General features: G+C 43.6%; 3 protein-coding genes and 1 long non-coding RNA gene across 8 annotated transcripts; 2 read left to right on the forward strand and 2 right to left on the reverse strand.

Annotated features, from left to right (window-relative positions):
• Positions 1–11764: 11764 nt before the first annotated feature.
• On the forward strand, positions 11765–21283 carry LOC142015138 (spexin prohormone 1-like). The gene is made up of 5 exons (XM_074998557.1): positions 11765–11840; positions 11952–12029; positions 12118–12175; positions 18728–18805; positions 21198–21283. Exons 1-5 carry the CDS (start codon positions 11805–11807, stop codon positions 21281–21283), a joined length of 336 nt encoding a protein of 111 aa, XP_074854658.1. The 5' UTR covers positions 11765–11804.
• A 16356-nt stretch (positions 21284–37639) lies between these two features.
• Positions 37640–101244, reverse strand: TESMIN (testis expressed metallothionein like protein). The gene is made up of 12 exons (XM_074997935.1): positions 100965–101244; positions 98972–99558; positions 88503–88620; positions 86937–86995; positions 83986–84144; positions 83333–83453; positions 66348–66424; positions 60041–60132; positions 42969–43071; positions 41183–41320; positions 39536–39711; positions 37640–39090 (listed from the first exon to the last, which is right to left on the reverse strand). The coding sequence occupies exons 1-12, from the start codon at positions 101110–101112 to the stop codon at positions 38898–38900; spliced, it is 1971 nt and encodes a 656-aa protein (XP_074854036.1). The 5' UTR covers positions 101113–101244; the 3' UTR covers positions 37640–38897.
• On the forward strand, positions 101129–129482 carry LOC142014794 (uncharacterized). Of its 2 annotated transcripts, none has more exons than XR_012646043.1 (3): positions 101129–101250; positions 126955–127144; positions 129094–129482. It is a non-coding gene; the product is annotated as an uncharacterized LOC142014794 (long non-coding RNA). The 2 variants fall into 2 exon arrangements; XR_012646042.1 differs by lacking the exon at positions 101129–101250 and adding an exon at positions 115803–115872.
• On the reverse strand, positions 101823–192692 carry CPT1A (carnitine palmitoyltransferase 1A). 4 transcript variants are annotated; one of them, XM_074997931.1, is made up of 20 exons: positions 192659–192692; positions 188411–188475; positions 180617–180771; positions 171319–171458; positions 166392–166563; positions 163740–163841; positions 162153–162290; positions 160564–160641; positions 158113–158220; positions 153413–153497; positions 149609–149804; positions 148044–148232; positions 147125–147230; positions 133995–134111; positions 130842–131006; positions 129504–129638; positions 115678–115830; positions 110523–110627; positions 106616–106708; positions 101823–105089 (listed from the first exon to the last, which is right to left on the reverse strand). In XM_074997931.1, exons 3-20 carry the CDS (start codon positions 180755–180757, stop codon positions 105003–105005), a joined length of 2310 nt encoding a protein of 769 aa, XP_074854032.1. In that variant the 5' UTR covers positions 180758–180771; positions 188411–188475; positions 192659–192692; the 3' UTR covers positions 101823–105002. The 4 variants fall into 4 exon arrangements, with proteins under 4 accessions (XP_074854032.1, XP_074854031.1, XP_074854033.1 ...); XM_074997930.1 differs by lacking the exon at positions 153413–153497 and adding an exon at positions 153976–154063; XM_074997932.1 differs by lacking the exons at positions 106616–106708; positions 153413–153497 and adding an exon at positions 153976–154063.
• Between the last annotated feature and the right edge of the window lie 45588 nt (positions 192693–238280).

A 238280-nucleotide genomic window follows, 5' to 3' on the forward strand; every position in this document is an offset into this window, starting at 1 on the left:
CACAGAAACAGACCCGGGACTTCAGCAAACTGGCCTTTGACTCCTTAGGGGAATGATGGGCAAGGGCCCCTTGGACGCTAATGTGAGCAGGGAAAGAGTCCTGGACAGCAGGATGTATTTAAAAAAAAAACTATTAAAAGCATAGGAATGCTCCACCCCCATGTACAGTTTTTAAAAAAAAAGCAAACGTGGCAGGCAATCAGCCTGATTTAACAGAGAAACCTTTGATGAGCTTAAATGCAAAAATGGATGCTTACAAGCAGTGGCCATTTGGACCGATGACTAAGGAAGAGTATAAATATACTGCTCAAGCATGCAGGCTGTAATCAGAACGTGCAGCTGGAGTTGCAGCTAACAAGGTATGTGAAAGGGAATAAGAACGGTTTCTACAAGTATATTAATAATAAATCTCATCAGGGAAGATGTGGGACCCTTACAGAATGATGTGGAAAAAGGTGGTGTGCTCTAATCTTTTTTCTGCCTCTGTTTCACAGATAAGGTCAGCTTCCAGAGTGCTGCACTAGGCAGCACAGTATGGGAAGGAGGTGGGCAGCCCTCAGTGGAAAAACAACAGATTAAGATCTATTTAGAAAAGCTGGACATACACAGATCTATGGGGCTTGATCAAAAGTATCCAAGGGTCCTGAGGGAACTGGGTGATGTGATTGCAGCGCCATTATTTTTGAAAACTCATGGCAATCAAGAGAGGTCCCAGACGATTGGATAAAGGCAAATGTAGTGCCCATCTTTTAAAAAGGGAAGAAGTAAGCAAGTAAAAGAAGTATGGCTTGGATAAATGGACTGTAAAGTGGATAGAAAGCCGTCTAGATCCTCAGGTTCTACTGGGTGTAATCAATGGCTCTGCCTCTGTTTGGCTGCCAGTATCAAGCAGGGTATCCCAAAGGTAGGTTATGGGATGGCTTTGTTCATCTTTATTGGTGACCTGGATGAGGGAATGGATTGCACCCTCAGCAAATTTGCGGATGGCTCTAAACTAGACGGAGAGGTTGATACACTACAGGAGAGTGATAGGGTCCAGAGAAACCTAGATAAATTGGAGGCTTGGGACAAAAGAAATCTGATGAGGTTCAACAAGGACGAGTGCAGAGTCCTGCATTTAGGAGGGAGGAATCCCAAGCCCTGGGAACTGATTGTCTAAGCAGCAGTTCTACAGAAAAGGACCTAGGGATTACAGTGGATGAGAAGCTGTATATGAGCCCACAGTGTGCCTCGTAGCAAAGAAAGGTAACCACATACTGGGGTGCATTAGTAGGAGCATTGCCAGCCAATCTAGGGAAGTGCTTATTTCCCTTTATTTGGCACTGGTGAGGCTGCATCTGGGGTGTTGTGTCCAATTCTGCCCTGGCCCCAGCCAACCTCCCATTACAAAAAGATGTGGAAGCATTGGAAAAAGTCCAGTGGACAGCAACAAAAATGATAAAGGCGCTGGAGCACATGACGTGAAGAGTGGCTGAGAGGTGTGTGCTTATTTAGTCTACAGAAGAGAAGACTGAGCAGGGATTTGATAGCAGCCTTCAACTAACTACCTGAAGGGAGGTGCCAAAGAGGATGGAGAGAGGCTGTTCTGAGTGGTGACAGATGAAAGAATGAGGAACAAAGGTCTCAAGTTGCAATGCAGGAGGCCTAGGTTGGCTGTTCGGGAAAAAGCTATTTTACTAGGAGAGTGGTGAAGCTCTTCAATGGGCTACCTAAAGAGGTGGTAGAATCGCCTTCCCTAGAGGTCTTTAAATCCTGGCTCACAAAGCCCTAACTGGGATGATTTAGTTGGGATTGGTCCTGCTTTCAGCAGAGTGTTAGATTCAGTGACCTCCTGAGGTCTCTTCCAACTCTATGATTCTATAATTTTGCTTCTGTGAATTATGTTCATGATATGAGACAGAGATCAGCATTCAACTACTGAGAACCCTGGAGCTAATCTTATTTTTTAAATCTAAAAATATACTCTAAGTAGCAATGTAATGTCTAGGAAAAATAACTTATAGACATCAGACCTGGTTACCCTCTGCCAGAATCACTCAAGTGCATAAGCATTTAGTGAATCAGTGTCTTAAAACTCATTTTTAAAGCAAGGGGTTTAGTTTAAAAAAATTGTATTTTATAACAGGGCTTTATATTTGTAGCATTTTTCATCTTATCACATTTGTACTGTTTCAAATGAAAGAAAGGCCGGGGGTGACAATTTAGGTTGGGTGTCCTTTGTGACATAACTATTCTTTTGCAACAGCAACGAAGGGTCCTGTGGCACCTTATAGACTAACAGAAAAGTTTTGAGCATGAGCTTTCGTGAGCACAGACTCTCTTCATCAGATCTGATGAAGAGAGTCTGTGCTCACGAAAGCTCATGCTCAAAACTTTTCTGTTAGTCTATAAGGTGCCACAGGACCCTTCGTTGCTGTTACAGATCCAGACTAATGCGGCTACCCCTCCGATATTCTTTTGCAAGAATCTACTAATGAGCAGCCCAATTGTCCACTAGGTGGTGATGGTACACTAAAACTAAAATATTAAAAGCAGTAAGTTCTCACTTAAAATCCTCTGGTTGACACTGCTTCATAATTATGTCACAGATCTATTAGAGAACATGCTCATTTTAAGTTGTGTAATGGCCAGAGAATGTCCTCCTACAAAGGGTTAATCTAGTCCTGGCCACAGCCAAGAGATGTGCTGCTAGCTGTGCTGGGAGTTGTAATTCATTCGCACACCGCTTTTCACTGGGCCGCTTAGGCTTGAGCTGCCAGCTACACTACTGAATTCAAGATGCCCTGCACCACACTGTGAGCTGCCTCCGTGAAAGTGAACAGCAGCACACACACACGTGCATCCCCCTGACACCTCCAAAAGGAAATGCTGTAGGTATCAGGTACAGGATTCCTGGTGCTGTGGCACAGACTCCATTGTCACTCTGCTCCATGGGGCACAGGGTAAGGACTCTTTGCTTGGCCCTGTTACCCCAAAGTCTCCCCTGCTCTCCTGGGGCATCAGCAGTGCTCTGACTCCTGGTGTGCACTTTCCCCAGCGACCCTGATGCCTGGCCATGGGCTCTTAGTAACCTCTCAACCCTGCAGCTGCTTGCTGGCTGTGCTTGCGAGGGTCCTTCTCAGCCATCTTTGCGTTTGGTGCAGGGGAGGCTGCTTGTCTCTGGCCTTCAGAACTGGGGACGTCAGGGGGACTGGCTATTGCCACCTCCCTGCCAGTGGAAATGTTCAGAAACTCCTACCCCCCCCCGGCCCCCCGCCACACCCACACTATGGGAAGGTGTAGAAAGTAGTTTGGGAACAAGAAGCAGTTGTAGGGCAAGTCTGGGTGTGATGTGGAGCTGGAGGTGACTTTGGGAGATGGGGAAAGCAGGATGTGAAGATGGTGGGCAGGTGCGGAGGGCAAAAGGAGGAAGAGGGCTGTAGGAAAGAGGTTAAGAGAGCCCAGGTATCAAGATTGGAGTAGGGGCTTAAGGCTGGATTGTGGTGATAAATGAGCATGTTTCTCGGTGCAAGAGATGGGCTCCAGCACTTTTCCTCCCCACACTCCAACCCAATAACTTTACTCTTTCATCTGAAGTCACAAGGGGTTGAGATGCAAAGGAAGAAATAGGTGAAAGAAACTAAGTTTTAAAAATGTTTGTAAACAGGGTTGTACCAAAGTGGACAATCCAGCTTTCAAAAACCGTATTTATGAACCATAACTTTGGGTGGTGAGGTTGGTAGCGGAGCAGTGCAGGTGCAACTTCACTGACTGCTACAGCTGAGCACACATATGTTCTATGACATGTAAGTGTGCTAATTAAGCACCTGTATTCAGGCCCCCAAGCAGGTCCTATGTGTTCAAACAAAAAGGGACAAACTAACAACCAACCCCCTCCCCTACAAACCAAATTTAAGACTATTTCTGATATATAGATCCAAGTCACAGAAGCACAGACCTCCCCCGACTTTTCCATGCCCTCAGCCCTGCGCTCCACAAGCCACAGCCGCTTACCCTGCATCTCATAGCCTGCTTCCTTGTCCCTGGAAAGCGGCTGCTCACACTGGGTATGTCCCTCAGCAGTGGAGAACAGCTCCTGTCTGCCACACACAATTGGCAATTCCGGAAGGAACCTCTGGTTGTCATCTACCTCAACTTTATCTACGATTGCATCCTCCAGGGTAGGTCCTCTACATACTGCCTCTGTGCCCTCTGAAGTCTCTCTGGGGCTCTTGGCAGTGATGGGTGGGGAGGTGAGCTCACCATTGAGGATAGTGTCCATCAGGTCTTTGGTAAAGCACCAGAGCATTGGTTCACTTCACAGGCTTGTCTCAGTTCTTTAATCCTTGCTCTGCACTGCAGCATGTCCTGCTCAGACCCCTTGTCACATAAGGATAGAGAAATGTGCCTCCATGTGTCCCAGTTCCTATGGGTCACTTGCACCTGGGGCTGAATGGACTTTTCTCTCCATACACTGACCAGATGCATTTGGTGTGATGGCCAGGCCTGAGTACCTGGGAAGATGCCATGAGACCACTGCACACTGAGCTAGCCTGCAGGGACCGGGGGGGAGGAGGGAGGGAGGGGGAGGAGTTGTTGTCTAGGTGCTCAGACTGTGCAGGGCACCACAATTTGTAAGGTTTTCTCTATGTGGTGTACTTTATGCATTGCATCAAATGCTTCGACAAGCACATGGATGAAGCCAGACAGTCACTATCCTCTCCAATCACCTTGCACAGAAAGACGTTATCTAACAAGTAATGGGATTAAATTTTGCAGGGCTTGCAAGGGGTTAGAAGAGTAGCTGGTCAATGGGGTGACCACAGCAACCGATTGGGAATTGTGGACCACTTCCTGGGACCAGAATCAATGACAAAAATGCCTTGTGGTGTCTACAATGCATGTTTGTTGACAACACAGGGAGGGGAAAAGCAAAAAGTCCCTTGTAGAGCTAGAAGATTTTTGTAGACAAAAAATGGCCATTTTCCCCAGCAAAAATCATGTTGCAGTGTGGAACACTCACACAGTTTTGTGAACAAATGCACTTTTCCTCAACAAAACTTGCCAGTGTAGACAAAGCTCTTCACTTCATATGCCCTTGCTTTCAGTGCATGTCACATTAGTAATACTAGTTTAAAAAAAATGACACAGACAGAAACCTGCAGAATCTGGCAATTCTGAGCCCAGGCAATGGTAAAGAAAACATGTTGCCAGGCACACACAGAAGTCTGATGGGCTGCATGCAGCCCACTGGCCACAGGTTGTCCACCATTGCTGTAGTTGGTTACTTTCCAGTCTGTGGTTGTGCATTTGGTTTTTCCTTCCTGAGTGCAATACATTGTCCTCAACTTATCGAATTTCATCTTGTTAATTTCAGACCACTTTTCCAATTCATCAGCATAATTTTGAATTCTAATCCTGTCGTACAATGTGCTTGTAACTCCTCTCAGCTTGGTGTCATCTGCAGATTTTATGAGCATACTCTCCACTAATGAAAATATTGAATGATACTGTTAACCTAGCACTGTCTACACAAGGATTAGGTCAGTTTAACTACATCATTCACCAATGTGGAAATTTCAAAGCCCTGAGCAACATAGCTAGTTTGAGCTGACATTTTAGTCTAGACCAGGCCTTACTTACCAAAATTTGTCACCTGCTGCCATGAAGCCTCTGCAATGTGGACATAGGCTATGTTCACTCATCTAACAACACCTTTTTTTTTTCCCTTGCATGCCCACAATGGAAGATAACTCCTATATAATTAACTGGGAACAAACTCACAGATGATATCATTTTACTGTTGTACTGTGATCCAAGGGATGAGCCCTCCCACAGGTCTTTGTGCCATGTATGAATAAAATGCCATTTGAGTGCACCCAGAAGCTCTTGTTATTGGCAGCGTAGCTTCTCTCACTAAATCTATGCTAATATGTGAAGAGTTAATTATGTTAGCTATAGTGAAGATATATACTGAGACAAGCAGCAAGTAATCAATTTCTGACAAAAAATAGGAAGATACAAGTGTTTTCACTACTCCCCCAGGACTGCACATTTTGCACGAGCCTAATAGCTGCTACTCTTTATTTATTTTTTTGTGTGCCAAACATTGCTTGCTTTTGTGTGGTAAACAACCTTCATATCATGAAACATTGTTAGCACCATTACTCTGTTGTCCCCTGTGGTAGTCATCGTACTAGTCTGCATCTTTGCAAAACAAAGCAAGAAGTCCTGTTGCACCTTAAAGACTAACAATATAATTTGCAAGAGATAATGCTCCCTGCTTCTTGTTTACAATGTTACCTGGAAAGAAGAATAGTCACATGGCACCGTTGTAGCTGGCTTAGCAACAGTGCCAACTTGTAAGGGGACCTCTGGGGAATCACCAGCCATGTGCCTCCCCCTGCAGCTCCCTTCTGCCCCAAGCCCTCCCCACTTTCCCTTATAAATTATACATTTATATAAATAAATTATATTGTTAGTCTTTAAGGTGCTACAGGACAGCTTGCTGTATTTCACTGGAGAAGGTTACACAATTCATCAGGCTTTACTGCTGTATTCATAACAAACAATCAAAATCCCTTCAATTCAGCATCAGTAGCATTGAAAGAGAACACAAATTAATAAAGCAGAAAGTGGCTTGTGAGTGGATGACATTTGCAGGGCTTGGGTATGAGGGAAGGCCTCATAGATTAGATTAGAACTAGGGTAGTAGTGGGGTTGTTAAATATTACACATAAGCCAGGCACACTAGCAGGTATTCCTCTGGGTGCAAAAACATGGGCTAGTAAGACATTAGTGACTAGTTGTGAGAATGAGCAGTGGTGGTGACCCTGAGAAGGAGTAGAAGGCCAGAGCTTTTTGAGAACTGAAACAGCTGGAGGAGCACCTTTGGGGATTTTTGAGCAAGGAAACTTCAGGCTACATCTACACTAACTCCAGAAGATCAACTACTTAGGTTCAATCTTCCGGGATGCCATTTTGTGCGTGTGCGGAACAGCACATTCCAGGATCTACATTGACCCTGGAACTTCTAACAAACCATAAGGATTAAGGAAGGTCGATAGGAGGAGCACTCCAGTCGACCTTCTGCCATGAAGACAACTGAGGAAATTGACTTCTTCAAAGTCAGTTTTTGGTACACAACTGGCATACCAAAAATTCATAGCATCTGTTGACCTTCCAGGTAAGTTGAGATGTAGCCAAATTTGTTGTTTGTGCTACTATATTCAGGAAGTCAGGACTTTTTATACACCACTCATCAATAAACAAGATTATACCAATAACAGATCTGACCCATGCAATCTATTTTTCAGCTTAATGGAAACAATCCTTCAAGGCCCTGTATACTGTATAAATGTTTGAGCCACAAAGGCAACAGTTTTATGTGACTAGTGTGGAACCATTTCACAAGTTTCAGAGATCATCTTGAGCTAAGAAAGAGTTAAGCAGCTTACCAGCCGTAAACCTACAATAACTTTTAATCACCTAATTTACAGTAAATTTATGCAAGAGATTTCCCAGAGTTTCTAGCTCTAGCACGATTGATAGATCACTTGACATGTAACAGCTGCTTCCCAGACTACCTCTATTACATTTCTCTTTAAGAAACAGCTGAATGCCTGAGCAGCTATCTGTAAATCTTCCTTTTATTATCTGTAGTATAGGAGACTTGTCAGAGGCCAGATTTTAATCTTGTCAATTTAGTTTCAGAAATATCAGCCAGGCTGTGGAAGAGCTTATTCAGGAAAGAAAGGAGATGATCTGAGAGGTAGCAATAGGGCACTCCTTCATGCTATTGTATTGTCTATATTCCATTAGCTTAAATTCTGTAAATCATTAGAGCTGAGTGAAAAGACTAAAATTTTTCCTTTGTGATACAGTCAGTCCTCGATAAAAGTCACTCCGATATAAGTTGTTTTGCACTTACACCATTAAATCTTTGAGGAACACGATGTAACAATTCCGCTCACTTAAGTTGTTTCATCTTTTAGGAAATGGAAAATTAGCATGCCCTCTCAGCATCTCCTGCAACTCTTCTCTGTCTCGTACTGAACATAGGATAAAAATGGTTTAAAAGTATACTTTGTGTTCGGATAATTTCTTTATATGTTGCTTAAAATGCTTTAAATGTCTGGTATGGTAGGAGAGTGGTACATTGAGGTTTAAATGGTCACAAGGATAAAATTTACTCTTTTACAGTTCCTATCCCTCTCTAGTTACCTTACTTCTTATGGGTGAAAATTCCTCACTATACATCGATTCACTTTAAGTTGCAGCTTTATGGTCCCTATCCCCAACATATATCAAGGATCCCCTCTCTTATTTTTATTTATTTAAATTTGCTCAATTTATATCTTGAGCAGTGATGGACAAACTGGCTTGGAAAAACTCAGAACCTTACCTATCCCTAGACCTGGGGTCACTGCATGGCTATCATCTTCCTAGCACCTTCTCTGATCCACTTTTTCATTTTTAGTGGGCCTCTGGAAGTTAGTTGCATCTGGAACCAGTCTTTTCTTCAAGGGATAAGCACCTCAATCAGAGATTGACAATCCAGCCTCTCCAAAAAGTTAAATGGATACCTCTCCACATTTAGCAGCACCTGAAAATATAAAAGAAAACACGTTAAATACGCATAAGCTTTTTAATAATGAGCAAAGAGGTAAAGCCATTAAGCCAATCTTTTCAAAGGTAAACTCTGTGTTGGAGAGGGAAATTGCTGTAAAATCCCCCCTATTTCTCCTGAACAGCTTGAATAAGCTGCTTCAGCTTATGCAGCGATTAGCCTTTCAGTTATCATGGACTGGATAATAATTATCTGAAGCTGTAATTGAATACAGAATAAAGCAAGTAATTTGGTTAAAACAAAACGAAAAAAGCAAGGAGTAAATTACATAAAATCAGTGCTAGAGAAAAATACTATGTAAACAGCATCAATGGCAACCTATCATAATATTAGCAATACATTAGAACTGAAGGACATGTATTCACATTTCAAAGTCTTGAATTGGATATAACTTTAATATAAGATAATTAGGGAACATAAAAAAAGGTTATTCAAAACATGTTTGACGATGGCTTAGATGAAGATTTATAAAAAAAAACAAAAACAAAAGAAAACTTTGGAAGGTTACATTTTAAGGAGCAAACCTATGTCCTAGCTTCACAGAAAGGTGTACTTAGCTGAACAGAGTTGGACTAAAGTGTATGCCTATATTAAAACATGTACTTATGTGCTTTGCCCAATTGGAGATCTTGATGAGGAAGGTCCAAAAGGCAGAGGAACTGGTGAAGTTGCCTTCCAAAGGGTGAAAGGGCAGGATCTGGAAAGCCCATTCCAGGGAATCAAATCTGCTTTGCCAAGAACAGATGTAGATGAGCTCCTAGGCCTCAGCCCACAGGTTACTTTTTGAAGGCAGGGGAGGGGAAGGTTGGGTATGAGTGGAGCTTAGTGGTTCTGAGACTATGGAGATCCACTGATTATTGCTCCAGCTACAGATCTGGGGCACAGAAGTTGCATGGGCTACCACACAGTGTCTCACTCCCAAACTGTGGTGGAACTCATTGGTATAGATTCTCAAGCCCCTGCTGCTGTCAAAAATTTGTTCCTAAATGCAAAACTGTTAGATCGTTGCAGAGAAAAGATGCCGCCATTAAGTCAGGTCAGGCCCTATGTACTGTTAAAAGCCATACAAGTTTTCCTCACTAAATTTTCTTGCTTATAATTTAATGTGCCTGATTAATCTGTCAATTTGCTGGTTGGTATTCCATTTGTCAGTATTGCAGCTTCTGAACAAGCTCAGCTAAATTCAGCGCTGATTTCCAACTAGCGCAATGCAGGTGACTTCAGCATTACACAGGGTGTTAACCAGTACAAAATTTCGCCAGGGATGACTGGGGAGAGGGTGACTCTGGCCACCTGACCTTCCCCAACAGTCCAGGAAAGGGCTGGAACAACTCCTGTCCACCCCAGTTCCCACTCCTCCCTGCACCTGCTCTGCCGTCACCCTGCCTCTTTCCCAAGTGATGTGGCCTGGGGAACTAGCACGGTAGGGGTCTGGCTCCTCATACTTACCAGCATTGGTGGGGGAGGCAGAGCAACATGGCCCCAGCTCATTCAGCTGGCTACTTTGCTCTGCTTCCCACTAGTGAGCATGGGGCAGTCCCACTCCTCTCCAGCCCGACACAACTGGAGGAGCAGAGCAAGCTGGGACTGCATTGCTTCACTTACTCCACCACTGCCAGTGAATGCAGTGGGGGAGGGGCAGACCTCTGCTGTGGGCACCACCCCCGCCAACCCCCCATTAGTCCTCCAGGCTGCCCAGAGGCTCTGGCCCTGCCTGCTGAGGGCCAGCTCCTGGCCTCTCCCACCTATGTGTTTGGGGAGCATGTGCCCCTCATGTTGCCCCTGATATGGCCCACCACTCCTTTTCTTATTCTCTCAGGATCCTTCTGAATCCAAAATACCAGTTCACTGGAATGGGAGTTTTGAGAGAGCTACTAAATTTTTATCTGATCACATACACATGAGCCTGAATGTCATTTTCATTGAGACAACTCTACACCTTACTGGCAGCATTAAAAGACTTGAACATAGCAGCAGATAGATACACCTACTTTATGGCCCCGTTACATTGCTAGAGCTGTAGGAAGTAGCCTTTTTGTCAATGAGAATTGGACCATATGTTATGCATTATTCTTAAAGATTTGTAGAGTTCAGACACAGCCCAAAGCTAGGACTTCTACCTATAGTGGAGGAAATAAAGTGCTGCAGATTTTGCAACTTGAATTTCAGTCCCCTCATTTTCTTTTACTCTGGCCAGCGTATTTTACTATAATACTTGCCATTGTTTTCATTTACGAGTTTATAAGAATTCAATTTTCTTTCCTTTTGCGGTAGAAACACATTTATAATTCTGGAAAGTCTTGTAAATATAGGAGATTAATTCACATGTTGCTGTGTTTCATCTTACCATTAATAAGCTTAAAATCATAAAAGGACCAGTGGCACGTCCATCTCAGTGTAATTATGGGAACAGATATACCTGGAACTAGCTTGTTTCCTAATGAACCTGAACACCTGAAATGATCGTGTAACTGTCTCAAGTCATTGAATGTATAACATGATCTAAAGGACTGAAACAAACACACCAAAGAGGTGAAATAAAATACTCCAAATGAATATTGTATATGCCATACAGCATTAACGTCATAGAGCATAAAAAACGAATAATGACTCCCATGAAGGGTTCGAGCAACAAACTAGTAAAACAAAATTTGCAGAGCTACGTAGGAGCTGTGGTAATGAGCACAGTACAATCAAAGAGAACAGAAGAGGCTGATGGAAAAATGAATGTATAAAACAATGAATGAACAGGAAACTTTCTTTCTCAACATAAGCCCCCCCACGCCCTTCCTCCCCACACCTCCCCCATCAGATGTTAACTATGGTAGAAAACAGGGCGTAAGATGCAAATTAAACATTTGCAGCACCTACTGACAATGCTTGACATTTAGGCAACTTTTGTCTTGCATTTTTTTCGTTTGGGTACAGGTTATTTCCAGATCTCACGGGAACAAACTGTCATTAACTACCCTGGCATAAAAGAGCCCGATACCATAATTTTGTTGTTTTGATCACAAAGGAAAGTAGACACTGTATACCTAATTTTCGCATACTAAACTGCATGTATACATTGTTGCCTTTAAAGCTGACTGCAGATGTGCCCAACTGAACTGAGGTTTTCCTGTTTTATGATCATCAGCCGCTCAAGCTCTTTTCCACAGAGAGAGAACCAAACCAAATCTTTGACAACATTTGGATGATAGAAGAGAGTGACAGCAGACTTGCTGAAATGGTAAGGAGAATGCAGAGTGTGCATGAAATCTGATTTATAATATTTATTGCTCTGTTTTGCTAAATATATTATGCAAGACAAAGATATAATTTTTAAATTATTTTCTTACAGAGAACTAAAACTGCAGTGGTTTGCGCCTGTGCCATCTTCATGGTTTTTCTGATAGTTGAATCTTGGTGTGCTCCAAAGGTAAAATTTGGGTAAAAATACCTCTGCAAGACTTTGATAGGATTCATTTTTAGCTGAATAATTTCTACTTTGTTTTTACAATTTGCAGAACAAATTAATAACAAGAAATTGGGGCCCACAATCAATACTATACCTCAAAGGACGATGTAAGTTAGAATCAACAGCCTATCATTTTCACCAGGAGATTAAATGCTTAATTGGACTAAAAATTAGTTATGAAACTGAATTGATGTGTCTTTTTAAAAATACCACATTAAATAAAAACACTGATAAATTAACATAGCTCTTATCATATGAAGTTGTATCACCCAGAAGCATACAGATAAATCTACTCTGTAAAAATATTGTAATACCAAAGTACTGGTAATTTTTTATGTAACACACAAATTATGTTAAAAATTAATTTTCCACTAATTCTATAGTCATTTCATGCTTGGTTATATATTTCTTTTACATGACATATTATTTACAATTACAAACACTAGTGAATTGGAAAATTGTACAATAGTTATTGGCAGAAAAATAGTGTTTTAATTTTGTGATAGTTGAACCTTTCCATGTACTTGTCGTAAAGTCCAACCAAAAAGAGTTTGATGAAAAGTGTAAAAGCACATTGTACTGGATAGGTTTAACCAATTTTATTGAGAGAGTCCAGTCTGGAGAACAAATTATTCTATCCTCATGCAAATGTCTGTATGTGTAGAATGACCACACACACGCCAATGTGGGATTTTAAATTCACTTTCAATTCAGATTTTTTTATAATTATAGTCAGTAAACAAATATTTTGTTTTGTTGATTCTGAGAGTCAAAATAAGCAATCACCTACTTTAACTAACTAGAAAAAGACAAGGTATAGCAAGTGGGGGGCAACTGGATAAGGAAATTTGCCATTGTTTCAGAGCAGAATATCACAGAGTAGGCAGCATGATTTATTTAAGTCTTTGAAAACAGGCCATCTGAATTGATGACTAATAAAAGGTCCTGAAATACGGAGACTTAGCTTTACACCTACCCAATGTCTGCCTATACTATTCAGATGGTATTTGGAGATAACCATGCCAAGGTCTGAAATGCTCTTTCAGGCTTGGAAAAATTTTATAAATGGTACCACGGGAACAATATGCTTCTTGAGAGTGATGAACAAAGGATTCACTCATAATTATTGTGAGCTCTCAGAGTAAGTAAATCAGGTTTCAGAGATTTAAGAAGTTTTATTTTCTGTGAGTACTGGTTGAGACATTAATCTAGGTAAATAACAATCTTGGATTGAATAAATAAAAAAATCAAAATGTTTCAGAGGTGAAGCATAGCTATAGGCTTAGATCCTTCCATTACTATGACACTTTGGACCTACTTTAATTGGCAGTGGCATTGAGAGGTGCTGCAGACCTTGGGGGCAAGGTGGGAGGAAGGCCCAGCTCTTTGCTCCCAGGAGGAGTGGGGCCAAAGTTGGAAGGGGCAAGGCTTACGGCAGTCAGCCCTGGGTCTCCCCCTCTCCCCTTTCCCTCTGAACCACCCCCAGAGCAGCATTTCAAAGGAGCCTGGAGTTTTGGCCTCTAGGGCAAACAGAGCTCTGGGCCCCTTTGAAATGCTGGGCCTGGGGGCAATTGCCCCCTTTACCCCCTCCATCTCCATCAGTGGGCCTGGCAATTGGTAAGGCTGGTTTACCCAGCCACAGTATTCCTCAGTGTGTGTTGGGGGGAGTCATGGATGTCATAAAGCCAATAAGGCCACTATAATAGCTTTTAAAATTCCAACCCAGCCTCCTCCTGGTGGCCAGTGCAGGAGACATAGCTGGAGGAAAGAGGAGATTAGCACAGTTTCCATGTTCCCTGAGATTTCTTGTTATCAGAATGACCCATTGATGCTGCTGGCAATGGGTACAAGTTAGAGAAATCTTTGAACTATCATACTCTGTGCCAGAGATGCAGTCCAATATTCAAATGGTGCAGAATCAAGAAAACTCAGAGGCTGTGGCCACACTAGCAGCTCATTTCGAAATGAGGGGCAATTTCGAAATGAGCAGGAGAGCGACTACACAGCAATTGCTCATTTCAAAATTAATTTTGAAATTAAAAGGCGTTCATTTCGAAATGGTTATTCCACTCCCGTGTTGGGAACACGCCTCCTTTTGATTTTAATTTAGAAATTAAATGTGTGTAGCCGCTCCCTGGCTTCCATTTCGAAATCAAAAGTCCTCCACAGAGCCAGCCCCTCCCACCGGCAGCCAGAGCCCTGTGGCTGTCAGCTGCGGGTGCCTTAAAGCTGCAGGGACACACAAACCCCATGCAGGAAGCTGAGTGTGCTGGCAGCCATAGGAGCACGAGGTGGCCAGATGACACTCCCTAGCACCCCCAAGAAAGCGACACCCCACTGTGGCTGGTCAGATGGCCAGCAGCCCAAGATCCCCAGGATCCCCGTGGAGCCAAGGGGTCCGGGAGGCAGGGCTCCCAGGGCTCTTGACAGCCTCCAAAGGGGGCGGGGGGGGGCTCTGTCTGGAAGTGAAGTCTGGGACCTTCTGGCTGTCTGGGTGGGGGGAGGAGGACATCCTGCTCAGGACAGAGGGGTGGAAGAGGAATGTGGACGCCTTCGCCCACCTCGCCAGCAACCTCGCTGCAAGGGGCCACCCCCTCCAGATCCCCAACCAGGTCTGCTCCAAAGTGAAGGAGCTGCAGCAGGGCTATGCCCGAGCAAGAGACTCAGCCAGGCAGTCAGGGGCAGCACCGGACACCTGCCCCTACTTCAGGGAGCTCCACCAGCTGCTGGGACCCAGGGAGGCTGCACCACCCGAGGAGACCCTGGACACGGTGGAGCCAGAGGGACAGGGCGAGGAGCCCCAGCCAGGACCCTCAATGCCCCTGCCCCCCAACAGCAGGCTCCGAAGTACCTGCTGGCACCAGGGACAGCAACAGCGGGAGTGAGGGAGCACTGTGCATGGCCAAGCCCTCTGAGGGCCCTAGCCAGGCTACCTCCATGCAGGCCTCCCCTGAACCAGCCAAGGAACCCTCAGGTAAGACCGGGCGTGGGGTGCCCTGGTCGTGCGGGGGAGGGGGCAGTCCCTGATGCAGCCAGTACAGGCCTGTGCAAATGGCCACAGGCCAGGGACCCGGGGATGGCCGCCATTGCGGCTGGGTGGGGCCTGCATGGGGCCATGGGCTGCCATGAGGGTCAGAAGCCTGGGAGGGCTGGGGCAACCACTCTAATGGCCCCACGTTGACGGACCCCACAGAAGACCGGCCACCCCAGAGCCCCTCACCACAAGCAGGGTGGGATGGTGGTGGGGACAAGGCCACTGGCCCACGGTACCCAGGTTCATGAATGACGGGGCACCACCCTTTTGCCTTATGTCTTCACAGCCTCGGCATCTGCCAGCCACCCCAGACCCCTGGATGTGCTGGGAGCCCTGCAGCAGCAGAGGAGGGTGAAGGGGTGACACCGCCCCAGACTGGGCACTGTGGTGGGAGGAGCCGCTGCCACAGCTGGGCAAATGATCTGGCAGCAGCCCACACGACTGCATGGTGGGAGCAGAAACACTTGCTGCAGGCATGGCTCTCCATGGAGTGGGAGGCCTGGGATCGGGTGGCCGGGTATCTCAACACCCTAATCCAGGCTGTTGCCAACCGCCTGGACCAGCTGCCCGCCCCATGGATGGCCTTTCCCACAGCACTCCCCTCTGCCCCAGCCCCGACTTCCTTCCCACCACCCCGCTCTGCCCCAGCCTCCCCCTCTTCCCTGTCCCCCTCTTCCCCAGCTCCTCCCTGTTCCCCAGCCCCCCCGCGCCCCTTCCACCCCCCCGCCCTTGCAGCTCTGCTCCCAGCCAACATGACCCCTGCCAAGCGGCAGGATCTGGCACACTGGCTGTGGCCAGGTGAGCTCTGCCCATCCATGGCTCCCCTCCCTCCTCCCCGCTAGTCCGAGCCCCTAGATACTCCAGGGAGCCCTACCACCCTGTTCCATCTGCCCCATCCTGGCCCGGCCATAGTCCCTGGACCCAGGGCAGTCGTGGCTCCAGGGGCCGTCGCGGCTCCCAACCAGCCACTCTGACAGAGGCTTGAGGCCCCCCCGCCTTCCAATGTATATAGTTCACCCCCGCCCCCCATGTAAATAGTTCACCCTTCCCCCCCAGTAAATAGTCACATGTTCTTTATGTTCCAAACATAGCAGTTGAATTTATTTAACAGTGTACTTGTCCTGCCTCGGGTGGGGATGGCAAGGGTGGTACTGGTGGGGCAGGGGTGAGGCCCAGGGGTTGGGGGGGAGTTGCATGGAGTGAGCTGGGCCAGGTCGTGGGAATCCTGGGGCAAAGGTCTCCCGGAGGGCCTCCTGCACATGCACCCTGTCCCAGTGCACCTGGCGACACAGGACTGCACCTGGCTGCTCATAGCCAGGCACGGCCTCAGCTGCCCAGTGTGCCACAGAGAGCTCCTGCTTGCTCTCCACGAGGTTGTGCAGTGCACAGCAGGCACCCATGACCGCGGGCACGCTGGGCAGGCCTACCTCCAGGCACATCAGGAGGCACCTTAAACGCACCTTCAGATGGCTGAATGCCCATTCCACGGTGTTCCTGGCATGGTTGAGGTGAGCACTGAAGAGGTCCTGGTTCTCATTGGTGTGTCCCCTGTAGGGGCGCATTAGCCAGACCTGGAGTGGGTAGGTGGCATCGGTGACGATGCACAGGGGCATGGTCATGTCTCCCACCGGAAGCTCCCATGGGGGGGAGGTAGATGACCTCTACCATCCTGCGGCCGAGCCACAAGTTCTGTAGGACCTTCACAGATGTCCATGAAATGTCCTCGGGCATCCACGAGGGCCTGGAGGACGACGGAGTGGTAGCCCTTTCGGTTGATGTACCATCCCTGGCTGTGTGGTGGGGCCTGGATGGCGATGTGGGTGCTGTCCAATGCACCGATGCAGTTGTGCATCCCAGCTGTTGGAAGCCGGCCATGGCAGCGTCCACATCCCCAGGGCGGATCAGGCGGCCCAGGAGGATCCTGTTGATGGTGGTGACAACCTGTAGGGTAGAGAGCACAGGCACCCATGAATGTGTGGTAGCATATGGGGGGGCCCCGCTCCCTGGGACCCCCCCTCCACAGGGCCCCGGGTGCCTTACCTCAAGGATGACAACCCCAACGGTGGCCTTCCCCACCCCAAATTGGTGGCCGACCGAGCCGTTGCTGTCCAGGGTAGCCAGCTTCCACAGAGTGATGGCCACTTGTTTCTCCAGAGCGAGCATGGGTCGCATGGGGTGTCCTGGTGACGAAGTGCTGGTGCCAGACAATGGCATAGCTCCATGAAGGTGGCCAGGGTCATCCGGAAGTTGTGGATCCACTGGTCATTGTCCCACTCTCCTAGGACAATGTCATCCCACCATTCCCCTCTGGTGGAGTACTGCCAGAGGCGACGGTGGGGCTGGAACAGGGGGTGCTCTGGATGCACGGTGGGGGGAACCTGCAGGAAGTTGGCCACGTGTCAGGCAGCACATAGCCTCATATGGCATGCTGTCAAGGTGGCCATCAGGCTGGCCACAATGTCCAAGGTTTCCCCGTCAGTGAAGTGCTGCAGTTCCATGGCAGGCAGTGTTGTGGTGGCTAACCAAGGCTCTGCCAAGTGCTGTGCTGGAGGTCGCGTGCTGCAAGCGGCCAGGGTCCTCATCATGTGCACGGGCGATGTGTTTGGGAGGAGCCCTTTCAGGGGTTGGCTCACCCATGCTCCAGGAAGGGCTTGTCAGCCATTCAACCTCGCCCTTGCCATCTTCTGCGCTGTTATTTCGAAATGAAGCTGTGACTGTGTAGCCGCTTCATTTCGAAATGACTCGGAGTCTTTTCAATGTTGCAGCTCACAGCGTCAGTCCACATTTCATGTGTAGTCGCTTCCATACCACTTATTTCAAAATAGCTTATTTTGAAATAATGGATAGGGATAAACCATTTTGATGTCACTCCCTAGTGTGGCCACAGCCAGAGATATTTACAATGACTTTTGCACTCCAGCTTCTCCTGACCAATTCTAAGAGATCTTCAGCTAGACTCCAGATTTTGTTCCAGTGGCGATATATTTATATGAAACAATGAAATTATGCAGCGATATGATACCACAAAATGGTTCATTTTCTTGTGTAGCCTTGCAACAGTCTGATATTTCCACACATGAATATTTTTGGCCTAAACTGTTTCACTGTGTCCATATACAATATTGTTTAAAGCCCTGGCTGTACTGTACCTAATGCATTTGGGGAAGGGGCGGCGGGGCGGGCATAGCAGCTTCTTTCCCATAGCACTGAGCAGCTTTGCTGGGAGCAGAGATGCCTGGGTAATTTCCATGTACAAAGTACTGCATTGTAGAATGCACTTTGTCCCAGCACCAAAAACAGCCAAGATTTGTCTGTGTGGACACAAGGCATTGTACAGGCATCATAAGCTCAATTTTTTTGGTGAAGTGCTTTTTGACTAGTGGAGACCAAGTCAGAGAAGACAAGTGACCTGTCCAATTCCAAAAGGGAATCAGTATCACGATACAGGAGTTCTTTGCTTTCTCCCTTAGCTCATCAAATCATAGCTTTGTCTGGATTCAGTTTGGCTTTCTCACATGCACACTGGATATTTATGATAAACTATCCATACCTGTGAATTGTTTTGAATGATGTACTGAAAAAACATCTTCTCTGATGACTTCTCTCTTTTTTCCATTTTTAACAGATGGTAGAAGGTATGCTTCTGATAATGAAGAGCACTATTACAAGTTTGACCTGGAAGACTTGAATGCAGTATTAAAAAGTAATTCTAAAAATATAATGCAATTAAATTTGCCGTAAGCATTTATATATCAGTTTTAAAATGTTTCCCAGTCAGACAAATTTCTTGTTCCAGGATGCAGTTCTGGGATGCCTGGGGACAGATCCTCAGCTGCTGTAAATTGCCATAGAGCCGTCGGACAATTTATATTACCTGAGGATCTGTCTCTTTCTTTGCAAACTCATTCAAATCTGGGGGCTAGAACAAAGCACAGGCAGGATTCTCCCCAGTGTTCAATGTTTGTCTGAACCTGCTGCCAGGGAACTATTGACTTTGATGGGAGTTGAGTTAGCCCAGCATAGCGTGCCATGGAAAATCCCATGCACATAGAGGACGTTCAACCAATTCTTAGCAAAAAGTAAAAATTTAAATAGAAGTATTTATTTTGGACTTGGAAAAAGGCAGGAAGCAATCCTCTGTACATCTGGGAAGCTGCAGAAGTGGGACTGGGGCAAGGCAGAGGGAAGGGAGTTGCAGGAGTCAAGACAAGAGGAGATGAAGGAACTGACAAGGATTTCAGCTGATGTGGAGTGGCGGCAGTGTTGTACACACAAAAGTAACGAGGGAGGTGGTAACGGGCAGGGTCGTACATGTAGCTATGCAGGTAGAATTCTCGGACCCAGGATGATGCCAAATTGACACACTGTGAAGGCTATTGTGGAAATGATCTGCTCAGTTTGTGACATTACAATCATCCCCATCAAGCAGCTGTAGGATTACAGGAAATGGCACTGCAATGCTGCATCACAGCAGAGAGACAGAGCACAGTGCACTAATGCAACATCATATCCCATTTTTGTTGTGGCAACACAATAGTGAAATCTGGCCCCTTTGAAGTCAGTGGCAGTTTTCCCACTGATTTCAATAGGGCCAAGATTTCACCCAGGATTTTCATTCACAGGCAAAAATTAAAAAGTGGCAGCCCGAACAGGGAGATTTCAGACCCATAACCTCAGTTCTCTGATTGCTGCCAGGAAGCCACATTCACACTACCATCTTCTCTCACTAGTATGATATTTACAATTGCTATTACACTGTTACAATACCAGCTTCTCTCGTTATTACGATATTTACAGTTACTATTACACTGTTAGAATACTAGCTTCTCTCACTATTATGCAGCAGCAGACACCCCGCTTTTCCCTATCTCCCAGCAGAAGTGCTACCACAAGCCTGTCTCCAGTTAGGGGTCCATGGACATTATCATCAGAACATGTGCCCAGAAGCACAACAGCCCACACTTACTTGCTGTCCTGATTAGGGATGGATTAAAATATGTGCTTCAATGCTTTCCTGGATTGAGGATTGGATGAGGAAATCAGCAGCGAATTACAATGGGTCAGGAATGAGTGAATGCAAGGAGGATATGGCCTTTTAATGGCAGCACCAAGAATGGTGTTTGTGACAGACCTTACCATAGGAAAATAAGTGTGAGTCCAAGCTGAGGTCACCTAGCAACTCACTGTTGTCTAGAAAAGAATGACTGGGTTTATTTTTCTCTCTGTTTTTGTTACCTTTGCTCAGTGTATTTTGGGGGGGGGATGTTGATAAAAAAGTAAAGCAAACCAAATCTCCTGGAAGAGCAACTTGTCTCCCATCAGCCTCCCACCAACTATGGCTGCTGTAGACAGAATAGGCTAGAGCAGCTGGGGCAAGGGGCGAGATCATGAATACACCTATAATCTTCAGGAAAAGATCAATGACACACTTTCTAGCTTATAAAATTGGTTTAGATTCATATAAGTTTTCAAGACCAGATTGACACGGATGAAATAGTAGCCCAGATTTGGTGGGATGGAGCTTTATATCTAAAGTAGGTGGGTTTATATTATTGATTTAGGGGCCAGTCAAACTCCTAGGCTATGTCTACACTTGCATTCCTCTTTTGAAAGAGGAATGCAAATGAGGGAAATCAAAAATGCAAAGGAGGCACAGATTTACATATCTCATGCTTCATTTGCATAATCTCTTTACAGAAGAGATTCTTTCAAAAGAAAAGAAGCAGTGTAGACTCGGTTCTTTTGAAAATAAACCCCATCAAGAAGGGTTCTTGTGAAGATGGGGGTTATTTTCGAAATAACCCAGTCTACACTGCTTCTTTTCTTTCAAAAGAATCTTTTCTGGAAAGAGATTATGAGATGAATCATGAGATATATAAACAATTGTCCATTGGCATTTTTGATTTCCCTTATTTGCATTTCTCTTTTGAAAGAGGAATGCAAGTGTAGATGTAGCCCTAGTGAAATCAATGGAAAAACTTTGACTTCAATGGGAGTTTGAACAGGCCATAACACCTAATCATAGACGTTAAACATTGTATATGTTTTCATACTAGGAACATGCATAGTGAATATATATATATATTTTAATTTAGGTTATAAAAATTCAAGTCCAGTGAAATTGATGAACACCAGAAGAAGACCAGCTGCTCAAAATTTGGACATTAACTCCCTGGGCTAGTACAAATAGATTCGCTTCATCTGCTGCAACTTTCTCATCATGCTGTAAAAGTAAACAAACCAAATATGTTACCTTCAAAATTTATTGTAAATATCACAGTGAAAAGTCCCATTAAATTCTGGTAAAATTTAAACCAGTTTGTTTTAGTAATTATTTCATTTTATATTAATACATTTAAATTTGGAAGTCATGGACGCTGAAGTGTTAACAACATATTACACGCCTTATATTCTTCGGAGTGGTATTAGGATTGCCAACCCACAAAAATTTCATTTGCAGACAAAATGGGAAAAACTTGACAGACAATTTTTTTTACTGATATAATTTTTATAGTATATTAAGACGACATAAATGGCCCAAAGTGAAAAGTAATCGTTGTCAAGCATACATCACAAGAACAATATGTTATTTAACTCATTTTAATTTAGTTAGTCATGGTCCTGTAAGTTTAATCATCATGGATACTTTAGTTCTACAGCAAGTAAAATCTTCTGCAATTTTGGAATCAGGAAACCAATCGGCAACATTGTTCAAGATTTTGTCCATCAAACTCAGTGGTAGGTTTTTGTCTGGCTAAGAAGGTTGCTACTTTTAGTTCACATTCGGTGACCATTTTCTGGTGATTAGCCACTGTTGTACTTACTTTAGCAGCAAAACTCAGTTCCAGGGCTAGATCTCCTTGCAGACATTATGCTTTGGTGCTTACCACTTGCAGCACAGCTACGAGCTTCTCGCACTCCACCAGGAGCTATACTGAACACCTGTTTACACCAAATGCATTTGGTGCTGTGCTTGCTTTCCATGTCTATGCAAATTCAGTCTTTGAACTCACTGTCTACTAGCCATTTGGATGAAAACACATATGCTCTACCTTTTGATTTCTTAGTAACTGGCTCTGTATCAGACAAAACTCATTGGAGTCACTGGACTCATTATTCTCCTTGGCACAATCCATTATTTTCATAGATTTTGACATTGTAAACTTTAACAGTAAACAATATTAAATACATAAATAGACAATGCGCTGACACTGACTTGGTGGGATAATGTACATGATAACATCACATGATTCACGTTACATCACCTCAACCTATACTATGCTACTATGACTCCTTTTCACCTGGAGAGATGGTGGTTAGCAGAGGTAAAGTGAGGATCTATGGGGACTGTTTGAGTGTGCAGCTTTTCTCGTGGCATATCTGTCCAATATTGGATTTGCACAGTCGATTACAATAACCGTATGTCAGTTGATTTACAAATTCTTGAGTCGGAGAATTTTTCCATCTAAGATGAAGTTCTTTTGTGTGGCTTGTACATACACTATCAAAGGATGGTGTGCCCTGCTGTAGCAGTTGTTCCCAAGTATTTTGATCTGATTATGAAGCTTCTCAGGATTTTGGATCGCTGTCGAATTTTTTCATGGCATTTTTGCATGTGTCCTTAAATCTTAGCTTTGGTCATTCTCTTGTTCTCAACCCACATGACAGTTCACTGAAGAGGATTTATTTGGGAAGACATTTGTTACCCATTCTTTGCACATGGTCAAGCCATACTTCTGCTGTTGAGGATTCCTATGAGGCTTGGTATGCCAGACCTTGACAGGATATCTGCATTTGCAACTTTATCTTGCCAGTTGATATTCATAACTGCATAGTATAGGTTGCGGTGACATAACATGAATCATGTGATCTGTGTGATGTTATCATCTACCGTATCCCACCAACTCAGCGTCAACACATTGGCAATTTATGTAATTTAATATTGCCTACCGTTAAAGTTTACAATGTCAAAATCTATGAGACAAATGAATTATGCTGAGGAGAATAATGAGTCCAACGACTCCAATGAGTTATGGCTTGATAACGAGCCAGTTACTCTTCAGTTACATTGCATGGATCCCATGATTCACATTGTCACCGCAACTATTGAGCTAAATAAAAAAACAAAACCATCCAATTTCCATTGCTATGCAGTAAAATGGCTGAAGCAGCACAGCAGAAATTTAATTGCTATAGAACAGTAGTTCCCAAACTTTTCAGCATCATGCTCCCCTTTTGATTTTTAAGACACCCTCACACCCCTCCACCTCTTCTTTTACCATCATCCAACCACCCTTTTAATAAAATCTTCAATTTGTAATTTAAAATAAACACAAAAACTTGACATAAAAATGTTATTTAAAATTAAAAATAAACACAAATAGTTTTTCTTGGCCCAAAAATTTAATAAAAATGTAATTTAACACCAGAAACAGCAGAAACAAAATGAATTTAATATGAAGGATGAGACGGCATTTTCTTCACAAGTTGAGAAATCCTAGGTTTGAAAGATGAAAGTGCACAACGCAAATCGTTTTTGACATCCAGTCAATTTCTCTGTGATGTTTTTAATGTGACTAAAACTTGAAAAGCTTTTTTCACAGAAGTACATTGACAAAAATGGAAGAATAATACGTAGCGCTGCACACTGGGAAATATTTTATTCAAAATTCCTCCTAGCTTGAGTTTTCAAAATTATCTTTTGCACTTGAATCATATTTTATTTCAAGTGCTTGTTCTTGCAATACTTCTGGCAATGTATTGACTTCAATATTGAATGGGCTGCATACTAATTTATGAATGGGGTTGCCAGAAAAGTTGGCTGGAAGATGGCGGCTAGCAACCTCAGTGGAGCCATGCCGCCTCACCCTGAGCCACACGCCAACCGCAGGAGCCTTAGTGCCTCCCCACCCTGGGGTCCCCTTATGTCCTGATGGAACTTGACCCCTGCTGGGCTGACACCAGCCCAGCCACAGGCTGTGAAGGCCTGTTTCAGCCCCATGCTGGACATGGCCCTGACCCTATGGGCACCAGCTCCATCCCAAATTGGCTGCTGGCATGGCCCCAGAGCTGCAAATGTGACCTGGGCCCTTGAGAAACCAGCTGTGGTCCTTGCTGGGGTGTTGGACACAGTGCAGGCCCAGTCCCAGCCCAGAGGCCAACTATGGACCCCCCAGCCTAATGGCAACAGCCCCCACCTTGTGAGTGCCTGGTGCAGCCCCAGACAGCCAGCTGCCTGAGCCTCATGCCAGCTGCCAGAGCTGCCTGCAACAGCTGCCAACCCATCCAAGCCCTGCTCTGCCAGAGCTGCCTGCCCTCCCACCAGCTGCCAGGGCCAGCTGCCCATCCAAGCTGCTGGGGCCAGCCACCTGAGCCCCGTGAGCTGCCTGCCTGAGCTCTGCCGCTCCCCCAAACCCAGGCACCACCAGCCCCCCGCTCTTACCCCATCCCCCACCCCTCCCTTTGCCCCGTGCCAGGCCCCCCTTTCCCCATCTAACCCCATCCTCCTCTCTTCCCCGCAAACCTCCCTTCCCCCAAACCATTGCAGGAGGCAGCTAGCTCCATGTGGGTCTTCGCCAGCTGCCTGTTTTTTATAACGGCTGTGCCAGGCTGCTCACCTAAAATGGCAGGGGCTGAGAGCCGGAAGCAAAGGTTGATTCTTTCTTGGAATGAGGGTGATGACAGCGGGGATGGGACACCTCATGCCCCCTCCTGGAATTTCTTCATGCCCCCAAGTTTGGAAAACCACCTTATAGAATAACTGCTATTTTTTAAAGTTTTATTGCACTTTTTTTAACTGACTTTACAGGCACGTCCAATTTTGGCTAATTTTTTTTTGAACTGTCCATAAATTTACTGATGGCTGGCAACCCTGAGTGGTATTTAATGTAAAAAGCAACAGTAATATTTACAATTTCCAGATATCTGCACGGTAGCCATATTCAAAACACAAGACAGGTGTCTCTGCTTTCACAAAAGACATGAATACTGCTACCTGACTAATGTTCCAATTTCTCCTGCAGTCACATTAAGCTTTCTCCTGTGTTTGACCCGTTCATCAAAGTCATCCCACACGCCAGCTGTTTAAAGAGAATGAAATATTCAGATGGAGCTTCCTCCTTTGAAAGTCTCTGGCCCAACAGAGACAACATCTGCTGGCTCTTATCAGACATGTCAAAGACAATGCTTTCGTTAATACATGGATTAAAAAGATAGCAATGCATTTGTACTGCTTCAATGCTTCTTTTTTGGTTGTGGGTAGTTGGCTTTTCTGATTTTATTTCAATAAAGTTCTTAGCTTTCCTCCTTTATCAGCTTTCACACATCACTGGCTTCTGAAAGTTTGTTCAGAAATCTGAACATGATGGAAGTGGGGTTTTGTATATCAATCTTTCACAAATATTGTGCTAGGATATGTTTGGTACTCATGGAAGATCTATGGAACAACGGCATCTTACGAGTGAGATGCTTTTGACATTCTGGAACAAATGCCATGTTTGCTAATTACTGAAATTTTACATCAGAGGCTCACTCACCACATTGGAGCAGGATATCTGTTCTTGAAAATGGTATTGTATCCTTTGTATGTGAACAACTAAGTCATGTATAATACTTCCTGTATGCTCAGTGACATTGTACACTGACAGAAGAGTTATCCGGTGGCTTCAGCTTCTTTAAATTGGTTCCAGAAGAATTTGTCACTCATGTGAGATCAGATAACTCACATGCTTTACAAGAAAGAACAACATGACCTAGCAGACGATGACAGCATAATCTCGGGTCTGTGGGCAGTTTATGCAATGTAGGTTTTTATACTCGTCTAAAACTTCTGGGTGCTTACCTGCACTCTGAATGGTTTGCTGTTCCCTGTCTTTCGTGTCACTGTCCTGATGTTAGACTATAGCACATATTTACATGTTGTTTGGCTGAGATAATGGGTCTGCATGTTTTTAATTGTATTCCTACTAGAAGAAGAACAAGAATTGTTTAAAAGCAGAGAAGGAAAAATATTTCATTTTGGGAAGAGGACTGCGGACAGCCATTGAACCAAACTGTAAACTCTAAACCACTTCAAACCCAGATGTTCTGCAGTACCCTCTCCTCCACCCATCAACTTCCCATGCTCCTCTACTTTTAGCACCTGTGAGGCACAGTTGATCTGGGAAAGACTACGGCCAGAACTAACACAAGTTCTTTTTTGCCTGGCCTCCTTTTTGTCACACGCACAAAAAGCACGTGCACTGCTGAGTACGATCACCCATGAGAGTGATAGCTCCAGCAATACTTTGGTTTCATGTAGGCCTTGCATGTCCTTGTAGCCAAATATAGAATATACATAGCTACATGGCACGGTGAAAAGCTGTTTCTATGCTGCACTGTGTTGTTACTTTTATCAGTGAAAGGCTTGGGTGGGGGAGGCAGCAGGGAAAGGTTATGATTGCTGGAGGATTTCGCCACTGCCTATGATAGCCTGCTCTTTTTGTCCATTCTCCAACTTATCCAAATTTTTGATTATCCAGTGTGGCTCCCATCCCCTTGGATTGGATAAATGGGGTTCCACTTGATTTATACACAATGCAGAGAGGCATGTAGTATCTGTTCTCTGTGTGCTGCCATGAGGATAAACATACATGTATACATTTAAAACAGAGTGGGGTCATAGTTGAAGACCAAGATGAAAGGTCTATTATTGTTACTATTATTTGTTTCATGTTAATGACTAAGAGTCCTAGATTAGGACCAGGACTTTACTGTGTGAATTCTAGGGTGGGGATTGGCAAAATCCGGCCCACGGGCCATATATGGCCTGCCCGGTGTTGCTATCTCACTCACCAAGTTGATAAATGGATCATGCATATTTACATCTGGCAGCAGGGCTGTCCTAAGGCAGGGGAAGGGGCAGAGCTGTCCTAAAGGGCAGAGCAGGGCCATCCTAAGTGGGGGGGGGGCAAGGCCTGGCGAAACATCACCCCCACAGTTCCCCAGGTGCAGGGCCCTGGGTAGCCCCCCCACCCTGAGCCTCACCCCTTCCTCAGCAAGCCTGGCCAGCTATTACCAAGGACAGGGCATGGGCAGCAACAGCAGTGACAGGGCATCACTCCTTGCCACTCCCACCTCCCTGCACTCACCACGCAGCACTCCGCTGTGCCCTTCTGGCCCACTGAATCCAACTCTCTGCAGGAGGCTGGAGGCCTCCCAGCACCCTGCTGAGAAGCAGAGCTCAGCAGGCCAGGAGGCAGCGGCAGAGTGCTACGTGGTGAGTGCGCGGTGGGATATGGGGACATGATTGCCTGTGGCTGCTGCTGCCACCACTATTCATACCCTGCCCCTGGAAATCCTCCCACTTCTGTCCATAGGACAAGTGGGATGGCTGTTGAGGGACCCCCAAAAGTGTGGGGCCTGGGGGTGGCAGCCTCAACTCATCCTATGGATGAGATTGCTGTTTGGCAGCATGTGTTCAGCTGCTCCTCTCCCCATCTTACTCCTTCCTGCAGTAGAGCTGCTTCCATGACCCTCCTGCTAGCTGTTCAGAGCAGGGGATGGGGAAGAGGGTTATGCACAGCAGCCGTGAGACCAGGGTGTTCCCCTGCCGCTGTACGCCATTTCTGCAGAGCAAGGGTCATGGAGAGTGTCAAACACGGCAGGGCCACTCCACTTTGAGGTATGATTGATGTCTGAGATGAGTACCCCCTGCCCCATATATCCCATCTCTGCATAGCAGGGGAAAGGGACAACAGAGCAGGAGAGATTTCCCTGTCTTAGGCCTGGTCAATCCTAGGGATCACAGTCGATCCCAGGTACGCAGTTCTAGCCTTGCCATTATTGTACCTAGAATTAGCATATCAGGATCAACTGTGTACTCTGGTATAGATCAGGGCTTTTCAGGCTTGTGCCTCTGTCCCGTACTTCACATGGCAGCATGGAGTACTAGGGTCAACAGCCGAGCCCAGAGAGATCAGTTTTGCCATGCCTTCACTGACACGGCAAAATCAAACTCCAGTGGATTGATCGCAGTGCATCGAACCCACAGTAAGCGTAGACTTACCCTTATAGACAGCACTTACCAAGCAGCAGCCAGCATGTACACTGTCTTTGTCAAATACTCACGCAGCATTTTCTCCAGGAACTGAAATTAAGAAGGGGGTTTGAGTTTACAGAGGGATGAAGGTGGGCTGTATGTTTTCCTGTATGCATTACTCTGCATTTATCAATCTCAACTATACATATAAAATGATGAGGTCTAAATAGCTGTTACCACTCACGAAAGAGATCTTGGAGTCATCGTGAAGAGTTCTCTGAAAATATCCACTAATTGTGCAGTGGCAGTCAAAAAAGCAAAAAAGCAAATGAGATCTTAAAAACTATTAGAAAAGTAATATATAAGACAGAAAATATCATAAAGTGGTTACATGAATCCATGGTACGCTCACATCTTGAATACTATGTGCAGTCTGGTAACTGCATTTCATATATACACACACACACACACACACACACGTGTGTGAATTGCAAAAGGTATAGAGGAGAAGGGCTACTAAAATGGTTAGAGACATGAAACTGTAGGAGAGATTAAAATAATGGTGGCTTTTCAGCTTCGAAAAGAGGTAACTAAGGGGGGATATGAGAGAGGTCTATGAAATCTTGATTCATGTGAAGGACGTGCATAGGGAAGTGTTATTTAATCCTTCAATTAACACAGGAAATGGGGTCACCCAATGAAAACTATGTAAGCAGGGGAATGGTCCCACTATTGAGGGGAACTCTTCTGGCTTCTACACTGCCCTGGTGAAATGGGCCAGCAAAAAGATCCATGTCCCCACTGCCACTTCCTTTACCCAAAGGCCTCTCTGACCTCAAGAGCTCCCCTTCCACTCTCCTATGTGGCAGAGTCCATGTAACCCCAACAAGGCTGGGCCTAGGATTCCTGGGGGCTCCAACCTAGGACCCCGTTGTGGTTACCTGGAGCAGAGGCTTGGGTGTTCTGACTCCACGGCCCTCTCTTTACATGAACACTTCCATGACCCATTGATGATTGCAAAGTAATTTAAAGTAAATACAATTTATTAAACAAAATTAATCTTAGAAATAGGGAAAAAAATGGAAAAGTTAAAGGGAAAACACATTGCTCTGCTCTATGGCCCTGAGACCTCAGAAACAGCATCTCTGGAATATCAGGGCAAGTCACAGTCTGATCTTTGCTGGTCCCAGGCCTCCTTCTCAGGACCTGGCTGTGCTGCAGGTCAGACACTTGCTCTGGGTGGCAGGACCCTTCTCCTCAGCATCAGACCCTCTCCAGTCTGGCCTGCAGGGCCTCTGGACTTGTGGAGGCCCCCTGCACTGGGCCTCTACCTAGGCGCCATGCTGCTCACCACATCCAGCTCCAGCATGCTTCAGCTCTACTTTCAGCCACATTGCCTCCACTTCCTGGGCTGCTTCTCTGACCCCTCTGGCTCTGTGGATGGATGCAGCCCCACTCCCAGCATGGGTCTGCCTGCTATGCTAAGTCTCAGGATCTCTGGCTGCAGCGCTCCCTGTGGCATGGCTCTACTGCTGGGTTGCATCTCAGGATCTCCCTGGCTGGCATGGCTCTGCTCCCAGTGCAGCTTAGACACATTTTGTCTCCTTAGCTCAGGCCCCCTAAATCTCACTCAGGTAGATCCAGCTCACACAGAGGACAGGACTCCTGACTCCCTCATTGGCTTGCCTGCCCTGTCAACCAGGCTGACCTGGGGCATTGGCCTCTTCCCATTGCTCCCGGGCATTGTCAGTCTCAGGGTCCTGATTTTTCATGGACCCTTCCCTTTCTTTTGGTACTGGGGCTAGCCAGCCCAAAACCCCACTGAGTTTTAGTATGGGGCTAACAGTCTCCTTACATTAATAAGCAGCAAGTTTAAACAACAACAACAAAAATAACTTATTTCTTCAAACAGCGCACAGTCAACTTGTGGATCCCTTTGCTGGGGATGCTGTGAAGTCCACGTTTAATAGTGTTAAAGAAGAACTAGATCAGTTCCTGGAGCACAGGTCCATAAGTTGCTATTACCCAGGATGGGCAGGGATGCCATCCCATGCCCTTAGACTCTGTTTGTCAAAAGCCGAGACTGGATGACAGGGATTGGATCACTTAGTGATTACCTGTTCTGTTCATTCCTTCTGAGGCACCTGGCATTGGCCGCTGTTAGATGGACCTTTGGTCTGACCCAGTATGTCTGTTGTTATGTAAAAAAAGGAGAGAGACACTTACTTGTCTGGGTTGCTGCACAATAGCATAGTGAGATGTAAAGGTATATACAAAGGACCACGCATCAGCATGACAGATTTTCTAGAGAGGCACAAGCACCAGGAAGGTTGTTAAAGAGGCCTGAGCTTGCATAGAATGTGCCATGACAGGTAGTGGGGAAACTTAATATTGAGCTCATAGCACACCCATACACAGCACATGATCAAGGAGGAGCTGCACTGCAACAAAACCAGGAGTTCATTCATGTGCTCAGCGATGGCCACATAGAGCTGCGAGGTCTTACAGGAAGGCTTGCTCTGGACAATATGGAAGGCAAGCAGCTATCTTATGTTGAGGGAGTGCTGCTGTTGCTCCTGCTGGGAGCAATGAGGTTTAGGATAGAAAACAGGCAGGAACATGTCCGGGCTAGTATGGAACCCAGAAACTACTTTCCTCAGGAAAGCTGGGTGAGGGCGGAGTTGGACCTTGTCCTTATGGAAAACTGTGTACAGGGGCTCCGACATGAGGCCCTGGACCTCAGACCCCTTTCTGTTAAAGGTGATAGCCACCAGGAAAGCCAGTTACCAGGGGAGAACAAGTGGCCAGAGGTTTGAAGTGGGGACCCATAAGGTGTCACTGAAGGACCAACTGGCACTGGATCACCTCTGGGTGAGTCCAGAAGGATAGGGATCAGTGCACATGATTCAGGGGCATCAGGAACTTGGGTCCTAGCAGCATCTGGTACCTTTTGCGCCAACAATGCTGCTGTCAATGGTGTTGATGCCGACAACTTGAGCATTTTGGAGGTGTGCACCAGAAAGTGGAAGCAGTGCCAAGCTGAAGGTTTCAGACGAGTCAAGCTCCTTTTTGGCACCAAGCCTAGAGCCAACGACTATGTGCTAGGCACCAGGATGGGGGTGTGCTGACTCCACGAGGAGCTGCCAGAGCTGAAAGCCATGCTCCTTACAGGTCTGGAGCTTGAATTCCCTGCAGACATGGCACTTACCTGTTTGATGAGCTTCATCCAAACAATGAAAGCAGGAGTCATGAGGGTCACTCGCTAGCACTTCAAGCAGTCACAGCATTGCTTAATGCCATGAGACTTTTTCATTCCCTTAGCCCAGACAGGGGAAAATGGCATGAGGAGAAAAAAATACTTCCCTACCGGACAACTATACCTAACACTACCTGAACTAAAATAATGGAAATGCTACATACAACTGTTTACAACTTATTTACACAAGCGAGCTAGGGGAAAGTGGCATACTAACAGGCACTTCAGCCGCAATAGGAAAAGCCTCACTGGCAGTAAAAAATGAACTGAAGGGATGCTGTGTTGTATATAGGTTTCACATAGGCAACACTCTAGGGGGCTCCCCAGCTGACCTGACTAGCAGTTGCTTAAGAAAAAATTTCTGATAGCCATACATGCACACACACACATCTAACTCAAGTAGATATGAGCAAACACTTGAAGAGTAATGATAATAAAAATGTTTAGCACAGAAACTCCCCAAGATGGCAACTATAAGTGAAAATGACCTTTGCAAATGATACATTTTAAAACACTTAGCCTACTAGGAGACATAGGTTTCACAGACTGAGCATTCTGGAGCAAAGTTACTAAACCATAGACAAACATACGCTGCCCATAGTTTCTAAAATGTCAGTCTCTTTTGCTTCCAGCACACCTCATTTACTGTTGTCCTTGGTTAGTGGAGACTCAAAACTTAACAGGGTCTTTCACATGCGTTCATCTCCCAGACGTGGGGGGAAGAAAGTGGGGAAGAAGGTGCTTTGATTGGAGGAAACAATCACTCCCTCTGGCCAAAGTTGTTTCTTGTACCATTGTTCACTCCACCACTTTGTTATCAATGGCCCTGCACCAACATCTTCTGCTGTCACCTCTCTGACCTCTGCAAGTTGGCCTCTTGAGGTTCCAGCTCACAATGAGGTAACCTCATTGCTAGTGCACTGTGCCAGAGCAGGTGTAAGCATTTCAGCTCTAAAGTGATGATCACTTAAAAATAAAAAAGGACTGTCTATGGAGCCTAATCAGTGCTGTCTGCAGAACACTACAGAAGGGCATGTGAAATAGTATTTGTGGTTCTTATGCAGGCCATCAAGCAAAACAACTGTCCTGCTCCTTGCTCTCCACTGGGATCTGGGACTTCAGTGGCGGAAGGCACTCACAGTCAGGACAGGTTAAATACAATTCTGCTGCCCTTTACTCATACAATAAGGATAACATTTTGTTGCTTTGGCATTCAAGTGACTTGTAACGCAACACCAGTCATCACTTGGGCAACACAACGATGTAACTAGCTGACAACTGGGAGGGAGGTGGTTTTGGGGAAATTTGGCAGATGGGGTCTTAAGTTGGTTTTCTGGATGCTGCACACTTACAGATGAGCCTCCAGGAGCTGAACTTGTTCAGCATCTGTATTGCTTTGCAAAGGGGCAGTAATCCCAAGTCTGCGCATGAGCTCTAGTAGACAAGAGTTTCTGGCCCAGAAGGACAGGGTGGTGGGAAGCTGCAAGGGAAAATAAGCCAGGCTCAGTGGCTAGATCAGAATATTGGTGGACAAGCCCAAGTGGATTTCTGTGACCCAACCCATTAGAGATGCTGCCACTGACAATGCTGTTTTGTGTATGAAAGTATGCATTGATGCAAGAAGGGATGGCTGATTTCTCTTTCCTGCTTCTCTCTGAGCCTGCTCACTTAGGATGTTTGGCTAACATGGCGCCTATGGTATTAGACAGCCCTGTCATCTCAGATGTAATCTACCACTGTGTAGTTGGTACTGATAGTGTCAGATAGGTGGGGATCATACCCTTTTAGCTTATTTCTGGTGAGTAGAGGTTGTACAAGTTTTTGTCGTTATTTTGGAGGAGTACTGTTTCCTCAGAGAGCATGGTGGGGAATGTTGCTCAGGTGATGCTGAAGACTGGTGCCCAAGTGGTGTCCATGATCCTGGATTGGATATTGGGTGCAGACACTTCTCCATCAGTGAAATTTTAGTTTGAGGTCCCTCGCTTTTCTGGTGTGAATCTTAAGTTCATGGCAATAGAAGAACTTTTGTAGGACATGTGTCTTGCCAAAACATATTGCAAATGTCTGTCAAAGTTCAGGATTGAATCTAGGCATATAAGGTATGATTAAAAACCTGGAGATCCACACATGCCTATTGGAATAAAAGGTATAATAAGCATTGATACTTAAACTACTAAGAATTTTTTCTACAGAAGAAAAATATAAATGGGGAAGAGATGGGTAGCTAAACTACTAATTAACTGGATTCTAAAACTAAATCTAATCCTTAAGGTAAAGGCAAATTCAGATGAACTGTCTTAAACGCAGTGTAGTACAGAAGGAACTGGGAGGTTTGGTTACACAGTGCCATTGTAACTGCCAGAAGTGGCGTGAAACAAGGATAGTGCACATGCAACCCAATGAGCCACTGACACTGAAAATCTCCAATCACAGATGCAGTGATGCAGATTCACCTAAAGAGAAGTACCCACAGGAACACTCTTTGAAGAAGAAACACTTTTTCTGAAGCAGGCTGACTATCGTCACACATTTGTAAAAGTGTGAGATGCCAAAGAAAGGCAAAGGGCAGTTTACTATTAAGTGTTGCTTTATTTCATTAATGAAACTGCAATTTTAATTACTGTCAAGGTGTCTAGAATACAGGGCACATGCATGTATTATTTGCTACCTTTTAGAAATTGAAATATGCAAAAGCTTGCTTGTAACTTTAGGCTTGATGCATAGCCGTGAATGAGAAGTGCTATGTAAACTGTATAAATCTAGCCGGAGTCTCAGAAGGCAGTGTGACAAGTTCTTTATGAATGACCCTACAGAATTCACTGCCCCTTTTGTCTGACAGGGCCTGGATTTGTTCATCTAACTGACATGCAGGAACATTCGTATCTCCTCACTGGTATTTCACTGGAGAGTTGAAAGTCAGTTTAGGTGTGTCTTACAATCCAGGAGTATCGTTAAGACACGTCTGTTAATACAGAACTTGGAAAAAATTATGAACTGACGTTTTGCATGGTTAATTTTAAAATATTTAACCTTATCTTTAAAATTCTGAGAGGGGCCCAAGGCTTTGTACAGGTATAAGAAAAACTAAAGAAAAATAAATTTTAAAATTCATTACATTCTATAACATTAATACAGACTAATTATGAGCTGAATGTAGCACTATGTATGTTTGCTCAAAGTAAATGCTCAGACACATTTTCTAATGCATAAAATAAGTGACCCCAAGATTCTGCAGACTCTGGGTAATTCTTTTCAGAGAAGAATGTATGTTTATACAAAACACAATGTCTATTTCAAACACATATATCTACCTCTGTCAAAACTCAGAACTACATTCACATGTTCCCAGTATATTTTCTCTATATTACTGGAGAAAGACACCTAAATAGAAATGCTTTTTCTTCATGTATTCAGAAGAACAGACATTTGTATCTTTAACTGCTATTTTGTCTCTATGCTCTTCCCAAACGTAAAGACTTTCACCCTTCCCACTTCCAATAACATAATTATACCTTAGTGAATTTCTTTTATAAATACTAAAACATTGCATTGCCTGTAACCAGTTTCCTTGTTAGTATGGAATACAGGGGGATGTGTTTCCAGCTACAGTAATTACCTTAATTTTGTAGGAACATAAGATTACTGCGTAATAGTCTATTACTAATGCAATTACTTTAAAAAAAGGGCTCTCAAAGAGATAGTGTCAGGGTTACTCCTACATCAGTGCATCAGATTATAGTAATTTAATACTGAGTCATATTTGTCTCTGAAGTGGATAATACTGAATGGCAAATATCCACATTATAATTATGATCCATGAAAGCATTATTTTGTGGTACGCTCAAAGGACTGCAGTTTGGTTTTGCAAGTTCCCTACACATCTCTTCCTGGCCCGAACATCCTAACGGTATTATTATTATTTGTATTACAATAGTAAATGTTGGGGCCCTGTTGTGCTCGGTGCCTACATATATATGGCTTGATCTGCACTACAGGCTTATGTCAGTATAGCTATGTTGCTTTATGGATGTGTAAAATTGACTTCCTTGAGCAATGCAATTATACTGACTTCACTCCCAATACAGACATCAATATGTGGATGGAAATGCTTTTGTCTCTCAGGCCAGGCCTACACTACAGATATATGTAAGTATAAATATATCACTCGGGGGTGTGAAAAATCCACATCCTGAGCAACATAATTATACCAACCTAACAGTCATGTACACAATGTATGTCAATGGGGAAGCTTCTCCCATTGACAGGCTGCAATTTCTTGGAAAGGTCAATTCACTATGCTCATAGGAAAAGCTCTGCTGCTAGCATAGGTAGCATCTTTATTATGCAGCTGTGCTGCTGGTGAGCTGTAAGTGTAGACAAGACCTAAGAGATGGTCTCAGTCCCAAAGAGTTTACAATTTAAGAGCCTGATCCAAAGCCTACTGAAGTGAATTAAGAGATTACCTTAACTTAATGGCCATTGGGACAGGGCCTAAATAACTACTCCAAACAATGGAAGAAAGAAAGTGCTTTTAGACCCATTGTATAGTTGGGAAGACAGAGGCAGACTATGAAAAACTCTCAAACACGTGTTTATCTTCATGACTTAATCATTCACAAAGTCAAGCACCTGCTTAAATGGCTTCCTGAATCAGGGCCAGAAAGATTAGTAAGATTGCATAAGAATGGGATGATTCAGTTCCAGTACTCTTAGTCATAAGACCGCCCTTCTGTAATGCAGAACTATTCTGTAGTGCAGATATAGCCTGCATTCTACTTAGTACCATTCTTAATACCTCAAGTTATTTGGAAGAACATAATTTATCTTTCTGAAAAATGACAGCAAATAGACTTGCTGTGTATTAAGGAAATGAAACTGAAACTCCTTCAGGGCATTGCACTCTATGAGGGAGACAGAGAGAAGAAATTAAATAAATACAATCCAAATTTTAGAAATAAATTATGGAGTAGGATCATCAATAAATTAAATATAGTGAAATTATTATGCCATTAACATTTAAACAGTAAATTATAGTGCCCTTTTAATATGTGATTTAAAGTTCAAAGCAGAGGGAGGGAAAGGCATGTCACCTATGCTATTTTTGTGAGAAGTTGAGTCAACACAATGTCATTAGAATGCATTGTGTTTGGATATTTATGTGTTTTTTGTGAAAAATGAGGTTTCGGCATTCATTTGAAACACGATATTCAACATCGAATACCAAAATGAATTGAAAAGTATGCTTAACTTTCCGAATACGAAAAGTTTGCAGACAGGAAGACAGCCATTATAGTAACAGCAATTACCAGACCAGACCAAAGGTTCAACTAGTCTGACACCTTTTTTCTGGAAGCTGCCAAAACCAAGTTTCAGAAGAAAGTGTAAAATCCCCATCTTGTCAGAACTTAATAATAAATTACCAACAGTGGTGCAATACTATACAATGGAGGGAATGCCTTCATGTCCTCAGCTGATGGTCAGCTTAGGGATTTTAACTACTGGAGTTTTCATTTTACTAATATAAAACCTGAATATATTTTAAATATTTGCATGATTTGATAACACTAGTTTTTCTTCTGATTAGCTAATTAAAATGGTTTATGTCTAAATAAAACAGGTGAAACTCTATTCGCAGATTCACCAGTGCAAAGTTGTTGGAGTTAGAGGAGTTACATTGTTATATGTGACAGGGGAATTAGTGCTCAGATAGTATCTGTATAAGGATTGATAAAGGATCAATTGAACTCTGCTGTACAATACTGAACTGAAATACCCTATTAAATGCCGTGTAAATCTATAGGCTGCAAAAAAAAGTCATCACGAGAAAGGCTTATTGAAGTATTTTTGCTTGAGGATTTGTCTACATGGCATAGCAAGGCCCTCTAGAGGGGTGTGAATTTTAAGAGCACCAACATGTACTAACCGGCCTCTGTAGAACCTTGTAGCTCACACTAAATATTCCCTTTTGCGGGTAACTGTAGTGCTGTTGAAACAATAACTATGTTAACATACATTAGAGAACATTTTGTGTACATCAGCACTAGTTAGTGTGAAGCGTGTGGTGAGCTTCAGAATTCACAACCCTGTAGCATTCATTACAAAGCTGTATAGGAAAATCCTGCAATAAATTAAGCTATCAAGACCTTCTTTTCAATCACTGATTCTAGAAATTGCTCACAATACAGAATGCTGCAGCATGTAAACTACTTCTAAGCAGTATTAGCTTTCAATTGCCATAAATAAGTTCAGAAGCATACATTGCATTTATTTGCTTTTTTATACAAACAGTTCACAACAAAGTTATATTAAATAAAATTACATTTGAAATACCTGGAAAGAAAATTTAGGCTTACATCCAGCAAAGCACTTAACTTGCTTAATTTTATTCACATGAATAATCCTTGTTGAATGTGATGCTTTTATCCAGGTGCTTAAACTGAAGCACATATTTAAAAGATTTCCTGGACCAGGGATACAGTGGAAGAATACAGTGAAAAATAAAAACAAATGAAATAAAAACACCGGTCTGATGTATCAAACTCCTGTATGGAGCACTGAAGGAGTGTTTTTAGAACATTAGTATTTGTGATAATATATACAACTTGGAAATCAATTGATTAAATATTTATTGTGTGAATAAGGGTAGACCTAAGTGAGGATGCAAAAATGTGAACACTTTCAAAATATAGAGATCAGTTATCAGCCAGTAAACTGAATATTGGCAGGTAAAATATATATAGACCAAACCCAAAAATTCACAAAATTGCCACCAAAAATGGGTAGTGAATTTTTAACCATTTATTTATTGTAACTGAAAGAGCAGGTGTGGAGACAAGGGCTAGCGAAAACTTTGGGGCCCTGATTCTCAGCTGTGCCTCCATCCAATTTCTATTTCTGCAGGTGTTCTGGGGCACCAGTAGTGAACTGTACATATTAGTAGCAATCATTCACATCTAACTTTGTGGGAGCAAAACTGCAACTGCAAAAATGAAGGCCACATCTAAAAATTTGGGGTTGAAAATTTTATTTTCTCTCAGACCAGAAAAATGGAGAAAATGCTAAAAGATGTATATTGCAAGTTATACTATTATTACAAGTTCTAAGGTAGCTCTCTGCTTTTCTGATTTTACTTATAGTACTAAAAGTCTGAACTCTTTTAGGACTTAATCCAAAAAGTACTGACTTCAATATCTTCTTTAGGTAAACTTCTCTCAGAGGCACATAAATTACTGCATTTCAGTGGCACCTCTCTTTGGGTAAAGACTTTGGAATTTGGTTCAGTGTAACAATGTCATTTTATGGAAAACCATTTAAGACAAGTAACATATTCTAGGTGACTGAAACATTTTGGTTCTGATTCTGATCTTACTTAAACCACTGTCTTGCACAATCAGCTGAGTTTAAGTAAATGAAATTAAGCCAATGTGAAATCAAAATCAGACCACTGAGTAAAATATTACTCAGAATACAGTGATGAACAATAAAGTTAACACTCTACTATTAGAATGCATTCATTTTACATTACTCAACTTTCAGGCCTTTGGATTTAAATTCTGAATGTAGAATCTGGGATAAACATCTCCCAAACTCTTCCAAGATCATTTGTTCTGCGAGACAAACAGAGTAAGCTTCTTTTTCTGCTTCTTCAGCTTGTGCCAGGAGACAAGCACATGCTGCTTCAACCACTTCCCAGGATATACATGAAGTGGGCTGCCTGCCAGAGGGGGAAAAGCACATAAAATAGTTGAATAGTAAGTAATACTCAATATGGCTGTGTCTACACTTGCATTCCTCCTTTGAAAGAGGCATGCAAATGAGGGAAATAAAAATTCAAATGAGGTGCAGATTTACATATCTGGTGCCTCGTCTGCATATTCTCCTTTCAAAAGAGCTTATTTCAAAAACAAAAACAATATAAATGTGGCTCTTTCTATAGAAATTCTACTTCCTAAGGTATCCCTAGTGTATTTCTAAAGGGTTTGTCTTAAATTATCTTTTTAATCTTATACATCCAAAATTAAGTGTGAACCCACACATAGCTATTACAAAAACCATTAGTCACTATTTTTAGATAACTCAGTGATGAACACTTCAGAAAGATCTGAAATGCAGTGGCTGGAAGGATAGATGGGCTTGACTTTTTAATTCCAAATATTCACCTCTCTCTCTTAGATTTTGATAACATTTCAAATGTAGATGTTGAATTAGGGTCGTTTTCTTCATTATTTCTAATCTCTGTGTAGTTTGGCATGTTCATTAGTGTTTTTCGATCTGGGCTTTCTTCATAATTTTTGCAACCAATGCATTTGCAAATAGAGGAACACATAATTTTAGCCTGGCAAAAACAAAACACTTTAATTTACACAAACACCAAAATGATAAATTACTAATCATAAATAAGAATTAGGAATGTAAACTCCCATTTAATAAGTTAACTGGTTAAATACTAGGTCTAATCAATCATTAAATGGGTATGTGGACAGGCTGGGGACAGGGGCTGCTAGGGATGGGCTCAAGTGCCTCTGCCATGGTGTGCAGGGGACTGGAGCTGCTTCAGCCTGGCTGGCGTGTCCCTGCCCATTGTACCACTGTGGGTGAGGGTTACTTCAGCACAGCCAGAGCAGTGCCTGTCTGCAGTGGCCTGGCCTGGGAGCACTGTAGGTAGGGGTGCTCTAACCTGGCCAGAGCAGCACCCATCTGCAGTGGCTCTAGATGTGCTGTGGGCAGGGGTGCTCCAGCCAGGCTGCACCTTCGGCTCCCAGTGCTCCATGGGCAGGATCTCTCCAGCCCGGTCAGAGCAGACCCTGTCTGCGGCAGGAGGGTAACTCCAGCCTGGCTGGGCTGAAGTGGCCTAACCAGCAGATCCCCTCTACTCCCTGGTTGGGCCACCGCAGACAGGGGCTGCCCTGGCCATGCTGGAGCTTCCCCCACATGCGGCAGCCTCACGGGGCAGGGGGCTGCTCCAGCCTCTACTAGTTTATTGTAACAGGTGAGCCTCATACATTTAGAATGAGGCTTACTGGTAAACTGGTTAACCATTAACATCGCTAATAAGAGTATTCAGTAGAGCTATGCTACCAGATACTCACCCTGGTTGTATCTATCCTGGAGACTCTCAGAGGGAGACTAAAGAAAAGTCAATATAGCAAGGGGCTATTATCAGCATTTCCAAGTATTCTCTATGGGGCCACAGAAAGAAATGATGTTTATGCTTTTGACCCTACACATGGCCCACCCACTCCTTTCCTCCAGTCAGCCATTTCCTTCAGCTCCCCAAGCATGGACTCCAGACGTATGGAGGACTTGATGGATTGGAGCAATGGCACAGAAGCAACTGAGCCATCTTTCCACATGAAAAGGAAAAATCTGCATGTTAGTCTTGATCCAAAGTTCACTGAAGACTCTGGGAAACCTTCCACTGACTTCAAATTCTTTTTGATTATGTGTGGGCTGGGGGCCCTTAAGGTGCCACACAATAACAGAACTGGTAGAGCATAGTTATGCTTTTCCCATCCCAACACAGCCTCTTCCCATTCTCTACACTGGAGCAAGGAGCACAGTTTGTATAGGGGCTGGATGAGAGTTCTGCCCCCATGGGGAAATTCTTAGCTGGTGAACATCAGACAGATCAGGAAAAAGAATCTGTCCCCCTAACTTCATTGAGATTTAAAATGAACAATATGAGGGGAAAAAAGAAAAACATTTATTTTTAGTGTTTAACATTATTTATGCTGAAACAGCTGGGTCAGAACATATCAAATTCCATTAAGAACATGACTAATTCCAAGAAATTTCACTTGACTAACCTCAAAGCACTCACAATAATTCTTAAGACACCCTGAGCGCTTGCAATTACATCCTTTGTTGTGGCGAGGTTTAATATCTCCCAGTTTCCCTTTCCCAATCTTTGGTAGGAAAGCTTCTGGGTTTCTATCAAGACAAGCCTAAAGAATAAAAAGCCTTAGCATGTGACAGTCACAGAAATTTTCTTTATGTAAAATACAAAATCAACTGTGTTTATAAAAGAAGTACTTACTTGTATTTCTCAGAGGTATGTCAATAGATTTATACATATCAGTCCGATATCTCTGTCATAAGGTAAGTGGGAATTCCTGTTGTATAACTCAAAATTCCAAGCTGACAGGGCTCTGCCAGGAGTCCTACACACTCTCTCTCTTATGGAAAACTCTAATGACATCTAATCTCTCCAGCTCACCTAGGATTAGTCTGATACACATCACTTTATTCTTAAAACGAACTTTAACTCAACTACTAAACCCTAACACTCACTCACTGTGCAAACTAAAGCCACTGTCTCCAGAAATATAATATCCACATAAGAAACTTGCAGTCCACTGATATTTGTCTGAGAAGGTTTCATAGGATTTATGTATATTCCAGTAATAGCCTGAATCAAGTCCTTTTGTTGAAGAAAATGGGAGTCTTTCACTTGACTTCAATGGGTTTTTCAATCAGGCTTTAAGATTTTATGACAACAAAGACTTTAAATGTAACAAGTCCCTCACAAATCTGAGTAAAAGGAACAGGCAAGACAACTGGTCTGCCTTCAGCACAGTGATACAGAAAATGGAAAGAGCAACCAAATATACTCTCCCAAATATCCTCTTTGGGATGAAATTTGGAGTAGCAAAGAGGATTTCAGGCACCTACTTGGAGAGACCAAGTCTCTCCAGCTTTCCCTCTGAAGAACCATGCTGACACAGAAAGAAGTCCAAGGACTATAATGTAATGAAGTGCCATGGCTTTGTGTGATCAGATGTGACAAAACTCTCTGTCTGATGAGATCAGCTTCAGCTACTACCAACAGTATTCACAGTGCTTAGAACTATACTGGGGATTTCCAGATTACTACACATTAGGAGCACAAGCCAAATAATACAGTTATTGCAAAGCATGTACCATGGGAGAAGAGATTTCTTTTGTTACAAATTTTACAAAACTAGCTAGATAATATAATTGCCTAGTAATGGCTGAGACAGATAAACTTTATTGTGTCTTGCATAGCACTTAACTCTCTTGTTTTTTGCTCCTGTATTCCACTCAAAGGAAAATCAAAATCTACGTATATGGAGGTAAACTTCCTTCCAAGAAAGCAGCATTCAACACGCCTGCCATTAAAGAACCCTACATTACTACAAGAGTCATACAGAAAAGGTAACAAAAAGGCCCTGTGAGGTGTTCATTCCTCTCAGCTGCTTACAACTATCAGGCTGGGTAGCAACTTGAATATCAGTTTCTTCTGTTGTATTTTGAGACGTAACATGTTTTTTCTTAACAAGCAAAAACCTTTTCTTAAATTCTGATATGCTTCACTTCTCTACAATTTTTGGAGCACATACATCCCAGTTTAGCTGACATAGTACAGTTATGGTTCAAAAGGATGAAAAGTCCTACCAAGTTAATGAAAAGTCTTAACTTTTTTATTTAAAAACAACATATAGACTTTCCTCCATTTTATCAAGGTTTTAAATCTTATTATTTTAAACTACAGAGTTTTCTGCCATAACAAAATCAAACAAAACATTTGTGTATTTTTTCCTGTCTAAACTAGATCCATATTGTATTTGTTACCTTAATAGCTTTAAACCGCTCAGTTTCATGAAGTGGATTGTTGTAACAATTATTACAGTTGCAGTTGTTGCAAAAATCACCATTTGCAAAGCAATCGCAATATCTGTGATTAACAAAGCAAAATATAAAATAGAATAATAAAAAATATTCATTTTTACATTTCAAGAAAGAGAATTTCTGGTAATTAAACAAGAAACATATCTCACACAGACACTATATCTGATGCTTGTTCAATACATTTTTTAATTTACACCAAAAAATTGTTACTAACCTCCTTGTAACTGTTGTTCAAAATGTGAAGGTCATTCCGTTTGGGGCATCTGGCATTGACTGTTGTCATAAAACAGGATGCTGGGCTAGATTGTCCTTTGGTCTGACCCAGTATAATCATTCTTATATGTTGGGCATGTCCATTCTAATTTGTTGTGTGCATGCAGTATGCATGTATTCCACAGGTCAGCAGTATGCAGTATTCCACAGGTCAGCCTGAGTACCCCATAGAGTCATGTCTTTACGGCACTTGATATAGGGCCCTGCCATTCCCTCAGTTCCTTCTTGCTGTCCATTCCATCAGGATAGGCATTGAATGGACATGAGCAACATCTCTCAAACAGGAGGTCACTCACCTGTGCAGTAACTGATATTCTTTGAGAGGTGTCCCCCTGTGGGTGCTCCACTGTAGCTGTTGGTATGTCTTTTTATGATCACATGGAAATTTTTAGAGCAGTGTCCTCAAGGGTCGCATATGCACGGTGTCTGATTCACGCACTGCTGGTGCCTAAACATAGGTTGCATATGCAACCTATCTCCTCAGTTCCTTCTCTAAAATGAAAAAAAAAAAAAAAAAAAAAAGAAGAGAAGTCCTGGGGTACCTTATGGACTAACAGATTTTTGGAGCATAAACTTTTGTGGGCAAAGACCCACTTTGTCAGACATTCATCTGACGAAGTGGGTATTTGTCCTCAAAAGCTTATGTGCCAAAAGATCTGTTAATCTATAAATTGCTACAGAATTTCTCATTGTTTTTGAGGATACAGACTAACACAGCTACCCCTCTGATACTTCTCTACAATGGAGATCACATGAAAATCTCTGAAGTAGAGAGAAGAATGGTGAGTAGTGGAGTATCCACAGGGACAATCATCTCAAACATCAGTTACTGCACAGGTGAGTAATCTCCTTTTCAAGAGAGAGATATCTCTGTGGTGCTCCAGTGTAGGTGACTCAAAAGCAGTATGCATTGGAGAGGTAGGGACTTCATATCTCGTACGAAGGCTGTGGAAAGTACTGCTCTGGCCATTCTAACTTCCCCAAGTAAGAGTGCAATGTTCCATAGAGATTCTATCGATACTAATTCCATGGATTTCACTGGAACCAGCTTGGTTTAACAGGGAAATCCTTAGTCAGCTTAAACTCAAAAAGGATACATACAAGAAATGGAAACGTGGACAGTTGACTAAGGAGGAATATAAACATATGGTTGGAGAAGGCTGAGGAGCAATCAGGAAAGAGAAAGCACAATTGGAACTGCAGCTGGCAAGGGATGTGAAGGGTAACAAGAAGGGTTTCTCCAGGCATGTTAACAATAAGCAGGTTATCAGAGAAGGTGTGGGGCCGTTACTGGATGAGAGAGATAAACTAGTGACAGATACGGCAAGAAAAGCTGAAGTACTCAATGATTTTTTTGCCGCAGTCTTCATGGATAAATAGCGCTCCCATGCTGTGGTGCTAGACAATGCAGTATGGGAAGGTGGAGGGCAGCCATCTGTGGGGAAGGAATGAGTTATGAGCTATCTAGAAAAACTAGATGTACACAAATCCTTGGGTCTGGATTTAATGCACCCAAGGGTATTGAGGAAATTGGCAGATGTCATTGCCGAACCTTTGGACATTATCTTTTAAGACTTTTGGAGACTGGGAAAGATCCCGGATGACTGGAAAAAGGCAAACGTAGTGCCCATCTTTAAAAAAAGTAAAGAAGAACAATCCAGGGAACAAAAGACCAGTTAGCCTTACCTCAATCCCTGGGAAAATAATGGAGGGGATCCTCAAGGAATCCATTTTGGAGCACTTGGAAGAGGGGAAAGTGATCAAAAGTAGACAACATGGATTCACCAAGGGCAAGTCCTGCCTGACCAATCTGATTAGCTTCTATGATGAGGTAACAGGCTCCGTGGACATGGGAAAGTCAATGGATGTGATATACCTTGACTTCAGCAAAGCTTTTGATACAGTCTCTCACAACATTCTTGCCCATAAGTTAAACAAATATGGATTGGATCCTTGTATTATAAGATGGATAGACAGCTGGCTTGAAGGTCGGGCCCAGCAGGTAGTGGTCAATGGCTCAATATCTGGATGGCGGTCAGTTTCAAGCAAAGTGCCACAAGGCTCAATTCTGGGGCCAGTGTTGTTCAATATCTTTATTAATGACCTGGATGAGGGACTGGATTGCACCCTCAGCAAGTGTGTGGGTGACATAAAGCTAGAGGGAGAGGTAGATATGTTGGAGGGTAGAGATAAAATCTAGAGTGACCTGGATAAATTGGAGGATTGGGCCAAAAGAAATCTGATGTGGTTCAACAAGGAGAAGTGTAGAGTTCTGCACTTGGGGAGGAAGAATCCCAAGCATTGTTATAGGCTGGGGATGGACTGGCTAAGCAGTACAGCGGAAAGGGAAGTAGGGGTTATAGTGGATGAAAGGCTGGATATGAGTAAACAGTGTGCCCTTGTAGCCAAGAAGGCTAAAGGCATATTAGGGTGCATTAGGAGGAGCATTTCGAGCCGATCTAGTGAAGTGATTGTTACCCTCTATTCGGCACTGGTGAGGCCACATCTGGAATATTGTGTCCAGTTTTGGGCCCCCTAGTATAAAAAGGATGTGGATGTGCTGGAGCAGGTTCAGCAGAGGGCAACAAAAATGATTAGGGGGCTGGAGCACATGACCTATGAAGAGAGGTTGAGGGATTTGGGGTTGTTTAGTTTATAGAAGAGAATACTGAGGGCTGATTTAATAGCAGCCTTCAACTTCCTGAAGGGGAGCTCTAAAGAGGATGGTGAGAAACTGTTCCCAGTGATGTCAGATAGCAGAACAAGGAGCAATGGTCTGAAGCTAAAGAGGGAGAGGTGTAGGTTGGATATTAGGAAAAATTACTTCAACAGGAGGGTGGTGAAGCCCTGGAATGAGTTATCTAGACAGGTGGTGGATTCTCCATCCCTAGAGGTTTTTAAGTCCCGGCTTGACAAGAGATGGCTGGGATGACTTAGTTGGGGTTGATCCTGCTTGAAGAAGGAGGCTGGACTAGATGACCTCCTGAGGTCCCTTGGGGACAAGATGACACGGTCCAGTTCATGTTTCCCTTTTGCAGACTCCCTAGGCTTTATTGAGGGAAAATTCCCTCAATCAGTTCCCTCTCTGGTCTCTTCTTCTGGGGAACCAAGGACTGAGACCAATGCCTCATAGAAGACTGTGTGTGGGCTGAGTTGTGGCTGTGCTGAATCTCTTCAGAGCCCTTCCTTGGTGTCAGCTCTCACACTTACAGTGTCTGCACACTCTGCACACAAGGAGGTACTGGATGTGGGCTCTGCCAAGGTGAAGTCTGATTGAGACCAGAGTATAGCCTTCAGTAGGAGGATCTTGAGACTTTGCTCCTGGTCTTTTAAGGTCTGGGTTGAAACTCCTTACAGATCTTGCACCTCTCTGAGACATTTCAAGCAGGAAGTGTCCAGGTCTCTCCTGTGAATAAATTTGCCACAGTCCAGACAGAGTTTAAACCCTCAGGACCGAGACATGCCCAGATACTGGGGAGACATTGGGAAGAGAACAACCCCACCACAAAGGGAAACTTATGAACTATAACTAACTCACCCTGTAGCACCTTAAAGACTAACAATTTTATTATTAGGTAATGAGCTTTGAAGTGGGCCTTACCCTCAAAAGCTTCAAAGCTCATTATCTAATAAAATTGTTAGTATTTAATGTGTTACAGGATTTGTGAAACTGCAGACTACCATGGCTACCCCTCTGAGACTGCGACTACCTACTAAAACTACCACTAAGTACAACTATATACACCAAAGAGTGAACACTGCCAAAAATGTTTTCTGAGCCAAGAGCAACAGGGTGTTCCAGCTAGCCATCATTGGTGGCAGGAAGGAATTGAGGGGGTGGCAAGTAGGTTGGGCCCTATAGCGAGCACTGTGAAGGTGTGACTAAGAGGTTGTCCGGGCTGACCCAATGGATACTGCTAGTGGGAATATCTTCCAGCTACTGTGCACATGGCATGTGCACTCCAAATTGAAATCCACATGAGCAATCACCCAAAGAACATAATGGCATAATGAAATTATATCAGCATCTCTATCTCTCTCTAAATATATACATACATACATATACACACACACACACACAAAGACATGGAGGAGTGATCTTCAGGTACAGAGAAACTGATACAATTTCATAATTATTTTTAATTTAATTTTTAATTTTATAATATTTGGCCAAATACTATAAGCAATATTGTTCAGTTTCAAAATTTATTCTTCAAAACTTTGGACCATAAGTAGTCATGTACATCTCTGGACTGGAGCCACAAGTAGTATAAACAGGCATAGTTACAGTGACCAAACTGATTTTCATTAATTTACACCCATTAATGATCTGACCTTCTCTGATTTGGGACATGCAAGTATTCTGTTTTGTGACTTCTAACCTTTGCCTTTTACAAAATAAATTAACTTAGCTCAGATTTCATAATAAACGTTGGTTGGTTAGTTACTTACAATTTCAAGCACTGAGATTTGGTACAGTTACATGGTTTTTTAGATTTTGTATCCCATGAACTAAGAGGCAATCTATACAAATTAAAAAAGAAAAAAGCTTTTAAATTATATTTGAGTGCAAAAATTTATGAAAATTAATTATGCCTAGAGGCCCTGTTGCAGCTGTGGAAGTTGGGCTGGAACAAAGTTCTAGACAGAAACTTTTTGTAATACACATCCAAAGTGCATGAGATGGGCCTTGCACTAGCCAGGAGAGGAGCTCCATTGGGGGCTGGGCCGGGCCCTGCACTGGCTGGGGAAGGGGCTGGCACGGGCTGAGGGAGGTCTGGGCTGGGCCCCATGCTGGCCAGGTGAGGTGCTCTGTTGGGGACTGGCTGGCACAGTGTGGGGGTGGGAGGGGCCCTCTGTTGGGGGTGCTAGGCTGGGCCCTGTGCTGGCCGGGGAAGGGGTTGGGGCTAGCACGGTGTGGGGAGGAGGCGCTCCATTGTGGGCTGCACTGGGTCACATGCTGGCCAAGGGAGGGGCTGGCACAGTGAGGGAAGGGGAACATGGTAGAACCTTGCCTGGACAGACAGATGGACGGACACAGCAAAAATAATATATATGAGTATTGTTTCCCCAAAACACAAATATTGATATTTTTAGCATCAATACAATTTAAATATGATTTGCAAATACAGTATGATTACGAAAGATTCATTAGCTGCAAAATTATATGAATTCTCCATATTTAGATTTAGAGGAATCATCATACAAATTTATTTTTAATTTAAAATGTACATATTTTTATTTTTTCAGGTCCCTGAAGTCCAAATCACTGATTGCCAGTGATCCCAAGCATGCACTATGCTTTGAAAATCATATCAGGTATGCAGTCTAACGAAACATAAAGCAAGGCTATGGGATAGATAAGGAAACATATGATAAAGACAAATTTTTAAAAAGATATTATGTAGATTTTTCTCAATTTTTATAGAGCACGAAATGAATGAATACCAAACTCTTGAAATATTTCAGAACTGAAAGAAAGGAAAGGATCGCAAATGTGACTGGGCCTATGGAAAGGTGATGGAGAGAGAGGAGAATCTGGTTTTTACCAAATCTTCTGCTGGAGTTTTATTGAAGAGTTAGATCAGTGTTTCCAAATGTGTGGTTCGCAGCCCCAGTACCAGTCCATGGGAAAAAATACTGGTCTATGCCCCAACTGGCTCTACCAATCTGTTTCCTCACTTCCTTAGGTGGAAGGCAGACCTTTACCAAGCTTTCCTCAAACTACAATACCCACCTAAGGAAGTGAGGAAACAGATTGATAGAGCCAGATGGGTACCCAGAAGCCACCTGCTACAAGACAGGCCTCGCAAGGAAAACAAGAGAACACCACTGACCATCACATACAGCCCCCACCTAAGGCCTCTCCAGCGCATCATCAGTGATCTGCAACCCATCCTGAACAATGATCTTTTACTCTCACAGACCTTAGGAGGCAGGCCTGTCCTCGCCTATAGACAGCCTGCCAACCTTAAACAAATCCTCACCAGCTACTACAAATCACAAACCAGTGACTCTAGGCCTGGAACCAGCCCCTGCAACAGTCCTTGCTGCCAACTCTGCTCACATATCTACACCAGTGACATCATCACAGGACCTAACACCAACTATGCCATCAGGGGCTCCTTTACCTGCACATCTACTAATATAATATATGGCATCATGTGCCAGCAATGCCCACTGCAATTTACATTGGCCAAACTGGACAGTCTCTCCGTAAAAGAAAAAATGGACATAAATCAGACATCAGGAACGGTAATGTATAGAAGCCTGTGGGAGAACACTTCAATCTCCCTGGACACTCAGTGGCAGATTTAAGGGTGACAGTTGTGAAACAAAAAAATTTCAAAAATCAAATGGAGAGAGAAATCTCTGACCTGCAATTTATTTGCAAATTTGACTCCATTAACCATGGATTAAACACAGACTGGGAGTGGCTCGCAGCTTACAAAGGCAGTTTCTCTGCTCTGGGTGCTAATAGCTCCCCATTAGACTCTGACAAAGGCTCACATCTCCCTGTCTGATCTGACTTGTTTTTTCCTCTTTTGATAAATGCTGTTGATACTGGGCCATTTCCACCTTGCTGAATAGACCTTGTCAGCTCTGGCCCTCCCTCTTACTGGGACCCCATTCTTTAAATACCCCTCTGAAACCACACCCCCACTCATGCAGCTGATGAAGCAGGTCTTTGCCCATGAAAGCTTATGCTCCAAAATATCTGTTAGTCTATAAGGTGCCACAAGACTTCTTATTGTTCTCGAAGCTACAGACTAACACGGCTACCGCTCTGATACTTTCTGCATTGCATATTAGTACATCCCATATTTATGGATGAAAAAAAAAAATCAGTTAGGTTCACTGCCTTTATCTAACAATAGAGTGAAAAGTAGAATTGAAGATATGGTGAAAAATATTGAGGAAACTCATACGCCGAATATAGAATAGTCAGTTTTTGGTATTACAAGTGGATGAAAGTATTGATATAGCAGACACTGCCAATTTGATGTGTTTTGTTAGATATGATTACGAAATCTCCATTCAAGAAGATCTCTTATTTTGTAAACCACTTCCAATAAGAACTGCTGACAAAATTGTTAATCTAATCAATGATTTTATTATTCAAAGCGATATTGACTGGAAAAAATGTGTTGGACTAAGCAGTGATGAGGCTCAAGCAATGGCAGGGTCTCACACTGGGCTTGTCCTGCGGATTTGAGCTGTAGCACCAGACTGTGCATGGGTGCATTGTAATATTCACAGAGAGGCAGTAACTGTGAAAATTGTGCCATCACTTACGAGTTTCAATCTTCAAGAATGTGTGAAGTTTATAAATTGTATAAAATCTCGTCCTTTGAATTCCAGAATCTTTACTGCTTTGTGCAAAGAATTAGGAAGTGAAAATGAGCATCTCATATCATACTGTGAGGTTCGATGGCTATCAAAAGGAAACATTTTGAAACGACTCTTTGAAATGAAGGATGAAGTTTTATTGTTCTTGGAGGGGCACCCTTCATCAGCAAAAGATGTTATGTTTAAATTTAAAGACAGGTTTCATGGATTTGATTGGTTAAGAACGGTGGCTTACTTATGTGACATATTTTGTCTTTTAAATTAGTTAAGTCTGAACTTACAACGCACTAAAATTAATATTGTCAAAGTTCATGAAATAGTTGAAGCAACAGTTAAAAAACTTCATTTATGGGCACAACAAGTTAGCAAGAGAAACTTTAAATCTTTTTGTACTTTAAATAAAAAAAACATGGAAACTAATATCTCAGATGTGATTTCTGTAGCAATCAAAGAACATTTCTTGGGGCTAACATCAAGCTTTAATGAATATTTTCTTCCAGTTAATGCCAGTAAAATGTGGATTAAGAACCCATTTACTGTTGACATCGAAAATGAAGAAATATTACAACTGACTGCATCAGAAGTGGATTCATTAATTGAACTTTTTTGTGACTCTGCCTTAAAAGAGAACTTTGATAAACTCTCCTTGAATGATTTTTGGTTGAGTTGTAGAAATGAATATTCACATTTACCTGAGAAAGCAGTCAAATTCTTAATGCCTTTGGTCACAACATATAAGTGTGAAACTAGTTTCTCATCTTTGGATTTCTTCAAAAATAAATATAGAAATAGATTGAATGTTGAACCAGATTTGAGGATAAAACTTTCTTCTTTTGTTCCTGACATAAAATTGCTATGTGATGCAAAACAACATCACCTTTCCCTTTAGTCCTCTTTTTAGTTATTTAAAAGTTATAAAGTGCACACTTAATAAATTACTTATAATCCACTCATTAAATTATAAATAAACTTTACAACTGTTAAAATTCTACTGGTTAAATTCTAATTAAGGTAATAACAATAACTTAGGCACTCAAGTATTTTATATCAAGATTTATATTATGTATAATTATTATTGTGAATAAATAATAAACAGTGAAAATTTATTCATTTTTCATGTGTCTTTATATTTTTGGGCTGCAAAAAAAGGTACTGAAAAAAATGGGTCCCAACTATACAAAGTTTGGGAAACCTCTGAGTTAGAGTATAGGATAAATCTACAGTGTTACAGAGAATTTTTCAAAGTCTGGAGTGGAGAAAGGAGAAGATATATGTACTTATCCAGAAGATCAGAAAGTAAAACGATGTTTGGTTCATGGCTTTTGTACAGGGAAATGATGCCCCACCAATCAAATAGAATCCCTTAAAGGGGTTAACAAATATATCAACAAAGTTGTCATAGTGAGATATCATGTTTTTGGGTTTTCAGAAAGCCTTTGACAAAGTTCCTCAGTAAGCAGTTATGGGATAACAGGGAAGGTCCTCTCATGGATCAGTAACTGGTTAAAAGATAGGAACCAATTGTCAGGTTTCAGAACGGAAGAGGAAAATAGTGGTCACCAAGGGATCTGTTCAACACTTTCATACATGACCCAGAGAAAGTGGTAAATAAATAGCAAAATTTGCAGATAATGCAAAATTACTCGAGATGGTTAACTCCAAGCACACAATGAAGAATAACAAAGGGATCTCCACACTGGATGGTTGGGCATCAAGATGGCAGATGAAATTTAACATTGATAAATGGAAAGTATTCCACTTCAGGAAACATAAGCCCAACTACACATGCAAAATGAAAGATCTATATTAGCTAGGACTACTCAAGAAAGAAAATCTCACAATGTCATGTGATGCACAGTCTGCACTGGGCTGAAAAGGGTTAACCCCACACTGTCTGTGTAAAGGAAGTCCTGCCCTTCTAGCTGTATTGAGCATGTGCTATGGCAAAGTCTGTTCCACTCCTGGAACCCAGATCTCTGTTCAATCCACAGTCCCATAGAAGATTTGGGTTCTGTTTGCCCATAGCATTGTTCAGGCTTCTGTCCCTCAGCTAAAAGGGCTTTGGGTAGGCCCACTTGGTCTGCCTGGGCTGAGTCCTTCCCAGCCACCAGCTGACCTCTGAGGTTACATGTGGAAGGGAGTCCAAACACTCCTTGTAGGAGCTCCTCACCTCCCCTGCCATCTCTGACAATGCTGGTGTTCTCCTTATGCACTCTCTACTCTCTCCTTATCTGTTACAATCTCTTCAGCTCTCTCCAACCTCCTATTCCACTCTCCTCTCTCTCCGCCAGCAGGAAGAGCTTTTAAAAGGTCCTGTGGAAGCCTGAAGTGAGATCAGCTGGGCCTAACTGATTTAGCAGCCAGTTCTCTGATGTTTCCATAGGTCAGCTGCTCCCTGTTGCCCTGAAGTAAGAATCTCCCAATTATTAAGGCCATTTCTGCTTTGTTTAAAGCACCCTCTCTCCCCTTCTAATCCAGCCCTCAGGCCTGACCCTGCTACAGCTCAAAGTATTCAATATAAAGGGAAGCAGCTCAACTAGTCTTGGTGGGATGCCAGAGAGGGAGCATCTGAGGTAGTAGGTCCAAAGGTGGACCAGCCCCAAATCCTAACAGCAGGAGATCCAGGAGACTGGAATAAGCTTCCAGAGCTGTTGGAACCACAAGAGGTGACTGGCATGGTTGAGCCTGAGGACACCAAAGCTTTCTGGGTTGTTCCACCACCCTGGTAGAGTTGAGTGGGCCTAGGCCACCCTACAGGGCTGCTGTCCCATCCTTTCTTCATACCTGACCAATCTGATAGCTTTTTTTGACAGGATAACTAGTCTTGTGGATAAGGGAGAAGTGGTGAATGTGGTAAACCTAGACTTTAGTAAGGCATTTGATATGGTCTCGCATGATCTTCTTATGAATAAACTAAGCAAATAGAACTAAGATGGGGCCACTATAAAGTGGGTGCATAACTGGCTGGATAACCATTCTCAAGGCATAGTTATTAATGGTTCGCAGTCATGCTGGAAGGGCATAACAAGTGGGATTCGGCAGGGATCCATTTTGGGATCGGTTCTATCCAATATCTTTATCTACAATTTAGATACTGGCCATGAGAGTATGCTTATTAAGTTTGCAGATGATACCAAACTGAGAGGGGTTACCAATGCTTTGGAAGGTAGGGTCAGAATTCAAAAATGATCTGGACAAACTGGAGAAATGGTCTGAGGTAAACAGGATGAAGTTTAACAAGGACAAATGCAAAGTATTCCACTTAGTAAGGAACAATCAGCTTCATATATATAGAATGGAAAAGGAATGTTTAGGAAGGAGTACTGCGGAGAGAAATTTAGGAGTCATAGTGGACCACAAGCTAAATGTGAGACAACAGTGTGATGCTGTTGCAAAAAAAGAAAACGAGATTCTGGGATGGATTAACAGCAGTGTTGAGAGTAAGACATGAGAGGTCATTCTTCCACTCTACTCTGCACTGATTAGGCCTCAATTGGAGTATTGTGTCCAGTTCTGGGCACCCCATTTCAAGAAAGATGTGGAGAAATTGAAGAAGGTCCAGAAAAGAGCAGCAAGAATGATTAAAGATCTAAAGAACATGAGCTATGAGAGAAGACTGAAAGAACTGGGCTTGTTTAGTTTAGAAAAGAAAAGACTTAGAAGGGACATGACAGCAGTTTTCAAGTACCTTAAAGAGGGTCACAAGGAAGAGGGAGAAAAATTGGTTCTCCTTGGCCTCTGAGGATAAGGACAAGGAACAATGGGCTCAAAATGAAGCAAGAGAAGTTTAGGTTGGACATAAGGAAAAACTTCCTAACTGTTAGGGTGGTTAAACACTGAAATAAATTACCTACGGAGTTTGTGGATTCTCCATCACTGGAGACTTTTAAGAGCAGGTTAGATAGATACCTATCACGGATGGTCTAGATGGTGCTTGGTCCTGCCGAGAGGGCAGAGAACTGGACTCAATGAGCTCTTGAGGTTCCTTCCAGTTCTAGTGTTCTATGATTCTAAGAAATGACAGTCCCCTTTACTCTGGCTACTAGGCTATGTTGCCCTGTAAGGAAAGGCCAATGTACTGACTCTAGCTACTAGGTTACTCCACCCCTAGAATATTGGGACCAGCATCCCTGTCCTGCCCTGCCCTGGATCTTAGTCTGTGGAAGCTATGATGCCTGGAAACCCCGTGTAGAGGTATCACGGTGTCTACAAAACCCCTAGCCATACCTGAAAGTGACAAGGGCATATGTACATCACAACAGTCACTATATAAATCCATTGTATATCCATGCTTTGAATAATACATGTACTATTCTGGTCATTCCTTGTCAAAAATAGGATGACAATATTTCCCAACGCTGAATGTGGAACACTGGTAAAACTAATGATAGTCAAACATGTTCAATGGCAATCAATCAGAACTATGCAGTACCAATGTTCAATTAATATCAAGTTGACTGAGCCCCTGTTAATTAGAAATACTACAGAGTTGGATTCTTTTTATCTACCTTTAAGGCTCACATGGAAAAAGGTTACACATGTATTCCCACACCCATCTCTCACAAGGGAGGTGACTGACTGACCCAACCCTCTCTGACAGTGCTTGGGCACCCCCTTAAGCTAGAGAGTTTTAGGCTTCCCAGAGAGCTGACTCAGCCAGTGGCTGTGGGAGAAGGAAGGAGCCTACTGGCCAGGATGTTGATGAGCTCAGCATTCCAGTCAGAAGCTGGTTCTCTACACAACACTGGGAGCAGGACATGACAGGGGGGAAATACAGAGGTGCAGTGGGGCTGTGGGAAGGGACAAGTCAGGGAGGGGACAGCAAGATGGGTAGCTTGTGAAGGGATGATGGGTGAGCAACAGAGGTGACACATAACCAGTCACTGCCTGGTGTCTGCCTGCACTCACCAGCCACAACAGCTTGCAACTGGGTGTGGAGGCCCTGCTGGCTAAGAGCCAGAATGCAATGGTGGCAGGGCTAGTGGATGAGTACAGGGAACGTACAGTCCTGTATGTTGCAGCTTTGTCCCATCACCAGCCTTGCACATCTGCTCTCCAATGCTGGCCATTGAAACTTTCCCGCAACTCGTTGGTAGGTGGGAAACTGACAATAGGAAACCAGCCAGCAGCAGGACCTACCAGTGTTAATGGGGGACAGAACATATTTAAGCAAGGACTGACATGGGCAAGTTTAAATATAGGACTGTCCCTTTTAAAATGAGACATCAAATAGGTATCAAAAAGAAATATTGGAATTGAAAAGGTAAAGAAAAGGGCAACAAAAATGATTAAAGCTATGGAACAGCTTGCATATGAGAAAAAATTAAAATGACTAAGGCTTGCCAGCTTGGAAAAGAGATGACTAAAGAGGGATAATGATAAAGGTCAATCAGATCATGAATGGTATGGAGGAAGTGAGTAAGTGTTATTTACTCCTTTTCATATCACAAGAACCAGGAATCACCGAATGAAATTAATCATTGGCATGTTTAAAAGAAACGAAATGAAGTACTTCTGCAAACACTGCACAGTCAACTTGTGGATCTTGTTGTCCAGGGATGTTGCAAATGCTAGGAATCACAACCCCAATCCAAGTGGAAACATACTTTAAGGGCATTCACACATGGGTTTGCACTGGTTTAACTAAATCAGTTTAATATTCGTGCTTTAGGTAAAATGGTGAAATATTCTCCTGTAGATAAGACCACAGTAGATGCCCAGTGATTTATAAGTAACAATTGAGTCTGAAGTCATATCCTATAAATGCCCACTATTTCTGTTCCCTGTATTTGTTTTCCGTATTATTTTAGAGACATCTCTCAAAGCTGCTCTCCTGACCTTCTCTTCTCTCCTAAACTGAATAGAAATTGTGATTTAAAGTACTGATTGTCAGTGTTACAGACACAGCATAACAGCAGCAAAACTAGGCCCATATTTATATTAATGATTATTTATTTTTTGATTATATTCCTCTACAGAAAGGCACTGCATCTTGGGATCACATACTGAAAATGACTCTTTTAGAGTGCACAGTACCACTTCTTAATAGAACAAAATTGTCACTAGAGAATAATATGAAATGACCTTTCCCTTTTGGCCAGTGTCCTAATTGTCCTGTGTTCTCACATTCCTACTAATATGACTGAAGAGGACCAACACTGGATTACAAAGTTGGGTTCTTCATATGGCAACAATTCTTACTTCTATGTCATATTGAACCAGCTCAATTCATATGCCATTATTTCCCAGACGTACTCATTTCGTTCAAGAGGAATCATTATGTAACTTGCTAATGTCCTCGGCATAAGTTTCACCTTGGGAAGGTAACTGGAAAAAATGTCCCTGAGATGAGCAAGAGGATTGCACAATACAGATTGAATCTCTCTTGTCCAGCATCCTCAGGAAGTCAATATTTTCTAGCACATTACCAACACTTCCAATGCTTACTGCTTAGAAGACATTTAGGAGCAAATTACAGCTAAATAACAGCACAGAACACTGAGAGCCAGGACTGGTATCTGTAAACAAACTTTATGGGACATAGGAAACTTAGCTACACCCATAAAAAGTGGTAATCCAGCTAACTGAAATCATGCTGGATCACGGAGTTTGCCAGAGAGAGTGCTGGATTAGAGAGGTTCAACCTGTACTGAATTTGTTTCACTTTAAGTATCTCAGACTGCAGCTTTCTTTTATTACGGAGAAATCTTAGACACATATTGATGGAAACAATACAGCATTAGAAAGTAAAACAAAGGGTGGTTGAAATAAAGTGCTCAATGAAGAGCTGCATAATGCAAACCACAATTTTCAGGGTGCAACTATGATGTCCTGTCCCTTTAAATGTGTGAATACTTCTCCTCCCCTCAGTGCAAAGCCTCGCTTTTACGTTTGTTTCAGTTTTCCTGCTAAACAACAAAGCTATCACCACAGCAGTTATCTGTGCTCTTATCAGCTTCTTCTATGTCTATTACTGTCTTCAGATTGAACATATTAGTGATGAAAGACTTTTATCTCATGAGTGTCCAGTGCTCCCTTTGTCTGAAGACAACAATCATCATCATCATAAAAATGAAAAAAGTTTCTTGTAGGCACAAGTTGACAAACTGCTGCAGCTGGGACTGTGAGAGCCCGCTAGCTAGAGAGAGAGACATAGGCAAATAAAGTTAAACAATTTGTTACCATGCTAAGGATGTTGTCAGAACAGGGATACTTCTGACAAACATTAATTGATGCCCTACATGACAAATTTATCTACGGATTATAAAATGAGCAGATTTTGAAAAAATTACTTTGTCAGCTCTTATATTCAAGAAGGTTGGTGAGATAGCAAATGTAATGGAGACTGCAGAAGAGGATTTGGTGAAATTTAATGTGAATCAAGAAGTTCAACTCCAGCACTGACAAAAGAGAGGGTCATAGGAACTTAGGGAACACCTATGTGCCTGTTTTGCACAAACTAATATGCAGAGAAGGAATGCTGGCCATGCCAGCTTATCTTCAGGAAGTGCAAAAAGGAAGGACATATCACAGTAACTTGTCATTCAGTTCAGTGATCAGCAATACAGAATAACAATACACTTATGAATACTGAACCTTAGAAAGGATGAAAGTCAGGTACTCATGATGTGGAAACAGACAAGAGTTCTAGTGACTCTGATTAAGACATCTGTTATCAGAAGTTGCTGAACAAGATGGTCACACTCTTGAATGAGAGTTCCTACAAGCATGCAGCTTGATACTGGAACTGCCATTTCACTGATTTCTGCATCTACCTATCACAAGACATTGTCACAAGTTCGTCAAGTTCTGATCAGCCTCTGGAGTGATCGCAAGTAGGTTTCAGGAGGTCTGATGAAATAAGCCAGAAGACAGGGCTGGTATTAGACTCATTGAGGCCTAGGGCTAAAGTTGAAGCCTGAGCCCCTTAGCCTAGACTGAAGCCAAAGCCCAAGCAATTTAGCTTCAGAGGGCCTCTTGTGGTTTGAAATTCAGGCAATTACCTACCCCAATGCTAGCCTAGCTTTTAATTTATTGCAGTTATTGTGGCACAGGTGGGCTGTACAGTTTTTAATAGCACGTTAGAGTAGTCTCAGAAAGTTTGAGAACACCTTTTCTGGAAGACTTCTCCATGATTCTGAAGACTTGCAATGGAAACAGAAGTTAGTTCACAAAGGGGTACTCCAGGTTAAAGTTTATCTTCATGAACTATCAGTTTTTTTACCTTTGTATGCAACTGAAGGAAATTATACACCATTATCTATTAGGTCTTCAGTTGAGAAGCTCAGGATGAATTAGACAAGATCAAGTTGATAACAAAAGCACCCTGAAATTTCAAAAAACACTAGGCACACACTGCAACATTTTGTAAAAAGAAGTTGGACAGATGAACAACGTCAGTGAAACTCACTGTAAAATCTTTATATTGTTTTATGTTGATCATATGGACAATCATGTACATACATTAGGGAAGTTTTATAAAGTAGGGTGGAAAAATATGATGTTCTGGACCTTTAAAAATTCGACCACACTCCATCCCCTATGCAAAGCCATGCTTTCCTCTTAGTTTTAGTTTTGCTGAAGAAAAATAAAGCTACCATTACAGCAATCTGCTGTAGATCTATTAATGTCTTTTGTGTCTATCTCCTTTTCTGCTGTGTTCAACTGTAACTGCAAAATTTATTGATCCTACTGAACTCAGGAACTATGTTACACAAATTTTGAACGCCATCTTGACAGCTTACCTATTAACAATTTACACACAAATTCAAACAGCATGGAGAGCAACGAGAATGATCAAAGGTCTAGTGAACATGACCTATGAAGAAAGGCTGAAAGAATTGGGCTTGTTTAGTTTGGAAAAGAGAAGATTGAGGGGGGACATGATAGCAGTTTTCAGGTATCTAAAAGGGTGTCATAAGGCAGAGGGAGGGAACTTGTTCTTCCTTGCCTCTGAGGATAGAACAAGAGGCAATGGACTTAAATTGCAGCAGGGGAGGTTCAGGCTGGACATTAGGAAAAAGTTCCTAACTGTCAGGGTGATCAAACACTGGAATGAATTGCCAAGGGAGGTGGTAGAATCTCCATCACTGGAGATATTTAAGAAGAGGTTAGATAGATGGCTTTCAGGGATGGTCTAGAAAGTGCTTGGTCCTGCCATGAGGGCAGGGGGCTGGACTTGATGGCCTCTTGAGGTCCCTTCCAGTCCTACTCTTCTTCTATGATTCTATACTGTGACAGAAATGCTTTCTTTATTGACGGGGGGGAAGATATATTAATAACAATGGAACCAGTACTTGAAATAAATTCTCCATAACAAGAAGAAATATTATAACTGTACAAAAATAACTTGACACTGAAATTAGTAACAAAATAAAAGTATAATTTCTTACCCAACTAAAGTCATTTTTGCTGGCCCTTGAAGATTTACTTCTGATTGGAATATAGCACTACTAGCTACTGGTTGTAAGGATCCATTATCAAGCTGTTCAAAATAATAAGTAAAAGTTTTGTTTGTGCTAGGTTTCAATAAAGACAAATCATTTCTGTGACTATAAGAATGAAACACAGACCACTGGACTGGCATAAATAGGCAAAAGTTACTAATGGAGGAACAGATCCATTGTAACTCACCATTGTAACTTGTTTTTTAGGAGGTTGCTTGTATCTATTCAAGTTAGGCGTGTGCATACTGCATGCATGACTGTTGGAAAGGTTTTGCCCTAGCTGCTACCCATCAGCTATGGGCTGATGGAGCCCCATATATGACCCTGCCAGCATAACCACCCCTCAATTCCTTCTTGCCAGCTACTCCAACAGTATGGAAGGAGAGTGGGTATCAAATAGATATGAGAAATACTTTTCGAAGAACAGTTACAAAGGTAACTTTTTTTTTCCTTCAAGTGCTTTTTCATATCTATTTAAGCTAGGCGATTCACATGCCAAACCCAGGAGGAGAGGTCACAGTCAACATATGGCTGACTCAAGGACAGCAGCCCTGAAGGCTGCATCCCATCTGGACTGTTGTGCAATATCACAGTGTGTTGTAAAAGTGTGTACAGAGAAACGTGACAGCTTGACTGGTTTCCTGGAGAGGAACATGAGCCAGGAAGGCAGTGGAAGAGGCCTGAGCTCACACAGAATGTGCAGTAATGGGCAACAGGGCAACCTTAGCGAGGTTGTAGCATGTTTGACTACAGGATGGCTGTGTCTACATAGGCCCCTTCTTCAAAGGAGGCATGGTAATCAGCCAGAGTGGAGAATACTAATGAAGTGCTGTGATGAATATGCAGCACCTCATGAGGCTAATTTTCCTTGTGGCAACTTCGAAGTTGCAAACTTTGAAGAGTTGGCATGTTGTGTAGCCACAGGCACTTCGTACCCGCACAACTTCAAAGTGCCCTTACTCCCATTTGGGATACTTACAACAATTTATTCCCATTTAGAAGTAAGGGCACTTCGAAGGTGCGTGTGTACTTCTAAGTGCCTGTGGCTACACAGCATGCCAGCAACTTCGAAGTTGCCATGGGGAAAATTAGCCTAAAAAGGTGCTGCATATTCATTGCTAGTGTAGACACAGCTGATGTAATCCAGGAAGCTCCTTCATATGATCAGCAACTGCCACAAAGAGCTGTGAAGTCTTGCAGAAGGGCTTGGTCCTTTTGATGTAGAAGGCAAGTGCCCACCTCATATCAAGAATGGGACTGGCATAGTCTAACACTAACTAGAGAACAATGGCTATGCTAATGAACAATTTACACAATAAAGAGTTAGGGAGATGTGGCATAGCAACAGGTACTCAGACACAGTTCCAACAATCCAGACAAGCAGTAAGAAGGAACTGAGGAGTGGTCAGGTCAGCAGGGACATATATGGCTCCACACTGGTGAAACTCTCAGGGGCTCCATGGCAGACCCGAAGGGTAAGAACTAAGGCAAAACTATCTGACAGTTGTGCATGCAGCAAGTGGCATGCCTAACTTGAATAGATATGAGCAAGCTCTCAAAGAACAACATGTGGTAAAATTCTTCACCAAAGGTTCCATATGCCAAGACCCTTATCTCCTTAAAAAAAAAAGGCAGCAGAAATGTAGCATGACAGACTGGGCAAAACCTTCTTCAAAGAATAAATGGATGCAGAGCAGACATCAAGAAACTCAATACACATAAGCCGGTCAGTGAACACTTCAATGGAGTGGGCCATTCTGTTAAAGACCTGAGAATTTGTGTCCTGGGACAAAAAGAATTTAACAACAGATTAGAGTGAGAGATTTGTGAGTTAGAGTTCATACTCAAATTTAACACATTAACACGTGGTATGAACAAAGACATCAGTTACCTCACACATTACAAGGACTGCTTCCCTTCCTTTGATGCTCGTAATTGTCTTAGGGCAATGAAACCCTGACCCCCTTCCTTCAATCCTACTTGATTTGTCAGTTTTTATTGCATTGTTTTTTTTTTATTTTGGTCCTCAGTACTTATAAATATCACTCTGTATTGGAAATGAAATTGATGTGATGAAGTGGGTCCGTCCCACAAAAGCTCATCACTGAAAAAATCATTCTGTTAATCTTTAAAGTGCTACATTTCTGCTGCTTTGTTTTGTTGGAGTACAGACTAACACAGCTACCTCTCTGTTCCTTGCCTTCTTTGTTACAGAGAGCTAGCAGTAAATTTCATTTATGTTGTTCAGCATTAGCAAAATATTTTCATGCTGCTGCCTAGTCTGGGTCCAATCTCTTTTTATTCCTGCAAGCAGAAGTTGCTTGTCATTGTCACTGATATTTTCATTAAGTTTAAATGTAATAACATGTACCTATCCACTTTACTGCCTCTGACTCTATATAGTTCATGAGTAGTGTAACTGAGAACACTTAGTCTCTGCCACTTAAAAACTCAAACACCACCATCTGGGACAATGCTGGTTATATACCTGATATATCTCAATTTTTCATAACCTAGCCTTGACTCCAGATGTACAGTGCCTTCCCTTTAAAACCAATGCAACATGAACTTGGTTTTAAACATCAGCTTTAACACCATTTTAAAATTCTTTGACTGGCCCCAAAGCATGAGAAATTTAAAAAGAAGAAATACGAATCTTGTTTTGGAGAGGGTCAGGGTAAGAAAGGCCAGAGGAGTGCTGGGAAATTATATCAATGGAAGGAGAAAACTGGAAAGAGGAATCTAGAAATAGAGAATACAGAAAGACAGGGAAAACAATACAGTAGTCCCTTAAGTTACATGAGGGTTGCATTCCCACGCACCCTCGTATAACTCGAATTTCATCAGGGCGGCTTTTTCCCTAGTGGAATGCAAATTCTACAGCTGGGAAAGCAGCAGAAGCACCTGGAGCTCTTTTTGAAAGCTAAGTACTGGGGTTGCAGGGGCACTTGGAGAGGGTTAAGTCTGGCGGTGGGTTCGGGCGGTAAGCAGGAGTGGTTAAGCCTGAGATGGGTTAGGGCTGCAGGGGGGGTGGGGGCAGTGGTGTTGAGCTGAAGCTATGTGCAGGGGGTGCTTGAACCAGGGAGGGGGTTCTTGAACCAGGTAGGGGGTTGAACTGGAATGCAGGGGTGGTGAGCTGGCGCCGTGCTTGGGTGGTGAGCTGCAGGTTTGAATTGGGACCTGGGGAAGGGGTTAAACCAGGGAAGGGGGTGGTGAGCTGGAGCCACGCACAGGGGTGGTGGGCCAGAGCTGTCCGCGGGTGGTGAGCCAGGCTGCAGGGGATTTGAACTGGGGTCAGGATTTGGGGGGGGTTGAACCAGGGCTGCACGGGAGGGGGGTGTTGAACGGGGCCACTTGGGAGGGTGGTTTGGAACTGGGGCTGTGCAGAGCTGTGGGGGGCGGGGCGTGATGTTTCAGCCAGGACCGGGTAAGTGGGATTTTGAGATATGCTTAACTCGCTTTAATATGAGTTAAGTGCAACTTGAAATCATGCATTTTGAGGGTTTACTGTACTGCAAATTTTTTTATACCACATTTTTAGTGTCTCAACCCTAACCCACAGATATCGCCTTTAGGGAGCGGATAACATTTCAGGCTTCTTACTCCAGTATTTGAAGTTTCTCTTTTTTTTTTTTTTTTGATAGGGATCATTAACCTTTAAGAATTTTGTCTGAGCTACAGATTCATTTGACATATTTCAATCAAATTAATATACCATATATACTTGTTCATAAGCCAAATGTTTTTGGTTAAAGTAAGTGAATCAAGGAGTGAGGGCTGGCTTATGAATCGGTCAGTAATCTGTGGCACCCAGCCAATCAGGGTAGCCACTGGCACGAGGGATGGTTTATTTACCTGGAATGTCAGCTGGTACAGATTCCCTTAACTCCCTGTTGCTGTGCCCAGCCAATGGGAGCAGCAGAAAGCAGCAAAGGCTGAGGGACATAAATAAAATGTCCCAGTCTGCCAGTGGCTTACCCCGATGGACTGGGAAATGAAGTTTCCCAAGCCCTGAAATATAGGGTTGATTTATGAATGAGTCAGAGAAATTTTCCATTTTTGACTATTCATTTTGGGGGATCAGCTTATAGACAGGCTAATGGTCAAACATATATGGTAATTCAAATCACACATCACCATATAATAACACTGAGTCACTATCAATTTAAATTCTATTTGTACTGAGAGATTAGGATTCCAAAGCTTTCTCTCTTATGAGTCTTCTGTCTCATTGCTTTATTTAAACTAACACACTATTCTAACAACCACCCCCGTACGAAATAAACAACAAGCATAACAAGCTGAATACTTATAAAAATGATTAATCAACATTTCGTGTTCTAAGCCACAGTAGGTGGCAAGAGAGGGAACTCCTACTGAAGCACAATGGAGGATGATTGCTAGGCTGCTTACGGTGGTAGAAAAAAAAATGTCAAGAATGTGTAATATGCTTTGGGTGGTGATTGCTCCACTTCAAAATTTGACATTTTAAACAACACACAGAGGGCAGGCCAAAGTGAATTTTTATTCCAAAACCATTTTGTATTTTACATATTGTAGGAATTTCTTCCAATTATGGCTCAATCCTGCAAGGTGTTGCTCACCTTCACCTCTCACACATTTGAATGGGAGCAGAAGGGTAACTGTCACCTCCAAGTGTAAATTTCCAAACTGCTATGCTTAGCTCATGTTCCCTCTTCAAAGCTTTCAGATGAAGAGTTTCCTTTTTTGAGGCAAAAATCAGGAAACTGTGATTTCACTTACAAATATAAATAAGTCTCTAATGTCTTGTCTGTAAGGTGCTACAGTCTGAATTACAGGTGTGTGATTTATAGAGCACTCTAAACTGTTGGTCTTTGAATGCCCAGCTCTGCTAGCATGAGCCAAAAGATACCTAGCTTGAATGATGTAGTCCTGTTTCAGACATGACTATGTTAACACAAAGTAGTTACCTTTTAGATTTTGGGTTTAACATGCAAGGCAGCAGGTTCTTCACAGGGCATTTAGAAGGGAACACTTCAGAAGGAACAACTTGAGGTTTGCAAATAATATAGTTATCATTGAAGAAAATGAGGAGAAGCTAGTGAGAACGGTGTGTATAGGTGCTAAACGAGAAAGGGAAGCGACATGGACTGATTATGAACATCAGTAAAACAAAAACAGTGGTATTTGGAGGTAAGAAATAGGAAGGAAGATCAGAGAAGACAGGCTTGAACTAGCAAACATAGAAAAGTTCACATATCTGGGGAATAACATGATGTATAATCTAGACCATAAGAAAGATATAGCGACTAGAATAGCAAAAACAAGAGTGAGTTTGAAGGCAATGGATAAGATCTGGAAAAGCAAAGCGATTAGCTTAGTAAAAAAGCTGAGCATCTTGAAAATACGTGTATTCAGCAGCATGTTGTACGGATGTGAGATATGGATGGTAACGAAAGATTTGAAGAGAAGGCTATCGGTGTTCAAGAGTTGTTATAGAAAGATCCTGAGAATTGGATGGATGGAGGTGGTCACCAATGAGGAATTATATAAGAAGATACAGCTGAAAGAGAACCTCCTGCAGAAGGTTATACAACGGAAGTTACAGCTATTTGGACATATCTGCAGAACAAATGATGAACAAAAAGTCAAAACCCTGGTATTTGGCATTATGGACAGTTTGAACAGGAGAGAAAGACCTCACAGTGAATGGGTAGATTATAGAGTAGATAGTTTCTGTAGACTACCTCAGCACCAAAGCCACTGCATAGGGAAAGATGGAAGGAAATAGTGAGGGTGGCATAAGACACTGAGCCCGTGGTTGTTGTTGATGATGATGACTTCAGAAGGCTCTACAAATCACAAACCTGTAGCCCAGATTGTGGCACTGCCTAGACAAACCTTGAAACAATCTCCAATTATAACAGTGACTATATCAACAATAAATTCAAGATCCTGATACTGTAATAGCTACATTCACCCTAAAAAGTAGGAAGAATACTGGGTTCACCTTTACTCTTTCAAAAATGATATTGAAATCACAAGTCTTTATATCACTAAGATTATTGTACTTGGAGGCAAATATAGCCAAGCCTTATATAATAACATGAATAGCATACCAGAAATTCTGATTTAAAGATTCTGCACAGAACTTACGATCTGTCATTTACTCCCTCGAGTCCAATAAATATCTTATTTTACGAATAAATGTGAAGCATTAAGAGAAGGCATGACAGTATATTTACTTTTTTCTTTTCAGAGGGCTCCTCACCTGTTGTTCATTGAGATCCACTTTATCTGGAATTAGCAAATGTTGTCCCAGCAGAGTTGGCATAGGGTTAGTCACATCTGAAGAGAAAAAGTTTATTTGAAATTAACTGCATTGCTCATAGGTCATAAAGTTAAGATCAAAGCCTAACTTTGCAGGAACAGGTGTGCCATTTAGCATCTTTTTACCTATCATCTATTAAGCTCAGGAAATTTCTCTCTTTTATTTTTCATAGAATCACAGAATAGGAAGGAACCTTGACAGGTCATTGAGTCTGGTCCCTTGCACTCATGGCAGGACCAAACATCATCTAGACTATCCCTGAAAGGTGTTTGTCTATCTGAGGCTGCATCTACACTTCGAGATAAATTCAATGTTTAATAAATTTGAATATTTAACCTTGATATTATGAATTTGAATACAGTGTCCACAAAGCTTCTTGAAATTAGATTCACCTTTTTTCCATGTTGAATCTCTGCATCCCCATTGCCCTGTGCAAGTTTGACAGTGTGAGCTCTGCATTGTGGGTACCTATTCCACAGTGCCTTAGCCCCGGTTGCTTGTAGGTGCTTCATGTTGGAATACCAGAATTCCAAGCACTGTCCCAGAATTCACTAGATCACTAACCGTGTGAAAAAACGAACTGGAGATTGTGCCATATCCTGCTGCAGAATTCCAGCACAAGTATGGATCCATGAATGCGCCAACTCAGAGAACAGATCACTTCGGCAACCACGCAATTTGTCCTTCAATACCAAAGCTCACTGACGCTACTGTTGCTGTTACTGCTGCTGAGGATAGTTTGGAAGAGCAAATCTCCCAACTGCAGTCCAAGAATTCAGTGATGATGGCTGCCATGAATGCTTTGCTGAGTGGAGCGGTGGTTTTGGACTCATGAGACCAGCACACACTGGTGCAATTACATCATTTTGGAATCCTGGGACCACCAGCAGTGGGTGCAGAACTTTTGCATGTGCAAGTCCACCCTTATGGAACTTTGTGATGTGCTGGCACCCGCTCTGAAGCGCAGCAACACAAAAAGGAAGTAGACTTTAACGGTTCAGAAGTGAGTGGCAATTGCACTGTGGACATTTGCAACCCCTGACAGTTACCGGGCAGTGGCAAATCAGTTCAGGATGGGCAGATCTACAGTGGGGTCCGTGGTGATGGAGGTGGCCCATGCAATCTGTCGGCATCTGCTTCTGAAGACTGTGACCCTGGGAGACATTCAGGCCATAGTGGATGGCTTTCCTGCCCAGGGCTTTCCTAACTGTGGTCAGGCAATAGACGGCATGCACACCCCACCATGGCCTGGCCCACCTGGCCTCAGAATATATAAATCAAAGGGGGTACTTCTTCATGGTGATGCAGCGGTTGGTAGATCACAAAGGTCATTTTACCGACATCAGTGTTGGCTGATCAGGGAGGGTTCACAATGCACACATATTTTGAAATTTGGGGCTGTACCAAAAACTCCTGGATCGGATTTTTTTCCCTGATCAGAAAATCAAGACTGGAGACATGGAGATGCTCATTGTCATATTGAGTGACCCTGCTTACCCTCTGCTTCCCTGCCTGATGAAACCCTATACAGAAGCCCTGGATCCCAGCAAGGAAAACTTTCATACAGACTGAGCAGGTGCAGAATGGTGGTGGAATGGCCTTTGGATGTTTAAAAGCAAGGTTCAGATGTTTACTGACATGTTTGGACATTTCTGAAGCTGACGTCCCCACCACTATTACAGCATGCACTATTTTGCACAACATATGTGAAGCCAGGTGGGAGACTTTCCCATCTATCTGGAATTCTGAACTGGAGACCCATAGGCAGGGCTTACTTGCAGCCTCCTACACTACCATCCACCAGTGGCCACGCTCAGGCTGCAGCAATAAGGCATGCTTTAAAAAACAGCTTTATGACTGATATTTAATGTATATGCTACCTATGTATTTCTCTGCCATAACGCCAATAAAGCATACCACGCCGTAATGAATGAATGCTTTAACTCAGTGGGAGAAGAGTAAATTGCAATAAATAGAATGCATGTACCATCAGCAATAACCCCTGTCCCTCCACCCACCCGGTTCCCTCAGCAATGTATCTGCTGCTGACTAGGGGGTATCACTAGGTAGCTGTGCCTTCAGCGGCACCCCCTCCCCCAAACCACCAGTTTGATTTGTGTTGCCCCCACCCCACTCCTGCAGGACAAGAAATCACACTGAGCTCAAAGGAATGATTTTATTTTGTGGGGAGGAGAGGATTAAGTGGCTGCGAAAAGAAGCCTTCTCAAGGGTGCTTGAATAGCCTTTGGCAGTGGCCCTTGGGGCTGGAGTTGCAACCTAGCCTTGCCCTCCCTCTGCACATGCGGGGACTGCAATGACAGGGGGTGGGCGACCTCTCATCAGGGCACTCAACGTGGGGACCGTGATGACAGGGGGTGGGCAATGTCTCCTCAAGGGACTCTGGCCAGTGGGTATCAGCTGCTGCCCTGCTGGGTTGGAAGTCCTTCTGCAGCTGAAGAAGGGAGCACGGGATCGCTGTCTGCTCAGTAACAGCCATTACAAGCTTTGCCGTGACCTCAGTCTGCTTTGCTGAAACCTCAATCTGCTTTGCCATAGCTTTAGTCATCTTTGACAATTGCTGCTGCTAAAGGTCAAGCATTCTCTCATGAAACTGTACTTGACTCCGATGCCACTCAGCTGTACTGTGATGCCACTGAGCAATGTTCTTTGTAAAGTTCTTGTGCTCCGCCTCAGTCTTTTCCATATGCTGCAGCATCAGATCTTGTTTGAATTTCTTGCATCTTCTGATTATCTCTGGAACGCTGGGCACTGGGTCTGGAAAAGGAAAGTCAAAATTAAGACACAACTCACATAATGTGCTTTGAGGTGCAGTGAATGGGTCTTTCTGTGTACTATCACTGAAAGTACACTTTTGAAGGACACATGGGTTATTAAGGATTGGACTGTAAGCATGCATTTCACAATACCTCACTTGCCATCACTTATCCAGCACATTGCTTTGTGGATATGGTAAGCTATAAGCAATTGTCCTCTTTTGGGGGGAATGAGAAGTTCTGCAAAGCAGAGGAAACTGCCAGGTGTCCTGGCTGGGTGTCCTGTGGCAGTGAAAAATGAACGGCTGTGTGTGGGGGTTCGATGTACAATAAAAATAATGTAAAGAAAAAAAAATAATCCGAAGAAAGGGTGGATTTAAAGGGTCATGAGAGGGGAAAAGCACAGCAGAGGAATCCCGCACAGGGAGCAGGAGATTCCTGAAAGCTGAAAACAAACGGTGCTTGGAAATGCCTAGCAGCCACCTGGTGCCTGGAAGTCCTGGAAAATCAAAAGAAATGCGGGGAAAAGTGAGCGTTGGAGAGTAAATGTCTAGCAGAACCCAGCAGCTGCAGGGTGCCTTGTGGGCCCAGGATAATGCAAAGAAATGGTGGAAAAGAAATTCTGGGAGAAAGGGACATGGGATGGGGAAAGCACAGCAGAGCCAAGCAGCAGAGGAGTCCTGAAAAAGGAAAAGAAATGCTGTGGGGGGTGAACCCCCACAGAGCCTGCAAACCGTGTTGTGGGTGGGGAATGGAGCACCCACCGGCTGCTGCAGGCAAACATAAAGGGGCAGGAAACGTGAAAAAAGCAAACAAACAGATGCTAATTCCCATGCTTCTGCAGGTTGCCAAAGAAGACATCACCCTCCTAAAACTAACAGATATGTAGAAAGAATAGCTACTTCTGCTGTCCGACCAAAAGCCTGGACAATTTACTAAAATGCTGTGTGGTGCATGACACCAGATCACTCTCTAGTTGCCTGGTGTGGCAAGCTGCGCTACAATGGAAGCTGCAACAACTCAGGCCTGCCGAAGAATCTTGTGGAAAAAAATACAAGACTGCCTGGATGAGGCCTTTGTGGAGAGCTCTAGAAAGGAGAAGTGCTCCATCCCAAGAAACATTACACTGTTCTGAGGGGCACAGAACCACAGGTAGCAAACCTGTACCTGTACACAACCCTATAGCTATACCCACCCCCAACCTGCTTTTAGCATGCAGAATAAATACTCACACAAACCGCTTGCTGCAGGGGTTCAGGGACTGACATGGAGGGGACTGGTGTGGAGGGTCCCGGCATGAAGAGGAATGCTGTGGAGGGGACCAGTTCTAGGTCTAGGGTGAAGGGCTCCAGGCTCTCTGAAACAAATTCCTCTGTCCCTTGCTCGTTGCACCTTTCCTTCTCTCCATTGACCTCTTCCTCCAGGCCACATTGCTCCTCTGGGCTCTCCCCAGACTCCATACCAGAGCTTCCACAAGTGTCATAATTCAGTCTGGGTTCCACAGTGGGGTCACTCCCCATAAGCATGTGCAGCTGTCAATAATGGTGGCAGCTCCGTGGACCTGCCCCTGACAGCTGCTTGGCTTCCTGGACTTTTTGATAAGCCTGATGAAGTTCTTTAACCTTCAGCCAGCACTGCAAAGAATACTGGGAGTAACCTCAGGTGACCATCTTGCATGCCACCTGATCATAGATTGCCATGTTTTTCTTGGCCACCCAGTCTCTTCACCACCAGTTGTTCTCCTCAAATGGCAATGAGATCAAGAATCTCCTGGTGGATCCAAGTTGGGGCTCTCTTGCAAGCCTGAGAAGTGCTAATCAGATCACAATCCTGAGTGCTCATGATTGCCGTACAGGGCTACAGAAAATTGCTACCTGTATGGTGTGATGGCTACTGATGTGATGCAACGCAATGGGCAAAGGGATTTTTTCGTAATGGATGAGCTTTATATTTGCAGGGCTGGGCTGCTAAATTCCAATTCAAATTCCATCAAAACTTTGTGGACTTACTTTGACCTTCTTGCAGACCTGACAGCGGTGCAAAACGAAGCAGCCATACTTGGAGGGTCACAGCATAGCTTTGTGGGATACATATGGGACACTTCTTGAGGCTAATAAATTTGAATTAAGGACATAGCACTTCCACACTAGCCTTGATTTACGATTTTAAATTCCAATTTGATGCTATCTCTGTCCTGTAATATCAATATTTTGTAATCAGTATTACAGCTCAATAAATCAAGTTAACAATATTAAGTGTGAAGACAGTCACATTTTAATATGGAGCTACTGCCTTGAAATTCAAATTTATGTCATAGTGTAGATGCAGACTGACTCTTAAAAGATCTCCAGTGATGGAGATTCCACAACCACCCTAGGTAGCTTATTCCAGTTGTTAACTACCTTGACAATTGGGAAGTTTTTACTAATGTCCAACCTGAATCTGCTGCAATTTAACCCCATTGGTTCTCACCCTATCAGAGGTTAAGGAAAATAATTTTTCTCCCTCCTCCTTTTAACATCTTTTAGTACTTGAAAGCTGTTAATCACATGCCCTCTCCATCTTTCTTTACCAGTTCCAATTTTTTCCTTCTCCAATTTGCTCACATATTTTCTGAAATGTGGTGCCCAGAATTGTAGACACTACTCCAGCTGAAGCCTAAACAGCACAGAGTGAAGCAGAAGAAATGCTTATTGTGTCCTGCTATTAAATCCCACAATGATGTTTGCTTTATCTGCAATGGTGTTACACTTTTGACTCATATTTAGCTTATGGTCCACTATGATCCCCTAGGTCCCTTTCCATAGTACTTCCTAGGCATTCATTCCCACTTTACATGTGTCAACTGACTGTTCCTTCCTAAATGGAGTAGTTTCTATTCAGGAAGACACTGAACAGAACCAGTCCCAGAACTGATCTCTGCAGAACCCCATTTGTTATGCCATTCCAGCATGACTGTGAACCATTGATAACTATTCCTAACCAGGTATGCGCCCACCTTATAACAGCTCCATCTAGGTTGTATTTCTCTAGTTTACTAATAAGGTCGTATGAAATCGTATCAAATGTCCTACTAAAATCTAGATATACCAAATCTACCACTTCTCTCATATTCACAAGACTTATTAGTCTATCAAAGAAAGCTATCAGGTTGGCTTGAAACAATTTGTTCTTAATAAATCCATGATGTTACTTATCACCTTATTATCTTCTAGATATTTGCAAATGGATTCCTTAATTATTTGTTCTCTTATCTTTCCTGGAACAGAACCTAAGCTGACTGGCCAGCAATTCCTTGATCTGACCTTATTTCTTTTTATAGATGGAACCTATATTTGCTTTTGCCAGTCTTCTGGAATCTCGTCTTTCATGACTTATCAAATATAATACCTACTGGCTCACATATCTCCTCGATCACTTCCTTAAGTATTCTAGGATGTATTTAATCAGACACAGATGATTTGAAGGCATCTAATTTGTAACTTGTCCTTTCCCTATTACAGCTTCTGAACCTACCTCATTTTCACTGACACTCACTATGTTAGGTGTCCAATTGCCACCAACCTTCTTGGTGAAAATCAAAACAAAGAAGTAATTAAAGACCTCTGCCATTTCCACATTTTTTTATTTTTCCCCCTTTTCATTGAGTAATGTGCCTGCTCTATCTTTGGTCTTCCTCTTGCATCTAATGCATTTGTAGAATATTTTCTTGTTACCCTTTATGCAGTTAGCTAATTTGATTGCGTTTTGTGCTTTGGCTTTTTAAATTTGCTCCATGCCTGTGTTGTTTCTGTTCATCCTTTGTAATTCATCTCCACCTCTTTGCCATAGATTGGAATGAAGTACCTAAGGCCCACAGAGGCCAGATCTGACCCCTGGCTTACCTTGATCTGGCCCACAACAAGGTTTGGGGCTTAACCCATAGAAGGGTGAGTCAGCATTTGTGGTTCAGCCCCCCAGCAAGTCTCCAAGTATCAGCAGTCCCTCTCTCCTCATTCCTGTAGATCTGGAGCACAAGTGCCAACTTGCTGCACTGCAGGAAAAACCCCTAGCCCTTGGCAAATCCTGCCACCGCTCCCACACCAGGGCTGGAGGAAGACCAGAGCCTCAGCACTGCCCTCTGGGACTGGAGCATGAGAGGAGCTCCAGCACCGACTTGGGAGAGTGTGGGCCAGATCAGTGAGGTTTAGTTTTTTTGTTTTGTTTGTTCTGTTTTTTTCCCCCGCTTATCACTCAGGGGCCAGGTCAGTGACGGTTGGGTTGGCTTCTCACTTATGCATGACACTTGACTGATTTTTTCTGTGGGTCAGAAGCGGCAGATTATTTTGGAATCAAACACGGTCTTCCCATACAATACAGTAAAAGGAAGGCTCAGAAGATTTCTCTTCAGAAGCATTTCTATTAATACTGCAGTAAGCTTCCACTTGGGAATTAAATGCTAAGCAGGTGCACACAGCCACCAAAGGCCATCACAAGTTGGTAAACAACTAAGCTGAGTATAGGAGCTTTGCTTTTTGATGTTAAATGGCTTAGAGTATGTTCAAAAATACTCTAAATGCAAACTGTATAGCCTAAAAATCCCTTTATAAATTGTGGGAGCATGAGCACCTGGTTGCCAGGCCTCACTCGCAAGGCAGAATGACCATACACTCCATCTTGGAACGCTATCATACAATGGCGGGAAGGCCTGAAGCCAGGCCAGGAGAAAGAAATCAGAAAGTTGACAAGTAGTGGGAGAGTCCCCAAAGAGAACATCCTGACAAGCAGCTAGTAAGTCCCCAAAGAGAACAGCTGGGGCAAGTAGCTGGAAGCCCCCCAAAGAGAACATCTTGGTTGTAAACATCAGAGGGTCTTAGCGGGAGGTTCGGAAAATGACCAAGGACAGAGGAAATCTTGTAACATGTTCTGACAGGCCGGGACGCTAGAAAGCCCAAATTAGGTAACAAAAGCTTTAATTGACCAGGTATTGAACCCCCAAGTAAGAAACAGTGTAAAAGGTGATTTAGCAGGAATAAGGGTGTGGGCTCCTGGACATGAGGCGGAGGCTAGCAACTTCCAGTCCAGACAGCAGACCCCGGCCTGATCACCCGGATGTCACCACCACGAAAGGTCCCAACCAAGCCATATCTCTGACTTGAAGGGCCGCTGTAACGTAGTTGTTGGTAAGATATGGGAGGATTAGATGTTATTGGTAAGTCACATGTAATTATATACAGCTATATGTAACCCAGTGTTTAGCCTATGCCAAATAATATATATATATATATATATATATATATATATATATAAATAAAAGACAAGTGTTAAGTAATTGTAGTTACGAATAAATGAATCAATCACTATTGGTAAATACCACTAGCTGGACTAGCTGGGGCTGTACAGAGAATTATTGGGACTTAGAACAGCCGCAGGGCATTGTGGTGTTCACAATCGGAGTGTTATTGTTCCTGGTACTCATAATACTGTGGAAACCTAGGTTTTAAAGTAGATACACTGAATCACATATTGCTGCTACACTATATAAGGCTGCCGTAAAGGTGGGGTGGTCAGTCCTGGGCCACCCGACTCCCCCCACTGTATCAAACCCCACGCGCACCCATGGGACCCGGAGTAGGTCGGCACATCGTCATAAATAAGAGCAAACTTTCATTGTATTTATTTTCAGGTTATTATTTTACCATGTTCAAAGTCAGAAAAATGCACTTGGAGCAGAAGTATTTGCCTATGAACAAAAAATTAATACTATAAAAATAAGCAGGAAACCATAATTCCTGAGGGTATAAGGCTGGGGGTTCTTTACACAGGTCCTGATTCAACAAGTGTAAGTGAAGTAATTTTGGAAAATGGAGGCAAACAGAAGTTTGTATAAATAAAAGTCTGAGAGTGTTTACATAGAACATGTTGGTAGACAACATTTGCTGTCTGTCTTTTGCTAGAATAAACAGATGTTTTTGCACTTTTTTCTCTTGTAGCAACATATACTTGCCCATGTGCAAAGCAATCCATTCTCAAATCAACTTCAGCAACTGTAAAAGACAGACCCTGTGCTTTGTTGATTGTTATTGCAAAAGCAGTTACACTGGGAGAGACATTTAAAATTAAATGGAATGTATGGTATAAAGACAACTTCCCCTGTTGCAAATCCTCTCAAAAGGGTAGCTGTGATGGTGTGCGGTTTCAAATATGTTATGCAAAGTCTTGTGCTATTGTTATAAAGTCTTGGAACATTAAGTTTCTTAAAAGCATGACTGGACATCCAACTTTCAACACGAAGTTATGTTGTGGCATACCACAGGGTCTAAGTGAATTCAGAAATTATGTGGGCTACTGAACAGTTTCATAGACATCTACAATAGTGTCAATTGATTTAGAGTACAAAATGTGTGCAGGGAGTTCTCTTTGAATTTAAAAATTTATAGTAACAATGGTTTCATTTTTCACAGCTAAAATAGTACATTCACGCAACTACTGCAATATTGTGTACAGTAAGGTCTCAGAGTATGCAAAGTTTTCATTATGCACACTATTGAGTAACCCGGATTTTGCATAAGTGAGGGGTCCAGCTTTTTCCCTGGTGGAACACACGTTCTGCAGCTGCAAAAGCAGCAGAAAGGTAAGTCTTGGGGTGGGGGGACAGTTGGGGAGGGTTAAGCCTGGTGGGGGGTTGGGGCCACAGGAGGCAGGCAGTGGGGGCTAAGCGTGCAGTGGGTTAGGGCTGCAGAGGGGCAAGGGATGGAGTTAAGCTGAAGCTGTGCATGGGGGTGGTGAGCCAGAGCCCTGCTCGGGTGGTGAGAACCGGGGCTGCACGCAGAGGGTTTGAACCGCAGCCACGTGTGAGGGGTGGTGGGCTGGAGCCAGAGCTGGATGCAGGGGTAGGAGGTGATCCGGAGCCGAACATAGGTGGTGAGTGGGCAGGGGGGTTGAACTGAGACCAGGGAGGTTGAGCCAGAGTTGCGCCTGATGGGTGGTGAGCTAGAGTCAGAGGTAGGGGTGAGGAGGCGCTATGTGCAGGTGGTGAGTGGAGATGGGGGGGCGGGGGGGGCTGAGCCAAGGCTATGCGGAGCCAAGGGGGAGCAAGTTAAGTGCAACTGGAAATCACGGATTTCCAGGGTTTCCTGTAGGAACTGGGGTCAGCTGCATAACAGCAGGGTCACATACTTTGGGTTCACGTACTCTGAGACCTTACTGTATTGCAATAGTTGTGTATAGTATGTGGAAAGATTTTGGTTTTGAGCATTTCTGTTGTATTGACAACAGTGCAGAAATCTTCAGGAAGTGTGATAATATTGGCATTGGGTTAAGTTCGTATTTTTGCACTTCCCAAACTCATTAACTAAGCAGCAAAATTGCCAGCACCCAGATCTTGTTGCAAATGAACTCCCATGTTGATAGTAAAATTCAATGCATGAACTTCACTCCAAAATGAAGATTTCAAACATGCTTTCAGTTCATCAGCTACTGTGCCTCTAGAATAACTGGTAATGTTTGAATAGTGACAGAGAGATAACTGTGTTAGTCTGTATTCTATCAAACAAAAAAGCAGTCATGGAGCACTTTGAAGATTAACAAATAATTTATTAGGTGATGACCTTTCGTGAGACAGACCCACTTCTTCAGATCTACAGCCTTACCAGAACAGACTCTGTGATTTATATATTGAGTCTGCTCTGACAAGACTCTAGATCTGAAGAAGTGTGTCTGTCTCAACAAAGCTCATCACCTACTAAATTATTTTGTTAACCTTTAAAGTGCTACATGATTGCTTTCTTGTTTTGGCAATGTTTGGTGTAAGTCACCAGCTAAAACTGCTGTTATTCCACACATAATGTGCTGATTTCCTTTTATGTCCAGTAGAGTTCTGTGTAATGTATCCAATCCATTCTTGTAGATCATTGTGCACTCATCCCAAACAACTAGTTACGTTCTTCTAGTAACTTAGCAGTAGAAGTTCCTTTGCTTATGTTGCAAAGTGTTTTCTCAGCTTGGTGTAAGCTTAAAGGTAATATTAAGGCAGAATGAGCAGTTCCATCTGCTCAGCAATGTTACAGGCTGGGGACCAGCTGGCTAAGTAGCAGTGCAGCAGAAAAGGACCTGGCAATTACAGTGGGTAAGAGACTGGATATGAGTTGACAGTGTGGCCTTGTAGCCAAGAAGGCTAACGGCATATTGTGGTGTACTGGGAGATTTCCAGTAGGTCTAGAGAATTTATTATTCCTCTCAATTCAGTTCTGGTGAGGCCACATCTGGAGTGCTGTGTCCAGTTCTGGGCCCCCAAGCATAGAAAGGATGTGGATGCATTGGAGAGGGTTCAGTGGAGGACAGCAAAAATTTACAGGGGGCAGGAGCACATGACCTGTAAGGAGAGGCTGAGGGATTTGGGCTTATTTAATTTGCATTACAGAAGAGTGATGAGTGATTTGATAGCAGCCTTAAACTTCCTGAAGGGGGGCTCTCATGAGGATGGAGAGAGACTGTTCTCAGTAGTGACAGATGGCAGAACAAGGAGCAGTGGTCTCAAGTTACAGAGGAAGAGGAGTAGGCTGGACTTTAGGAAAAGCTATTTCACCAGGAGAGTGGTGAAGCATTGGAATGCTTTACCTAGAGAGGTGGTGGAATCTCTACCCCTAGAAGTTGTTTGGTCCTGGCTGGACAAAGTCCTGGCTGAAATGGTTTAGTTAGGGTTGACCCTGCTTTAGACAGGGGGCTGGACTAGATGACCTCCTAAGGTCCCTTCCAGCCCTAGGATTCTATAATTCTACGTTGATGCTATTCCAGATGATGCTATATCAGGTGCAATTTGGGATCGCTGATGTATTTTGGCTAATAGTGAATTAAGGAGAAATGTTTTCCTGTTTTCAACTGGAGCACTGATGCAAAAAAAACTGGCAGATTTATTTTCAATTGAGTTCCAAATACTCTGTAAAACACAGAGTTGATCAGGAACCAAAAGAGCTTTCATTTACTGACAGATGCTCAAGCAATCTTCTCGGTTGAGGTTTGGACTATGAAGACCTAATTTTGGCAAATATTTTCCAATCATTCCCAACACTTAGCCTTCTATGTAAGGCTCACTAAGTCTCAATTAAACATAGGCTGTGTCTACACGTGCCCCAAACTTCGAAATGGCCATGCAAATGGCCATTTCGAAGTTTACTAATGAAGCGCTGAAATGCATATTCAGCGCTTCATTAGCATGCGGGCGGCAGCGGCGCTTCGAAATTGACGAGCCTTGCCGCCGTGCGGCGCGTCCAGACGGGGCTCCTTTTCGAAAGGGCCCCGCCTACTTCGAAGTCCCCTTATTCCCATGAGCTCATGGGAATAAGGGGACTTCGAAGAAGGTGGCGTCCTTTCGAAAAGGAGCCCCGTCTGGACGCGCCGCACGGCGGCAAGGCTCGTCAATTTCGAAGCGCCGCTGCCGCCCGCATGCTAATGAAGCGCTGAATATGCATTTCAGCGCTTCATTAGTAAACTTCGAAATGGCCATTTGCATGGCCATTTCAAAGTTTGGGGCACGTGTAGACACAGGCATATTGTCATTGTAATCAATTTCTAATCCTGGATTGTCTCATCTTATTTGAAGAATTACTTTTGTCAAAAATTTATTATACTTCTGTTATAGGATTTTAAGCTTGGAAGGATTGCACATGGGAATCAAGATTAAGAAAAGAAATCTTATTTTTGCTGGTGATTCTGAAAGAGAAGCTTCATCCAAAGTGTGGTCCCAATGGTTATCATCTTCAAGGAACTGTCTTCTTTGACAAGGAGTTGTCTCACAGGAGACCATTAACAATTTTGCGGTCATTAAAGGAAGTAGATCCTTTGACTATGTGTAGTAAGAGTCTGAGGTTTTCCCCTTCTCCTCTCAGGGACTGCAGCCTGACTTGAGGCTGCTGCCCCTGAGAAGAGCGGCTGTCGCCCCTCACAGGAGCAGGAAACTGCTGCTGTCAGGGGCAGCAAGAGTCAGGCTGCTGTCCCTTCCAAGAGCTATTGCCCACTCCTGTCAGGGGTAGCAGATGCGTTAACCAGAGACAGAAGCAACTTCATTGCCCTTATCTCGAGGGTTTACTGTGTATTCATGCATGTGTCTTGGACTGCCTGTGAATGTTGATGGCAAAATAATTGTCTGAGGTTGTTTTGATATGTACATCATTAGAAACAGCATCTTGCAAATGAATGTACTCTGCAGCTCTCAACAATGCTTGATTTTAATTTAATGTGAAGCAAACATTCACTTTCCATTTTGAACATATCTACTACAAATTGATGTATCAGCTAACACTACTTTTAGATGTAGCTTCTTTGCATACTACGCATAATTAATCTATAAACGTAAAAGTTTTTTGTGGAAACTTTGGGGTTTATCAGCTATTGTGTTGCTGGATGAACTTGGGTTACGGAAAGGAAGTAGCTATCTTCTCCTCAAGGAAACATGATCAGATATTGTAAAGCATCACACGATCTGTCTCTCAGCTATTTCACTGCAGATTGTTGTCTCTCTTGTGGAGTACAATATCTCTATTTCCAAACTCATTTCCTTCAAAAAATACTGCTTCTTCATTGACTAACGGAGCATTGAATGATCTGTGATGTTTCCAGGAGGAGTTTTATCACCCACATGGCTATTTTCATGTCATCTTGAGGCATTTGATCAAGAACTGTTTTAAAACTTCTCACAGTGTTACATTCGTGAAACATTTGCTGAAGTGATAACAGAATATGTGTTTTAGTTCCTGTATTATTTGTTCTTCTTTGATGTTCTTCTATGTATCACTGCCCAGGAAATAAATTTGTTGAAATTTATACTTCTGGTGTGGTGGTAGTAAAAGGGACACAGCATGATGGAAGGGTGTAACAACCACGATCTGTTCTCGGACCTGTTCTATTCCATATCTTCATCAATGATTTAGATACTGGCACAGAGTGTACACTTATTAAATTTGCAGATGATACCAAGCTGGGAGGGGTTGCAACTGCTTTGAAGGATAGGGTCAGAATTCAAAATGATCTGCGCACACTGGAGAAATGGTCTGAGGTAAACAGGATAAAGCGTAATGAGGATAAATACAAAATACTCCACTTAGGAAGGAAAAATCAGCTTCACACATACAAAATGGGAAGTGACTATCTAGGAAGGAGCACTGAGGAAAGAGATTTAGGGGTCATAGTGGACCACAAGGTAAATATGAGTCAACAGTGTGATACTGTTGCTAAATAAAAAAGCAAATGTGATTCTGGGATGCATTAACAGGAATGTTGAGAGCAAGACACGGGAAGTCATTCTTCCACGCATTAGGCCTCAACTGGAGTAATGTGTCCAGTTCTGGGCATCACATTTCAAGAAAAATGTGGAGAAATTGGAGAAGGTCCAGAGAAGACCAACAAGAATGAATAAAGGTCTAGAGAGCATGAGCTATGAGGAAGACTGAAAGAACTGGGCTTATTCAGTTTAGAAAAGAGAAGACTTAGAGGGGACATGACAGTGGATTTCAAGTACCTAAAAGAGGGGTGCAAACAAGAGAGCAAAAAATTGTTCTCCTTGGCCTCTGCGGATAGGACAAGGAGCAACGGGCATAAACTGCAGCAAGGGAGCTTTAGGTTGGACATTAGGAAAACATTTTAACTTTCAAGGTGGTTAAACCCTAGAATAAATTGCCTAGGGAGGTTGTGGAATCTCCACCACTGGACATATTTAAGAGCCAGTTAGATAGACCTCTATTGGGGATGGTCTAGATAGTGCTTGGTCCTGCGGTGAGGGCAGGGGACTTGACTCGAGGTCCCTTCCAGTTCTAGTCTTCTATGATTCTATGATGATTAATCTGTCCTTGTATTTTAAAAGTTGGCATGAAACCTTGCTCATGAATGATATTTATTGCACTGAAAGATGTCATTTGAAAGCAATGATTATAACTTCTTGTATGACTCAAAAACTTTTTTGAATCAGATGATTCGACAGTGGTTCATTTGACAGTTGTTCCAACTGTGTAAGGTTGAATTTGCCATTTGAACAGCACATCCCAGGCATTTCCCTTTTCCATTTTTTTTTCCCTGACATTTTGGACAAACTTCAAATCATGCCGCTAATTTTCAGGTGTTCAGTGCTCTCATAATCAACGTCTGCATTATATTGAAATACCTCATAGTTGAATAATGTCCAGTTTGCTCTTGTAAGAGTTATTTGTGGAATTGTTTGAGGTGGAAGTTGAGGGTTTTTGAACTCCTCTCTGTTTGTTCAAGGTGTTGACTGTCTTCTTCTATGTGTTTGATGCTGAGTTTCTTTGTGGGTCTCATTATTGGTTGCTTGAGGTGTTGACTGTGCTCTTATGTGTCTTTGCATTCAAGTTTCTCTGATCAGCTGAGTGTTTGGACCGTCTTGATCTCTCTCTCAAATCTCAAGATTCTTTTTACTCCTCAGTTATTTTGTTTGGATTGTTGAGTATCTTGTTTTGTTTCTCTGTAGTCTAGTTTCTCTGTGTTGCTCACTTTCATTTGTTCAAGCTATAGAGTATCTTGTTCTGTTTCACTGCAGTGAAGTTTCTCTGTGCTCCTCAGTTTCATTTGTTCGAGCTGTTGAGTGTCTTCTTCAGTCTTTCTGAAGTCGTTTGTCTGTGGTTCCTCACTTTTGGTTGCTGGAGCTGTTGAGTGTCTTGTTTTGTCTCTCTGTAGCAGTGTTTCTTTGTGCTCTGCAGTTTCAATTCTTCTGAGCTGTTGTCTTGTTCTCTGTTTTTGAAGTTGAGTTTCTGTGTGTTCCTCAGTTGTGTTTGTTTGAGCTGTTGACTGTGTTCTGTGTTTTAACTCAAGTTTCACTTTGGATTGCTTGAGCTGTTGGCTGTCTTATTCTGTATCTTTCTGATGTTGTGTTTCCCTGTGTTCCTCAGTTTTATGTGCTGGGGCAGCCAAGTGTGTTGTTCTGTGTGTTTGAAGTTGATTATCTCTGTGCTGCTCAGTTTCTTTTGCTTGAGCTATTGACCACTGTGTTGTGTTAGTAGGAAGGCAAGTTACTCTCTGTTTTTCATTGTCATGAAATCAAAGAGTTGCTTGTCTATGTCTCTGTGTTACAGTTTCAACAACTTCTGATTGTGTCATTTTTTGTGAATGTGACATAGCTGGATGCAAAGATTTTTTTTAAGGCATTGCGGTACTAAAAAAAATTGAGTTGAGAAAAAAGCTCAAATTGGCAACTTCTGGGATTCATCACCTAAGACTTTTCTGGACTTCATTTCTGGTTCTTCCAATACTGGCATTCATGTTGCCCTATGAAAGTGAGTAAAATGGAAGAATACCTGGTAAAATGGCAGACAAAGAGTATGGTAGTTGTCTTATAAGGTTTAACCCACCTAACCTCCGAAAATACTGAGACTGTAATTGAATTTGGAACTTTAATATAAATTTTTCCTCATTTTTGATTTTTCAAGTTTATCCTTGATAAGGTCTTGATTTTTTAATGCTAAATCAAGAGTGTTGGGCATCTGCAGAATATGAAGTCAATCAGAGTTGAAAATACCCGGCATCTTGTCAAACAGAGCCGTTAGTCATGTTTTTATAGTGCCTAGCATGATGAGACCCTGCTCTCAGATTGGTGCGCATACGCACTACAGAAATACAACCAACCAGTAATAAAAACAAGACCATGGAGGGAATCAGTGGTAAGACAGCTCTTAAAGTCATGCTTTCTGGAGAAAAGGAAAGCGTATTAATATGTTACAGTTAAACTACATGTACATATTTCATTGCTGTTGTAGATGAAAATGTACTAAGCCACTAGCAATTTTACTTGCTAAACTATATCAGTGCCCATTTGTGTGCTTTTTATTTTTGGAGGAAGAGTGACATTTGGTGGCAAGCTTGAATAAATGCAAGTGTGTCTCTTATTCTTGAGAACACACATGTACTGAAGCAAAATGCTTCCTTCTGAATGTAATCCGTTTATTATTGTACGATCAATTCAATAATTTCAGCACCCCTGCGGTAGCAATATTGTGGGGTTTTGGGGGGGCTACTATGCACTGTGAAATAATAAATAAGAACTGGTGAGTACCACATTAGCCCTGGCTCATCTTAGCATCACCATTGCTCAGGAACACATAGATGCACATTAATGGTTTGTGGCATAATATCCAACACATTAATAAAATTCTTCATTTTCTTTTGTACCTGACTGAAGATAATTATGTTGGTTTTGATACTGGGAAAGCAGATGAACTGTTTTTAGGTCTCTTGTGCCAGAATTGCTTATACAGAGTATTTGAGTACCTCCTTTCAAATAACAGATCACCTGAAATATATGACAAATTATTAGTTTTCTTCTAAAAGATAGTCAATTTAAGCTCATGGATAAAGAGATTTTCATAAGAACACCTATTTGGCTAATCAGAGAATGCTATAGAGAGGTTATGTTGCTGCTCCTCATATCAGGTGGAAAGGATTCATATAGCTTTCTAGACTCCCCAATCATGGAACTCTCCAGGACACATTCCAATTGCTTACGCTGTGTGCAGGTTAGGTCCTTCAGACAAAAACATGGCTCTGCAATAGTATTTCACTCAACTAGAGAGTAAACTTTTTTTATTTAGCCATCTCCACAGCTTGCTTTATTTCTAAACTTATAGAGTAAACATAGACAAAATTTAGTATTTAAATATAACTTCTTAGATCATGAGTTCTCTCTAGAACAGGGACTGCCTTCTCATTACTCGTCTAAAGGATCAGTGCCGTAGCGCCTTCATAGGGTCTTTAGAGTACTGCAGTACAAATAAGTATAATTTTTTCAACATATATGATTTCTGTCTGTTTCAGGAAGTACTTACCACTGGACTGGAATCTTTTCTGTGTGAACAGCTGGGCTCTTCCTTTAGATTTTGTGCAGTTAGTAACTTGCAATTGGTTTCCCCTACATCTGAATTCTGAAAAAGTGCTTCCTCTTGGTTATTAGCTATATTATTAACAATTGTCTCCCTTACTGCCACCTGAAAAATAAATAGTTTCACATCTTAAAAGACATATTTTAAATCCTACTTTATATTGCAGTACCAGTAGGAAAGGAGATGAAAATTTATAGGTGCATAAACAGCGCCTTTCAAACCAAAGACTGTATTAAAATCTAATTTCAAGAATAGCTTGTTACTGCTTAAAATGATTTGCATTTAATATTCAAATAAAAATACTCTAAAGAATAACACTGGGGTGTGCACAAAAACATATTTTACAGTAACAAAGAGGTTTCCTTCTTTCTTATGCTGGCAATCAACAACTCAATTCCACACTGCTCTGGAGAAATGAAGAAATTGCTTTAGCAAGTTATGCAAAATACACAAAGTAGTCATAAAATACACTGCTAGAGTCCTACAGGTCCAAGAGATTTAATTTAATTAACAGCTGAGTAATGATTTTGGGACTATCTGAGACCTACCTGTTTAAGCAGCATTCTCATACGATGACATCTGTCGTGGTAGTCAGTGACTAGATTGTGGTGGTACTCTTCTTCAAATGGGAATTGCCACACCTTTTCTCACTGACAACACTATCCACCATAAAGCTTTTGTCTGGCTGATACATGGAAGAACTGTAGTACCCCCTGCATAATGAGCAAATCGCTGCCTGAACCCTTGACTCAATCTACACATGCTAAAGCACTGACCAGGAAGCCCAAGACAGTCTTTTAGGAACATTTAACACAAAGATCTCCAACCTGGATTTCTGTTGTTCTTATGGTTTGTCTTTTATGAACATAGGAAATTATATTTAAAAAACTCACATAATGTTGGAGAATGTTAGGGTTACAGAGTGACGCATTTCAAAAGTAGGAATTACCAGTGTTATAATTGTTCCTCATCCTTAATTGTGCTCCTCTGTATGCATGCAACATAACACAGGCTAAGGGGCAACAGAGGAGTTTTTGGTGCCACTCACAAAGGGATATGCGTAAAGGTGGCCATAAGCAGTGTTCCCAGTAAGCTAAGTGCTTAGAAGGATGCCTGGAAGGAATTCAGGTGCCGCCCAACTGATTAGAAGAGCATCCATAGCCACCCACAGCAGGTAGCATGTTCTTCTATTGGTGGTGCCCATCGGCACATGCCTTGGTGCGCTTAACATTTATTACTCTCAAGCATGGAAAAACTTAGAGGGAACACTGGCAATAAGCCATTTTTGTATTCTCTGATTGTATAGTCCACGTGATTGTCTTTGGTTAATGGGGTAACACAGCAGCAGCTATACCATCCAAGATCCTCCCATGCTGAGAAAATCCTTCGAAGGGAAGGAAAGGCAACTTTAGTGCATTACATTAACAATCAGGCCCTACCACAGTCATAGTCCATTTGGTCAGTTGTAAATTTCTTGATTTCAGCTATTTAATATTAAATGTTAGTGTTTTAATTGTAAGGATCCTGACCCAAAAAAGGTTGGGGGAGAGGTCACAAAGTTACTGCAGTGGTGGTGTAGTACTGCTACCCTTACTTCCACATTCCTGGTGGCATTGGTGCTGCCTTCAGAGCTGCTCAGCCAGAGAGTGGTGTCTCCTGGCCAGGAGCCCAAGTCTAAGGGCAGACACCACTAGCAGCAGCACAGAAGTAAGGGTGGCAATGCCATACCATACCACATTTATTTCTGTGCTGCTGCCTGCAAAGCTGGGTCCTCAGCATCTTCTCTCCAGCCTCCCAGGTCTGAAAAGTAGCAATACTGGGACCCCCATAAAATAATCTTACACCCTTCACACCTCTCTTTTGGGTTAGGACCCCCAATTTGAAAAACAATGGTCTTGCCCATTAAATTTGTATAGAAGGAAAAACACACAAAAGACCATATTTTATTATATCTCATATGTTTTTCATGTATCAAATACAATGCACCACCAGGACTAGTGTCTCTTTTGGGCCCTGGTTTAGCAAAGTAATTATCAGGGCCATCACTCAGAGGTGCCAGATCCAGAACAACCCCTCCTCTGTTCAAGGCCCTACTCCCACATCTTCCTGTCCTTACTCTGCCCCAATTCTGTCCCTTCTCCCAAGCCTCCACCACCATTTCACCCTTCCACAGCCCCATACCATCCTGGGCCCATGTCCCTCCAAAGTACAGGGCCCCATGAAACCACCCCAAACTATTCAATGGATGGAATAATGGGTACTTAAGCTGTGCACAGTCTTTTTTGAGTCTGCCCATGCTCACTTGCAGGCTGCCCACAGAAGCAAGTTTTCCAGCCCAAAATGAGACACTGCAAGTGTTCTAAAAATAACTGTGTAGGCAGTGCTTAGAAGCTGCAATGTGGGTTAGAAATCAGACTCTGAAGCCTACCTCCTTCCTAAAGGATTCAGAGCCTGAGCTCCAGCCGAGACCACATCATTCACATACCTGCTTTTAAGGCAGTAGTACAAACTCTGCTAGCTTGAGTCTATCAAACCAGTCTGGCAGACATACCCATTCTCTTCAGTGACTCTTCCTCAGCACTATTGAAAATCAGCCATTTACTTAGGTACCTAATAACGTGATCCAAAAACCACTGAAGGCAAACGTTTTCCCCTGACTTCACTGGGTTTTCAGTTAGTCGCTAAATGAGGATTTAGGAGCCTAACTTTACAGCCAAAATTTTCATACATGTCCATTTTTTTTTCTTTTGCATGTAGCATATATAGCGCTGCATTTGAAAAAAAAATCATACCCTTTGTCAGTTTATATGATTCCTGTTTTCAATTTCTACAATATTTTCCCTTTAAGATCAGGAACAAAAGCTATCAGAAAAATAACTTTCTAAATTCATACTTACAAGTTCATCAGAGATGGGGTCAGTAGCCTGAGGTAAAGTGCTGACATCACTGCGAGGTTCTGTCACAAAATGGAGGGGAGGGTTAACAATGAAGACAATAACACACATTAAGGTACCTTCTACACTGCAGGTTGCAGGGGGAACAATGGATATCATAATGCACTGCCAACACATTAAAATAAGTACTCTGAAAGTGCAGCTAAGCTTGCATAACAATATTGAATGTTTTATTATCCTATAATACACTTCCTGTCAGGAATGTTGGGAAGAGAGACCCAGGATTCAGTCAGCTTGATGTTTCTTAACACACCCAAGAAAAATTATATTTCTTATGATGTAAATAAAAGGCCAATGAATGTGCAGCTTGCCACTGTCAGATGCTTCATATATTAAAAGAAAACATCCATCTGAAGGAATTACTGGAGACCATGCTTTGTGGTATGGCATCTACAGTAAATTTTTTCATACCCAGCAGCTCTGGGATTGTGAGGTTCCCAGATATTCAGATATTCTGGATAATAGAGAGGTATACCTAGCACTGCATAACACTAAAGAAAGGATACTTAAAAAAGCAAATAAAATGTATGCAGAGCACTTTATTTATCCACAACAATAGAATTGTACACTGTAAACTTGTACTGTATTTATTTGTATTTACTCTCACTATACTGTACTTATGAAAAATAGAACTAAAATGTACTTATGGTTAAAATGCTGGTTATCGGAGAGTCCCGGATGATAGAATGCCAGATATAAAAGAGTTTACTGTAAATAATGGCAGCTTTATCTTTTGAGCACTGGCTCATCCACAGCAGCACAGTTGCAGGGGACACTCCAAAAGGTGACGTTCTTCAAGGGTGTACAATCCCTTCAAGAGTAGGACGACCATCCATCCCATTTTTAATGGGACAGTCCCTTATTTAGGGTGCCTCACAGGCATCCCAACATTTTTAAGTAAATGGGCAAATTGTCCCATATTTTGCAGGTCTCCTCTTCCCCAGCACCCAGCGTCTCAGGATAGCAGCCTCTATGCAGGGCAGCTGCCTCATTCCCCATCATCCTGCACCTAAGAGAGGCAGCTCCAGCTACACAGAAGCTTCTCCACAGGGCAGCTGTCCCATTTCCTGGCACAGCAGCCACTGCTGCCAAGGACCCCTTCTGTGGGGCAGATGCCACATTCACTGGCTTCCCCTGCTGGAAGGCTGTAAAGCCCTTATTCTTGGCATACCCACTTCCCCCCTCATCAGGAGGCTGCGGAGCCCCCATCCCCAGTGCCTCACCATGGAGCTGCAGCCCCCATTGCCATGGAGCCCTGGCATGGGACAGCAGTCCCCCATCCCCAGAGACCAGTGTCCCATGTTTGCCATAGAGCAATATGGTCACCCTACCTAAGAGGTTCCCCCAGGCATGCAGACTGTAGGAACCACAGCCCCTGCATCACTGCTTAGGAAGATGCAGTATGATCACATCTGCATATATAGTCAATCATTTATACTGTCAGTTGTAGAAGAGAGGAGACCAAATTAAAAAAATCAACTTACAGTAAGTGACTTCTCAAATACATACCATCTGAGCTACCTGGCAAGGCTTGTGACTGTGCACAACTATTCAGCATTCCTTTGAATTTGTCATAACAAATACAATTATTCCCACCACTAACTGGATTTAGTAGTGGTCTGAATACCTAGAGAAAGAGAATGTTTTCTTTCATTCCTTTCTTTAATTTCTAACACATTTATAGAAAAATTAACTATTTCATTTCAGTTGTAAAAAATCATAGCTATTTATTTCAAAGTTTAAGAGATGGTTACTCAGCTTGTGAAGTGAGTGAGGTTCTTTGAGATATGTATCCCTGTCGATGCTCAATTTAAGGCGTTGATGTGTTCCCGTGTCCTCCATATATTTTCAGTAGCAGTGTCTGGTTACAAACTGCATGAGCAGTCGCAGTCTCAGGGCAGTGCTGGCGCCATATATAGCATGTGCACACCCTGATATCTTTTATTTCCCTCTCTACTACGGTGTGTTTAGCTTGTACTCTGAAGTAGTGGGAAGGATGATGGGAGCACCCCCACAGGGTCACACTTCACAAAAAGCCTTAGTTATTACACAAGATGCATAAAGAGAAGTTACTCACCGTACTAACGATGGTTCTTCGAGATGTGTCCCTGTGGGTGCTCCACAATAGGTGTCGGGCTCACCCCAGAGCTGCAGATCGGATCTTTCCAGCAGTTTCTGCCAGACCGTGCATGCGCCGGCGCGCGCCGCACCCTTGCGTGCTCCCGGCCACGTGCGCGATCTGGTCCCCGCCAGTTCCTTCACCAACCGCCTTGGATGCTCCTGAAAAACACCAAACAGAGATCCGAAGCGGGGAGGATGGACGGGTGGTGGAGCACCCACGGGGACACATCTCGAAGAACCATCGTTACTACGGTGAGTAACTTCTCTTTCTTCCTCAAGTGTCCCCGTGGGTGCTCCACGATAGGTGACTACCCAGCAGTAACCCAAGAAAGGAGGTGGGTAATCGGTTTATGTGCAGCTTGCCCCCGAAAGGACCGCTGTCGAGAGGCGGGTATCCTCTTGGAATACCCGGTGTAGGGCATAATGCTTGGCAAAGGTGTCGTAGGACGACCAGGTCGCCACTCTGCAGATGTCTTTTAGCGCGATGCCCTTGAAAAAGGCTGTTGATGCCGCCACCGCCCTGGTGGAGTGAGCCCTAGGCGGGGCCAGTAAAGGAATTTTTCAAAGTTCATAGCACATCTTTATGCAGGACAAAATGTGCTTCAAGATTCTCTGTGAAGAGAGACCCTCTCCTTTTGACCTGGGAGCGAGAGAGACTAGGAGTCTCTCCGTTTTTCGGAAGGACTTAGTCCTGTCTATGTAGAAGGCCAACGCCCTCCTCACGTCCAGGAGGTGCAGGCATGCCTCCTTGCTGGAGCTATGAGGCTTCGGGTAAAACGAGGGTAAAACTATAGGTTCGTTAAGATGGAACTCTGAAGAAACTTTTGGAATGAAGGCTGGGTGCAGCCGTAAGGTTACCGCCTCCTTTGAGAATACTGTGCAGGGCAGCATTGCCATAACTGCTGCGAGCTCACTGACCCTGCGAGCTGACGTGATTGCAAGAAGGAAGGTTGTCTTTATCGTAAGGAGATGGAGGGAAACTGTGGCTAAGGGTTCAAACGGTGGTCCCATTAGCGCGCTGAGCACCAGGTCCAAGCTCCACGATGGTGGAAGCGGTTTCCGAGGGGGGTACAGGTTTACCAGCCCCTTCAGCAACCTGGTAACAATAGGATGAGCAAACACCATGGGCCCTTCCTCTTCATGCCAAAAAGCCGATATAGCGGCAAGATGGACCTTCAACAAAGAGAGGGAGAGCCCGCCTCTCTTGAGGTCCAGTAAGTATTCTAGTATTACAGATATAGGCACCTCAAGGGGAGCTAACTGCTTGGTGGAACACCATGCAGTGAATCGAGTCCACTTCTGCTTGTAGGTCTTCCTGGTGGAGATCCTTCGGCTACTTTCCAGGACTCGTTGTACTCCCGCCGTACGTGTACTTTCTAGGGAGCTGAGCCATGGATTAACCATGCTTGTAGGCGCAGGCCTCGGGGGTGTGGATGCACTATGGACCCCTGGGCCTGCGTGAGCAGGTCCGGCGCCACCGGAAGGGGAAGCGGTGGACGATCTGACATGCGCAGAAGCAAGGGGAACCATTGCTGTCGATCCCATGTTGGGACCACTAGGATCATGCGGGCTCTCTCCCTCCTGGCTTTCTGCAGGACCTTGTGGATGAGCACTGTGGGGGGAAACGCGTAAAGCAGGGGGCCCTTCCACGAAATCGCGAACGCGTCCCCCAAGGATCCCCGCCCCAGTCCTGCCCTGGAGCAGTACTGGGGGCACTTCTTGTTGTGCTGAGTGGCAAACAGGTCGATCTGGGGAAATCCCCATGCATGAAAGATCGGTCGTAACAGATTGGAGCAGATTTGCCACTTGTGTGTGAGTGCAAAGCGCCTGCTCAGCTGGTCTGCCTTCACGTTGTGAGCGCCTGGTAAGTACGAGGCTTTCAACGTTGTATTGTTGGCGATGCACCAGTTCCACAGCCGGACTGCTTCCGCACATAAGGCACAGGATCGAGCTCTGCCTTGTCAATTTATATAAAACATGGTGGAGGTATTGTCTGCATTGATCCCGACTACCTTGCCTTGTATGTGGTCTCGAAAGTGTTTGCAGGCATTGAACACTGCTCTGAGCTCCAGTATATTTATATGCAGTGACTGTTCCGTAGGGGACCACAGTCCTTGCGTCACCTTTTCGCCAATGTGTGCTCCACACCCTATGTGGGAGGCGTCGGTGGTGAGAAAAATAGAGATTTGTGGTTGGTGAAAGGGTACCCCTGTTAGCATGTTCTTGGGGTTTACCCACCATTGCAGGGATCTGCGCACCTCTGTCATGGGCAACACCACCCTGCGGACGGTGTGGGATGCCGGCTTGTAGACGCCCGCCAGCCAATGTTGCAGGTTGCGCATATGCAATCTGGCGTTCTGTACCACGAACGTTGCCACTGCCATGTGGCCTAGCAGCTGCAAGCACGTTAAAACCGGCACCGTGGGGCTGTATGTAATGACTTGTACTAGGGAACCGATGGCGCGAAAGTGCGCGTCGGGTAGATAAACCCTTGCTGTGATAGAATTTATGCGTGCCCCTATGAACTCTATGTCCTGTGTGGGGTCGATCTTTGACTTCACAAGGTTGATGACCAGGCCCAGCGAAGAAAACGTGTTTGCTGTTACGCTTATCATGCGTAGTACCTCTGCCTTCGAGACCCCTTTCAGTAGGCAGTCGTCCAGATATTGGAATATAAATACCCCCTGTCTGTGCAGGTAGGCTGACACCACTGCCAGGGTCTTGGTAAAGACTCTGGGGGCTGAGGAGAGGCCTAACGGCAGAACCTTGTATTGGAAATGTTCTTTGCCGACCATAAACCGGAGAAAACGTCTGTGAGCCGGGTGGAGTGTTATATGAAAATACGCATCTTGTAAGTCGAGGGCTGCGAACCAATCTCCATCGTCCAGTGCTGTGAGTATAGAGGCGACTGTGACCATCCGAAAGCGTCATTTGCGCAAGTACCGGTTGAGGCCTCGAAGATCTAAGATGGGCCTCCAGCCTCCTGTTTTCTTCTCTGTGAGGAAGTATCGTGAATAAAACCCTCTCCCCTGGAGTCGCTCTGGCACTCTTTCCACCGCCCCTATAAGCATAAGGTGGTCCACCTCGTGCTTGAGTTTCGCCTCGTGGGAGGCATCCCTGAGATGAGGCCTGGGCGGAGGTGTTGGCGGTGGGAGCGACTGAAAGGGGATCACGTAACCTGTGGCTGTGATCTCCAGTACCCATTTGTCTGTGGTGATCTTTTGCCATTGTGAGTGGAACGGTCGGAGGCAATGATGGAACATTAATTGTGGATGACATTGCACGATGGTAGTAATAGTGCAGCCCTCGACCTGTCCGTCAAACTTGTTGCCTTTGGGCCTGCCCCAAGGATGCACGGCCCCGTTGGGAACGTCGCCTAGGAGTTCTATACTGTTGTTGCTGTTGATGCCGCCCTTGGTCGTAGCCCCGTTGGTACTGAGCACGCTGAGGTTGGTACGAGTATCGCCTTTGTTGAGGGTAATACTTTTTCTTTCTGTATGGAGGGGTATAAATACCCAGGGTTCTGAGTGTAGCTCTTGAGTCTTTACTGGAATGAAGGACCGAATCAGTTAACTCTGCAAACAACTTCTGTGTGTTGAAAGGGAGATCGACAATTTTTGCCTGCAGATCCCTCGGGATACCCGATGTCTGGAGCCAGGATTCCCTGCGCATGACCACTGCCGTAGCTGTTGAGCGTGCCGCCGTGTCCGCTACGTCCAGGGCAATCTGGACTCCTATCCTCAAAGCTGCATAGCCCTCTTGCACGATGGCCTTCAGCACTGGCTTCTTATCTTCTGGAAGTGAATCCATGAGAGAAGCCAGCCTGGAGTAATTGTCGAAATTGTGGTTCGCGAGATGTGCTGCATAATTTGCCATTCTCAGCAACAGGGTGGAGGAGGAGTATACCTTTCTGCCGAATAGCTCTAGCTTCTTGGCATCTCTGTCTGTTCCCCCCGCTTTGTACTGGGAAGTCTTCGATCTCTGCTGAGACGATTCTACCACCAGTGAATTTGGTTGTGGGTGACTAAACAGGAACTCCATGCCCTTCGCCAGGATAAAGTATTTCTTATCCGCTCTCTTGTTTATAGGTGGAGCGGAAGCCGGGGTCTGCCATATGGTGGTAGCAGACTCCATGATTGCTTTGTCAAGTGGGATACCGATTTTGGACGAGGCCGGAGGCCTCAGGTTTTTGAGGAGCTTGTGGTGCTTCTCCTGCACCTCTGCTGTTTGGATGCCTTGCGTGAAAGCCACCCTTTTAAACAGCTCCTGAAACTGTTTGAGGTCGTCCGGGGGGGCAACATCCCCAGGGGCCGTTGCCTCATCGGGGGAGGACAAGGAGGAACTACTAGGGTAGACCTCCCTTGAACTCTCAGGGTGCTGCTGTCGGTCGTACACCCTCTCACTGAAGGCTTGCGAGGGAAAATCTCGAGGTTCCAAAATCAACTCCCCCTGAGACAACTGTGTTTCCGTCCCCGTCTGTGAGTGCCCGCGGGGGTACTGAACGGTCGAGGGGGACCTGCCCCTGGGTGTATGCCTGTGGTGTCTATGCCCAGCGTGATAAGGACAACCGTGGCAGCATGGGCACGGTTCATGGGATGGAGACCTGGACCACTCTCGAGGTGCATACCCCCGATGTCTGGGGGAGCGAGATCGTCTGGATGACTGAGACAATGGTGAAACTGGTTTGTGATAGTACTCCAGAGGGTCCAATCCCAGAAAGGGCGAGGGTGGCCCGAGCCATGGTGATGCTGGTTGGAGGAACGGAGAAGGAGGCTCTGGGTAGGCTGGGGGAGACCCATGTCTCCTGGTTGGTGTTCGCAGCATAAAGGGAGGACTTGTTGAGAGCAGCCCTGCAGCCCTGTCCAGAGAAGGGCTGCGGTGCCGGGTTTTCGCTGCTGCCTTTCCCCTCCCCTGCGGGGCTGGCTCCGCACCTTCCCGTGCCGGGGATCTCGGCCCCGCTGTCAGCACTGCGCTCGGCACGCTTATCTGCGGTGCTACGCGGGTGGTCTCCTCCGGTGCCTGCAGGCTGCGTGCCTGTTGGCCCTGCACCGTTGGCGCCGCGGGGGTCTGTGCTGCTTGCGGCAGTGCCACCGGTTCCAGCGCTTGCCTGGCCGCCGCTCTGAACGTTGCGCGGGCTGGCTGCTTAGTAATCAGAGGCTCAGCCTCTGCCACGTGCTGCTGCGCTGCCGCTTGTTTGTGACTGCGGCTGGGGGCTGTGTACTACACCCATCCTGCTCGCTGTGGCCACCGGCAGGAATCGGGCTGGAGAGACCTTCCTCTGTTTCTGCACCAAGGGGGTGAGGGACACCGCCTTTCTTTTATGGAGCCCTGTGGGTCCCTCCGGTTGAGGCCTCTCCGGCATGTCTGGCTGGAGGGCCTTATCAAACAGCAGCATTTTCAGCCGCATTTCTCTATCCTTTCTGGCTCTGGCTGTGAGCTTTGCACAAAAGGAGCATTTCTGGGTGACGTGTGATTCCCCCAGGCACCTAATACATTGACTGTGCCCATCAGAGGCTGGCATAGCTTCACGGCACAACTCACACTTCTTGAATCCTGAAAAGGACATTGCGGTGAGTCTTTGAGCTGTTAATAGGGTACTTAGCACCTTCTCTGTGCCTGTTCCCCTCTCACGGACCCCAGCCTGCCGCGGCAGGAGGCCTACTGGCCTTCTCGTCCCCAGGTTGCCTCCGCTCCTCCTTCTCGTTTACTAAGACTTTCTACTTTTTATATATATTATATATATATATATTTTTTTTTTTTTTGCAATAAAGAAACAAACAATCTAACTAAGAACTCTGAAAAGAAACTCTAAAAACTCTGAAACCTCTAAATACGCTGACTCTGGCCGCAGCATGAGCAGATTCCATCTGCAGCCAATGGCGGTTAAGAAGGCACTGGCGGGGACCGGATCGCGCATGGGAGTGGTGCGCGCCGGCGCATGCGTGGTCTGGCAGAAATTGCTGGAAAGATGCGATCTGCGGCGCTGGGGCGAGCCCGACACCTATCGTGGAGCACCCACGGGGACACTCGAGGAAGAACCTTTTCTTCTTCGAGTGTTGTCCCTGTGGGTGGCTCCACTTCAGGTGAATGTAGGGAAGGGACTTCAGAGCAGTTTCTTGTTGAGGCAAGTACAGCAAGGCCTAGTCTTGTGTCTGAGCTTGAACTGAGAGTAACTGTAATGGTTCATAAAAGTGTGTTCAGAAGTCAAGTGGCCACCCTGAAGAGTCTAGAATGGGAACATTGTGTAGGAATCTTATGGAGGTAAATACAGCTTTTGTTGAGTGGCTTCTGAGGCCCACAAGGGCTTCAGTGTTGCATAGTGAGTAGCACATATGGATACAGCTGGATATCTATTTAAATCATCTTTGCATGAATGTGGTCAGTGTTTTTTTTCTAGAAAAAAAGGTGCTGGATCTCAAGCCCCAAACCTCCCCCACCCCCACGTAGCTTAGCCACCCCCCTTTCCTCCCCCAGGTGGCTTAACACAGTCCTCCTGGAACCCCAATCTGCACACCCTCCCGCCCCCAGGTGGCTTAAGCTGCCCACAGCCCAAGTCCACACCCCCTCTTGATTCCAGGCTCAAACTCTTGCAGCCCCACCCCCCAGGTGGCTTAATCTCCCCCCACAGCCCCAAACTGCACCCCCTTCCTCCCCCAGCAGCTTAACTGCCCCCTACAACCCCAAACTGCCCCCATCTCACCCCCAGGCTCAACCTCTTCCTGCCCCAGCCCACCCCCCACCAGTAGCTTAACTTCTCATAACCCCAAATAGCCCTCTCCCAAACACTGACTCACCTTAGCCAGGAGCTTCACATGCTGGTGCCTCTTGCTGGCCACCTGCTCTTAATAGCAGCTATGTGGCTCCCCTCAGCTCTCCAGCTCGCCCACATAAAACAGCAGGTGCAGCTCTCAGTGCTCTGCCTTGCTGAAAGGATGACTCAATTTAATTGGTTTAGCAGCTGGCTGTTAAACACATTGAATCCTTCCTGCAGCACGGCAGGGCACTGGGGGCTGAAAGAGAGTGGTGGCAGCGGCAGGAGCCACATATGGCTCCTTAAAGAGCCATGCAATTGTAGTGCTGTTGACACAAACAGTCAAGGTGATTTCTGGAAGGGCTTCATTCTGTCCAGAAAAAATACTAAGACAGGGCATACAGTCAGGGTGTGCGGGACCATTTCTTGAGTGCCAGTACATTGTTTTGGATTAAATGAAAGTGAGTGAATTGGTTGAGATGGTATGAGGACAGTATTTAGAGGAGTAAACCTAGGACATAATCATAGAATCCTAGTGCTGGAAGGGACATCAGGAGGTCATTGAGTTCAGCCTGCTGCCTAAAGCAGTATCAACCCTATCTAAATCACCCCAGCCAGGATTTTGTAAAGCCAGGACTTAAAAACCACTAGGGATGGAGATTCCACCACTTCTCTAGGTAATGCATTTAAGTGCTTTACCACTCTCCTGGTGAAATAGTTTTTCCTGATATCCAACCTCCCGCTTGCCGTCTGTAACTTGAGACCATTGCTCCTTGTTCTGCCATTCGCCACTACTGAGAACAGTCTCTCTCCAACCTCTTTAGAGCCCCCCTTCAGGAAGTGGAAGGCTGTGATCAAATCACCCTTCACTCTTCTTTTCTGCAAATTAAATAAGCGCAAATCTCTCAGCTACTCCTCATAGGTCTAAGTGTCATTTTATTCTTGAAGAATATTGTGGATGAGGCAGGTGGAAAGTAAGACAGGAGAGCCCCTATTTTGCTGACTTTGTGGTGATGTAATGGCAACCAGGAATGCCACTTTCATAGACAAGTAAAATAATGTGCATGCAACTAAGGAACTGAATGGGACTCTGGCTAGACTTTTGAGTGCCAAATTTAAGTCCCATGCTGGCCTGGGTTCTCAGACATCTGGGTACGTACTGTGTATGCCCACGACAGACTAGTTAGTATTTAAGTGAATGAATATTGAAGTCCTGTCTATCTGTTAATGGAAGGCTCTGATGGCAGCGAGATGAACGCTAAGTGAGCTAATGAAGTTAGAGAAATGGATGGAAATGTGTATAGGAAGGCAGTATTCCATTAATGAGAAAGGCATTCCCTAGGGAATCCTGCCCCTAGTCCTGCTTATGAGCAAAATTTTTGGCATTTCTCGTTTACTGATGTTGCAAACAGGTTATGTGTAGGGGTCCCTACATGTGAAATACAGTGTTATTTCCTTGCTCAGTTCCCATTAGTGCTCTTGGGAAGCTGTCTGCTGCTGATAAATCTTCAAGCTGTGGCACAAGGATGCCACTGAAAGTGGAAGCACGCTACTCAAAGAATAAGAGGAAGGTCATTGGTGTGAATCAGGGCATCGAAGCAATGTTTTGGTCTCTACCAAATCCAGGTATGCTCCTGTGAAACCCAATCATACCGGAGTTAGTGAGGATTTCCTTTTCTTGATTTGTAGCAGTAGGAGTGAAAATGACAGATGGATTGTCAAATAATGCATAATGTTTCTGTCAGGGTAGGGTCTTTTAACAGGCAATCATCTAAGAATGGGAATAGCAATATTCCTTGTCTGTGGAAATAAGCAGCTACCAACTCACAGGTTTTGTTAAAGGATCGTGGAGCCATCAGCAGTCTTAATCACAGTACTCTGGTTTGGAAGTGATCCTGTCCCATTGTGAATCATAAAAATTGGCTGTGACTGGTGTTGTTAGTAATACAAAAATATGAATCTGATAGGTTAAGGACTGAAAATCAGTCCCCCTCTTCAAGAGCTAGAATGAGAGTTTGATATGAGCATTTTGAATCTGTGGGTACAGAAAAATTTGTTGAGTTTTCTCAGATTTTAGTATGAGTCTCCAATTTCCATTTTCTGAGCCAGCAAATAACAGAAATAAAATCACTTCTCTCTACACTGTGCTGAAACTTGTCCCACAGCCTCAACTGTAGAAGGCACCATACTTCTTATTTAAATTGGTTCTTCTGAGAAGGATTACTAGAAAGGGACAGGGAAAGAGAGTGAGTAGGTGGGATGAAGGTAAAGGGGATTGTATAACCAATTTGAATGAACGCTAAAATACAGTTGTCCCTGGTGATAGAGGCCCAAATATGGTAAAATGTTTGAAACCAGTAACAAAAAAATAACAAGATGAGTGATTGACTGGAACCCGAGGGTAAGCAATAACAAGACATGGAAATACACAAAGGAGCAGAAGTGAAAGCTATAAAAATGACATGGTGAACATGAGACTGCAGCTGGAGACTGGCAAAAATGGAAGACAGTGGTGAAAGCTATGCTTCACGTGGGCTATGTCTACACTTTGTAAAAACTTCGAAACGGCCATGCTGATGGCCAGATCGAAGAATACTAATGCGGCGCTGACATGCATATTCAGCACCTCATTAGCATGCTGGCATCTGCAGCACTTCAAAATTACTGCATTTTGCTGCCGCGCAGCTTGTCTACACCAGGGTCCTTTTTTAAAGGACCCCACCAACTTCGAAATCCCCTTATTGTCATAGGAATTTGAAGTTGGTGGGGTCCTTTCGAAGAGGACCCTTGTGTAGACGAGCCACGTGGCAGCGAAACACGGCAATTTCAAAGTGCCGCAACTGCTGGCATGCTAATGAGGCACTGAATATGCATCTCAGCGCCTCATTAGTATTCTTCAATCTGCCATCAGCAGTAGCATGGCCATTTTGAAGTTTTTACCAAGTGTAGACATGGCCATGGAGAATGAGCATAGAAGAGAATGGAAAAGTATAGTTAATACATCTTACACAGGAATAACACTAAAACATCTTATGCTCTTGTGCTATATAGGAACTATGCATTTTCACACATTTCAAGAAAAAAAATCTATTTTGTTGAATCTTACTGGTATCATTCTGACATTTTGACTGATTGTTCCTTCCGGAGGACAGGTACTTAATGACAAAACATTGGAATTGTTATGCTGCATCATTAAGGAAGATAGAAAATGGACATTGTATGAATATGACAGTGGATAAGGTGGGTATGTATGTTGAGCTTCTTCTGAAGGATTTAGATCTTGTATATTCTGACATTTTCCAAGGATTTCGTTATCATGATTGTCTTCTACAAGTGGCTGTATTTTAACTTTGAATATTGTATTTGGACCTTCAATTGCTAGAGGGTATTGGAATTGATCCAGCAAAGTTTCTTCAACAGGCGTAGCACACAAATGACTGTCTTGACTGGAGTGAAATGCTTCTTCAGTGGGTTTATTAACGACTATATTTTCCAAGTCAAGGTTTCCAGAACTAAATTGATTAGTTTGACAAAATATTTCAGTGGTAAGCCCATCTTCTGCACTTGAAATTCCTCTCAGCATTTTCTGATTTCCCATTGCCACAGTTAGAACCTCAGTTTGTTCATATCTGTTTTTGTCTTCGGGGATCTCTAACTTTTCTAGAGCAAAAGTCTTCTTAATAAGTCTGTCATCTACAAAATAAATAGCGTAATTTTAAAATAGCAACAAAAAGACAATTAGAGGTGAGTCCAAACCAAAATCTATTTCCAAACAAACTCATGCTGGCAAAATTTATAACCAAGACTGAATTTTGCAGGGGAAATTTCAGCTTTTTAAAAAAATATAAATCTAACACTTGTATTCTACCATCACAACTCTTGGTCATTTTGACTACATATAACTATTATTGGTATTATAGTACTGCCTACAACCATATTGTGCTATCCATGCTACACATATATGACAAAAACACCCCTGGGAACAATTTACTGTCATTCCCAATACTCAGCAGGGGGAATGGATTCTGATCTTGCCACATGAAAGAGACATGGGTTTGATCTTGACTGAATCACTGGGAAGGCTGGATTGTGATCCTTTCTTCTCCAGAACACTTGGGAGCATTGTCCTTAATGCAACCAAATGAATGGATCACTATACGCCGTCTTCAGCCAATATGCAGGATAGGACCCCATACCCCATGGGACCACCCCCCAGCTGAGAAGTGCATTCATGGGACCCCCATCCTAGGGGATCACTCTGCAGCGAAGGAGGACGGGGAGGAGTGTATACAGTGCGACTCCTTATCCTAGGGGATCACACCAGCTGAAGGGGTGTGCACTGGAACCCCCTATGCTACAGGATCACCCCTCAACTGAAGGGGGACGGCTGTGGGACCCCCATTTGAGGACCTCACCCCCCCAACTAAGGGGAACATGCAGAAACTCCCTACCCTAGAGGATCACTCCCCACTGAGAGAGGCATGCAACAGGGCCCCCTATCTTAGATCACCCCCTAGCTGAGATGGGTGTGCGCTGGTATCCCCTATTCTGGAGGATCACCTTCCAGCTGAGGGGCATGTGCAGTGGGACCTCCCACCCCAGGGGCTCACCCCCCAAGTTGAGGGGGTCGTGCAGTGGGGTCCCTTATCCCCCAGTTGAGGGGGGCGTGCAGTGGAACCCCCCCATCCCTAGAAATCACACCCCGCGCTGAAGGGCACCCCCCACCCTACTGGGAGAGGAGAACATGCCCCGCCCCACAGTGCGCTCACTAGCCCCGGAAGCGAGGAGACTGCATTTGTCCCCTTCTCCAGGCGTAAGCTCCCGCCTTGCTCCCGCCATCCGCCGCCGGGCCAGGGTCTGCGTGCCCGGTCCCGCTCACGGCCGCGGACCGTTGAGACCGGGGGGGAGGGGGGGCAAGCTCACTGCTACGCGAACGAGTCGGACACAGTGCCCCGAGCACAGGAACACTTGCGCGAGAGCCGCACGGAATGCAACGGGAGAGTCACGTGGCAAGAGCCGAGGCGGCCTCCCAAGCCTCGCGCGAGCTGGACTATGGGGGCCACCAGCAAAGGCCGGAGCAGAGCGATGTTCGTGCCTACCGCAGCTCCAGCGGAAGCGGGGGGGGGGGGGGGCCGGTGGAGGACGGAGGGCAAGGGGCCGCGGCGGAGTCGGCCCCTCCCCCTTCTCAGGGTAAGGCCGCAAGTTGGAAACCCAGAAGCAAGCCCCAGAGCTGACTGGGCGGCCCATTCAGCCCTTGCTGTGGAGATCTTGCACCGGTCCGTACTGCCATTTTTACGTTTGGGAACCTGCAGCTGCCGTTCTTCGCGCACTTGGCGTCAGCCGACCTGCAGCAGCCAAGCCTGTTGGCGTTGTTTAAAAATCCAGGTGGAGGAGGAGCAGGGGGCGTAGCTCCGGGTACTCCTGCAACCCTTTCGGAAGTTACGAGCAAACTCTTTAAGGCCATTCTGCTAATAGTCTTGCACGGCTTGTGACTATTATCGGTCAATGTCCCTAACCACCTTCGCAAAACACTTCCACTGCGCACTGCCCAGAACAAGCCAACCCCCATCCCTGCAAACAGCCGTTTGTCTCGCTAGAGATATCTAATCTATATTAAATTAACCCTGGCGGTCTCATTCCCATTTGACTCAAACCTCAGGTGCACAGGGTGCTTGTGGGGTGGTGGACTCATACAGCTGTTGTATTTTCCATATTTGTGAGGTATTACCAAATGGAGTGAGAAGACTTCAGCACTGTTAATAGGACACAAACTTTTAATATTAGACGCCACTGTATTATAATTACGCAAATCTTTAGACAGACGTAGGCTAGCAGATTTTAATAGATTTGCCCACTGTGAGAAAAATAACTGGCCAGACAGCTCAAATACCACGCCTGGTCCACAGCCGAGACCTGGCAAAAAAGGTTAAGGAAGATGACTCCAGAAGGATGGGTGGTAATTGTAAAACCCTTAGTTTTTATTTTTGAGTCAGGAAAGCAGAACAAATATAAAGAACAAACTAGATATGTTAGATGTAAATAGTTGATAAAAAAATCATACAGGTGGAGTAAATAAGCAAGATAAAACCAGAATAAATTAGTAAATCCTATATAGGAAATCAGTATGGTACAGTGCATCATAAATTAAGAACATTTTCCTATTTGTGGGTCTAAAGTCAGGAATCCTAATCCATATTCCCAATAAAAACAAATTAAAAATAGCTCTGAAAGGTTATCACAGTAGATGGTAATACCCAATAGTAAGTCTTCTGAATCACACCAGAATGCTAAATATAAGACATTCTGGCAATATACAATTGAGTTGTCCAGCCAATTCCTCAATGCCATTTAATAAATGATTTACCAATTTACCAATTTCTATTGCCCACTTTTAGCTTTGTGTCCCTAAACAACTGGTCAAGAATTGGTGATTGAAACTGTTCATAACAGGCAAAGTTTTTGTCAAAGTATGTGTGCAGTATTTTACCCTGACAGTGCTTAGTATTCTGCGTACCATTCTAAAATAGAGGTAAACTATCACTTTCACAGAACTTTTAAGCAAACAAAAGTGAGCAATTTTACTGTGTATACATAATGCATATTTATGGGAGGATTTAATTTTATTAATAGCCTACATTCACTGTGCATTTTTAAGATTTACAGCCAAAAAAGCACATTTTTATTTACACACAATTGACATTTTAAGATTAATGAAATACAAACCATATCTGTCTAGAATATATTGGCTCCAAATAAAAAATACGTAAGACTACCCCTTTCAACATGTACAATAAAAAAATTCCTGTGCCAATTATATTTACTCTCTTAAGGAATGTAAAATTGCATTGATAAACTGCACTACCTACAATTACATATCAAATATTTCAAACCTGAGTCAAACCTAAAAATATTCTTAAATCCTCCTACAAGCTAATATGTCTTAATTTAATACAGAGTGATTGGTGGTGAATTTAAACAGTTAATGATTTCTGCAGCTCCAAAAGGACAATTCCACCGTGAAGTTGCTGCAGTAGTCCGATTAGATGCCATGCTTGCCAGTTGCACTAAGGTTTATTTGACAATCTGATCCAATAAAAACCCTCCCACTTTTGTCAGGTTCCTGCACTATAATATTTATGAAACTATGCATCCGTAATCTTCAGCAGGGCTTTCCTTCCCAAACTTATACATCAAACTTGTGTGAAACCCAGAGGGAAAAAGTTAAGTGGCAGAGTCAAAACATAATAGAAAATACTCATATTCGCAATCTAAAGATTAGACCTTTTCCTTCACAGGGCTGTTAATGTTATTATAACCCTGTAGTAGCAATCATTTTTGAACACCACTTATATTACATGATCCTTTTACATACAGTTGCTCTAACAAGTACTTGCCACATTTTACGTAGCTTAGGATCTCTGTAATATGGAGATTGTCTAAAAGAAAACACAACCCTGAATCCCAAGGAAGGTTTCATAAAAAAACTACTTCATTTAATTTCACAGCAATCAAGCTGTGAAAGTTTCTTTGCTCCGCTTTCAAAATTTCCATTATATACTCTTGAGTGGTACAGTTCAGTCCCTGTCCCCCACCCTATTGGCTCTCCTCATTAATTATGTATGGATTCTTGCTGACCTGACCCATAGCCTCTAGAGAGAACCAGAGAATGCTGGGTTTCTCCATTCTCTCAATCTTTCCCCCTATGGAAAGTTGTGGGTGCTTCTTTAAGCATGAAGGTAGAAAAGCTGCCATTCCTCAGGCTAGCCCTAAAGTTCTACCAGTTCAAAGTCAATCTTCCGAGGTTTGATTTCACGTGTCTGGTAGGGACATGCAAAATTGACCTCTCAGGGGTCACAGTCGACCCCTGTACTCCTTGTGAGACACGAGGAGTAAGGCAGATCAATGGAAGAATTTCTCCTATCGACCTTCAGTAAGGATGCACAAGTAAGCCAAGAACAAGTACGTCAGTTCCAGCTACACAGTGCTGTAGGCCAAATTGCCTATCTGCACTCGACTTACTTTGTCTAGTGTAGACAGCCTCAGAAGCAGTCTTCTATGGATTGCCCAACAGTTGTATGTAGCTAATGGCTATGCTCCCTGGGCTACCAGAGATAATATACATGGGATGCAGCAATTATGTGATTTATGTAGCAAAAGATACGTTTTAGAAATGTGGTTGTTCTGGGAAAAAAAAATTCTAGGGGACAGGGCTTTCAAAGGGGCATTTCACACAGGACCTTCAGTCCAATTGCAATGTATGAAACAGGCACTCTTTTACCCTGCGTTGCACCTAAATAAATCGTAACTCGAGAATTAAATTTACAATCCCATTCCCTTTGTTCAGCATAGAAAATTTATAGAAATACAAAAAACAACCCAAGAATCCCACAGTATAATGTTTCTCCTGTGTTTGAGGCCTTTCATTTTTAAGGCACTGGCTCATACAACATGCAGGTCTGTTTATATGGAAACAAAATTAAGATGTACCATACTATATGCTTATAAAACAGAGGAGAATAGGTGACACTTGCCATTCCTTCATGTAACTATTTTACCACCCACTATAGCATTCATTTATTTCCAGGAAGCATGGTATATTTTCCATTAGTGCATTATATTAGGTTACGTCAGATTGTGATATTTTTTCAATGCAAAGAAATAACTTTACAAAGTGCTACTTAGATGAATACCAACAAGTCTTTTGTCAATCACTGTTATACTAACTGATATTTTGCTACTACACTTTCTGCTTACTAAGGTTGACAATAAATTTTATCCATTTATGGAATACAAGTAGACTCAGATTTTAAGTAAGAAGTTATCAAATGTACACAAAATTGAGACAGATGTACAGTAGATACAGTACATGTCTTTCACTTAATGTTGTCTTACAACATTCCTAGAATCACATAGGATAATCAAAAGTCATTCCCTATGGGAAGAAAACTCTTCTGAACTATTGCAATGTGATGGGATATTTGAACCTAGCCTAAGTGATGAATCCTAATTCACAGGCGATAATTGGATGATATGACCCAAATGCTCGTCCAAACACTGCTTAGTATACCTTGCTTTCATTCACTGATCAGAAGAGTTCTTGCCCCCATTCTTACGGGACTGGCAAAGAGATTAAGGAATCACTTGGTAGAGTTTATAGCAATGTCAAATAAAGCCAGTGTATCAACCATTGCTTGTTTGATGTTTCTCCCAAAACGATGAGAATCCTAAGAAAATAAAAAGATATAGGAAGAGTTGTAATGTGAGAACTGCCACCATTATCTTGTAGCCAATGTTAACCATTTCCTCCTCCTACGTTTTGGAGTTTACGCAACTCATCCATTCCTAGTGAAGTAAGAAAAAGTAAAATTTGATGCAGTACGTAAGAGGACTAGCCTTCTTATATAAAAAGAGGATTCTCCTCCATTATCCATTTATTACAGGTTATATGGTCTTCCTCAGGAATAGCACGGACTTTCACAGATTATTATTTCAAAAAGTAACATTAAAAAAGACTCAGCAGGAAACAACTTTCAAATGACACAAAAATACTAGGAAATACAGATGACCTGGGAGAAATCTTAACATAGATGAAATTTCTGGCTACAAACACATTTTGTATGTGAGGGCTGTGTTGGGATCTTTTACATTTCTGGCACAGAATTATGAAAGCTATTGTTAATAATTGTACAAAAAACCTCTAGTCTATTAACAACAAACTCTGAACCAGACCACTTTTCCTTCTTATAAGATAAAGGATAATGAAAGGAAAAATTAAAACTGAAATAGAACCAAACATTTTATAGCACTGAAAACACAGTGCACAGTGGTGTAGAAACAGTACCGAAATCAATGTCACTAATAAAAAGTGGTGTGGAACTCTGACTTTACTGAGAAGACAGACCACAAAAAAAGAGGCAACTAAAGAATGAATAATCAAAGGCATCTCAAATCCAATCGAAAAGTTTGTGATGCAGGGATAAAACTGTATGCCCTAATCCATTTACGATTGGTGGTAGAAGAACTGGAAAAGTTGGTAAAATACCTTAAATTACCTATTAAATCAATTGTAACGAGACAAAGGTGATGGCAAGATCACCTATGTAACCTGGCCAAAATCTAGTATATTTAGAAAAGCACAGTAATAAAATAAAATTAATGGTTAAAGCTTGTATCTCAGGATATTGATCACATGAGATATACCCACCTGGTCTTCCTGGATGACCCCTACTAAATGCTTCAGAGTATACTACAAGTTTAATACTGATCAACGTAATATTTGGAAAAAATTCATATACTATAGTTTAGAAGATGCTTTTTACCAGAAAGAGGTAGCATACACTCTAAAACTACATTGTGTCAAAGCTCCAATGCCTCCAACTATTTGAAATCAAGAAAAAAAGTGTGCAGCACTAAAAAGTAAGGCTTCACCACTGGTGTTTGCCAGATGAATAAGGACTTACACAAGTCCAATGGCACTGCATGGGTGAGAAAAAGAAGAGTATATTTATTTTCATGGGGTATGAAAGTCTGGATGAATTTGAATTGTTTATAATGATATTCAACACATACATGTTGAGAAACAGATTCACAGCAAATCTAAAAAAGTCACCACGAGTAACCACAAAAAAAGCCATATACTACAGATTTTGATATGCTTTTAAAAATGAGTCAAGGGGCTTCCTAAATGAATCCCTTCAAATGCAACCATTTCTAGGCTATATAAGAAATTGTAATTTCACATCACACTTACTGTCTCAGGGCAAGAGAATTTGCTGGACACATGGAAATGGATGAGGTGCCCACCCATAATAATATAAGACACACCATACCCATCATCAGCAACCTGTGGAAAAAGTATTCAGCAATAGCTTTAACACAATCATATATAAATTGCACAATTCCTCTTCTATAATCATTGAAGTGCAGTAACTTTAAGTTCTCTAAAGCAGGGATTCTTTTCTTGACCTCTTCTAAACCATGCCTCCCCTTGGGCAGGTTTTTTTTTTTGTTTCTGTTTTTTTAAATTGGAGTTCCCCTCTCACCCTAGCTGCATGCGAAGTCAAAACTGTCAGCCAGGCCATATCTACAGGAGTAGTGGTGTGTCCTAGCATTGGGCCCTCACTTTTACTATAATTGCTATTAGAAGGCTTGCAAGGCCTCCTTAAAAATATGTCTCCCCCCGCCCCCCATTGAAAACCTCTGCTGTAATGCAAATATAATTTTAATGTATGTTTAATGATGTTTCAAGTCAAAGAATCACTGCTATTTAGAGAAACCTGTAGCAGTTTAAATGACCTGCTGCCAGTTTTATCAGTACATGACCATCCAAGTTTCAAAATGCAGCTCCTTGGGATATAGGAAGGGCCTGTCCACCTCCTACTTATTAAATGTTATGAATCCTCCCTGCAGGTGGTGGTGTCTCTCATTCTTGCTGAGCAGTCTGATAATTCTTCCTTCAGGCTACACGGTCATGTTCTGTACAACTAAGTCTGTGATGAGTCCGTGGGCAGTCACTGTCACAATGGCAGAGTTCTCTATCAGTTTTTGGAGCGAAGCTAGAGGTATCACAAATGGAGGTAAGGGGAGCCCATTTGGAAGCAAAGAAAGCATTTTGGGGGGGAAGATAAAAGAAATAGCAAAAAGGAATAGGAACAGAGAATACGATGAGACATGATAGAACGTAAGAGGAAAAAAGGAAGGGACAAATAAGAACAGATTGAAATACCTATGGCTGGAGACTCTTCTGTGTTAGTTAAAGTGGCTCTTGGATACTACTTACTGTCTACATATAATATGGATATTGTGCTTCATTAAACATTTCTAAAGTTGAAATACCCCATAGAAAGGATTTTGGAGCAAGGAGCAGGTTTCACTGAGAATCATAGAATGCTAGGACTGGAAGGGACCTTGAGAGGTCATTGAGTCCAGCCCCCTGCCCTCATGGCAGGACCAAGTACTGTCTAGACCATCCCTAACAGACATTTATCTAACCTGTTCTTAAATATCTCCAGAGATGGAGATTCCACAACCTCTGTAGGCAATTTCTTCCAGTGTTTGACCACCCTGACAGTTAGGAACTTTTTCCTAATGTCCAACCTAAACCTTCCTTGCTGCAGTTTAAGCCCATTGCTTCTTGTTCTATCCTCAGTGGCCAAGAAGAAGTCGTCTTCTCCCTCCTCCTCATGACACCCTTTTAGATACCTGAAAATGCTATCATGTCCCCCCTTAATCATCTTCTTCCCAAACTAAACAAGCCCAATTCTTTCAGCCTTTCTTCACAGCTCATGTTCTTTAGACCTTTGATCATTCTTGTTGCTCTTTTCTGGACCCTTTCCAGTTTCTCCACATCTTTCTTGAAATGTGGCGCCCAGAACTGGACACAATACTCTAATTGAGGCCTAACCAGTGCAGAGTAGAGTGGAAGAATGACTTCTCATGTCTTGTTCACTACACACCTGTTAATGCAATGTCGTCACACTGTTGATTCACATTTAACTTGTGGTCCACTATAACACCTAGATCCCTTTCTGCCATACTCCTTCCTAGACAGTCACTTCCCATTCTGTATGTGTGAAACTTATTGCTCCTTCCTAAGTGGAGCACTTAGCATTTGTCTTTGTTAAACTTCATCCTGTTTACTTCAGACCATCTCTCCAGTCTGTCCAGATCATTTTGAATTGTGACCCTATCCTCCAAAGCAGTCACAACCCCTCCTAAGCTTGGTATCATCTGCAAACTTATTGACGTAGACAGTATGCTTATTATCTATATCATTGATCAAGATATTGAACAGAACCGGTCCCAATACAGACTCCTGTGGAAACCCACTTGTTATACCTTTCCAGCAAGATTCAGAACCATTAATAAACTACTCTCAGAGTACGGTTATCCAGCCAGTTTTGCATCCACCTTATAGTAGCCTCATCTAAGTTGTATTTGCCTAGTTTATTGATAGGAATATCATGTGAGACCGTATCAAATGCCTTTCTAAAATCTAGATATACCACATCCACCACTTCTCCCTTATCCACAAGGTTCGTTATCTTATCAAAGAGAGCTGTAAGATTGGTTTGACATGATTTGTTCTTTGCAAATCCATGCTGACTGTTCCTTATCAGCTTACGACCTTCCAAGTGTTTGCAGATGATCTCCTTAATTACTTGTTCCATTATCTTTCCTGGCACAAAAGTTAAACTGACCAGTCTGTAGTGTCCTGCATTGTTCTTTTTCCCCTTTTTATAGATGGGCACTATATTTGCCTTTTTCCAGTCTTCTAGAATCTTTCCTGTCTCCCATGATTTTCCAAAGATGATAGCTAATGGCTCAGATACCTCCTCCACCAGCTCCTTGAATATTTGAGCAGGCATTTCATCAGGCCCTGGTGACTTGCAGATATCTAACTTTCCTAAGTGATTTTTAACTTGTTCTTTTTTTTAATTTTATCTTCTAAACCTACCCCTTTCCCACTAGCATTCACTATGTTAGGCATTCCTTCATCAGACTTCTCAGTGAAGACCGAAACAAAGAAGTCATTAAGCATCTATGCCATTTCCAAGTTTCCCGTTACTATTTCTGTCCTCACTGAGCACGGTAAGACTCACCTGCTCAGTAATACTCAGGGCTTGTCTACCCTTGCCCCCAACTTCAAAGTGGCATGTTAATCAGGGCGATGGGAGATTACTAATGAAGTGCTGTGGTGAATACACAGCACTTCATTAGGCTACTTCTCCCCCGTGGCAACTTTGAAGTGTCGGCATGTGGGTAGCTGCGGGCACTTCAAAGTGCCTTTACACCCCAAGCACTTTGAAGTGCTGTGGCTGCAGCTACATGAATGCCAGCACTTGGAAGTTCAACACTTCAAAGTAGCTGCGGGGGAGAATTAACCTAATGAAGTACTACGTATTCACTGCAGCACTTCATTAGTAATCTCCCATCGCTCTGATTAACATCCCCCCTTCAAAGTTGGGGGCAAGTGTCGACAAGCCCTGAGTATTACTGGGCAGGTGAGTCTTACTGGAAAAAAATGCATACCTATTCAAAGCCTCCTAATTAGAACACCTCTTTGGAATATTCTCCTTTTTTAATGGCACTGCAATTTCAAAAATTTAATATACTGGAAGTGAGAAAAATCACACCAAGAACATGATTTAAAGCTATTTTCAAGTTCATTAGCTGCTCAGAGAATATGGTATCAACTAGCATATATAGTGTAATCTCCATCTTTCATTGCAGGTAATCTAACAAAATAGATGGATATAGAACACCTGATCCTTGATCTGCAGGTGCGGTATTTTCCACAGTCGTTCAGCAAAATAAAGGGAATGTGTCATAAAGAACGAATGTACAAGCAAGAGGTGAAGTAAGCCATCATTCACCAAATCACATGGCTTGTACAGTTATGCCTGCCTACCACTCCTGGATTCCTCTGTAAGACCCACTTTTTTGCCTAGTCAGAAAGAACAGAACAAAGCCAAGACAACAAATTCCTTTGAGCACATACATACAAAAGGAAAACATTAAGATGTGCTTTCAAGAATCCCTTGACTACAGTCTTCAGTCTTCATCTTGAAATGAAAGTTATATTGGAAGCATACAATCTAAACTCCTGTTTAAGTAGTATGCATTACAAAACACTTAACCCCCGCCCCCAAACTTACAGGTCCAAAGCCTCCACCGCTGGACACAAAGTCAGGGTTCTTCTCTAGATCAATATGCTGCTGTGGTGTCTGACTTGTCGACAATCTCCAAGGTTCTGACAAAACCTTTATAGAACATATGAAGTCCAGAATAACGTGCATATGGGTAATTTATGTGTTGCAATTAAGTAAATAGGATCAAACTAAGTTACAAGACTTGGCTTAATAAAGCACTACTTAAATGCAAACTCCCAATGGAATGAACAGGTTAAAATTCATTTTATTTCATGACATGCTATTAAAAAAGGCAAACACACACGGTACTGACACTGATCCCATACAGAAAATAGCTAAGTTATAGCACATCAATTTAAGGACAGACTAAGGAAAAGTGCAAAAATCTTTTCCTCCTTAGCCAGCTTTTTACACTCACTATTATCTGTAACCCAGATAATGATCCCACATGATTAGTTTTTTTTAAAAAATAAATCAACAAAGTATTTTTATCATCTTTGATAAAGCATTACTGCACCATTGTTGCATGATTAGAATTTACTGAGAGGGTTACTCACATTTTACAGTTACTGAGGTTCTTCAGTATATCCCCCACTGTGGTTGCTCCACTCCGGATGACTGCATGCCCTAGTGCCACTGATCAGAGATCTTCATTAGCAGTGCCTTGTCAGGCTGTATGTGTGCAGTTGGTGTCTCTCAGCACCTGAGAGTCCGGTTAGCATGCGCCCATCCAGACCCTCTCAGCTCCTTCTCTAATATACAGCTCCTTAGGTCAAACTCCAAAATAGGAAAGCAGGAAGTGGAGCACTCATAGGAGAACACATCTCATAGAACCTTAGTGCAGAAGGTGAGTAACACAGTCTTCAAATGATGTCCCTGTGGGTGCTCTACTCTAGATGATTGGTAAGCAGTGCCCCTTATGGTTAGGATGACTTTGGAGTTGTGTAATTGGTAGCTGGAGATAATACTTGTAGCCTAATGGAGTCTCAGTTGCGGCGTCTGGGAGGAGTGCATAATGCTTGGCAAATGTGTGATGTGATATTCGTGTAGCCGCTTTACACGTCTCAGTCAGCAGTACATTGTGTAAGGTAACTTTGGAAGTGGAAACTACGTGGGTGGAGAGCATACTTAAGCTGGGGCATGGCAGAATTGAGATCTTGTGCTTAAGAGTATGCCCCAATGCAGTCTGATAGAGATTGTAAAAATGAGGTGAGTGAGAGTGATTTAGCATCAGAGAGAGAAGTCCACTGAGGAAAGGTTTGTCTGATAACACAAGTCTGATAGCCCTGGTTATAGTCCAGGAAAGCGCCAATGAATTCTGTTTGTTGAGTTGAGAGTAGATTTCCGTATACAGTAAAGCCCCGAGTTGCAACCCCCATATAAGTCAAATTTTCCCGCAAGTCGGGGTGGAAAGCCGGGAATCAGGCTGCTGCTAAGTTCCCAGCTCCCTGCCAGTTGCAGGACCTGGGAAACCGAACAGCCTACCAGGACTGTTCAGTTTCCTGGCTCCCTGCCTTCCCCCAGCTGCACAGCTGTCAGCCTGACAGTGGTGCCACTGGGGGAAGGCAGGGAGAAAGGGCTTTTAGCCTGCCCAGCTGCCTGCAACTTGGGCAGCTAGACAGGCTGACAGCTGCAGAGCAGCTTCAAGTTGTACTTTACTCGCATTAAAGTGAGTTATGTGCAATTTTAAGCTACGTATTTTGGGGGAGGTGTTACTGTACTGAATTGTAATTCTAGTGTGTGGAAAAAGTAAGATGGTGGTTCATATCGCCGCCAGGGTCTCTCAAACAACAGCCTCTGAGGCGGCAATTGTCAGATAGGGAAAGAGTACAATTCCTAGCTTATGAAGATGGGCACTGACCACCACCAGAGTTTTGCACCAAAGGGAAGCACTCAGTACTGGGAGTGCACATATTTCACTGAGAAATGAAGAAATTGTCTGTGTGCTGGGTGTACTGTAAATGTGAAAGCATGCATCTGAAGGTCAAGGGCTAAGAACCAGTCCCCTTGCTCCAGTGCAGGTGGTATTGTGGTCAGAGTGACCATCATGAATCCTTGGGCGTGTACAAACTTGTTGATCATCACAGGTCTAGGATGGGCCACAATCCTCCATTTTTCTTCTGAGTCAACAAATTGTGGGACGAGAACCCCTTCCTGCAGTGGAATAGGTTCCAGGGCCCCTGACTGGAGCAGGCACTTGTGAGAAGGGTCCTTAATAGGGACAGGGGGAGAGAGTGAGATAAATGTGAGTGCATTTGACACTAAAGCATTTGATACGGTCTCTCATGATATTCTTATAAAAAAACTAGGCAAATACAATTTAGATGAGGCTACTATAAGGTGGATGCATAACTGGCTGGATAACTGTACCCAGAGAGTAGTTCTTAATGGTTCTCAATCCTGCTGGAAAAGTATAACAAGTGGGGTTCTGCAGGGGTCTGTGTTAGGACCAGTTCTGTTCAATGTCTTCATCAATGATTTAGATATTGGCATAGAAAGTACGCTTATTAAGTTTGCAGATGATACCAAGTTGGGAGGGGTTGCAACTGCTTTGGAGGATAGGGTCATAATTCAAAATGATCTGGATAAATTGGAGAAATGGTCTGAGGTAAACGGGATGAAGTTTAATAAGGACAAATGCAAAGTGCTCCACTTGGGAAGGAACAATCAGTTTCACACATACAAAATGGGGAGAGACCGTCTAGGAACGACTACAGCAGAAAGGGATCTAGGGATTATAGTGGACCAGAAGCTAAATATGAGTCAACAGTGTGATGCCATTGCAAAAAAAGCAAGCATGATTCTGGGATGCATTAACAGGTGTGTTGTGAACAAGACACGAGAGGTCATTCTTCCGTTCTACTCTGCGCTGGTTAGGCCTCAGCTGGAGTATTGTGTCCAGTTCTGGGCACCGCAGTTCAAAAAAGATGGGGAGAAACTAGCGAGGATCCAGAGAAGAGCAACAAGAATGATTAAAGGCCTAGAGAATGTGACCTATGAAAAAAGGTTGAAAGAATTGGGCTTGTTCAGCTTGGAAAAGAGAAGATTGAGGGAAGACATGATAGCGGTTTTCAGGTATCTAAAAGGGAATCATAAGGGAGGAAGGAGAGAACTTGTTCTTCTTGGCCTCTGAGGATAGAACAACAGGCAACGGGCTTAAACTGCAGGAAGGGAGGTTTAGGTTGGATACTAGGAAAAAGTTCCTAACTGTGAGGGCGGTCAAACAGTGGAATAAATTGCCTCGGGAGGTTGTGGAATCTCCATCGCTGGAGATACTTAAGAACAGGTTAGATAGATGTCTATCAGGGATGATTTAGATAGTACTTGGTCCTGCCATTGGGGCAGGGGGCTGGACTCGATGGCCTCTCGAGGTCCCTTCCAGTCCTAGTGTTCTATGATTCTATGATTCTGGATACTTTGGCATGGCAGGTGCCAATGGGCCCCATGGCAGCGCTATCAGTCAATGCCAACATGGTCATTGGTGCCATGACCAAAGTGCCTGTAGTGGTGATAATGGTTTTGGAGGCAGTCAATGGTGCCATGTAATGCTGAGCAGAGCTATATCTGTGTTTCTTAACATTTATGGCTCAAGGCTTGGATGGTCCATGGTGCCAACTCTAGAGCAAGTCGGCACTGGTAGTAACAATATTGCCAGAGACTATTTCTTGGTATCCAGCTCCCTTAAGGGAGAGGATAAGGCTCTCTTCCTCTTCTCCTGAGAGGACTGAGCCATACTCCTCACTGTTTTAGAGCATGAGGGTGAGCATTTAGGCAAGGATTTAGGCTTACTTGTTTCCGAGAACAGTTGGAGAAATTTCTCTATTAAAATCATTATCAGGTAAAGGTTTCAATCGTAATGAGCCCTGACCTTGAGATTCCTGCAGTGGATGCATTTGGATGGGCTATGCGTCTCACCCTGCCATTTGATACAGAGGGAGTGCCCATCACACTGTGACACAGACTCCCTGAAGGAAGTGTGCCTTTTGAATCCAGGGGAGCCTAGGATGATGGAGAGCCAGCTTGGGAAGTCATTCTCCAAAGGGGAGAGTGCGACAGCGAAGGGAAGCAGGGCTTTTAAAAAATATACTAAATATACTAATGTCCTACAGGAAAGGGAGGACTTGGAGGAAGTTTTCTAAATCTGTGGGATTTTTTTTTTTTTTTAAATCTCTAACTACAAAAAGGAGGTGAAGCTCTGCTCTGAGTTATATCTTCAGCTGAGGGTGGTTGAGAAGGAACTGAGGGGGTCAGAAAGGCGTATGCCAAACGGACAGGCAGGCACCACGAGACACCAACTGCACATGTATGTCCTGACCAGGCATTGCTGTTCAAAGGATGCACTGTCACCACGAGTGGAGTACCCACAAGGACAGCACTTGAAGAACCAAAACTATATAGTAAGGTTCTTTAGATTTATTAGTCAAGATAATACACTAATCTGCAAGGTAGTGCTATAATCCCGAACATTTATACATTGTCACACACCATTTCCTAAATGAACATTAAACGAACATTCAGGGTAATATTTTATGGTGATTTTTTTTCACCATACACATTACATGTAAGTAATGGAATCTAGAGAAAAATTAAAAGCCTAACTTCACTGTTTGATCACTATCGTTTTTTTGCAGTATCTGTCACATCTCTTTGAACCACTGCTGACACTCACTACAAATACAAAAATAATTTATTCAAGTTGTGTATTTGTAGCTTATCTATATATCCTACAAAACTGAAAAATACTAAGGGCAAGTCCACAGTATCAATTGCAACTGCACCACTGCAGGGCTTCTGGTCAAGATTTAACACTTAACTCCACCTTTGCTATGCTGAAAGGTGAAACTCTTCTGACATAGTGCTGTCTACACCAGTACTCAGATTAGTATAACTACATCACACAAAGGTATGGATTACTCACACCTGCGAGCTACATAGCTATACCATAGTAACTTTGTAGTGTAGACCAGGGCTAAATGAGCATTCCTTAATAGATTTCAAAATGTCAGTGTAACCACCTCACCCTCACATCTTCCTTGGAGCTACACATTTTAACATAAAATTATAGTAAGCACCTATTGGAAAAAGCTAATTACAGATAATTAATCTTTTGTTTGCTAGTTGAAACTGTATTACTGGATAGCAACCAAGAAATGTTACTTACTTCCTTCAGGAAAGGAGACTCAACACCAAGGTATTTGGACACCACATAAAGGCAGAACAAATGTCGGTCAATGCCGGCTCCAGTCATGGCAAGGCGATACAAGAGCTGGTGTTTAGCAGCAGCAATACGGAGTAGTTTACGTCTCTTTTCATTCTAAAGAACAGTGAAAAAGAACACCAAGGAAAAAGAGTGAAGGTATTTAAACTAAGAAATCAAAATTATAGTGACTGATCTCGGCCTGCAGCATTAAGAGTGCAAGACAAAGTGTGCAACACAATCCAGCTATGAGGAATAACCAACAACAACAGGGAAGGAAGCCTGAAGTGATGTAGGAACGATTTTTAAAAAAAAAAAAAGGCAACTTTTCTAGTTTTAACATATTTCAATTTCTGGAGTTAGCAGAGGTGTCAATTTCTGGTAGAAAACTGTAGTGAAGGTAAATTTATTTCTAGGATTGTGTGACATAACTCACTGAATCCAGTACAGCAGGAGATCTAGATTACAACACTAGTTCCACGAAATCTGCCTCTGTTTTGTGCATTTTAACAAATCAAGCTTGCTGAGGGATTATAGATCAGAAATCCAATCTTACTCTGCATTTGTATTGCTCCGTTTAGATAGCTACACAAAGCATTTCTGATCGAACTGCTAGAGACTGCATCTATAATAGGAAGTTCTTTCTAAAGATCCCATGCAGCGTCTACACACAAAATGCATACTTTCAAAAATAAATCAAAAGAACTTGGCGCTCCTTTCAAAATCATTGTACCTTTCCCATTTCAGGAAGAGCACCTTCTTTTGAAAGCTTCTTTCAAAAAAAAAAACAAAAAAAAACCAAACGTGTAGACACTCCACAGGGCCCTTCTTTCAAAGGAGCAGTCCTCATGGGGCCTAATTTTTCAATCCTTGGACTGTTCTTTTGAAAGAGTGCAGGCTGTGTGGATGCTCTTTCAAGCCGCTTTTTGATGTGTGGATGTACTCTTTCAAAAGGAGTTCTTTTGGAAGAGACCTTCCAGAAGGGCTTCTTTCAAAAGACCTCTGTAATGTAGATGTAGCCAGAGTGAAAAGCACTTTTCACACTACATACAGAAAGACAATTTTGATGATAAAAATTTAAATTTTAGACCTAATTTTCAGTATTGCTAGTGCACCAACTGAAGTGAATGAGATCTGATAGTGATGAGCACATCTGAAATATCAGGCAAGTAATTTCCATGCTCCTAGGCAACAGCCATCTCTTGAGATGACATCTTGTACTACTTTTCAAGTCTGGGAGCACAAAGAAAAAGATCATAGGGTAAGAAGCATTTCAACTGTGCATTTTTTAAAAAAAATCTACATAATAAGGAAGTTGCAAAGATGATATTTAACACAATATGAACTTGACTCACTTAACGGGGGTGTTGCATAGATGTCTTCAGTAATATGTAACAGCAACGAAGGGTCCTGTGGCACCTTATAGACTAACAGAAAAGTTTTCAGCATGAGCTTTCCTGAGTACAGACTCACTTCATCAGATGCTAGTCATGGAAATCTGCAGGGCCAGGTATAAATAAGACAGAGCAAGGCTGGGGATAACAAGGTTAGCTCAGTCAGGAAGGATGAGGCTTACTACCAGCAGTTGATCTGGAGGTGTGAACACCAAGGGAGGGGAAGCTGCTTTTGTATTTAGCCAGCCATTCATAGTTTTTGTTTAATCCTGAGCTGAGGGTGTCGAATTTGCAGATGAATTGTAGCTCAGCAATTTCTCTTTGGAGTCTGGTCTTGAAATTTTTTTGCTGTAGGATAGCTACTTTTAAGTCTGCTACTGTGTGGCCCGGGAGACTGAAGTGCTCTCCTATGGGTTTTTGTATATTGCCATTCAGTAATATGCTTACTTCTACACTTAAAAGTGACAATTACAACAGACGTAATTCAGCCTGTATATAATGTGTCCCCCCACTTTGATCTTTCACATTGTTGGACTGAGCAAAATGTGGGCAATTATTGCGTAAAATGAACATGTTTTCTGTCCTCTTAATATAGGATGTGTACAAGACATTGACCTGCATTACGTAGTTGTAAAACAGGACTTTACCCTACCAACTGTGCAGTAGCAGAACTATTGACTTCACTTAAAGAAAACAGTCAGTCAAAGAAAAACTTGTACTAAGAATGATAGATTTCAAAGGTAGTCATGTTAGTTTGTTACAGACAAAACAACAAGGTGTCCAGTGGCATCTTAAAGACTAACAATTTAACTACGGCATAAGTCAGAGGTGGGGAACCTAGGTCCACTGGCCAGATCTGGCCCAGATCTTTCTTTATCCGGGCTGCAAGGCCTGGAGCTCAGCCCTATCCCCACAGGGATACAATTTGGCACTCCAGCCACATGGAGAATGCCACTGCAGGATGGGGAGGAAGGAGCCCCAAGCCTTGAAAGCCAGATCAAGGCAAGTTGCGGGCCAGCTGTGGCCCATGGGTTCTTCCTGGCAAGGAAGAGGAAGAGGCTCTGCATACTGCAGGAAAGGGCTCCCTGCTGGCACCACTCTCTGCTCTCCCCTTTAGCGTAGTCACGGTTCTTCACCAGTGGGAGCAACAGGGACTGCACAGAGCTACACAAAGACACAAAGTGTGCCCCCTCGCTACCACCATCCAGAGCTATGCCCCAAATACCTCCCTGCCTCTTGCCCTCCCCCTCCTGCACAGATCACACTTCTGCATCCCGCTTCTGCGCCACACCTCGTGCCCAGACCCCTGTAACCTCAACCCCCAGGCTGCTCCTACATGCTCCCTCCCAGAATCCACACCCTTACTGCAGCCTGCTCCCTGCACAATGAAACCCTCATTTCAGAGCCCATGGGGCTCCAAAAAACCTAGCCCCAGGCTCCCAGAAAAATTAATCCAGACATGGGGGACTCCCCATCCAATGGTGTAGGATCTTGAGGGGACAGAGGAGTACTAAAAGAAACTACACCATCTACTCAAGAAACCACCTGATGAAGCACAGAAACAGATCTTCACAGGCACACTTCCAAAGCCACGACCAAGGGTGTTCTGCTACCCAAGATCCATAAACCCAGAAATACTGGACAGCTCATTGTATCAGGCACTAGCACTTTTACAGCAGGACTGTCTGGGTATACAGACTCTCTCTTGAGACCTGCACTCCCAGATATCTTCAAGACACCAAATTCCTGAAGAAACTACAACCCATTCATGATCTTCCAGAAAACACCAACTGGGCCACAATGGACGTAGAAGCTTTCTACATCAGTATTCTACACATGGATGGACTACAAGCGGTCAGAAATTGTATCTCCAATGACATCATGCACAGCTGGTTGCTGAGCTTTGTGCCTTTGTTCTCATCCACAACCATTTAAGATTTGGGGACCATTTATACCTTTAAGCCAGAAGCATTGCTATGGGTACCTGTATAGCTCCACTGTATGCAAACATTTTATGGCTGACTTAGAGCACTTCCTCTGCTCTCGTACCCAAGTGTCCCTCCTGTACTTGTGCTATGCTGATGACATCATCATCTTGATAAATGATGAGGCTGTTGAAGAATTTCACTGGGATTTCCACCCCATAACCAGTCTCAGCCTGGACCAGACAAGAGAACCACTTCTTGTACAGAACAGTATAAGTGATGTTCACATAACCACAAACCTATACCGAAACCTTCATGTCTCCAGTTTTCATCTGAAACACACCACTACTGTTTACAGTCTTGCCCAAAAAATGACCACCTTTCCCAGTCCCTCAGATAGAGACAAATACCTACAGGATCTCCATCAAGCATTCTTAAAACTATAACACCCACCTGGGGAAATGAAAAAACATTATCGGACCCAGGTGGGTACCCAGACATCACCTACTGAGGACAGACCCCGGGGGAGGGAAGGGAAGCAACAGAACACCACCGACCATCATCTACAGTCCCCACCTAAAATCTCTCCAACACATCAAGGATCTACAACCTATCCTAAATGATGAACCCTCGCTCTGACAGACCTTAGGAGGCAAGCCAGTCCTTACTTAAAGACAGCCCCGCAACCTGAAACATACCCCATGTACTCCACAACAAAAACACTAGCCCAGGAACCAATCCCTGCAACAAACCCCATTACTTACTCTGTCCACACATCTACCTTAGTGACGTCATCATAGGACCTAAGCACATCAGCCCTACCATCAAAGACTCATTCTCCTGAACATCTACTAACACGATGCATGGCATTGTGTGTCAGCAATGCCCCTCAGCCACATAAGTTGGCCACTCTGGATTGTCTTTATGCAACAGAACAAATGGACATAATCAGACATCAAGAATGGTAACATATAAAAAACGGTGGGAGAGTATTTTTACCTCCCGGGATGCACAGTTACAGCCAGCTGCCATCTTCAGCAAGCGTTTCAGTTATTTGAACATTGCTATGTTCTTATCCACATCCACCCTGACTGAAGCAAGCATGTATGAGCTCTGCCACTCTCACCTTCATTTCTGCCCTCTGGCTTCTTGGCACAGAGGTGAGGACTGCCTCTCCTCCTTCCCCCACTGGCTGATGAAAACATTGTTGTGGTACTGTGTGTCAGACTTCCCCCGAGATGCAACACAAATGCCTGGCACACCAGGTGCACTTTCCATAGTTCCCAGACTCTGATGAGAAGGGACAGACCTTCCTCTATCCACAATCCTTAGGCATGAAATTTGCCTGGGGTATGCCTCAACCCATGTCTATGGCATCCATCACTGGAATAAGTTGGGGCTGTGTTGGGGATTCCCCTGTACACCACTGGTTCCCGCAGCCACCAGTCGAGGGACCTTAGAGTCACTGCATTTAATGTGACCACCAGGTCCACTGGGTCTCTGGATGGTCAGAGCACAGAAGCCAGTCATACCTGCAGATGGCAGAAATGAAGAGAGTGGCAGAGCACATACATGCCTGAGGCTATGTGCTCTGGCAGCCTCATGCGATGCCTGACCATGGTCATCGCTTCAGATCCAGGATAATGCCTGCCATGGCTTGGAAAACTACTCTTGGCAGTAGGTTCATGGTGTCCAGGAAGGCCACTGGGAAGCTGCACTGTCAGAGGTGCAACTGAAGGCTCCCAGTGGTAGTGCAGGATCGACGACATGTGATACTGGGTGTTCCATGAAACTACAGAATTCAGGTGTGAGACTGATGTATACTCTGACACCGCCAGTAATCAGCACTGCAAGGAGTGGCTGCAAAAGGACACTGACTCACGTTTCTGCCAGTGCCTGGGAGCCTGTGGAGCCACAAAAGGGTGAACCAAACTCAATGAAGGTGCCATTTGGCGAACCACCAGCTGAGGACATCCCCACCATAGGAGGCACTGTCTGCTGGACTGATAACCCAGCCAGTGCCACAGAGGTCACCAGGCCTTGTGCCAGAGCCAATGTGAACATTGGCTACACTGATGCCAGGATTAACTCCCCAGACAATGTTGACCACAAGGGTGCCAGTGCAATCACATACACCAAAGTAAGGGTTAGGGTCGTGCTGGTGTCACCAGCAGAGTTGACACTGAGCTCACAGGTGGTGGCCCAGCCAGTGCTGCCAGCTGAATGAGTTCTCTCAGCACCTCAAACATGTCCAGCACGGAGGGGAGGTGCAGCTCCTCCAGGCACCGGTGCTGGAGAGGCAACTCGTGCCAGACTTGACAGACCCCATTCTGGGCCTGGAGTCGGTTACGAGTGCACTCCCACCACACCTGTACCAGCATGTGGTGCCTCCACAGCTTTGCTCGACCTCCTGGAGGGCAAATGAACCCCTTCCATATGCCTCATCTTCTTTGGCATTTGGGAATAGGAGTGGTAACAAGAGCTGGTCTTCAGTGCTAGAACTGGTGGCGATACTTCTTGTCTGGCTGAGGCATCGCAAACCAAGTCAGGAGCACTCTGCACTGATGAAGACGGGGCCAGTTCTTTCAGTCAAAGCCAGTTCCATAAGGACCAGTTTAAGTCTCTCATCCCTCTTCTTCATCCTAGGCTTGAGTCCCCTGCAAACTCAGCACTTGTCCTGCAAGTGACTCTCCCTAGGCATTTTAGGCAAGCCGCCTCTGGATCACCTTTTGGCATAGGCTTGCCACACCACTCACGCTGTTTGAAACCCTAGGGCCAATGTATGCCCCAGGGGCACGACAAAGTGAGAGTGAGGGAAAACCCTTGCAAGCACTAATAACTATTAACAGTATATGAAAACATTAACCAATTAACACAAAAAATAAATACTGGTAACACTACCAACTGAGAAGCAGAGGTAGAAGATCCAACAACTGTCAGTAGGCAGTAAGAAGGAACTGACCAGGAGTCAGGTCAGCAGGAGCATTTATAAGCAACGCTGCTAATGCCACTGCAGGGGGCACCACAGATGACCTCATGGGTACCGCATGGGAAAAGTCTTCCAACAGCTGTGTACACACCACGTGCGCACACACAATGGAATGCACAGGAGCAATCACACAAAGAAATACCACTATTTACGATAACCTCAGAGTGAAGATGAATAGCAGCTGCACAATTTATGATAAAGATCAGGAGAAAAACAGCACTTTTCAATATTTTCTTCTATGTCTAGTTTAGCTAGCTAGATTGTATTGCTATAACCACAGTATACCAACTAGAAAGGTTTGTGTTCCCTTGTCAGCACTTACATTACTGAAACCACTATAAAATATTTACTCAAAGTAAAACACAAACATAGCTGGCACAGTACTTTGTATAATGAAAAATTACCCTGCAATACAGGTTGAGCCTCTCTAATCTGGAACACACTCGTCCCGCACATGGGTAATCTGGCATAATTTTAGTGAGATGGATGACCACTTATTATGGGTGTGGCTGTTTCCCATGATCCCATAAAGTATTTTTCCAGCCACCAGTCCTGGCTCTCAGTGTTCTCTCTGCTACTATTAAGCTGAAATTTACCCCTAAACGTCCCGTAAACTCAGTAAACAGTGAAAGTGTTGGTAATGCTGCTAGATAATAATGATCTCCTGTGGTCCAGCAAATTCTCTCATCTGTCACCGAGGGTGACAGACTGGAGAGGCACAACCTGTAGCATTCATTTTCCTAGTTTCTCCTTTGGCAAAAAAAACATATTTGCTTAAAAATGGCAAGACATTTGTATTTTTGTTTCTACAAATAAGTTACAAAGAAAAGAGTCACTTTGTGTTTTAGGTACTGCACTTCTCATTTTACATAAACAATTCTGAAGTCTTGCTGCAGTGACAAAGTAGTACAAATCATCATCATTAGCCATGCACTTTAGTCTTGTCTACATTACAAATGCTTTACTCGTGTAGTTATACAGAGTTCCCTAGTGCATAAGCAGCATATGTCAACAGAAGGATTTCTTCTGTTGGCTTAGTACCATCACATCCCCAAAACTTAGCTATGATGAAAGGAGTACTCTGTCAGCATAGCAATGTCCATACTGGGGGCGTTACTGGCATAGCTATGTCAGATAGAGGGTATGGTTTTTTCAGACCCTTGACCGACATACCTATGCATACAAAACTTTGCAGCATAGATCCAAGCTTTGACATTTATTTCTTCTTAAGGAAAGAAAGAAAAGAGAAGTTACTCACCTGTGTCGTAACGATGGTTCTTCGAGATGTGTCCCCGTGGGTGCTCCACTACCCACCCGTTCCTCCCCACTTCGGATCTCTGTCTGGCGTTTTTCAGGAGCATCCCGGGCGGTTGGTCAGGAACTGGTGGGGACCGGACCGCACACATGACCGGAAGCGCGCGAAGGACCGACGCGCAACGGCGCATGCGCGACCCGACGGAGACTGCTAGAAATTTCCGATCTGCGGCGCCGGGGCAAGCCCAACACCTACTGTGGAGCACTCACGGGGACACATCTCGAAGAACCATCGTTACTACACAGGTGAGTAACTTCTCTTTCTTCTTCGAGTGGTCCCTGTGGGTACTCCACAGTAGGTGACTACCCAATAGTGACACCAAAAAAGGAGGTGGGTACCTGATTTATGTGCAGCTTGCCCTTGAAAGGACTGCTGTCGACAGGCATGTATCCTCATCAAACACCCAGTGCATGGCATAATGCTTGGCAAAGGTGTCGTAAGATGACCAAGTCGCCACTCTGCGGATGTTTCTTAGCGCCATTCCCTTGAAGAAGGCCGTCGATGCCGCCACTGCTCTGGTGGAGTGCGCCCTGGGCGGAACTAGCAGAAGGGTCTTGCGAAGCTCATAACACAGTCTAATGCAGGAAATGATGTGGTTTGAGATCCTTTGTGAGGATAGGCCTTCTCCTTTCGACCTGGGCACGAGGGACACCAGGAGTCTCTCCGTCTTCCAAAAGGGCTTAGTTCTGTCTCTGTAAAAGGCCAGCGTCCTCCTCACGTCTAGTAAGTGCAGCCCCGCCTCCTTGCTGGAGTTTCGAGGCTTAGGATAAAACGAGGGTAATACTATTGGTTCATTAATGTGGAACTCCGAGGAAACCTTTGGAACGAAGGCTGGGTGCAATTGTAAGATCACCGCTTCCTTTGAGAACACCGTGCAGGGCGGCGGCGCCATTATGGCTGCAAGTTCGCTCACCCTGTGGGCTGACGTAATCACAAGAAGGAAGGTTGTCTTCATGGTGAGTAACTGGAGGGGGACCGTGGCCAATGGTTCAAAGGGTGGTCCTGACAGCGTGTGGAGTACCAACTCCAGACTCCATGACGGTGGTAGCGGTTTCCGAGGAGGGTACAGGTTTACCAACCCCTTTAGGAACCTTGTGACGACAGGATGGGCGAATATGGTTGGCCCTTCCTCTTTGTGTCGAAACGCTGATATAGCTGCGAGATGGACCTTTAGCGAGGATAGGGAGAGTCCGTCTCGTTTCAGCTCCAGCAGGTAGTCTAGAATTACAGTTATAGGGACGTCTAGAGGAGCTAACTGCTTGGAAGAGCACCAGGAGGTAAATCGCGTCCACTTCTGCGCATAAGTCCTTCTGGTGGAGCTCCTTCGACTGCACGCCAGGACTTGTTTCACTCCCTCCAAACATGTGCTCTCTAAGGCGCTGAGCCATGGATTAGCCACGCCTGTAGGCGGTGTCCTCGAGGATGTGGGTACACTGTGGACCCCTGAGCCTGCGTGAGAAGGTCCAGCACTGCCGGTAGGGGGAGTGGCAGGCGGCATGCCATGCGCAGAAGCAGAGGGAACCATTGCCGTCAGTCCCAGGTTGGGACTATGAGTATCATGTGTGATCTCTCCCTTTTGGCTTTCTCCAAAACCTTGTGGATGAGTGTTGTGGGAGGGAATGCAGAGAGTAGACGGCCCTTCCATGGGATCATGAAGGCATCCCCCAAGGACCCCTGTCCTATGCCCGCTCTGGAGCAGTAGTGGAGGCATTTCTTGTTGTTGTGAGTGGCAAACAAATCAATTTGGGGAAACCCCCATTTGTGAAACACTCGTTGGAGCAGGTCAGAATAGATCTGCCACTCATGCGTGAGCGCAAAGCGTCTGCTGAGTTGGTCCGCCTTTACGTTGTGGACACCCAGTAAGTATGAGGCTTTTAGGGTTATATTGTTGACAATGCACCAGTTCCACAACCGGACAGCCTCCACGCAGAGCGCACAAGATCCGGCCCCTCCTTGTCGGTTGATATAAAACATAGTGGAGGTGTTGTTGGTATTTATCCCGATTACTTTGCTGTGTAGGCAATTTTGAAGACGTCTGTATGCATTGAACACTGCTCTGAGCTCTAGTATGTTTCTATGCAGTGTCTTTTCCACAGGGCACCATAACCCTTGAGTTACTTTGTTGCCGATGTGCGCTCCCCATCCCATATGGGATGCATCTGTCGTGAGAAAAACGGTAATTTGCGGTTGGCGGAAGTGCACCCCTACTAGTAAGTTCTTGGGGTCTGCCCACCATGCCAGTGACCTTCACACCTCCGTTGTGGGTGATACTGCCCTGTGGATGGTATGGACTATTGGTTTGTAAACGCTCGCCAACCAATGCTGCAAGCCTCGCATATGCAGCCTGGCGTTCTGTACCACAAACCTGGTGGTCGCCATGTGCCCCAACAGTTGTAGACATGTTAGGACTGGCACAGTGGGGCTGTACGTTGTTACTTGTACCGGGGATTTGATGGTGCGGAAACGGGCATCGGGCAGGTATACTCTTGATGTAGTAGAGTCTATGCGCACCCTTATAAATTCTATTTTGCATGGGCTCAGTCTTTGACTTCGAGAGGTTGATGACTAGGCCCAATGAGGCAAATCTGTTTGTAGTGATGCGTATCATGCGTAGGATCTCTGCTTTTGAGGCCCCTTTCAGTAGCCGGTCGTTGAGGTATGGAAAAATGAAGACACCTTGCCTGTGTAGGTACGCTGATACTACCGCCAGCGTTTTGATAAAAACTCTGGGTGCCAAAGAGAGACCGAATGGAAGAACTCTGTATTGGAAATGCTCCCTGCCTACTGCAAACCAGAGAAAACGTCTGTGTGCCGGGTGAATTGCTATATGAAAATACGTGTCCTCTAAGTCGAGAGCTGCAAACCGGTCTCCATCGTCCAGTGCCGTGATTATGGAGGCAACTGTAGTCATTTTGAAACGCTGCTTGCGCAAATACCGGTTGAGGGCCTGTAAATCCAGGATTGGCCTCCAGCCTCCTGTCTTGTTCTCTGTTAGGAAGTACCGTGAGTAGAAGCCTTTCCCTTGGAATTGTTTCGGTACTCTCTCCACCGCCCCTATGAACATGAGATGGTCCACTTCCTGTTTTAACTTTGTCTGGTGAGAGGGGTCCTTGAAAAAGGACCTGGTGGGAGGTTTCGGTGGTGGCAATGATTGGAAGGGGATTGTGTACCCTGTGGCTATAATCTCCAATACCCATCTGTCTGTGGTGATGTTTTGCCATTGAGAGTAGAATGGTTTGAGCTGATGGTGAAACGTGATGAGATTGGCACTGAGAGACAGTCTTGATCTTGCAGTCCTCGATGTACCCGTCACACCTGCTGTCTCAGGGCTTGCCCGGAGGGTGCGTGACCCTGCTGGGGGCGATGTCTAGGGGCCCTATACTGCTGTTGCTGTTGGTGGCGCCCCTGGTCATACCCCTGTTGATACTGAGTAAGCTGTGGTTGGTAAGCATAACGCCTTTGCTGTGGGTAAAACTTCTTCCTCCTGTACCGGGGGGTGTATATACCCAGGGTCCTAAGTGTGGCTCTCGAGTCCTTGCTGGAGTGTAGGATCAAGTCGATTGAATCTGCAAATAACCTCTGTCTATCAAATGGAAGATCTGCGATTTTTACTTGCAGATCTCTGGGAATCCCGGACGTCTGGAGCCACGATTCCCTACGCATTACTACAGCCATGGCTGTGGAACGAGCTGCTGTGTCCGCTACATCCAAGGCAATTTGAACTCCTGCTCGTGAGGCCGTGTAGCCCTCCTGGACGATCGTTTTGAAGACCGGTTTTTTGTCCTCTGGAAGAAAATCCATGAGGGAGGTAAGTCTGGAATAATTGTCGAAATTGTGGTTCGACAAGTGTGCGGCATAATTGGCCATTTGCAGTAGTAAGGTAGATGAGGAATAAACCTTCCTGCCGAGTAGGTCTAATTTCCTTGTGTCCTTATCTGATCCTCCTGACTTATATTGGGGTGTCTTGGCTCTATGTTGCAATAATTCGACCACCAGGGAATTCAGCTGTGGATGGCTAAACAGAAATTCCATGCCTTTTGCTGGAACAAAATATTTCTTATCTGCCCTCTTATTTGTTGGAGGGATGGAAGCCAGAGTCTGCCATATGCTGGTGGCTGATTTCATAATTGCTGCATCTAATGGGATGGCGATCTTGGATGAAGCCAGGGGTCTCAGATTTTTCAGGAGTTTATGATGCTTCTCCTGCACCTCTGCTATTTGAATGTCCTGTGTTTGTACTACCCTCTTGAACAATTCTTGGAATTGTTCACGTCGTCCGGGGGAGAGATATCCCCAGGGACAACTGCCTCATCTGGGGAGGACGAGGAGGCATCGCTATTATACATCTCCTCTAAATCCTCAGGTTCCTGACTCTGTTCATATATTTGCTCTTTTGAGGGTTCTGGATAGGGGTCCAGGTCCTTTGGACCACTCTCTGGCTGGGAAAGCTGTGATCTTCCCCCAGGGTGGGAATGTGTGCTGGGGTGTTGGCAAGGTGTGGATGGGGATCTACCCCGAGATCCCGACCCTCTGTGCCAGTGTCCCGTATGGTACGGGCGGCCTTAACAGGGGCAAGGGCCCCGTGATGGAGACCTGGACCACGACCGGAAAGTGTAGATATGGTGTGTAGAAGGGCGTGACCTCCGAGATGACGTTGACAATGGCGGAGATCCTCTGTGATAGCATTCATAGGGATCCCTGCTGGAGATTGGTGAAAGTTGTCTAAGCCAGGGGGATGGTGGTTGAAGGAACGGAGATGGAGGTCCAAGGCAGGCTGTTGGAGCTGCTGCCTGATGTATCTCGGGGGGAGAGCTAGGTGATAATGGTAATGCGATGACCTCTGGAGAAGGACTGTGGTGCTGGGTCTTTGCCTTCACTTTTCCCCATTCCTGAGCCGCAGGTGCTGCCCCCTCTGGAGCCGGGGACCTCGGCACTGTAGTCGGTGCCGCACTCGGTTCCGGTGCGCGCAGTGCCGTGCGGGTAGTTTCCTCTGGCACCGTTGGGCCCCGTGCCGGGTACCCTCACTCCGGTGCCGTCGGTGCCGCAAGGCTCAGTGCCGCCAATTCCGGTGCCTGCAGGGCCCTCCGTGCCGACTGCTTAATGGTCAGAGGCCGTTGGACAGCTACATGCACTGAGGCCTTCCCGCTATGAGAAGCCAGCGGGTCTGGGCCCTGTGCTCAGCTCGTCCCGCTCATGGATGTTACCGGCAGGGATCGAGCTGGGGAAAGCTTCTTCTTTTTCTGCACAGAGGTGGTTAGGGAAGCCGCCTTCCTCTTGTGCGACCCTGAGGGTCCCTCTTTGTGAGGCTTCTCTGATGGTCCAGGCTGGAGGGCCTTATCAAATAGGAACATTTTCAGCCTCATTTCCCTGTCCTTTCGGGCTCTAGCTGTAAGCTTAGAGCAGTGAGGACATTTTTAAGGAACGTGGGTCTCCCCGAGGCAACGGATACACTTGCTATGTCCATCTGAGGCAGGCATAGCCTCACGGCATGAGTCACATTTCTTAAACCCCGGTGAGGACATTGCTTGGGTGTTTAAGTCTGTGAATGCTAATGGAGCACTTAACAGTTACTCAGTCCAGGAACAGATAACGTTCGTGGCCTTAAGATAGCAGACCACCTGAGGCGGCCGCCTCTGCTCTTCTTTTTTTTTTTTAAACTATATACACATCTAAACACAAAAACAACTTCAACTGTAATAACTAAACTATCAACTAATAACTATTAACAGTAAGTAAATCAGTTTTTATCTTTCTCAGGCATTGGAGCCGGAGCAGATTCCGTCTGCAGCCATTGGCGGTTGAGAAGGAACTGGCGGGGACCGGATTGCGCACATGACCATAAGCGCGCGAAGGACCGACGCGCATCAGCGCATGCGCGACCCGACGGAGACTGCTGGAAATTTCCCATCTGCGGTGCCGGGGCAAGCCCGACACCTACTGTGGAGCACCCACAGGGACCACTTGAAGAAGAAGATATAGTTGTTCATAAGCATTTAAAACCTATTATGGGATTTATTTATATGGCTAATGTTATTTCTGGATTGGCAGAGAACATGGTAAATGCATCTAAGGTACTGTCATAGGAAGTCTGCGTTTTATTACTGGATACCTATATATGTGCACAAAAATTGATGAGAATTTTTCATAAATGGTTGCAATGGACTTACACTTTGGTTTGGGTCTTCCATAGCTCGAACAAAATTGCATGATTCAATAGTACATGAGCGCACTGTTTCTGTCCTTCCTTCTCTGAATAGGCGGGTCATAGAGGCTTCGTATGTTAAGCAAAATTTTCCCATGTCCTTGAAAGACAACATTAAAAAGTCTACTCAGTCTCAACCTGGTGTTATAAAGCAGCAGTTGCAGGTAAACTAATAAAAAGTCACAGCATACATTAAACTGACAAAACTGTAGCATTTACACATTTATCCAAAAACTTGAAACAGGTTGTGCCCCAAAGTTTGTGAAAAAAATTGGCTCAGACACCCCAAATAAAAGCAACCAAAAGCCTAACAAAAAACTATCCCACCAAATTTTCTCTTCAATTTTCAATAGTTTGATAAGGCATGATCCACAGCCTATTTGAACAGTAAATGGACATAGTATGTGGGTACATTATGTCCCGTGTGCTATTTTTAAAATTTAGCAAGGAAATTATATGCCATGAATTGTGCAAATCAGCAACCTTTCCAGTTAAAATACAAGTTAGGACAGATGTACAAACCAGTTGCTCCTTCTATTGAAGGCAGCAAGTGATGATATCATGAACTCTTGCTCAGGGAGATTTCCTAACAAGGGATATTCATGGATACTTTCAAAATTTAGGATGAGAAAACTGGCAGCAGTGAAAAAGTCTACATTTCTATGATCATGTTTAAAAAAAAAAAAAAGAGAGAGAGAGAGAGAGCGCGATTCTACCTACAACAGCATCAGAAAAAAGGAGTGTAAATACCTTAAACTGAGAAACACTACCAAGCAAGGTCTACAATAGGAATGGGGACTCTGATATAGAGATGCACTTGAAAGCACTCTACAACTAAAGGTTTAAACAAAGGGGAAAGAAATCACAATTCAACTATCTATGAACACTACTGGAGTAACCAAGCATGTATGATTAAAAATGTTACAAAGTAAATTTGCATAATTCATGATAACAGATGTTACGCGTAACACATAACATACACTAGATTATCAAAATCATTTCCTTTACATGCAGGACATTTGTGAATAGATCACTAAATAAGCAGCAAAGAGTGAGAGAGCGAGCTTTGGAATCATGAATTTTCAGCTGGCAGATCATTTTGGGCCTAATCCCACTGAAATCCCACTCCCACTGAAATCGAAGGGAGTTAATATCTCCGCTAACTTTAGCAGAAGTGGAGACAGAGAGGACGTTAGTTGAAGCCTATGCATCTTAGAGGTCTGCACATTTTTAACCATGCTACAGCTTTATTATATCTATTTCTGTGGCATTCTATAACTAACCAGATGCTATTGGTTCTTACCCGATAGTGAGCGAGCTGAAGGGAAAGTTGCACAAAGGCATCAGGACTTATTTTGGCTTTCTTGATTAAATCTTTGCCAAAAGAATCAAAGAGAAAAGAGTAGAAGTCCACATCATCTGCTAGAGCTTTTGCAGTATACAGGGAACTCTCAATCACTTCTTGGCACTAAGAAAAATAACACTTTTAAAATCCATATATAACACAAAATGACACTTTCTTAAAGATAATAGTAAAAATAAACACACTCCTATATTTTATTTACAGCTAAATAATTAATTTCTCCTGCTTTAAATAGCTACAAAAAATCTGACCAGAAAGCTATTTAGACTCCCACATGCTTAAAAAAAAAAGGAAAAACAGGTAAGTCAACACACTTCTAGAGGTCCAACAAAATTGTTCTAATTTTCATACTCGGACATTTTCCAAGTCACAAAAACTGAAGTAGTAGAATATGATATTTATGGATCCACATAGAATGAATGAGTGCTTCTGTAGCTACCCTTCTGTTGTACTTACTTAAAAACTGGGTAAATTTCTTATCAACTGCCATCTTAGCATAAAGTAAAATTTAAATCTAGACAGTATTAAGTAGTAGCCTGACCAGGATTCAGGCAACCCTTGAACTTGAATGTCCCTAAGACAGAATTTTGAGCGAAAACCAGCCCTTATTACAAGTGGTCTCAACCTAACAAAGGCTTCTGGTTCCCCAGGCTGCACAGCAGGGGTGCCATTTCAGATTTTATTTTGGGGAAAGAGGAGGAGGGCACAATCTATACATGCCACTGCAGTGTGGTTGGATTGGGAGCAGAGTGAGGGCAGGGGTGGGCAAAATGAAAACAGCAGCTTCAGCAGTGTTGCTGAACATAGTACAAGCCAAGCAGCAAATCTGGGGAAGAGGCACGGACCCTGTTCAGCCCTTCCTTAACATACACATCAGGTATTTTAAAATCTGTGGGTTTTTGGCAGATAGCGTAGCAATCAGCTGACAGGAGCACTATATCTAATCTAATTCCCATCTAAAAGAAAGGGAATTAAATATTAGCTCCATTCAGCTCTAACACTAACATTGTGACATCTTGTGGCAAGTCCCTTAAGTGACACTAGTTCTGCTTAAAATTTTAATGTACATTCTTTCTTTGTTACTAACTCTTCAGAGAGAGAGAGAGATACACCCAGAGTTAGGACTCCTGGCTCCTTCTTAGTTTTGGGTGGGGAGTGGGTTACAGCAGGGACAAGATACATCTTGGTTCTATATAAGAACATCAGAATGCCCATACAGGATCAGACCAAAGATCCATTTACCCCAGTATCCTGTCTTTCAAACAGTGGCCAATGCCACAAATGCTTCAGAAGGTATGAACAAAAGAGATAATCATCAAGCAACCCATCCCATGTCTCCCTTTCCCAGCTTTTGGCAAAAGCACTACAGAGACCCCACCCCTTGCCCATTCTACTACTCATTCAAGAAGGTTCCTTAATCATGAAAACACTGCCAGGTACTCCACTTAAAAGACAGGAAACAAAGGGTAGAAATAAAGGGGTAAACAGTGAGGTGGCAAACTTTGTGACTTTGGGCCTTTCCAGCACCCCCTAGAAATGAATTACACGGGTTGACTGCCAAGAAATAATTGCTTTTCTTTTAAAATCTGCTGCCCATAAATTTCATTGAGTGACTGTCTTGTGTTATGTTAGCGAAGTAGTAAATATTTCCTTACTCTATTTTTCCACACCATTCATCATTTTTAGACCTCTAACATCTTCCCCCAGTTGTTAGTCACTTCTTTTTCAAGATGAAGAGTCCCAGTCTTTTTAATCTCCCCTCATAAGGAAGCTGTTCCTTATCCCAATAATTTTTGTTGTCTCTCTGTACCTTTTCCAAATCCAATATATTTATTTTTAGACGGGGTGACCAGCTCTGCATACAGTATTCACGATGTGAGCATACCAGGACTTTACATAGAGGCAATATGATATTTTCTGTTTTATTATCTATTCCTTTCCTAATAATTACCAATATTCTATTAGCTTTTTAGATTGTCACTGAACATTCAGCAGATGTTTACAGGAACTATCCTCAATGATTCCAAGATTTCTTTCTTGAGTGGTAGCAGCTAATTTACATCCCATAATTTTGTAAGTATGCTTGGAATTACATTTTTCCATGTGTATTACTTTGTGTTTATCAAATTTCCATGTGCCCTTATGTTACCCAATCACCTAGTTTTATGAGAGTTCTGTGTAAGGCTTTACAGTCAGTCAGCTTTGGACTTAACTATTTTAAGCAATTTTTTATCAACTGCAAATTTTGCCACCTCGCTGTTTATTTTCTTTATTTCTACCGTTTGTCTCCTGTCTTTGAAATGGAGTACGCAGCAACATAATGCTTCAATTACTTGAATGACCAGCCTTTTTTCATCTTAATCACTTAAACATGCGCCTTGCAGCAAAGGCAAAGCTCAGAGCAGCACAAGCTCTTTTGAAATTAAAGGACAGCTCTTAAGCAAATCTTAAGTATGAAATTCAGAGGTCCAAACTTCAAGGGGGCGAAAGTAGCTACAGCATCTCCTGCAACCATGCCCCAAATAAAATACCGAAAAGAAAAGAAGAGAAAAATATTCAATTTTCTGCAACCATCCCCACTCAACTGACTTATATTCATAGTTATATGTATCAGCAAGTAATTAAAAATGCAAGATTAGCATAAAATAGCATAGTTAAAATACATGTTGTAAGTGGACTACTGCTTGTGTTACGTAGCAAACAAGTATTCTGGAGCACAATTTAAATGAAGTAATGAAATCTTATTGATGCTACAGTGCTGTTAAATCTTTAAAAATTATGACTGTTTTTCAATGCTGGTACACACAAATTAGCCAGTGCAACCTCATCAGGTTTTTACTAGTAATTTGGTCAGAAAAATTGAACAGGTTTGAGGGAAAGCCTTCAATAAGAGTTCTCTCAGTTTAAGCAAGGAGGTAAGATGAAAACCTAAATGTTATGGTTGTCTCTTACTCAAGGCTGCTCATGTAAACCCAAACCTCTGAAAAGGTTCAAATGAATTGACGCAGAGTGGGGTAAATTATCTTCTCTATAAGGTAACTAGAGACAAAAGTAAAGTGAACTCAAGAACCTTATTGGTGGTTTTAAACTCACTTCTTTGGGGATTTCCCACTGCAGTCTGGTGGGGAGAGGAATATTTTGATTGATGTCTCCTTTGCAATGCCCATCCTCTGTATAGCCCAGTTCAAGGCATTCACAAGCCATAACATTCTGCAGAGAACAAAGCATATGCAACTATATGTATTATGCAATAAAGAGCTGCAGGTTATAGAATTCAAATGCATTTCATTTTGGCGTTAGACTAACAATTCCATTTTCAAGCTATAGAAAATATTAATTACTAGAAAACTTACCCTGTGTTGCTTAGGCTCTTGAGGACAGGGGGCTGAGGGGTAAAGGAGTCTGGGTTCCAGGGTGTGGTAGGATACAAGCTGCACGTGTGTGCGCAAGCGGGACTCAGGCTTGAGGGTGATGAAAGTCTCAGAGCAAAGGCCTGGAGTGTGGTGGACCAGGAACTGGCAACGGCTGTGGTGTCCAAGCAGCAGCTCCCCAGGGCTGGCTATGGTACAGGATGAGCTGCCTGGGCTTTAGGCAGGAAGCCTTCATTCACTCCCGCCCCCCTGTTGGCCCACAGGGGTTATTGCTGTCCTCATCCCCATCTCTGATCGCTTGAGGTCTTCCTTTGGTCATTAAACAGCGTAACTGTGAGCTCCACAACAAATTTGGTGGACCTAGCTCTTACCATTTAGGAGTTCGTGAACAGCAGACTCAACTCACAGACAAGCAAACTCGCATAAATAGTACATTAAATTCAGAACACAAAACTATATCTGCAGACTTTTATTCATTAGTGCACTGCACATTTGATTTCTTTCTCCAGTGTTTAGAACAGGACTACAACTCTGGTGCAGTGAACATAAACAGTTTTACTGTAAAAATGAGAGTTCCAAAGTATGTTTTACCACAAATGCAATAAAAAATACCTACTCCATAAATCTGTGTCAGTTTCACAGCAGCAGTAAATCAGAGTAGAGTATAAAGTGACTGTCCCACTTATGTCTACGTACCCCTCAATGTGAGTCCCAGTTGGTACGTGAACCTGCTGTACTGGTAGCATTCCCTGAGTACAGAACACAGTGTCTGTATAGCAAACCTGTTACTCCATACACATTTTCAAATTCTTGCTTTTCACTGACTTCCTTCATTTGACAGACAGACCGTGCTAGCCACCTGGTACACAACTGTTATTTAGAACATAGTAAATTATTTATTACTTTCTAAATAATTAACTACCTCTTTAGGTATAATCAGTTAGTCATTAGTTGTTCAGAGAATTATATCAAATTCAATTTATTCTTGGGCTGTTAAGATACTAGCAAGAAGTGGATTCCATACCCCTAAAGCACCTATATAAAGGAAATTAGAAAAAAAATCAAATAGTTAGTGCTTCTCTAAAATAATAATTACTCCTCAGTAGTGATTGAACAGAAAAAAATTGAATGAGACAGGCTCCTAGGGGGAAATCTCAGTCCCAGAATCCCTTTGCAATTTCTTATTAGGGATGAGAGAAAGACTACTAGGTATTTGGATATGGCTATTGCCTTCTGAAAGATCACTAAAAACTACTAGCTAATACTATAGAAATGTAAAATCAGCCATGCTAGATCAAACCAAAAGGTCCATGCAGCTTAGTATTCGCTCTTTCAACAGCAGCCAATTCCAGATGTCCCCGGGGGAATGAACAGAACAGGTAATCAAGTAATCCACTCTGTCACCTGCTTCCAGCAAACAGAGGCAAGGGACCCCATACCACGAATGTCCAAAAATGTATGAAAAACAAAAAACACTTTTGACAAATAATAGACATGGTCTCCAAAGCAAACAATTTACCCTTTTTGCACTGGTTTTCAGGGCTGTTAAGAGTCAATAGGAGTGGATATATACTTAAACGTGAAAAGATTAAACAGGGTTTGAAGGCAAGGAACTGTGCTGAAAAGAAATAAAATAGGAGGGGCAAGGAGACACAGAAACAGATGGGCATTTTTTAAAAAGGGTGGGCTCTTCTTCACTCCACTCACTGAAATAAAATGGTTACCCACTTTCTTCAACATGTGTTGCTCATATCTATTCAAGTTAGGTGCGCGCGCACAGCACGTTTGACTTTCAGAAAATTTAATACTAGCTGTGATGTGTCTGGTCAGCTGTGGAGCCCTGTGAAATTGCATTGGTACGGGGTCCTGTATGACCCTGCTGACCCAAAAGCTCCTCAGTTTCTTCTTGCGTAAGAGCACCTGGAGTACCAGATTACGGTCCCAGTCTGGCAGATGAAGGCAGTCCATACGCCCTTGGGGAAGCGCCCAACCACAGTGTTCACAAAAACTGAACACCCACCCTTCACAGGATGAAAGCCTGAGATGGCTGCCAGGTGGACCCTGAGGGAAAAAGAGGCAAGACCCCGCTGCTTCAGAGAAACAACGTAAACCAACACCTGCATGACAGAGGTGTAAGGCTGTACTGATGACACCAGCAGAAGTGTGTCCACTTTTCCAAGGATGACTGCCTTGTGGATGGCTTATAGTTGCAGAGAAGAATGGGCCGCACTTGTTCCAAGCATCTGTCCTAGGGTGCACCACCAAAATTAATGCTTTGCCCAGGAGAAAGGTTTAGACTGGCCATGGTTGGCCCCAGACTGTGGCAAGTGGGCCTGAGGCATGAATAGCAGGGCCGCTGGTGATAAAAGTCAGCATACTCTTGAGACTGAAAAGGCTGTGATGGGGGCTACGGCTTAAAGGGCTTATGTTGCTTAGCCAGGAGGCACATACCCAGGGACTTCACTGTTTACAAGAGTCCTTTAACCTGTGGAAACAGTAGTCGGTCTGCTCAGTGAACAGCTCAGTCCTGTTGAAGGGAAGGTCCTGGATCATTTGTTGGACCTTAGGTGGGAAACCATAAAGCTATAACCAGACCACACGAAGCAAGGTGATGCTCAAAGCAAGAGCCCTAGCAGCAGCATCCCCCAAATCCAGGGAAGCCTGGAGACAGGTGTGACATCAATTTACCCCACTAAGGGATGGCACAAAACTCATCTTGCAAAGTATCGGGCAACGAGTCTTTGAACTTAAAGAGAGAAGCCCAGTGTAATTATAGCGGCTCAAGATAACCAAATGGTTAGTCACCCCAAGCAACAGGCCCTGTGTAGAGCAGATTTTCCTTCCAAACAAATCTAGGCATTTGGCATCCATAGATTAGGGGGTTGGAGCCTGCTGGCCCTATCATTCCTACTCATTAACAGCCTCCACCACCAGGGAGCAAAGTGGCTGTAAAGATACTCTCATACCTTGCCTCTGTCTTCATAGACAAGGTCAGATTCCAGACTACTGCACTAGGCAACACAGAATTGGAAGGAGTTAGACATCCCTCAGTGCAAAAAGAACAGGTTAAGGACAACTAAGAAAAGCTGGACATTCAAAAATCCATGGGGCCAGATTTAATGCTTCCAAGGATGTGGAGGGAACTGGCAGATGTCATTGCAGAGGCTTTGGCCATTGTCTTTGAAAACACATTGAGATTGGCAGAGGTCCTAGATGACTGCCTTGTTCCCAAATATGGTGTCCATCTTTAAAGAAGTATAGAACGACAACCCAGGGAACTACAGACCACTCAGCCCTATCTCAGTCCCTGCAAAAATCATGGCAGGGATCAAGGAATCCCTTTTGAAGCATCTGGAAGAGAGGAAAGTGATCACTATCAACCAACATGGATTCATCAAGGGTAAGTCATGCCTGACTAATCTGATTGCCTTCTATGATGAGGTAACTGGCTCTGTGGACATGGAAAAGTCAGTGGATGTGATATATCTTGATTTTAGCAAACCTTTTGATACAACGTCTCACATAAAATTCTTGCCAGCAAGTTAAGGGAGTATGGATTAGATAACTGAACTGTAAGATGGATAGAAAGCTGGCTAGATCATCGGGTGGTAATTAATGGCTTGAAGTCTGGTTGATGGTTGGTTTAAAGCAGAGTGCCCAAAGGACTGGTTCTTTGACTGGTTTTGTTCAACATCTTTATTAATGACCTCGATGAGGGGATGGATTGCACCTTCAGTAAGTTTGCAGATGACACTAAGCTAGAGAGAGGTAGATATGTTGGAGGTTCAGAATAGGGCCCATATTGACCTTGACAAATTGAAGGATTGGGCCAAACACCCGATGAGGTTCAACATGGACAAGTGCTGAGTCCTGCATTTGGGAGAGAAGAATCCCACACACTGCTACAGGCTAGGGACCAACTGGCTAAGCTGTAGTTCTGCAGAAAAGGACCTGGGAATTACATTGGATGAGAAGCTCAGTGGTTTGAGCATTAGTCTTCTAACCGCAGTGTTGTGAGTTCAGTCCTTGAGGGGGGCCATTTAGGATTCTGGGGCAAATAGAATTAAAAAAAAGGGGGTGTGTGGGCTGGTGCTTGGTCCTGCCATGAGGGCAGGGGACTGGACCTGATGTCCTGAGCTCCCTTCCAGCTCTATAAGATGTGTACCTCCATATATTACTATTATAGGTTGGATAGGAATCAACAGCATGCCCTGATAGGCAAGAAGGCTTATGGCATACTGGAGTGCATTAGGAGGAACATTTCCAGCAGATTTAGAGAAGTGATTATTCCCCTTTATTAGGCATCCTGAGAGTAAGAAAAGCTAAAATGGCTGGAGCATCTGCTGGGAGATATTTAATTTGCTTGGTCCACAGGGAGAAATGTTTCCACTTGGCTAGGTAGCATTTTCTGGTGGAGTCTTTTCTGTAATTATTGAGAATGGTTCGCATAACTTCCTAAGAGGAATATTCTAGGTTTGTTGCCTTCGAAATACGATGCTGTGAAATGAAGTCAACCCAGATTTGGATATTTCACTGCCATTATCTTTAGTCAAAAAATCTGAGAGGGACCAAATACTGACAGCTGAATAGAAAACATTTCCAGTAGACTTGGAAACTAAAATTGTCCAGGCCACTTGGGGATGATGAGGATGACTTAGGCCTTGTCCAGTAGGATCCACAGAACCTGAGATAATAGCACCATGGGAGAAAGACACACAGCTGAAAATCACAGCAGTAGCAGAATATTGCCTCTGGAGTGCCTTCCTGGAGCTCCCCTGGAGTAATGTGTTTCATTTTTATCTGCCTTAGAAGAAACAGGTCTCAAGTGGGGTTTCCTCAGTTACTGAAGATGCACTTTACTAGCAAATTATGTAGCTCTCATTTGCAATTGACGGTGATATGCCTGCTGAGACGGTTTACTAGAGAATTCCAGATTCCTGAACAGTACACAGCTGACAGTGATATGGTTTTTGATAAACCAGTTCCACGAAGTGACTACTTCTATACACAGAAAAATAGATCTTGCTCCTCCCTGGTTGTTTATACATATGATGATTTTTATGTTGTGTGACACTATCAATAAATGGTGAGACTGGATGAATGTTAGAAAGGCTTTAAAAACTCAAACTGCCTAGAGTTCCAAGAGATTTATATCCATTCTGACTTCTTGGGGCATACCACGCAACTGTGCACATGGGCTCCCCATCCTCGTAGAGCCATCCGTAATTATTGTCTTGTTAGGTGTAAGGGATAGGAACATTCACACAGACTTGTCCAATATCTCTCCATCAAGTTAACTAGGCATTCTCTTTAACCTTCACATTGTACTTGCTTATGGGTATGTGGGTGTGGGTGTGCACGGGTGCACAAGTACTCACAGATGCTCGCTTTTCAAAGCTAAGCTCACAGGCATTGTAGGCGTAGTCTGACAAAGAACATGACGCTATACAACCCAAGGAAAAAAAGGGGAAACATTCTGAACCAATGTTCAAGAGTTGTGTATGGCCCAATCTATCAAGCTGTGTTCAAGGGGTGATATAAGCCTCGCCCTGACTGAGTTTAGCGTTCCTAGAATTCTAGTCTACTTTTGTGTCAGGATAAATTTTTCCATGTTTACACTGATGCCTAAGGATGACAGTTGAAGCAATGATAAATGTGATGCAAGGGCTTCTAGGTAGACCCCTCCTTCAACAAGCCAACCATTCTAATATGGGACAATGGCAAAACCACTGTGTCTGAACTCAAGTTCGCTGTAAATTGCACAGCTGGGCAACTACCCAGCAGGTTGTCAAGTACCGTGCACCTTCCCCAACTACTGTGCTGCTTCTGCCCTATGTTTTAGAGCTCCCAGGAGCCTCCTACTTGTCAGGATGTCCTTTTTACTCCCGCATCTCAGTATCATCTCTATGGATTCAGAGTTGGTGCAGGGGGGAGGAGAGGAAGAATAACAGGGCTCAGGAGTGTGCCTGGGCAAGCAGGTTGGCTGCTGCTGCTGTGTCTACACAAGCAGCCTCCAGACAGCTGAGACCCAACCTTCTTAAAAGGTAAGTGTACTTTAGGGGCAGTATGTCTTGCACACTCATCTGCCAGCACACATCTGTATTACTTTTGTTAATTGTTCTTGATACTTCTTTCAAAGTGTGTTATTTTAGTTCTCTCTTACACTGAAAATTGACTGAGCTCTAAAATGCCTAATCTGTCCTAGCTGAAATAATTATCCCTACAGTAACACTTAAAAATATTAACTATATCTAGATTTTTTTGTTTCTCCTGGTGGTGTACATTTGCATATTACCTCGATATGGTGTACGTAACAATTAATACTGCACATGAATGGCAAAAATTAGAGGAAACACTGGACTGAACTGTGTCACTAACTTTAACACACCTATAAAAACTCTGGGTGCAGCTGCTAGGACACTGTATTGAAAGCAGCCCAAAAGAGATCCGTACCCTCCCTTCTTATTGGGAGCTAGGACAATTTTCAAATAGCAAACATTTCTTGGATGCTAAAGAGACACCTTCTCTATCCTCCCTGCTGGAGAAAGGATTCTACTCATTGGAGGATGATCTCCTCGTGAGAATGGTCTCTGAAGAGGTATACAGGAGATTTCTGGACATGGTATGAGAGAAATCTGATGTTATAGCTTGAATGGATGATATTCAGCACCCACTTGGTCTGTGATTACACTCCTGCTGTGAGATGACCAACCATATGCAAGGACTGGGCGAAAATGGCAACCCTAGTGGTTCACAACTCTCAGTCATCCCATCAAAAATATCTAAGGGGACCACTGGGGAGGTTGGGTTGATGTTAGTGAAGTGGAAGATCCAGGGTATTGTGGCTTTTGCCTGCTCTGTCATGATGTATGGGAGAATGGGGAAGGGTGTCTCCCAGGCCAGATCTGATTGGGTCCAAATAACCTCCTCCATCAGCTGCGAGGGATGTAAAGACAGCTATTGCACCTGGAGGAAATGTGTGGTTCTCTAAGCAATAGAAATAGTACTGGAGATCACTGCTGACCAAGAAAGAGAGGACAGAAGAGACAGTTTTGAAGCTTTATGCTCTGGCCTAGGGGTCACCAATGAAAACAGCAAGAAGAGCCATTTTTTTCCAATTTGGAAAAAAAACTGAATATACTCATCCCTCATTTAATGAGCACTTTACTTATGAATACTTGCTAATATGAGGAACATACATAACTACCTTTATTCACTATATGAGTCAACTTCCCCCGCTTATATGATCGGTGTCCCTGGCTGGTGGGTGGGGAGAAGTGCAGCCCTGTGGCTGGCTCAGCTCCAGCTGTGGGGTCCTTGGATGAGGGGCAGGGAGACTCACAGTGAGAGCCTTCTCCCCGCCATCCCTCAGACATGCAGCTGTCTGACAGCCCTAGGGCTGGGGGAAGAGAGGAGAAGGCTCTTAGCCTGCTTCCCTCTCCTGCAATGGCAGGAATGTGAAACTGACCAGCCATGAGGTGATCAATTTCCCGGCCCCACAAGCCATGGGGAGACTGGAACCAGCCTGCCCCTGGTTCCGAGCTCCTGCCACTCTGGGAGCCAAGAAAATGACCAGCCCTGGTGGTTCCTGGCTCTACACCCCTTGCAGGAAAATTCGAGTTATGCAGGAGTTGCAGGAACAACCCCTGGATAACTCCAGGATTTACTGTATTAGACCCGCTGCTCACCCTGCAGACCTCACCCTCGGCTGGGTTTTAACTGCCCCCGCCGTGGTCCCAAACTGCCTCTAGCCTTAAACCCACCCAGCAGCTCCAACCTCCTCCAGCCTTAGAAACCCACCCCCCAGCAGCCCCAAACTGCCCCCAGCTTTACACCTGCCCCAGTAGCCCAAAACCACCCCCAGCATTAGACACTCCCTGCAGCCTCAAACCTCCCCCGGTCTTAGATGCCCTCCCCACCCCCCCAGCATCCCTCAACAGCCCCAGACTTAGACACTCCTCCTCCTCCCGCAGCCTCTTCACTGTGGCTGCTAGGCTGGGTGGCTCCCCCAGCCCTCCTCCCAGCAATTAACTCCAGTGTTAAGGTTTCAGTACCTAGGCATAAGGTAATTGCTATCCCTCGTGATAGAGATAGCTGCCATCTCCAGCAGTTATCGCTATTGATAGATATCTTCCTGAGGCAGCACTATTAAGAACTGCAAATGGCTTCTTTAACAGCCACATACAGCTGAGAACTGCCCAGCTGGCAACCCTTAACAAATCTAATGGGACCCATGTTTGGGTCCCGACCCATAAGTTGGAAATCCCTGCTCTACATACACACACTACATCCTATTTCTGGTGCCAAACTATTCAAATACATCAGAAAAGTACCTAAACTCAACAGGTTTAATGTCAAGTTACGAGCCCTTGGAATGAATTAGAGGCTTTTACATGTACTTTAAGGGGAATTTAGTGTCTCTCTTATGAGTTTTCGCCTACGAGCAGAAATCTGGGAACGAACTGTGCTCGTACAGCGAGAGATGAGTGTAATTTAAGAGCTGCAATGCATGTACTCTGCCATGAAGCCTCTACAAGCTCCATGCCAGTCCCAAGCCTGGATGAAGGAGGAGGGTTGGTCAGATGAGTGTCGATGTGCTGATTGTCAAACAACATTAATGAAATCTAATGCCAGTACAACTAAATGATAAAAGATGCTAGCTCAGACGTCACCCAGATAAACAAGGTCTGCCATACCAATCGAGTGATCAGGGCTGGATTGATAAATTGGCTACCAAAAGAAAATTACAACTAACAAGTGCTATCCATTGGAACATGGAACGTCCGAACACTGTGGGCACCTGGAAAAATTAGAGGTGCTTCGGAAGGAGATGGAGAGATACCAATGCGCTATACTTGGACTGGCACCGTTGGACAGCATCAGGAGAGATATGCGGTTGGAAAGTCATTTGGTTAGGAAACGAAATGAAGCATGAAGTGGGAGTCAGATTCCTTCTTAGCAAAACAGCTACAAGAGCATTAATAGGATACAAACCGGTGAGTGCAAGAATGATGGTAGCCAGATTCAAAGCAAAACTGTTCAACATCTCAGTCATCCAGGTGTATGCACCCACGTCGGACAGTATGGATGAAGAGACTGGGCTATTTTATAAAGACTTGACAAAGACGGTAGAGGAGATACCGAAGAAAGATGTGTTGATCATCAGAGGAGATTGGAATATGAAGGTTAGAACAGATAAGTAAGGCTGGGAGAGAGTCATGGGAAGGTTTAGATATGGAGAAAGAAACAAACAAGGTGAGAAACTACTAGAGTTTGCTACAGAGCATGAGCTGGTGATCTGCAACATGAGATTCCAACAAAAGGACTGTAAGAAGTGGACATGGCAATCGAATGACAAGAAGCCCAAGAACATGATAGATATGATTTTGATAAGAAGATGGTTAACATCTTCAGCAGTGCTGAACTTTCCAAGGAGCAGATATAGACTCAGACCGCAGTCTAGTGATCACAAACATCAAGATAAAACTCAAATGAAAATGTAAGACACTTTAAGAAAAGAAGAGACGTGGCAAGGCTAGGTGAGGAAGAAACAGGGAATGCATACAGAGCAGTGCTCGAAGAGAAGATTAAGAATATCTCCACAGAGAAAGATCTAGATAAGCAAGTTGCAGGGATAGCCACTGCTATAGAAGAGACAATTGAGCAGACTGTTCCAGAAGAAGAGAAGATCCATAAGAAGCGGATTACCCAGGAGACACTGAAGTTGGCTCAAGAGAAGAGCACACTGAAGATCAGAAGAGATGTTTCTGAGATGGCAAAACAGCAATATAGGGTGAAATGCAATGAGGTAAGGAAAGCAGCCAGAAAGGATAAAGAGAAATGGTTAAAGGAACAATATGAAGATATAGAGAGGTATTACAGCAAATGTAAGACCAGGGAGCTGTATAAAACAATTAGGAATATTAACAGGCAATGGCAACAGAAGCAGATGGCGATCAAAGGTGAGAATGAAGAAGTGCTCATGAACAGGGAGAAGACTGTGCAGCTATGGACAAGATATTCCACCGATCTATACAAAGCACAGCTGGGCCCGAGTGTCTTAGAGAGACTGATTGAAGCACGGAAAGAGATATCTCCATCGAGAGCGTTATTTTGAAGGAGAAAATAGAAAAAGCAATGAAACGACTAAAGAACAACATGAGCTCTGGAAATGATAAGATCACAGGAGAAAAGATCCAATATGGTAGAGAAAGCATGATTCAGGAAATACACCAAACTATGTAATATAGCATGGAAAGAAAGGAAGGCACCTACGGAAGGGATAAGATCCGTGCTAGCGACAATACACAAGAAAGGAAGTACACTGGAGTGCAAGAACTACAGAACGATTGCCCTAACAAGTCATCTAGGCAAGATGCTGATGAGGATACTGACTGAGAGACTAAGATCGCAGATAGAAGAACATATAGCAGACGAGCAAGCAGGATTCAGAACAGACAGAAATACCATACAGCAGGTATTGGCACTAAGACTGATAGCGGAGAAAGTTCAATGAAAGAACAAGAACGTATATGCTTGCTTCGTCGATTTTCAAAAGGCATTTGACAGGATACATCAGAAAGTGACTTGGGTGGTGATGGAGTCATACGGAGTCGATAGCAGACTGATACGGTTGATGACGGATACCAATGATAATGCGGAGGCAGCGGTGAGAACATGCAGGGAGTTGGGAACTTGGTTTAAACCAAGTAGAGACATGAGACAAGGAGATGCAATATCGCCAAGTATTTTCATCACACATCTGGAGAGAGCAAAGGACAAGATCAAGGAAGAGGTAGAAGGGATATCTGTGCATGGGAAAAGAATTAACAACTTGAAGTACGCAGATGATACACTTATCATTGAGGAAGATGAGAAGAAGCTAGCAAGAATGGTGTAGGTGCTAAACGAAGAAGGGAAGTGGTATGGACTGATTTTGAACACTGACAGAACAAAAACAATGGTTTTTGGAGATAAGAAAAATAGGAAAGAAGATCAGCGTAGATGGTATTGAACTAGAAAATGTACAGAAGTTCACATATCTGGGGAGCAACATAATGTATGATTTCGACTGTAAAAAGGGAAATAGCGACTAGAATAGTGAAAGCAAGAGCGAGTTTGAAGGTGATGGATAAGATCTGGAAAAGCAAAGCAATTAGCTTAGGAATGAAGCTGAACACCTTGAAAGCGTGTGTATTCAGCAGCATGTTGTATGGATGCGAGACGTGCGATAACAAAAGATTTGAAAAGAAGAATATGGGCTTTTGAAAGGAGTTGTTATAAAAAGTTTCTGAGACTAGGATGGATGCAGAAGGTCACCAATAAGGGATTATATAGAAAGATACAGCCAAAAGAGAACCTGCTGCAGAAGGTTATAAAACGGAAGCTACAACTATTTGGGCATATTTACAGAATGAACGACAAACGAAAAATTAAGACCCTGGTATTCGGCATAATGGACAGCCCGAATAGGAGAGACAGACCCCACACAGAATGGATAGACGATATAGTAGATTGGTGAGGAGCTAGTCTACAGAAACTAAGCCACTCCACACTGGACTGGGAAAGATAGAAGGAAATAGGAAGAGAGGCATCAGACACCAACAGGTTATTGATGATGATGATACAATACATGTGAATACAAGATGGTCCTTTATAAATAATGATAAAACATACTTTTTGCAAACCTATTTTACAAAACAGCACACACATAATGATTTGTAATGTGATATATGTTTAACTTTTTTCATATTCTATTTCCTCACCCATTACATTGGTGTTCGTACCACTGTCTTCCTGACTTTCACTCCCAAGCCTTCTCTCTCTGGAGGACATTATGGGAAGTTATTCAGTGTTTTAAAAATCAAATACCATTTGCTATTTAGATATGAGTTGTTCCTTTTTTGACTTTTAGATGTTCAACATTTACTGAAAATAATCAGGAAAGGTTTTCTTAACTTTGCAATTACAGCATCGGGAGCCACAAGGTCGTCCTTAAAGAGCCACAGGTTGTAGACTCCTGCTCTGGCCCATAATCTAATTTCTGTATCAGGAGGCAGTGGGGTTCTCTAAGGAGAAAAATCTAACTAAGCTAATAAAACTATAAGCACTATTACTAAAAACAGAATTTTAAAATATTTATAGGTTTAAATTCCTTGAAAACAGGAGACACTCCAGACACTGGGGCTGTGGCCACACCACCCCTCCCTTTCAGAAGGGGCATTCAAATATGGCCAATCAGAAATGCAGATTTAAATATTTCACGCTCCATCTGCATACTTGCGCGGCATCTGGATTTCAGAAGATCTGATTTTGAATGCCAAAACAGCCATGTAGACAGAGTTCATTCGAAAGGAAAGCCCATTTTCGAAGGCATCCTTATTCTTAATTTGCATTTCCAATCAGCCGTATTTGCATGCCCCTTCCAAAAGGGAAGAACAGTGTAGCCACAGCCTGGGAAGTTCTGACACAGGCCATATGACAGTAAGAAGGAACTGGAAAGGCAGTAGGTCTACTCTGCCCCTTATACTCTTGGTACAGAGCATGAGGAAAGCAGAGATGCATGTGCAAACCAATGGACACATCTTGCAAGAGTTTTCTGGTCATAGGCACACGGAGAACATTCGTACCAACACTGGAGTACACATATGGAACAGCACTCAAAGCAGAAGCAGAGACCTTTCAGTTTTCCATTTAATACTTATGCAAAATCCCATGAATGTTAAATATCAGACATGCAGCTCTCATAGTAAGTGTAACTTTAAACAAACTTTAGCCTTAAGGTTCACAAAACAGAAGTAATGGAGATAACCTCTTTCATTACCTTACTTTGTTAGTTACATAAATACTCACCTCCCAAAGGTGTCCAACAATAGGTGCATCTGCCCAAGAATGCTCCGCATTCAGGCCCATTTTGCCGTTCTTGAACACTACAAGAGTGAATGATTTATCAAACCACCTAAAAAAAAAGTGGGGGGGAGATGTTTTTGCATATTTGAAAAAAGTTTTCAAAGTGATATTTGGTTGAACCTCTCTCATTCAGACATACCAGCACACACAATTCCAGAAGAATAGAATAGAAAACATTTAAACAAATGCTAAAGAAGTTATCAGCCTATAAATTCACTGGTCCAGATGCAATAGGAGGCAAAAAATTGATGCAATTCCACCAAAGTGAATAGAGTTAAACAAATTGATGCCCTCTGTGAATTTTGCAAATCAAGTGTATCTGCTAAGGCTAGGTTATGATTTTACAACTGTGTATTAGGATTTGCATTTAAATCAATATCACAATAAGTAAAAATAAAGCCACAAGCATTTCACTTCAGTTTGAAAAATCCAGATTGAAATCATACAGATTTTCAAGTAGACAAGTGCATTTATTTTGTAACTAAAAGGAAATCTGGAATATTTAAGTATTCTTGGCAGCTGTACACCAACACTAATTTGAATGTTGCTTGTGTAGTGGTTACTCATGAACTTCAGGATGGCTAAGATACTATAACTGATTATGAAAGATTAAATGCAAGACAAGTACATATAATGTTTAAATAACATGGGTAAAAAGTGACCGATTTAAGTAACATATTGAACAAAAACATCACTCTGGTAAAATAATAAAATGATGACTTGATTGCCAGGTGAGCAAAAAGCCACAAGAATACATAATGCAATTTATAGGCTACAGGTAAACACCACCCTAAGTTACACAGGAATCAGAATCCTCTTCAGTAAAGTAACATGACTAAGTGGCATCTGCTCACGGGTGTACCTGTCATAACAGCGACCATGCAGCAGAGACTTTGCATATTCATCCAATGAAGTCACTGGATCCTCTTCTCTGTATCCCTGCTCAGTTTCATCCAAAGTCACAAAGAAAGCTGCTTTTTCTACAGCATCCAAGGACTGCTTGTTCTTTCCGTGCCCAAAATATGCCTGACGAGCTTTAGCCCAGGGTACTCTGCAGCAAAAATTTAAGTTTATGGTGATGTAATGTAAATTTGTCTTATTTTTTTTCAAACCTAGAAGGCAATCTTAAAGAGATTTTTCAGCTTTTACCTTGTGCCTAATGAATTTATAGTAGCAGCGACAGGTGAGGATATTGCTACAGATAGTCTTGACTCAGAGTCGTGGGGTAAAAAAATCACAAGAGGGCAACTGAAGTAATAGTGCACAGGCAGGAAATTTGTTTTTTGCATGAACTAAACATGTCTCTGGTACACAAAATGCATACATAATATACACTGCACCTATACAGCCCAACAAAGCACTTTTTGATGTATCTCTGTGGAAAGTCACACGCACTAGAAATTAGATAGAAAAGGTCACAAGCACTCAAATACTAAGACAAAGGAGAGCAGTGTAATAATCTGAACAGATCCACATTCAACTTAAAACAGTTATGCTAATACAAAGATTAAGTGAGATTTTAACTAACAAAGTTCTAAATATCTCATGCCTGAGTGCAAGAACTGTAACCCACTCCTCTTATATGCATGTGGCTGCATTTTTGGAGTCAAATAAGTAAAACTCCTTGTACCTATATCTGTGAGAGTATAATTCAGATAGCAAAAATGAATTTATTATATTCTAACATAAGACTGCACACTCCAAAAGAAAGTTTTTTATGTACTGTGCTATTGAATTGTATATTTTTTTCCATCATGATGTTCATTTGAAACCAAAAACTTAAAGGAAGGGAACAGACTAAACAAGGAACGATTCATCTTTCATGCATTTGTTTTCCAAACCTTTCAGAAATATGAGGGCAAATTCTTCACTGATGTAAAACTATTGAATTCAGCGAAGTTGTAACGGGTGAATTCAGTCCAGCCAATCAAATTCTACTTTCTCAATTAAAGAGGCAAAAATTTGTTCTGAGTAACTCGATCAAAGTCGATGGGAGATATTTTGGATTTCCACCAGTGTAAAATAGCAGAATCTGATATTATCTTGCTGTTAAAATATGAATTTTAGTAAATATGCTAATGTCCCATCAAACAGATTAATACAAATGTTCATAAGTCATCAAATATTTGTCAAACAAACAATTATTGATTAATTTTTGTTTCATAATTAAAGTAAATTTCTCAACCTACAAATAGGCAGAAGGAGTGCATTAAGGTGACTGGTCACTGCCATGTTACTTTAAGTCAAATCAGAAAGGGTTCAACAATTGTTTTACATTACCATGATATACAGCAACACAGAATATGGAATAATTAACTAACCACAGACAGTGAAGTTCACAAGTTTGCACTGGGCCCAAGTCCTTTAAAAAACAAAACACCACTATCTTCAAATACCAGAAGAGTAACTATTTAAAAAAATTCACACCTATCTCCTGCAGTGAGAGCTGCTAGCTTCTCTTCTCCAGGATGAGGTTCTGAACTGTCATCTAGAATTCTTTGCATCTGCTGTTCAATTTCCCGAGGTTTCAGTAATCTACCATCATGATATAGAAAGACTTTGAAATAACGGCCCTTATGATACACAACAATGTGTTTGCTGTCCTTCATGTGCTGGATTGTGTCTAAAAATAAGAATCAAAGATTTAAAAGCAACCTTAGAGCACGTGATGTTAGGAAGGAAACAATCTGATCCCAAATGTTTAACTCTAAAGGACATATGTGCACCATAAAATACCACTATATCTATGCTGACTGATTTACAAAATGTTAAATGAAATCTGAGATTTGTAACACTGATAACTCACTAATTATCTGAAATTTAGCAAGAAAATGCCACTATACAAAATAGCCAAGCAAAATGTTAAATTTTATAATAATTTATCGTATGTATAGCAAACACTTTCTAACTTGGATATTAAGGTTAAAAAATTAAGGGAAGAGCTATACTATGGGAGGAGATTGACCTAAGGTACACCACATCAGCTCCGTGAATAGTGTAACTGAAGTTGATGTACTTAGATCTACTAAACTGGATTGATCGCTGTCCGGTCAATTCACCCATAGTGAAGATACCCTAAGAAAATGACTGAAGTTCCAGTTCTGCAATGTGGCCAGAAAGTCAGTGCAGATGTAAAGTTGGGTGTAAAAACATAAGGGTGGGTGTAAAAGTGGCTGCAATTACTTGGTGCCAGATAAATTAAAGCTGCCTCAGGTTTGCCCTAATTTTGCCTGTGGCCCAAATTCATATCTGGTCTAGAAGGCTGGAAATACCTGTAGTACAGCAATCCTTCATTCACATCCCTCAGATGGGGGCTATGTAAGGAATGTTCTCACACTCAGGGATTCAATGTTACATTTTCAGATTCTTAACACACAATTCTCTAGTTTTACGGCCTCACTGTCTGTGGGGAAATGATCTATCATTCGCTCAGATTACATTTACTGAGGATCAGGACCCTAATTTTCCAGAGTCCACTTAGGTGTCTAAATAAAGATTTAAGTACCTAACAATGAATGAAAAAATTGGGATATTACATAAATAACTTTCCATAAACATTTTTTCTATTACTAGTAAAAGAAAGTTATTTCTATGCCTCTGTAAACGTATGAAGAAAATTGCATTGATCTCACTGGTCTTTTCAGCCTCAAAGGTCTAACACGAACAGTTCACTGTCATCATATTACTGTTTCGTCGTAAGATAAAAGTTTAAAATAACTGTTTAATAGATCCTGTACCGAGGTAAATTGAATACATAGCTTTAAAACAGAAAACATCTTATATTTTAAGGCTATTACAGAAATAATTTAAGATACCATCCTAGTCATTACTGAAAATAGACATTAATCTCTTCAAAATACAGAAAAAAATATTTCAGTAAATGTGCAAAATGAGAACAAAGTGAACACATACATGCATTATTCACAGAAAATGTAAGTAAATTATTTTTCAAAAGAAAAACAAACATACTGAAACTGAAAAGAGCAAATGGCATGAAACAATGATTAAGGGCAAGTGAGTAGTTTTATGAAGAGGACAGAATCTTTTCATATAAAATACTTCAGCTTTGCTGCCAGAAGCAGAGGAAACATTAGGGTGCAACTGTAGCGGTTTTCAAATGCACAGAATTTACTTTAACTATATTTGTTACAGATGTAATATGATATAAAATTGCCAGACTTCTGCAAGCACAGAAAGTATATGAACTACTTACACAAAGAGTTCCTGCACTCGTAGTATTGAGGCCTATTTCTCTCAAATATTCCAAGCAATTATAGTGCATACATTGAACTTGCCTAAAAGAGCTTATTCCTCCAAGTCTCTCTTTGCCCAGGCCACTGTTCAGGCCAGTGAGAGGGACATAAAGGGCTTGAGGGAGCAGTACCAGGGTCTTGGATTCTTCCTTGGTCATTTTGGGGTGATATGTCCCCCAGAAGCAAACAAAAAGGGCAGTTTCTGTAGTCCCTAGACTTTTTAAAGGCTTCTTTCTCCTTTCTCTTCCTGCTATGCCTTAGTATGAGACATCCTGGCTCCAAGTGAGAAAAACTATTGGTGTGAAATAATTCCATTGGTTCAGAGAATATTCAACTGAACCTTCACTGTGCTGTCTGAGGATAGCTGATGACTTATATACTCACAACAGCTCGCTCCATAGAGGAGAATCAGCCTGTTTTTGTTAAAACTTTTACTTCAAACAAAAAGCTCTTAATGTTGGGGGTTTTTTTTTGTTGTTTTTTGTTTTAATTCTGCCAAGAAATTGTTTTATTCTGCAGCTGCTAGGAATAAGCGAGATTTCAAAGTTGGCAGGGTCCTTTCGAAGACGAGCCGCACGAGAGTGAAAAGCGGCAATTTTGAAGAGCCATGGCTGACGACATGCTAATGAGGTGATGAATATACATTTCAGCACCTCATTAGTAATCTTCGATTTGGCCATTTGCATAGCCATTTCAAAGTTTTGTGCCAGTGTAGACACGGCCTATGCGAGGAATTACTGTACACATATCTGCTGTGTTATCTTTGGCCCTACCAACTTAGTGGTCCATTTTAATTAATTTTCATGGACACAGGCTTTTAAAAAATCACAATTTTCATTATTTCAGCCATTTCAATCTGAAATTTCACAATGTTGTAATTGCAGGGCTCTTGATTTGAAAACGAGTTGGGGGCTTACAAGCTGTTGATAGCTGGAGCTGCAGTATGGCCATCTTACTTCCATGCTACTAAAAGCAGCAATGCTTTGTTCAGAGCCCAGCACCTCTGGCCGGGAGCTCTGGCTAGGAGCCCAGCTTTGAAGGTGGAAACTGCCTGTCAGCAGCAGCAAAGATGTAAGCACAGCCTGGTATGGTATTGCCACCCTTACATCTCGTGCTGCTGCCTGCAGAGCTGGGCCCACAGTTAGCAGCTGCCACTCTGACCACTCAGCCTTTACTTTACCACTGCTGCCTTAAAGAGGACATGGTATGGTATTTTCACCCCCTACTTCTGCTGCTGGAGGGGGCACTGCATTCAGAGCTGGGTGCCAGGCCAACAGCCAATGCTTTCTGACTACCCAGATTGTAAGGCAGTGCAGAAGACCCCCTCCCCCACCTGACACACACACAAAATCTTGTGACCCCTTGCAACTCTTGGGTGTGGACCCCCAATTTGACAGATGCTGGTTTCCCTAACAAAAGCTATATAATATGAGGTAAAAGCACACCCAAGACCGTGATTTCATGGTCCATGATGCGTTTTCATGGTCATAAATTTCATAGGGCCCTAACTATGTCCTATTTATACTGCTCTACGCTTATTGACTTGTGTCTGAAGACCTCCCACAAACTTTTAACCAGTATTTAAACCTCGCAGCTTCAGTAAGGGGATTGAATACAGTTTTTCCTACAGGTAAAGTAAGTACAGAAAAGTAAAGGGAACTGCCTAAGGGCAGAAACAGAAACAGAATGCACGAGCAGACTTCTCCGACCATTCTAACCAGTAGACACTACCTTTATTATATTGACAAGCCTTTACAACACTGTGAAAGTAGTTCATAACATTGAAAAACTGAGCCCTTAATTATTATTAAAAAAAGCAATATAATTATTTTGAGGTGGGTATGGAGAAGTCACTGTTTGGGGGTGATGATGCGGAATCATTACTATAGGCGATGTCAGCTATGACATCTCCTACTAGGCACAAAGAAGGTTAAGATGCAAGTAGGAGCCAAAAACAATGACAGGACTAAAACTGTACCTGTCTCTATGCCTGGTATACGACTAGAGTTGAACATACGTTCATACTGAGAAGAACACATTGGGATGGTATTGTAAACCATAAGCTGAAAGGAAAAAAGGAAAGTCAAAAACAAAGTAAAAAGATTTCAAATGATTCTGAGATCTCACAGCCAAAGTAACTTTCATGGAGGTAAAAATGCAGATAAAACCAAAAGGACCTGAAGAAACAGAATGGAGAAAAAAGTAAATATGAAATAAAACAAGACAGCAAATAGTTTCCAAGGGCCAGCCTCGAGACAAGGGAAAGGAACAGCCAAAACCATTAATCTGTCAGAATAATGCTGTAATAACTGAAATCAGTCAAAAAGAAGAAAGGTCTCTGAAATGAAGGTGCTAATTTGCAAATCGCTATGATATGGTCATGGTACACATACATATTACCATAGGAGTTTTTCATTCCTTTTTCATGTTTTGCTTTTTGAAAGCAGAGGTCTAGCAACTTATAGATATATGAAGAGGACATCCTTCCACAGACTGTTTGGATTCTCTGATGTTCCTTTTTCTTGGGCTGGCCCTGCTTACCTGTTTCCTCTCCTGGGATACGAGAAGTATTAAACATTCGCTCCCACTGAGCTGAGCAGAGTGGAACAGTGGATCCCATCAGAAGGGTCTATGCCGCAAACGCATGTTACAATTGCGTTTTTATACATACAATTAGCAAATTGAGAGAAAAAACACACATGCTGGTTAGAGAGAAATTGTAGGACAACATGAGGATTCTTAACACGAGATCTTTTTCTTTCTTCCTAGTTGTACCCTGATCTGCCCACATTAGGTTTCACAGTGTTTCCAGTAGTAATTTGTACACCGCTCAGCTATCACCAGCTTCCCTTCAAAAAAAGGTGATCAAATAAAATTGAGGATTTAAGAGATTCAAGAATCTCTTAGTGCCAATCACACACACTAAATATATCACAGAACACGTGGGGGATGCCTCTTCACAGTCTCCGATTCCTCACAGGTACATGGTATATCAGAGAACATATTTTGTGTGTGTATTTATGTCTTCTTAGATTTCAGTCTCCTAAAGCATCCATCTGATCCTATATCCCTAACAGAACTGATTCCTTCTATGAGTAGTGTTTATTCATTAAAATAAACAGAGCCAGAAAAATTGGAGAAGAAATTAATTGTAAACTGAAGGCACCGCAGAAAGGGGAAACCCACTATACAGATAACAGAAAAGCCACTGGCATGGCATTATCTGTGTATTACTCCATAAAAAAAATTAGTCAACGTCCAGAGACTCATTCAATTACTGTTTTTAAAAACAAATGATGGTACCACCAAACTGGTAAGGGACGAAAACGTTTCTAAGTATGAATTTCTTCTGAAGATTTCAACCACCATTTAATAGTGGTTAAAAATTTTCTAGCACTATTGTTTATTTTTGCAGGCTGCACAGAAATGGACTAGTCAGAAGGCCCATATACACATCTCAATTTCCTCAATGTTTGGAGCTATTCAGGTGCTGGAACTGCTCCAATTGCAACATAAACAGCAGAAGTCACTTCGCTGAGATGCTTGCTTTAAAAAAAAAAAAAAAGATTGTCTGGAAATTCATTTCCTCCAGCCGCATCTTATGGTATGCAGTATCCATTTCAATGGAACACACAGAAAGACTTTTTCTAGATCTACACAAGTTTTAAACTACTTTTTGATTTGAAAATGCCCCATGCCTCCTAATTTATTGATCACTAAGGCTATAGTCATACTACTACAAAAGATCGATCCACTGAGGGTTAATCTTCCGGGGTTTCATTTTGCACACACATGTAAAATGACAGTCTCGGGGTCAAAGTCACCCCCTGAACTCCTGGCAAGAGGCAAGGAATAAAGAACAATGAAGAAAGAAACACTTCCATTGACTTTCCACTGTGTAGACAGCTATTTAAATTGACTGCAGTTAAATCAATTTCAGTACACAATTGGTGTAACTAAAATTGCATATCTGCAGTTGACTTCTATATCTCATGTAGACACAGTCATAATGTCTACTGTTCAGAGGGCTGTGAAATTATTTGACTTTACCCAGGAATTTAAAAAAACCTGGTTTCCCGGTGCTTTTATTATTCTCCTCAAGGCTACTCTTTTTAATAACGTTACCATATTTTTATGTTTAGTTTCAGGATTTTAAAAATTTGAAGTTGTTCAAAATTTAGCAAAATACTACTTTTAGAACTGACGTACAGTGGGGAAACACTGCAAATGCAGCTGAACTGATTTCTGCTCACTGAAATTTATGAAACTATTGTCATATTTCAGTTTCCACACCAATATGCCCATTAAATTTATTCTTCCATTTTTCCAGGTTTATTTGCCTAGGTCAGTGGTTCTCAACCAGGAGTCCATGACAATATTCCAGAGAGTCCATAAAAAAACCCACTAAAAATGATCATAGAAAATAAGTTTTAAATAAATCACAGTTACAATCAGACATAATAAGAAAAGCCAAAAATGAGTCTGAAGAACAGCTAGCTAAAAAGTAACAGCAAAATGCTTTTTAAGTACATCAGAAGCAATAAACCTGCTAAATACCCAGCAGGGATGATGGAGATGCTAAGGAAGCACTCAAATCTAAGGCCATTGCAGAGAAACTAAATGAATTCTTTGCTTCTGTCTCCATTGCTGAGAATATTAGGGAGATTCCCAAACCTGAGCCATTCTTTTTAGGTGACATATCTGAGGAATTGTCCAAGATTGAAGTGTCATTAGAGGTGGTTTTGGAACAAACTGACAAACTGACTAGTAACAAGTCAGTTACCTGTAGTTACAAAAAGAGTTCTGAAAGAACTCAAATGTGAAACTGCGTAACTAATCATCTGTGGTTTGTAATTTATCCCTTAAGTCAGCTTCTGTACCTACTGACTGCAAGATAGTTAAGTGATTCCAATATTTTAAAAAGGCGCTAAAGGTGATCCTGGCAATTACAGTCCAGTAAGTCTAAGATTAGTACTGGGCAAATCAGTTGAAAATATAGTAAAGAATAAAATTGTCAGACATGTAGAATGGACAAAAGTAACCAGTGGTGTCCCCCCAGGGTCTGTTCTGGGACCAATCCTATTCAATTTATTTATAAATGATCTGGAAAAGGGGGCAAACAGTGAGAGGGACTAATTTAGCTATGACTACTCAAGAGACAGATCTTGGAGTCATTGTAGATAGTTCTCTAAAAACATCCACTCAATGTGCAGCAGTCAAAAAGATAAACAGAAAGCTAAGAATCATTTAAAAAGTGATCCAAGAATAAGACAGAGAATATCTTATTGGCGCTATATAAATCCTGGTGCACCCACATCTTAAATACTGCATACAGATGTGGTTGTCCCTTCTCAAAAAAGATATATTGGCATTGGAAAAGGTTCAGAAAGGACAACAAAAATGATTAGGGGTTTTGAACAAGTGCCATAAGAGGAAAGATTAAAAGGACTGGGATTTTTCTGCTTAATAAAAAGGAAACAAAGGAGGGATATGATAGAGATATACAAAATCATGACTAGGGTGGAAAAAATGAGTAAGAAAATATTTACTTGTTTCCATAACAAAAGAACTAGGGTGTCACAAAATAAAATTAAACGAGTAGTAGGTTTAAAACTAACAAAAGGAAGTTGTTCTTCACACACAGCATATTAACGCCTGTGGAACTCCTTCCCAGAGGAGGTTATGAAGACCAAGACTTTAACAGGATTCAATAAAGAACCAGAAAAATTCACGGAGGTTAGGTCCATCAGTGGATATTAGCCAGGATAGGTAGGAATGGTGTCCCTAGCTTCTGTTTGTCAGAGGTTCGAAACGGATGTCAGGAGATGGATTACCTTCTTGATTACCTCTTCTGTTCACTCCCTCTGGGGCATCATACATTGGCCTCTGTAGGAGGACAGGATATTGGGCTATGTGGACCTTTGATCTGACCTAGTATGACCGTTCTTATGTTCTTATTTTAAATTAACTATCTTCCAACAATGTTGTTAATTGCTATCAAAAAAAAAAATCCTATGTTGTGGTTTCCTTTTTCATTTAATCAAGTGTTCACAGTGGCTAGAACTGGCTTTGCTGAGGATCCATGAACAGTTTGGGTGGAGTGATTGGGGGCCCACTCCAGTAAAAAGGTTGGGAACCACTGGCCAAGGTGAAAGACTCAAGGTTGTTCCTACTGGTCCTTTGTGAACATGTGCATGCACACAAACATATGCTGCTCTGTGTATTCTCAAAATAAAAGTAAACAGACTACAAACTATTCCCACACAGCATTACTGCTCTTGAAAAATGTAATTTTCATCATCTCATTTTTGCTCATTAAAATCCTACAGAAGAAGCCTTAAACTTGCCTTTGCAAAACAGAATTGCATCCTCCCACAGGGTAGGTCAAACTTCTGCAACTTCTCTACACTGTCATACAGATTAACATATTTGTGTACCATTCCTTTCAACTAGATAGGATACCCACATGTATAGTGACTATTTTGCTTTCAAGTCGAGTGGAGTCCACAGCAAAAAAAATCAAACTCAAACACTACTGTAACAAAAAGGAAGTTTTCCTTTAGCTGCCATGGTACAGGTCCACATCTTCTTAAACAGAAGTTCACACAAGTGGAGTTTGTTAATTTGTTATAAAGTAAATTTGAACAAAGCAAAAACTAAGTAAGTGGATTTACATACTGGCTTGATCTCTTGTCTGTCCAGTTTTCTCCTGTAGAGTAGGACAGCATGGATAACATTGCCAGCTCTAGCTGCCTGCAGTGAACTGGGAATAACATACAGAAAGTCCTGAAGATAGAAGAAACTGAAGTTAATATACGTACTATAATTACCAAACTCCGTTCAGGAAACTAAATTCATTAATCGTGCGTTAGTCAAAACACAATTTTCCCCATAATTAATTCCAGTGTAATGAAAGAAGAGGCTTTACCTGAAGGGAAAACTTGCTAGATCGCTTGACATACTGTGCCTAACTTCTGACTTTTAACAAGTTTTCTTTAAAAAGTTACAAAATAATGGCAATACCTGCTACTCAAACAGCATCAAATTGACGGCTTGTTCACTTACATCTAACACTAACAGCTTACTTAGGCTAGGTCTATAGCACAAGCACTATAGCGGTACAGCTGCGGCCACACCCCTCTCGGTGCTGTAGCACAGATACTTGCTACTGCATGGTTTCCCAAACTGGGGGGCGTGCCCCCCTGAGGGGGCATGAAGAAATTCCGAGGGGGGGCACGAGGTGACCCAGCCACCCCATCATTCCCCCCACCCGAACAAAGAGCCGGCCTTTGCTTCCAGCTCTCAGGCCCTGCCATTTTATGTGGGTGACCCAGTGCAGATGCTATAAAGAGCAGGCAGCCAGCAAAGACCCACATGGAACTAGCTGCCTTCTGCAAAGGTGAGTGAGTGGGGGGGGAGGAGAAGGGGCTCGGGCGGCCAGCTCGCCAGGCTTGGGGGGCTCAGGCAGACAGCTGGCTTGCAGGACTCAGATGGCTGGCCCCAGCATCACAGGGCTCAAGTGGCTCAGGCTGGTGGATGTCCCCAGCACCGTGGGGCTCGGGTGGCTTGGAATGGTGGGCGGGTGGCTGTCCCCGGCAGCATAGGGCTCAGACGGCTGTCCCTGGCAGCATGGGGCTCAGGACAGCAGGCAGGCAGGCAGCTGGCCCCAGCAGCGTGGGGCTCAAGAGGCTCAGGATGGCGGGCGGGCGGCTGGCCATGGCAGCACGGGGCTTGGATGGATGGCTCGAGCAGCCAGTGGGCGGGCGGTTGGCCCCTGCAGCATGGGGCTTGGGTGGACGGCTCTGACAGTGCAGGTCTTAGGTGGGCTGGAGGCTGGGGCAGGCAGCTCTGGTGGCTGGCATGGGGCTGTACCTGGCTCCCGCAAGGGGCCAACAAAAAGTATTTGTGCTTATTTTTAATTTTAAGTAACATTTTTCTATCAAGTTTTCGTTTTTTAAATTACAAATTGAAATTTTTTTTGTTAAAGGGGAGTTGGATGATGGTAAAGAAAAGGTGCGGGGGTGTGAGGGTTTCTTAAAAATCAAAAGTGGGGCAGGATACCAAAAAGTTTGGGAACCACTGTGCTACAGCAACAAAAAGGGGCTTTTTCATTACTGTAGTAAATCCACCCTCTTTAAAGGCAATAAATAGCTAGGCTGATGGAAGAATTCTTGGGTTTGGGTCAGTTTAATGATCTCTCTTGAATGTGAATTTTTCACTTCTCTGCGCAACATAGCTAATCCAACCTACATTCTACATGTAGACTAGGCACCACACTGAAGTGCACCAGTAAAAACCTTAACTGAAATGAGAAATTAGAGAGGCAGTGGAACCAGGAGGTGGCTAGTGCTTGTCTTCTCATAACAGAAGGTTTTGGTTTTTTTTTTTTGCTTCCAACATGTACATATTCAAGAATTTAAAGCTTAGTCGATTAAATACTAAATGGTGTTGTGATGGACTAGGGCTACATCTGTACAGTTTACGAATTCAGACCAACATTGTGAAGTTGTCTTATGAAAAACTGTTGTCCACACCTACAATCTCACACCATTAAGACATACAGTTAAGTTGAACTAAGCCTTAGCATAGACAGTGATAGGTCAACCAAAGTATTCTTCTGCTGATCTTTCTACCTCCTCGTGGAGAAATGGATTTACCTCAGTGACCAAAAAAAAAAAAAAAATCCATTTCCCCTCTCTATAGTAAGTGCTGACGCTTAACATACCCCAGAAGAGCCATAGCACAGAGATTTGGTTTCTTCTTAGAAATCCTAGAGCACTCACTAGAATCAGTCCTAGCCATTTGTGAGCCAAGAAATAACGTATGTCATAGTAAATGACTAGTAAACACTATAGGAAGTAATACTTTTTGAACTTCTGAATTGGAAGTAGAGTCTCAACTAACAAAGCAGAGCTAAAGACCGAGTTACTGAATTTATTATGAAAACGTCCATATTAAAAAGACATCAGTACTTTTGCAAGACATTATGTGCAGACTAGAACCAGAAGGAAGAAAACACAGATTACATCTCTTAGTAGCAATGGAGTTCAGAAAGGAAGTATTTAATGGAAGATAATAGCAATCCTAATAAGAAGTGTTTCTACGAAAAGGCTTAGAGAATTTACTTACCATTGCATTGTAATTACTATTCACCATAATTGGCCCACGTCCTCTCAGGTAGATGTATTCTTCCCACCAGTCACTAACCTACAGAATGAATGGGAACTAAGTTTAGCACACAGTCATTAGTCTGTACCTTTGCTCTTCAGCAGATTTAGGTCACCTAAGTAGTGACTCCACAACACCAGACAAGATTACATGCCATGCAGAAGGCTTTTTTTAAAAAATTGATTTTGAATGTGGAAGTGTCCCTGGGGAAAGAGTCACAAGGATGCAGAAAATTAAGGTCAGAAATTCAGCCGTAACTCTCAGGTAAACAACTTCTGTAGCAGCCTCCCTTCTTCTTTTAGTTTAACAGGGCCTTTAGGCTGCACATCATAGAGAACATTTTTTTGAAATAATACTCTTCAGGAGTCCAGCGACACCTTAAAAGACTAAGGATTTTATTATCGTGTAAGCTAAGCTTTCATGAGTTCCAACTCACTTTTTCAGAGACATGAAGTGAAAAAAAAAAGAAACATAGCAGGGATACAGAAATGGGAGTGTTACAAAAAGTACATACATTGGAATAAATGTAAATAAGAAGGTGAAAATACCTAAAGTGGAAAACACTTATAATCAGATAGCCATTCCTAGTCCCTATTTAGGTCCACTCTGATGGTGTCAAATTTGTATATGAAGTCCAGCTCAGCAGTTTCACATTATTGATATAAAGGTTAAATCTCTCCACCTAGATAATAGGGATACCAATATTTTAGACCCACAGAGTTACAAACCCCATGGGAACTGAGATTATTTGGAATCATGAACAAAACATTATGGTTTTTCTTTTGAAACTTTGCAACTGAAGATTGACTTACTACATCACTGAAACTTTACTATGCAGAAGAAAAATGCCTTTTTCAGTACAGATTGTACCTCCCTTATCCAGAGCTGTCAGGACCTGAGTGATGCTGGATAAAGGGAGGTCAGGCCAGCTGCCTGCAAGGAGAGGCCCTGCTCATGACAGGCTTCCCTCCCCATCAGGCAGGGGTCCCTGCAGCTGGGGTGCTGAGCCCCAGCCAGCTCCAGCAGCGGGGCTGCCAGAGATTCATCCGCCCCAGCAAAAGGTTCTCGCAGCTGGGGCCCCTCATCCCTGGCTCCATGCTACAGCCAGCTCCCAGCTATGGCGGCTGATCTCTGGTCCAGCAACATCACTGTCCTCAGATTAAAGATGTTGCCAGATGATTGTGCCGCATGAGGGAGTCAGAACCTGGAGTTTATGTTTAACAGTGCTGTACTCTTTTTGTTGTTGTTGTTTTGTTCTTGATTGTTGTCATTTCTGCTAGCCGACTGCCTACTTACAATTCCAAATGAGATGTGGGCTTGATTTCTTAACTCTGGTATTCAAGTGTGCATGTACTTCACTATTGCACAGCAGTATGGTAACAATTAAAGATAAAAGTGAAAAAACATTTTTAGTAGTTTTGATTTTGAACTGCCTTCAAAATTACAGAAGACTGAAAATTGAAAAAGCATGCATTAAACCAGGAAAAAATGCAATGGGAGAGAGAATTAAAACACATGCTTTCATAAGAGCATTTGGGTCATCTGCTTACATAGTTTGTGGCCCACCAGGATTTCAGTTTCAAATACCACTGTAGTTTTGGTCCGAGGTTAACTGCAAAATCTTTGGCAAGACCCTCCATTCTTTTGAACTGTTCGTCATCCATAAGTGGCTGAACTGACTCCAGGTACTATAATAAACACAAAAAATTTCATGTTAGTGCCTCAGTTTTCAACAGAGCTTCTTGCCATGTATTCACAAAAAACTTAATAAATAAAGCAAATATTCTAAACTCAGGTTACAGGTTTTCAGCTGCAACAGGTGTTAGTATAAAAAAAACTGAGAACAAAGATCTTGAAAAAAACTCATTTTCGATTACAGGTTGAATTTCTCTAATCCAGAACTCTCTTGTTCGGCAAACTGCATAATCTGGCATGATTTTAATTAGGTGGATGACCACTTATCATGGGTTTGGCCAAGTTTCTTGCAGTCCCATAAAGTCTGTTTCCAGCTACTGCTCCTGGTTCTCCATGTTCTGTGATGCTATTTAGCAGTAATTTATCTCTAAATGTCTTTTAAGTATCCAGTAAGCAGTAGAAAATATTGACCTGCTGTTGTCTAACAAATATTCTCATCCAGCACTGGTCAGGTCCCAAAGGTGCTGGACCAGAGAGGTTCAACCTGTGTATACTATCTACTCTCTCTTCCCATACCTACCTATTTGTTACCAAATCATAAATGAAAGCTCATCTATTCATACAGAATTTTAGAGGAAAGATTTTCCTTTTAGTAGGTGAGACATTTTATATTATGAATTAAGTTATTTCCTTAAACTGATTTATTCAGTGATGAGCTTTCGTGAGACTGACATTTATAAGTACAGACTGTGTTGGAAATGAAATTGATATGAAGAAGCGGGTCTGTCCCACAAAAGCTCATCACTGAATATATCATTTTGCTAGTCTTTAAGGTGCTACATTTCTGCTGCTTTGGTTTGTTGGAACACAGACTAACATAGCTACCTCTCTGTTATTACTCCTTAAACAGAGTCATTTTAGGGATGCTTTTCAGTTACAGATTACTGACTTAATTGCTATAACTGTTTTTGTTGTATATTAACATTCAGATATAATTAGTTAACTTAGGGCCATCTGAGCTTCTTTATTGGCAAGAATTACAAAAATTAAAAAAAATTGGAGATGCCTAAAGGAATTCCTAATTCAAAGCCTTTTATGACAGAAGTGGTATACTTAAGTGATATCAAGATTACACAATTCAGATAATGAAAGCAAGGGATATCAAGGGCTCGATCATAGTAAATCGCATTCCATTGTGTGCTGCTGTATCTACTGAAAAGGCATATAATACTGAGAGCCTGGGGCCCAGGATAAAAATTAAAGGAAAGTCTAATTCAGTCTAATTCAGAATTATCCTTGCTCTGTCATAGCCTTTATTTTAAATGACATGTAACTGTGTTAATCTGCTACTAAAATGGGAGGGCTTGGACTGTTAATAGCATTAACCACTTCAGTACATTTATCATATACAAGTCAGGTTAAAAAAAAAAAAAAAAAAAAAAAGCATACTACATTTGCAATCAAACTGCTAAAAAGTGAATTCGGCTCTGCCAACAACATACCCTGTCTACGGTCTTTTTAACAGCTGGGACTGGTAGTCGTGGTAGAGACGTCTGAAAACTGTACAACATTGGTTTACAACCTGAGAAAAGCTTTACCAGTTTCTGAAACAAAGGAACAATTATTACCTTCAAAATGACTGCAAAGTAGGAGTGAGAATAAAATTAATACCTAGTTTTTCCATCAGTAGATCTTAAAAAACACTTTACAAAGGAGGTAAACATCATTCTCCCAATAGTTTGCTTTGGAACTCAGAAGACCTGGGTCCCCAGCTCAGTCATTATCCTGATGAGTAAAGTCACCTCACCTGTTTGTGCCTCAATTTTCCAATCTAGTACCTAGCTACCAGGAAACATGGCCTCTGTTATGTGGTACAATCCCAGAAAATGCTTCTGTTCCCAACCTAAAGACCTTTTACAGGAGAAATGTCTATGAAAACAACCATGGAAGTTATTTGTGAAGGTTTTTTTTTCCTGAATATATTTACACCTTTGAAGAGTAGAAGATTGGCATGACTGTAAACTGAACATGTATCTATATGGGGACTCAATACTTATTCCATCACCAGGTTAAGGCCCATGCTGGAATAAAAACCTTAGCTAGCTACAATCATTTTTAAAAATCATATATTGTAACTTCATTTGAGAACCATATTCCTGTATAATTTTAGACTGGCATCAACATTGAACATTTGACAAATTTTTTTCTTCCTCCCTTCACCCTTCTAAAAGTAGAAGTGATTTATTCTATAGCAATCTTTTCTTATTTCATATCTAGACATCAATGATTTCACTCTAGTGGGTGTTGCCTTCACAGTAGACATAGCATTTCTGCTTGCTGTCTATGGAAAGAAATCTGAAACTGTAACTACAAGTTTCCTCTCTAGTACTGGCACTGCTACAGGAATTTAAAATAAGAAATTTCCTTTTAAAGAAAATAAAAACAAAGAGTAAGCATTACTAGTCCCTTTGAATGCAGTTTGGACTATGGGTTAACAAGACAGTCCAGTTTTCCAACCATGTGACTATTTCTGAATAAAGATCAGAAAATTTTTATTTGCCACAACTCTGACAGCTCATAATGAAAGGAACAGTTAATACAATGGGAAACAGTCCCAAAAAATAAATCATGGAATTGCAAAGAAGATAATAAAGATGTAAACATCTATGAAGGCCAGCCCTGTTTATGAGGGAAGTTACACCATCACCACAATTAGACATTAGTAAACCAGCTATCTTATATACCAGAAAACATTTCTGAGGGACCTTGTAGCTCCAAAGAGAATACCAACTAACTGGCCCAGATTTGTTCCAGTGTTGTCCCTCGAGAATGACGCTCCTTTAATGCGTGAGACACTTTTAAAACAAAGAGAAATAACTTCCTAACAGTACCCAGGAATATAATGAAGGCAGCAAGACATGATGATTAGCATTATAGCTCACACAGCTTTATCTTAGCATTACAAATGAAGATTAGCCGCTTAAAATATTCAGTAGCACATGCTGAAAACTCAGCCAGTGAGAATGACAAGCGATTTGACAGAGTACACTGTGCCTTACCAGTCAGTACCTGTACTGCACAAATTCATATCAAGAGGCTCTCAGTACTGTATCTAAGGGAACTACCAAAAATTTAATTTATATCACATACATGTTCACCTCAAAATTATTTTAGCATATCATTCTACATGCCCACAGTGAACACTCTGTAATGCAGCCGCTACATGTTACGCATACACTGAAGTAAACCTGGAGGATGCAGCAGATAAGAGGTATCAAGTTTATCTTAAGAGGGCGCTTACATAATTTTTAATACAACCTAGGGAAGATAAGATATATTTTACTTAGACTATTGAGTTTGATTAATAGCGAGTCCCCTCACCCAAAAGCATTCACTCAGGTGAAAAAACAGACTACTTTAAACACATCTTTTGAGGCATATGTCAGCATCCTTAAATATATCCTTTTCCCAAGAATGAGGATCAGCAATGGGACCCAGAACTCTTTCTTACCCTTGTTTTGACATGGGGCTCTCTTTTACTATCATGGGGGAATCATTTTTTGTACTGCTGACAGGTATTTTGAAATAAATCAATCACCAAAACAACAAACTGGCATTGTCAAAATAATACTATATAATTTGCAGAATTTTAAAATGTGTGCAGAATTTTTATTTTTTTGGTACAGAATTCATCCAGGAGAACACACTGCCCAAAATTCAGTGCTCCATCCTCCACTAAGCAGTTAAATCAGCTCATTCTGGAGATGATGCAGCATTGCATGCTGGGACTTGTAATCTCCGAGCTGTATTTCTACACTAAAGAAAAGGTGGCTGTAAACCATACATTTAATCCCCTACTTTGGGAAGATTAGCAAATTACACAAGGACTCTCCATTTGCCAAGAACTATCAGGATTATTGCACCGACAGCCCCGGGCACAAATGAACGACAGCAATCAAAGGCACTGGGAAAGTACATAGCACTGTACAAGGACATCCCAACGCATACCAAACATTAAATATGAACAAGATAGAGGAAAGTGAAAAACAAGAGTTGTCTTCTAATAGCTTAATAGCACAAAAAAAGTCAGATGGTATTTAAAAAAAATCTTATCAGTGCCACAATTAAAATAGAAACAGAAAACATTTCCTTACCATCCAAATCTTGGTTGCCATGGAAGGTTTGCCATGTTCAGCAAACATCCAGCCATGATACGAAAGCAGCATCTTCAGTGAGTATCGCATTGTCATAATAAGGGCTACCCATAGCCCTGAGCCAAAAATCACCCCACTCACAATGTTCTGCGTTTGGCTGGACATATAACCACTATTTAAAATAAAAGTCAGATCACGTCAATCTCAGAAGAGGAAAAGTCATATAAAGACTATAAAAAGTGCTGGCATGAGCCCTGCTTATTCCAAGTTACTACTCTACATAAAAGCCCAATAGCTAAACTTTTACCAACACATTTTTGGGAGAATATGAGGATTCTTTGGTCGATTAAATTCATTCTCCACTGTGTGGTAATGAATTCCTCCTGCACAGAAAAACGGTTTTGGTAGTGATACTTCTGCCACCTCCTTTGCTAACCGCCCCATAAAAGAGCAGTTGCCTGCACATGTGTGAGGGATATTTTGGAGGCAAGGGAGTATTAGGACGGGGAGGAAAAAAATATGTACTGGAGCTCCAATATGCCTAATTCCTCACTGATGTAAGTCCCAAAGCTTCACCACAGTATTGATCCAACACAGGAGTCAGCAACCAAAAGAGCAAGAGCCATTTTCATCAAATTCAGTTTTAAAAAAACAAAAATCAGTACTTCAAGATCCATAATGCATGTGAATATATGAGATGGTCCTTAATAATGTCAAACCATACTTTTTGTAATCCCTATTTTAAGAACAGCACGGATATATCCCACAATGCATTGCACATATTAAAGGAGGAGTTAGCCAACATTTTGAGATCACATAGCCTTCGCTATTTAGATATGACTTGTTCATTGTTTGGCTTTCGCTGTTTTTTAGGGTGTTCACCAAAATATTAAAAATAATCAGAAGAGGGTTTTATTTTTTTACTTTGCAATTATAGTGAGGGGAGCCACAACAAAGCCCTTAAAGAGCCACATGTGGCTCCAGAGATGCAGGTTGCAAACCCATGGCCCAACAGAAATTGGAGGTAAAAGATATTAACCTGCATTTACACAAAGAAACTTACCGAGATTAAATCTCTTTAATCTAAAAAAAAAAAATCAAAACGGAGAGAGACTGAACGGCAAAGGAAAGCAACTGTTCCTCATTCCACAGAAATAATCCACCCTGCTCAGAGGTGAAACATGCCACAGGGTGCGATGATGTAACCTGTACTTCAGTTGCCGATGAAACTGTGGATAAACTGTCTTAAGTGTTTGAGACTATTGCCAAGCTAGTTTCTTTTTCCAGGTGAAGTCCACTTTTTTCCAATTGAGAGTAGAGATGCTGATTAATCACATTTAACTCACCCAGTTAACCCAAAACAAGTGTGATGAATCGTGGTTTTAAATCACATTGTTAAACAGAATACAAACTGAAATTTATTAATTATTTTTGTAATTTTTTATACATTGTGAATTTCAGTGCATGTATTTGTAATAAAAATAAATATGAAATGAGTACTTTGTTTTCTGTGTTGTACCTGAAGTCAACATATTTGAAAAAAACATACAACACATCCAAAAACCTTTAAATGGTTTTGTATTAGGGTGTGTCTACATGGGCACAAATCTTCGAAATAGCCATGCTAATGGCCATTTCAAAGATTACTAATGAGGTGCAGTATTGAATATTCAGCGCCTCATTAGCATTAGGACGCTTCCGGCCGCGGGGCTTCGAAGGCACCGCTTTCGAAAGCACGCAGCTCGGCGCGGCTACACGGGGGTCCTTTTTGAAAGGACCCCGCACCTTTTGATAGCCCCTTATCCCGATCACTCATTGGAATAAGGGGATTTTGAAAGGTGCAGGGTCCTTTCGAAAAGGAGCCCATGTAACCGCGCCAAGCCGCCCGCTTTCAAAAGCGGCACTTTTGAAGCCCTGCAGCCGAAAGCATCCTAATGCTAATTAGGAGCTGAATATTCAATTCAGTGCCTCATTAGTAATCTTTGAAATATGGCTATTTCGAAGATTTGTGCCCATGTAGACACAGCCTTATTGTTTAACAGTGCAATTAGTCATGTGATTTTTTTTTTTTTTAAATCACTTGACAACCTGATTTGAGAGAGAAAAAAGCATGGATCAGAATTTTTTCTGGTGCAAAGTCCATAAAAATAATTAATAATGTATCTTTATCAAATAGTTAAATATTAGTAACATCTTTTCCACACACTTCCTTTCATCCTGCTGCAGGAACAGAGGAAAGAATAATTCTGCTCTTATTCACCCTAGACTAACATTGGTTAAGTCCCTAGACAGGTCAAATACGATACAACATAACTCAGATTCCCCAGTGACCGAACACAAACTGTGCATAAGAAGTGTATTAAAATGGCATTACTGGACAGAAAGGTAGCACTAAATGATTTCCTATATTAGCCTTGGAATTTTAAGAGAACAAATTCCTTCCTTCAGTCACATGTACAACTGTTTGGTCTCATCCTTGTTTCGTTTGTGAAAATCAGCAAACTACCTCATACTCTGCTGTTACTAAAAAGGCCCAGAAATGGAGAAGTATGCTGCAGGTCAGGATTGCATGGGTCCCATCCTACACAACGCTAACTTGGCAGAAGACAATGCAAGTCAGGTTTCTGGTTCTTTGGGGGAAACTCTGTACTGAGCCTGCTTCATTCCTACCAAAGCTTTCCTTATCGGTAGTCTGTACTGTTCCTCTTCTGACAAGAAAAACTAAAGTGAAAAACCCCTCTAGTGTTTATGCTTTGTGTGTATTGAATATATGTGAAATTAATAAAACAATATGCCAATACAAGCCTGGCACAGTAAGAATTCTTTTCATTTTAATTTATAGGGTCAAAAATGCAGTTTATCATACACAAGTCCCTATCACATTTGAAACACGTGGTGGTCTTCTGAAAACACTAATCCAACTCATATCTCCAATTCAGCTACTGAAATACATGCAATAGTTATCTAACGCAATAAAGGATCAGAGGCTTAAATTAAGCCCACAAACGTCTGCATGCCTTTGGAAGACTAAATTTACAGTATTTAACTGATGATTCCAAAAAGCTCTGGCTACCGGTAGCCTAATACTTACACTGAACAGTCAGATGAAGTTTAAATCAAATTAAATTGTTGCAGTATAAACAGTATCATGGAAACATACTGTAGTCTACAATACTTAATAGCAAAACAGAGACATGGTTTAGTGTTCTGATCTACTGTCAGTCTCCAGATGAAACATCCCATTGAGATATTTTCACCTTTTTAAAATTTTCACAAAATTGTGAATGAACTAAGCACTCACAGATAACTAAAAGATTGTAAACCATTGTAAAACAGGGTTTTTCAAAGATTCCTCTTTATTTGATCTGTTAATGTACATTATCCCCTGCCCAAAACACCTTTGCTATCTGTTCTTGTCAGATGAAAAGCTGTCAGTTATACTCCTCAGATAACATTCATGAGAATAAAAATGAAGTGGTATACCAGCATGGTGACCTTACACATTATACACTGCATTATTACACTCATCACTCACTATACGAGCACAATTGGTTCCCTACTTTCTGCTCGAAGGTAAAAACTCGTAAGAGGAATACTAAATTGCCATTAAACACACTTTAAAGCCTCTGACTGGTTCCTAGTGCTCCTAACTCAGTGAAGGAGAGGCAGCATGTGGCACTGCTTTTGAAAGGTAAGTAAACCTTGGGTTGCGGGGGGTGTTGGAGAGGGTTACAGGCTGGGTGCCATTTGGGGCCATGAGCAGGAGGAAGGGTTAAAACCTGGTGGCGGCTCTGGTGGAGGAGGCGGTGGCTCATTTGTCCAGGCTGCACCAGCAGTACCTGGGAGGTGTGGTGTGGCAGGCCGGGGGGGTCAGGAACCAGGTTGGGGAACTGTTAGGAGAGGGCTGGGGGATGCACAGGGTGCTGAGGGCCAGACCGGAGTAGTGTTGCGAGTGGGCCAGGCCGGGGCATACTACAGGCTGAGGGAGTGCTGGGAGCAGGTTGGGCCAAGGGGTGCATGGGAAGCTGACCCAGGGGAGAGTGTTGGAAGCAGGCTGGGCTGCGGGTGTGCAGGGAGCCTGCAGGCTGGGTGGGCTGGGCCAGAGGAGTCAGGGGCGCATTGGAAGCAGGCCGAGCTGCAGGTATGCAGGGAGCCTGCAGGCTGGGTGGGCTGGGCCAGAGGATTCAGAGGCGCATTGGAAGCAGGCCGGAGGGTGCGTGGGGGAGCTGTGAGCCAGTGGGGAGAGTGCTGGGAGCGGGCTGGTCCAAAGGGTGAGGGGGGAGCTATGGAGCATGTCTAGAGGTGCCTGACCGCATGGCTGCAGGCACCCCACCGTGCGGCTGAAGCAACTTTGCAGCATGCAGCCACCCTGCCCCACGGCAGGAGCCACTTTAATGTGCGCAGCTGGAGGTACCAGCACCTCCTCTGGGCTGCACCAGCAGCATGTAAGTCCTTAACTTACCTGGGGGGGTGGGTTAGGGGACCAGGCCAAGTGGGTGTTGGGAGTGGGCCACGTCGTGGGGTGCGGGGGATCTGGGGGCTGGTGGGGGGTTCAGATTGTGGTGGCTGGGACTGTGGAGCCAGCCAGGAGACATGGGGATCAGGCTGCAACGCACTGTGGCTGAGGGGATGGTTGGGGGTCAGGCTGTGGCAGGTTAGAGCCATGGGGAAGCGAGTAAGGCTCATATTAGTAGGGGAAGTTCACCTGGCTAGTGAACGAAGGTAAGTATGTGTGTCCCTCGTTTCAGTGAGTACTCCTAAGTAAAGTACTCATTTAAACGAGGGATGAGTGTATTTAGTTCTTTAATATACAACTTGGTATGTGAAAGTCTATTAGATCATACATTTGTGGGACAAGAAAAATGCTGGACTGCATAAAAATACTGATTCATTCTGAAAAAACATGAAAAGGTACCAGTCTACTTACGTTGTATCAAGGGTCTGGTTGATTTTAGCTATTATTCCAAAAGAAGGATCAATTTTGGCATGCATTGTTGACATCACCCCCACCACTACAACAAGCCAACTGGATGGGCTAGCAGGATACACGCCTGTGATAATTCCATTCTGAAAAAACAGAATCCCTTACTTAGCTTTTCTGAACAAGTCATTTATTTCACCAAAAACAAAAAAAAAATGCATTATTTTTCTTCCAAAACCACAACTCAGAACAAGGAGATTGACAAAGATAAGCTGACAAGATTGGATGGAAGAAGCAACTGTGATTCAGAAGCTGTTTTACTAAGATGATGCACAAAGTGAGCTTAGAGAGTCTCAGCTATACATCACTGTCTACAATAGCACCAGAACCAGGAGAGGCCAAAGGCCTCTCTCACACTTTTTAACATGGACATATGTTCAGCAGAGAGAGGGCAGCACTGTTCCCACCTGCAAACTTCAAGCCTCATGCAGGCATGAAGTGACACCAGCAGAGGCTGGAATAAATGGACTTCTTTAACACGAGTAACTCTTCTATGGAACAGGCACTTTAGCTTGAAACTGGCCCCTTTTATATTTATAATGAAAGTATTTTAAAAGTAATTTCAGCATTTCACATTTATCCCAGTCTGTCCAAACTAATAGTAACAAGGCACTCATATGCATTATCAAAACAAAAAAGCAGTAAAGTAGCACTTTAAAGATTAACAAAATAATTTATTGGGTGAGCTTTCGTGGGACAGACCCACTTCTTCAGACCATAGCCATACCAGAACAGACTCAATATTTAAGGCATAGAGAACCAAAAATATTAATCAAGGTTGACAATTCAGGAAAAAACATTATCAAGGTGAGCAAGTCAGAGAGTAGAGGGGCGGGGAGAGGGTCAAGAATTAGATCAAGCCAAGTATGCAAAAGAGCCCCTATAATTACCGACAGAATTCACATCCCGGTTCAAACCATGTGTTGATGTGTCGAATTTGAATATAAGAGAGTTCATCAGCCTCTCTTTCCAACGTAGTATGAAAATTTCTCTTCAGTAAGATGCAAACTCTCAAGTCATTAACAGAATGGCCCACTCCATTAAAATGTCAGCTTACTGGTTTGTGGACCAGGAGTGTTTTTATGTCTCTTCTGCACCCATTAACTCTGGGCAGACTTCAAACTCTCTTAGACAAAGAGTTAATGGGCACAAAGCAGACAAACATACTCTTGATCCACAACATCTACTCTCTGATTTGCTCACCTTGATCATTTTTTTTTTCTGATTTGTCAACCTTGGTTACTATTTTTGGTTCTCTGTGCCTTAAATATTGAGTCTGTTCTGGTATGGCTGTGGCCCGAAGAAGTGGGTCTGTCCCATGAAAGCTCATCACCTAATAAATTATTTTGTTAGTCTTTAAAGTGCTACTTTACCGCTTTTTTGTTTTGATAGTGTATAGACTAACACGGCTTTCTCTCTGTTACTAATCATATGCATTATGTAAAGAAAGACATCAAGAAAAAAGCCCAGGAAACTCACAACAAGCTAGACCCCAATACTTAAGACTATAACATACAACCCAGACTCAGTTTTGCAAACACTCCATGCCTCAGAGACCCACTATCTATTTCTTAGTTTAATTTATATCAGAGAGGTAGCCATGACACTCTGTACCTTCAAGAACAACAAGCAGTCCTTTGGCACCTTACAGACTAACAGATATTTTGGAGCCTAAGCTTATGTGGGCGAAGACCCAACGAAGCGGGTCTTTGCCCACAAAAGCTTAGGCTCCAAAATATCTGTTACTCTATAAGGTGCAACAGGACTTCTTGTTAGTTTAACTTAGTAGAAGACATTTATGTAACATCAGAATCTTCAGCATGTCATGATATCAAGATTTGTTTCGATTGTTTGGAAACTGACTTTTGACAAAATATGTACAATTGGTGCTTTAAATTCTTATGTGAATAAATTTAAAGATAAAGAAATCTCACTGAATTAATCCTAAGTAATGAGAAGCACACATATTTTCAAGACTGGGACCTGGAAAAGCCAAAATTTAGTTTAACCAAGAGTGACAAGCTTTTCTCAATTGAATTCTCTATTCTTATTTAAACCCTATGATGGTTCTCTCTTGGGTCTTCTCATTAACAGTATGACCACCCACACTACTTCTGAGTATTTTGGGATTTGGACAATTGTTTACTTAAGAGCATAGGACGAGTCCTATCAATAGATTTATTTAAATTTTACTCCTGAGGGGAATTCTGTGCAATGCAAAATTTGTGCAGAATTTATGTTCTGCATAGAATTTCAATTATCTATGAAGAACTAGTGCTGCAAGCCATCATCAGAGGCTGCTGGACCCAACAGAGCCAAGCTCTCCAGCTCATAAATATAGGACACTGCCTGGGGGAAGCAGCAGCCAGAGGATTCCCAGCAGCTGCAGTTACCAGCACACCCTGAAGGAAAGAGGCAGCATACAGAAATCTCACTATGAGCCCAACCTCTCATGCAATTGGGCTCTGCAGAGAGAGGTGTCTGGGCTGGAAATGGGATGAGAGAAGAGAAAGAGAAGTTACTCACCTGTGTAGTAACGATGGTTCTTCGAGATGTGTCCCCATGGGTGCTCCACAGTAGGTGTCGGGCTTGCCCCGGCGCCGCAGATCGGAAATTTCCGGCAGTCTCCATCGGGTCGCGCATGCGCCAATGCGCGTCGGTCCTTTGCACGCTTAAGGTCACGTGCGCGATCCGGTCCCCACCAGTTCCTGACCAACTGCCCGGGATGCTCCTGAAAAACGCCAGACAGAGATCCGAAGTGGGGAGGAACGGGTGGGTAGTGGAGAACCCACAGGGACACATCTCGAACAACCATCGTTACTACACAAGTGAGTAACTACTTCTTCTTCGAGTGGTCCCCGTGGGTGCTCCACAGTAGGTGACTACCCAATAGTGACACCAAAAAAGGAGATGGGTACCTGATTTATGTGCAGCTTGCCCTTCAAAGGACTGCTGTCGGCAGGCGTGTATCCTCATCAAACACCCGGTGCATGCCATAATGCTTGGCAATGGTGTCGTAAGATGACCAAGTCGCCACTCTGCAGATGTCTCTTAGCGCCATTCCCTTCAAGAAGGCCGTCGATGCCGCCACTGCTCTGGTGGAGCGCACCCTAGGCGGAACTAGCAGAAGGATCTTGCGAAGCTCATAACACAGTCTTATGCAGGAAACGATGTGGTTTGAGATCCTTTGTGAGGATAGGCCTTCCCCTTTTGACCTGGGCGCGAGGGACACCAGGAGTCTGTCCATCTTCCGGAAGGGCTTAGTTCTGTCTATATAAAAGGCCAGCATCCTCCTCACATCTAGTAAGTGCAGCCGCGCCTCCTTGCTGGACTTGCGAGGCTTAGGATAAAACGAGTGTAATACTATTGGCTCGTTAATGTGGAACTCCGAGGAAACCTTTGGAACGAAGGCTGGGTGCAATCGTAAGATCACTGCTTCCTTTGAGAACACCGTACAGGGCGGCGGCACCATTATTGCTGCATGTTCGCTCCCCCTGCAGGCTGACGTAAATCGCAAGAAGGAAGGTTGTCTTCAAGGTGAGTAACTGGAGGGGGACCGTGGCCAATGGTTCAAAGGGTGGTCCTGACAGCGTGTGGAGTACCAAGTCCAGACTCCATGATGGTGGTAGCGGTTTCCGAGGGGGGTACAGGTTTACCAACCCCTTTAGGAACCTTTTGACGACAGGATGGGCGAATACGGTTGGCCCTTCCTGTGTGTCGAAATGCTGATATAGCTGCGAGATGGACCTTAAGCAAGGATAGGGAGAGTCCATCTTGTTTCAGCTCCAGCAGGTAGTCTAGAATTACAGTTATAGGGACGTCTAGAGGAGCTAACTCCTTGGAAGAGCACCAGGAGGTAAATCGCGTCCACTTCTGCTCGTAAGTCCTTCTGGTGGAGCTCCTTCAACTGCACTCCAGGACCTGTTTCACTCCCTCCAAACATGTGCTCTCTAAGGCGCTGAGCCATGGATTAGCCACGCCTGTAGGCAGAGTCCTCGAGGATGTGGGTGCACTGTGGACCCCTGAGCCTGCGTGAGAAGGTCCAGCACTGCCGGTAGGGGGAGTGGCAGGCGGCATGCCATGCGCAGAAGCAGAGGGAACCATTGCTGTCAGTCCCAGGTTGGGACTAGGAGTATCATGTGTGCTCTCTCCCTTTTGGCTTTCTCCAAAACCTTGTGGATGAGTGTTGTGGGAGGGAATGCATAGAGTAGAGGGACCTTCCATGGGATCATGAAGGCGTCCCCCAAGGACCCCTGTCCTATGCCTGCTCTGGAGCAGTAGTGGGGGCATTTCTTGTTGTTGTGAGTGGCAAACAAATCAATTTGGGGAAACCCCCATTTGTGAAACACTCGTCGGAGCAGGTCAGAATGGATCTGCCACTCATGCGTGAGCACAAAGCGTCTGCTGAGTTGGTCTGCCTTTACGTTGTGGACACCCAGTAAGTATGAGGCTTTTAGGGTTATATTGTTGACAATGCACCAGTTCCACAACCGGACAGCCTCCACGCAGAGCGCACGAGATCCGGCCCCTCCTTGTCGGTTGATATAAAACATAGTGGAGGTGTTGTTGGTATTTATCCCGATTACTTTGCTGTGTAGGCAATTTTGAAAACGTCTGTATGCATTGAACACTGCTCTGAGCTCTAGAATGTTTCTATGCAGTGTCTTTTCCACAGGGCACCATAACCCTTGAGTTACTTTGTTGCCGATGTGCGCTCCCCATCCCATATGGGATGCATCTGTCGTGAGAAAAACGGTAATTTGCGGTTGGCGGAAGGGCACCCCTACTAGTAAGTTCTTGGGGTCTGCCCACCATGCCAGTGACCTTCACACCTCCGTTGTGGGTGATACTGCCCTGTGGATGGTATGGACTATTGGTTTGTAAACGCTCGCCAACCAATGCTGCAAGCCTCGCATATGCAGCCTGGCGTTCTGTACCACAAACGTGGTGGTCGCCATGTGTCCCAACAGTTGTAGACATGTTAGGATTGGCACAGTGGGGCTGTACGTTATTACTTGTACCGGGGATTTGATGGTGCGGAAACGGGCACCGGGCAGGTATACTCTTGATGTAGTAGAGTCTATGCGCGCCCCTATAAACTCTATTTTGTGTGGGCTCGGTCTTTGACTTCGAGAGGTTGATGACTAGGCCCAACGAGGCAAATCTGTTTGTAGTGATGAGTATCATGCGTAGGATCTCTGCTTTCGAGGCCCCTTTCAGTAGGCAGTCATCTAGGTATGAAAAATGAAGACACCTTGCCTGTGTAGGTACACTGATACTACCGCCAGCGTTTTGGTAAAAACTTTGGGTGCCAAAGAGAGACCGAATGGAAGAACTCTGTATTGGAAATGCTCCCTGCCTACTGTGAACCAGAGAAAACGTCTGTGTGCCGGGTGAATTGTTATATGAAAATACGCGTCCTGTAAGTCGAGGGCTGCAAACCGGTCTCCATTGTCCAGTGCCATGATTATGGAGGCAACTGTAGTCATTTTGAAACGCTGCTTGCGCAAATACCGGTTGAGGGCCCATAAATCCAGGATTGGCCTCCAGCCTCCTGTCTTGTTCTCTGTTAGGAAGTACCGTGAGTAGAAGCCTTTCCCTTGGAATTGTTTCAGTACTCTCTCCACCGCCCCTATGAACATGAGATTGTTCACTTCCTGTTTTAACTTTGTCTGGTGAGAGGGGTCCTTGAAAAAGGACCTGGTGGGAGGTTTCAATGGTGGCAGTGATTGGAAGGGGATTGTGTAACCCGTGGCTATAAATCTCCAATACCCATCTGTCTGTGGTGATGTTTTGCCATTGAGAGTAGAACGGTTTGAGCCGATGGTGAAACGTGTTGAGATTGGCACTGAGAGACGGTCTTGATCTTGCAATCCTCGACATATCCGTCAAACCTGCTGTCTCAGGGCTTGCCCGGAGGGTGCGTGACCCTGTTGGGTGCGATGTCTAGGGGCCCTATTCTGCTGTTGCTGTTGGTGGCGCCCCGGTCATACCCCCGTTGATACTGAGTAAGCTGTAGTTGGTAAGCGTAATGCCTTTGCTGTGGGTAAAACTTCTTCCTCCTGTACGGGGGGTGTGTGTGTGTATATACCCAGGGTCCTAAGTGTGGCTCTCGAGTCCTTGCTGGAGTGTAGGACCGAGTCAGTTGAATCTGCAAATAACCTCTGTCTATCAAAAGGAAGATGTGCGATTTTTACTTGCAGACCTCTGGGAATCCCGGACGTCTGGAGCCACGATTCCCTACGCATTACTACTGCCGTGGCTGTGGAACGAGCTGCTATGTCCACTACATCCAAGGCAATTTGAACTCTTGCTTGTGAGGCCGCGTAGCCCTCCTGGACGATCACTTTGAGGACCGGTTTCTTGTCCTCTGGAAGAAAATCCATGAGGGAGGTAAGTCTGGAATAATTGTCGAAATTGTGGTTCGACAAGCGTGCAGCATAATTTGCCATTCGCAGTAGTAAGGTAGATGAGGAGTAGACCTTCCTGCCGAGTAGGTCTAATTTCCTTGTGTCCTTATCTGATCCTCCTGACTTATATTGGGGCGTCTTGGCTCTATGTTGCAATGATTCGACCACCAGGGAATTCGGCTGTGGATGGCTAAACAGAAATTCCATGCCTTTTGCTGGAACAAAATATTTCTTATCTGCCCTCTTATTTGTAGGAGGGATGGAAACCAGAATCTGCCATATGTTGGTGGCTGATTTCATAATCGCTTCATCTAATGGGATGGTGATCTTGGATGAAGCCGGGGGTCTCAGATTTTTCAGGAGTTTATGATGCTTCTCCTACACCTCTGCTATTTGAATGTCCTGTGTTTGTGCTACCCTCTTGAACAATTCTTGGAATTGTTAACGTCGTCCGGGGGAGAGATATCCCCAGGGACAACTGCCTCATCTGGGGAGGACGAGGAGGCATCGCTATGATACATCTCCTCTAAATCCTCAGGTTCCTGACTCTGTTCATATATTTGCTCTTTTGAGGGTTCTGGATGGGGGTCCAGGTCCTTTGGACCACTCTCTGGCTGGGAAAGCTGTGATCTTCCCCCAGGGTGGGAATGTGTGCTGGGGTGTTGGCAAGGTGTAGATGGGGATCTACCCCGAGATCCCGACCCTCTGTGCCAGTGTCCCATATGGTAAGGGCAGCCATAACAACAGGGGCAAGGGCCCCGTGATGGAGACCTGGACCACAACTGGAAAGTGCAGATATGGTGCGTAGAAGGGTGTGACCTCCCAGATGACGTTGACAATGGCGGAGATCCTCTGTGTTAGTATTCACAGGGATCCCTGCTGGAGGTTGGTGAAAGTTGTCTAAGCCAGGGGGATGGTGGTTAAAGGAATGGAGATGGAGGTCTGAGGCAGGCTGTTGGAGCTGCTGCCTGGTGTATCTCGGGGGGAGAGCTAGGCGATAATGGTAACGCAATGACCTCTGGAGAAGTACTGCGGTGCTGTGTCTTGGCCTTCGCTTTTCCCCGTTCCTGAGTCACGGGTGCCTCCCCCTCCAGTGCCGGGGACCTTGGCACCGCAGACGGTGTCGCGCGCGATGCCGCGCTGGTAGTTTCCTCCAGCACCGCTGGGCCCCGTGCCGGGTACCCTCGCTCCAGACCCGTTGGTGCCGCAAGGCTCGGTGCCATGGGAGCCGGTGCCGCCAATTCCGGCGCCTGCAGGGCCCTCCGTGCCGACTGCTTAATGGTCGAGGGCCCTTGCAGAGCTACATGCGCTGCGGCCTTCCCGCTATGAGAAGCCAGCGGGCTCAGGCCCTGTGCTCTGCTCGTCCCGCTCACGGATGTTACCGGCAGGGATTGAGCTGGGGAAAGCTTCTTCTTTTTCTGCACAGAGGAGGTTAGGGAAGCCGCCTTCCTCTTGTGCGACCCCGAGGGTCCCTCTTTGTGAGGCATCTCTGATGGTCCAGGCTGGAGGGCCTTATCAAATAGGAACATTTTCAGCCTCATTTCCCTGTCCTTTCGGGCTCTAGCTGTAAGCTTAGAGCAGTGAGGACATTTTTAAGGAACGTGGGTCTCCCCGAGGCAACAGATACACTTGCTATGCCCATCTGAGGCAGGCATAGCCTCACAGCATGAGTCACATTTCTTAAACCCCAGCGAGGACCTTGCTCGGGCGTTTAAGTCTTTGAGTGCTAATGGAGCACTTAACAGTTACTCAGTCCAGGAACACACAACATTCGCGGCCTTAAGATAGCAGACCGCCTGAGGCGGCCGCCTCTGTTCTTCTCATTGCTCTCTCTCTCTCTTTTTTGTTTTTAAAGAAACTGTATACACATCTAACACAAAACCCAACTTCAACGGTAATAACAAAGCTCTCAAGTAATAACAATTAACAGCAAGTAAATCAGTTTTTATCTTTCTCAGGCATTGGAGCCGGAGTGGATTCTGTCTGCAGCCGTTGGCGGTTGAGAAGGAACTGGCGGGGACCAGATCACGCACGTGACCGTAAGCACACGAAGGACTGACGCGCATCGGCGCATGTGCGACCCGACAGAGACTGCTGGAAATTTCCAATCTGCGGCGCCAGGGCAAGCCTGACACCTACTGTGGAGCACCCACGGGGACCACTCGAAGAAGCAGCATGTGCCTGTACTACAACTTTGCTCTGGGAGGTCAAGGGTGCAGGTATCTGGAGACTGGAAAAGAACAGTTTGCCCCTCAAGATGTGCCCAGCTGGCATGTGTGACATACCCAGACTGAGATGCGCAACAAAAGCATAACAACAAAACTAAAATTAAGTTGGTTGTGGAGGTTTCTTTCACTCTCTGCTCCTGGAGTAAATCTCTTTTGTTGTCTATATTGTTAGAGACATACTTGCCAGCTGGTATTTTGAAACAAATGACTAAAATAATTGAAATTGGTGTGATTACAACATTATTTTGAGAAAATATATATGGGATTTTTAAATTTTGGCATAGAAATCTCCAGAAGTAAAATGGAGAATATCACCTTTGCCTTATATATAAAAGGATAACAAAATGCCTAAATATTAGCCTTCCCATAGGTATTTTACTCTTTCCTAAAAATATCAGTGCTAATTTCTTGAGCATAACTCAATGTTTGCATTTACAACTGAGAACAATATTGGCCTATTAGAATAAAAAGGTTCAAATAAATCAGGATGAATATAATTTCCTATAGCTACATCAATATATAGCTCTACTTGTGTGAAATCTAATCAAGCTTTTAAAATACTACATAGATTTGGATTATGCTTTCATATCTACAGAAACTCAATACCTTGAATCTGATGAACTTCTTTTTCCAGGAATGGAGACCAGAGAGATATACCTGTCTGAGAGCCTCATGGCTCATTCGCAGGTCAATCCCATCTGGAGTTACTGTAAATTGAAATGCTACTGCTTGATGGGCTTCTGCCATTTTCACAGAATGTTCTGCCAAAAGAAAAAATTAAAAATTATATAAAACATATCTGCTTTTACTGTCCCAGAGGAACTACTGGTCCAGGAGCTACTATATTTTGAGTGAAACATCTCTGGCTCTCTCTATTTCCCAACATTTTTGGGAGGTATCAAACTTGCGTGCAGTACTACCCAATTTTATATGGCCTATTTCAAACCCACAGCTGTGCAATAAAGGAAATATCAGTAGATGATCTAACAGTCCCTTTTTGGTCTTAATCTGAGAGTCTATAAATAGCAGTCTTATCTTCCCCCCTTTATATTAGGTCTTTTCATGGGTAAACTGAATCACGGCTCCCTCTCTCTTACTAAACAACATTAATATCTGCAGTGATGTATAAGGTACATCTCCCATTAAAAATCTGTCCCTGGTTCACGTCAGTTTACTCGGGGTCATAGGGCTCAGACTAAGGCTACGTCTATACTAGACAGAGACGCCTACCACCCACACACAACTTTAGCTATGCCACTTGTGTGGCTAAAATTGATACATCCACAGTTGACTTGTGCTTCCATCCACATGACAGAAGGTCAATGGGAGCGTTTTTCCCTATGACCTTCCTTATTCCTCGTCTCTTGCAAGAGCTGCAGGGGTCTACGCTGACCGCTTGGAGAGTCATTTCACAAAGTGTAAAATGAAACTCCGGACGATCAACCCTCATTGGGTCAATCTGCCTTGGTAGTGTGACTCCAGCTTCAGGGGACATTTAAATGTGGTGTACATGTGCAGTCTCAGATATTAGGATGTCCCAGAGCTTGGGCTGCAGCCCAGACCTGAACAGTTACATTGCAATTAAACAGCCCATTAGCCCAAGCCCTGCAAGCCCAAAGCCAACTGAAGGTGTTTAACTGCCATATACACATACCCTTAAATACAACTGGAAGAGGACGATGACTTAAATTATACGCAGGAAATAGTTTAGAACAAGCAGTAAGTAAACTTTTCTCTGTTTAACTGTTTACAGAGATATAGCAGTAGCTTTTTCAGCTACTTAGAACAAAAGGTACTTGCACATTGACCTTGACTAGCAGGTCCTCCCACACTAACTTGACTAGAATTTATGATTTGGCTGCAGATCTATCTTCCCCATAAAGACGCTCTCCTCCCAATTTTTCTATATCCTATTTAATTCATTACGGAGGACTCCAGAAACTAAAGTATGTTAATATTCAAGTTCATACTTTCTGTAGGTGTTAGCCATGTGTATTCATCAGCAAATTAATGGGTGCAGTGAAATTAAACCAAACAGGCCAACTCTTATGTCTTAGCCTACAGCCGTATTACCACAGAAGATGGACTTGCTCAGGATTGATCTTCCTTGGTTTTGTTTTGCGCATGTGCAAAATGGCACTTTTGGGGTCAAAATCAACCCTGGAAGTCCTCGTGAGCAGCGAGGATTAAGGTGTAGCTAAAATTACATATCAGCGGTCGACTGCTATGTTTAGTACAGACAAAGCTTTATTCTAAAGGCAACCCTGCAACCCCTGAAGCACTACAGAATAGAAGTTAAGGAACTGTTATACTGAAAAGATGGGAACTATGGGCTGATTTATGCTGGAAAATGTCTTTTGACTAGTGCATAAAAGTCTCAAAGTGAAATCAACTATGCTCTTCCCATTATCTAAGGTAAGAACTACAGCCAGTAAATCAAACAGCATCAACAAAAAGCATATTAGTTTTAAAAGATTTTAATTTTAACAAAAGTTAAAGGTAATAAGTATTTTTAAAATATATTTAATCTGAATATACAGACATATTAATTCTCATGGAAAAACCACCTTGGGTCCCCAGAACTGAAGATTTAAGGGAAAAAAAAGTAATGCAATGAGAATCACCTCAGTAAAAGCCCTGAAAACAAGGAGTGTCTGTTGCTTATATTATTACACTCCAAGAGACATGAAAAATGTCATAGCAATAGTTTTCTTTCAGAAACAGCTTTTCCCCAGGAATGGAAACTGGGAGGCAGGGATTGGGGGAGGGGTTTGTTCAAATATCCAAGGGGCTGGTAGCTAACAAACAATGAGGACAAAGGTGGGCTGTATAGTCTGATGATAGTAACTATAAAAATGTTTTACAACCATCTTACCAGATTTACTGAGAACTAATGTGACAAGCCCACAGGTCCCAGGACTATGAAATACCAAGCTTACATGGGCTAAGGGTCAAACTTGGCAAAAATCAACCACTCAGGGTGACCCCCTATAAGAGGACAGGCTAACTACAGTTCTGCTGCCCTTTACTCATATAATAAGGATTAACATTTCATTACCCCTATATTCAATATTAAAGTGATTCTGTAACCTAACATGAGCCAAAATTGATCACTTGAGAAATGCAGTTGTGCTTGCTGAATGCCTAGGCAGAATAGGTATGTTCACATCTTTTCCTGCAGCCTCTCTCCTCCACAACCCAGTTCATCATTAGCTGTCAGGTGAGAGTTCACGTGAAATTTGAAATTATTAGGTTGACCAACATCACTACAATAAAATGCACCAACATTGCAAGAAACAAAATGACAGCCATGTGAGGAAGTTAGTCTCTGTTCATACTTTCTGTACCCAAAAAAGCATAATAGGTCTAAACATTTTATCGTATATTGTATATGGTTTTAAACTGTGTACTGAAGTTTTAATTTCCATTCATATTTCTAGCCAATGACTAAATTGGCAACACTCCATGTAACCAGCTGACCATAGAGCTTGTTGAGAAATTTATGAGGGCAAGGGAAGAGAAGGGGAGAGAGGGAGTGTGTGTGTATGCACCTGCACACAACCCTACCAGAAGGTAGGAAAAATTCTGTTAACAGTTCCTCCTCACAAAGAGTGGAACTGCAGCTTCCCAAAACTACTCCTTTTTAAAAGCATTTACAGAATAATAAATACAATAAATACTTGTTCTGTAGGTGGGACTGGAAGCCTCCTTGAAGCCCTTTCTTTTAAAGGAGTATGTTGTGCTGCTGGAAAGCCAAATTAATAATCTGCATTGTGTGTTCCCTCCTCCACATTTCTGAGGCAGTCACATGTTTGTCAGTAAATTAGGTAAAAGGGCATGGCCCAACTGAGCATGTACCTTATTATTCATCAACTCCATCTGCCAATATTTTGTAACAGAGGACACTATCCTGCTCATTCAAACCAAGAGGAAAACAATCATTCATTTCACCTGAAGGCAAAGTAGTAGTCAGCAAAATGTTTCTGTACAACACATGCTAATAAGCCTCTTCCCAAACAGTGAACCACAAAACCAGGATATTTGTGAGTTTCTTAGACTCTTGGTACTAAAGAGCTGAAAAGCATTTTCCAAAAATGTCATTTTGAAACAGATTTGCATCTGTACAAATGTGTAAATAAATTGTACGTTACGTACATTGTCCTTTCAAGGAGGAAGAGATTTGCTTGTTCCACACTGACATTAGCTGTAACATCAGCTAAATTAGACCACTCACTCAAAGCAAGGAAACTAACAAAAAAAGGCAACAGGAAATCAGCATGCTTCTTCCCCTATTACAACAAAGTAAGAGCGAATTCCAGCCCGAGGGGTTTTCCCAATTAAGGAAAATAAATATTCGTGACCTCCCCTGCCAATTCTACCTGTTAATCCTGTCTACTAGACCATCTCTGAGACTCTTTAGGACTTTTATACTGCCACAACCAACAACTAACTTTCAACTGTGCAGGCCCTAATCCATCCATATACCCTATGATTTCAGGGAACAGCTTCATGCAGCCTTTCATCTTTGATGTACGTAGTGTAGTTGTAGCCTTATGGGTCCCAGTATACATGTTGGGTGAGGTATCTTTGATTTTGACCATCTTCTGTTGGTGAGAGAGAAAAGCTTCAAACGCCTGAAGAATAGTTCTCTCATCAACAGAAGGTGTTCAAATAAAACATATTACCTCACCTACCTATCTCTGTGTTCTCGAACACACAAGGTGATACAAAGCAAAATACTGCTCAATGAATATATAAAAATCAGAATCTCAGATCTGGAACACAAATTATTATAAACACACAAGACAACACATTCATTTAATCGACTATATAAATAAGGCTTTTGGGCATTAGGAAGTGGACACGAAGATTCCTATCACACATTCTGATGAATACGCTTATAGAACACAGCAGAGTAAATAAACATTGAACCTCTCTAATCTGGCACCCTTGGGACCCAACTGGTGCTGGACAAGAGAATTTGCTGGACCATGGGAGATCATATTGTCTAGCAGTATTACCAACACTTCTATGGCTTACTGTTAGACATTTAAGGATAAATTACAGCTAAATAACAGCACAGAACACAGGGCTAGGACTGATGGCTGGAAACAAAGTTTATGGAACCCCAGGAAATTTGGCACACCCGTGATAAGTGGTTGTTGGGCTAACTAAAACCATGCCAGACTACAGATGTTGCCAGATGAGAGAGCTCTCAATTACAGAGGTTCAACCTGTATTCAAGTCAGTCCTATTTCCCATTCTGAACAATCAGCAAGTCAGAGCTAGTCGCAAACAGAAAGGGCTGAAATAACACACCCAGTCCCAAGCAAAGATTTAAAGGAATCAAAACAGGCTAGCTAACATACAGTAAGATGAGGCTGGAGGCTAAGTGAAGGTGGAGCTAGCCCTTTTGGAGGTATTGCTTGTCCAGGCTGTTCCGTCTACTATCATAGTAACAACTAAAAAACCCTTCCCCTTCCAGCAATTCTTGAGAGAAAATAAAGCCATCTGCTGGAGGGCATGGTAGAGAGGAACAAATGGAAGTACTACAAATTGCACAGGCAAGAGATTGTACTTTTTTTTTTTTTTAAATTTCAACCTGCGTCTCAATGGAGGTCCATAAAAACTCTGCTGTTCTTCTAGCAGTAGTATACTGTTGTGATGGTCCACTGTAAAACCCAGAACTTTATTTTAAATTTTTCAGATTTTTTTAAAGGTATTGGTCTAAACTGAATGGTCTGTTTCATGAAGCCCTCTCTTTACAGCTGCATATGGGGGAACTGACTGGTAAATGGTTACATTGTTTTCCACATGTAAGTCACCAATTCAAAACCTGTTCCGACTAACAGTAACCAAGTCTTTTAACTTACACCTACACTCACCCTCACTATACAAGTACAATTGGTTCCCAACTTTCTGCTCAGAGGCAGAAACTTGTAAGAAGGACACTAAATTCTTATTAAGTTATATGTAAAAGTCTCTGATTAGCTACTAGGGCTCCTAACTCAGGGAAGACGTGGCAGCAGGTGGTGCTGCTTTTGAAAAATGAGTGAACCTTGGGTTGGGGAGGGTTAAAGTCTGGGGGTAGTCTGTGGTTGTGAGTGGGAGGGAGGGTTAAAAGGTGGTAGCAAGTTAGAGATGGGGGTTCAGGTTGCCCTGGTTTGGGGTCAGTGGGGAGGGGGGTCAGGCTGCAGGGCCACAGGAGGTCAGGTGGCAGGGGGGTCTGGCTGCTGCATTTTGGGGCCATGGGGATTACAGGCGGTGGGGGGAAGTGAGGCAGCTGGGCTGCAGGGGTTACAGGAGGCGGGGCTGGCCACTGGGGTTACAGGCAGTGGAGGGATCTGGCTGTGGGGCCCGCAGGGGTGTTGGGCTATGCGGCCGCTGGGGGTACAGGTGGTGGGGCAGTTCAGGCTGTGGGGCCAGTAAGGGGGCTGGCTGGCAGGGATAAGTTTTGGGGGAGGGGGGTGTCTGGTTGCGGGGCCGGCAGGGGCGTCAGGCTGCCGTGGGGGTGGTCAGGCTGTGGGGCCAGCAGGGGGTCTGGTTGCAGTGGGTTGGGGCTGCAGGGTGTGTGTGTGTGTCAGAGTAGGAGGTTGGAGGGGGGTAAGGCTCGTATTAGCAGGGTGGAGTTCACTCGTAGAGTGAACTAAGGTAGGTAAATGTGTCACTTGTTTAGGCGAGTACTCACAAATAAAGTATTTGTTTAACGACAGATGAGTGTATTTGAAAGCCTATGCGAAATCTGATGATGGCATCTTCAGGGTTTCTCTATGCCAGTGTTTCCCCAATTTTATTTTGCCATGAAACCCTTTTAAACTCGCAAGAACTTTGAGGAACCCCAAACCTGCCCCCCCCCACCTCAAGATCTTACCTGCATCAGCCCTCAAATTCACCACCCATCTCCAAGCTTTACCCCACATCCCGCAAACGCACCCCCTGGCTCCCAGGCTTAACCCCTCTCAGCCCCCAACTCACCCTCACTATCCCCAGGATTTACCTCCTTCAGCCCCAAACTGGCCCCCAGGACTAACCCATCTGTGGAGAGCCTAGCCAGGCAGCCATGTGCACCCAGCAGAAGGAAGGCTGGCGTGGAGGTGTTCCACTGGTTAGGATGACCTGAGCCACACTCAGCAGAGGGGTGTGGCCACCCAGGTAGTGGGGCGAGTGAGGAGCTCCCTGCGGTTCCCTGCCCTGCTGCTGCTAAAATAATGGCACTAAATTCAGTTGGTTTAACAGACAGATCCCTCCCGCTGTCCTGCCAGCTGTTAAACCAACTAAATTTAGCTCTGTTTCAGCAATGGCAGGGCAAGGAGCTGCAGTGGAGTCATCTGCTGAAATGGAATTTTCTCATGGAACCCTTATTTTCACCTCGCAGAACCCCATTTGGGAAACTCTGCTCTATGCTTACAATGTGCCAGCACAGCTTTACCACTCCAGTGAAGACACCTGGCAAAGGAATCCACCACCTCAGAAGATGACAGCTAGGTCAATGGGATATATTCTCCCATTGACACAGAACTGTCTACATTGGGACCGAGGTCAGTATAACTGCACCACTTGAAAAGTAGATCTTCCATGCCCTTGGGTAAGGAATTTATACCAATATAAGTTGATAAGGTAGACCAAGCCTAAGAAAGCTTAGAACGATTAGATTTACCAGTAAATGCTGAATTCACTGTAAACAAACTGTATTTCTGATACGCAAACATGTGATCAAAGTTTGATAAGGATATTTACTGCGTATAGTATAACGTCAGAGTTACACTAAAAGGTGAGATAAGGTGGTGCACCTGGGTGAACTGCTCTGGTAAAAGCTGGCTGGGGTGCTCTGCTGCAGGAGGAGGTGGGGTGTACTCCCAGACAGGATCCCAGGATTCTCCAGTAGGATGCCACACTGAGTACCATGCAGGTGAAAAGGGCTAGCTGGAAGTGGGATTACTCTAGTCCAGGACTGCCTGTACCCCGAGTGTCCCCACCAGGGCATCCTTTAGGGAACTGGGGACAGGGGCATGTGTGTGAAGTCCTCTCCATTCCTCCCAAAGCTGCTTGTTGCTTACTATTCCCCTTCCTTCACTTTTGAGTGTGAGAGTAAATCCCACAGCTTGCATGCCTGCATTCCTCTCACCCCCAGCTGATGCAGGGAGAGGGCAAAGGAGTTACTGACTCAAGCTGCATGCTTTCCTCGGCGTCCACAGGAATTGTGGGCAGGGGACTTCAATCTCCCGGTGTTCCCTAAGCCCTTGCCTCTCTGCATCCCACTCTAAACTGCCACTCGAGCACACTTCCACAATAGCATGCTACAGGCAGAAGAAAGGCCCTACAATATACAATCTAACACCACAACTGCACAGCAGAACTCAGTTGAAAGGCAAAACTGCTGCAGCTCTGGCATTCGCTTACCTGGAAAACACTAGTAGAAAAATATCTTCCTTGATCTCTGCCCAGATGTTCTTTTCCGTAGAAGCCTAGAAAAAGACAACACTGCATGACTATCGCAATGCATATTATACTGTACATCCATACAAAAGCCACCTTTTACAGCATTCTGGAATTTTTAAGTACATCCTGCTACATAAAAGCCAAAAATGTAAAACCAAAAGACTATACAGCTATTTTACAAGGCAGCACAAAAAGGCTCAAGACTATGGGGAGCAAGGCTTGCTGTTGTGAAAGACACCGCTAAGCATTTATATTATCAGAATAATGATATTCCACTAATTAGCTTCTGTTTGTACATTAATCTAGGTAACTGGAAAGACAGGCTTTTTATTAGTTAAGCATACATTTTCCAAGGGCTCAACACTGCTATCAATATGACTGCTTAGCAGGGCCAATGGAGACAAAACCCAGTGGGGCCACCTCAGACAGCAAATTAGACAATTTGCAGTGAGCGAGACTGGGTGCAGTAGGCCTCAAGAAGACGACTAACATTTGCCCGAGGGAGTAAGAGGAACAATACCCCTCCCCACCCCCCCAAAATAAAACCTTAAAGATGGCACCAGTGTTGAAATAGACCCCACAAAAAAGCTGATTTGAACACGAAGCGAGGACTCTCTTACTACTTATATTCATTGTTTTCCTAAAAATCTGAAATTTAGGCATAAGTCCTTGAGCAGTGGCGAGTAAACTTTTTATGTGGTGCCCCATTCCTCATCTCTGTGATTAGCAACACCCTTCCCCCGCACACATCTGATGTAATCTAAACGAACAAAAAATTTCAGTTATGATCATGTGGGGGACAAAAAAAAAGCTTTCAGCACCTGCAAAAAATAAGTATGTAAAATGTAAAAAGTTTATCGATCAGTATAAAAATGCGAATGCAGACATAAAACCAGTAACATATTTCAACATTGTAAATAAGATGGATGTGTCTGAGACCTAGCACACAATCATGCTACACCCACACTTACAAAATGTTGTACTCCCTGAGGGGGCCCACCCCTCACTTTGTGTACCCTGTCCAAGAGGACTGCATGGAATCAGAATACCCAACTTAGTTACATGTCCTTTAAAAATAGATTTCAGATGTTTATTTAAAAAAAAAACACTTTCCAAAGTTGGTCTTATAACCATATATTTCTTAAAACAAGAATCTAGACCCAGAGCCTTGTATCTGTGGATACTGTAAAAGTTAACTACTGTTCCTGATTAGAAAACATTTCAATTGAACGTGATGCCAGAAACAGTTCAGCCTTGTGTATTTTTGTCCTCTTTTTCATTCCACCCTCCCATCAAAAAATTGAAAATACATTCGGAGCTGCACTTCGGTTTTAGGAAGCTCTTATGTGTCATTTGGAAGGCACCTCCACTGAGCAAGCGGCATTTCTTTTCCTGCAACCGCACTCCTCCTCCACGGCGCTGAAAGAAATCACATGACTGCCACAGAAAAGTAGGTGAAAGGTTATGCTGCTGCAGAATGTACTACCGGATAACAAAAGCTCAATTTGTCTTTTAGGCTCCAGATCCCGTTTCACTGCCTCGGGTCTAACAAAATCAGAAGTGCCAGTACTAGCCAGAAAGAACAGTTTAAGAGCCAACTTTAAATGCATTCCCCGTTTAAAAAAAAAAAAACAAATTTAAAGACGAGTAAGGTTGAGTCTTTGAAAAGAAAAAGATATTGCACAACACAGAACTAGAAATCTCCTACTAAAGAATTTTGCCCAAAGTAAAACTGAAAGATTTTATTTTCTAATTGTTTTCAGCGATAATAGTCTTAACAGTAGGTTTTTAAAAAGCTCAGTCTAATTTTCATCAAATAAACCAGCAGTCATGTAGCACTTTGAAGACTAAAAAAAAAATTTATTAGGAGATGAGCTTTGGTGGGACAGACTGAACAAAGGGGTCCATCACCTAATAAATCATTTTGTTAGTCTTCAAAGTGCTACATGACTGATGGATTGCTCTGTTAGAATACAGACTAACACAGCTACCCCTGTTTCTAATTTCAATGGCTTTTTAAAATATTTTTCATTCAAGGAAAACTTCTGTAAGTGAACTTTGTAGTTCCCCAAAATGTTAAGTGTTAGAAAGCCTAGACACTAGTAGGTACCACTGAAACCATCAGAGAGATAACCGTGTTAGTCTGTATCTTCAAAAACAAGAAGTCCTGTGGCACCTTACAGACTAACAGATATTTTGGAACATAAGCTTTCATGGGCAAAGACCTGCTTTGTCAGATGTGAGAGTGCGGGGGGTGAGTTTAGAAGAGGATTTAAAGAGGGGGTCTCCATTTACTTTACTTATTTTACTCCCTTTACTGAGACCTCCTCTAAATCCTCCTCTGAACCGCCCCCCCACTCAAGCATCTGAGGAAGTGGGTCTTTGCCCACAAAGCTTATGCTCCAAAATAGCTGTTAGTCTATAAGGTGCCACAGGATTTCTTGTTGCCATTCAAACCATATATACCAAGCTGCGCAGAGCTTGGATCCTGTAACAGGATTTGAGTCTGCTTCTCAAACTCCTAAGTTTCTGATGTCTCTCTACTCCCCAGACTGCCCAATCCCCAATATACAGTAATGTATCTGATTCTCTCTCAAACTACATCTGTAAGGCACTACTACAAAGTTTAATATTTTAGTAAATTATTTACAAATATCAGAGATCCAGAGAGTTACTTTCTGTATTTAATTTTGGAGTCACATGTTTGTAGTAGTGGTTTTAAGTAGTTACCTCAATCGTTTTCAGTATCAAGAGTCAGAAACACCAGTCTGCTACAAAACCTCTGATGTACTGACATCAATGAGAGCAGTTTCTCTTCATTACTATTTACAGGCAAATAAAATATATAAGCTGGTTAAGGTAAATATACTTTTAGATCTGGAAAGACAGACACTTAGAGAAGAGAACAATGTAATAAAAGGAATTTAAATACACTAAACGTTTTTTTTCCCCATTCTCAAAACTAGCACTTCGAAAAACACCATCCCAAAACACATAGTCAGGAAAAGTTAATGAAAATTTGGAAAGCAGCTCAGTATAGCTGATCAGGAAGGGTCTTTTTTACCAAACATCCTCCATTCACACTATCCCACTTTCCTAAAGCTACAAATTACAAGAAAAAACTAACCATTTCGTTATCTTCCTTTCGAAAAACGTTAGACTTTTAAACAATACTCCTTATGGGTACCAAATTATGAGAAAACTCCTTAAAACTCTTTGGCAATCTACCATCCTGCTCAAGCCAGTATAGCCATAGGTCACAGTCTTGTGTGGATTGTGTTTACAGGGCATAAAATTATTGGTAAATTCTAAACATGCATTGCACATCATTTTAACAGCCTTGCCCATACTACCATTACCCTTCTCTCAGGATTTATAGCTTCAATGTTCCAATACTGAAGGCCAAAGCAAATACAGTCAACACTTGCAACAATCCACATTTTTCTGATGCATCTGCCCTTTCCTGTACCATACAGAGAACTGGCAAGAGGATACTATGGACTAATATTTAAGCTGTGTATTTGATCAGAGAAACTGGGTAGTACAACAAATGACAGGTTTCTACAACTTTTAGGTCCTGGCTATTTTAATTTCCTCGGTTTATCCTGTAAAATGACACCGGTGCACAGGTGCAGTTTTACATTTGGCCTTATTTTAGAAGGACTCGTTTTTAACTGGAGAGATCACAGCCAGAGAGTGAGTGAGCCCTCCCTACCACGGAGGGGAGGCTCCGGTCCGTGGGGTGGGAGGTGGGGCTCCCAAGCCATGCTGACAGCGAACTCGCTGGATGCCGTTCCCCTCGAAGGAGCTCTGGGTATGTGAGGCAAGATGCCAGGGTTTTTATTCCCTCCTCCGTGGAAGAGCAGTGCCCGTGGGACTGGCGAGGGTCGGAACCGGGGTCGCTTTCTCCGCAGCCTAGCGCCAGCCCGCCACCCCAGCCGGAAGGATCCGAGGAGGAAGCCCCGCGGCTGCCGCAGGGCAGCGTATAAGGCAACGCCCCTCCGCGCCCCACCCCACCCTTCTCCTGGGAGGGGATCCCCGACCAGCCACGCGCCTGCGGAGCCCCCCACCCATCATCGCCCTGCTGCCCCACCACGCCTTCGCCACCGGGGACCCACCACCGGCCGCTGCCCCGTCAGGCGGACTCAGCCCGTGGGCGCCCGCTGCGAGCTCAGCGCTACCAGGCGGCCGCAGAGGGGGATCACTCACCGGGGCTCCTGGCGAGGCGGGCGGGCGGGCGGGCAACTGGACGGCAAGCGGCCGCTCACAAGCACCCAACCCAGCCCAGACAGAGCTGCGCTAGCGCCGCGCCTACCGGTTCCACCTCGATTGGTTGAACCGCCGGCAGCCGGGTAACGGGGAAGGGGCGGAGACAAGCAAGGGTAAGGCGCGCCGTCAGGAAAGGCGGGGAGAAGGCGCAGCGAAGGGGGTGTGGCCACAGGGGCAGGGAGGAGGTACGCGAAGGGCGGGGAGAGCCAAAGCCACTTCATCCTCGGAGCTCAGTGTCCGCCTCCGCCGGGGTCGTTGTGACGTAAGATGGGGAGGGGGCGGGAGCAAGAAGGGTGTTAGGAGCCCTTCAGCCCTTAGGCTGTTGGGAGACAATGGCGGCAATGGGAGTTGAGAGTAGGCTTAGAGTGGGGGGCCACTGGGGAGGCTGAGAGTTGGCGGGGGGGCAATAGGGGCAGACAGCTGGTGCAGCAGCACTTCTCCCCTGTTTCCCCCAGCTGGAGGGGCTGGAGTGCCTTTGATTTGCGCTTAACACGCATTAATGTGAGTTAAGCACAAATCGAAATCGCGCATACTGGCAGGTTACAGACATGGTCACCATCTCAAAAAAGACATTGGCATTGGAAAAGGTTCAGAAAATGGCAACAAAAAAAGTAGGGGTTTGGAACAGGTGCCATGTGAAGAGAGATTAAAAAGACTGGACCTTTTCAGAGGTGATTAAGAGGGGATATGATAAAAGCTGTATAAAATCATAATAGGGATGGAAAAAGTGAATAAAGAAAATATATTTACTTGTTCCCATAACAGGAGACCTAGGGGGTCACTAAATGAAATTAATAAGTAACAGGTTTAAAACAAATGATTTTCATCACACAGGGTATGTCTACACTAGCCCCAAACTTTGAAATGGCCATGTAAATGGCCATTTCGAAGTTTACTAATGAAGCACTGAAATACATATTCAGAGCCTCATTAGCACACGGGCGGCCACAGCACTTTGAAATTGACGTGGCTTGCCGCCGCGCCGCTCATCCCGACGGGGCTCCTTTTCAGCGCTTCATTAGTAAACTTCGAAATGGCCATTTACATGCCCATTTCGAAGTTTGGGGCTAGTGTAGACACGGCCACAGTGTACAGTCGACCCGTGGAACTACTTGGCTGTGTCTACACTAGAGAGTTTTGTTGTGTCAACAGAACTCATAGAGTATTTACAAACAAAATGTCTGTGTCTGCACTGATCCCTAGTGCTTACAGTTTGATGCAAATAATCACTCTTGAAAATGCAAAGTTGTGGCCAATTTGCATATGTTTGTGGTTAATGTACATATTCATGAATTTAATTTGCATGTCAGCAGAAATCAAGCAGTGCAGACAGGGATTCCGCTGGCCAGAAAACCCCTTTGTTGGCAGCCCCTTTGGTCTGATTTTTTTCCATGAGGCAAAGTGTTTTTTTCGACAGATTCTGTCTACAAAAAAGCTGTGTAGATGCTCTGGCAGGACCTTTTGTCAACAGAACAATTCTCCCCGACACTGGTTAGCTGCCTAGCGGGGATGCTCTGTCCACAGCAATCACAGCTCTACGATCTCAGTCTCCAGCCACTCTCAAAACTGCAGGGACCCTGAAAACCCCACGGCAGGAAGCTGAGGGCGTGCAAGCTGTAGTGGCACCACACTGCCTGCCAGCATGTCCTCACAGCTGCTCTCAACCACTCCTAGATATGGCAAAGGCTATCCAAGACCTTTCTGGACCCTTGTCGGACCCACCTTGAGGGTCAAAGAAGCAGGCCCCCTCCTGCTCCAGGCCAGAGCTCCAGGCCCTCCTGGCCCTCTGGGGTGAGGAGGCCACACTCCTGGACCCCATAGCCAAGCATCAGAAAGCACCGGGATATGCCCACCTTGCTACAGCCCTGGTGGAGCATGGGCACCCCACCTGCACCCTGAAGTAGGTACGGGCTGGAGTGAAGATGCTCCACTAGGAGTATGTGCAGGCCCAGGACGTGCAGCAAAGGTTGGGAGCAGCGACAGCCACCTGCCCTACTATGAGCAACTCTACCAGCTCCTGGGGGGAGAGGATGGCAGCCTAGTGCAGCCCCCATCGACATGGCTGAAGAGCCCCTCCCCCCCAATGCAGCCAAAGCTAGAGCAACTGGGAACCCCACCAGAGCCACTGTTGTAGTCCTAGTCCAGCCAGGGGACCTGCACCATTGCCCTGGACTCAGGACCCTCTAGTGAGGCAATGTATAAGGCATCTTCCAACCTCTTCAGGAGACCATCTGGTGAGTACCCCATGGGTTGCACTCCCTGGGGGGCAGGGGGGCAGATGGGGTGTGCCACAAGCCTTGCCAGGCCTGGTTGGGTGGGAACCCACACTGCAGGCCCAACATGTGCTCCCATATACACAGCAGTGCATCCTACCTGGGCTCAGCAGGCAGCCCCTGGGCACAGGCGCCAGCCCACTGCCAGCCCCATGGGTGGGCCACACAAGCCCCAGGGCCCTGGGGGCGGGAGGGGGCTGCCCGCCCCTGCCATGGCTGGGAGCAGGCTGGCCCACACGGGTGATGGCCCAACCCTGGACACACCACCAAGGAGTGCACTCTTGGCATGCAGGCATGCCCACAGGTGACAGTCAGCACCCCTCTGTGGTCGGGTGTCTCTACTGGAACGGTGCTCAGACATCCAGTCTGCTCCCTTTGGTGTTAATTACTTTGGCCAGGTGCGTGTGCTGTCTTTGGAGAGCAGTGTAGACTCTCTGGTTAGCCAACACTGCAGACCGTGGAGAGGCCCCAAGAACTGCAAATCAAGCGAGGTATGAAGGCACTAGAGCCAGGTTTATTGTTGTTGACGTATGGTCTCCAACACCCTCATGAGTCTCCAATATGACTCAACAGTTTACATTAGTACATGCATATGCTGTGACAATGGATGCGACTCAGTTGACAGCAAGGGGGCTCCATCATCTGCTAGGTCGCCCGATACAGCCCGTTACACACACTTTTATACACAGGCATAAACAAGTTACGTATCCAGGTACAACCCCCTCATTGTAATACATTGACACCCCTTAATGTAACTAGATCTGACCATTAACTTGTGCGATAATGGTAGTACCATCAAAACCACACTATCCATCATGCTGTCATTAAAACCTGTTCCTGAACTTGGGTCGGAATGTACCTGGTGCTAAGCTGTTATCTGTGTGGGCCGCATATATGGGGAGGGGAGAGGTGGGGAGGGCCAGGCTGTGCCTGGCTTGCCCGCTACCCATGCGTCAACCCCTCTATGGCCAGACATCCCTCCTGGGCCTCTAGCCTGTTGGGCTAGGAGGCGGGGTACACAGTGGTCATGCTGGTCCCTGAGACACCATGGGGTACCCATGCAGTAGGGCCCACCGTGCAGAGGCCACAGGCATGTCCCCCCAGGACAGCACCATCCCACAGCTCAGGAGTGGAGGCTGTCCTCTGGGAAGGACTCACCATCTCCCCCTCTCTCCTTACAACTGCACTGTCCAAGGGCTGGGCCAGCCCCATCCTGATCCCAGAGATGGCCAGCCCACCATTACTCCCCCTCCCAACCCTGCCCCTCCTGGCCCCATGTCTCAGGTGGCGTGGCAGGCCCTGCAGTGGGTAATGGCTGTGGCTGTGCCCCCTGCTCCCCCCCCACTGATTCCGACTGCAGCTCAGCCCCTCCCTCTCTGTCCTCCCAGTCCCAACAGGGACCTCAAACCCATGGCAGGAAGGGATCCTGCAGCCATCGCTGCTTGGGGTCCCGTTCCCCTTCAGGCTTGTGGCCCTCCACCCCCTCCCCAGACTAATGCCCCCTCACCTCCTGTTCCAAGCCCCCTCTCCAAAATGATATCCCTCCCCTGCCCCAACACACACACTGTACGTATGTCTGAATAATTTGTTATGGAAAAAAGGTTTGAGACATGTATTTTCCCTTTAGTAAAACTTATATTCTCACTACCCCCTTGTCTCTTTTTAGTGGGGGGAAGTTGAAGAGGAGACGGGAGGAGTGACGGTGGGGATGGGGTAGGGCTGCAGAACTAAGGTCTCTGTGGGAGGTCCCCCGGGGAGAGTCACTGGGGACTGCAGGTGAAGCTCTCCCGTAGGGCCTCCTGGATACACACCCCATCCCTCTGCGTGTGATGGGCTGGAGCTGTGCCTGGCTGCTCATAGGCACCTCTGGCATCTGCCCCCACCCCAGGAGGAAGGCCTCCCTGTTCCTCTCCACAAGATTGTGGATGGTGCAGCAAGCGGCCATGACATGGGAGACATTCTGCTCCCCATGTCCAGCTGTGTCAGGAGACAATGAAATCTTGCCTTCAGCCACCCTCAATTTGGTTGCATGCTCAGTTGAGGCAGATGTTGAAGAGTTCCTGGATGAGGTCCAGGTGCCCAGTGTATGGCCTCATGAGCCAGAGCACAAGTGGGCAGGCTGCATCCCCCACTATGCACAAAGGCATGTCCACATCCCCAACAGCCAGCTCCTGGTGCGGGTATGTAGGTGCTCACCTCCATCCTCTGGCATAGGTCATAGTTCTGGAACACCCTGGTGTCATGGGTCAAGCCTGACCACCCCACATAAATGTCCAGGATCTGTCCATGGTCTTCCACCAGGGCCTGCAGCACAACAGAGTAATAGCCCTTCTGACTGAAGTATCATGCTGGGCTTGATGGAGATGTCATCCCAAAACAATTGGAGAAACTGAGGGTGTGGAAGCTGGTGACAATCATGTCCAGGTTGCTGATGCGCAAGAGCCTTGAGAGCAGGAGCGTGTTAATGGCCTGTACTACCTGTGAAGGGAGGAGACCAGACACACAAGAGACCCAGTGTGCTTCCCTGCCCCCTCCTGTCCTCTCCCCCCCCAAGCTCTCTGAGAGCTCTCCAGAAGGGGCAACCCCCCCAGCAGCAGGGCTATGTTAGGGTGGGGCAGCATGTTTCCCAGGGAACAGGGCTTCTCTCCTAACTCCACTCCCCTCACACCCTTGCTCCTTCTTCCTGAGGCTCCCCCTTGAGAGGGATGCCCCCTGCCCTCTCCTCCCCCCCGCCACCATGCAGGGCCTGTGGCCTGGGAGTGCCTTACCTGCATAAGGACAGCCCTGATGGTGGACCTCCTGACACTGAATTCATTGCCTATGAAGCAGTAGGTGTTGGGGGTGGCCAGCTTCCAGAGGCCGACCTGCTTCTTGAAGGGGAAGGTGGGCTGCACGTCATTGGAGGGTGCGGGCGAGCCAGATGCAGAGCCCCATGAAGACCTCCTTGCGCATATGGAAGTTCAGGAGCCACTGCTGGTCATCCCATTGCCCCATGACCAGCCAGTCCCACCAGTCAGAGCTGGTAGGGAACCTCCAGACCTACCTGAGCATCGGAGAGGGTAAGGTTGGTGGGGCACTGCAGGCATACTCCGCAGGTCAGATGGCAGGTTCATCCACCCAGATGTGATGGAAGATGGCCATCAGGATGAGCAACAGTGCCTGCAGCAGCTTGTCGTTGGTCCAGGGCAAGCCCGGAGTCCGCTCTGGCATGCTTGCAGTCAGGAAAGAACTGGTTCTCTCACAGACAGCTAGAGAGCCCTGCGAACCACAGTGTGGGTAGGGAACTGGGGTGGTGGGGAAGGGGCTCTTTAAGGGTGAGCCTGGCTGGAGGTGCCAGAAGGGCCTGCTGTCCATGCGACCCTGTCTTCCAGGCTTCCAGGGCCCATTCTATCCACAAAGTGGCCAGAGCACATGGTTGCTTTCTGTTGACAGAGCGGATCGAAAGATTGATCCACTTACGTGTAGACACCATCTGTTGACAGAAGTTTTGTCAGGAAATCCTTTCTGACAGATACTTCTGTTGACAGATGCTTCTAGTGTCAACATAGCCCTTGCCAGAGGGTGTTGAAGAGCAGGACTTTACCAGGATTCAAAAAAGAACTACACAAATTAATGGAGGTTAAGTCCGTCAATACTTATTAGGATAGGTAGGAATTGGTTCCTAACCTCTTCTTGTCTGAGGTTGAAAATGGATGACAGGAGAGGGATCACTCGATGATAACCTGTTCTAATAACTCTCTCTGAGGCATGTGATATTGGCCACTGTTGGAAGACAGTCTACTGAGACAGATGGATCTTTAGTCTGACCTAATATGGCTGGTCTTATGGATTAGAAAGTCAGCAAACTTACTATTTGCTTATTGTTGAATGGTACCTTAGTGGAAGGATGACCATCCTACTGTGTGAAACTCATTCATGGACCATCTCCCCTGCCTTTAAAGCCAAGATATAAAGAATGGAGGTCTGTTTATACTGAAAGAGAAAAAAGTTATAGCCCTAAGAAAAGGTAAGAATAATTATTTTAGGGAATAGGAGAAAATAAAGAATAAAGCAAAAACACTGGCTATAACTGTTCTCTGACATAACTAGATATAACTTCCACTGAAGTCAATTTGAGTTGTTCAAAAACAAGAAGTCCAACAGCCCCTTATAGACGAACAGATATTTTGGAGCATAAGCTTTTGTGGGCAAAGACCTGCTTCATCAGATGTACAGTGCATGGGTTCAGAAGAGGATTTAAAGAGGACCACTTACTAAATGGGAGGGCCAGAGCTGACAAGGTCTATGCAGTCAGGGTGGAAATGGCCCATTATCAGCAATTAATGTGGAGTTGTGACTATCGAGAGGAGAAAACAAGTCAGTTCGTCCGGGGGATGTGGCCCATTGTCAGATGGTAATGTGGAGGTGTGAACATCAAGACTGTATCTATACTAGCACTGGCCTTTCAAAAGGGGGATGCTAATGGGACACTGGGATATGCTAATGAGGCGTGGCAATAAATATGCAGCACTTCATTAGCATAATGGAAGCCATGGCACTTTGAAAGTGCCGCTTTTGACGGCACACAGCTCGTCCACATGGGGTCCTTTTCAAAAGGACTCCGCACATTTCAAAATCCCCTTATTCCTATTTAGTTAAAACTGGATTTTCAGAAAATCTGTTCTTTGCAGAATTAGAAAAATAACAGTACTGCAAAAAAGTGGATCTACATTTTGTCACAATACAGAGCAAAATATATTAATTTTTTTTATATAAAAGTACTGAAAGCTTAAGTATGAACCCCTGTTAACTTTTTTCCATTTGAATGTGGGAAGTATTTTTTATTAGAATTTTATAACATTTGATTGGCCTTTTTTTCTGGTAAGGCAAGTTCCTGGGAAATCCATTTTTTCTCTTCTATATTACAATAGAGGATTTCTGTTTAAAGTTAGAGTTACCAATGGTAACATCCTGTGTCCCATAGCAACTTGCCCACCAAAAATCTTTTGGGGAAATGGATTAGTAACTACTAAAATGGAACATTTGTTCAAGACTGTGGTACAAAGACATTGAAATTGTCCTGTGAAATCATACTTTATAGGTTGCTAGGGTATCTGTGTCAATGCCTTTTCATATACGTAGACTGAATTGCCATGCATATCTTCATACACATTGATAGGTGCAGAACCATGGCATCAGCAAAGTACAAAATTTGATTTATTCACAAAAGACCAAACCATGCACATTACTAACTTCAAGAATGACTTAAAAGTGGCTTGTATCAGTCAAGAGCTATATATATTAGCAACAGAGGCCAGAGGTTTGGTCAGGGTGACTCTTGCATCATACTCCACTCTGCAATACTGAAGAAGACAGAAGACTTGGTAATTATGGATCCCAGGCTCTCTTCTCTTCCAGGTCTCTTCAGCCTAGATGGTAATTAATCAGTCATTTTAGCCACTGTCATGCATATTTATGAAAGTGGAAATAAATTCTATCACCTTACCAATACTAGTTAGAGGGGAGTAGTTCTACTTGACTCAATCCTTCCCTAAACCTTAACTGTATGGAAGAGTAGGGGGATAGCACTGACTCACCCAAAACTTAGAAGGCCAGAATTTGTGTCTTTTAGCGCCTACTTTTACCTGGTAAAACAAGGGAGGGGAACCTCCAGCGTGTCAGCTGCATATGGTTCATCAAGGTTAGCGGCTGGTGGGCCACAAGATGCTTTGTTTACCTGAGTAGCCACAAGCACAGAGCTCCACAGCTCCCAGTGGCAACTGTTTGTCATTCCTGGCCAATGGGAGCTGCAAGAAAGAGTATCCTGGCCCACATTCTTTCCCATACCCATTAGCTGGGAATGGCAAGCCATGGAAGCTGCCAGCAACTAACTCTGACAAACTGCACATGGCCTGTGGGCTTGAGGTTCCTCACTCCTGTGATAAAAGGAGCACCATGGCTAATCTGGTCTGTTATAGCTTTTCTTGGAACTCCACGGTTTCAGGTGTGCAACCATCTTAAGTTTAGAATGCATACAAAACTACAATTGATCAAATGACCATAATAATAGCTCCCTCATCTCAGTATCTCTGCCTCACTCTATTCATCCTCTGAAAGAAAGCTGCAAAGCCTAACAAATTTAGGTGCTGCAGAACCAACAGGGGAGTGAGTTCCAGAGTTCCTAGATAAGTCCAGAACAGACTGTTGGAATAATCTAGACTGACCTGTATAGCATCGGCCATAGGACTTCCATGAATCAAGAGCCGTGTAGTTTTACTGCTTTCAGTAAAGCTATACCACTTTAGAGTAACAGGAGCTGATTCTATGATTCTTCACTTTGAATATCCAATGGTGTTAACCTTTGGGAGTTGCTAGACTGACACTTCACCTGACCTCATCAGTTGTTGAATTACACAGAGAGAACAGCCAGTTTCATGGTATTGATTGTGGTCTAACATTTCAGACTGCACACAGAAATGTATTATAAGCACATACAAGCCCTGGAGCACAAATATATGTTCCCTTCACAGAAGTCCACAGAGGAAGTTGGCAACTACATTTTACAATATAGGGCAGCAGTTAAAGATGCAGCTATGTAGTTAGTGAGATTTTCAAAAAAGTGATGAGCAATTTTGATACCTAAGTCCCATTGAAATGATATGGTATCTCCTAACTAGAGACACTAGTGTCTGTACTGACTGACTGTGTCCCTTACGTCCTCTATGCATTGCCATTCCTACTCACAGAAAACAGAACACTGTGACCTTCCTACATGAGAAAGTCTTTGGACAAGAACATCCAGCACTACATGAATACAGAAAAAAGGAAAGCCAGACAAAAAGCTGTCTTTATTTCCAGCAGAGCGTGCATGCATATCACCTCTTTTGGCAGTGCCATCAAAAGAGACTGATAGTAAAGAATCAGCCTGATGAGCACTTCATTTTTCTTTTCCCTTGTCAGCAGAAAATCACCGACTGAGATGATTATAATTCCTGTTCCATTCCAAGACCTAAAGCTATGTTATCCGTGGTTAAGGAAATATAAAGAGTCCAAGTTTTCATACCTTTTAATTTTCCCCTTAATTGTTTTGTTTCTTAGCTGTTTATCCTTTCACAGTGCTCTCTCCCTTCCTTCAAATGTTTATCTCCAATGCCCCTGCCCTTCACAGTCATATTTACTCATATACCATCTTTAGCGGTAAAGCACTCCTACTGTCACACTGGATGCTGGAATGTGGGCCATCTCCTGACTGTGGTCAGTTAGCAGAATAAAGGATGGTCTGGGGCTGGTAGCTTTTTCAAATAGGGCAGGGGTCTGCAACCTGCAGCTCTGGAGCCACATGCAGCTCTTTAAGGAATTCTTTGTGGCTCCCAACACTATAATTGCAAAGTTAAAAAAAAAACCCTCCTGATTATTTTTGATATTTCGGTGAACATCGAAAAGCCAATCAATGAACAACTCATAGCTAAATAGCAGATGATGTGTGATCTCGAAACATTGGATAACTCCCCATTTAATATGTGCAGTACATTGTGGGCTATGTGTATGCACCCTTCTTAAAATAGGGGTTACAAAAAGTATGGTGTGATGTTATTTATTAAGGACCATCTCATATTCACATGTATTGTGGCTCTTGGATTACTGAGTTTTTTACTGAATTTGAAAAAAAAATAGCTCTTCTTGCTATTTTGGTTGTGGACCCCTGAGATAGGGAAACAAATAAACGCTACAGTACTGCTCCTGTATGAAAGCAACAGCTACAGCAAGGCTTGGAAGAATTAGATTTATAGATCAGTTAAAGTTGGTGAATGTCTATTTCACTGTATATTTGCCGAGAAGGAAAAAAAAACATTTCCATTTATAATAGAAATTTACACATAGGCAAAGAAAGAAACATACTACTTGAGAAGTTTGGTATTTGATTACAGAATATTTATTTTGTAATTTTGATTTGATGTTAACACTTCTGTTTTAATGGGTCTAGAGTTTTAACTTTTTGCATCTTAGTAACTGTAATTAAATAGTTATTTTGATCCCCTACTATTTTCTGATCCTTCATCATATTTCCATCCACTGCAAAAATTTAAATTGACAGAAATAAAATTAAAAATACTTAAAAATAAACCCTAATAAAACTATATAAACATAAAACAAGTTCTGCTGAGTCATGGTGTTGCACCCAATCTCCTATTTAACACCTGAAAATGTGCATGACTATTGTAAGAGGGAGTAGAATTTTAATGCATTGTTGGAAACTTTTAGGGACAGTACAGCTATGTACAATGTTCACATGTGAAATATTTTTAAAATAATCCAGCGTTCTGTTACTCAAAAGTCTATTTATGCACAGCATATTAATAACAGTTTAATAATTAATGCATCATGTCAATGTCAAAAGTTATTACACTGCAGTTTCTTTACCAGTAAATGCATCAGATACAGATGTATGTGTCTTGGCTTGCTTGCTGACTTTGGGCTAGGTTGCCTTGCAGTTGGCTGAGGCAGTGCCAGGTTTCTAGCAGGACTCTGGGAAGTCACAGCAATGCAGTTTTTGATCCATTTAGACCCATGATTATTATTAGAGATATCTGAGTCATCCTTCTGGGTGTCTATGGGGCCAAGGCTTTAAAAGGCATGCAGACTCCCAGTAGATGATGAGACAAAGGCAGTTTGGCAGCAGAGGAAGGTGGGGTTGTTTGTGATGTTTTTTTCCCTTTCCTTAATGTGTAGGTGCTCTATAACAAAGACCTGGCAATGGCAGAAAATGGCATGTTTCCATCACCACTGTTAGCTCTTCTTCTGCCCACACCCATAGATCCTTGCCAGACAGGGTTTCTGAGCCTGGAGACTTCCACCTTGGTCTGGGATTTTATTTACAGGGCTTGCATATCCCAGTTGATGAAAGGAAGACAGGTGAAAACACCTAAGGTATCTGTTGGGGAAGTCCCTCAGAAAAGAGCTGCAGGAAGAGGTAAGTCAGCTGCTTAGCATCTGTGGATTTTATCAACAGGACACCTGTAGAAACATCTGGAATGGAGGATGCTAGCCTACTACAGAGGCACCAGAGAGGAAGGAGAACCTGCTCCATAGGAAGGAGTCTGGCTGCTGGCTATCTCTGGCAGCGCTTCATCCAGGAGTCGGTCCATCAAGGTGAAGAACCTGTATGCTGTACTGGCAACAGGAGGTGAGGAGCATAATGACAGAGGAAGAGAAGATGAGCCATGCCTTCAAAGCTGGGAGGTTCACAGTAACTGCACTCAAGAAAAAGGTGTGGAGTGTTGTTGTTTGGGAACTTCCTTCTGAGGGGGACAGAAGCATCCATCTGCCAAGATCTCCTGCAAGATATGCTGACAGCCTGCCTCAGAGGTGTTACAGAAAGGTTTCAGAAGCTTGTCTGTCCCTCTGACTGCTATCTGAAGCTGCTCATCCATGTGGGTCACTCATGGTACTGACCTGAGCATGACCTGAGTACATCAGTGTGACCATCGAACTCTGGAGGTAGAAATGGACATAATGGGGGCATAGACTATGTTCTCATTTACTCTTCCAGCTGAGGATGACATCCTGGGCATAGACAACTACATCCTGGAGAAACTGCATGGCTGAGCAGATGGATGGCTTCAGCTTCCTTGACCATGGTAAGATGTTCCAGGAAGGCGATCTGCTGGGAAGCAATGGAGACCTCCTGACTAAGAAGAGGAAGATTATCTTCACATGCTGTCAGGGCTGTTTCCCACTCCACACTCCAAGTGCAGAAAGTAAGGTCCCACAAAAATGTAAAACACCTTGCCTATAAAATGCTTTGTTTTAAAAATCTCCCCCAGGTCACAGATTCCCTGACCCTGGACGGTGCTGATGCCACCCAAATAGAACAAAACAAAAGCAAAAAACATTTCAGTCCAGGAAAACACACTTGGGAATGTCTCCCTGTTGGATAAATCCCAGTTTCTATCCCTCCCTTAAGAGTGAGCTTGGGAACAAAGAGCTGTAATTTGATAGCCATCCTTTCAGCATAAGGCATACACAGACACTCCTCTAGGACACAGGGATTGAATTATTTGCCTAAAAAAAAAAGTAATTTATTCACAAAACAAGAGACAATGAATCATAACAATTACAGCACAGAGAATTTTTTCCCTGGGATTCCTCTTAAAAATTATAGGAAAAAGAATCAAGTCGTTAATCAGAGTAAAAAAAAGGTTAGTCCACACCAAAATCAAAATAACCATAGTCTGATCATATCTAAGTACATATTTCCCTTCTACTTACATATCTATTTGATTTTGAGTGATTTCGAGATGGTCAGGTTATTTACTGGATTCATTCCAACCACGTAAGAGTAACCATCTCTCTGTCCCTGCTGCATCAGCCATGCAGACAAAAGACCCCTCGGAAAGCAATTGTTCTCAGTTCAAAAAAGTCTCTCTCCCTCCCATTGGCTTACCTGACCACCCAATGCTTAAAGTTGTCTCTGTAAGGATTAACACTTTCCCTGAATTGATTCATGACACACATACCCAAATTACAACAGTGATGGAAGTCCACACTGGCTGCAACTTCCTTAAGGAGGTCTAGGAAAACTTAGCTAAAAACCAACAAGAATCATAATTTATTTTTCATCTTCCAGTTTTAAGTCTTTTCATCATCATCATCAATAATTGTGGGCTCAGCGCCCGTTGGTGTCTGATGCCTCTCTCACTATTTCCTTCCATCTTCCCCTGTCCAGTGCAGAGTGGCTTAGTTTCTGTAGACTAGCTCCGCACCAATCTACTATATCGTCTATCCATTCTCTGTAGGGTCTGCCTCTCCTATTCAAACCATCCAATATGCTGAATACCAGGGTCTTGATTTTTCATTCATTCATTCTGCAAATATGCCCAAATAGTTGTAGCTTCCATTTTATAACCTTCTGCAGCAGGTTCTCTTTTGGCTGTATCTTTCTATATAGTTCCTCACTGGTGACCTTTTGCATCCATCCTATTCTCAGAATCTTTCCATAACAACTCCTTTTGAACACCAATATTCTTTTCAAATCTTTTGTTATCACCCATGTCTCATATCTGTACAACAAGCTGCTGAATACACATTTTCAAGACTCTGAGCTTCGTTCCTAAGCTAATTGCTTTGCTTTTCCAGATCTTATCCATCTTTTGCCTTTTGCATTATTCAGAATCTTATGGCCATCCCCAAAGTATTTGAGCATCTGTCAAAAATGCAGGTAGGAAATTTGACTAGCACATGTCGTGTGTTTTTTCTTTCCCCAGAAGAAAATTATAGGGGGGTTATTTTTTAGTATACAATACATACTTTAGTGTCTTTATGGCTACGTCTACACTAGCCTCATTAGCATGTGGGTGGCCACGGCACTTCGAAATTGACCGCGCTGCTTTTCGAAAGGACCCCGGCTACTCTGAAGTCCCCTTATTCCTGTGAGCAGATGAAAATAAAGGGATTTCGGAGTAGCTGGGGTCCTTTCGAAAAGGAGCCCCGTCGGGATGAGCCGCATCAATTTCGAAGTGCCATGGCTGCCCGCATGCTAATGAGGCACTGAATATGTATTTCAGCACTTCATTAGTAAACTTCAAAATGGCCATTTGCATGGCCATTTCGAAGTTTATGGCTAGTGTAGACACGGCCTATATGTACATTCTTTTATATTAGCAAACCAAAATTAGGTGGCTGGTGATGGAGCACAAAGGTACGCTCTGACCTTGTGCCTCCTCCCCAGCCCAGAGAAGGCCTAAGACAGAGTTTTGCAACTCTTTGCAGCTTTTGCAGAGTTTTACAGCTCTTTATGGATTCCTTGTGGCTTTTGACACTATAATTGTGTAAGGAATGTGGCAGCAGGAATGCAATGCTGCTGAAGGCTGGGAAAAACGTATCTCCCAGAGATCATTTGCATGAGAATGCAAGGGTGTGCATGTATGATACCTTTCAGGCAAAGCCTAATGGGTACCAAGTAAGCCATGAGATTTTGTCTATTGTAAACACATTGTTGTAAAATCACAATTTATGCTAACAGCAACGAAGGGTCCTGTGGCACCTTATAGACTAGCAGAAAAGTTTTGAACATGAGCTTTCGTGAGCAAAGACTCACTTCATCAGATGCTGCTCATGGAAATCTGCAGGGCCAGGTATAAATAAGCCAGAGCAAGGCTGGGGATAACAAGGTTAGCTCAGTCAGGAAAGATGAGGCTTACTACCAGCAGTTGATCTGGAGGTGTGAACACCAAGGGAGGGGAAGCGGCTTTTGTATTTAGCCAGCCATTCACAGTCTTTGTTTGATCCTGAGCCGAGGGTGTCCAATTTGCAGATGAATTATAGCTCAGCAATTTCTCTTTGGAGTCTGGTCTTGAATTTTTTTTGCTGTAGGATAGCTACTTTTAAGTCTGCTACTGTGTGGCTGGGGAGATTGAAGTGCTCTCCTACGGGTTTTTGTATATTGCCATTTCTGATATCTGATTTGCGTGCGTTTATTCTTTTACGTAGAGACTGTCCAATGTGTCCAATGTACATAGCAGAGGGGCATTGCTGGCACATGATGGCATAAATTATATTGGTAGATGTGCAGCTGAATGAACCCACGATGGTGTGGCTGATCTGGTTAGGTCCTGTAATGGTGTTGCTGGTGTAGATATGTGGGCAGAGCTGGCAATGAGGTTTGTTGCATGGATGGGTCCCTGAGTTAGAGTGATTGTGGTGCGGTGTACAGTTGCTGGTTAGGATTTGCTTCAGATTGGCAGGTTATCTGTGGGCAAGGACTGGTCTGCCTCCCAAGGCCTGTGAAAGTGGGGGATCATTGTCCAGGATGGGTTGTAAATCCCTGATGATGCGCTGTAGAGGTTTTAGCTGAGGACTGTAGGTGATGGCTAGTGGTGTTCTGTTGGTTTCTTTCTTGGGCTTGTCCTGTAGTAAGAGGCTTCGTGGCACACGTCTGGCTCTGTTGATCTGTTTTTTCACTTCCTCAGGTGGGTATTGCAGTTTCAAGAATGCTTGGTGGAGATCCTGTAGGTGTTTGTCTCTGTCGGACGGGTTGGAGCAAATGCGGTTATATCTTAGTGCTTGGCTGTAGACAATGGACCGTGTGGTGTGTCTGGGATGGAAGCTGGAGGCATGAAGGTAGGCGTAGCAGTCAGTGGGTTTACGGTACAAGGTGGTATTGACGTGGGCATCGCGTATTAGCACCGTGGTGGCCAGGAAGTGGATCTCCTGTGTAGACTGTTCCAGGCTGAGGTTGATGTTAGAGTGAAAGTTGTTGAAGTTCCGGTGTAATTCCTCCAGAGTCTCCTTCCCATGGGTCCAGATGATGAAGATGTCATCAATGTAGCATAAGTAGAGACAGGGTGTTAGTGGACTAGAGCTAAGGAAGCGCTGTTCCAGGTCAGCCATGAAAATATTGGCATATTGAGCAGCCATGCAGGTACCCACAGCTGTGCTGCTGATTTGAAGGTATATATTGTTGCCAAATCTGAAATAGTTGTGTGTAAGGATAAAGTTACAGAGCTCAGCCATCAGATGTGCTGTAGCATCATCAGGGATACTGTTCCGGACAGCATTTATTCCATCTTTGTGTGGGACGTTGGTACAGAGAGCCTCTACATCCATGGTGGCTAGGATAGTGTTTTCTGGTAGGTCATCAATGTATTGCAGTTTTCTCAGGAAGTCAGTGGTGTCTTGGAGATAGCTGGGAGTGCTGGTGGCATAGGGTCTGAGGAGAGAGTCCACATAACCAGACAGTCCTTCAGTGAGAGTGCCAATGCCCAAGATGATGGGGCATCCAGGATTTCCAGGTTTGTGGATCTTGGGTAGTAGGTAGAATAGCTCCGGACGGGGCTCTAGAGGTGTGTTGGTATAAATCTGTTCTTGTGCTCTTGTAGGGAGTGTCCTGAGCAGATGGTGTAGTTTCTTAGTGTATTCCTCAGTGGGAACTGAGGAAAGTAGCCTGTAAAAACTGGTATTGGAGAATTGTCTGGAAGCCTCCTTCTAGTAGTCAGACCTGTTCATGATGACAGTAGCTCCTTCTTTATCTGCCTCTTTGATTATAATGTTAGAGTTGTTTCTGAGGCTGTGGATGGCATTGCGTTCCGCACGACTGAGGTTGTGAGGCAAACAATGCTGTTTCTCCACAATTTCTGCCTGTGCACGTCAGCGGAAGCATTCTATTTATAGGTCCAGACTGTTATTTCTACCCTCAGGAGGAGTCCACGTGGAGTTATTCTTCTTGTGCTGCTGGGAGGGTGTCTGTGTAATGGTGTGCTGGTCGGTATTGTGTTGAAAGTATTCTTTGAGTCTGAGACGGCGAAAGTAGGCTTCCAGATCACCACAGAACTGTATTATGTTTGTGCGGGTGGTGGGGCAAAAAGAGAGTCCCTGAGAAAGAGCAGACTCTTCTGCTGAGCTGAGTGTGTAGCTGGACAGATTGACAATATCGCTGGCTGAGTTAGCGGTACCACTGCTGTGGCTCTGTGTGGCAGACAGGAGTTTAGACAGCTTGCAGTCCTTTTTCCTCTGTAGAGTAGTGAAGTGTCTAATGTAAATCTCCTGTCTTATTTTCGTAAAGTTCAGCAGTGTGGAAGTTTGTGTTGAAGGTTGGTTTTTTATGAAAGACTCCAGATCTGTTATAGATCCAGACTAACACGGCTACCCCTCTGATACTTGACACAATTTAAGCTGACACTTAGTGTGGGAGTTGTGGGATCTCACCAGTGCTCTGGATTGTTGTGGGGGACAGGGCAGATGCCATAGCTGCATAAGACATTGATTACACAGGGCTCCCTGGTTTAAAACATTGTAAGGCAGGAGGGGAGGGGTACTAGCTGAGCCAGCTTGCTGAGTGCCTTGGCCATATGGCTATAAGCCTGGTTTGACTAACCCTCCCCACCTGTTGAAAGATAGAGCTGGATAATAGGGTTTCCATGAAAATCCACACTGGAGATATTAAGAGCTGACATCACAGAGTGGCAGCTGAGGCCATGCAGAGCTGAAATCACAGGGTTCTGCCTCAGGATGATCCCTTGGCAGGTGGCCGGTAAGGGAGCAGCGGCAGAAGATGGCGACTGGCAGGCGGCTGGTAAGAGGAGTGGCGGATGACGGTGACCGGCCGGTAAGGGAGCAGTGGCAGACAGCGCAACCAGCAGCCAGCCAGTAGGAGGAGTAGCCAGCGGCCAGCTGGTGGCAGTCAGTGGGATGCTGCAGACAAGTGGACAGCTAGTACTGCCCTGGTGATGCATCTATGGGCTCTGGGTCCGGGACTGCACCGCGAGAGCTACACCCTGTAACTATGTGTGGGGTAAAGGCCAAGAGCCCCAGCAAGAGACTTGATTCTATAGCGTATGGGGATGGTATCTTGTTAAAGGAGGTTGTCTCTCCTTTTGCTTAGATATATTGCATCTGTCACAGTAAACTTGGGGTAGGTTATTGTCATTAAATAAGCTGTTTCTATCTTAGACTCTGTGCTTGTGGGAGGGGGGAGAACTGCCTTACAGGCACCCAGCAAGTGGGGTGCAGTTGTCCCAGGCCACTGGGTGGGGGCTTGAGACGGTTGTTTGTATCCTTGACAGGAAACCCCTAGGAGCTGAACCCAGCCCTTCTGGCAGGCACCTGGCATTAATAGAAGGGTTACATTTGCAAAGTCAAAAAAAAAAATAAAAACAATTCCTGATGATTTTCAATAAATGGTGAATGGCTAAAAGCCCAACAATAAACAACTCAGATCTAAACACCAAACAATATGTGATCCCCAAATGTTGGCTAACTACCTCGTTAATATGTGCAATGCATTGTGGGATGTGATACTGTGTCTGCATTTTGATCGTGTTGCTAATCAAGTCTTATTCACATGCACTGCGGCTCTTGAATTATTGAGCTTTCTACTGAATTTGGAAAAATGGCTCTTCTTGATCTTTTGGTTGCTGACGCCTGGGCTAAAACAATCACCTTCTGCCCCAGGCCCTGCCTCTCCCTTTTCGTGCTCCAATCCTGCCCCACCCTTGCCCTTGTTCTGCCCCTCCCTGCCTTGCCTCTTCCCACAGCTGAAGCAGATGGGAACTAGCAGGGCTGTGGGGCTGGTGCCAGCAGCAGAAGTCCACACACACCCTAGTGCTGACTGGAATTGGGAGAAATGCAGCTGGTGGCTCCAGATGTGCTAATCCAGAGGAGAGGCAGGACCTTCCCTACACTGCCCAGCGGGGATGGTGCAGCCAGAGAGCTATGCAAGCTGGAGTGGTGGGGGAGGGGTGCAGTCTCCTGCTGCCAGCACAGCCCTGCTATTCCCCCTGAAAGTCCATGCCACCCCAGCACCCACCAGCAGCGAGGAGGGGGGGAAGTGCAGGAAGGAGTCCCCAGCTCAGGGTGCTTTGCTTCCTGCTAGGGAGTGTGAGGCCCTTCCTTGGAGCAGTGCAGGCAGAGCTGGAGCCGGTGTGCTGTGTCTTACCCGCAGCTGCCACCATGAGTTTGGGGGCATGTACTCCTGCTGCCAGCACTGGCCCCTGGCCTCACTGCTCTGTCTGCCAGCTTTTGGCCAGTTCCTCCCATCCTGGGGGTGCATGCGGCTCCCTGTATATCCCCAACATGTCAGCCCTGCAAACAAGACTAAGATAGGGTGGTTGCACTCGGAGAACAGGATGGTGAGGTCTGTCATAACCTTGACTGAAGTGTAGCAGAATAGAGTTGTTTGAGTTTAAAATCAAGTATTTAAGACATAATGTTTTTCAGATTTTTAGCAGAAATTTAAATATGCAATTCTGTTTAAGTGCTCAGTGATAATTTACAGATGATGAGAGGTTTATTTTGGCTCGTGTATTTATTAAGACCTTGGCTAGTCAAAATATTTGCTACAGCAAAAAGAAAACGTGATGAGTGAACTACAGACTTCAGCCCCTTTCAAAGTGGACAGTGAAAACTGAGCCAACCAGTTTAAAGATGATTATTAAACAGTTGGTGGACTTTCTGCAAATATTGTACGTTGTCAGTGGACTTTGTCCATAAAGCACACTGTGCTTGAAGTGTTATTCCACTGACTTCTGGAGTTTTTCCAACAAGGACAAATTTTGTCCAGAAAGTCTAAAAAACATGTTGTTAATGACAATTCAAAAACAGATAAGGAAAGGTGAATGCCACTGCAAACTATCATTTCCAAAAGCATTTTCTGAAACTGAAACACAATAATTTTGTAAACTGCTTAGTGCAAACAAATGAGCTTTCAAGAACAAATTTTCACAAGTGATTTTTTTAAGTAAACAGTTTCTGACACAGAGGTTACTCTTCCAAAACCAGGTGATCTGCATTTTTCATTCCTTTTACTCTTATTATGTATACAAATTGATCTTAAGGGTCATTCATTAAAGGACGTAAAGGCTTTAGGGACTGCATGAATGCTCTACTTAGTAATTATGATGTCACACATCATGAATGAAATTTTAAAAATTTAAATGAATGCCAAGGGGAAAATTGGCTAACTTTAGATTGTGATCAACATAGGGAATTAAAGCATGTAGTGCCAAAAAATCTGAATGTTGCCTCGCATGAAAAAAAAATCTTATTCTAGGGACATTAAGAAATTGTATCAGTGTACTCAAATGGCACCTATATTCAGATAATACTTCTGAGAAATATTTGAAATACATAAGTCATAGGAAAATACAATATTCCTACTTCACAACATTGTCTAATATCATAATTATATTTGGCTCCCAATGAATTCCATAGTTTGGTCTAGAGCAGTGTTTCTCCTACAGGTTCAACCTCTTCAGTTTGGGACCCTCAGGATCTGACCAGTGCCAGATGAGAGAATGTGCCAGACCATCACAAGTCAATACTGTCTAGCAGTATTACCAATGCTTCCACTGCTTACTGGGCTCTTAGAAGACATTTGGGGGTAAATTACAGCTAAATAAGAGCACAGAACTTGGAGATCCAGGACTGGTGGATGGAAACCAACTTTATGGACCACAGGAAACTTGGCCACATTCATGATAAGTAGTTATCTGGCTAACTAAAATCATGCTGGCTTACAGATGTTGCCAGACGAGAGAGTTCGGGATGAGAGAGATTCAGCTTGTAGTATGATTTAAAAGAGGGAGTCAGTCTTCTGTGTGATTGGTGCCTGATATTTATGGGAAAATGATAAGTTTTCAAAACAATTTATCTGAAGTGGATTTCCTAGGAAACTGATACTACATTGCTTTAAATCATGAGCCCTTAATAGCCTGAAAAGGTAAAATTTTGAGAGTAACAAACACCTGAAAGTGACTGTGAAGTAAGCAAGCATATGCAACCTATTAGATATTGCTCAGCTTTAAAAAGAAATCTCAATGCACAGAATTATAAAAGTACAAGTAATCTAAAATAGGCTCCTATGTCCACCTTTAGGCTCCCAAATAAGTCATTGTATTTTCAAAACTGCTGACTTTTGAAAATCATGATGCCTATTTAGCATCCTAAATATGGATGTAGGAATCTAAAATTAGGCTCCTAGTTTTGACTTTAGCAGATATCACGAAAGCTCATCTAATAAATTATTTTGTTAGGCTTTAAAGTGCTACGTTACTGCTTTTTTGTTTTGATAGTATATAAAATAGCACGGCTTTCTCTCTGTTGCTGAAGAGTAGTTTCCAATAAGATAAAACCTTTTGCTAGTGCAGAAGTTAATATGTGAAATAAAATAGGGTCTGCTGCCCTCATGTGGCAAATGTTAAGAAAAAAGTATTAGAAAGGAGATAACATCTCATGTTTTGGGATTTAACTCAATTTCCATTAGAGATCTTCATGACAATCAGATTACCCAGATCTGTGCAGATTTTTGCATCTACCTCTGAAGCACCTGCTACTTGACTAGATGGACTAGGATCTCACCCTATATGGCAATTTGTACATTCCTAAAATAGGAGAAAGTGCTCTCATGCTGTAAAATTTAGTCCTACAATCTAAAATCGGATTTTCTACTTCCTTATTTATACCCATGCAAAATGAATATAAAATATAGCCAAAGCAGGACTTTCTACTTACTTATTACAAACCATATACTTATATACTTTCTTTCTCCCCATTAGTTTAGGCATCAAGACATGAAATGTGTGTGTATATATATGATATAGTGAACCCTTATCATTGTTCTTTTTCATGAAGTTCTTTTGCTAAATCTGGTCTAAGTGAATCAAATCCAATTCATAAAAGGCCTTTAATAAATGGAGTTTCAGAGTAGTAGACTAGATATATGACACATCATTGCCAATTCTTACAATTTTATTGTAAATCTGATTATATTTATCCTAGAGCCCCAGATACTGCAGTCACATGACTGTAGGCAAATCTCAATTTTCATTTTAAAATAATGAAAGTAACTTCATGTCCTCACATTTGCAGAGAAAAGCTTGAAAATGCAAACCCTAAAGGTTCAAAAAACAGAAGGAAAATAAGACCCCAAAATTTATTATATTAAAAGGGTCATGATTTTTGCCTCCTTCAGTTTGGCAACTCTAATGAAATTTGTAACACAATATTTCAAAGTTCTCCCAGCTTTGTTTTTTTTCCCACATTTCCACTTTAAGCATCTGCACAAATTGTTCCACTGTCTTATTTAATACCAGATTATAAGCAGCAGATAGAGTATGATTTGAACCCTTTCCCCAAACAAGAGCCAATTCTAACTTTATTTCTCTTTCGTTCCCCAGCACTTCCTCAATTTCTCATTTAGTCCTCCTCCAGTACGAAATATACTAAGCAAACTTCTTGATCCCGTCATGGTATTTTCCTGATTGTTAGCTGTAGCCAGAAAACAGATATTCGCACAAAACAAAACTCCACTCACCACTCTAAACCAGTTGTTGGCTTTTTTTTTTTTTTTTTTTTTTTTTTTTTGATCCTGGACTTTCCAGAGTCTAACTATAGGTTCCAATCATGCTGTGAACTTCACACTGGTGCTGTGTCCAGATGGAGCCCTATTTAAGACTAAGAGCACTCCACATGGGCACAGAAGATCCTCTGAATTAAGCTCTTTGAAAATCAGGACTTTAAATGTAATGACTATTTTCTCTAAAACAGAATTCTTTGTAAAAGAGCTTCATATTCTGCAATCCTTCCGACATTATGAAGGTTAGTTAAATACTAATTATCGGCCAAATTCTGCCACCCTTGCTCACCTTTAATACCTTGATGTCAATACTACCAATTATGAAAAAAGGAGTAATTTAGCATGAAGTAATTATGTGATGATCTGTCTGTAAACATACAAGGGAGTTATAAAACAAAACAGCAGTCCTGTAGTACTTTAACAAAATAATTTATTAGGGGTGAGCTTTCATAGGACAGACCTACTTCTTCAGATATGGAAATTCTGAAGAAGTGGGTCTGTCCCTTGAAAGCTCATCCCCTAATAAATTATCTTGTTAGTTTTTAAAGTGCTACAGGACTGCTCTTCTGTTTTGTGATGATACAGACTAACACAGTCACCTCTCTGTGACTTTTCACCAAGGGAGTTACAGTCATTCCTTCTTATGACATGCCACTTTGAAAGAGAGAGATCAACGCTTATTTAGCCTGATATTTTCAAAGGGTCCTAAGAGAGAGAGGCTCCCAACTTCTTTCTGGCTTCAGTGGGAATTAAGCACCTCTGATAGGACCCTTTGAAAATATCAGCCTTAAAGACTGTCTTTATAAACAATATGTATCATACATTCTTGACCTCTCACAAATGCCTGCAATTATCTGATCTTAGTGGACCTATAGCAGAGTAACTTTAAAATGAGATGTGACGCTGGCAGATTAGGCACCAGCTCATGCCAAAATACTCCACCAATGGCCTTGTGTATTAGGATGAATCAAAGTAACTGTTAAATACATGAGTGTAATTTGTGTTTTAACTTCATAAGCATTAATGGGGTGTTACATTCATAGCAGAGGTGAAAGTGAATTCCCCTACTAACCACAGAGGATGACAGCAACTGGTGTTTCTAACAGAGCTCCAAGGAGACAGGCTGTGTTCAATGTAAAGTTCCAGTATGGAACAACAAGGAGGCAAGAACAATATTAGAGGATCCTGGTGTAGTCCCCCCAGGCACCAAGACCACATGCTAGGGTGAGCGAAGCCTCTGCTCTACAGCCTTGGCTGTGAGCCAGCTGGCCTTTAGCTCATGTGGTAGATAGAGCCCAGGGCTTTTGCCTCTAAGGTTAGGGTGACCATCTGTCCTGTACTAGGTAGAACAGCCCTATATTTTGGGTGCCAGAAAGGCAGCCTGACTTATTTTTTTCAAGGGGCCAATTGCCCCGTATTTGGTCCCCTCACTGGCTGACCTTTTCCCTGAGCAGCATGCACAGGCACAGTATTGGCCGGAGGGCACATCCAGAGCTTATGTGCTCTCGGGCCACAGGAAGAGGGAGCCAGCAGGGGGCCCTCCAAAGACAGGGTAAATTGGTGCTCTGCTTCCTTGCGCCTTTGGGAAGCTGGGGGGAGCACTCACAGCTGCTGCCTCCCTGCCAGCCCTGAGGCTCCGGGGGTGGGGGGCAGAAACGGGACGACCCACCAGCAGCTATTGTCTCCCTCCTGGCTTCCCAAGGCTCCGTGAAGTCAGGGGAGCACCAGCAGCTGCCACCCACTTCACAGCTCCCCAAGGCTCAGCGAAGCTGGGGGGAACACTGTCGGTTGCCGCCTCCTTCCCGACTCCCCAGGGATCGTCAAAGCTGGGAAGCACTAGCGGCTGCTGCCTCCTTCCTGGCTCCTGGAGGCCTGGGGAGCTAGGGTGAGCACAGGCAGCTGCCTCCTGCTTCTCAGCTCCCCACACCTCAGTGGAGACAGGAGGAGGCACCCCTCCCCTGCCTCTCTCTGTCCCGTATTTGGGACAAGGAGATATGGTCGTCCTACCTAAGGTTGTAGGTTTAATCCTTCTGCTGACAACCTAGGTCTGTCAGTATTACACTGACAAGTCTTATGTGGCTATTGTTGAACCACTGGCCAGTGATACATGTCAATGGTATAAAAGCTGTCATATGTATGGCAATGCTAAAGAGTGTGTTAAGATGTCAAAAAAATGTTTAATAGACAAATCTCCTTAATGGGGTGAGATAAATGGAGGGTTTCCTCTCATATAAGAGAGAAGAAAATGTTCGTTTGGTTTTAGAAAGTAGCATGATGCTCTGCTCCCTCCCCCACCACCAAAGATTTTGTTTTTTAATGTCAAAAGGCAACACTCAACCCATAACACTAGATTACTAAAAAGAAATACAACTTTGATTTGGGTGAGAGGGAAGGAGGAAGGGATCATTCCCAAATAGACATCTCAGTTAGACTGGGAAACCCTGGACTAGAAGGACTGTTGTTCTGCCCTGTTGTAAATGTTACGGCCCAATATTTATTCACAAATTTATTTTTTCCCTAAGTAAATATTTGTGCTCGTGTGCTGTCATCAGCCTGGTTTATACTTGTATCTTGCTGGCAAACCACGATGACCATATACTGTACAAATATCACATCTAATCCATTAGCAGAATCCTAAAATATAGAAGCAGCTGATAGCTGGAGCTGATTTTATTTACATTGAGCTTGTTCACATACCAGCTGGAAACAACGTTCCAGGAAACTGGGAAACAGGAACAACATTACTTACTTCCCAGGCCACTGACTCTTTCAGATCACCAAAGTCCTGCACTTGGGTCATTCATTGCTACTACTGGCTCCGTCTCTCCTGCCTGTAATGCTACCAATGTGTTCACGGGTAGCAAAAGGGACAGAGAGTGGCTAAGGAAATGAAAAACTGGAATGCTGACACTTTGCAATAGAAACCCCCAATTTACTGGTTTAATGCAGCATGTTGAGGATTCATTTTGCATAGAATCTGCTATCTGGGCAGGTTCTTCCTTACAGAGAGTAAGCCTACAGATTATAGAGGATGGTAGTGGGTAAACTTTGCTTATTTTGTATGTAAATACATACTGAATTGAAATGCTGCTGTGTAACCTACTTAAACTACATAAAAACCATCTGACCTGTTCATCCACTAAGGAACAGGCCTGTCTAAATCAGATATCAAACCCATTGGATCAATTTTGGGAGCAGATCTAGAAATTTGTGACTTCATGTTTGCTGCTCTTACCTTATGTTTGTTTTGTGGCCAGATGCTGATACCGTTACTCTAACTGAGTAGTACTTTAGTGCACAAGTAGTCTCATGTATCTCAGTGCAAATAATGTTTCTGCTTACTGTGAGTTGTTGTTATGATTTTGGCCCTTAGATGGCAAGAGCTTCCAAGCAGAGTATACATCTTATTATATATGTCAGTGTGGCAAATCACAGTCTGCAATCAACAGGTGCCTGGAGGAAGGGGAACATTTTAGGCATTGGAGGAACCCCTTTCTATTCCCCTTGTAAGTTCCCAGAGAGTGCAGGCTGTGTAGGCAGCTGCAGCTCATCGAGGGCAGCCAGCATCAGGCTGGAGTGGAAGCATCTGGGACTAATCAAGTCTCTCGGGCTCTTCTACAAAAGGCTCTCCCTAGGCAGTAGGAGAGGAGGGGTGTTGTACCCATAGAGAGAGCAAGGCTGGAGGTGGAGACCAGATCTGAGCACAGTGGCACAGTACTGGGGAAAGGTCTCAGAAGGTGGTAGTGGCGTGAAAAGGCCCAGGGAGAGAAAGCTGTTGTGGAGCAGAGGCAAAAAGCTCCCCTGGTTCCCTCCCTGCCTAGGGTCCCTAGGCTGGAGTCCAGGGCAGTGGGTGGGACTGGACTGCCCACTTCCCCACTGGAAGGGCTGACTGAGTGAGGAGGTCCAGAACAGCCTGAGGCAGGAGAAGAGAACCTCCTCCACCCCAAATTTGGACTGGCCTCTGATGAACATGGCTTGGTAGACAGACACCCTTGCCTCTGGGAAGCCCCAGGGCAACAAAGGGGGCCGCCCTGAGTCTCAGAGGCTCACAAGGAGCAACCTGGAAGCACAAGACCCTTTAGGGATAGCCAAGCAGTTTGCTACAGTCAGTAAAGTGCTATATATGTCTAACACTGACAGACCCAGGTTGCTGGTCCCAGGGATAGAACCTGTAAGCATAGGGTCTAAAGCCCTGCACTCTACCGCACCAGCTAAAGGCCAGCTGGCTTTCAGCTGAGGCTGTAGAGCAGAGACTTTAGTGCCTCTTGGTACTACTTAAACTTAGGTCCACTTGTGCATCTGAGCACATTGGGCAACAAGTGCTTTCCAGAGATCTAGGTACTACATATGCTTATTATTTGCATTACAAACACAAAGAATTGTCCGGAAACTGCAATTTCTATTTGGTGGGAAATTTTAACAAATCTGAAATTTGTTTTCCTTCCAAAACAAAAATCCAAAATGTAGCAATTTTCAACAAAACACAAAGGGAAAAAATTCTATTTGAGACCATCAAAGCATTTTGTTTAGATGATGTTGAATGACTTCAGTAGTGTCAACCCATTACAAGAACTGTAATTCATATAATACATATTATAATGTATTATTTATGGTATATTAGTACCAATATTTTAACATATTGTAAAACTAGAAGGAATTGAAAGAATACATTTGAAATAGAATATTTTTAATTTATCAAAAAGAGAAAGTTGAAATTATTTCAACATTTTTTTCATTTGAAATTAACTGAAATAGACTTTCCCATGAAATGTTTTAATTTATATGAAACTGCATTTTCTCATTGAAAATCTTCCAGTGGAACAGGTTTCTATCATTTTGAATAATGATGTTTATTGACTAGAGCAGGAATGAGTAGATAAATGCCTGAGAACAGTAGAAGGAGCTAAAGGGAAACAGAAGAAGAGCAAAAAAAAAAAAAAAAAAAAGGCGGGCGGGGGAATAAGATGACTGAGCTCTCATTTTTATGCAACTTTATTTCACCAGGTTAGCCTTGCTGACTGCTTACAGCAAAAATATAGCAGAGATTCTCTCTCCAGTGGGAGAAGTCATCTAAAAAGTATTTTTTTTTTAATTTGGTCCTGCATAAATAGTCACTCATTTTCCATGCAGACCTGTTCTTCAAAGAATGAATCCTAATTTAAATCCGACTTCTACCATGCAAGCTTCCCAGCCACAATTTCACTGTGAGCCACTGGAGAGTCTAAGGTGCTGGTTGTCAACCTGTGCCCCATTGTAGACTGCATATGCAGATTGTTCTGAGTTATCTGGGCTGCATTTGCACAACACAAACATACTAGTAGCATGGTCCTGAGGATGTCACAGTGCTGATAAGACTGCAAGGAGGCCCATGGGCCAAGAGTTAATAACAGGAGTGTTCAACAGGTATCACTCAGGCTAGAATCGGCCTACAGAGACTTTCTATCCTGCCCGTTGGGCCAGCTGCCATAGCAGCACTGGCTTCTGTGCAGCAGGCTGCTGCAGCTGGACTGGCTTCCATGGCTGGCTGCAGCAGAGCCCCAGTGGCTGGAGTGCAGTGCTGCTACCAGCCCCAGGGGCAGAGCCCCAGCTGTGGTGCAGGGCTTGTGGCAGAGTGGTTTGGGGCTGTGAGCGGGGTTAAGGCTAGGGGAAGTTTGGTGCTGTGCAGGGGTCTAAGGCTGAGGGTGGTTTTGGGCTATAGAGGGTCTTAAGCTGGGGGACGGTTTGCAGCTGCAGGGGGGTTTAAGCCTGAGGGCAGGAGGAAGTGGTTTGGCACTGCAAAAGGTTTAAGCCTGAGGGTGGTGGTTTGGGGCTATTTTGTGTTCAGCCCCCTGGAACATGTAAAAAATTGCTATGTGGCCCCTGATGAAAAGTCTCATAGAATCCTAGGGCTCGAGAGGCCCTCAGGAGGTCATTAAGTCCAGCCCTCTGCCCAAAGCAGAACCAATGCCAACTAAATCATCCCAGTCAGGATTCTGTCAAGCCAGAACTTAAAAACTTCTAGGGGTGGAGATTCCACCACCACTCTAGGAAACACATTCCAGTGCTTCATCACTCTTCCAGTGAAATAGTTTTTTCCTAATATCTAACCTACATCTCTCCCGCTGTAACTTCAGACCATTGCTCCTTGTTCTGCCATCTGTCACTAGTGAGAACAGCCTCTCTCCATCCTCTTTAGAGCCCGCCTTCAAGCAGTTGAAGGCTGCTATCAAATCACCCCTCACTCTTCTCTTGTGCAAACTAAATAAGCTCAAGTCCCTCAGCCGCTCCTCACAGGTCATGTGCTCCAGCACCCTAATCATTTTCATTGCCCTCTGCCGGGCCCACTTCAATGCATCCACCTCCTTTTTATACTGGGGGCCAGAACTGGATACAATACTCCAGATGAGACCTCACCAGTGTTGAATAGAGGGGAATAATAATTTCTCTAGTTCTGCTGGAAACACTTCTCCTAATGCAGCCCAATGTGCCGTTAGCTTTCTTGGCTATGAGGACACACTGTTGACTCATATCCAGCCTCTCATCTATCATAATCACCAGGTCCTTTTCTGCTGCACTGTTACGTAACCAGCCAGTACCCAGCCTGTAACAATGCTTCGAATTCTTCTGTTCCAATTGCTGGACCCTGCACTTGTCCTTCTTGAACGTCGTCAGATTTCTTTTGGCCCAATCCTCCAATTTATCTGGGTCACTCTGAACCCTATGCCTCTGGTTAAGAACCTTTGGTTTAAGGGCTTCACCATTCTCAGGATAAGCCCCTGTTTATTCAGTATTTTGGGTGCTATCAATTCAAATGGAGTCAAGGACACACCAGTGTTTGCACAGCGGTAAGTTTTAATTAGCTCATTTGGTGCAGGTACACTGACTTCTAGCTCTCAGTCACTGAATCATAACTATTTCCCAAGGTCCCAGGAAACAACCTAGAACTTACAGTCCTCCCTATGTGAAGAAAAAAATATTTTTCTTAATATATTGTGCCTTGTCATCTAATTTTTATATAACATTCACGTTATTGGATTAGTACTTGCTGCTGCCAGCTATTGTAGTTATCAATTGCTTCAGCTAAACACCTTGACATTTAATTTTTTATAAAAGCCTTTTATTGACTTGTATCCTCCAGGGAAATGACATTATTATCCTCTAAGTATCTGAACTGAGATGGCAAATTGTCAGAAGGGACCAAAGATTCTCTTTCCTGAAAGGGCTGTGCCTAATTTCAGCTCTCTTAATGTTCAAATACCAATATGTTACCTAGCTAGTTCACACACCCATCTCTCCATTTCTGCTTCACATTCCATCCTTATGGATTGGCCTTTCAAGTGGTGAGTTTCATTCCAGAAAGGGGTAGGGTGGGGATGGGGCATGCCAAAAGAGAAAGGAGGAGAATCTGATCCCTGAAGCCAGTGGAGATAAGTTCTGGTGGTTGAAACCTGATCTCAGACCCGTCACTGGAAACCGGCTCAACAAGCTCCAAACAATGATGTCTTCCCTAAATCTTGCAATGTCACTTTCCACTTTGTTCCAGAGGTACATCAGGCAGCCTTTCCATGCACCACTGAACCTGGGACTTGCAGAACTCGGACTGGTCTCAGACTTAGCAGCAGCTGCCCACACGTGAAACTTGCCTAAACGGATTTCCTTAGCTAAAATGTCTCCCCATCTCCAAATCATCAAAACAACATTTGTCTGCAAACAGTCACTGCCTGTTGGGGCTGCCTCGGGAGAAAGAAAAGTACTGTACTACTATATTTAAGAGTCAAAGCAAAGGTTGGCTGCACAGAGTGAAACCAGCTCGTAAGGAAAGTGATGCTTTTCTGAGGACACACTGGACAACGTAAACAAACATTTAACACTAAATAACCTGGATTAATGGCTGCAGAAGCAACTTGCTCTTCTCCTGAGGAGAGGAAGTCTCTTGGGTCATTCTAATAGCCTTGTTTGGCCCACTCAAGAGCAGTACTTTGTTTGTTTATTTTGTTTTGTGACTTTTGGACCCAGATCCTAACTGTGGTATGGCTGCTTTCTGTTAATTGTTACCTTCTATTTATCCTCTCTTATAGTACAAGACCAAGGGGACAGTGAGTGGAGGTCATATTTGGCCAATTCAAACCTTTATATATATAAGTATCAGAGAGGTAGCTGAGTTACTCTTCAAAAACAACAAGAAGTCCTGTGCCACCTTATAGACTAACAGGTAATTTGGGGCATAAGCTTTTGTGGGCTAAGACCCGCTTCGTCAGATACAGGAGTGGGGGCATTTCGGAGGAAGGTTTAAAGAGGGAGTCTCAGTCAAGGGGAGGGCCAGATTTGACAAGGTCAGTTCAGTCACGGAGGATGCGGCCCATTAGCAGGAGTTCATGTGGAGTTGTCCTACTAACAGAGACTAAAAAATCACTAACAATTAATGAGTCTTGGAGGGTATATAAACCTTCGTGGTTTTGGTATAGAGATTGTTGACTAGATACAGGACTAGCCAGACAACTGGTCTGGTCCCAGATGGCACTTGCTATGTTCCATTGCATTACTGGCATACACTGGCCATGGAATTGTTGCAGGATCATACAAGTGCCAAAGGGTTCTACCTGTGATGTAGAGTCTTCTACATCAGGAGTGTGCAAACTGGGGCAGGGGTGAAATTTCCTAAGGAGGGCACAGCATGATTGGCTGCTGGGTCTCACGCTCATCCATCTCATTAAAACTACTGAAATAGGTTACTGTTTTTATGTCTGTGTATTCACATATATATACCAATTAATAAAGTTTTTACATTCTATATACTTATTTTCTTACAAGTGCTGAAAGTTTAATTTTTTCATATGAATATAACCAAAATTTCCATCAGTTTGGATTACATTAGATAGGTTGGGGGAAGGGCTGCTAATTGCAGGGACAAAAAGTGGGGCCCAACATAAAAAGTTTGTTCACCCCTGATCAACTCCACTTCCCTCTACACAACCTATACAGTGGGGGCAGAGAGTATATAGAGAGGTGTGTGAGACTCAGGCTACAGTTACACTACCACAGAAGATTAACTCAAGGTCGATCTGGGGTTTTATTTCGTGCTTATGCAAAATGATGCTTTCCGGGACAAAGTCGACTCCTGAACTCCACGAGAGGTGAGGAATAAGGAAGGTTGAAGGGAGAGACGGACAATGAATTCGACTGCAGATAAACTGATTTTAGCTATGCAATTGGTGTAGCTAATAATTGTGTTTCTGCAGTCGACTTCTGTGTTGAGTGTAAACATAGCCATAGCTAGCCTGACAAAATCTGCTGCTGCCGTTTTGGGGCAGTTTGAAACGGTATAAGTTAGGGCAGGGTGAGGGTTTATGCCAAGGCACCCAGATTTGCACACTACTAGCCCCATACTAAGCGAAGAACAAAAATGAATTTTATGCCACCGCCTATCAGAGATCAAGGCATGACAGTCATGCCTAGTGGTTGAAGTGGGTGCCCATAGCTAGGAATAGGAGCCTCACATCAGAACTGGTGTTGGGGCCAGAGTGTCCCTGAGGAATTGGAGCTGAGGATAACAGTCAGATTACCTGGAGTGAAGAAAGGCAAGAAGAGCACTGGAGCAAGATTGGGAATATGAAGGTGTGATTACAATCTTAAGCAAATGCCTTGAAGAGCTATTGGCCTACTGCTGCTGCTGGGTTTGCAGTGTTGTCAATTCTCATAATTTTTTCATGACTCTCATTATAGTTACTGTTTTCCTCAAAGCCTCAGCCCCTGGCATCAAGTGAATGCACTAAGAATGAAGGCTGAAATTACAAAGAAAGTAAGTTACTAGTCCTTGTGGCTGTCAGGAAAGCTTCAACCATTTAAGGCTCAGGAAACAGCAGGTAAGAATTTAAAGCCAATCTCATGATTTTTGGTGAGCCTGACTCATGATTTGGAACATCTGGAGTTGGCAGTACTGCTGAGGAGCAGGGTAGCCAGGTGATTCCACAGTAAGGTGTGATTCAGCTGTAAATCCTCTATTGCTCACTAGAGACATAGAGGTAGGTGGTCCCAGACTCAGCAGTAAAAATCCCCTGGTTTGCAATCAAGGTCCTGGTCCTGGATTTTTAAATTGCATCAGTAACAATGCTGAAAATCCCCACTAATATTTCTAGGAAGTCACACTAGTCCAGGTCTTAATAGGTATCTCCTAGAATATTTTGATTGTCAATCACAAGCAAAGGCTGATGTTCAATACCATTTAGTATGTCAACTCTGTTCTACCTGTGACTGTCTGTCTCTATAACAACACAATCTCATGTCATTCACTCTGTGCCTCTCAGTTTACACAATCTGTTGCACTCAGCATGAGTCAACATAAAACAACAGGCTGTAACGAGGAACAGCAGATTTACCTTGTGTTAGGGCATACTTCTGTGGGCTACACTTAGATCCATCTCTCTTTTTGATGTGTACATTAGCAGATTACAGTGAGATTATATAGCTTGTGTGAAAGGCCTCCATTTTGAGGGAACAAAAAAGCAGTCACGTAGCACTTTAAAGACTAACAAAATAATTTATTAGGTGATGAGCTTTTGTGGGACAGACTCACTTCTTCCGATCTGGAGATAGAAAAGGGAGCTAGTGCACTCCCTGATCACCCATTCCAGCCAAATCCCTGAACCCAAATGTAGCAAATGACATTTAAAAAAACTCTTCTAAAATTTCTTTTTAAGTAAATGGAGCATGTTTTCCACTGCACTCCAGATTGTGAAGACCAGACATGCAGAAGGTACTCAATTAAAAGCACCAAAGTTGGGGATAAAAATGTCAGTCACAGGTTCTTTGATATACTCTGAAGTTTGTCAGAGATGTATTTGCAAAGAATTTGTAGAAAGGAAAAGTCAGTTGTTCTTATGAATACAACATTACATATTACACAATACATGATGCAGCCCTTCTCGATTTCACATATCCTTCATCAGCATTTCTAAGCTGATTTTATGTCTTAAATATCCTGGCAAGCCTTCATAAAGTAATCATTCCAGATTACTACATATTTAAACTCACTGAAACAAAGACATTATTTTAAATCAACCAGACAAGACACGGACTTTTTGATTTCCCACTCAGACAAATTCCCTTGTGGTTGATGTCATACACCACTGAGTGAAACAACCTCACTTCTATTCCACCAAGACAAAAGCCATAAATCTCTGGACCTCTTTGGACACAAAATTCATCTGCCAGTCTCCAATTCTCTTTAGCCAACTATTCAGCTCTCCTTGCCAACTATGATTACTCTAACTACGACAGACTGCAGGAGCTTCTTGATGACTCACCCTCAATTAAAATCCATCATTCAAGAGGGCCAAATGGTACCCAAACAAACCTCCAAGTGGCCATGGACATTGCTGATGCTGTGACCCAGCTACCACTGCAGAGGTCATGATGCGCCCTGTTGAATGGAAGGTCTTCAACGTTCAGCTGGAGCTCCTTGGGGATTCCTGACACTTGCAACCAAGAGGCTCAGAGCAACTATTGGTGTCCAGAACTGATGAAGTCCTCCACACTTTGAAGAACTATCATGCCACGTGCTGTGCTGTGAGCATTTATACCCCACCCAAAAGGCAATACTGCTATGCACCATACCAGAGGCCTCATGACAGTGCTGTCCTTAGGGATAATCAAAATACGTGGCTGTATAGGGCACCTGAAAATTTGGAGCACCAAATTTTTGGGCCCCTATAAGCAGCTGCATGTGCTATGTGTGCATAAGGGTTTGCAGCTACATTAGCTCTCAGCATCACAATATGTGGCTATTTGGCCATCACTTATACCTGTTCTACCCGGCATAGGCCAGTATAACACCAGGCCATCCTCTTCGGCCACCATCAGGCTCTCCCTCTTCGGAGGCCCTTCTTCTCAGTACCTCCTACAATTAGAAGTGTATCACTTCTTTCAAATAGGCATGGTGGAGCCACTTCCCATTCTGAATCACGGAAAGAGATTTTACTCCTATTACTTCTTCACTCAGAAGAAGGGAATAAAAAAAGAGTGGGGACTGATCCTAGATCTCAGAAAACTCAACAAATTTGTACTGGACAACAGGTTCAAGGTGGTCATTCTTGCCACAGTTATACCAGTGCTGGACAAAGGAGAATGGTTTTCAGCCCTCACCCTTCAAGATGCATACATCCATATCACAATTCATCCTACCCACAGTCACTTCCACACATTCAAGGTGGGCCCTGACCACTCCCAACACAGAGTATTACCATTTGGCCTCTACACTGCCCTACGTGTCTTCTCAAAGCCACTCAGGGTAGTAGCTGCACACTTTTGACAACAAGAGCTAGTGATAGACCCCTACCTGGACAACTGCCTAATTAAGGGTACCACATGCCACAAAATACTAACCATGGTGTGTGTAATCATGGACGTCTTTCAATGTCTTGACTTCCAGGTCAACACATAGAAATCAAGCCTGGAACACACACAAACATTTGAGTTCATGGGAATGCTACTAGACTCAACATACACCAGGGCAATACTGCCCTAACACTGATTCATTACACTGACAATGCTGATAACTACAGTCACTCATAGCCTCCACATAACAGTGAGCACTTGCCTCCAAATGTTAGGTAAACATTGTAGCCATGACCTACATAGTGAAAAAAGTGAGACTACACAAACGCTGCCTCCAAGCTGGCTTGTTACAGTGCATACACCTGCCCATCAGAGCTTGGGCAGGAGGCTCACACTTCCACCATAGGTACTTACATCCCCAAACAGGTGGGCACAACCCTGGAACTTGATGACTAGTTTCTCCTTCCAGTAGGACCCCTCATCATGTATTATCACCATGGATGAGTCCCTTGTAGGACTGAGCACTCACCTAGAGCATCACACCATCTAGAACAAATGGTCTCTACCAGAATCTTGCCTACACATCAGTCTCCTGGAACTCTGGGTAGTATGCAAATTTTGCCACCACTTCCTATCACTAATACAAAACAAGACCATACATATCTTCACTGACAATACTGCGTGCATGTATCAATCAGCAAGTAGTAGCCTGATCTCACTCCCTGTACACTGAAACTTTCAAACTACGGAGCTGGTGCACCTACAACAAAACCTTGACTGCTTCCTACTTACCAGGCTCCTAAAATGCCACATCACACACACTCAGTTGTCACTTCTCAAAGCAGGAATGGGAGATGAACTCCACCATCCTTGGGGTATCCTCAGATCAACCTCTCTGCAACACGGAACAACCACAGATATCACCAGTTCTGCTCCAGAGCAGTGTCACTAGGTGATGCCTTCATCATCATGTGGAGTGCATTGCTCTATATCTTCCCACGCATCCCTATGATCCCACAAGTCATAAGGCTTAGGTATGCATTAGCCTCATCATCCTGACATATCCCAGAGAGAGTCAGTAATCTTTTCCCAATGGCTCTCCATCTGCATATATGCTTGTTACACAATACATGATAAGCACCTGCCAAAGCAGTTCATTTGGGCTGTGGCAGCTTCCACAGACTCTCTTAAGAGCATCCCAGTAACAGACATATGGAGAGCTACAACTTGGTCTTCAGAATGCATTTTTGCAAAAACATTGTGCCATCACAGGCAGTCGCATCCCAACTACTGCTGTTAGCCATGCTGTCCTGTTCTCCATGCCCCAGGCATGACTCCAAAGCTTGCCAGCTGTATGGAAGGTAATACTCTACACATATCTAGAGTCGAGCATCCACAAGGACACCATTCAAAGAAGAAGTAACCTTGTGCAGTAATGATGGTTCTTCAGGATGTGCTCCCCTGTGGTAGCTCCACTACCCATCTTCCTCCCTTGTATTTTAGAATTCATCTACTGAATTCTCTGGTAGATAAGGAATGGAGGAGACTGCATTGCTTGTACCCACAAAATGGGCACCAACTGCACCATGAGATGGTTACTGCACATGTGCAGTGCATCCAGGCACTGCTATAAAAAAACAAACAAACAAACAAAAACACACAAAAAACCCCACCTCTGAGCACTGATGCCTAGAGTGGAGGAACCACATGGACATACATCTTGAAGAATCGTTGTTACTACACAAGGTATCTTCTTCTTACAGGAAGACCTAGGAAACTGCAGCATTTGTATAAATTACTGTTTTATTTTATTCTGCCCAAGTTCTGGTTGCATTTGCATCAATATAGCTCAGTTTTCAGAAATGACCCATTTGCAATGATGAAATCTTATGAGCAAGGGCTAGCTCAGAGACAATTTTGTTCCATTTATAATCTATTGAGGGTTTAATCGTGCATATTCCTGAACACGTTGACTCCAGTCCAGCAAATCTTAACTACATGTTTCTTTAAATATGTGAGTAGATCCATTGATGTCTCGAGAACTATTCATGCACATAAATAGTAACAGAGAGGTAACCATGTTAGTCTGTACTCAGACAAAACAAAACAGTAGAATGTAGCACTTTAAAGACTAACACAATGATAAATCATATATATATTGATAAATCATTTTGTTAGTCTTTAAAGTGCTACATTTCTGCTGTTCTGTTCATGCACATAAAGTTAGGTATGTATTTAAGTTGCCTGGAGGGAACCTGAGTCCTCAGCACTGTGCACAACTGAATCTGTCATGCATTAGGCAATATTAAAGTACAATGCTAAGTATTCCATATTACAAATGGATTTTCAGGACTCCTACCTGAGTGATCTCTCCCAGCCCTACCTGCAAGAAACCATATTCTGCAGCACCAAGGGCACCTAAATTCGATATTGATTTTTAAACCCCATTGGTGTAATGAAAACAGTTCACTGCCTATATAGACCACTTGTAATTCAGAGACCTTCAGCCCATTCAAAAGAGTGACAGGCAAGCTATAATAGCTTAAAGGCTAAACAGAAGATTTTGGCACAAAGCTAGAGCTAAGAAGTGTATCTCCACTAGATGTCCCCCTAAGACAATATTCAAGAAGTCAGTGCATCTGATGAAGTGCGTCTGTGCTCACGAAAGCTCATGCTCAAAACTTTTCCGTTAGTCTATAAGGTGCCACAGGACCCTTTGTTGCTGTTACAGATCCAGACTAACACGGCCACCCCTCCGATACTTCAGTGCATTAGTGTTATTGGAGATCCAGTTCTAGGAGAAGTGTAAGGGACCTCAGGAGGTCATCAAGTCCAGTCCCCTGCCCTCTTGGCAGAACCAAGCACCATGCCTGACATCTATTTGCCCCAATCCATGAATGGCCTCCTCAAGGATTGAGCTTGCCACCCTGGGTTTAGCAGGCCAATGCTCAAACCACTGAGCTATCAGGATGAAATAGAGATGAGATATCCAATTCAGGATGAGGTGTTTTGTTTTTTGTTTTTTTGTAATTGGAGGTGCATGTCTCCTAGAACTGGAAGGCACCTTGCGGGGGTCCAGTCCGGTTGCCTGCCCTCTTGGCAGGAACAAGCCCCATCCCTGACATCTGTTTGCCCTAATTTCTAAATGGCCTCCTCATAAATTTGAGGTCGCAACCCTGGGTTTAGCAGGCCAATGCTCAAGCCACTGAGATATCCCTCCCCACCTTGAGAAAGATGGAAAAGCTCCAATGAAAGAACTTGAGCTCAAGAGCAGCTTTGTATGTAATCAGGAACATCTGTACAAAGCTCAGGCCTCTTGCAGGACACTCCAATTCCTGTGGCTCAATAGACAAAGAGGTGTGTAAAGATTCCTGTAGCTGATCTACTTTTCCAGTTCCTGACATACCTGTGCACTCCCCACGCTGCTTAACATGTCTTTGTAATAGAAAAATCAATGCACACCTTCAGCCTAAAAGGTATTTCTGGTATTATGTTGGGTTGGAAAGAAAATGGATGCCATGTAGATCTGACTTTTATGTTTGGTACAATAACTACTATCTAATTGTTCTTACCAGCTTCCTAAGCCGTCTTCTGCTTCTATTAAACTGCTGTGCTCTAAAATGTCTGACTACTATACCTGGCTCATAAATTTGAGATGATCGCTCATCACCCAGTCTCTGGGAGTGATGGCGGCAGGTATCAGCTGGCCACACACAAGGGTACTAACTCAAAAAGGAAGTCATATGGTTTGCCCTTCCACATAATCTACTGAGCCATGTAGAATTTAACATGCTGCATCTGGCCGGCTTTGGAGTCATGCTTTGGACAAGGACAGGACAGGACAGCAAGGTCGGTCAACAGCAGTATTTGGGATGCATCTGGTTTCAGAAAAAGATGAACATTGCCCCATAATATAGCTAGGCTGCACATGGTGATGGATGTAAGAGGGACAAAAATTCTTTCTTGTTGTAACAGCTAATCAGCTTATGTCAAGAAACATGAGTTTCCATACAAATAATGTTCTCTAACAATAGCAAAACAATAACTGTATTTAAAAAATTGAAAGATAATTAAATTAAAAGGTGGAGTCTAAAATGCCTATCTAGTTTATTACATTTTACATGCCCAGAAGCCGTCCAGCCGTTTGGCACCAAACAATAAAAATGATCCTTCTGTGCAGAGGTAAACCTTGCCTTTGTTCCTAAAGGACTAAAGCAGGTCGTCAGGTTAGAATGCAGCTTGACACATGGCTCAGATGTCTCTTCTAGTTTCCTTTCTGTGTGAATTTCAGATACCCCCTCCAAGATCCTCACAGCATACATCCCCCCAGACACTAGAAAATAATAGTTTGATAGGCAGGCAGTTAGTTTTTCTCCTTCTTTCTCTGCATCCTCTCCTGTAGCCTGGGGCCCTCATTGCAGAAAACATTAGCCATTTAAATCACTCAGAGCTGCTAGCTTGCCTCAAACTTCAAGCAGGCAGCATATCCTTATTATGTAATTACGGCTGAAAGAGACACTTCCCTTCTAATCCTTGCATTCAGTTGCACATAATGTTCTCAGCAATGACCTGTGGGCCTCTAATTTCTCATGCTTCAGCACACAAGGATTATTATGTCTTTTAAGAGTAATAAAAAGCCATTCTGCCATTTCTGACGTAGCCAAACCTAGGAGAGCAGAATATTTCTCACCCCTAGAGACAGTGCTCATCTGCCTTTTAGCGCTTCTGTAGAAGCACCTTTCCTTGGTAAAACTTTTGTCAGTTGGGGGGAGGGGTGAAAATAAGCCCCTGACCCCCATAGGTTTCACTGACAAAAACGCTGGCATGGGCAGTGCTATGCCACTGGAGACACTCTCCTGCTTGTTGAGGGTGGTTTAGTTATGCCTGCAGGAGAGTTCTACCTACAGCTGTGCAGCTGTAAGGTTGATAGTACAGACACAGCTCTGCATGAATTTCTGAGAATACCTAGAGTTCTAGTTTTTACGCCTTCTCTGTGACAGCAGGATTGTTTGTAAGGCCAAATCACTGTGCTAGGGCCTGAGTCTCCAGCTGAGTGCTGGGAATATGTGCAGGGAATATGGAGTGGGGTGCTGGGAAAGAAACACCCTCAGACTACAAAAGGACTTCACAGCCATTCCACAGAGGATGCCTCTGCCTCTGTTGGCTGGAGTAGCCCTGGAGTCCCTTACCCACATCCTTACTTTTGCTAGCAGCCTCTTATACGCAAAATGCTATGAAATAGGATGTGCATGTCTACGAGTAGTTCTCAGATTCTGCCCGATTTTGCACAGTGGGTCTGTACCTATTCTTGTGCTGGTAATGCCTCTGCATTCAAAGCTGGGTGGCTGGAAAGCAGCAGCTGCTGCTGCTCAGGAACTCAGGTCTGAAGGCAGACCTGCTGCCAGCAGCAGTGCTGATGTCAGGCTGGCAACGTGTAGTATTATCGCCTTCCTCCTGCACTGCTGCCTTTAAAGCTGAGCCCTCAGTCAGTAGCCACCACTCTTTGGATGCCCAGCTCTGAAGGGAGCAGCACAGAAGTAAGTGTGTCATGGTATGCTGCTGCCACCATTATTTCTGCAGGGCTGCTGGAAGAACACTGCCTTCAGAGTTGGGCATCCAGCCAGTAGTGCTTGCCCTCTGGCCTTCCAGCTCTGAAGGCAGTAAAGAAATAAAGGTGGCAGTATCACAACCACCTTTAAAATAATAATGATAATCCCCTCAATTTGAGAAACACCAGTCTTCCTCATGAAATCTGTATAGTATAGAGAAAAAGCACACAAGAGACCAGATGTCATGGTGGGGAGATCAGATATCATGATCCTTGACTCATTTTTTCATAGGTGGAAATTTGGTAAGGCCTAACTCATCAACAACCTTCCCTTGGGACCAGACACATCCCTTCAATATTAGTAGTACATGTGGGAGGGACATGAGAGAATGAGGCCTCAGTGACATTGAGCTGAGACCATGAAAAAAAAGTTGTAGCTAATTCTATCCCTTCCTCCACCTGCACATGGTACTCCATGAGAAGCCCCCAGCTTCTGTCAAGGCTGGTCCCCACTCTGAGTGCAGAAAGTGGGGGCCCACAAAAAATCTTAAAAATACCTTGCCTCCATAGCCTCTGCTTAAAAAAACTTTCCAAGGTCACAGATTCCCTGACCCTAAGAGATAGTTGCCACCACCCAAATGAGAAACCCCAACTTTAAAACCCAGGAAGACACACTTGGGATGTCTCGCCGTGTGGGGTAAGCACAGCTTTCAACCCTCCCTTTGGAGAGAGCTTGACAACAGAAGATAGAAATTAAATTACTATCTGATAGCTGACTTTTCAGTTTTATGCATAAAATATACACAGACCCTTCTTTAGGACACAGGAATCAAATAATAGCCTTAAAGAGCCATTTATTAACAAAACAAAAAGTGTATCAAGAAGATGATAAAGCATACTTGGTTGCTAAGTTTTACAAAGCAACTTAAAAAAAAAATAAAGTACAGACAATTACTTCCCTGGCATTCAGTTTACAAGCAGGCCCATCAACCAGCCTAAGAAATTCCACACTAAACCCAAAATAAAAAATTACCTGATCTCGTCTAACTAAACATTTCCTTTCTACTTACATACCAGTATGCCCAGGTTGTGTTGTGGCCTGAATATTTACTGGATTTATTAAGTCTGTTCAGGATTAAACATCTTGGTCTGTCTACTCTGACCAGACAAAAGAAGGACACCACCGCACCAGGCAACTGCTTCAGTTCAAACAATTCTTCTCACTTGGCTGCTTGCCAACAGAGAACCCACTCTCTCTGGGTTTAACATTTTACAGGCATTCATTCATGACAACTTCACTTCTCTCTCTCTCTCTCTCTCACCTCAGCTGTTACCTTCAAAGCAAATGTGGGAAGACATCCTTTCTTTCCCTTTCAGAAAGTCAGGTGCTGGTTCCCAATAGGCAGGCCTCATGGCTGGAGCAGAGGTCAGTGCTGGGCATAGGGCTGAGTCACTGCTGGAAAGGTAAGTCAGTGCAGCTGAGTTGTTTTTGCTTACCTGACTGATGACTCACTGCAGCTCTGTTGGAGAGGTGATTCATGACACCTAAAGGAACAGCCCTACCTGGGCTTGGTTTGCTTCACATATGTAAAATGTAACCAGACCAAGATGGTCAGGGCTAATTCTGAGAAGCCAAAACTTCATGCATGATTCTGAGAACCCATTGCTTCCATTGAGCTGATATTGCACTGTAGGATTTGCTTTTCAACATTAGACCTGAGGCCCACTTACTCTGGTAGTCTGACTCTGACAGTGCCCAGTTGTAGCAATTCTGAAGCAGTTCGTTACGGGATAATCTGCCACCAGGGAATGGCCCTCCTAATCCACTCTTCTTAGATAATGGCTCATGAGCTGCAACATGTAAGTCTATATCCCTTCCAAAGTTCTAGCATACTTTTAATAATAATTCTCATTATTCTAATACCCTCACTATTATAACTCTGAGTATTCTTGTTACCTATAGAAAAGCCGAGTCCTTTTCTGAAAGCCCCTCATGCCCTAGAGAAAGGAGAGAACCTCAAAACCCAAAATCCTCAAACATCCCTGGCCAGACTTTCTCCATTGTTCCTTTGGGCCACATGGGAGTTTCTCAGATGTTGACTCAAGTCTTAAATGATCACGTCTTTCAGTATCAGACCAGTTGCCCTCACTGGTAGTTATACAATAGAGCTGGGTGTTAATTCTGCTTTTGCAGTTTGTGTTGTTGTTGGGGAAATCCTAACAGAAAAAGCAACCTTAAACATACTTTCTTTTATTCTTCTCTAGCAAAGAATGCTTCCAGAAAGAGGATTTCAGAATTATTTATCAAATTGACCCTACAACTTCATATAAAACTACAATACTCAGACTGGAGCACGGCCTTTAAATGCGACTCTCCAGCCCAGCCAGCTATATTCTGTGAAGATGCTAGAAAAGTTTTTTACTATAACACTGGGCCATAGTTCAACTAGAAACTCAGACTGGGATACACCACTTAGCTGCTGACAGAGACTGAAGTATGAGTGAAATCTGCCTGCAATTAAACCGCCAGCACCTAAATCTGAAAAGCATAAATGTAAAAATGTACAAACCCTCGTGAATAAAATATTGGTGAAATAATATTTATTAAAACATTGTTTATAGTCAAGCTCTTAGATGCAATCACATTTGCTCTGATCCAATGACAGAGACCAAAAACTACAAGATCTTTACCAAATATTCATAAACCTGAATTACCCACCAGGAGAAATAAAAAAACAAATTGACAGGGCCAGATGAATACCCAGAGACCAGCTACTCCAACACAGGCCCAAAAAAGCCAAGAAGAGAACACCACTGGTCATCACCTACAGCCCCCAACTCAAACCACTGGAAACACATTATTAAAGACCTACAACCTATCCTTAATCAGGATGCCACACTCCAGAAGGCCCTAGGTGACAGGCCTTTTTCTCTCCTACGGACAACCTCCCAGCCTTATGAGGATCCTCACCAACAGCCACAGTCTATACCCCAGGAATGCCAGTCCTGGAACCTTTCCTTGCAACAAAGCCTGCTGCCAGCTTTGTCCACGTATCTTCTCTGGAAATACCATCACTGGACCTAACCAGGTTACTCACAGAATCACAGGCACTTTCTCATGCTCCTCTACTAACATCATGTATGCCATCATGTGCCAACAATGCCCAGATGCTTTGTATATTGGACAGACGTCTAATTCCCTTAGACAAAGGGTTAATGGGCACAAAACAGACATCAAAACACTCCAGATCCACAAACCAGTTAGTCATCATTTTAATGGAATGGGGCATTCTGTCAATGACCTAAAGGTATGTGTGTTACTGAAGAAAAATTTTCACACCGCTGTTCAAAGAGAAGCAGCCGAGCTGGCTTTTATATTCAGATTCGGCACATTAACATGTGGTTTGAACCGGGATGGGAATTTTCTGAGTCACTATAGGGGCTCGTCTGCATACTTGGCTTTATCTAATTCTTGACCTTTCTCCCCCCCAACACCCCTCCACCCTCTGATTTGCTCACCTTGATCATTTTTTTCTGATTTGTTCTCCTTGATTATTGTTTTTGGTTCTCTGTGCCTTAAATATTGAGTCTGTTCTGGTCTGGCTATGGTCTGAAGAAGTGGGTCTGTCCCACGAAAGCTCACCTAATAAATTATTTTGCTAGCCTTTAAAGTGCTACTTGACTGCTTTTTGTTTTGATAGTATATAGACTAGCACGGCTCCCTCTCTGTTGTTATTAAAACAGGTGTGTGTGTGTTCATTTTGTTTTTTTACCTTCTGGTTTTGGAGCCTTTAGGGTACCCATGGATTATATTTTCATGTTTTTTTTCTAGTCAAAAGGGCTAGAAACATTTTTTTTTAATAGGAGCTGAGATTCTCATGTCTCTAGGAACTGAGGCTTTAAAAACAATACACCAGTTATCTTGAAACTTGTGATAAAAGCATGAGACTGGACAGCACTGCTTAAGTTATTTCCTGAATCCAGGTGTTAGAGGCCTCGGTCAAGTTGAGGCCCCAGTTTTGCCAGGCATTACACAGAATGGAGAATTTGAGCCTCTTGCAGAAGTTCCAGTTGGCTACATTGCATTTCAGAAGCTCTTTGGTGTTGCTTGCCCAGGGACGCTGACAGCCTCTCTGAGCCCCTAGGCAAGGTGGGGGATGCCCCAAAAGAGCTGGGGCCTCAGGCAGCAGGGGCAGGGCTGCCGAAAGCCAACCCACAGCAATGCCTGGACTGTGGCTCCCTCCAACCCCTCTCATCCAGCTCATGGGACTGTAGTGCCAATATCAAGGGCCTGGGGCTCCAGGTGCTGCTGCTTTTGAATTGCCAAGCCCCAAGGCTACTGCCCTCCATCTCCTCCAGCCCCCAACCACAGGCCTAAACTTGCCACAAAATATAAGGTGGCTCATGTATCTGGAGTGAAATTCTCTCCTCAGTGAAATCAATAGACAAAACTGCCATTGACTTCAGGGCATCAAGATTTCACCCAGGGAATCCAGCCCATAAAGGTCAATCTCAGATCTGTGTGCAGATCCTCCCACCAGCCCACATGGTGTAGATTCCACAGTTATGTGACCTAAGGTACATTGACTCCAGCTACATTATTCACACAGCTGGAGTTGCATAGCTTAGGTTGACTTACCCCAGTACAGCAGGTGTAGCCATAGTTGGAGTGAAGTGGTCAGTTTCCTGTGGACCTAAAGCTTGGCCTGTTTGTGTAATGTCACCCTGCTACGTGGATCACTGGCACCAGGGACTGAACCAGTGACCCCTGTATCTTCCCGCGTGAGTGAAGCCTTTGTTGCTTAAGGCTGTAGCAGTTTCATCAACTTCTGTAGATGGCTCAGCTGCCACTAGAGGGCCACAGAGGGTGACTATGGGTGGGTAAGTTTGGTAAGGGTGCCATTGGAATCCCTTATGTTGGTGTGCATTACGGTTTGTTTAATTAACAACACAACTTAATTTCATACAAACTTTTACCCCAAAATGCTTTACAAAGATAGCATAACTCATCCAATTGAAATGTGGAACAATATAAAATAGCTGCATGAGAGAGAACCCAAGCAGAGGCCTGAGAAGAAAAACACATTTACAGCTAGAGTTGGAAGAGAGACAGAGCATTCATTGATCAGCCAATGAGATGAACCAAAGTTCTTCCAGATGTCAGGAGTTGCAGATGAGAGGAACAGGCTCCCATACCCAGACTATGGAGGGTCTCCAAAGAGATCAGTGTTGGATAAGCACAGTGAGGGTGGGGAACATTCAGAGGTCTTGGTGGATGAGGAGGAGGGGCCGAGGCTGAAGCAATTTCCTGTTTTACAACCAGCGAGGGTCAGAGAGAGAGGTGGATACTTGCATAGTGCCTGTAATATCAGTTTGTAAATGGCTGAGGAGACTGAACAGCTGGAGTAGACCAGGCCCAGCCACAAGTTCAGAGTAACAGCTAAAATCTCTTCTGTTTGTACTCCAAGGCCACTATTTAAAATACTGTCGGAGCAGGAGCTCTCTCTTTTCCCTGCCTCTTCTGCCTCCCACAGGGCACAAGCTCTTTTCCTGCTGAACATGTTCGCTGTCGCTGTACCTGTGTGTGCTGCAGTCAGAGTG

Source organism: Carettochelys insculpta, chromosome 6 (assembly GCF_033958435.1).
Source record: "Carettochelys insculpta isolate YL-2023 chromosome 6, ASM3395843v1, whole genome shotgun sequence".
Lineage (NCBI taxonomy): Eukaryota > Metazoa > Chordata > Testudines > Carettochelyidae > Carettochelys > Carettochelys insculpta.

Coding starts and splice junctions, on each gene's coding strand:
- LOC142015138 (XM_074998557.1), top strand. CDS start 11,805: ATGATAGAAGAGAGTGACAGCAGACTTGCTGAAATG. Junction 12,176..18,727: donor ACTATACCTCAAAGGACGAT/GTAAGTTAGAAT, acceptor CATTTTTAACAG/ATGGTAGAAGGTATGCTTCT. Junction 18,806..21,197: donor CTTGAATGCAGTATTAAAAA/GTAATTCTAAAA, acceptor ATTTTAATTTAG/GTTATAAAAATTCAAGTCCA.
- TESMIN (XM_074997935.1), bottom strand. CDS start 101,112: ATGGGCCGCCCAGTCAGCTCTGGGGCTTGCTTCTGGGTTTCCAACTTG. Junction 99,559..100,964: donor CCGCTTCCGCTGGAGCTGCG/GTAGGCACGAAC, acceptor TTTATTTTGTAG/ATGACAGACTTATTAAGAAG. Junction 39,091..39,535: donor TCAAAATCTAAGAGAGAGAG/GTGAATATTTGG, acceptor CCCCTCTGGCAG/GCAGCCCACTTCATGTATAT.
- CPT1A (XM_074997930.1), bottom strand. CDS start 180,757: ATGGCAGAAGCCCATCAAGCAGTAGCATTTCAATTTACAGTAACTCCA. Junction 162,291..163,739: donor TTAAAAAGACCGTAGACAGG/GTATGTTGTTGG, acceptor TGTTTATTATAG/TACCTGGAGTCAGTTCAGCC. Junction 147,231..148,043: donor CATGGTCGCTGTTATGACAG/GTACACCCGTGA, acceptor CTTTTTTTTTAG/GTGGTTTGATAAATCATTCA.